The sequence below is a fragment of the Phoxinus phoxinus genome (assembly GCF_949152265.1).
Source record: "Phoxinus phoxinus genome assembly, chromosome: 25".
NCBI classification, from domain to species: Eukaryota; Metazoa; Chordata; class Actinopteri; order Cypriniformes; family Leuciscidae; genus Phoxinus; species Phoxinus phoxinus.
In genome coordinates, this window is record NC_136900.1 from 14,745,155 (window position 1) to 15,022,861 (window position 277,707).

General features: G+C 37.4%; 5 protein-coding genes across 30 annotated transcripts; 3 read left to right on the forward strand and 2 right to left on the reverse strand.

The window, feature by feature from the left end:
• The first annotated feature begins 3,484 nt into the window (after positions 1-3,484).
• On the forward strand, positions 3,485-30,546 carry mpped2 (metallophosphoesterase domain containing 2b). The gene is made up of 7 exons (XM_079603445.1): positions 3,485-3,849; positions 5,584-5,796; positions 6,983-7,164; positions 7,928-8,153; positions 28,714-28,829; positions 28,967-29,080; positions 29,311-30,546. Exons 2-7 carry the CDS (start codon positions 5,669-5,671, stop codon positions 29,427-29,429), a joined length of 885 nt encoding a protein of 294 aa, XP_079459571.1. The 5' UTR covers positions 3,485-3,849; positions 5,584-5,668; the 3' UTR covers positions 29,430-30,546.
• A 65,267-nt stretch (positions 30,547-95,813) lies between these two features.
• On the forward strand, positions 95,814-111,847 carry dnajc24 (DnaJ (Hsp40) homolog, subfamily C, member 24). 4 transcript variants are annotated; one of them, XM_079603899.1, is made up of 6 exons: positions 95,814-96,059; positions 96,150-96,269; positions 96,374-96,485; positions 103,352-103,490; positions 107,386-107,454; positions 107,540-110,058. In XM_079603899.1, the coding sequence occupies exons 3-6, from the start codon at positions 96,378-96,380 to the stop codon at positions 107,671-107,673; spliced, it is 450 nt and encodes a 149-aa protein (XP_079460025.1). In that variant the 5' UTR covers positions 95,814-96,059; positions 96,150-96,269; positions 96,374-96,377; the 3' UTR covers positions 107,674-110,058. The 4 variants fall into 4 exon arrangements, with proteins under 4 accessions (XP_079460025.1, XP_079460023.1, XP_079460024.1 ...); XM_079603897.1 differs by having other exon boundaries at positions 96,150-96,257; XM_079603898.1 differs by having other exon boundaries at positions 96,150-96,208.
• LOC306993805 (uncharacterized protein) lies at positions 111,310-199,848 on the forward strand. 8 transcript variants are annotated; one of them, XM_079603906.1, is made up of 13 exons: positions 111,310-111,376; positions 114,820-115,007; positions 118,447-118,707; positions 119,147-119,181; positions 123,188-123,357; positions 125,288-125,406; positions 126,352-126,502; positions 128,388-128,556; positions 131,612-131,867; positions 165,539-165,613; positions 197,527-197,555; positions 197,658-197,738; positions 199,161-199,848. In XM_079603906.1, the coding sequence occupies exons 9-12, from the start codon at positions 131,615-131,617 to the stop codon at positions 197,673-197,675; spliced, it is 375 nt and encodes a 124-aa protein (XP_079460032.1). In that variant the 5' UTR covers positions 111,310-111,376; positions 114,820-115,007; positions 118,447-118,707; positions 119,147-119,181; positions 123,188-123,357; positions 125,288-125,406; positions 126,352-126,502; positions 128,388-128,556; positions 131,612-131,614; the 3' UTR covers positions 197,676-197,738; positions 199,161-199,848. The 8 variants fall into 8 exon arrangements, with proteins under 8 accessions (XP_079460032.1, XP_079460033.1, XP_079460026.1 ...); XM_079603907.1 differs by lacking the exon at positions 199,161-199,848 and adding an exon at positions 197,962-198,197; XM_079603900.1 differs by lacking the exons at positions 197,527-197,555; positions 197,658-197,738; positions 199,161-199,848 and adding an exon at positions 166,799-167,186.
• On the reverse strand, positions 169,824-187,857 carry pax6a (paired box 6a). Of its 13 annotated transcripts, XM_079603297.1 has the most exons (15): positions 187,432-187,797; positions 183,436-183,579; positions 181,191-181,264; positions 180,912-180,965; positions 180,087-180,110; positions 177,780-177,910; positions 177,381-177,422; positions 177,075-177,290; positions 176,611-176,776; positions 172,646-172,804; positions 172,405-172,487; positions 171,724-171,874; positions 171,494-171,606; positions 171,159-171,300; positions 169,824-170,696 (listed from the first exon to the last, which is right to left on the reverse strand). In XM_079603297.1, exons 4-15 carry the CDS (start codon positions 180,922-180,924, stop codon positions 170,611-170,613), a joined length of 1,326 nt encoding a protein of 441 aa, XP_079459423.1. In that variant the 5' UTR covers positions 180,925-180,965; positions 181,191-181,264; positions 183,436-183,579; positions 187,432-187,797; the 3' UTR covers positions 169,824-170,610. The 13 variants fall into 13 exon arrangements, with proteins under 13 accessions (XP_079459423.1, XP_079459426.1, XP_079459416.1 ...); XM_079603300.1 differs by lacking the exon at positions 180,087-180,110 and having other exon boundaries at positions 187,432-187,857; XM_079603290.1 differs by lacking the exon at positions 181,191-181,264 and having other exon boundaries at positions 187,432-187,824.
• A 54,398-nt stretch (positions 199,849-254,246) lies between the features above and the next one.
• wt1a (WT1 transcription factor a) lies at positions 254,247-275,831 on the reverse strand. 4 transcript variants are annotated; one of them, XM_079603190.1, is made up of 10 exons: positions 275,513-275,831; positions 271,664-272,442; positions 267,849-267,971; positions 266,400-266,502; positions 263,062-263,145; positions 259,428-259,527; positions 257,536-257,683; positions 257,360-257,449; positions 256,655-256,747; positions 254,247-255,273 (listed from the first exon to the last, which is right to left on the reverse strand). In XM_079603190.1, the coding sequence occupies exons 2-10, from the start codon at positions 272,058-272,060 to the stop codon at positions 255,152-255,154; spliced, it is 1,260 nt and encodes a 419-aa protein (XP_079459316.1). In that variant the 5' UTR covers positions 272,061-272,442; positions 275,513-275,831; the 3' UTR covers positions 254,247-255,151. The 4 variants fall into 4 exon arrangements, with proteins under 4 accessions (XP_079459316.1, XP_079459319.1, XP_079459318.1 ...); XM_079603193.1 differs by having other exon boundaries at positions 256,664-256,747; positions 263,062-263,142; positions 275,513-275,789; XM_079603192.1 differs by having other exon boundaries at positions 254,396-255,273; positions 256,664-256,747; positions 275,513-275,789.
• Between the last annotated feature and the right edge of the window lie 1,876 nt (positions 275,832-277,707).

Here is a 277,707-nt window from a genome sequence, read left to right on the forward strand (position 1 = left end):
CTCCTCCAAGGGGGTTAAAACTGTGTGCCGGAGTTCCAAAGGTCCAGGAAGTGACAGTGCCATGTCACCTTTGACATATTGACAAAAATTCATGTTCATGAAAGACGCATAAACTGGGTTAGCTGGGTTGCGCGATCAATATCAAACTCTACATCAGTCAATGACAGACAAACATATTCAGCATTAGTATAGTGTGGTATGAGGTACATTAATTATTAAATAATACAGGCAAGCTTTGAATGCGATTTACCCATACATATATCACTCTTTCTCATATCACAACATTTATAAAGCCTGTATAAATTATTTTATTTTATTTTAGTAATTTGAACAACCAAAATTCCATATATTCACAATGAATGGTTTGAATCTGCTGCTGTCTTATAATGGAAATGAATGTGTCACTGTCAGAGAAGAAGGTCCAAAGAAGTGTGGATTCACTAATTACCCCGGCCTCCCTAGAGTCATTTCATTTCATAATGATTCCTGGCAAGCTGCTGCAATTGTGAGAACTCTGCAGGGGACAGCAAATGCCCAGTGACCACTGCCGAGGCCCCAAACCCCACTGCATTATGTGGAATTAGTGTGTATTGATTCATCCTTTCTAGATTATGGATTTGTTCCCTTATTCATTACTTTTGGAGGTCAGCTAACGGTCATCTTTTTAAAAAGGGATTAGTTTTACTGTACTGTACTTTGTGTGTGGTTTGGACTGCTGGAAAATGCATTTATTGACTTTAATGAATACTTCTTTAAAGTCATTATGAAATCAATTTTACCTCCATAAAGTGACGCATTTCTGAGTGATAAAGTATATTTAGCTTTACTTTTATCCATCTGTAATTAATTGGATTGTGAAAGGTGTTAAAATTTCTTTTTTTGATTATCAAGAGCAAATAAAAATTGCTTAATTTTTTAAAAAAAAAAAGATTTTTTTGTTGTGGCCATGTATTATTTATTAAATAACAATAAATATATAAGCTTCAAGGCCAATTGAAATATCTATCTATCTATCTATCTATCTATCTATCTATCTATCTATCTATCTATCTATCTATCTATCTATCTATCTATCTATCTATCTATCTATCTATCTATCTATCTATCTATCTATCTATCTATCGGCTATATTTTACATTCTCTTTAAAGCTCTTTTGAACATACAACAGAGAATCCGAGCAGCACAACATCACAGATACTGCTGTATATGGTACATCTCCTGAGGGAGAATCATCCTGACATGAGAGGATTTGATCTTGATCCATCCTTTGAGAACATTCATCATATTTTATCACCAAAACCCCCAAAAAGGCTTAGCATTGAATATGCACAACAAAGGCACCTAACATTGCTACAGAACCAACCAAAACACCCACTCACCCACCAGCACATTCACAATCCCACATACACCAATACAACTCTGCTCTGAATGGAAAACAGCAGTAATGATCTGACGCTCGCTCTCCTGTGCCGAACAGACAAGAGAGCAGTGCTGGTGATGCCAGGCTCTGTCAGTATAGAGCTGGATGACAGAAGGCATGGAAGCCTGAACAGCCTGGTTGCCATGGAATTCAAATTCTCTTTCAGCTTGCTTTCCCTGCCTCCCTCACCCACTGTTCTTCAAAGAATGTCTCTTCTCTCACACACATGCATACACGATAATGACAGCCGTGGCCATGCAAGAACAAAATAAAGGTTTCAGGATGTGCATGCGAGCGTGTAGGTTTGATTTCTTTTAGTGTCACTGCATTAATTAAACAATTAAATAAACAGTATTCAATCTGTAGCCTAGTTATTTCTATAGTATAGTATTTGAAAGAGCATCTCATCTGTATCATAAAGAAAATTTGAAATGAAAACATATAAAAGTCAAGTTTATACATTTTAACAGCATAAAAGGGAAATTAAAATAAAGTATAAATAAATGGACGTAAAGTGAAATAAAATAACTGGTTCATAAGAGAGTACACGTCAAGGACTCTGTTGAAGTCCACCCTGCTGGTAATTAAAAGTGAGTTATCTAAAGCTTTGTAATATTGACACAGCTGCTCCCCTTATCAACCAGATGTCAGCCCTGATTTTACTGTAAACTGTAAACTGATGCAGATTTATTAGTGATAACAATTAGCTGCAAAGATCAAAAAAGTTTACATTTTTAAAGTCGGCATGAAACAGAAGTTGCGATAGTCTTTTCTTTCCATTGTGACGTATACCAGAGTTAAACCAAGGGGGTAATCCATCCGCCGGAAACTGAAGCCTCCGCGGGCGCCGCCATTGTAGCAGAACTTCACCTGCTGTTAGCATTCCATTGACTCCCATTCATTTTTGCGTCACTTTGACAGCGAATAACTTTACATCTGAGGGGTCCAAAGACTCCATTTGTCCATTATGTATTTCTAAAGAAACTCGACAATGTATCAAAGGCTCCATTACCTTGTACCTTACGTTATGGCCCCGTAGAAGCCGTTTTTGTAAAAATAGGCTAACGATTGCGTCATAACTCACGCGACTCTCTGTCGCACTGTAGAGAAATTACCGTATAGACCGGCGGAGAAGCTCACGGCCAATCGGGGGGACGTGGAGGCATAAAGTTCGATAAAGTAAAGGGAGTAGCCCACAGAGAGTGATAAAGTTGATCCTACTGCTAGCTCATGGACAGCTAATGCTCACGCTCTCCGTCTCTGCGAGATTCGGAAGGGAATGATTCAGATTTCTCTCGGCACAGCTACTAGAAGACTGACAACTGTTTAGACACGTTGCTCACGTGTTCAAGCTCAGTTTGAGCCTGCGCAGTTCGCCTGGCGATCAGGAAGTGAGTGCTTCAAATGGGCTTCACTTTTCTCCGTTGAAGTCTATGTGGTCGCTGTGTCCATCTTATATACTGTCTATGAGTTAAACGGCTTCTCGAACAAGAAAAAATGTAGGACGGAACTTGACTTTATCCATCTGGAATTTGATTGGACGATTGTGGTTTGCTGTTGCTGTGATGTCATGTAAATGTGACAGGTTGTCCCACCCTCCCGCCTGTAAACACATCATCAGAGAAGAGATGCAAGATTTTTTTTTTTATATACGAGGGCACAGAAATAAAAATAATAATAGTAATGTGCACGGATAAATCATTTATAACGAAAGCTGCAATATTTCATAAAAAAAAAGAATTGTCTATATTGATATCATGGTGACTTTAAGGCTGTTAAAGTTAATGTGTTAAACTATGTTTAACACGGGGATTTTTTTTATAAACTGGGTGTTGTAAGGCATTCTTTGTAAAACTGTTTTGGAACAAAATGTTCTACAAATACACTTGAACTTTTTTTTATAATATAGGCTACATTGGCCTATTTGAAAATGTATATATTATGCTAGACCATAAAGCCAAACTGATATATGAACCAGCTCTTGCTTATAAAAATATAAAGATTTTACCTTAATGACAGTCTATTTTTATTACAAAATCTATGCAAATAACGCTGCCAAATTCATTGGCTGTCTGACCTATCGCGTGCGCTTCCGGTGAAAGGTGCAACCCAATGGCTGTCCGTCTTTTTACCTCTCGACTCCACTGCTGTGCTCTTTGACCCCAGTGGCAGCGATCGTTCATTGCATTCGTCTCTCTCGGGCTCCCCCTCTTCCCACGTCGAGGCTGTTCTCTCTAGTCTGTCTGTCTCCCTCCTTCCTCGTCTGTCGCATTTCAGTGAGAGTGCTGGTAGAGAGAGACCCCGGGGGTCGAAGGTTCTGCCCTGCCCGCCGCGACCTCAACCCCTCTCGGCTTCCGAAATACCCGATGACCGTCGTCTTTGACACATCAGCGGACAACCCCCGAGCGGTTCTGGGCCAAAAGAGAAGGTACACACAAGTCGCTTTTGAAGAAGATCGCTAGGGGAAAAAAATAGCGAGGCACAAAGCGGTAATGGGTTAGAGGTGGCTGGTTGTCATGTTCGAGGGAAATCGTTTAAAATAACCTCGAAATACATCGTAACATTTTTAAACCAGCGCAACGGACACATTATAACATTTTCGCAGTGATACATTGTAACATTTTCGCGCCGTCAAGTTTCTTTCACGTTCATAGCTCTGCATCTGAATAGAGGAATTATGTGGAAAACGGTTATATTTATTGATTATTATGTGCTCTGGATTACTCGTGCCTCGCTTTGTGCACACATTACATGTTATTTATGCTATCTGAATAAACGTTTTTGATTCAGTTGCCTCATAGTAAGAAGAACAGATTTTGCATTAACAGTACAATGAAATATAGACTTTCCTCGTGCTGTCTGACGCCAGTTTAGAAGCTTGGCTTTTGTTGACAGATAATTATGGAGTCAGAGGCTTCCAGCTCACCGCGAGCTGTTGGTCATAAGTGTTATTAATGTGACCGGTCTCAAGTCTTCCAGGGAGGGTGAGCAAAGTTCAAGTTTATGGCAAAAGGTTAGCCCGCCTGAGACCGTGTGAGTGAGGCGGTGCAGCTGAACAAAATAAATGGATGCAGGTAACAATGAGGGAGGTTTCCCCCCCTAAAACAATATTGTGTATGTCTTTTAATTACCTACAAAACATATTAACATGACTTAATAAGAATGATAAATAGCCATTATTCATTTTTAAACAATGAATTGAGCTTTTGTCTTTGTTGTCATAGGGGAAGGCAGTAAAAAAAAAGCATTGTGGGAAAGGTGCATTTGACAGTTTGAAAGCAGAGCTGAGGTTCTCAACCAAGGGAAAAATTATGAAGAATAAGTTATGTAATGGATAAAATACAGTTAGATGGGAATTATTACAAAATACACCCTGACAGGATGTTTAGGACCCCAACGTCAAGCGCAACAGATTTTAAATTTTTGTTATTTAACTCTCACAGCAATCCATTTTGCTTCTTCTATATATCATATTTTGCTCTATTTTAAGTTGTCTGTTATTCTGCTCTTTATTTCTTACTGGTTCTTTATTATTCCAAGTAAATACCGTACAATTAATACTAAAGTAAACATTTTGCTTGCATTGATATGAAAAGTTTTTAATTAATCTAATTAAAAATTTTATTTTATTTTTTATTTTTCAACTGATGGAAAAAAGGAGAGAACTAAGATAGGAGGAAAATTATGTCACTGTTCTTGTGTTTCGCTTGACAAAACTAGTCTTTTCTCTCTCTTTTTTCCCGTTCCTTCGTGAAACATTGCTGTTTTCCTTCCAGCTCATATTATTTCAATCATCAAAGTTTCTTGTTGCAACAACATTTTTCATTCTCACAAATAAAAATTTCTTGTGGAATGCAGATTCATTAAATGATTTTTCCCCCATCACCATGTCCACTTAGGGCTCCAAAAAATTTACTGCTGGGCTCTCTGTTTTTGTTGTTGAGTATAACATTTTAATTTTTTAAAATAACATAGAATATATCAGTAGCAGCAGATAAAAGATCATTTCTACCAAAAAGTCATATATTACGGTAAACTTGCATTGAGGACAGAACAGATTACTGAATATTTTGTTGATACTTCGTACCTTCTTGTTTAATTTGGATTTGGATTTGCATCATTAACGTTTTGCATCTTGGTGTCCCTGTGTGTGGTGACTCAGATCCAAGCCTTGGGACTAAAGGATGCTTGCTCACCGGATCTGCACTGTACCTCTGTGACCTGCTCATGCCCCAACCAGAGGTGCCATGGCTCGCAGAATATCCTCGCAGGGGAAGGTCACCATCTCTGTGGATGAGTACAGCTCCAACCCGACCCAGGCCTTCACCCACTACAACATCAACCAGAGCCGCTTCCAGCCCCCTCACGTCCACATGTGAGTGTCAGTGTACAGTGTTCCTGTAACTGAAACATTGATTTAATTGATTGATTGAAGACAGAACAGAATGCTGACAGAGAGGACATCTGGCCGCTTTTGTCTCATCTCACCCCGCCAGGTGATCAGAGGCTCCTGCGGCTTCACTTCTGTTGTAATTAATTAAATTGACCTTTTTATATTGTTGCAGATTAGGCATTTTAATGATATTTTTGAGGGGTCCATAACAAGATAATGGCACTGTATAAATCCAGTCCAGTTTCAAATAGTCTATTTTTTTAATTATTGGTTCATTGTTTATAGCCATGAACTCTTTCAGACTGAACGCGAGAACCAGAGACATATAAACATTTTAGGTTGTGTATATATCAAACCAATACATTTACTTTTTTTTTTTTCAGCATTTGTGCCTACATTACTTGTAATCGTAATAGAGATCTTAGGGCTAAAACAGTGTAAGACTGTTATTAACCAGAGGAAGGTCAAAGGTTAGTTGAGTTGATTAGCTCTTTAACAATAGCTCTTTGACCCCTGGGTCAGAGCTCACCTCTAAAGAAACCTGATTATTGACTGATGCTGATGATGGCATAATGAGGCCCGGTGCAGATCCTAAAGAATGGAGCAGCCTGATTAGCCGAGCCTTTGCTGCTTTAATGGTACCATGCAATTAAGGCACATCAGCACAAGCAAAAGGGATCGACAGGATGCATGTACCATTGAATTGCTTTTAGCTTAAGTGTGGAAGAAACATCCATTTGTCGTTAAATTCTATTATGTAACCCGATGCAATGTACAGATGTGCAGGAAAGAGCAATTTATCAGTGCAATAAAAGGCAATAATGCTGGGAAAACAAGTAGACTATGACATGATTCACAAATAAGAATAAAAAAAATGGGATGTTCCTCCTTACACTTTCAATTCACACTTGAATTTAATAGCAAACCTGTATGACTTTTTAAGAAAAAAATGTTTTTCCGCCTTTACAATGAAAGGCAATGGGGATCAAAGTTGTTTTAGACCCCATTGACTTTCATTGTATAGACATTTAAAATGTCTCTTTTTTTTTTTTTGTAAAGTTGAATTTTCTTTGGTATCTTTAATCTGTTCTTAATTCGCTAATAAGTCATCTGTACATATAACAAATAAACATTCTTTCAGAAACAAACACACTCTTAATTTCCACAGGGTAGAGCCACTTCCCTACGATGCGCCGAAGCCCGTGGGTCATACGCGTTTCGTCTGTGTCTCAGACACGCACTCGAGGACCGATGGAATCCAGATGCCCTTTGGTGACGTGTTGCTTCACACGGGCGACTTTACAGAGCTTGGCCTGCCGTCTGAAGTGAAGAAGTTTAATGACTGGTTAGGTAAGTGCGCAAAACCAGTCCTGTCACCTTCGCTGACAAGCACTTCCCCTGCTGTCACAACACGAAACTCCCAAACAAAAGGTCAATATTAATGATACCGTTTAAGTCACTTCTACCAGAAATGGCAGAATTTAAAACAAAAACGGTTCATTTATGAACTTAAAAGCTGTGCTGTTTTGAGGATTTGTTTTAACTGCAAAAAACTCCCTGCAAATTGCAAATCTGGCCAGTGGCTTATTTTAAGATTGATACACATCAGTGTTGTATATTTTGTCATTTTGATGCAAAAACTGACTGATCATTTTGACTGAATTTAATAAGTTGCAATGTGCACAGCATTTCTAACGAGTAGGAAGGCATTTGCTGACACTGGAGGTGAAGGAGGTCAAATTGGAAATTGAAAAATGCCCATCTGTTGGCTTTAATAGTTGCCCTTCGGCCTTGGCTCGTTGGCCTCGGCAGCAATTCACTTGGATGAAATCAAGGTTCTTTAGGGTTACGGAGGTCAAAACCATTGTTTATTTGTTGAAATCAAAGTCATGCTTTCGCCTACGAATGGCAGCCACAGTGAGCTGTAAATTCACTTCCAGTTGGTCAAAGCCTTTTGATAATATTTTGTCTTTTTTTAAGATTCTATGTCACTAAAGAATCTGATCTAACATGTCACTTAGCATTTAAAGTCATATGGCCACAATATTGCAAAACATTGTCGTCCATTTTCTGCCAAAATCTGTCATTCTCATTATCTTTTTCCCTTTTACAGGCAGCCTTCCCTATGAATACAAAGTTGTCATCGCAGGAAATCACGAACTTACCTTCGATAAAGACTTTATGGCGGAACTCGTAAAGCAGGATTACTACCGTTTCCCCTCAGTGTCCAAGCTGAGGCCTGAGGATTTTGACGACGTTCAGTCCCACCTTACAAACTGTGTGTACTTGCAGGACTCTGAGGTCACAATTAAAGGATTCAGGATATACGGGACTCCGTGGTAAGCATTTCTAAATCACTGTTATCAAATTGTTTGTTACTTTTTGTTTGCTACTGTACATCTGTCGAGCAGAATATTTAGCGAAGTATCAAGCATTTGAATCAGATATCCTTAGCAAAAAGCATAATCGGGTTAGTTTACGTAAAGTGAAATTCTCTCAGCCATCACGGTGTACAATAGTTAAGCAAGTTTCCATATTTTTTTTAAGGTCAACATGAAATCACAATGAACGATTTTCCCTTTCTTAAACACTTCATTTGTACGCAAATTCCAAGAAAAAAATATTTTTCTTTTTATTTGCTAATCAAAATGTAATAATGTCAAAACATAATGTTATGGAAGTAAAATTGGTTTCAAATGTTATTTCATGTTGACTGTAGATCTTGAACTGTTACTCCTAGATGGTACATCACGGGACCATTTATTGTAAAAATGTTTTTAAATAATGTATATATTAAATAATAATGGTACTTGGATACTCTGATTTGATCAGATATGGTACTCGGTCTAAAAATACTAAGAACCACTTCTAAAATATACATTTTTGGTAAAACATATTTCCAAGATGACAGTTTCTTTCTTTTTTTTAAGGCTCATGTAGAATGTAGCTGCTTAAAGTCTTTTGATAAAGCTCAGAATCAGTGCTCTTTATGTACAAAACATATGCAACATATGTCAAGTCCGTTAGTTAAGTAACATGAATGATTGACCCACATTAAGTTTGTTTGATTCATTGGAATCAAATGATGTTTATGTCTCTCTCTGGTATGGTTTCTTGTGGCTTATACCTTAAGATGAACTGATAGTCTTCAGAGAGACCTCTGTAGACCTGGGTCATGCCAGACACCGTTGTTCTCTCTGCTCCGCTGGACACGAGACATGTTCTCACTCGCTACAGATAGTGTTACACACATACGCACATTCACTCTCTCTCTCTTTCATTCCATCTTCTGGATCTTTCTTAACCCACACACAGACAGCCGTCATCACACATTGGCATCTTTAATGCAAAGACCTCAGCGTCTGATAAGCAGACCAGTATCTCAGTTAACCCCTCACCCACTGGGCTGCCCCCCTCTCCGATGGGAGACCAACAAAGCTGTGTTAGATTTCAGGTGTGAATAGATGCCTAGCAGTGTTTGGCACTGAGAGCTTTGTGGCAGTGTGACACAATAGACGACAGCTACTAAAGCAGTTTATCACCTGCCCCTGGAGACGATGCTGACGCATCAGTTGAAATTAATGACAGTTGCCTCTTCTTTTCTTTTTTTTTCTTTTTTTTTTTTTGTTAAGAATATGTGTACAAATTTAATTAGGTTTTTATTATCATCCATTTTCTGGTCACTATGTCCTTGGTATCTGGTTCTGCAGATCTGTTTGTGGAAGACGCATTGGCTTCATGCACTAATAATTTCATACAAAATGCATGTCTGTGCACAGAAAAAGTTCACATGCAAAAAAATGTCTGCAAATCCCTCATTCTAATGTTAATGAATATTATTCTGAGTTAATATTATAAATCTCATTTGTTTTAATCAATGCAGGCTGCATTTATATATATATATATATATATATATATATATATATATATATATATATATATATATATATATATATAATATATATATATATATAATAGTTTTATTTTATTATATGAATATATACTATATAATACTGCATTATTATGATGTTATGCATATTATATGCCTCATTAGCATATTATGATGTTATTGTCATGTTATTTATATCTTATTTTTTATTGTGTGTGTGTGTGCGCATCGCATATATATTGCAGCTTTTTTTATTAGCTTTAATGGCTTAACAAATTTGTTTCTAAAGCCACCTTTTGTGTGTGTGGTTTCACAAACGTTACACAAAAATACATAGACGGTTAGTGAACCAAACCCACTTTTTAAACCACCACGTTGTGATTTAAGTCTCTCGTAGAGCATAAACACCAAACATAAAACTATCTTTAGGATGTCTATCTAAAATTTCTTGCCATCTTGAGCCAGGCAGAATTAGAATGCTAATTTTGGTAAGAAGTGGGGAAACCAGACATCTGTGATGGGTGGTCTTGGTGGGGGTGCTCTTTGGTCATACTTTTCCCAGCCTCTCCTGCAGGAAGTGCTTTTTGTTCCAACACATCCTGGTGCTTTGTTGGGAGCCAGGATCAAAACGTGAGGCCGACCCCGGTGCGCCCCTCCAAGTGCATGCTCACAGTGAGCCGCTCTGACCTGCCTGACCCCGGGCCTCAGCTATCAAGGAGGTCATTTACACGGCTTCATTCTTCTTCTCTACAAAGTGCTCGGTCAGGCTTGACTCCCGTCTGGCCCAAGGTAGAAGACGAGCCTGTTTTATGTCAGTTTATTTATCAGTATTCCCTTTCATGGCAGTGCTCCCGTCGCTACGTTGACCTTGGCTTGATTACTCTCTGTGTCGTACCAGACAAATATCCGATATACCTTCGTATGCCTAACAAGATCATCCAATAGAAGCAGGACTATATTGCATAGCTTGGCAACCGCTATCCTGATAACGGCGCGCTTGGTAATCCTTCTTGCGTTACGCCTGATATCCACACCGATACGTGTCGCATATATTCCAGCTTGCAGCTGTGATTGGTTTGATTAACGTGTAAGCTTGTTGTGCTAGACGGTGGTTTGGCTTTTGAAAATCAAAGGCTCTCTAATCCTCTTAGGAAAGGCAGACGTAAGTCATGTGACCTGAGTTCATCTTGGGTGAGTGTTTGCAAGGCTAGGCTACGATAGATCGTGGGGTTGTGTCTTTCCTGCTGCCATAGAAACCATATCACGGCTTCATCCTCAGTGCTAATGTGTTTTGATTATGGTGTGCTTGTAAATGAATGATCAGGGATGATATAATAGTAATTTGTGTTTTTTTAACACAGCAAAGCTGTTTATCTGTATTTGTATGGATTCTAGATATGAAGTGTGAGGGTTTCTCCCCCTGTGTGCGGTCAGATCAGTGTGGAACTGATAACTAGAGCTAATTACTTGATGATAGGAAGCATTAGTAGCATAGGTAGGTGTCATTTAAGGTGAGGACGGTTGGGAAGTGTCCCCACAAATTTTTTTCTTAGGCTGATTATGTCCCCACCATTTTATGAAATGGCTTGTGATATGTGTAATGCAGAGGAAGCATTGGTATAGAGTTTTCATTCGGTTACATTGAGTGCTGGAATTTATTTTTAATGTTTTGACATTTTAATGTCAACCCCAAACCTTTGTATTAAATTATTTATTTTTCCCTTTTCAGTCAGACTGAATAGGGAAAAAGCCTTTTGCAATTGATCTATTTAGGGATTTATTTGGATTTAAAACATGGAATCTTTGAAGCATAACAAATTGTTGTGTTGGCTGTAAATTATGTGAAAACTGTTTGATATTTAATGTTAAAATTTAACTTATGTACAATTTACATGTGAATAACATACGGTAGTGAAATTATAGAAGAATAAAAGAAGGCATATTTTGTTACCTTTTGGAGCTTGAAAGGAATCAGTTGTTTTATTCTATCATCACTGACTTCGTCAGAGCTCATTTCCCACTACATTCAAAACTATATTCTCAAAACCATAATTTTCAACATCTTCAAATTCAATATTTTGATCACTGACAGTTTCTTTACTGGATCCCCTAAGTTACACTAATATTTGTTTGTGTTCAGTACTTATGTCTGCAGTTTATCTGCAGTAAAAAAGCCATTTCAAGTTTTGCTGATGATACTTCCTATTATTTTGTTTTCTACCTGCGGTAACTATAAATGAAACGCCACTTCATCATTGTGTATCAGACATTGCCACCTTGTGGAATAAAGGTGAATTGCACTTATTCAGTCAATTATTGTTACACTTACACTGTTACACACACACACCTTGGGGTGCCTATACAATTTGTATAAAAAAAAAAAAAAGAATGGGTAAAACGGGTATTCTTTTAATATTTTTTTTCTTTTCTTCTTGTTCTATTGTTTATAATGAATTGATTGAGGAATACTAACAAAGTTGGTGTCTAAAATGAATAAGGGTAGTGAATGACGTCCCGGGTCACCAAAGACATATGCGTTTAATTATGTTTTTCAGGTACAATAGATGTATTTACCATGTAGTCAAAAATAGTACAGAAATTGAATAATCATATGTAAAAATAAAATACTGGATAGTATTCACTGTATTAATTACATATAAATGTATTGTTATTAAGTTATTCAGTCAAGAGCAGTAAGTTATTTTCTCTTTAGTTTGATTAACATGAATGTCACTGCGATTTACACCCAACTGTTTACATGCACTTGAGACATACACGACTGTTTACATGAGCACTCCACACGTGACATAATTGTGTGTGTATTCGACCATTCAAGCACAATAAGACATGAAAGAGAACTGATTTTGGGATAAAGGAGGTATGTTTTACAAATGGCTGTTTTGGTTACTTTGCTCTAAACTGTCAAGGCACCGTATTGGGTTTCTCATTTCTAAGCCTCCTTTCTAAAAGATTCCATTTCCACCGGCAAGGATGAGAAATATAAACATTTTATGAAGCGTTAAATCATGTAATGCACTGGCTTTAGCAAAGATGTAAGATTTGACAGGCTTGTTAATAACATCTTGAGAGCTTAATGTGCGTTAACGTGTGCTGCACCTGGGTAGTGTTAGACTCTTGAAGGCCTGATAATGAATATTAATGGACTCATCTGAATTGAATTGACTGAATTAAGATGTTGAAAAGAATCTATAACAGTCTGATGCTTCTCATCTCTCTTCTGATTTTCACATTCATCCATCCACAATATGATGGCTTGCACATGTTCCCTGTGAATCAATCCCGTGGCCTTAGTGTGGCTAGCGCCACGCTCTTCCCGTTGAGTTACAGAAGCATGTGCTTGTTACACTTTAGCTTGCTCATATTTTTCATTCGTTATTGACCTTCATGGAGGAAACGCAAAACTTACATGCTGTTCGTAAATGACCTCGTCCATCCGGTCCTCTCAGCTATCAACAGAAGCCTCTATAGAAGTAACAGTTTTCTCTGGCTACCTGCTCACGTCACTGGCTGTAAGCTGACCCCTGGCCCGAAGGTGGCGTCATTTGTCAGTGATAATTAACAGCTGACATCTCCTCTGCTGGGCCTGCTAGTGACGGATGGGAGGGCATAGTGTGGGCACAGTGAAATAGAGAGAGAGAGAGATGGACCAACTAGAAAAGGAGTCTGATACTGTTAGTATGCAGGCTGAATGGAAATATGTTGACCACATATAAGTTTCTCTCAAAACAAATCTCTTTACATGCTTCAAGATTAAAGTGACCCTATTGTGCTATTTGTTTTTCCCTGTGCAGACACATGTTTTGTTGTACCTTAGTCTACCTTTGTGGTCTGAGGTTATTTTTTTACATTTTGTTGGCAAGTCGTTACCTAGCCTTTTTTTTATGAATTTTTTTTATGTTCTAATATATTTGCTGCCAATCTTGCTTTGGGGTGTGCGCTGTATGGTACCATCACACTAGACAGGAAATCCCGTCTAATTTCCTCTCTAGAAACTCTAGAAACTAATTTCTAGTTTCTCTTTTGTCCCGTGTTCATCTCTGCTTTTTCTCCTGACCATTGATAACCGTCTCCAACATTATTTTCACAATCACACATCTTTCTCTGATCCCCCTCTTATTTCGCAGATAAATATTTCAGTTATCCTTTCTGCATGTGAGGTGTTTGAAGGACTGGCAGGCGTGCATTAGAGTGGCACACTGATTCCAATGCAAGCACTGCGAGTGTGTGTGTGTGTGTGTGTGTGTGTTACTGAGGCTCAGCCGGCTGCTCCTGTGTGCCACTGTGAGTGTGAGTGTGTCCAGGTCACTGAGAGTTCATCAAAACAAAGTGCTGACGCAGCCAAAACAAACACACACACAGACACAAATATACACTTGTGTCCCAGTACTGAACAGTTTCTGACAGTGAAAGCTTTCTTTCTCTCTCTCTGTTTAAAAAAACAAGAACAACTTTTTTGTTCCTTTTCTTGGTGTTTATTTTCAAGATTATTGGAGTTTAAAAATATATAATTATATTTAATTCTAAATTAAATGTATTATAATTCAAAAAATATTTGGGGTTCATTTTACATAAAAATTCAGTAAAAGACGTAAACATTTATTTTATGATATTTAAATGTATTATATTAATGTTAAGCAGAGGTGATTTATTTTGTGATAATTACCAGAAGACTGTACATTATCTCACTTATTACACAGCTACATAAATAATGAATGGACATGAAATATTGATTGAGATATTTATACTAAGAAAAAAAGAGACCGCAAAATTGATATGAGAGAGGCATGAAACTAGCAATCGATTATTCCAGAGAGCCCTGTAATAATACATTTCTTGTATCCTTCCTTGCTTTATTTGTTTGATTTATGTGGGGATGTAATGACATCACATTTATGACTAGTTTGATATGCGGATGAAAGCCTGACTCGGACTCTGACGTTGATGTGCGAGTTAAAGCAGACGAGCCTGAGTATGTTTGCAGGAAAACTTACAGGGTTTGAGAGATTGCACCCAAGGGTACAGGCCTGGTTCGAAAGCAACCACTCGCCTTTATTTGCCTTGCCATCAATCATCCATGGACAAGTCTACACACACACACACACACACACACACACACACACACACACACACACACACACACACACACACACACACACACACACACACACACACACACACACCTCAGCAGCCATTTCCTGTGTTCAGCCTCTATTTCATCCACTATCAACTCCATTCTCTCCAATCTATGAAGAAGTGTTAATGGATAGACAAACAGTGGATACTGCCTAGTCTATGAACCCAGCCTGTGATGATGGACGTGTAGTGGCGAATCCATAAATGACTGCGCTCTTAACTCTTAAGTTTGGTTAAGGAGGATAGTAGTAAAGTGACAGCTTGTATTTGTATATTTGCTTAAATATTTTTCTTAAACACAAAAGAATGGTGGTAATCACTTTTAACTGTGCAAATCAAAGACTAGGCCTATGGCAAAAGCACATACAGTGGGGAGAACAAGTATTTGATACACTGCCGATTTTGCAGGTTTTCCTACTTACAAAGCATGTAGAGGTCTGTAATTTTTATCATAGGTACACTTCAACTGTGAGAGACGGAATCTAAAACAAAAATCCAGAATATCACATTGTATGATTTTTAAATAATTAATTTGCATTTTATTGCATGACATAAGTATTTGATTACATACCAACCAGTAAGAATTACGGCTCTCACAGACCTGTTAGTTTTTCTTTAAGAAGCCGTCCTGTTCTCTCATTACCTGTATTAACTGCACCTGTTTGAACTCGTTACCTGTATAAAAGACACCTGTCCACACACTCAATCAAACAAACAGACTCCAACCTCTCCACAATGGCCAAGACCAAAGAGCTGTGTAAGGACATCAGGGATAACATTGTAGACCTGCACAAGGCTGGGATGGGCTACAGGACAATAGGCAAGCAGTTTGGTGAGAAGGCAACAACTGTTGGCGCAATTATTAGAAAATGGAAGAAGTTCAAGATGACGGTCAATCTCCCTCGGTCTGGGGCGCCATGCAAGATCTCACCTCGTGGGGCATCAATGATCATGAGGAAGGTGAGGGATCAGCCCAGAAGTACACGGCAGGACCTGGTCAATGACCTGAAGAGAGCTGGGACCACAGTCTCAAAGAAAACCGATAGTAACACACTACGCCGTCATGGATTAAAATCCTGCAGCGCACGCAAGGTCCCCCTGCTCAAGCCAGCGCATGTCCAGGCCCGTCTGAAGTATGCCAATGACCATTTGGATGAACCAGAGGAGGAATGGGAGAAGGTCATGTGGTCTGATGAGACAAAAATAGAGCTTTTTGGTCTAAACTCCACTTGCGTGTTTGGAGAAAGAAGGATGAGAACAACCCCAAGAACACCATCCCAACCGTGAAGCATGGAGGTGGAAACATCATTCTTTGGGGATGCTTTTCTGCAAAGGGGACAGGATGACTGCACCGTATTGAGGGGAGGATGGATGGGGCCATGTATCGCGAGATCTTGGCCAACAACCTCCTTCCCTCAGTAAGAGCATTGAAGATGGGTCGTGGTTGGGTCCTCCAGCATGACAGCGACTCGAAACACACAGCCAGGAGTGGAGTCCGTAAGAAGCATCTCAAGGTCCTGGAGTGGCCTAGCCAGTCTCCAGACCTGAACCCAATAGAAAATATTTGGAGGGAGCTGAAAGTCCGTATTGCCCAACAACAGCCCGGAAACCTGAAGGATCTGGAGAAGGTGTGTATTGAGGAGTGGGCCAAAATCCCTGCAGCAGTGTGTGCAAACCTGGTCAAGAACTACAGGAAACGTATGATCTCTGTAATTGCAAACAAAGGTTTCTGTACCAAATATTAAGTTTTGCTTTTCTGATGTATCAAATACTTATGTCATGTAATAAAATGCAAATTAATTACTTAAAAATCATACAACGTGATTTTCTGGATTTTTGTTTTAGATTCCGCCACTCACAGTTGAAGAGTATGATAAAAATGACTTCTACATGCTTTGTAAGTGGGAAAACCTGCAAAATTGGCAGTGTATCAAATACTTGTTCTCCCCACTGTATATATGTATATATATATATATATATATATATATATAACCAAATATTTAATTTGTAAAAAAAAAATTATTATTGTAATTTCAGCACTTATACATTTCATAATTGTGCGTTTTTTTTCTTTTTATGTTTTTTTTAGCGGAGTAGATCTGACATGCATCTGGTGAGGAAAACTTTGTTATTTGACAGACCCTGTTCCCTTGCAAGGTTTAACTGGGTCTCTAAGTTTAATAGGCAGTTATTTTTTAAAGCGACAGACTCCATGTGTTTCTATTTTTTTCCTCTAAAACCTTTTTCGTTCTCTCTGTAATTGGTTTTCAATACACTGCTCCAGGATGGCAGCACTATTTCCAAGATGACAGTTTCTTTCTTTTTTTTAAGGCTCATGTAGAATGTAGCTGCTTAAAGTCTTTTGATAAAGCTCAGAATCAGTGCTCTGTATGTACAAAACATATGCAACATATGTCAAGTCCGTTAGTTAAGTAACAGATGAATGATTGACCCACATTAAGTTTGTTTGATTAATTGGAATCAAATGATGTTTATGTCTCTTGTATGGTTTCTTGTGGCTTATACCTTAAGATGAACTGATAGTCTTCAGAGAGACCTCTGTAGACCTGGGTCATGCCAGACACCGTTGTTCTCTCTGCTCCGCTGGACACGAGACATGTTCTCACTCGCTACAGATAGTGTTACACACATACGCACATTCACTCTCTCTCTCTTTCATTCCATCTTCTGGATCTTTCTTAACCCACACACAGACAGCCGTCATCACACATTGGCATCTTTAATGCAAAGACCTCAGCGTCTGATAAGCAGACCAGTATCTCAGTTAACCCCTCACCCACTGGGCTGCCCCCCTCTCCGATGGGAGACCAACAAAGCTGTGTTAGATTTCAGGTGTGAATAGATGCCTAGCAGTGTTTGGCACTGAGAGCTTTGTGGCAGTGTGACACAATAGACGACAGCTACTAGACGCAGTTTATCACCTGCCCCTGGAGACGATGCTGACGCATCAGTTGAAATTAATGACAGTTGCCTCTTTTTTTTTTCTTTTTTTTTTTGTTAAGAATATATGTACAAATTTAATTAGGTTTTTATTATCCATTTTCTGGTCACTATGTCCTTGGTGTATCTGGTTCTGCAGATCTGTTTGTGGAAGACGCATTGGCTTCATGCACTAATAATTTCATACAAAATGCATGTCTGTGCACAGAAAAAGTTCACATGCTAAAAAATGTCTGCAAATCCCTCATTCTAATGTTAATGAATATTATTCTGAGTAAATATTATAAATCTCATTTGTTTTAATCAATGCAGGCTGCATTTATATATATATATATATATATATAATAGTTTTATTTTATTATATGAATATATACTATATAATACTGCATTATTATGATGTTATGCATATTATATGCCTCATTAGCATATTATGATGTTATTGTCATGTTATTTATATCTTATTTTTTATTGTGTGTGTGTGTGCGCGTCGCATATATTGCAGCTTTTTTTATTAGCTTAACAAATTTGTTTCTAAAGCCACCTTTTGTGTGTGTGGTTTCACAAACGTTACACAAAAATACATAGACGGTTAGTGAACCAAACCCACTTTTTAAACCACCACGTTGTGATTTAAGTCTCTCGTAGAGCATAAACACCAAACATAAAACTATCTTTAGGATGTCTATCTAAAATTTCTTGCCATCTTGAGCCAGGCAGAATTAGAATGCTAATTTTGGTAAGAAGTGGGGAAACCAGACATCTGTGATGGGTGGTCTTGGTGGGGGTGCTCTTTGGTCATACTTTTCCCAGCCTCTCCTGCAGGAAGTGCTTTTTGTTCCAACACATCCTGGTGCTTTGTTGGGAGCCAGGATCAAAACGTGAGGCCGACCCCGGTGCGCCCCTCCAAGTGCATGCTCACAGTGAGCCGCTCTGACCTGCCTGACCCCGGGCCTCAGCTATCAAGGAGGTCATTTACACGGCTTCATTCTTCTTCTCTACAAAGTGCTCGGTCAGGCTTGACTCCCGTCTGGCCCAAGGTAGAAGACGAGCCTGTTTTATGTCAGTTTATTTATCAGTATTCCCTTTCATGGCAGTGCTCCCGTCGCTACGTTGACCTTGGCTTGATTACTCTCTGTGTCGTACCAGACAAATATCCGATATACCTTCGTATGCCTAACAAGATCATCCAATAGAAGCAGGACTATATTGCATAGCTTGGCAACCGCTATCCTGATAACGGCGCGCTTGGTAATCCTTCTTGCGTTACGCCTGATATCCACACCGATACGTGTCGCATATATTCCAGCTTGCAGCTGTGATTGGTTTGATTAACGTGTAAGCTTGTTGTGCTAGACGGTGGTTTGGCTTTTGAAAATCAAAGGCTCTCTAATCCTCTTAGGAAAGGCAGACGTAAGTCATGTGACCTGAGTTCATCTTGGGTGAGTGTTTGCAAGGCTAGGCTACGATAGATCGTGGGGTTGTGTCTTTCCTGCTGCCATAGAAACCATATCACGGCTTCATCCTCAGTGCTAATGTGTTTTGATTATGGTGTGCTTGTAAATGAATGATCAGGGATGATATAATAGTAATTTGTGTTTTTTTAACACAGCAAAGCTGTTTATCTGTATTTGTATGGATTCTAGATATGAAGTGTGAGGGTTTCTCCCCCTGTGTGCGGTCAGATCAGTGTGGAACTGATAACTAGAGCTAATTACTTGATGATAGGAAGCATTAGTAGCATAGGTAGGTGTCATTTAAGGTGAGGACGGTTGGGAAGTGTCCCCACAAATTTTTTTCTTAGGCTGATTATGTCCCCACCATTTTATGAAATGGCTTGTGATATGTGTAATGCAGAGGAAGCATTGGTATAGAGTTTTCATTCGGTTACATTGAGTGCTGGAATTTATTTTTAATGTTTTGACATTTTAATGTCAACCCCAAACCTTTGTATTAAATTATTTATTTTTCCCTTTTCAGTCAGACTGAATAGGGAAAAAGCCTTTTGCAATTGATCTATTTAGGGATTTATTTGGATTTAAAACATGGAATCTTTGAAGCATAACAAATTGTTGTGTTGGCTGTAAATTATGTGAAAACTGTTTGATATTTAATGTTAAAATTTAACTTATGTACAATTTACATGTGAATAACATACGGTAGTGAAATTATAGAAGAATAAAAGAAGGCATATTTTGTTACCTTTTGGAGCTTGAAAGGAATCAGTTGTTTTATTCTATCATCACTGACTTCGTCAGAGCTCATTTCCCACTACATTCAAAACTATATTCTCAAAACCATAATTTTCAACATCTTCAAATTCAATATTTTGATCACTGACAGTTTCTTTACTGGATCCCCTAAGTTACACTAATATTTGTTTGTGTTCAGTACTTATGTCTGCAGTTTATCTGCAGTAAAAAAGCCATTTCAAGTTTTGCTGATGATACTTCCTATTATTTTGTTTTCTACCTGCGGTAACTATAAATGAAACGCCACTTCATCATTGTGTATCAGACATTGCCACCTTGTGGAATAAAGGTGAATTGCACTTATTCAGTCAATTATTGTTACACTTACACTGTTACACACACACACCTTGGGGTGCCTATACAATTTGTATAAAAAAAAAAAAAAGAATGGGTAAAACGGGTATTCTTTTAATATTTTTTTTCTTTTCTTCTTGTTCTATTGTTTATAATGAATTGATTGAGGAATACTAACAAAGTTGGTGTCTAAAATGAATAAGGGTAGTGAATGACGTCCCGGGTCACCAAAGACATATGCGTTTAATTATGTTTTTCAGGTACAATAGATGTATTTACCATGTAGTCAAAAATAGTACAGAAATTGAATAATCATATGTAAAAATAAAATACTGGATAGTATTCACTGTATTAATTACATATAAATGTATTGTTATTAAGTTATTCAGTCAAGAGCAGTAAGTTATTTTCTCTTTAGTTTGATTAACATGAATGTCACTGCGATTTACACCCAACTGTTTACATGCACTTGAGACATACACGACTGTTTACATGAGCACTCCACACGTGACATAATTGTGTGTGTATTCGACCATTCAAGCACAATAAGACATGAAAGAGAACTGATTTTGGGATAAAGGAGGTATGTTTTACAAATGGCTGTTTTGGTTACTTTGCTCTAAACTGTCAAGGCACCGTATTGGGTTTCTCATTTCTAAGCCTCCTTTCTAAAAGATTCCATTTCCACCGGCAAGGATGAGAAATATAAACATTTTATGAAGCGTTAAATCATGTAATGCACTGGCTTTAGCAAAGATGTAAGATTTGACAGGCTTGTTAATAACATCTTGAGAGCTTAATGTGCGTTAACGTGTGCTGCACCTGGGTAGTGTTAGACTCTTGAAGGCCTGATAATGAATATTAATGGACTCATCTGAATTGAATTGACTGAATTAAGATGTTGAAAAGAATCTATAACAGTCTGATGCTTCTCATCTCTCTTCTGATTTTCACATTCATCCATCCACAATATGATGGCTTGCACATGTTCCCTGTGAATCAATCCCGTGGCCTTAGTGTGGCTAGCGCCACGCTCTTCCCGTTGAGTTACAGAAGCATGTGCTTGTTACACTTTAGCTTGCTCATATTTTTCATTCGTTATTGACCTTCATGGAGGAAACGCAAAACTTACATGCTGTTCGTAAATGACCTCGTCCATCCGGTCCTCTCAGCTATCAACAGAAGCCTCTATAGAAGTAACAGTTTTCTCTGGCTACCTGCTCACGTCACTGGCTGTAAGCTGACCCCTGGCCCGAAGGTGGCGTCATTTGTCAGTGATAATTAACAGCTGACATCTCCTCTGCTGGGCCTGCTAGTGACGGATGGGAGGGCATAGTGTGGGCACAGTGAAATAGAGAGAGAGAGAGATGGACCAACTAGAAAAGGAGTCTGATACTGTTAGTATGCAGGCTGAATGGAAATATGTTGACCACATATAAGTTTCTCTCAAAACAAATCTCTTTACATGCTTCAAGATTAAAGTGACCCTATTGTGCTATTTGTTTTTCCCTGTGCAGACACATGTTTTGTTGTACCTTAGTCTACCTTTGTGGTCTGAGGTTATTTTTTTACATTTTGTTGGCAAGTCGTTACCTAGCCTTTTTTTTATGAATTTTTTTTATGTTCTAATATATTTGCTGCCAATCTTGCTTTGGGGTGTGCGCTGTATGGTACCATCACACTAGACAGGAAATCCCGTCTAATTTCCTCTCTAGAAACTCTAGAAACTAATTTCTAGTTTCTCTTTTGTCCCGTGTTCATCTCTGCTTTTTCTCCTGACCATTGATAACCGTCTCCAACATTATTTTCACAATCACACATCTTTCTCTGATCCCCCTCTTATTTCGCAGATAAATATTTCAGTTATCCTTTCTGCATGTGAGGTGTTTGAAGGACTGGCAGGCGTGCATTAGAGTGGCACACTGATTCCAATGCAAGCACTGCGAGTGTGTGTGTGTGTGTGTGTGTGTGTTACTGAGGCTCAGCCGGCTGCTCCTGTGTGCCACTGTGAGTGTGAGTGTGTCCAGGTCACTGAGAGTTCATCAAAACAAAGTGCTGACGCAGCCAAAACAAACACACACACAGACACAAATATACACTTGTGTCCCAGTACTGAACAGTTTCTGACAGTGAAAGCTTTCTTTCTCTCTCTCTGTTTAAAAAAACAAGAACAACTTTTTTGTTCCTTTTCTTGGTGTTTATTTTCAAGATTATTGGAGTTTAAAAATATATAATTATATTTAATTCTAAATTAAATGTATTATAATTCAAAAAATATTTGGGGTTCATTTTACATAAAAATTCAGTAAAAGACGTAAACATTTATTTTATGATATTTAAATGTATTATATTAATGTTAAGCAGAGGTGATTTATTTTGTGATAATTACCAGAAGACTGTACATTATCTCACTTATTACACAGCTACATAAATAATGAATGGACATGAAATATTGATTGAGATATTTATACTAAGAAAAAAAGAGACCGCAAAATTGATATGAGAGAGGCATGAAACTAGCAATCGATTATTCCAGAGAGCCCTGTAATAATACATTTCTTGTATCCTTCCTTGCTTTATTTGTTTGATTTATGTGGGGATGTAATGACATCACATTTATGACTAGTTTGATATGCGGATGAAAGCCTGACTCGGACTCTGACGTTGATGTGCGAGTTAAAGCAGACGAGCCTGAGTATGTTTGCAGGAAAACTTACAGGGTTTGAGAGATTGCACCCAAGGGTACAGGCCTGGTTCGAAAGCAACCACTCGCCTTTATTTGCCTTGCCATCAATCATCCATGGACAAGTCTACACACACACACACACACACACACACACACACACACACACACACACACACACACACACACACACACACACACACACACACACACACACACACACACACCTCAGCAGCCATTTCCTGTGTTCAGCCTCTATTTCATCCACTATCAACTCCATTCTCTCCAATCTATGAAGAAGTGTTAATGGATAGACAAACAGTGGATACTGCCTAGTCTATGAACCCAGCCTGTGATGATGGACGTGTAGTGGCGAATCCATAAATGACTGCGCTCTTAACTCTTAAGTTTGGTTAAGGAGGATAGTAGTAAAGTGACAGCTTGTATTTGTATATTTGCTTAAATATTTTTCTTAAACACAAAAGAATGGTGGTAATCACTTTTAACTGTGCAAATCAAAGACTAGGCCTATGGCAAAAGCACATACAGTGGGGAGAACAAGTATTTGATACACTGCCGATTTTGCAGGTTTTCCTACTTACAAAGCATGTAGAGGTCTGTAATTTTTATCATAGGTACACTTCAACTGTGAGAGACGGAATCTAAAACAAAAATCCAGAATATCACATTGTATGATTTTTAAATAATTAATTTGCATTTTATTGCATGACATAAGTATTTGATTACATACCAACCAGTAAGAATTACGGCTCTCACAGACCTGTTAGTTTTTCTTTAAGAAGCCGTCCTGTTCTCTCATTACCTGTATTAACTGCACCTGTTTGAACTCGTTACCTGTATAAAAGACACCTGTCCACACACTCAATCAAACAAACAGACTCCAACCTCTCCACAATGGCCAAGACCAAAGAGCTGTGTAAGGACATCAGGGATAACATTGTAGACCTGCACAAGGCTGGGATGGGCTACAGGACAATAGGCAAGCAGTTTGGTGAGAAGGCAACAACTGTTGGCGCAATTATTAGAAAATGGAAGAAGTTCAAGATGACGGTCAATCTCCCTCGGTCTGGGGCGCCATGCAAGATCTCACCTCGTGGGGCATCAATGATCATGAGGAAGGTGAGGGATCAGCCCAGAAGTACACGGCAGGACCTGGTCAATGACCTGAAGAGAGCTGGGACCACAGTCTCAAAGAAAACCGATAGTAACACACTACGCCGTCATGGATTAAAATCCTGCAGCGCACGCAAGGTCCCCCTGCTCAAGCCAGCGCATGTCCAGGCCCGTCTGAAGTATGCCAATGACCATTTGGATGAACCAGAGGAGGAATGGGAGAAGGTCATGTGGTCTGATGAGACAAAAATAGAGCTTTTTGGTCTAAACTCCACTTGCGTGTTTGGAGAAAGAAGGATGAGAACAACCCCAAGAACACCATCCCAACCGTGAAGCATGGAGGTGGAAACATCATTCTTTGGGGATGCTTTTCTGCAAAGGGGACAGGATGACTGCACCGTATTGAGGGGAGGATGGATGGGGCCATGTATCGCGAGATCTTGGCCAACAACCTCCTTCCCTCAGTAAGAGCATTGAAGATGGGTCGTGGTTGGGTCCTCCAGCATGACAGCGACTCGAAACACACAGCCAGGAGTGGAGTCCGTAAGAAGCATCTCAAGGTCCTGGAGTGGCCTAGCCAGTCTCCAGACCTGAACCCAATAGAAAATATTTGGAGGGAGCTGAAAGTCCGTATTGCCCAACAACAGCCCGGAAACCTGAAGGATCTGGAGAAGGTGTGTATTGAGGAGTGGGCCAAAATCCCTGCAGCAGTGTGTGCAAACCTGGTCAAGAACTACAGGAAACGTATGATCTCTGTAATTGCAAACAAAGGTTTCTGTACCAAATATTAAGTTTTGCTTTTCTGATGTATCAAATACTTATGTCATGTAATAAAATGCAAATTAATTACTTAAAAATCATACAACGTGATTTTCTGGATTTTTGTTTTAGATTCCGCCACTCACAGTTGAAGAGTATGATAAAAATGACTTCTACATGCTTTGTAAGTGGGAAAACCTGCAAAATTGGCAGTGTATCAAATACTTGTTCTCCCCACTGTATATATGTATATATATATATATATATATATATATATAACCAAATATTTAATTTGTAAAAAAAAAATTATTATTGTAATTTCAGCACTTATACATTTCATAATTGTGCGTTTTTTTTCTTTTTATGTTTTTTTTAGCGGAGTAGATCTGACATGCATCTGGTGAGGAAAACTTTGTTATTTGACAGACCCTGTTCCCTTGCAAGGTTTAACTGGGTCTCTAAGTTTAATAGGCAGTTATTTTTTAAAGCGACAGACTCCATGTGTTTCTATTTTTTTCCTCTAAAACCTTTTTCGTTCTCTCTGTAATTGGTTTTCAATACACTGCTCCAGGGCTCTCTCTCTCTATTGTTATTTTGAGGTGGTACAAAGGACCGGGCCCTAGTTCCTCGTCTATTTCAACATTATTCAGTGAATGAAAAAAGATCCAGGTCTCAGGGAACATGCTGTGAAGACCCCTGCCTCTCAGAGGCTCCGACTTTGTCAAGTGCTCGTTGTAAAATGACCTCTGGACAACTGGGCATGTGTGCTCATACATATATGCATTCCTGTGAGTACGGCAGTATCAAGCTCTTTAAGACTCACTAATGCTATTAACTGCTACAACTTAGCTACTTCATATTTGTAATCTCATCCTTCCTAATGATTCTGTTTTTATAATCATCAGGTTCATCTATCATGTCATATCATAGCCGGATTTACTAAACTTATGAAAGAAGTTAAGAAATTTCTTAAGATAAAGTTCATAAATCATGTTCTTGCCAAAGACGCTCTTTGCACTGCTTGCAGATTATCGTAATGATCATAATAAACGCACACACTATTTTCGAGTTCAGCACTCAGCGTGACATTTTAAAATGCGTAGTGTATTAAAAAGAGCCTTGTATAATTATATAATTAGAAATGAATTAGTAATCAGTCCCTATCTTGGTGTCACTTCAGAGTACTAGTGCACATCCCTAATAATAGTAGTATTATGTATCTATTCTTAAGGTGTTTTCACATTTACTGCTGTTCAGCGAAATTTCATGTGGGAAATCCAGTCATTCCAATAGGAATCCGCACGATCTGAATTTTCGCGTGGGGGCAAAAAAGTTCCCAACACATATTTTGTTCATATTCAAGTTGGTCATGCAAATTCCTCGCACTGACCAGCAGAAAGTGAACTGTGTGTGAGCAGTGCTTCATAAATCTTGTAATTCTTAATATTTAAAGCAACCCAATAAATTCACTAAACATCTAACCTTTGAGGACTTAAGTCAAGTCCTAACTTTAAGAGGTTATTTATGTAAGGGATAATGTACATCCAGCCGGTTGTTCTCTCAAAATAAACCCCCGACAGGGTGATCAGGACCCTGACGCAAACCGGAGGGTCTTGATTAGCCTGAAGGGTTTTTTTTTGAGAGAACAACCGGCTGGATGTACATTATCCCGCTTATTACACGGCTACTTGCCACATAAGTAACTAATTAGACACGAAATATTGATCTGAGTTTAAATATTTTATTAGCTCTTAAAATGCAAAACTTCAGCGGATAGCCATTGCAGGCGCGGCAAGTTCAAACTAGACGGACATTCAAGAGATATGGTATACAGTCATTCATATGACTTATTACACAGAATTTCACCACATAAAAAATTATGGAGATAAGAAAAATTTATTTCAGATTAAACTGTTTTAAAATCGTACCTGTTTGTATCTTATAATCCAACGGTGTACAAAACCATAGTCACAAAATGGCAGCAGCTGTGTTTTTATAGAACAAGAGAGAGAGCGAGTCCACCATACTGGATGCCATAATTAAATAACTGTACAAAATATTGATTTGATTGAGTTTTAATATTCTATTAGCTCACCAAATGCAAAACTTCCACGAAGAAAAAACGTTGTTTTGAGCGGTTGTTATCTGGGAATAACTTACCGCTGCTGGATGGCGCTATTGACCAATCAGAAACAAGTATTCCATAGAGCCGTGTAATAAGATGATTTAAAAGTACATTATTTTAAGATTTCAAATTTTTCTTAAAGAACAGTCTTGAGAAAAAAAAAAATCTAAGAACATTCTCAAGAAATGTTGAAATCCTGCACTGTAGTGTAGCTTCTGAAGTGGCGTTGAGCAGTTGCAGACGTTGCTCTCCGCAAACTCTCATCTGTCTGCTCAGTCTCCATCTATCACCCAGCTCTGCTTATCAGCACGGGGTCAGTTCCTGCCCTCTCTACCAAGGCCTACATTTAGCCCTGGCCTTGCACAGCCTTGTCTAGCTGGGCCCAGACACTTGGCCCTTATCAGACTGGGTCTGAGAGTGGTAAATAAAGGTCTGGCCCGGGTTACCGCAGGCTGTCAGCAGGCCCATCCCAGAGGGGAAATAAAACTCTTATTAACATGCTTCTGCTCATTGGTGCTGACAGCTTGATCAATCTGCCTCCTCTGCAGATGACCTCTGCTCCGCTCCGAACCGCTGGACGCCCTGATGGAGGCTCAGATGAATAGCTTGAGTTGTGCCGTGGCCTCAAATCTAATGCTGCAATACTCTTGAGGCATTTTTCATGTTTGTTTTTTCTTTTAAAGAAAAAGTAATCTGGATACTGTTTGGGTTTGATCATGATGGTCAAAAAATGGTCATCTAGTTGCCCATCAGCTGTCTCACAATGAGTGAGGTAATTTAGTCTAAATTTAAATGTAAACTTATCACACAATAAATATATATATATACTGTATATAGTGCTGGTCAGAATTATTTGACCCCTTGGTAAATATGATCAAAGATGGCTGTAAAATATAAATCTGCATTGTTTATCTTTTTTATATATTTTTTTTAAATGCAAAAATCTAACCTTATATTGAAGTAAAATTATTGAAAGTGGGGGGGAAATCAGATTGTGAAATAAATGCTTTTCTACAAAACACATTGGGAACAATTGTTTGCCCCCTTTTATTAAATACTTTTTGCAACCTCCTTTTCCGAAGATAACAGCTCTGAGTTTTCTCCTATAAAGCCTGATGAGTTTGGAGAACACAAGAGATCAGAGACCATTCCTCCATACAGAATCTCTCCAGATCCATGTTGCCGCTTCTTCTCTTCAGTTCAGTCCACTCATTTTCTTTAGGGTTCATGGGATGGCCATTAGAGATGCTTGGTTTTGTGCTCAGTGACCCATTTTTGTTTTGATTTTGATGTTTGTTTTTGGATCACTGTCCGGTTGGAAGATCCAAACATGGCCCATATAACAGTTTTAGCAGAGGCTGTCAGGTTTCATGAACTGAAGAGAAGCACCAACATGGATCTGGGAATCTGGAGAGATTATGTATGGAGGAATGGTCTCTGATCTCTTGTGTTCTCCAAACTCATCAGGCTTTATAGGATTTCTTTTCTAAATGGCTGCAGATTCATGCAACCTAACAACTAGTCTATTTTGAAATCCGTTGTGCAAATACTGTCGACTTTTGGCGTATGTGTGTGAGAACAGCATGCAGGCATGTGTATGATGATTTTGACATTTATGAAGTGTGTAAAATGCGTTTGTCTGCTCCCACAGGACCCCGTGGTTTAATGGATGGGGTTTTAACTTACCTCGTGGCCAGTCTCTCCTCGATAAGTGGAACCAGATCCCTGAAGACGTAGATATTCTTATGACACATGGGCCTCCTCTAGGTAAGCATTGAGGAAATGTGAATGTAACTGTAGAGCATGTTTACATCAGTTTGTGTCTGCAGATGGATTGTTGTATTTTAAAGTCATCATAAATGTGATGATACGCAACTAAAGATGTGATGTCGGACTTTGTCCAGGGTTCAGAGATTGGGTCCCCAAAGAACTTCAGAGAGTCGGCTGTGTGGAACTACTCAACACTGTACAAAAGAGGGTCCGACCCAAACTCCACGCATATGGAGGAATCCATGAAGGTGAAGGCTTAAATCTCTTTAAATAAACACACACGCACACACACGCACACACACACACACACACACACATATATATTTTTTTTTTATAGATTTTTTTATTATTATTTAAAAACATTGAAAATATGAATCTAAATATATTCAAATATTGTTTAAATGGGTAAACAAGTATTTACACATTTGAAACAAGATGCACATAAAATAAATTCATACAAATATTTTCTCGTTCTCAGGGTATGGAACAATGACAGATGGCTACACAACATTTATCAACTCCTCCACATGTACAGTCAGCTTCCAGCCCACCAATCCACCAATCATATTTGATATCCCCAACCCAGGAAATTCCTGAGACTCATTAAAGCCCCACCTCCTTTTTTCTACATAACTCTTCCTTACTTAAAAAAATGAATGGTCTTTTTGTACTGCTTGTATTTAAAAATGCATGGAAATGAAATATTTTTTAAAGTCGGATTGAATCCGACACCATTTAAATGACTATTGTTGGCAAAGAAAAACGTGTGAATTCATATTTGTAATCTGTTTGCATCAGTTGCCTTCTGTTTTTCCTTTTTTTTTATTGGTCAGGATCTTAAAAAGTGCATTATAAAAGGTACTCCTAAAAGCGTCAGCAATACTTGACCATGTCTGATTTAATTGTGCTTTGTAAAATTATTATAAAGTTATTTAAAGTCATGAACTTATTGTGTGGTGTATTCAATTTTGGATTAAATGGGTAAGTTCATACTTCACTCATGTCAAAGGGTCCATTGGGTCTGATATTTATTGCTGCAATCAGACTTTGCTCTTTTCTAATCAAGAAGACATCTTTATCTACCAGGTCATTAAACACCATCAGGCGAGCATTTTGTACTCACATAAAGAGTGGCACAGTATGTGTCAAAAGATGAAAGCGTTTTTAAATGGGGTGTTGTGAATTTAATTTTGCATTATCGCTGTGGTGTTTTGTCCTATAATTACAGTTTAGACTCGACTGATTGTGCAAATTTTCGAGATCATAAAGATACCATGTTTTAAAAGTGGATGAGAATTTACATTGTGACTGCCTCAGGAGATATACAAAGATACATTTGGTAAATGTCTGTAAAGTTTCAAACAATTGTTTATCGTATAGATTTGCAATACCATCGCATTTGTTTTGAAAGTGTATACGACATGACATTAAGCCATTTCATTTCTCCTCATCTCCATTTTTAACTGTAATATGTGCGTTGTATATTTCACTGTGGATCTGCAATCTTGTGAACACACAAAAAAACGGTTTTATGCCATTTCTGATATTGTAAATGCTTACTTTGTTTTGTGACTTTTTTATCCATTGTGACTTTTAGCCAAGTTTATATGCAAATAAAACAAGGTTTTTATCTGATGTCTGTCATTTTTCTTTTTTAAATGATCAAAATAAATATTATGCACCCATTGACCAATGTCATTCCAAGCCTAACTTGACTGAGTTTTTCTGTGGTGCACAAAATAAGTTTAGAAGAATGTCTGAGCTGCTTTTTTCCCCACAGAGTGAAAGTCGATTGTGACCAGGGGCTGTCAAATGCCAAAAAAAAAGACCAATAAATTAAATAATAGCAAAGACATTTGGGTCACCATCACATGAAGCCAACTGTTTAACAAACTGAAATAATATCCACTGAAAACATTGCTTAATGTGGTACCATTCACTCACTATGTGGAAAAGTGCAGCTTGTTCGACCTGCACACATATCTTTTTATATCAGGGAAGAAATAGTCACACAGGTGAGAGTGGATAAAAGAGGACAACGTTTTCATTTTTTTGGGTGAACTATCCCTTTAAGAGCTTTATTTTTTTTCCCACAGAGTAAATAACGATGTGTTCGCAGAGTTTAGCAACGGCTTTGATTGATTAATGAAGTCCATTAATTACCCCACACTGTCAGACCTGAAAGAGAATAGATAGCGTCGACAGGGATGGCCATAACCTCGTGTTGTCCTGTCAGATGCTATTGATCGTGGACATTTGTCAGCGTGCTAGTCTGATGGATGTCACAGGCTGATGCCAACTCTGACCCCGCGTGTGCTCCCAACTGATAGCAGCCGCAAATATTTTAATAACAGTGTCAACCAACACGAGACGCGAAAAAGATGCAGCAAAACGGTAGACTTTTTTTTATTTTTCTTAACGTCTTTCTCAAGGTCATGCTTATACACGAGATCATCATCAGACGCGACGCTTGGTTTCACACACCCCTCCCCCAAGCAAAAACGTGTTTATCTTGTAGCAGTGTCCTGGAATTTCATCAGAGCGCTGTTTCCTGTTTGAGACCTTCCATTACACTCATGACCTGCTCCCTTTTGTGGAACCAATACAGTAAAATTGTAGAATGTTTCCTTTAGGGATGAAGTTTTCCATAGACAGAAAGAGACACATTTTGATTTTGCATTAAAGGGGTTCCATTATGCTTTTTTTCACTTTTTCAACTTTATTAAATGTGTAATGTTGTTTGAGCATAAAAAAAAATCTGCAAGGTTACATAGCTCAAAGTCCACTCCAAAGGGAGATCTTTTATTTAACAGAATACACTTTCCAAGAACTACAAAGAACGGCTCATTTGAACTACAACACATTTTTTTCCGGACTGTATGAAGTCACAATGTTACGCATTTAAATAATATCCGCCCACGGACTACATAAAAAAGGTGCATGATCTGGTTGAGCTACTGCTATGTCAAAGAGTGACACTCTTTTGTCCACCCCTTTACAAAACTGAGTTAAAAACTGTTCCTGAAGATTATAATCCCAACGTTAGTGTGCTGCACATTTTTACGGAGAACCACATCTTCCAGAACCACAATGCAGGCTACGCACAAAAGCTTCTCCTGAAATGGAGCGGTTCCACTTTGTCTGGACAATCTGTTGTTTCACGAGTTCACACTTACAAATGATCGAGTAAACGGTTATGCGTATTTGGCGTGCTGTCCGGGGGAGGGCTCCGAGCTCGGAAATCTGGCCCGAAGCCAGAGTACTCCCCCCATCTCTGGTTAGGAAGATAACCATGCAAGTGTGAGGAGATGGGGTGGTGGAGGGATGCTGAAAACTGTTGAGGAATATGGGTGAGTCGACTGCGTATATTTATAGGTTTTACTCATGCTGATTGACTGGACCTGTTGATTACTGATTGATGACAGCTGGTTGGAATGACTTGATTGCTTGATCATTAGAACGTGTTCCTCCCGAACCTTGTTAAAGAGGCTATATGCGTTTTTCTGAAATTTAAACTCGCGACTGACACCTGTGGCCAAAAAACAGAACTGCTCTTCCTTTCTGCTCGCGGCGCGCGCTCGTACGTGCACACTTCACAAGTCATCTGCTGCAAGGAGGTCAACATTATGTTTACAGAGGTAAGAACAGTCAAATACATATATTGTTTGAGATAAGTGTTCTCTTATCAAAATGTCAAACGTGTAGCTGACAAACTACACAAAAAGTTGCCTTATAAAGTACACAAAGGTCACAACAAGGAGCTTCAAGAAATTCACAATCTGAATTCTACCTGAAAAGGCTCACTCGTCCCATCACCAACTATTTCAAACATGTTTAACAAAATAGTGACAGACATCTTTGCAAAGAACTATTTTTGACATTTAGTACATTTTACACAAAACCGTACCTGTCTGATCCCCCTAGTGACTGTTGTAGGTATGTGTGGTAATCCTAATTTAATCGGTGTTGATGTTGACGGCGCCTTTCCTTTTGCCACTCCAGTTTTCTTATAGCTGCAAGTACATAACAATTGCAAAGAGGGTGTGAGATCTAACAGCATTTACAAGTGAACTGAAAACAACACAGTGCTATTTCAATGAACATTTTTATCACGTATTACCTTTTCAGAAGAAAAAAAGCCATTTTTGGATCACTTCGTATTCCCAACACAGATCTGAGCTCCCTCCAAGGCTCAAATGCGAAGCCGATGTTCACTCTAGCCCTTGCTCGGCGCCGGTCGCTCTCAATCTTCGATCTTTTTCGGCCACTTGTCAGGGGTTTAACTTTTTTAGTCTTCTGTGGAGTTACTGTTGGTGTCCGAGTTGTCCTGGGTCTCTTCTGTGTTTTTGCAAAATCCATTGCACTGCTTGTGAGTGTAGGCTACTTGCTGACTAGCGGTGGTGGCAGAGTGATCTGAAACGGTTAACATGAACGCGCTTGACGTCACATCCGCAGACAGCGCGGGAAAAATCCCACCTGACAGAAAATAGGAAAAATAGGATACAGGCTTATAGGTGCACCCACTGTGAGCGGACAAGGTGTCAGTATGCTCATCAGGAGATGATTGAGTCATAAATGGTCAAATAAAAAGGCTATTGTTACGTTTATTTTGGGGGAAAAGTTGCATATAGCCCCTTTAATAAAACTAACATCATGGATCACAACGTGTAAGTACGTCTTATTATTTGTAGTTGTGTTTTCTATTAACAGTTAAATTATACGTTTTATGTTGTTGTTACGATGTAAACAAAGGGAAAAGCTGTTAGCCTCCGCTCGCCTGCTAGCCAACATTAGTGTTGATTTTCCCCTGGTTTCACAGACAAGGCTTAAGCCTAGTCCCAGACTAAACTGCATGTTTGAGCTGTCTTACCTGAAAGCAACATGCACTGACATATCTTAAAATATGTCAGTGCCATTGTTTTGTCTCAAGATTCACACCAGTAATGTTTTTTTTTCTAGGGAATGTTTATAAAGGCTATAATGTCCTAATTAAACTAACGCCTAATCCTGGCTTAATCTAAGCCCTGTTTGTGAAACCAGCCCATAGTGTTTACTGTAGCTTTTGTAAGACTGTTCACCTCCCCTTGGGAAAATGAAACATGGTTTTGTGATTGATTACTGTTTGTATTACCATAGTTTTCCAACACATATCACAATTAAATGGTGTATAACATTGTATCTAAAAATGTTTCTGACACCCCAAAAACAAAATCAAGACTTTGTAAAAGGGCATAATAGGACCCCTTTAACGCATTAACACATGCTAATAATTAAAAAATGATTCAAAATCTTCAGTAATTCATTTGCCTTGAATTATTTTAACTAAGGCGTTAACGCCTTGAATTACTGAAGAGCATGTGAAATTGTGTCATTAATGAGTCATTACGTCACACAGTTAGATGATCTCAGGAGTTTATCAAACTGATTTGGTATTTGGTGTCCTTTTGTGTTATTTTCTGGAAAGACACCTACATTTACCTTGAAAAAAGCTTGCAGAAAGCCTTTCACTACTTTAATCTTATGGTTTACTTAGCTAGATATAGCAAATGATGACAAAATGAATGTGTTAAACAAGTATGCTGCTGCTGAGAACTGGATTTGATGAAAAAATTCAACTCGTAAAGTTCTAAATTTCAAATTGAAAATATAATTGGCTCTAAAAGTTTATGTACAAAATTATTCAACCCCCAAAAGTCAATTTTTGTGCAGAATCGTCAATTCTTTATAACCTCCAATACACACTGAAAGTGCTTAGAAGCTTCTGTCACCTCTCTACTGCAATCTTGGCCCATTCCTCGCTTGAAAAAGCTTCCAGATCACTGATAATCGTTGGTTTTCACGTAAACGCCGCTTTCTTAAAATTCCACCAAATATTTTTTATGACATTTGAATCTGAAGACTGTACCTCAAGAAGAACATTCTGCGACTGATCCCTGAACCGAGCTTCAGTAAATTTGGATTTGTTTTTCCGAAGATGAACAAAAGTCTTACAATAATTAAGTAATTAATGACAGAATTTTCACTTTTGGGTGAACCGTCCCTTTAAGATAAAATACAGATATAAAATAATTTCCAGATATTTATTTGTTTGGTGAGAAGGCGTGTAATAAACGGGATGATGTACAGTCCATGCCAATGTTAGGGATGATGACTTTACATCACACGTCAACACTAGTCAGTCAGTCTCACCTTGTGTTTCAAGATGTCCCCTATTCCTTTGTCTTTCTTAATCCTAATATATATACTAATCCTATGCTTAACCTGATCTTGACCCTGAAACAAATCCTAATCCTATCCTTCTCTAATCTTAGAAACCAATTATTGCTGCTCAATCGCTTGAGATGTCGCTAAATTACATTATTTAGGTACACATAGAAAGCAACCTTTGGACATCTTTGATACGCCTAAATTCCACCAATTTAAAAGTAGAATCTGAACCCATGCCATGATTCACTTTAAACTTTTTAACCTATATACACAAACCAACTCTCAACCTGTACTATACCTTTTCTCTGTTTAATATGTGAAATTATTAATAATAGTTTTGACCACACCACACGATGTGTTTTGGCTCCATCTTGTGGCCAAAGAAAACTGTTTAGAAATGGATTATGATTATTAAATTATTCTGTGAATATATTCTTCATATATTAAGAATCATCTCTTGTGTTTTCTCTGCAACGTTTCTGACGTAATCCTTTCATTGATTGTATGTTTAATTGTATGTCTTTGACATTTATATGTGTGTGGTTTCTATTTGAGTGGAGTAATGTTATCAGTCGGCTTGTATTCACAGTTCATATTCAACCTACCAGGAGTTGGGATGTATATGTTTCACTCTTTGCTTTTGTTAACTGAAAAAAACGTTGTGCCTCTATTATTTCAAGTAGTTCAGAAGTCGGCACTCATTAGTCGAGATGAATTCCAACTTCAACGCCCATGTAGGCCAATGCATTTTCCAAGATCACACAAAAACAAACAAACAAACATTATTTTATTTATTTATGCATCCTCTGGGAAAAAATGCTAATCTAATACATGCAAAAGTATATTTTAAAAATAGTAAGTGCATGCACTGATACTAGGAATATTTCAGAACTACATCATTACTAGATATAATTTCTTAATAATTAATTAAATTATTTATCAGTACGCTAGGATAAAACAGACGAGTTTTGTGCTTACATGGCTGTATGATATGAAGAATCATATCACACTGGTGATGAATGGGGATTTTAAGGATTCTGACACCCCCTGTTGACCACGAAGGTCATTGCGCTCAAAACTGGAACACAAAAGATAAGACATTTCTAATAATAATACAAATATAAAATATGTTAAACTCATTCTTTCAACAAATATCAGATTTTTCACTTTAAAATGATGAAAAAATAGGACATCCAAATATAATGGTTTTCCACTGTTCAATGTACAAAGTATGTGTTTAAAAAGTACGAAAATCATTGAAGATGCAGTTGTATTTATTTTGACCACTAGGGGGAAACAGAACTCCATGATCTACACGGTGTTACATTCAATATAAAAACTGTCAAGACCATTTCTTTCTTTCTTTCTTTCTTTCTTTCTTTCTTTCTTTCTTTCTTTCTTTCTTTCTTTCTTTCTTTCTTTCTTTCTTTCTTTCTTTCTCATATGCAATATATGTATATTTATTTAATTTATTTGAATTTTCATATTTAAAAAAAACACATGACAATGCTTATTGAATTGTACACACACACACACACACACACACACACACACACACACACACACACACACACACACACACACACACACACACACACACACACACACACACGCGTTGGGTTTACATGTTTTACGGGGACTTCCATATACTGTACAACAGTATTTTCTATCCTCCAAACCTAAACACAACCCTCATATAGACAACTTTCTGCATTTTTACTTTTTCCATGAACCCCCCCACACACATAATTTACCCTCCACACATCCACATACAGAACAGAGAATCAGAACATTGAAATATAAATGTCATTTGTGTCTTCCGGCAAATATGAGTGTTAGTGTGTGAGTGTGTGTCCCGAGGGTAAAGTGCCTTTACATTCTAGTGCCATAAAAACAAACACATAAGCTCATTGTCTCTTAAGCTTTCTTTATAATATCAATAGTGCTCTGTTTATGTTGAAATAAAAGATACACAGGAGTAAATCACAGTAAGGTATATGCACATGGAGCATCTAAATATTTCATTCAAAAGAGAATCAATAATTCAGAGAGCTTGAAAGTAAAGTGGACACCCACAAAGCCAACATGACATGACAAGCAAAGCTGAGGTTAAAGGTCCCTGTCACAGAAACTAGCCTGGGATCAGGCTCACTATTATATGACCTTCTTTGAACATTAAAAAGTATGATTCAAACCAGTCGTTAAAATAAACCAGTCACAAAAACACGAAATGACTGTACAAACACTGAATTGTCGCTTTAATTTTCAACCTCTCAAACTCTCTCTGCCTGGGCTTTCATCCTGAAAATAGCTTTTAAAATTACAGGCCTCACATTTGTTGTAAGACCAAAACAATTATGAAAGTCTAAAGAATCGACTAATTAAAAGGTAATTTCGTCTCATCAGATCACAACCGCCCCCCCCCCCCCCCCCCCCCCCCCCCCTCCCCGTCTGCAGTTGGGGTGGCCCATCAAGGCCTGACATTTAAATGGGCCGATGTTGAACACATGCGGAATGATGGGACTGAATCAGATGGAGCTCCCGCTGGGATGATTAGTGTGTGGCTACTCAGACACATTGCTTTCTCTCAATCAGAGCAAAGCGTCTTCATTTACATGCGCTGGCTGCTGTCATTAGTGCTTATGCAAAGGAGGAGACTGATTCTGGGGCCGGCTCACCTGCAGCATCAAAGACACGGTCGGTCTGGATGTAAACACACACACACAAGCGCACACACACTTACACGTGTATGAACAGTTGTGCTCACAAGTTTACACATCCCCTTGAAGTATTTTTAAATTAAAAACAGAATATTTATTATCTTTATTTATAATAAAAAATTTAGAGATAAAATCTCTACAAATTAAATAATAAAAATACCCTGAAGAAGATGCACAACATATATTTCCATAATTAATAACAAAATATGAAAACATTTAAATTTTAATTGATTTTGAACATTTTTGACTTTTTTTTGTGTGACTTTTTTTTAATATAATTTACAGCTTTATAGCTTTCATAGCTCATTCTTACAGTAAACAAATATCTCATTTGTGTTTTATATACTAAAATACAACATTTGAGCAATAAAACATAGTAGTTTTAAAACGGATGTAGCGCTCAACTATTAGAGTGGAAGATAATGCAAATTATCAATGTTTTTTGCCAGTAATGTCCAGTATGGTGTCTCGGCTTGACTCTTCAAATGTAGCGTGCACGTGTGTTTGTGTAAGTGTGTGTGTGTCCTCTTCATTCCCCCCAGGGTTCCTGGTCACCTCCTCAGCAAACAGACGACTTTGCCACGCTGTGGCCAGACCACCTTCTGCAGACCGTCAGTGGCCATCACACCCCAGGACACACACCCCTGAGTGGACGGTCCCAGCTGCTGTCGATGTCACACAAAACCTCACGTCTACACACACACATGCGCGGAAACACAAGGTCGTGTCACTGCGGGCACGTCTGCCTTTCCTGTTGGGACACGGTGACGTGTATATAGGATGCTTTGAGATAGACTGAGGAGATCTGTCTTGTGTCTGTGTTCAGTCTAGAACAAAGGCCTAACATGACCCGAAAATATAAAATGGAAATGCATGTTTTAATGTTGTAATATCTTCGTTTTTATTTTATATTCTCTTTTGCTACATTTTAATGTTACAAACTTGTAAGGTAGCGTTGTCTACAGTTGCAGTTCTGTAGACTTTAAGACACATTCTCTCAATACTTCCAAAGTAAGAAAAAAAGAATTAAAGCAAGCTTTTTCCATTTCAGAGGCCATATTTTTTAAAGGGGTCATGACATGGGTTTTTTTTATTTTATTATTATGTTCCCTTAGGTGCAAATATAGTATTACTATAGTTTTTTTTACAAAAAACTTTTAAAATGTAGTGATTTATGACCTTTTCCCACCCTGTTTCTCATCCTCTGATTCAAACAGTCTGTTTTGGAGGTGTTTCCCCTTTAAGAGTTCAGTGTTAACGCCCACTGTTATGATTGGCTAACGTCAGTGCCTATGCATCAATTATTAACGCCTCCAGCCAGAACCTGTGCGGATTCGGCGTATTTAAAAAGTAGTTTAAAGTTTTAAACACATTACTTACAGTTTGCGTCGTCGTCGTTGAGCCCAGAATAGTCGGCACGGACTTATCTTTGAGCAACAGTTTTCTGGCAAAGCCAGCATCATTTTGGGATTTGTTCTCAAAACAGTCATCCTTCAAATGTATAGAACAAACGCTTAAACTAACACTGCCGTGACTGAGACGTCCGCAAAAAATAAAGTGCATCCATTTTCCCCTGACGACTGGATCTTTCGCAGCGTATTCAAAGATGTTGTTTGTCCACAGCCAGGAACAGCACATCTGCGTGGCATCGTAATTTCCCTGTACACAGACCCACTCGGCTCACTGTCCGTCGACTGAACACTTGTGAGGCGCGCAGCGCGCGGGCGCGACAATGATACGAAATGAGCGTAGTTGCCTTGCGCTTAAAGCGTAGTTGTCTTGTGCCTGGAGGCGGTCATATGCAAACGCTGTACGTCACTTCGTACCGTGACGTCACTTCTTACCATGAATCCAGAACGAGCTGTATTTAGAGCTTGATTAAATAAATGATTCGTTTATAATGGGGAGGAAGTCTTAAAGGATTAGTTCACTTTTAAAGTGAAAATTCTGTCATCATATACTCGCCCTTAAGTTGTTTCAAACCTGTATGAATTTCTTTCCTCTGCTAAACACAAAGGAAGATATTCAGAAGAATGTCAGTAACCAGACAGTTTTTGGTTCCCATTGACTTCCATAGTAGGAAAAAAATATACTATGGAAGTCAATGGGAACCAAAAACTGAAACTTGCAGGACGTTTTAATGGTACAAAGACCTCTTATATACCAAAAGATCAAGGCAAATTTGGTTTCTCATGTCATGACCCCTTTAAATCTTATGTTCTCATGCTACGCAGAAATGTAAATTTTCCTTTTTTCAGTGAAAATGTTTAACTTCATATATTTTATTTAACATATATTTTATTTAAATTATTTTTTTAATATATATACTTAAATACATACTTTAGATTTATTAAATACTTCAAAATGTATGTTTTGAATATTTTTTTATTTTAAAAACAATATTTATTATTTATATTGTTTTATACATATATATAGTAATCAATCATTTCAATTTTAGTTTAAATATTTATATTTTACATTTTTAATTTACATAAAACATTGAATAAAATACATTATTTAAATAAAAACACAAAAATACTTTGAATTGAATACAATTCAATAAATTCTGCTGCACAACCTTATAAAATGTTTATCTTGAATGCACTGAAAGTCAAATATGCTTTTGCTTGTGAATTTATGGCCAGAAAGAGATTTTGTGTGAGTTGCACATTACACTGTATTTTATTTCTATCCATAATTCTGAGCAAAGATTTGGGATAATAAGCCACTAAAAGTTTATCGGCCTTGCATGTGGACATAACTGGAATTACAATACTAAAACATCAACAAGAAAATGCATTTATTTGAGGTATAAGTCGGTTTCTCAGTCTTTCCCACATACACACACTTCTAAATCTGAGTGTGTGTGATCTCTCTTTCAAGTGTAAAAACTCTTGTCTGTTCGAATTACTTTTGCCACCTCCTCCCTACTGTAGCTAATTACTGTACAAACAGCCTACAGGGTTCAAACACTCACACACAAACACACACTTTCGCAAACACGTACACGGTGTGCAAGTCTATCTTCAAATATCATGTGACAGGGCAGTGTCCCATCACCTGAGGTCAGAGAGGCTGCGGACCTGCCGCATGGCTGGACACCACCAGAGACGGACAAATCGGCAACAGATTGTTCCTGACACAAGTCATACGGCAACCTGACAGGACACGCAGAGCCGGGGCTGCTGGGTTCCTGGAACCACTGCGCATCACGGGTGACAAGTGTGGTCGCTAAAGGAGCCAGCGCACGTAATGGACGGAAAGGATGGATGGATGAGTGCATATTGAGAAGAATGGATGAATGGAAGGTGTCCAAATGCTTCAAGGCTATTTTCAGAGGTTTGAAATGTCACAGCTGCAGAAATGTTCACCAAACCTCGCTAAAATCACTAGAATGCCAGAAGGTTGTCTTAAAAGTTGTAGTTAATAATGTTTTTCTAAAAAAAAAAAAAAAAAACTCTCAATTTGAACAATATTTAGATTAATGCAGTATGTGGGGCAAGATGTCACTATGGAACAGCCTATTTAGTGAAGGGGGGTGAAAACTTTCCCCAAAATGCATTGAACAAAGTGTTTGAAATCGACATACAAAAACACAGGGGACATGAAAAAAAAAATTACCAAACACAAAATAATTTATTAGCTAGTTAAAATAGCAAAACATTGTTTTGGCTAACCTATGAATTCTATACAAAATTTGTATAAAACATGCAGCAACTTAAATGCTTTAAATGCTTTGAAGTGTTTGGAGAAGAAAATCACTGCTAAAGCATTTGTGCAAATATTGGTATGACTTAAAACACTTTCCCCAGGTTTCCCTTATAGTATACAATGGACTGAAATCAACATCCAATCCTTTCGAATCTGAGGCCAATATATAACATCTAATCAATCAAAATCATAAGTAATCATCAAGTACAGTAAGAAGGCGAAGATTTAAAATGGAACGTTTCGAAATCTTAAAGCATTATACAGAATGTGACAGAGTTTTGCCTGCACAAAAGTTCAATATAATGAGCCACATCGGTAAGCAATCTCATCAGAGATGAGTAATAATTAACCAAGCCAGAATGGTGGGCATTACACGCTGGTGCAATAGGGTGACAGTTAAAGCCGTGCCCGCTTTTGTGGGCACCAGGAGGAGGGCAGCGCTCTAATGGGGGTCACCGAGTCTCCAACGCAACATAAGTCACGGCCAACACAATCTCCTGTTGTTTACCTAGCGGCTGAGCTCCGCTCTTGAGAGCTTAATGCAATGCTAATGTGCCACTGCTGGCAAGTTAATTACAGTGCACACAAAACAAAATGCCACTAGAAAGTTTTTTTTTAGTTGCTCGTCTCTCTCTTTCCCTACTTGGATCTGACATGGTCAACACAACACCCACCAGTGCGCAGGGTCTTTAAGAGCTGTGTTAATGAAAAACACATTAGAGCTGGATAATTCGAACGCACGTCGGAGACAATGCGGTCCACCGGGAGAATTACTAAAAGAGTTTATGCAAAATGCTTTTCAACATTTTCTTTTCTTTCGTTTCCGCTGGCACAACAATGGATTTAAATCAAATGGAATGTTTTGAGTCGACTGTTACAGGCGTACTGTAATTTCCCACCAATTTATGTGATTCCTTATGCGGTTCCATTGTTAGGAGGAGAACAATGAGTGATTAAAGTATGACAAAACATAATTTCACCATTTAGATAACAAAGCCTGTTTCATAGTTTTTTTTTTTTTGTGATTTTAACTTGAGTATGTCTGTATCATTGCAGTAAAAAACCCTGTGTCTTTAAGTATTTACACAGAATTATTAAACCGCAAGCCTTTATTCTTTGAGCCGTGATTATGGCTTCAAGAATGAAATGAATATGAGCTGAGAATAAACCTTTGAGGGACAGTTTAATGATGACTAATAATTATCTAGACAGCTCTATTAAAACCAATAGCGTATATGAATATTATGCCGAAACGAGGCAGTGTTGCTGTTGCTATTAACGCCTGAATAAGTAAATCACTTGGAAAAGTCATAAGAATGACTATTTTGAGGTCATAAATAGGCTTGATCAATTAACAGTTTCTGTAATGCATTTCAGACAGGTATATTGTTGTGCATATTACAAAAAAAACAAGTCACACTTTAGATTAGGGTCCAATTCTCACTAGTAACTATCAACTATGACTTTTGCCTCAATAAACTCATAATTACTGCTTATTAATAGTAAGCAAGGGAGTTGTTAAGTTTAGGTATTGGGTAAGGGGTGTAGAATATGATCATGCAAAATAAGGCATTAATATGTGCTTTATAAGTACAGTACTATTAAACAGCCAATACCCTAGTAATATACATGCTAATAAGCAACTATTAATGTAGCGAGAATTGTACCCTAAACTAAAGTGTTACCAAAAACATTATGTTAAGAGCCATACAAAAGTATAAAATGGCAGAATTGAAGAGAAGAATCACATACGCCTTCTGATCAGCATTTCAATGACTGCACAATATCAAGAAGTCGTAATTGAAATATATAATGTCATAACCATGAAATATGAAAATCTTATTTGAGATTTAAAGTTGCAATACTAAGTCATTATTACATGAAATAAAGTCACAAATGTGAGAAATATGATATACTGTATAAAGTTAAGTTGCAATAGTAAGAAATAAAGTTGCAATTGTGAGAAATTAAGTAGCTAATTTGAGATGTACTGTATACTCATAACTGTGAAATATGAAAATGCTCATTTGAGAAATGCTAAAATGTGAGATATGAAGTCAAATTTGTGAGATATAAAGTCACAATTACGAGAACTAGTCACAAATGTGAGTAAAAATCATACTTATAAGACTTATAAAAAATTGAAGTCTCAACTGAAAAATATGAAGTCGTAATTGTGAGTAATGAAATCACAAAATCGAGATATGAAGCCGTAATTGAGATATAAAAAGTTATAACTGTGAAATCTGAAAATCCTAATATGAGATATGAAGTTGCAATTGTGAGATATAAAGTCACTATGGCGTGAATTAAAATCACAAATGTGAGAAACCTGATATACCGCATAGTCACAACTGTGTGATATCAAGTCGCAATTATGATAAATTAAGTCATAATTGTGAGATACTAAAGCGCAAATTTGAAATATGAAGTTGCAAATGCGAAAAATTAAGTTACAAATAAAGCCATAGTAAACAATCTTGAAATATGTAAGTAAAGTAAAGCTTATCCTTATTGAATGAACCTGTTGTGGTCATTGTAACAAATTCAGGTTATGTGGCCCAAAACCCCCCCATCATTTTGTGTGCATATGCATGTGCAACCCCTCCCTGACAGATGTTCGTTCATGTTAATGATTGAAGTCGGGAGATAATTTCAGAAGCTTTCTGGAAAGTCAATTATCTCTCTCTGCCCCTCCCGCCCACTAGCTATCCACCCCCGTAAGCTCCATTTATTACCTTTAGAGACTTTTGACAGAAATACCATTAAAAAAAAAGACACTGACATTACTTAAAAGAAAGGGCATCACACAGTCGGATGATGAAAATTAAGCGCCTCGTGCGCATTCGAAATGGAGCTAGACCACTGTGACAGGAAATGCGCATCAAATGCGTCGCTGCAGTGGCTAATAGCCGTAGCGGTACCGGCGATGGCGAACGAGGGGCAGAACTCCATCAGCCGCCACACGTCTCCCTCCTCCTCTGCCGTCCCTCCCTCTCCTGCTAAGAGAGTGTGTGTGTGCCACTCAGGCGGGCGAGAGAGTCGGCCTCCAGCTGGGCCGCATTTAGGAAATGCCAGTGAGCATGGGCGGCTTGCTTGACTAAGCGCAGCCTCACAGAGCCACGCACCACTGGGGATAGTGTGAGAAAGGGTGCAGGATGCCGCCCTCCCCCTTATACGGCGAAGACGCGCTTGCTGTCACACACACAGGTCCGCACAGGGAAACACACAAATGCATGGATACAAACATCCACACTGGCCTGTTACACTTTAAATCTCAGACGTGCGCAAATCTGCCACGGCTACACCACCCACCTTGTGGCACGGATCTTCGCTTTGATGATTTGTTTACTCTTGTAGAAAATGGATCAATGGAGTGAATGTGGTTCAACTGTGCATCTGTTATTTTCTTTGTCTGATGGTTGACATCTCAATCCAACTCTGAAAAGCTCTACATAACTTCGGCCGTGGCCTGTACACTCATCACTTGAAGTCACTGGCAAGCTCACGCTTGATCCGGGCGTTATGCTAGCTCTGGGCTAGCGACAAGGCAAGCTCTTAATTAGCTTAGCACAATGTAACCTCTGGAAGTGACACACAGCGAAGGCACAACCCTGGCGGCACTTGCATGCATCTTCACAACACTGATGTACACAATCACAGAATAATCTTGTCATTTGGAAAAAGTAAACAAGTAATCACTGTAAATTGTATGGTTAACAATAGCTTGAGTCTCTTTACAACTCATAGGAGAATGCATAGCTATTTTTCATAGCTCATTTGTAGTGCACTTCAAATCGTTTTGTTTTGATGTGTTGTTGATGCTAAAGCACATATGCAGTGCTTGATTATAATTTTAACTGTAGTGGGTTATTCAATATGTCAACATTTAAAGTTAAAATAGCAACTTCATAATTACAAACAAATATATTTAAATACATGACATACAAGTTCCAATAGAAAATAATTTTTGAATAAATCAAATTTAGAATAAAGAAAAGTTCAACTATGGTCATTGCATTTAATATATATTTAAAATAAAACATTTTCAATTAATTGCAATTAAGTGTCTGAAAACAATACATTTAGTTTGCACTGAAGTATACACTTTCTTTTAAAAAGTATATTATCTCTGTAATAAGAACTTAAGTATCAAGTATCAAATTAATGACAACTTAGCCTTGATATACTTTGATGAGAAATGTTTGAGCTCATGACGAGATCTCAGACTTTTGACTGTACTTTGGTATCTCAGCAAATCCGAGTGGGGGCTTTTTCTCAGGAGACAAACCTGAGAAGCAAGACACTTCAGCAAATGTAGTCTCAGTATTGTCTGAGAGAATCATAAAGTGCTCTCATTTATGATTTTTCTTTTTCACAGGTGGTTATGCACCCGAACCATTTCAACATTTTAAACATGTTACATGCTACATGTTACTGTCAAGTCAGGTTCGATTCCCGCAGGGAACTCATTAAGTGATCAAATGTGTACCTAAAATGCAATGCAAAACGCTCTGGATAAGTGTATGCAAAACGCTTAAACGTAACATTTAAAATGTTCCCTTAATGATAACTGAGGACAGTAACAAACAAAAACACATCATAATTATTACATCCACGGCACAGCAAGCATTATTGGGATGATTATAATTTCATTATCGGAGCTTTGCTTTGTTTACAGACAATTTGTATTTACGTGGCAATAAACGTACCAATTGGAAGACCCAACTAGTGTGTGTGCGTATTTTGAGGCAGTGTTAAATTGTCTGTCACTAAGGCCTACATCTGTACTGAGGACGATGTTTCCGCCTGAAGCAGAATGAGTCGGTCTCCCAAGAGCCCAGGGCTCATGTACAAAGACAATCAGACATTGTTTCTTTTTCATTTTTTAATCTCGCAGTGAACGGAGCGCAGACGGATAATCTCAGAGCTGCTGTGAGAGAATGCAAAGCTATTTAGAGCAAGAGAGAAGGACATCAACGGAGCAAGTGCCAAAAACCAGCTATTGGCAGAGCGGTTGTTAACCAATCTGACAGTAGCAAACTTGGCAGGGACTGCACCAGTAATGGTGCGTAATTATTTACTGATAAATGACTTGAGTTGATTTCAGAAACTGAATGTAATAAAGCCGTAATTTCGAATATTATTATTCAGTAATTTAGACAGACAGATGTCATGTCAAAATGCTTTCTATTCTCTTTTCAGGTTAGTGAATAAATAAATAAATATTCCACTACATTTGGTTCTGGGAAAAAATAAATCATATTATGGTCATTTTTTTAAGCCAATTTCAGCCTAATAGGGCCATTTACTGCATTACATACCTTGGCATACTCTTAGAAGTTGCTAAAAACAATGTAAAGTCTATTCAGTCAGTAATAAGAACCATGATAATGTTTTAAGAAGAGATACTGAATACTGCAAAAGGCATGTCTGATGTGACTAATTAATAACAAAAAACACATCGAGCCAAAGGAGTGGAGTTCATGGTAAAGGCAGAGTGATGACTGACTAAGGTGGAGCTGGAGGGATGAGGAAGCCCGGTGGAGCCATAGGGACAGCGGCCCATGGTGGAGCCGAGGGAGCAAGGAGCCAAGGTGGAGCCGACTGGTCAGAGGGGCCGAGGTGGAGTGACGGGCTTGGAGGTTTTAGGTGTAGCGAGAGGTTCAACACTCCAGGGCGGCGCTAGTGATCTGGTAGCTCAAGGCGGATCCAGGATGCCAGGTGCAGGTGGCTAAGGAGGAGCCGAAGGGCTGAATTGAGCCAGCATAAACAGGGCAGAAGAACTAGCATGAGCAGAGAGTTAAAAAAAGGCCTCCTTGGCCCATACAGGGCAGACAGATCATTTAAAAGCAGCCTCCCTGCAGACACTGAACAGGCATACAATTCAGGAACGGCCTCCTTGGCCAACACAAGTCAGGCAGAGGAGGTGCGGAGAGGTAGGCAGGGTGGGAACACAGACAATACTGACGTGGTTCTGGATGTCGGAACAAGCTTGGTGCAGGACAATGAAACAGTAATGGTGCTGGGTGAAGAAACAGGCATTTAGCTAATTCTTCCACTCTCCGCCATATTACAAGGGGGCTAGAATCCCTGGTATTTACCGCAGCCTCCGGACTGTGGGCAGGTCTCCACTTTATTCCCTCGAACTCAAGTAAAAATGGAAAAAAAATATGCGTTTTGGCCATTCATTTACATGACAACGGCTTTTTGCAGGCCTGAAAACACAAACTTTTGAAAACTACAAAAACATGAATTTGTGAATACGGTGATGTCATGCGCATGTGTATTTCATGTTCAGTCTAAAGGCGTGTAGTTTCTTTACAAAGGGACATCGCCACCTACTGGCCTGACATGACTAATGCAGATTTTTTTTTCATTTTCGAGAATCCGTGTGAACGCTTTTTTACAATTGGAAGGTTTACAATCCTGCTGTCTGTACGCGAAAAACGCTAATTTTTAAAACATCATTGTCGTTTAAATGTACCCTAAAACACAGAAAAACCAAACATAACCCTGACACTGAATTAAATGATGAATTAAAAAATCTGAATTAAAATAAATCTGAATTAAATCAAATCATCACAGTACAATATATCAAGCTTGATGCAAAAGAGTTTTTGTTTTAAATATATGCCCTTTCTAGCCGCACATTTGGGCACAGATACATTTAAATTTAGTTTAAACCAAAAAATATTGTACTACAGTACTGAAAATCTAATCAACATATGTAAAAATTATGAGATTATTGCATGAATTTATTTGTTAGATACAGTCAAGATGGTCAAGACAGACCAAAATATCACTTTTTAAGGACAAGATACAGGCATTTGATGCATCTTTATGTAAAATACCTTCGAACTGCTTTAAATGAGACCACTGGGTGAACCGAGGACAGCAAAACTGGTCCTTTGACCTGTTCATGTCAAAGTTTAATGAACTATTGAGGTCTTACATGACCCTGAACTAGTAACTGAGAACCGAGGACAGACTAAGGGATTAGTGGCTCCCCAAGGGCTACAAGCCTGTCGCCCACCCTGGGGTAAGAGCAGGGGGTTGTCACTGCAACCCCAACTGCCATTTTCCCAGCCTGGTTACAGGGCAAATCACTCACGATAGACGCAAATGACGCTCACTCTTAGGAAAAAAAGATTCAGTGGGTTTCTATATAGAACCCTACGGTTCTGAGCTGAATTCTAAAGAACCTTTTATGCCAAAAAGATTCTACAGTATATAAGGAGAAATGTTTTACATGATTGTATAATATTTTCAGGTTTATTGGGCTATTTCCATTTTTAACTAGTGATAATATGTTTATGAGCTGTTTAATTCAACGGAAATGAATACAAATTCCACAATGTATTGAACCAAAATTAATGGATTAAAACTAAATCCATAAAATGGGAAACACTAAAAGGTTATTTATATATGAAGCACCTGACAGAACCCTTTAAGGTTTCAAACAGAACCTTCGAGGTTAGGGTGAGTTCCTGGAAAATCATGTTGCTTGGAAACTACAAAAAGATTTATCATTCAAAAAGAATGATGCACAGAAATTTCAGAAAAAACATTGTCATTGCCCCGAAATAGTGACATTTAATAGTGAAATTGAATTAGGCTTTGATTGTGTCTGTTTCCAACGACTGGTATAATTAATCACCTGAGAACACGGCACTCAAATTTAATTTCCAAAACTTTATTTTCGGTTTTGGCTAAATGAAAAGAAATTCATTACGGTGCAACACTAACAAAAAAGAAAAAAAATTTGTGTTTACATTTAGAAAAAGAGACAAAACGAGTGAGGGTAGAAGAGGAATAGACATGGAAAGGGATAGAGAGAGGGAAAGGGGGGAGAGGACGAGAGTGTCGCCCCCTCAGCAGTGCAGCTGCCCAGCAGGCAGTGGGAAAACAACAGCGGGGTCCTGCACAGCTGTGCCCGGAGTGGGGCCTGTCACTAGCGCTTAGGTTGACAACCACTCGCCGCTCGTTGGGGCCCCCTCACAGGTCAGTGGGTGACAGGAGGGGCCGTCATGCTCGACTGAACATCCCCCTCCCCAACACGCACACACACAGTCACACAGGGCCATCGGCATACTGGGAAAAGGTGTTCGCCACCTCATCTGATTGGCTTGTAGCAACAACTCCATTTGCAGCGCTCCCCAGGATCCAAATCCATGTTTCTAATTAAGTGTTACCATCACACGAAGTCTAATGAAGATGTGCCCTTTTCAAACGAGGCCATGTAGTGTTAGGGAGGTGATCATGGTACACATTAATGAACCTCTAATGTGTTTGAGGCATGTGTCAGTCTTGGTTCAAACTAGCTCGACTATAATGTAATTACGCATGATCTGAGTTATCCATCCAAAAGAGCTGACAAAAGCATTGAGAAACTTTGTTTTTTTGCAACAATTTGCTGTCTAATCTGATCTAATACGTGCTAGCAGACTGCTATCTCCTCCAATGGGTAAGGCATTTTTCTTAATAAAATATTTCACAAAACGCAATTGCTTGATAATTTGATATCTCAACAAATCTTTTGAGAATGCTCAACATTATAAAAACACTGTAATTTTAAGTCGTTGAAGGAATATTCCCAGTTTAGAATTCCCACACAAGCTCAGCTGACAGCAGTTGTGGGATAATTTCCACGTCACTCCTTTTTTTTTTTTTTAAAAGCAAGTAATATGGGTAACAGTTCAATGTTAAAATACTCACCGTATCAATAGTGTATTCAAAAGACGTAAACAATATGTGTTACCATGATTTTAGTGAGAAGAAATCTCACCTTTTCTGTGTAGTTATATCCAAAATTATATCATGCTACAAACTCAAGGCGAGCAAGGATTCCCCCGCGAGGTCACATGGCAAATATTTATACGTTAACTATGGGTGTATTGTTTCTCTGTTTTGCATCAATGGTGCCAAGTGGGGCATAAACTTGCCAATAAGCAAATCAAATACAATGCACTGGGCTTCAAATGCAGAAGGGGACACTGCTCGCTCTAATGCTGAAACTATGGTGACGGGAAGATGAGTCTGGAAGGTTACACACCTATTAAACATGGTGGAAGTATTGTTCTGTGCCTTTAACACATCTGGGCCCATCAGCGGTGAAGGCTACTTGTTGAGGTGGCTTGCTGTGATTTAACATACTGTCGTTATGAAATATGAGGTGGCAAATGCAACATTGTTAAATTGCATTACAGGGGCTGGAATGAGTCAACAACACGCACCACATGATACACCGTCCTACGTATGTTATGTACGCATCTGTCTTATATTTGATTGTATCGTATTGTTATGGAGGAACAGTCCACTACGTGGTTGAATGACAATGAAGCATGACTTGACTTGACATTTGAATACTATTAGAATAATGTCCCTTTATGTGAATCTGCTATTAGTAAAATGCTCACACATTTGGATGCAGATTTCATTTAAGATGTAAGGGGTAGCAGACCATATCAGGTTCCTCACATAATTTCTATGAATATGAAATCAGAGTGAAACAATAATACTAGCTTATGAAGCAGTAAAAATGCTTTGAATATGTAAAGTTACAGTTCAGTGATTACTCAAGCCCTATAAACCATGTTTTAAACCTTAAAGTAACTGTGGGGGTTTTAACTTACGTTTGTTGTCTTATAGGTTTTAAATTGTTATAGCACTAGCAACTCTGCTGAAGTTAAATTCTTTATTTGTATGGTATCACATGGCACACACACACACACACACACACACACACACACACACACACACACACACACACACACACACACACACACACACACACACACACACACATATATATATATATATCACAATACAGATTGTATCAAAGCAGCTTCACACTATTAAATTAAAATAATAATAAAACGTCCATGTTTGGTAATGCTATATACATTGTTAATGGAACGTTTTTTTCCCCTTAAAAATCGTAGCTTTTTTAAATGTTAGTACGTGTTTCAAAGAACTGCAAAATTGGAATGTTCCCTTAACGTTTGCATAACCAAGAATAAACGTAAAAAAAAAGAAGGACGTTTTGAACGTTCAGAGAACATACAGAAATAACAATTTCATAACTTAATGGAAACGTTAGCAAAGTGTTGTTAGTGGGGCAAATGTTCAATTCAGTAGTTATAGCAGTGACCTACTCTTGTTTCTGCCGCCGTCCATCTCAAGCTGATCAGTGCAGTCTGTCCAATCCAATGGCTGCTGGTTCTGTGGGGTCAACTCTGACTTTCCGAGTCCATCCAACAAGTAGATCAACAGGAGTAGATGAACTGATGCCTGAGGGAAGAGGAACAACGCAAAACGAATGGCATCATTCAGGACTCAATAACAGCATCCACAAGAGTTACGAAGAGGTGCACATGTTTTATAAAGGTAAACTGTGTAATACTTCTAGCTTAATTTAGGTGTAAAAGAGCCTTTGTTTCATGTAGCCTACCTTCAAAAGTGAGAACACTGCTTCTGTAGCAAACCCGTTGCTCTGTTTGTTTGATAGGTTTGGGAACCGAGAACTGGTTCTTATTTAGAACTTTTTCCATAAAAATGTTCGAAACCTTATGACGTTCAAACTGTTTCGCTCGCGTTTTGGACGGAACGCTACTAAAATGCAGCACCATTAGTGAATCTATTCTACAGTGCAAAACAGATGTAGTCCGTCAACAAATGACTCTTGTGAATCGGTTCTTTAACAGACAAAAACATACAGCGCAAATTGTGTGTAGTCCAATTCCCAAAACGATGATTCCTGTGAAACGTTTCTTTAATAGCATAATATTTATAAAAAAACATACGAACAGTGTAGCCCGATTCCAGAATGAATGACTCCTTTGAATCGGTTCTCTACAGTGAATCAAAAACACACGTACAGCGCAAACAATATTCTTCAGTTCTCGAACAAATTAATAATGTGAATTGGTTCGGTTATGTATTGTGAATCAATAAAATACGAACACAGATATATTTCTTAATTAAAAATAATAAAATAATTGCTAACAAAACAATTAAACAACCAGAATCATAGGCCATACAACTCGAAAAATTATAATATCGTGCAAAAGTTAAATTATTTCAGTAATCCAACTTAAAAGATGAAATTATAGACTCATCATGCAAAGTGAGATATTTCAAGCCTTTTGTTATAGTTTTGATGATTATGGCTTACAGCTTAAATGAAAACATTTTCACAATATTCTAATTTGGGGTTTTCATAAGCTGTAAGCCATAATCATCACAATTATAACAAATAAAGGCTTGGAATATCTCACTTTGCTTGTAATGAGTCTATATAATATATTAGTTTCATTACTGAAAGAAATTAACTTTTGCACGATATTATAATTTTTCGAGTGTCACCTGTATATATATATATATATATATATATACCAACCCTACTGTTTGAGCACACTGGCATTTGCTCAACTATGGCAGTGGCCTACTGCATTGCTTAGTGCCTGTGTAATTTCAGCTAACCTAATGCCAAATGCAAAACCACAGACCAACATGAAAGCCACCTCAGCCCCCATCCATGTCTATTTCCATGCTACTGACATCATTTTCCTCATTAGATAAATTTAGTCATGGAGCATAATGCCTTTTTTGAGTTTCCGAGTTCATTGGAAAAGATTAGATTACTCAAAAGTGATCCGGCAATTGAGATGGTGTCATCTTCTGCGATTAGGCTTCAGAGGACAATCCCTTCTCCGGATCTCCGGCCCTGGAGGGGAGGCAGCGAGGGAGAAGATTGTTGCGCTTGACACGTATTAAAGTAAAGCGAAGCAAATCAGCAGAGCTTAGAGCTGACCTGTGCTATCTGTTATGTATCGGCCTTAGACTAACTCACACACTTCATTGATTTCACACTCCTTTTCCCACAAATAACTCCCTTTCCTTTACTTGTGCGAGGCATTGGGCTGTAAGAAGCCTATTGGGTAATTTTAAATCATATACTAAAACCCATTTCTTCTGGCAGATTTTCTGTGAGTCATGTAGCATAATGAGACAAATGTAAGTTGAAAGATCTGCAGTGATAGACTGAAGCAATTTGGCTTTTTTACTTGTTTTCTATTTTTTTTAAAGCGCATAATTCTGGAACATCAGGGTGAGAAAGTGTGAAATCCAGATGAGTCTGAATCAATTCCAGTCACATGTCGATTTGAACACGGACAGAGAACAGACCGTACCTCGACTCACTGATCCCCACCAGGTTCGCTGAACCAGAAATCACCTGAAAACCCAACTATAACAAATGTCCTAGTAACGGAGAGCAGATGTGGTTAGGAAAAGTATTGTTGTAGAAAATTAATTCCTGGTATGACTCTCTCTTGCCATGACAAATGAATCTAATTTGGAAACTACTCAAAACTATATTCTCCAAATACTTGGATAGTAATACAGCCGTTCCGTTCTGAAATACTACAAACAAAACACAAACCAACCTGACAAAAAAAGACATTACACGTATTATATGAGCCTACGCCTCCCCTACAATAACTTAAGTTTCTTTGAGTTGAAGCATGTCTAATTATATGTTATGCAGATGCTACTTTTAAACAGCACCTTTCTGTTGAGTTAACGAAAAGACTTGCCCTCTGCGAGAGCATCGCCACCTCAGACAGGATTGCACCTATCTAATTAATGCATAATGTGTGGGAAGACATATCATCTTCTTTCAAAGAAAGAAAAAGTTTCATTCGAATACACTGCAATTATTAGCTTAGGTTCACGTGTCTATTTTCCACATGCATTCGAAGCCTTCAAGTTTATTCGCTTCGCTAAACTTAAACAAGGAGAGAACTCTCATTTTATCACTCTAGATTAGAATTTTACAGTTTAAATTTCAAAATGTCAAAAGAAGTTTTCCATAAGTCTTTTGGGGTGTGCAGTGAAATTTATTTAGTCATTTTACTTGTAGTGCGACAAGTGAAACAAGATGTTTATTCATGAGAAAAAAATGCAGCTATTTGCATATTCGTTAACATTATCCAATAGCCTGTGTGGCCTGGATGATGTCTCCGGAAAAGGAAGTCGTTTTAGTGTAAGTTATTTTTTAAGATTACGACGACTATATGAAAATTATTTGACTATTATGGGAGAATCATTTGGAATAACGGACCATGAATTGATTAATCATTTGAAAGAAAGTAACTTACAAAAAAAGTCAACTGAAATTTTTTAATCGAAAATACTTTTTCTAAACAAAGTAAGCTTGTGCCTTGTGTTTCGCAGTGGACAAAATAACTGACTATGTTACTTTAAGCCAGTGCAAAGACAGATCCCTGGTCAGCACATCACTGCATGCTGGGTCCCTCGTGTCCCGACTAATCCTCTTGTGATGAGAGCATCTTCTCCCCCTTTGACGCTGATGTAAAGGGGGAAAAGACAGTGACAGGGGTCACCTCAAACTGAGATTAGGGCTGGCAGCTTATTAAGTCCCACAAACACAGAGCCCTGTCCTGCCGGAGAGCTGTCCCTCGTTCGGGTCTAGTAATGCCTTTCTTTCCAGCTGTGGAAGTTCTCTCGATCACTGTTGTGTGCTTAGCTTGAAACAGAGGCCTATGGGGTAAGCGAGATGAGAACATGCATTAGGTTGAGGATATAGTATTTTTTAACAACTTTTGAAGGAAGTACAACCTTGTGTTTTCTGAACATTTGGTTCAGTAGTACACAACTACAATATTAGGACTGTAATATTTGATATTATAATGAGAAATGTGAAATATACTACTAAGTACATCGTTTAAAAAAAAAATTCAAAACAATAATTGCATTATTTTTCATGTAAACCATATATAATTTTTTTAATTACACAATATAGCACATGTACCAAGTACATGAGATCATATTTTTCATCTAATTATCAATTGGACAAGTGTTCTCCTAGAAAGATAATTAATCAAATTAACAAACCCAAAGCAGAAATAGACTAATTAGCAAATGTTAAGACATTCACACTCTCTTACGAGACTAATTTGATTAATGCCACGTTTTCTTCTCAGATTTAGACAAAACATCAGATCAATTAACTGCTTGAAAAGACACTCAACATCTGTCCTAAATTAGCTTTGATTTCAAAGCAGTCAACCTTGAAATTTTCAACATTTGATCAAGAGTCTTGCAGAGCTTAGAGCAAGAGTGAAGTAATCTCGGAGTGCGGCGAATTACTGTTATTTTAAAGATAATTCCTTTTTACAAACTTTCATTTTCATTCGTAGTCCAAGCGGACTTCATGACAACTTCACAATCGTTGTACTTCATGAGTTACAGGCTTCATTCAGTTATTACAAGTTAATGTGTTTAATTCAATTATTAAATGCATTAACTTGTTCATGTAAAACATGCTGAAGCCTTAGTGACTATACGTTGAATTTAATCAGGTTGATTCAGTTATATAAAATGTTACTTCATGGATCATCCACAAACAGGGACTTATTGATCCTGACTTAATGCAGATCATTGTTTGCTGAGAAATGAATCTGACCTCATGAATCTGATCTACCTGAGGGGTTTGTTAAGCTTGTGCTAGCACAATAGAGGTTAGAGATCAGGGTTAATGTCAGTAAAGGTCTGGAGTAAAGACTAACCCTTCCTATTAGAGTCTGAAGAGCTGTTAAAGGTCACAGTCCAACAACTCATCATGTTTAACCAGAAATATCTTCTAAACTCAACATAACCCTTTACATTCTTGGTATACATTCTTCATATATGATTTGGTGTTTTATAATTGTTATAACCTAATGCTAGTAAATATGATTTAATGGATTCAATTTGCTGTGGTGGCCTACTAACTCTTGTAAAGTATATCTTGTAAATGATGTACAATAAAGGACAGAACCACTGAATAAATAAATGCAGATATGTTAATGTATATAAACAATATAGCATAAATACATAAAGAACATCAATAGACTATATGCAAAGTTGGGTGTTTCTTCTACTATGGGTATAAAAAAGGTAAATATCTCTTGAATACAATGTGCATCCACTTAGTGGACAAATAGTGAGAGTGATAAGGTCAAAAGAGCCCACCTTGAGATATATAATTATTATTTTGCATATTACGGGTAAAAATCTCTTCACTCGTTTTCCATCATATTCAAAACAAAGATGTACAGTCAGAAGAAAGTGAAGAGAGAGTCCAAGCTTGAGCAACAGCATTAGGGGACAAAACCAAATTGTTTCTGGATGGCTGCTCAGCTCAACCTAAGGTGATGTACCAGGCAAGATGGAGGCCAGGCTCCACACAGCTGCTTGCTGCTCCCCGTGGCCCCTCACTTGGGAACACTAACCCTCATCTCAGGGGCCACAAGCGAAGCCCGAGGGTCCCCTGAGACCAATTCCTGCCATCCTGTGGCCCACTTCCGGCCGTCATTCAAATTAGCAACTAAAAGAGTAGCAGTGTCTACGTCTGAAGTCATCAGATGAAAGCAATGTGATGTAGAACAAAAAAACATTTTCAGACTAAACAAAACATTGTTATGTCTGGAGCATAATAAAACAATAACATGTATTCCTCACATCTAAACTTTAAAACCAGGAGGATCAAAGACTGTTTGTTGACATACAATAGTCAAAATAGCAGGTGTTCTGCACTGGCAAACACAAGTGTGTGTTTTTCTAAACGTCGAAGTGCGACATTAATTCAAGTCAATAAGCAGATCATCGTTAATCCTTCTAACATCCCAGGGGAGGACCATCAGCGTGGACAAATTATTTCAGTGTTTGCTGTCAAATTATAAACAATCTAATACGTGAATGCTGTGGAGACCCATTGCAACTTCTGAAAGTGCTTTCTCTCATTCTTTTTTTTTGGGAGAATAAATACATGCCGGCTCTGAAAAATTGCGTCCTCTGATATAAGCAATTTGCTTTAATATACTTTTCAATTACTGCTCAGCGTTAGAAGGCAGAAGAGGATGAGAGGAGTGGGTCAGGGCGGCCCCAAAACAATGACAGGGCCCCGGAGCCTCGGGCCCCCTGCAGCTCTCCCATCTGCAGTCATTACAGTGACTAGTCAGACATGAAGGAAAAAGCCCACTCTCCACTCTCTCTGTCACACAGCCGTCAGGCAGGACAGCACAGACAGATATATAGAGAGAGGAAGATGCCAGTATGATTTCATATGCCACTCTGTGGGCCTTGCCCCGAACCATCCATTATCAAAGGATTATTGGCAGAGCAGTTCTCTGTGCCTGTTGGAAGAATCACCAGTACATGGACAGTAGGACTCCCATCAATGAGCGATTATTCAGCAATATTACAAAAATGGTCGGCCCATGTGCCCCCCTCTAAAGTTGCATAAACCTTGTACCCTTTCCGAGGGGGGCCAAGGGCCACTCATCAAACGAATAGTCAGGGGCCCATTGAACTGCAGTCTGCCCGTGACCCCAGCCTCTGAAGGATTATCTGTGGAAGCTGGGAGGACCACATGACTCATCCGAGTGAGGAAATTGACTTTTCATAAGCATAGGGAGAAGTCACTCAACTCCAGCTCCAGGAAGAGCTCTTGAACCTAGGACACAGACACAGAGAATTATCATGTCAGAGACAGCGACAGAAAAACAGGCACTGTGATAAACCCGTGCTACACGAATTTAATACATCTGACCAGAAGGGGGCCATAGAGGATTAGTATTGGGCTCAGCGAGGCTCTGACCTCATGAGTAATTTTTTGAGCCTGCAGAGTCTAATAACACAAAAAGCTGCAAAAATGGAACTTTACAGAAAACAGCAATAACTGTTGTACTTACACATGACTTTGATAAGCATTTTTTTTTTTTGGCTATGCTTTTTGCAATAGCTCACAGAAGGACATTTAATTAACATAATTGTACCAGTTTATTTAATGTAAATCTCTCTCTCATATATATATATATATGTCACTTTAAATATAAATATATATGCATTTATATCACTTTGAATATAAATATATATAAATGATATTGCACCCAGATAAATGTTAAAATATACACAGTTATCATAGCAAATTAATACCAGAAAGGGCCTCTTTAAATCCACCCACAGAAATTAAATTGGTAACCCATAACTAGTAGAAAAGTAGTTTTCACTGCAATGCCATAGAAGAACCATTTTTTGCTTCCCAAAAGAACCTTTCAGTGAACAATTTCTATAAAAATAAAAAATCCCCTTGAGTGAATAACATAATAATCTAAAGGATTTCCCCCCACTATAAAGAACCTTTTGTGCAATGAAAAAGTTCCATGGATGTTAAAGATCCATAATGCAATATACCAATATAAACCTTATTTTTAGGAGTGTACACACACAGATAAATTATAAATTTGCGCGAAGCCAGTTTTATAGTGAATTGCCATTGATGACTTGGCTTTATATATATATATATATATTTAAAAATGCAGGAATTTGCATAGACCCCTGTCATTTTAAAATGGACCCCAGGACACCGAATTCGACAATAGCTGAAATCGGCTACTTTGTAGCTTGAATAAAGCAAATTTTAGTTTGAAATAATTATTAAAAAAAATAAAGCTGTATATTTTTAAACCCTCCATAATACTTTGCCTCATAGATCATTTTAAATGGATTATACGGATATTTTTTTGAGGGAGGAATCTGTATGGCCCTCATCACTGCACCATCTCGGCGCTCAACACAAAGCAGCATCTGAAATCTCCAGCTGCCCACGGAGACAGTGAGTGAAACTAATACAAGCCCTCACGGCACTCATCAAACCACACGAAGGCAGAAAGAGACAGGGCTCTGCTTCCCACACACAGGCGACGGGAATCGTCCCCGCTCTGCTTCTAATTGAGAGGTGAGTGGCAAATGAAGCCGGACATACAGCTCTCTCCCTGGAGACCCAGCGGCACAGGTCAACGCCTACTTCACACCCTCTGAGCCCAGAAGAACAGAGGGAGACTGAGGAAAAGATGGAGAGTTTTGCCTGGCAAGGGTATGCATTGTGGGAGTTGGGTCACACCCCAGCCGCCCGCCCAGCTGGCTGCTCTTATCGACTGTCAGGGCACATGAGGGTGTGCAGGAGAGGTTGTGGGTTGCAGGGGTGTTTGCAGGCCACCAAGGATGGTATGACACCCTCTGCGAACTCGTTTGACCATCTTTCACTTCGGTTCTGTGTTTTTCTGTTACACTTCTTTCTCATTGGTGTTTCAAGGGATGATGGGTGTTTGATTGCCAGGGAGAAAACTGTAGAGCTAAAACCACACCTGGATCATAAGCATAATCTTAAAGAATACTTGACAGAAATTACACACTTTTAAAGAAATAAGTTATTTCCTTATATAGATGTGGATTTAACAATTGGGAATAAAATGTATTTAAATATTTACGAAAACTTTGAAATTTTGCCTAATAATGCTTAATGGTGTAGTTATTGCAACAACTGTTAGTTTTTTGATTAAGTATGATTTTTGTTTCCAGATAATTTTGTTAGTTAACATTTACTACTAAAGATATTAATTGAGTTGCAAAAAAAATGACAAATCATAACAAAGGTTACAAAGTTAGTGTCAATTAAAAAAAGATTATATATTATTAATAAACTATACAGTTAAGTGCCTAATTAAAATAAAAATGAAATGGATAAAGATAAATAAAAATAAATGAGCCACTCATGGCCACAGGAATACCATGAGATTTTGTGTGTTTTACAATCTCACATTTGATCTGTTTTTCTTTAAACAGCGTGGTTTGTTGGTTTATTTGCCTGCTCATAAACAGCTCTCACCCTCTGTGTACTTTCTTTAATCCACTCTCTGTCGCGGTCGGGGTACGTAGATCTGCTGGGCCACTTGTGGCTGACAAACTCGGCACTAGCAATTCGGTGATGCCCCGGTGCGAGGATGAGGCCTGCTAGCTTTGATCAACTCTAAAGTGAGTGCTCTGTTCATACACACACAGACATGCACATGTACACACCACCCCAGCAGTGTTTGAAGACAGTAGGAGAAGGAGCCTGCAGGAAAATGGCATTGCTCAGCATGACAGTCTTGCTGTTGTCCAATATGCTCATAGTTTATTTCTACCGCAGCTTAAGACACCAGCGGTTGCCTGAAAGGTTCGTTCTCCTCCAGTTGTTGTTGTCGTGAGTGCTCACCCTGACACCTGGAGCCAGAGAGGAGATACAAAAGCATTCAGATGGTGGACAGCTTCAAGACATGACTTAGAACTTGGCCTATGACTATGAAATTGGCCTCAAAAGTGTGTGAAAATGTTCAAACTTGGCAGTTATGGACTCATACACATGCAATTTTTTAATGCAAATGTAATATTGTATCAAGTAAGTTACAAACTAAATTTTGCAATAGTTCCTCATTTACTTACCCTCATGTCGTTCCAAACCGGAATGAGTTTCTTTCTTCTGTGGAACACAAAAGGAGAAGTTCTGAAGAATGTTTATGCCGCTCTCTTCACACAATGAAAGTGGATGGAGGACACAGAACTTATGTGTTTACTCCAAGTCTTCTAATCTGCCATAAGATATTATGCTATAAAATACACACACACACACACACACACACACACACACACACACACACTAGGAGCAATATACCAGAGGTCCGTGTGAATGGATGTGTCAAATGATTGAAACGGGCTGAGGTGTATTATCATGAGCGATGAGAACCTACAGAAATAATTCTAAATGTATGTGTTTGTAACTGGAGCCCGGATACATTTTAAAATGAAGAAAAAACTAAACCCTGTCAAAAGGGGACATGGATGAATGGATGGATTTATCATTTAGACGGACAGACAGACAGACAGATTGATAGATACGATGAATATACAGACAGATTATGCAAACGATAAATAGATACTGCATATACAGAACAAACATCCCGATTTTACAAATGATCGCTCAATATACAGACAGACAATGTGAAGAATAGATAGACAGATTATACAAACTTATCTAGAGATATAGACAGATTATGCAAACAATATACAGACAATACAAGTGAAATATAAACAGACAGTAGACAAAATAACAGACTGCATGAACACAAGAACTATTCAACGCCTTTTTCGACTTCTTTCTGCAACAGAAGTAATTAGCGTTCACCTTGACCATTTCAGTCCAGCGCGCTTCTTCCTGAGAACAGATCGCAACTCACCAAGATAAATAAGCGCATTGTGTGATGGGTCTTTGGGTGGCTTACGTGCAAGGTCCAATTGCTCTGTCTAGAGGGTGTGCTGTTGTGTGTGTGTGTGTGTGTGTGTGTGTGTGTGTATGTGTTTGGGCTCAGTGAGGCAGACAGAACTGGCCGAGCTAATGAACAGCATTGCTTTCATGGACGAGCAAAGCAGGACCAACAGGGCCCCACTGCTCAAAGCCTCCTCATTTCCCCCTCAAGTTCACTCAGCCACCAACACAACAGAACTGTTGGAATCAAACATGGGATGCGTGAGTGTGGTCCTCATATCTGGACAAAGCCCAGCAGCATCAAAAGGCCTCCAAAACAGTTCTTTGAGAGGTTTGTATCATTGGGCTACTGTATTAGAGAGCTCTCTCTCATCTGAGATCAATTCACTTTCTTTCCCCTCATGCTATTCCCTACTTTTCCAATTATTCACCTTTTTTTGTACCTTGACAAATCAATTATTCATTCTGAGGACGGGAGTGAAGCCGTAGTGATAAAAATGCTGATGTACACAAGTCAATAGGCAACCAAAGGTCCATTGTTCTCAATGGAGAGAAGACTGTAGAAATGCCACGTCTCTAGAGTTCGACAACTGACGCTTCTCTACACGTCCATCAGGCTTCCGTTCCTGACAAAAATAACACATCGATTGAGTCGAACAATGTATTTTTTTAACTTCTGAAACTCAAAAGGCAAAGTTGCATTGAAGGTTAAACTAAGCATTGTTGAAGAAATCAACAACAACATGTTTTGTGAGTTTAAAACTAGACGATTGTCAATATGTTTGCAAAAACAAGTAGCAACCAAAGGATGTTAAAAAGAAATCCAAGCACACTCTTCCATTAAATATGAAATGAACACTCTGTGATAATTGGCATGCAAGAAACCGAGAACCCCCTATCCACAGTTGTCTCTATCTCTTTAGCGGAATTTCACAACACACGGCAGGCCCAAATCTCGTCGAGAGCAGAGGATTCATCTCTCCCCTCGTCTCATTTGCAGTCTTCCAGTATGGGATGGCACTGAAATTGGAATGTTATGCATCAGTGGTCACACTCGAACTCCAACTGTTTTCTCTGCAGCGAGTGTCGAGGCCTGGGGAGCGGCAAGTAACCTGCTAAACTGAGGGTGTGACTTCACGGTCTTCGTGAAAGACCCAGGGCTGAAGAGAGGTGGGGTAGTGCCATGCAGTCGGTTTGCATTACAAAAAGAGTTGCAATGTATTTTTTTTATAATGATTCGATGGTGCCTTGTTTCTGCTGACAGACATGCATGTTAGACTGATAAGCGATAAAAGCCTCCATGTAAATCTGAGCAATGAACAGCGGTTTCTATTTCTACAGCGTTGCTCTAGGTAGCCCCACTCAAAGTGAAACCTCATTGGTCCAAAAAAACCTGCTTGGGAAAACTATACACTAAACATAAAATTTCAAATCAATATTGCGTTACTCACATGTGCAACTATTATTTAATCAAGTATTCAGTCCCAGTGAACCGGAAGTTGCAACCGACTTTACTTCAGTGTTGTGACATTTTCCAAGTAAAAAGGAATATTGAATGTTTTTTTGTTTTTTTAGCGCACCTCCTCTCCATCCTTTGCTCATAGCAGACTGATGGTTGGAGGGCGGTGGTTAAGGATATTCAACCCAAGCCATCAAACTGACGTCATCAGAAAGGGAACGCCATTCCAGAGCGGAAACAAATGTTCTGATTTTGATTAAAGATTACCACGATAAACATTTTTTTCTGTGTATTAACTTGCACGGATTAATTCCAAAAATGTTGTAAAACTAACATATTTTAGATTAACAGAAACATATGACATAACTAATCCAAAATCCAAAAATGTTTTTAAACTAACAGACTTAAAACTAACAGACTTAAGCCAAAAAAAAAGGGTAAAAGTAGGCTATTGCATTTAAGAAATAAAATGCTAGCTGTGAAATTAGACAAAACAGTCTATGTGATAGAATATGTGATAGAAATGAGACTGGTGAAAATGTCACAATATGGGGGGGGGGGGGGATTAATTCTGTGAAGTATGTTCACTGTTGGACATTATTAGTAGACAAATGTATTAAACTACTGAGAGTGAAAAAAGTGTTTTAAGCGACTTTATTTTAAAGTCCACAGTTCCGAAAGTAGCCGAGAAAGAGAGCGGTCTACCATCTTGTCACTGACGGCGGTGCAGATTAGCTCTGGCCCGGTTGACCTGGGCGCGAGAAGAGGGCTAGACAGCTGTGATTGCGGTAGAGATTTCACACAGTGTAATTACCGCACTGACACCAAGGACTCAGAGGTAGAGAGAGAAAGAGAGTGTGTGTGTGTGTGTGTGTGTGTGTGTGTGTGTGTGTGTGTGTGTGTGTGTGTGTGTGTGTGTGTGTGTGTGTGTGTGTGTGTGTGTGTGTGTGTGTGTGTGTGTGTGTGTGTGTGTATATAAGTGATTGTAGAAAGTGTGTAGCAGTGGCGGAGGGGGGAGGGAGCAAAGAGAAGGAGAAAAAAGGGGGCTCTACAGGTTATTAGCACTAAACACTGGGAAATGAAACAGCAAAGTCAATGCGTAATTTGAAGGCCCATCAAGCCTCATCAGGAACAGCAGGGAGGAGAGTGTCTGACTTCATCAGCTCGCTCTCCTGACTTGTGTGGAAAATTACAGTAATTAAAAAGGCAGCTAAGTACTCCGCTGAGCGCAAGGGGATCCTTTCTTCCCCCCCACCTCCCGTCACCTTCAGCGTGGCCGGCTGCTTTTTGCATGACCTCTCCGTTCCCCCCGGCCCTTGCTGCCGGGCTTTGTGTGGAGCCGGAGGGATGGTAATTACCGCCTCACTGGCTGATGTCGTATTGATCAGCAGAGAAAGGTGCCGCAGCAAAATGAGAGTCACAACACAGTGGACTCGGGCCAATCGAAAGGTAATTCCAGCCCGCGCGATGATTCGGCCCTTCTCCCCTCACTCCGCCGCTGCCTCGTTCTCCGCTACCCTTTCATTAAGAGACAGCTGTGATATTGCCGAATCGATACCCAACGCTGCATTGATTGCACTGTCAGCGAGGCTTTCTGCACAAGGCTCAATCAGTGAACTCTGACATGCGCCCTCTGATCCTAATACTCTCTTCACTGTATTGGCACCGCCATTCAGAAACTAATGGAAGGAGAGAGACCGCCGGGCCTACTTGGTTTACAACGACACTCTGGCATCTTTAGCGCTCTGTCAATACTCCACTTATTTGCCAAATTCTAGAGGTAACATCTTTAAGATGAAGTGTTATGGGTAATGATATCGCTGTTAAGGGCTGCCAAAATGAAGTAGCCAAATTTAGTAAATAAATAAAAGTATGGTCGAGCTAAACGGCGAAAGGAAGGCAAACAGATCGATTGCAAGAGAAAGCCAGGCAATAAGGTTGGCTCAGAAGAAGAAGAAGAAAAAAAGAGATGGCCAGGTGACGATAAAGATAAGAAGTCTAACAACCTCTGTCAAAACATTACAGAGGGATGCACCGGCTAATGGGAATCTTAATTATGCTGTTAAGAAAAGCAGTGTACTCTCTGCCAAGACAGCAATTAGGATCGCTCTGTCATATACTTTCGATCACCTGCCTGTAACTCCTACAATGCTAAGGTACGTTTCAGACGCCTCCTCCAAATCTGTTGACGGTGGAACTCAACCCAACTTCTTCAACTGAAAAAACAAAGTTTTCTGTGAAAATAAAAGGTTGTCAATGTTCAAAAAGTCAAACGTCAAGTGCAAATGTCACATTGACAATGAGTTTTCTCCTACAAGGTGCTAATTAAAAGGTCTGGTTATAGCAGTTAATTTGAACTCCAAATTTTTACTCCATTTTTACAGTGAGAGTTCATGCATTCAACAAGACATGGGGGAAATTCACTAAGAATGCATTATGTCTGCTATCTGCAATGATTTTTGTGCCTGATTCACTAAAGGAAATATACAAATACATGCTCACATAATTTACACAAAGCAACATCTGATTTTGGCTTCATTAATATTGGAGAAAAACTGCAGTGAAATTAGTGAATATAGTGAGCCTTATTTACATAAACAAGGTACTGAAATACATTATGGAAAAGTGGCAACTATATTTAGGGAATCTGCGCCATAGTGTTTGCAAAAGTAAAAAAAAAAAAGGGGGGGGGGGGGTTACAATGAGCCACTTATAATACAAAAGAGTGGGGTCCATCTAAAAATATATAGATGTAAACAATACATGTGTTGTTAACACGATTTTAAGGTGAGAAAAAAAGTAACATCCTTTTCTGAGTTATATTCAAATGTACAACTCTATTGCCAAGACTAAAAATGATGAGAACAAGATTACAATGCTAATAATAAACAATAATTTAACAAAAGAATTAATGCAAGCTCTTTAAAAAAAATTGCTAAAGCTTCATATTTTTGCGTTTAAATCTTCCACTCATTGGCTCCGTTCACTTCCATTGTAAGTGGCTCACCGTAACCAAAACGTTTGCTGTTTTTAAAGAAAACAAAGGCTGAATTTTAATATTTTTTTTGCGTTTATTTATGCCACATATGCTGTTGATTGAGCTGAACTTGCATTAAACTTAGTGTATCTATTTAACACCACATCTTTACAGAAGAAATTAAGATTGCATATAGATGAGGTAATGTACAACCATTGCAAGTTGACTCAAGCTTAAACTACCCAGTACTATAATTACTGGTGATTGGCTGTAATTGAGGCCAGCCGTGAGAGATGTTTGTGTCAAGTTTAACAAAGCAGTCATCATCTAGAAGGACCATTCCACTCTTGCACCTCCCGACCGTTCTATTTTCCCTCTCAATTTGGCAAAATCTAGAGGCTGACAATCCCTCCATTTTCTTAGACTGCGTTAAGGGCTCTTAATAACCTACTTCAACTTAACACTTAAAGCAGGGTGAGGAGAAGTGCATGAGGAACACAGGTTACTTTGGAGAAGAGGGTGAATGACAGCTTGGACTTTTTTATGAAAGGCAGGGCCCTCTGAAATAGCTGCTCAGGTGCAGAGTTTGACAAAGAGAAGAGAATGGGACGATAGGCCTCTACAAGGGTGTGGTGAACCTTTCCAGAGAAGACAAACTGTTGTCTTTAGAATTATTGTGTTGGGGAAACTTAACGTAATGACAGCAGTTGGAGAATTTGTGCAGAGGTCACACCATTTTTAAATTGGGGGATATGATCCCTTTTTAGCATCATCGGGTCATTATCCGAGCTAACAATTGAAAATCCCAAATAATGGAGCGATATTGTGCTGGTGCAGTCAAAAACAGACAGGCTCATACAATGGTCGTACAATGAAATTGAAAGGGATGAAAGGAAAAGCTCTGTTTCTTGTCATTTGAATAGTGAGAAAATTAAAAAGGAGCAGCTATACATGAAACGCAGGCTTATTGAAAACATGTACAATAGTACTGTTAAGCCATATTTAGGACTTTGAAGAAGTTCATTAAAAGCAAACAGAGAAATCATGCTTTTGTTGCACTATGAGGGACAGCAAGTGTCTGTTCAATGAGAGCAAATCGGTTTACTTCCACATTATTGGAAAAAAGTTTAACATCATAATTTTAATTCAAAATGTAATCAAAACCAAAACTACTTCTGTGGAATGTAAGCTTTTTTGAATCCTTTTTTGTCAATATAATGAAAGTCATATGGGGTCCAGTGTTGTTTTGGAGCCCACTGACTTTTTGGACAAAAACATTCTTCGAAACATCTTTTGAGCTTCACAGCAGAAAGAAATGTATTGGGACGTTTGGGGCTGGTTTGGGGCGACATGAGGTTGAGAATGACATCATTTTCCTTTTTGGGTGAATTATCTCATTAAACAACAGCCAAAAAGCCATTTAGAAAACTCAAATTTGATATGGATTCATTCTAGTATTTAAAGCCTACTTTTCACAATCTAGTCAGGAATAAAATCACATCTATCTGAAATCTGTATCTATCAACTTTTTTGTGTGAATTCATACTCAAGCATAGCAAGTTACTGCATTTGCTAGCATGTCCAACTTTTTGAGCTATTGTCTGTTTGAGTGCCTGTGATATTAGTTTGCACTCGTTTGCTCATTGCTCAATGCTTTCTTTCCTCCGTACCCCCCACCGGCCGCCACTAGCATGCATTGAGTAAGGCCGTGCTGTGTATGATTGCCGTGATTCTCCGGCACTCTATTGACAACGTAGCAGGTGTTCGTTCCACATCCTCTCTCCTCTCCCTGGGAGACACTAATCCCCTTCAGGAGGCCTTTCTCCAGCCCCCCACCCCATCCCTTTCCACCTAGGACAGTGGCACTATAGGCTTTGATATCCAGCCCAAAACCCACAGTCATTGCGCCTGACCGATGTGAGGGGCAGGTGCAACCGAGTCGCATGTTACATTCAAGACACCTCCACTGCCTTTAGTGTGGGTTCCCAGACCCGCTTTGTTCTTTTTATCCCCCTTTGTTCAATTAGATAAATATAGGGTAAGGAATTAGGGTCATTGACACCACAGTCGGCACAGCTTTTTGATCGCCATGGCAATCAAAACTGACTTCCCCCAATTTTTCTTTTAAAAAAAGTGCACAGATTGCAAATGTATAAAGTGCTTTGAGTACATTAAGCCAAGTGTATATCCCGAAAAAAAATCTCTTTGCACAGTGTGTTCCATGATTACCTGTTTAACTCTATTATAACATTCAATTCAGGGAGCCGCATGTTGCAGTCATATTCTTGTTCTCTGCAAATCCCTGCTGAGCTCCAGAGAAGCAAGCAACACCTCTCATATTAATTAAACCCTCCACGTCTACTGCAGCACCATCATCATAACCTGCCAATCTTACACTGACAAATGTCACAAAATACACATCAAGGTCCCTAAGAAATGACACCTGTTCGACTACAACAGAAACAATTGACCGTACTTCAAACCTCCTCACCATTCGAAAAGTTCATCGTAATTCTTTTGGATTCCGAACAGGAACCAATTAAAACACACGTCTGGCTGCATTTTGATTTAAAAGTAAGACAGAGAAATATATTGAAAGGAAGAAAGTGGTGTGGCTAATGCGACACTCCCTTTAATTTGCGCCCCTCGCTGAGCAAATATTCACGTTCCTTCCTCACACTTGGAAGTCCCGCTATTGTATACACAAAAAAGCCACTGTTAGCCCAACACGGAGCAGGTCAGGCAGTAGTGGGCCTGGATTGTGACCTCTTGGCATGACATCTCAGTGTATTATTAGAAAAGCCACACCTTCATCTCTCACACAAAGACAACCTGTGTTTACACTAGCGTGCCATTCGGGTTGTTTTACGCCCCTGTTCTTCAATATCATTGACTCGTAATGAGTAGTATCCTGTCTACAAGAAATAATTGCTCACAAAGCTTTGGTGTTCGAAAGGCAAATGGATCCCATGGTATTAACAGTTCGAAGACTTTGAGAAGCAATAGATGTAAGTACAAGTTTAAATTTGATCTCTTTAACAAGTGAGGCATTAAAATAACACACTGACATGACATCAAAAGGTAACCTCTTTATCAGAGTATTTAGCCAAATGTTTGATGGTTAAATGAACATCAATCTTATTGCCGGAGGGCTTGGTTTAATAGTTCTTTTTTTGGACAAGGATAAAAAGGGTGGCACTGATCTCAGTGGACAGTCGGTGGAGTGGACATATGTAAAACACACCAGAGATGTTCCATCTGACCCTACCAGATGAACTGTGCTAAAACTCTTCTGTTCCTATTGATGACCCACTTGGTTGACGGCCAGACCTGAAGTACCCAAGGCCACGACCAGCCATCTGGTCAAAAGGGAAAGCACGTTATACAGCATGACAACTATTTCAAATCACAAACTGCAAATTAGTAGGATGATGAAAATTTAGCCAGACCTCACCAGCAAATGCTCTAAAAGAACATGGTGGAACTTTCAAGGCAACTGTGGCAAAGTTATGATGAGCCATGTCACATGGTGGATGCTAATTGTTATTTTTCAAGTCTAACAAGCATGCCACCCCCTCCTGCTGCTCAGAGAATGTTTTCAACTTTTGATCCTGACACCTGCGTCTGCCTGGAATTCCACTCCAGCTCCGTTTCTCTCTGATGTACCTCCAGGATCTAATGGATTGTAAAAAGTCTGGCAGGATGTAATCTACAAAACAGAGAATACTTTGTGTGAACTGTGGTGTGGAACACTTCTGCCCAAATCCATGTTATACAGTGAAATGTATGAGGGAGAGAAGACCAGTGCACAAGAGAAACATGGAAAAGAACAATACAGACAACCATTCAAAAAGCTTTAAACATTAACTTATTACTCATTTGACTGATTATCTTCCTCTTTCCAGTTGTGATAATCTAAATCTTAAATTTTTGTTGTTGTAGCATTTCATGGTAGCAATGCATTTAGACCAGAATTAACTGTATAATGAAGGTAGATTTTAATGAGGTTGTTAGCCATTTAAATTCAGCTGCAAAGCCAATAATAATGTAGAAACTGTGACAACTTACCCCATATAATGTGACAAACGGACCACTGCTGAAAGCGCGTAGTTTGCTGTTTAGACTGGCGGTAGTGGCGGTAGTGGCGAGAGGCTGTTGTGCATGGCCTGGCAGTAAAAATATGCCTGGTGACTTCTCTGATTTGTAGAGCTGGTTTAGTGTGGTTGACGGAGACATCGAGTGTTAGGGCGCTGGAAAGCGTCCCCAGGCCCAGCGCTGCTCATGGCACACTGGGTAACATTGAGACATGACAGGTTGTGTTTGGACGTTTGGTCGGCCACAGCCATCAGGCAGTGTTATGCAGATTTCTGATGGGAGCAGCGGAGACTGGCATTCCCCCAGGTGCCACGGAGCGCCTTCTTAATAATAGGAAGTGACAAGAAGCAGACGGCCCACATCTCTTCGCTTGCCATGCTGTTCAGGACAATGCCACTTAAACGGGTGGCTGCTAAATTGGGTGTAAGGGAAAAAAGAAACATCAGCCTTTTGTTGTCGTCGTCTTGAGTGAATCGGACAATAAATCAGACAGTTGTCGTAGGACCTACATTAACACTCCTGTTTCGGTGACAAGCTAGTTATTAAGAGAAGGCTGAGATGTGGTTTGCGAGGGCAGAATATGTCTCTGCTGGCACTAAAAGAGCAAATCAATCTGAAATGTCATATTTTTACTTGTCTATTAAATAGACACAAGAAAGGCATTTGGCTGCCATGCTAACGACACCTTCTTCACCATTTCAGTAAAATGGCAATATAAATGGCCAGTGTTTGAAATCAATTTGCAAAGGTAGGCTCTATTAAAGCAACAAGCCAAAAAGGACGCGTTTCACAGCAATTTCACCACAAGAAACGGGTGTTCCTATAAAGCCAAATGAGTCACTATAGACTCAAATGGCTTGTTGCTTCTACAAAACTGAGGCAAAAATCAGCAAGTAATAGTTCCTAAAGATACGCGGTTTATTGTTGCCCATCAATGTAGCAACTGGGCATGATGACGTTCAGAAGAATGTGTGGTCAAAGTTGTGCATTTATTGGAATTGTTCAAGCTTCTAGCGTGGTTCATCCAACCCTAATTCACTTGATATTATCAAAATGTCATGGTTAACCACATTTACTGGTCTGTTGAGTTTTGCATTTAAAATTGTGTCACACTTTAGATTAGGGTCAAATTCTCACTATTAACTAACAATGAAATATGACTTTTGCTTCAATATTCTCCTAATTACTGCTTATTAATAGTAAGGTAGATGTTAAGTTTGGGTATTGTGTAGGATTAAGGGGTGTAGAATATGATCATGCAAAATGAGGCATTAATATGTGTTTTATAAGTACTAATAAACAGCCAATATCCTAGTAATATGCATGCTAATAACCAACTATAATAGTGAGAATTGTACCCTAAACTAAAATGTTAGGCACTCCACATAACATAACAAAGAGAAAGATGGTATTATACATTTTGCTATATGGTATTCTCTTTTCCGGTTTCCGGTTCCGGTATCCATTCTGATATGGATAATCTTTACCGGATAAATTGTAAACCTTAGCAAGGTCCCCACTTAAAAAAAACACACAATAGTCTCTCCCTTCTCACCGTTTAAGACAATATCGTTTTGTTTTTGGGCCCTGCAGCTGGGGGTGAAATGACCAGTGAAATCTGACGGCTGGTGTGTTATTTCACACCCTGGGCAGCGACTGTATGTATTTATTTTCACACAATAGAGATGCAGCCAGGCTGGGCGCTCTTTCATTTTCGTCCACAGGGGTGTTCGCTCTCTGTGGAGCACAATTAGAAGCTCGTCACCGCTCCAGCCATCCTGCGCCTGTGAGGGAGCACTCCTCAGATGCCCCAGCCTCCGCAGGTCCTGACATTGATCCTATAGAGCGGCTCGTTGTGCATGGGAGCTTCAATTAAAACCCCACACCACAACTGCTTTACGCCTTTTTTATACGCGTCTTGCTGACACCAAGGAGGTGAATTACAGGCTATCATTCAAGATGTTAAAATAAAGATCCTGGTGTACTAGAACATGAGGAAATATACCTTCTTCGTTATTGTATTAAGTATGTTATCTAGTGATTTTTAACCATGTGAAAAATCTTTGGGAAAGGGATTTTGGAGATAAAACAAGTTTCTGACATGTAAAATGTAACTATGTTGTTTTTTCTTTTGATTTATTTTTGGTTTAGCTGCTTTAATTGGTTGCATAATAATCATTCTCAAAATGGTGTTTTCCCCGCAACAAAATGTACTTTCTTTCCAAATAGCAGCTATATATGGAACCCATTTTTGCCTTGGAGTGAAATAAATAATAAAATAAATAGTGGCATCTCTCACAATTGGGGCTTTATATTTTGTAACTTGTCATAAATTACAAAAAAAGTCACAATTATGTCATAAGGTGACTTAATTTTTCATTTCACAACCTCACAATTGCCTTTTTTGCACAAGGAAGAAATTGGCTATGGCTTCCATTATATTTTAGTTTTTTTTAGAGTTCAAGACAGAAAGTTATCTTTGTCCGACATAAAAAGTTCTTCCTTTGACATAATTTGCTTGGTACTCTCTGTACATAAGCTGATTCGGGAGAGAGCAATGGAATAGGAATTTTCCACACGGCGACAGGGCTGCAGCATTCTGACAGGTGCCTGTTGGAATTGGACAATCTCAGGTTGCAGAGTGTTATTGTCTGTGAATTGTGTGTGGGTGTACTGGACATTACTGCAGGGCTTCATAACTCCAGACAACAAAAGGCTGTAGAATTGTATAAATCACATAAATTCTGTAAAGTTTCTTCCTCTGTCTTTGGAGGTCTTTTAGAGAAACAACAAGCGCCCCAAATATGTCAAAGTCATCTAAACAGATTACACTGGATACAATTTTCTCATAATTTCTGAGAATAATTTCTGACTTCTGTTAACCAGACTTTCCTTCCTGTAATGTTTTCTTTTTCTACGCACTAATCAAGAATTCAGTCCAACAGCCACTAACATCTCCAACACAAAGCTCACTCGCAAAACAGCCTTGACATTCTGATGCAATGCAATACAAATGCAGAAATTTCCATAAATCATTAGGTGGTGATATTCACAATAAAGAAACCTACTGTGATTGTCTATCCTGGTGGGGACAAAACTACATGTGGTATAGGCTCACAATAATATGCAATTGCTTTAAACCATATTCCCAAGTGCAACAGCTCTGATCTCTTTAGACGTATGAAAATCAGCTCCACAGTCAGCCTCATGTTCAGTGACATTTCACAGAATTGCTGGAGATACACCATTGAACCCCAGTTGTAATAGCACCTACGTTGCAGAGGGTGAATCAATATGACAGGGCCGGCCAGGGTTAGAACATCTGTGCTAAACCTAACAATGTCGCATGAAAAGAAACTAGAGGTTGTGCCATCTGACACAAAATGGAATCTAACTTTAACAACACCTAAATTAATAGAATTTTATCCGAGAAACTGACATGAAAGATAGGAACGTACAAACTAATGTACCATGTGGTACATTACACCTGTTAAAAAACAATTGTATATTTGTTTTATTTAAATGTTTTATTTAAATGTAATTCAAAAATAATTTACATTAAATGCAATTTGTGACCCTGGATCACAAAACCAGTCACAAGTCGCACAGGTAGGCTATTTAGCCAACAATACATTGTTTGGGTCAAAATTATCGATTTTTCTTTTATGCCAAAAATCATTAGGATATTAAGTTAAGATCATGTTCCATTAAGATATTTTGTAAATTTCCTACCGGAAATATATAAAACATTTATTTTTGTGAGTGAGTGCAGCACAATCGCGAACATAAATGGACAACTTTAAAGAGGATTTTCTCAATGTTAGATTTTTTGCACCCTCAGATTCCAGATTTTCAAATAGTTGTATCTCGGCCAAAAATTTCTAACCAAAAATAGTCATATTCTAACAAACCATATATCAATGGAAAGCTTATTTATTCAGCTTTCAAATAATGTATAAATTTAAATTTCAAAAAGTTGACCCAGCTGGTTTTGTGATCCAGGGTCACAAATTGCATTTAATGTAAATTATTTTTGAATTACATTTTAAAATATGAGCCTTAGTGGAAGTACAAATCAATTGAAGTCACTAAATTGAATTCAAGTTCTAAATGAACTATTGTTTTTTTTTATATCAGTGTTCAGTGGTTGAATATACAATATTGGAACTGGTTCTGAATATTAATCAATTAAATTAATTTTGAATAAAATATGGTCTTCTAAATAAATTCTAATGTCAGTGGATATGCACAAAAACAGCACACACACCTCTCAGTTGTGCAGCCCATCTCACTCCATCCAATCCCACCAGCATCCCTGTGGCTAGTCTGCTTCCTGCCCATAACTCTTGCTCTATAACCTGGCTTCAACACAACCAGATCCCCTCCTGCTCTATCTTCAAAGCACCAGACTAGACCACTTCTCTGAACCAACTGATCTTTGATCCCAATGTGGGGACCAGGTTTCCTGGGGATCATGGGCTTGCACACACCACCCTGTCCCTGCCTGACTCACCTGGGTCATGAGAAGGGAGCAGCTGGGTTGAGGGTGTTCAGCAGGCCCTCCGCAGATGGATGGCTAGATGCGCAGTCTCGCTCATTAGTAGTTTGGCACACCTGACAGGTCTGCGAAGCCCTGCGAGGCAACTTCATCTTGACTGCAATCAACAGCAGTTTTGGCTTGATTTTGGGGTCTAAACATATAACTGTGAGGGAAATGCAATAACCGTAATTGGCAAATATAACAACAACATCTACAACAATTTTGACTATTTATTTCTAAATGGTTTTCAAACTGTACCAAACAGAACACTTTGAATATATGATAAAGTAACTTTTAAGTAACTACACGAAAGGTTCTAAGTGGTGTTTTGAGCAAATTATGGCACTGTTTCAGAATTAAACCAGCAAACAAATTTTACTCAATCTTCTGAAGCTCAATAACTGTAATTTACTTCTAACCAAGCATTTTGCATTTTTTCTAGTTTAACATTGTCAAAGTCAAAGAGGAATATTTTGGATTGAACCACTGGGAGACAATTGGCTAAAACCATATAATTTGACTGCAAAGAGAAATGAGAAATTCGTTTTTTGCTGTTGTTAGGAATTCAATTCGGAATTCAAATAAAACCACCATGTGTTGTAGCATAAAATGAACATCATCCAAAAGTGTTCTGTGTTCATGTCCATAGAGGGGTGAAAAAAAGGTGGGAATGAGTGCATCTGTCTCCGCTAAAAACACACACGCACAACCACACAAACCAAGGCAGATTTCTCAGGAATAGTCATCAGTCTCTAGGTGGCAGTGTTGTTATACCACCCGAAATATGGATGCCACAAACCTGAGAAACTCTAGAGATCTATATTCTCTTATTTAAAAAGCAACGAAGCGCAATGCAATGAAGTCTTTCATTGATCACAGACATCACACTTTCCCCCCCGTCTTTTTCTCTCAAACCTTTTCTTCTTCTCCTGTCATGGCAAATATTCACCTTACCCAGTGAAGCAAATTGCTGACACCTTTTTAAGAAGTGACAACTGTGTATATTTCATGATAGCAAATTCCATTTTCATATCAAGCGAGACGAGAATACAATTTTCACTTCATTTAATCAAGGTGGGGACGTCTATGGGTTATGGCACTTAAAGCTGTCAGAAGTTTAAGATGCACTATTGCTGTCAATCTCACACCCTGATACTTAATGAAGGAGTTCATTCAAAAACTTTCTAATTAGTGCAGAGAAGGTGAAGCTTTAAGCCATTAAAATAAAGTACAGGTTTTTTAAATGCTTGTTCTGAGCCACAGTATACATAATTCTATCATGATTAGTTGCTTTAAGCTTGAATAGTGCAAAGATCATTTGACAAGGTGAAAAATAAATTAATACTGAATATATAAAATTTCTGAACTTATTTATTTCAGACAAAAATAATTGGGAGTTCAAAATAAATGTCCAAACTATTTATAAGCATTATAAGTACTGCAACAAAGCTCTCACTTTCTAAAGGTGTGAATGGTTGGAGAGCTAGTAGCACTGGCCTCCACCATTCAGTCTGAGAACCATCACCAAGCTGCAGGCCTGTTTGTCTACAAACACTGACTAGCAATCCCCACAATAATATTCTGTCCTTCTACACCCCACCCCGTAATGCACACACAAATATGCTTGGTCAGTCACATGTACTCGGCATCACCATTCTAAAGCTATTGTTAATTTGACAGGACACACCCGTCAACCAGATGTGGTAACTGAACTGAACTTCCCTTCTAAATGAATGATTATGTCTAATACTCATGTGCAAACACAAAAGAAAGATACGTGATGAACCTGACAGGAATGGGGTAGTGAACTTGAGGTAAAAATCTGGTTTTGGAAGACAGCATGCAATGATGGTAAGAGGAGAGTCTGAGGTATACCAGTAAAAAACAGTAATGAAACTGAAAAAGTATAGATAAGGCCACTACATACAACTACATTAGAAACAATATATATATATATATATATACAAATATTTAAATTATATTAGAAAGAACAGTTTTGTCATCTGAATACGTAAAAGATTTCCAAAGTTGGCTGACCCTCACCCTCAAGAACCCACACATATAATTACCAAACTCGTTTAGAAATCAAATGACCTTTGGGCAAAAGATTATTTAAATCTCAGAATTGCTGATTAGTTTAACATGACTTCCATCTTAAGTTCTTCTAAACTTCGAGTGAACCTGGCCCTTCCCATCACGTGAGAAAGCTGATAACAGTTTAGACATGTCAGTCAACGGCAGGAATTCCAATAGAGATAAGGAATTCCTTTAGGTTGCAAACTTGAAATTCATTTAGCTGCTTTCTATTTGTGTGGGAAGAAAACGTTAATAATCAGTGAGTGTGATTGCAGGGAGGCAAGAAAGTAGAAAAAGACACCTGTCTTGCCAGTGAACCATATCTAAACTGTCGTACTTCAATCTAAAGGAATTCAACAATACTTAATTACTTGGTTGTCAATTTAAAGTAAAACTGTGCCAATGACCCTTATCCCAAACCATTCACGTACCTGTCTCAGCTGTACCTGGTGTCCCAAGAGACCCTCTTCAAAGGGCCTTTTTGAACCCCTCACAAAGAAATCCATTTCAGAGGCCTCCATAGATGCCTCCAGTGAAAATACTGACCTCCTCAACTGTCCATGCAATACTGAGACATGCGATAAGAGCATCTTCTCTCTCCCATATTTCATGCATTCTGATCCAAAGAATCTACACTAAGAACCCAACATCCAGCTCCTGCCCGAGTGTTGGCCACCATCAGGACTGTGTACGTATATATAGAGGGCCCCCCCAACGTCAGGACTCACAGGCACACCTGAATGGGCTCGAAGTGTGCCTAACTAGCTGCACACCGTGTCATGGTGTGCTCTGATTGCCTTATCTTCTCATTTATCACAGATGAATTGGAACCAGCCTTGCTGAAAGCTCCTTTCATTGTTGGGGAATGAAAAACTGTGTGAAGCCCGGTGTGCATCTGAACAAGGGGCCTTCTGTCAACCCCGAGTGGGTGAGGAAGAAAGGTGAGTGGAGAGGAAGAAAAGAGAGAGGTGGAGAAAGAGAGAAGGAAGGGAGAGAGAGGTAATGAATAAATGTGAGTGAAAAGCAAGATTATGTCAGCCTCACAAGTTATTGAGATTCCCCGAAAGGTAACAGTGAACCATGATGCTTAACAACGGTGCTTCACACTAACCAACCATAGGGCGAAGTGAGCATGTTTCCGCCAAGTTAACGCCCTGCCAAGCTCATCTACAACAGCTTTGGTCGGTGTTAAAATGAAAACAACAAACAAAAAAATGAGGTGTGTGTTTCTCTCTACGGAAGACTTGCAGCACTCATCAGTCACACATATATTTAATTTGCAAGTTTTGACATGCAATGGCTGTATGCCTGATGCCAGCCTCTGCTGTAAATGAGATGCAGATTGTTAGTACAGTACAAGAACCACTAACATTACAGCACACAAGATGCGTGTTACATTCGGTTGTGGACAAGTTGTTTAAAGAGGACCCTACCCCACGCCCAACTTTTTGACTCTACACCCCACACACATTTTTAGTTGGTCCTACAGTATATGACAGCTGTCCTTCCAAGCTTCAACACTTGGCCTGGCTGTCGACGTTTGCTCTGGCCCTCAGGGGCCTGATTTAAACCCTTCTTCTTCTAAATATCGATGCCTCTCTGAATTTGTCTCAGCACGGTACTGAGGAGAGTGACAAGTGCACCACTGATGAACTTTAAGCAAAATCTCTCACAGCTGCTTTGCTCTGCAGTGATCCTATTAAATTGACAGCGCTCACCTGAGGGGGTGGCCAACAAAGTATTTACATGGGACATCTTCACCATGGCCATATGAAAAAGCTGTTCAAAAGAGGCTGCCCCAGCTCTGAAGACAGGTACTTCCAAGATCCTGAGCGATGTTTTAATTGCCTGGATAAGGTGCAACGCTAATATGGATGGTGGCAAGGCAATTGAGAGTTCCTCATCCTTTCCCTCCCCCTAAATCAATGCACACTTTTACAGAATAGCTTGTGAGTCATGGCTGCCCTTATATAAAGTGAGGTAGCTGTGCATTAGATATGCTGCCGGAATCTTCTGCTTGGGCGAGTGGACTGAGAACGATGTGAATTGTTAATGCCTTTCTGCCTCAGTTCACGCCTGCTGATTGATCAACTCGCAACTGTATCTACTCTTTCTTCCATGAAATCCGGTGTTAGTGTCTGTGTATGCGTGCATGGGGGAGACAAGGCAGAGAGGGTTCATCAGATTTCGGGTTAAATTGAGAGTGAAGGAGGTTTGCTGTGTAGATAGAGGGAAGGGGGGAAAGACATGTTGGGGCCCAGCCTCCAAGCAGCATGGGCCCTAAAGGAGGACATTCAGAGGCACTCCGCCGATCACACGCTCCCTGAACTCCAATGGGACCCAAATTGTATGGGATGTGTGGGTCTTTTCCCAACATATTTATATCCTTTACTCTTTACAAATCCACTCAAACGCGCATGCTGCTGACTGGCAATGGGGTGGGTGACAGGGTGGGTGGAGGGTTAACAGAACAGTGCTGTAATACAAGAAGGCTTATTTGATTTTGGATGCACACAGCACAGGTTGCCTCATAAATAATGCATGCTACTGTACAAACAGGGAGCTACGCTGCGACTTGTTGCTTTGTGTTTGAATCCACCAAGATAGGATTATTCAGAAGAGACAGAAACAGTCCTGTGAAGCTACTTCGTCTTTATAAGAATACAGAATTTGGCTCTGCTTTGCACTTCCAAGTGTCAATAAAACTAGAGTCCTTTGACTTGTCTTTTTTTGGGAACCAAGTATGCCTGGAAAGAAAGGGACAAAATATTGAATTAGACTTAGGACCAAAGCAGGTGACAGTCAAAGGAGGTTCAGAGGTGCTGAAGTGTGCGTATGCTCGCACGTGTGGGTTTGGTAACCACAATCACACTTGGCTACAGTGTTGTTCTCCACAGTAAAGGTTAGTGACAGACTGGTCCCCAGTGCTCCAAGCAATCACTGCAAAGGTGTCGGAGAGGAGATCTTCTGCATATGAGTTACCACGGATGAAGCCTGCCCTTACCAGGACGCTGTGGTGAAATTAGTATTTAACACTGTTTAAAATTGAAATATATGTATTATTAATTTGCATATGCATTTGTTAAAGGAATTTGTTAAAGGAATATGACAGGTTACAGGTCATCTGAGGAAAATTTTATATGGTCGCCCAATGGATTTCCACGGTAAGTGTAAAACTGTTCTTCCAAACAGGGAATTATTTTTTTGTGGTATATTTGATCAGAGGAATATAGACTGTAACTCTTATTAAACCCAGAATATTCATTTAAAGCATTATTAGAAGATATCATGCAATAGTTGCTTATCTCACCTAAATGTACCGTTCTAAGAAAATGGGTCCAACATCGAAATTGTTAAAGGGATAGCAAGACTTGCAATTACTGACATTGATTGTAAGACAATATACAATCTTTATTTTCTAAGGTTTAAACAATTTTCTCACAACTGAATAGACCTTCAAATTATCTTTACGAAACATGCACATTATACACCCAATATGTACATTTTGTGATACACAACCTTTAAGAAGCTGCCCCATGATTCATAGATCTTATAATAATCTCTGTGTGATTAGACTGACATCTTTGACACAAAGAGGAATGACGGGTTGTCAGTCACTTCACGTTATTACATGCCAAGTCACATTATGGTGGCTCTGAGGACCAGGCACCAGCGGGTGAAGCCCGTCATTCCCCTCAGCGGCATCCACTTACACTCCAGGTGCCAGCACCGAGAAGAAGCAGGCTGCCACCCTGCAGGGAAGAAATAGTGCGGGAGGCGAGCATGTTAGCATGTGGAAACTGTCTACCCTGTCTTCTCTTCTGCATTGCCTGTCACTACAGTACCATATCACACAAACATACCTATCAAGACAAGAGCTGATCTGATTGGACCCCGCTGAGATCATCCAGATAGATACAATGCATAGATGAAGGCTATGGTTATTTGAAACATTCAAAACATTTGTGGCAAAGTTGTGCATTGGCGTTCCATGTTGTTAGCTGCAAGGTGTAAAACTGAAGCTAGTTATAAGATCATAGCTCGAATTTCCTTGAAGGTGCTGTATGTAAAAATGTTTTAATAATAAACGTTACCAGACAAAAAGTTACCATGAGAAAGACTGAAATATTGAGGTTCTATAGTAATATAACAATTGATATGTGTTTCAACTTTCTCAATGGAGATGCAGATGACAGACTAGCATCAGCTGTAGTATCCCTGTCTTCTGAAAGCGCTGCACTCCTTGTAACACTGAATTCAGTCTGTGCATTAGGGTATAAAAAACACTTCAATGATCTTTTGAAATTCATATAAGGTTGAAAGAAGGAATTACATATCACGAGAGCAGTGAAATAGCTAACCGTGTGCATCACATTCCATCAAACCATCACACAAGAATAAAAACAGTCTAGTCTTGCAGAAGGAATGTAGCATGCCACATAGTCGCGTTCAACAGAACAGCATTGGAGGGGGATTTTCTGTTCAATTTTAAAGCATGCTGCTGGGGATTCTTCACAAAAGGTGTTTGGAGAAGCTCTCTAAGGGATTGCGGTAGAAAGGACCTGAAAATTGACTAGCAAAGGTTGGGAAAATGGTGTGAAAAAGTCAAACACACAAAGGCCCGCAAAATGAGCAAAATCTTTTCCGCACATTTTGAATAGCTCTCTGCCAAGAATATACAGTATAATCATGGTGCGGAGGATTTATTTTGGAAATAATTACTAGGTTTATTTTCCATATATGAGGTTTAGCTTATAGGCCAATAGTTCGGTTGTCTAATCATCTGGCAACCTCTCCGGAACACTAATAATATTTGGGTAATATAGGTAGGCCTAATACTCAACAGACAAGCTTTTATGAGACTGGCCTTCTGCCTGCACTGAATGGTCATCTCGCTCCTGTGTATCACAGGTATGGGGAGCAGGTTGCTTGGGCTGATAGAAACCATAAATCAGAGCTCCTGAAGGGAACAGATGCTGAGAGCATGTGGGAATAATTTCACAATTTAGCCATAATTAAAATTCACCTTAGCACGGCTCTGCCACTTATCAACTGATTATTTCCTTCTGATTCAATATCAGTCTTCTTACGGGGCTCTCGGCATCTGCCCTGCTGACCTTTCCTGCGCTAGTTTGTTCAAGACATTTCGCATGAACACATCTTCCCACCTTTTAACATCATATGAACAGATGATCAACAACACAGTAGGGAGTTAAGCTGTGTATGTGTAATGACTCCTGATATCTATCTATGGTCTGCCCTGTAATAGCCAACGCACTGTGTTTCTAACCCCTTCGGAATGACCTGTGTCATTTAAAAAAAAACATTTATTCTCTCAAAGGCCAGCTTCTTTTAAACATGCTTCAACAAGACTTTTAATATGTAGTATGTGTTATTGATGGCCTCAAGGCTGTATCTAATGACTTGGCATTGGTGTCATGTGACAGACAGTGCCCTCAGACAGACATTATGATCAGTCCATTAGCTGTGCCAGTCAGCTTGTCAGAGCTCAGAGACAAGGCTCCACAGAGACGAGAAACCCACACACACACACACACACACACACACACACACACACACACACACACACACACACACACACACACACACACACACACACACACACACACACACACACACACACTCCTGCACATTCCTAAACAGCTTCTGCCCAACCTATCCCAAGCAAAACAGGCCTTATTGTACAGTACAAACCAGTGCATACACTATTGATTCCGTGACCGACCCTAAATCCACTGATATGGATAGATTATGGTTCTGTTAGGGTAATGAACCCTACATATGTTCACTTTAAAAGGGGCAAAATCAGCATTTGGGTTGACATTTCCTGTGACCTTACATTTAAAAAAAAACTATTATACATAAAGAAATTATATCATTACATAACTGCGAGAATATTTGCACTAAAAAACATTTGTCGTGCCATTTAAAACAAAAATAGTGAAGGTTATTAAAAAGGTGAAAATCCAAGATTGTGACTGTAAAAAAAAAGTTGCTGCAATCAACTTAGATGTTTAAGTCAATTCAACTTAAAAAACATTAAAATTACTTAAAAATGTGCAAAATTTTATATTACTTATATATATATTTTAAAATTGCTTAACTTTTGATGAGTTAAAGCAATTCATGTAAAACCATATGTTTTCATAAATGATTGATCATATACTTTTTTACAGTGTAGTCATAGTATGTCAGCTACCAATTTATAAGAGCACTTAGTTATTTTCTGTTCAGAGATTCAGAGATAGCAAGTTGTATCCACTGATCATGTGATCTCATCATGGCGGCCACCATGTAAGGTGACCTGCTTGACATACAATTTAATAACTATCAAGTGTGCAATTGGATGTGCACATGCTAAGGACATGTTTAAGAGCTGTTGGTTTAAGGGTTCAAGTCTGAAGTCTTTTCTTTCCTTTCAACTATCCCATAAAATTAAACCAAAAAGCCCAAAAATGTAAAAACATTAAAAACATTTTAATTGGCTTTTAAATTTAATTTAAGCTTTTTTAATCTTTTAAAAAAAAAATAACAGGCCTAAATTCATTTTACGTCAGAAACCTTTTAATGAGAGAAAATGTTCACTTTTAAGAAAATTAACCAAAGCCGTTAGCCTATAAAAATGTCAAGTGTTCAGTATACTCTTTTGTTTTTCTTGCATCTTTGTTTAATTACTACTATATTTGAGTAAGTGATTACACTTACTTAAATACTTACTTAAACCAACATGAGCTATTTTATCAGCACCTTCTGTTAAAGAGAAAAAGGCTTGTAAGTGAAGTGCATTGATGTGTGTATCGGGTTGGTTTTTAATCACACCTCACAGGAGTGCTTCGCCTTTCTCTCACCGAACATGCATGTCGAACTGTGCGGGTGGGAACATTCCCGTTTCCCCGTGGTTCATTTAACAACAACTCCGACTCGTCGTGAAGTACAGAAAATGACAGCGCAATTACACGCGAGCCCGTGCTTGACGCAAGGAGGAGTGTTAGCGCGCTACCTGTCTCCGCCTCAGTTTCCCGCGCTCCGTCGAGAGGAGTCAGCAATTAGAAGGATGTAAACCTGTCCTCTTCCGCCCAAAAAACAGACTCGTGCCAGTCACACCTCCCAGTGTCAATCACAGCCCGTCACAACACATCAGCTCCGTGAGCAAACAGTGGAAAACGCGGACTGACAGCTCGGCCTTTTCTCACACATCGCACCTGTGGCTGGCTCGCTTGTGTTTTCTTCCCACGTGGTTCATGAGAAAGTATAGAAGTGTGTTTTTATTAGTGCGCAAATGCGAGTGAACCTGCTTTGTTTTATAGAACACGAAATAAAGAGATTTTTCATTAAAAAAAAGTATTAAGTCTGAAGGACAACATATTTTTGACAGTACAGTGGAAAAAAGTTCCTGTGTTTTTTTAAAAGCCTGAAAAAGAATTAATACATAAATATAGTAGCCTGCATAAAGTAGGATTTTTTTTTTTTTTTTTTTTTTTTTTTTTAAGGCAGAGAATATAAAGGTAGAGAAGACCAGTTAAAAAAAGTATGGGGTAAGTTGTCACAATATAAATTCATTAAATACCTTTTTAGAGGGCCTTCAAATTTAAACAGTAAAACAATTATTAAACACATCATTGTTTTGGCTAAAGATTGTTATACTGTACAAAATTTATAACATTTAAAACACATTGAAAACTTGCCCCAACACAGTTCAAACTTTTGGTTAAAATCTTCATAGGCTAGGCCTACTTCATCATAGCCTATAGGCTAATACTTGATTAAATGTATGCCACTCGTGTGATGAAGCACCGTTCTCCATATAAGTTCTGAAACGACTTTAAAGGCCAAAATCGAAATAGATCATTCACACAAGGCCTCTGTTGGATTTAGTGTTAGACTAGCTCTAAACCCTGGTTATCAACACCTATACCGTTCCCAGTTTCCCCCACTGAACCTCTGTGGAGTCGAGAGCTAAATCTGTGCGGTGGGTTAACCTCTCTGCACTGGGCCAGGCCTGGGCTCACCTAGCGTCTCCTCTCTCAGCAGACAGGCCCCATCTGCCACCTGCTCCGCCTCTCTGTCCCAGTGACAACTGTCAAGCAGGCACGCAAGATTGATTATCAGTCAAAGCCCATTGCGCTAGCAGCAGATTTCGGTAGGTAAAGCTTGCTGATCCAGCAAAGAGCCAGAGCGCAAAGTTACGCTGGGCCGTGCCAACCACGCTCTGTGTCGGGGCGCTCGGAGAACAGCCGTGCGTGTCGCCATGAAAGCCAGCCAAGGAAACACAGCTGCAGCACAGAAGTTCCGGCCCGTAAAACTTGGCACCCAGCAAAGGACTCATAAATAAACATGGCTGTAAGATGGCACCGTTTTTTTGGGCGTCTCCTGGGCCAGGATAAATAGCACATGATCTCTTGCACAACCCATTTGGAGAGGAACAACTCAATATAAGATCACATGCATGGAAGAGAATGCGAAAGAATGCATGTATCTCATCAAAAGTTTGACTAATACTGTAGGTTTTCTTCTTTAAAGCATTAAAAGGTTATGTTTTTATAAAAGAAAAGCACATTGGAGCACATTTCAGTCTATATAGACATAGGACACACACACACACACATAATAAATACATAAAAATGAATAATATTTACATAACATTTGAAGACCTTTATCATTTAAATATATGGTGCTGTCATATGTGTGTGTGTGTGTGTGTGTGTGTGTGTGTGTGTGTTTTAGATATAAATATATACATGCATGTGTGTGAATTTATATATATATAAAAAAAAATTATACACAGTACACACACACACACACACACACACACACACACACACACACACACACACACACACACACACACACACACACACACACACACGCTATATTATGTAAACACAAACTTTTGTTTTGAATGCGATTAATCGTGGCCCAGCACTAGACTTTTATTTTATTTTACTAAATAAAAACTAGTATTTACTTATTCATGTCTATTTTTATATTATTATCCTGTACTAGGTATATATATATATATATAATTTAAACAATTGTTTCATATTTATTTAAATGTATATCTAACAACACCATGTGGACATCACCACATTGACTGAAATGTGCTCCTCATTGTAAAAAATATTGTTGGATTAACTTAAGGTTAGTTGGTTGAATTACATTTTTGAGTTAATTGAAATTGAGTGAATACAATGAGGGAGGCTCAAAATGTTATGTTATCTCAAAAACACATCAATTATCTAAGTTGATTTGACAAAAGAAAAAAAGTTGTGATAACAAATCATGGAAATAACTTTTTACAGTGAGTTTAGTTTAATGCCGCAGACATTTTCTGTTTGGTATGTTTATGTTAATAATAGAAAAGCTCATGACACCAAATCAGTTGTATGCATGAAAATGTAAAAAAAAGAATTGTGTCCACTTCTCGATTCAAACTCAATTAAGTGAAAACGAGTTGGAGAGGAAAAGGATTATGTGGTTTCCACTTGCTCTTAATTGAATAGAAAACACCCTTTCTTTGGTAGAGGTTCTAAACAGTACGTATACTCCCAAATGTCTGTGCTTTCTAAAGCTCTTTGACTGCTTTCCCCATGTGGTCGGCATTTCCATTGAAAAACAAATACGAGCGCTGAGTGCTTCTGGACGGAGCTTACCTCCTCCAGGAGAGCACAGAGCATTGGGTCGGTTGGGCGGCCCACTGGTGGGGAATTCACCTCAAGGATAATGACGGTTGGCAGGGGTGCTGCCTCGCTTGTGGCTCCCTGCCAAACTACTGTCGGTCAAAGCCCCTTTCGCGGGGGATGCCATTGTGGCAGATTTGCATTAACCGGCGAGGCCTTGTGAGTACAGTGCGTGTCGTGCTGAGATATAACTCTTTAATCCGTCATCATTCACTTGAACTCCTTTCAGCGCTGCGTTCCGCCGCGGTACCTCCGTGTCATCTCAGGTGCGACACGCATCCACAACAACATTCATTATCCGGGACCACTTCCCTCCCTGAAAGTAAACCGTGTTTGATTTAACAGCCAGAATGAACCAAAGGGCCCCCCATGTAGACTGAGACGGCAACCCTAAAGCTTGGCAGCCATTCAAGGCCTTGAATACCTCTCTCCTACCAGGATGTCATGGCCAAGACATAGAGACTGTATTTCCCTTTCTTCTCCTGGATCTTCTTTTCCCTTCCTTTCTTTCTCACGTCTCTGCCCTTGTGTTGGTGGGGGTGCTCCGTTCAGACTGATTTAGGGGGCATCCGTGTCGACCGGGAACAATCGGTGAACCGAGGGACAAAGCTGCCCGCTCTACTTGAATTACAAGTGGTTGGTACTCATGGAGAAGAAAGGGCGTTTCAATGCACCCTTCAGGGGGCAGCGTAGAGCCTCACCTATGGAAATGATGAGTACAAGCACACATACACACACACGGAATTCAAATACTTCCCTGATAGCCACTGGAGTACTTTGCAAACAAACATGGGGATAATTTTCATACTAATGACCAGACAAGGAACTGCTGATATGATCTGGTTTGTGTGTCACAGAAGTAAATAAAAGGTTTTATGCACTGTAAACATTTTGTAGCGGAAAACTGGTACCGGTATAAAGGTGTTGGTGTGTAACTGTTTCAAAGAGGTTCACAAGGAATTTGGAGATGCAGACAACTCCCCGAAAACACTTTTTTTATTGTAGCTGTACTACTCAGTTTTATGAGATATGCAGTTGAAGCTATTATGCTCAACTGTTATGCAAATATATGCTATATAATTATAAATCAATGAAATGTTCAATACCAGCAATCATATATTGTTTTAGTATAACTGATATATTTTTTAATTAGAATTTATCTTTTTTTGTTTTCATTTTATTTTATTTTAGTTGTTTTAGTTAGTTTAAGTTTTATATATTTAATGTCAGTTTATGTTTATTTTATTTCAAGTAATGGAAATTATTTATTGGTTTTCGCTTTATAAGTCGTTAACAATCTTTGATCGTTTAGCTTTTTGTCGTTAACTATATTGGTTTGAATGTCAAATTAGTTCATTTCTGGTAATACTGATGACAGAGTAATGGCATATTCAGTACATTGCTTGTATCCTTATCTTTAATTAAAACTGTTTGACCTCAATTGGGTCAATGGTGTAAACTGCATCTTCAACTTGTTATTACAAACGAAAGATTGGCCTTCATCTCATTTAATTAGGGCCTTGGCATTGCAAGAGTCCAGCTACCCACGCACTCTCTGGTGAAGATGAATATGTTCAGAGTGTGCGTGAGGGTCACATTGATCCGCAACTGATGACTCCTTCCTGTTTAGTCCCTATACACTCTTGAAGAGATAGTTGATAATTCTGTCATTTAACCCTCACGTCGTTCTAACCCCGCAAGACTTTCGTACATCTTTGGAACACAAATTAAGATTTATTTTTGATGAAATCTGAGAGCTTTCTGTCCCCCATTGGCAGATATGCAACTACCACTTTGATGCTTCAAAAAGTTCACAAAGAGATCGTAAAACTAATCCATATGAATTGAGCGGTTTAGTCAAAAATTGTCTGAAGAGACTCAATCGCTTTCACGAGTTCACACTTACAAATAAGTCAGAGAGAATAAATGTTATGCGTATTTGGCGTGCTGTCCGAGGAGAGGAGAGGGCTTTGGGCTCTGTATTCAGCTCGAACCCAGAGTACTCCCGCTGTATTCCTGGCTGTGGAAGGAACAAGCCAAGAGTGAGGAGTCGGGGTGGTGAAGAGATGCTGAAAAACTGTCGAGGAATGTAGGTGAGCCGACTGAGTGAATATATATTTGCTTCCTCTCATGCTTATGATAGACATGGTAATTGTTGATGATGAGTTGATTGGATTGATTATTTGAATGTGCTCCTCCCGAACTTTGTTTAATGAAACATAATTTATATGATTATTTATAATTTATATATAACCTCATTGGTTTATGTAGAAGCTCAAACGTGCTGCGTAACACGAGAATGAACCTCATTGGTTCTTGCTGAAGCTCAAACGTGCTGCGTAACACGAGAATGAACCTCATTGGTTCTTGCTGAAGCTCAAACGTGCTGCGTAACACGAGAATGAACCTCATTGGTTCATGTAGAAGCTCAAACGTGCTGCATAACACAAGAATTAACCTCATTGGTTCTCGCACGTCAAGCGAACATCATGCTTCCGTTTACTACAACTGATGTATGAGTTGATGAATGTTTATATTAAATAAAAGCCTGTTTGTTCATCGATCTAAACCAATCAGTATATATATGGATTAGTTTCACATTAATTTAATTTCATACATTTTCAATACCCTGCAATGTTTTGGGAACATTTATGGTTACAAAATAATAACCTAAAAATAACCATTAGGAAACGTTCTGTGTACGTTTATTTTAGGTTATTTAAAAATGCAATGTTCTGGGAAAGATATTTCATGGTTGCAAAAAATAAAACCTTAAAGGATAATTCCGGTATTTAACACCTTGAGTCTATATTGTAGTTTGTTTTGGATGAACAAGAGTGGTGGACAACATTTTTTTGACAATGGTTCCTCTCTCGAGTTTTTGACTGTAATAGAATTGGCCATGGACCCATTTAACATTGGAGTCAATGTGCATGTCCGAAAATGTCATTAAAACAGCCAATAATGTTCGTTTACAAAACTGTTAAACTCACCGAGTGGTTAGTGGTGTTCGTTGATGGTTATAAACAATATATCGTCGCAATATATGATTCCAATCCGTTTATTTTGCTATAGTGGAACTATTTTTTCAACAATGGGATTTTACAAAATGACGAATAAAACACGACAGAAACTGTATTTCGCAACACTTTTTGTTTCTGGAACATCAACTAACATCACTAATCACTCGGTGAGTTGCACAGTTTTGAAAAATAATGTTAAAGGTTGTTTTAATAACATTTTCGGACATGCACATTGACTTCAATGTTAAATGGGTCCATGGCCAATTCTTTTATAGTCAAAAACTCGAGAGAGGAACCATTGTCAAAAAAATGTTGTCCACCACTCTTGTTCATCCAAAACAAACTACAATATAGACTCAAGGTGTTAAATACCGGAATTATCCTTTAAAGGAACGTTCCTAGAACATTATTGGTTCTCAAAAAAAACAAACAGGAACCAAATAACGTTCAGGGAACATTCTGTATTTGCTAGGATACATACATAAAGCTAGAAGAAAAAGGTTTATATTTCATTTTTTAAATAAAGACAGAGGCTACAATGAAAATGGGGTCCATGAAAGTTTTGTGAAAACAGCATAAAAAATGCTGGCACTGGTTGGCAATTTTTTTTAAGAAACGCTGGCAGGGAAGGAATTAAAAATACAGGCGTTTTTGCAGAGATGCCATAGAAGAACCATTTGTTCTTAAAATCATTTTTTTTTTCTGTGTGTAAAGAACATTTAAACCAAGTGAACAGTTCTTAAAATAACTCCTTTTTTTCTGTGTGTAAAGAACATTTGAATACACTGTAAGACTAAAGAACACCATAGAAAACTTTTTTTTTGCAATGAAAAGTTTCCATTAAAGGTTTGTCATTGAACCATCAATGCCAATAAAGAACTTACTTCTCAAAAAGATTTCGAAGGTAATGCATGCTGGAAGGCTGTTTATGAGGTTGTCACATTTTCCCCATAAACCAAAATGGTCTTATTTTTGAGCATTTAACAACTTTTCGAGGTAACCTACAGCTTCTTTGGCCCTCGGTTTTAAAGAATACATCTCTAGAGTTATGGACACAGCAGGAACAGCCAGTTTCCTAGAGCCAAATTTCAGGGTGAAATTCAACTCTGGGTCAGTGAACAAACTGATCACTCATAATCTCTGGCTTCAACATCAACTGGCTGAAATTATTTGTCTTTTTCATTTCATGGCTTGCAAAATACAAACCATTCAAAACTGATCTGCTCTTACCATAAAGCTCAACCACAATTTTAGACTTCTACAGGTGAAGTCTGTACCAGTTAGCATTATCTAGGACCAGTGTTTGGGAAAGTTACTTTTAAAAGTTATGTGTATTGTGTTACTTACGTTAGTCTGGCTATCAGACCAAGCTCAATCTTAGATTGAACATTGGTCTGGGGAGTCTGCTCTGTATTTCTACTGCACAAGAGGCGTGGTCAACGGGCATAGTTCAAATGACTCTGTACGCAATTGGATAGTCCTTCAACCAATCAGCGATGTGAACACTCCAGGCAGGAAACGTGTCAACAAACGTGTTGGTATGTAGAATTGATCAGCGGTGGTTTGCAGAAGCAGCAATGGCATAGAGCGATTTTTGCAGGTTGTGCAAAAAAAACACAAAAACATGAAAGTTGGTGGATGTTTACTAGCCTGGAAATCCAGACCAAAATCTGAAAGATTTATGGTCTGGTGTCGATTAATGAAAATCGGCACTCTCAATCTCGAGGGGCGGCACCAAGCGTGCATTTGAAAATCTCACTGCACGCAATGGGCTAACACTACGACCAATCACAACAATACACGGGGCGACGTATCACTAAGCCCCGTTACCGGTTACCAGTGGAGTAGTAGTGGGAAGTTCGGATCATTTTACTGACTCGGATCTTTGAATCTCGTTCAAAATGAACAAATCTTTTTTCGAGTAATTTCGTTCACTTCAGCATAATATAATTAAAATGTCATGTTAAATATCCCAACACATCTAGTACTTAGGAAAATGTTGATTACCTTTGAAAAGTTGGGTCCAACTTAAGTCCAGGCTATTGCAGTCTGTTAATTCACCTCACCTCCTGATCCATGGCGTTCTTTCTTTTGCAACTTCACATTTATCACGTCTACTCTGTTCCCCGCCTCTCGTGTCTGTCTTCGGGTTCGAACTTGAGCGGAGCTAACTGGTAGATTATACTCTTGCCGTATCTGGTCAGCAAAACAGCAAAAATTTCCTTCTTGCAAAGGAACAATTCGAGCGCCGTCTTCTGTTCCTCTTTTAGAGATAAAGGCAAGTTTAAACCTTTCATTGTAGCGCCCAAAGCCGTTTCAAACAACTGGTGTTCATCCATAGCCATCTTGAAATGTTTACTAATGACTTCGACGTCACAGCGCTGTCGTCATCTGTTTAGCTCACCTCTGGCCCTCCTATATCAGATAACCCGATGTGATTGGTGCAGCTCAGATAGAGGGGCATATTTAATGAGCATTATTACTCAACACCAGAGCAACTCGCTGAGCAAATTCAAATTGTGCTCTCGGGAGAACTCTGGAGTTCCAGGTAGGTATTTACACCCACTCAAGCAGTTTGTTTGCTAAACTAAAGAACCCATTGAGCATCGTCGAGAGGTTAAATGGAATTGGATTGACGGTCGTGCGAGAGACGGGTAAATCAGATGCGCTTCTCTATCGTCATTGGGTTAAACCCATAGATATACATAATAAAGGCTAAATGCATAGACAGTATATAAACTGGACACAGCGACCCCATAGGTTTCAACGGAGTAAAGTTAAGTCAATTAGAAGCACTCACTTCCTGATGACTGACCGTACTGCGCAGGCTCAAACTGAGCTTGATGACGTAGATGTGACGTGAGCAACGTGTCTGACAGTTGTCAGTCTTCTAGTTGCTGTGCCGAGAGAAATCCGAATCATTCCCTTCCAAATCTCGCAGAGACGGAGAGCGTGAGTATTAGCATGAGCTAGCAGCAGGATCAACTTTATGACACACTATGGGCTTCTCCCTTGACTTTATGCCTCCATGTCCCCCCGATTGCTTGCCAGCTTCTCCGCCTGTCTATACGGTAATTTCTCGAATGTGCGACAGAGAGTCAAGTGGTTATGACGCAATCGTTAGCCTATTTTTACAAAAACCTGCTTCTACGGGGCCATAACGTAAGATACAAGGTAATGGAGCCTTTTATACATTGCCGTGTTTCTTTAGAAATAAATAATGGACAAATGGAGTCTTTAAACGCCTCAGATGTAAAGTTATTCGCTGTCAAAGTGACACCAAAATGAATGGGAGTCAATGGAATGCTAACAGCAGGCGATGGCTTGATAGCCAATGGCGGCCCCCGAGGAAGCTTCGGTTTCCAGCGGATGGATTACCCCCTTGGCTAGATGTCTCGTCCACGCTGCTGGCCAATGGAGGCCGACGTCAACACCTGGCGGCCATCTTGTCACAGTCAGCTCGCTCACTCATAACATTGTGTTTTAATGGTGCATATACTCTTTAAATAACCATAACTTGCTACATTTTTTACCGGTTTTCAAACGGGTTGGTTTGTTATAAACGTCAGAGATGTAGTTATGACACTGCATACTTATGAATAATTATAATATTATATATTTCAACATGTTTAAGCATCCAGAATTATAGCCACGTTAATTACGTTTGTAAGAAACCAAACCGTTTGTAAATGCGTCAAAATTTCAGCGAGATAAGAGTATTTGTGTTTGTGCAGCTCACTCACCTTACATCAGGTACCACAGAGCCCGCCAGAAAGCTTGCCTGTGACAAGATGGCCACCGGGTGATGGCGTTAGAGACTCCGCTGTAAGACATCTAGACTTTATTATGTATTTCTATGGTTAAACCCGCCAAGCACGCCAGGTGGATAAACCAGTTTGTGATTGGTTACCGTACATTTGGAAAGGAAGCAGGATACATAATTGTACAGGTTTCCAGCCTGATCTGCACGGGGAAATCAAATTGCCGGCAGATCAGGCTGGGTTTACCCAGTCTAACATTACGTTACTTTTGGGTTACAGTTCTTCACCTAGGCTGGGCTCACTTGTTTTTTAATAACAAAAAAGTTCTGCAAGTGAGTGAATTCGGACACTGGGTGCGCTGCAAGGGCTGCCACTTTTACATATTTGTGCTTGATGTTTAATAATCATTTGAAACTTAGCAAACTGGCTATACTCTTCCCTTGTCATGAAAGTATTTATCTTGAACTTTGTCAATGAAACTATAAACCTTAATTAAACCATTTTTAATAATCAATTGAAAAGGAATTCATACCTGTATGATATTACGCTGTCCCCACAATGGTCCAGCAGTTTGGACAATGCATGGATGGATGATTCAACTGCAGGCCTCATCTTCTCACATATGTGTTATTTAACATATTTAATTATTGCAGGTTTGCATTTCAGTTTTTATTAATTTTGAGGAAAACTGAATCTGTTTTTGTGCGAGTGAGATGACTTAATGCTCACAATTAGTCTAGAACAACAATGACCATCATGTTAACACAGCAACCTCTGCAGCAACTCACAATTTTCCCAACATGGGAACAGAGCTGCCCAATATGGGAAAAAAAAGTAACTTGAAAAAGAAAAAATGTAATCTGATTACGTAGCTCACATTAATTCTAATGCGTTACCCCCCAACACTGCTTATAGGATTATGTGTTTTTTTTCTACAGAAGTTCATGTAGAACTTCCTTATTAAACCAAAGATAATCAGGTTTAATTCATGAATGACCTTAGGAACTCAAAGAGATGCGTTTGCTTGTTTGATCACTGAGTGCTTCATGGATTTATGCGTCACACGCAATACACAAGAACAAGGCTGAAACTAATCAGAATGCCATTTGCTAATTACTTTGTTTAATTCTTCCCAACTTCTAAATCAGTAATTAGCACAAATAATTATACGTTAGAACTGTTGCACAATGTCATGATAAAGTTTGTTCTGTTCGCTTTGTTTGCTTTTCAGTTCCAGTAATTAAAGTAATATTTGAGTGTTGTTAGATGTACGCCAGTCAAACTCTTTTCTCGTTAACACCTACAGAGTCTGTAAATAACAACAGCAGTCAAGAAGTATTAGCAACAGTGTTTAACATATAAAATATATTTATAATTCTGTTAAGTTTCTTTTCTAAGTGACATCCTCCATATATTGAATATGTAAAAATAGCCTTTATATTTATATAAAGGGAAGCAAAAATTTGTGCAACCTAATGACAAGCATTCTGTAATAAAGTGTAGTATTTTCTCTACAACTTTTAAGACACTACAACAGCACAACTTTTCCAGCCCTAGAAGTAGAATTACACAAACGAATTACATGCATCAGTAAAACAAGAAAACAAACATCTGTTATTGTGCCTTATACATCTGAAATGTCAAACAAGAAAATATATGTATTTCATCATGAAATTATTAATTGCTTCATAATAAACCGAAATTGAGTAAACATGCCTCGACAAACAATCTGTTTTCTCTGTTACATGTGGCATCTTTCTCAGTGCTCATTAAAGACTTTGTTAATTAGCAGCTGGAGACAGTGGCTGAGGTGTGCACAGTGTGATTTTTTTCTTCTTCTTTCTTTTTCTGCCCTCTGTAGACCATGACACACAAGACGATCTTTTAGATAATTCCCAACACAATTAACAAACATCCACCAACTTTTCTAACAACCCTTGTCACAATCACACATATGCTACCATATGGAAGTGTTTTTTGTAATTTTGTCAAAGCAAAATATCAATATTTATGACATCCCATTATAATATGTTTCCTTTCCTTTTTATTTTTTTTAGCTCAGTTCTGTATTTGAACAATAGATTTAAAAGATGTGCTTTAGGATTTAGCAGGTAAATAAAGAATCATTGGAATTTATGATAGCACTTTATCAAAAGTTACCACAAATATTTTCTGAATTTCAATATTTCTGTCTGTATTTCCAGTCATCTGTTTCCACCCCAAACAATCCAACATACCAATCAATGAATCTCTCTGATACGTATAATCCCAATATAAATGTGATTAGGAACTATTCTGGAATCAATTTTTGTTATTCAATAATTTTTTTTCAGACTAAAAAGTGAAAAGGGTCTAATTTATATAAATTCTGAACATAAGCAGCTGTTGCAAGTTGAAACTGTTTGGTTCCATCATGCCAGCTCGTCTTCCATCATTGTTTCGTTTCCATCATTGTTTCCATAGATGCAGCAGGGCAGCAGCGCGCCCGCTCTCGTGTTTATCTCTAAAGCATCCGTGTAGAAACGTTAGCTTGAGGAGTTCCGCCATCCTCGAGAGCAGTGAAATGCTCAAAAATAGACATTCAATTGTTCAACTACAAACATAAGTGCGTATTATTTGTGATGTTACGCAATTTGGCTAGTTCAAAACTCTTTCAGATTATAAAATATGATTTTATCGAATCATACGTGTTTCTGTCAGTGCGTTAAAGAGCGAGGCAAACCCTCACACTGGAGGAAGCAGCATGGACTGGAAAGGCTAACGCTGATGACAGCTGCATAAAAGCGGAGAAAACGCCTTCTTATTAGGGTAGGAAGCGAGACAGTTCTCTTATACGATATCATCCTACAATATTTATGTTTATCTTACCTTTTATCGCTTTGTATGCTTTTTCACTAGTTAAATGTGACGTGCTGTACATCCTGCCAACTGACTGCCGAAAACAGACTGTCTTAACAGTTGTGTTTGTTTACTATTCATTAATCATTACTTTTAAAGAGTAATAAGGTCAATATGAATGTATGCATGTTATAAATTACATTTCAACTAATACTCCTGCACTTACCATTTGTTTGGAACAAACAATTCATGCTTTCCTCTGTATTTTTGTTTGTATTCTGCAGAATTATGGCAGATTCCTTTGGTCTACATAAAGACTGGTACTCAATACTGGGTGCCTGTCCAACAGATGACATACAAGAGCTGAAACAGAAGTATCAGAAGCTCATCCTCATGGTAGGTACTCAGCAAATGTTCCCATACATCAGTGGTTCTCAAACGGGGAAGTATTTAAGGTTAAGTTGCATTAAAATAATCAGAAAGTGCTGAATCAAGCCATGGTCCTTCAAATTGTACTCTGTTTAAAACTGTTCCCGCCTCCAATTGTTTTTTTCTCACTTCATTCCAATACTGTCTTGTCACTGAGTGGTGTATATCAAATGAAATAATAATTTATAACAATAATATCAATATAATATAAGGACCAAATCTACACCCTAGTGAAAAAAGTATACGTTATTGTATTTCAAATATATTCCACTTTTCAATAGTGCATTGGAAATATACTAACATAGTAAAATTGTACTATTTTAAATTATATTAAAAGTATATTAGCATCATGCTTTTACCTATTTTCACAATACAACTTTTAACACACTTTAAATTAATTGTATTTTCTAAAAAATATACTTGAATTTAAAATTTAGTTTATTTTTTTAAAGTGTATTTATTTGCACTTTATTAAAAATACATTTTAGGTATATTTTAACTGTGTGCTGGAAATTATCTTTGTAACAATGCATTGAAAGTATACTTTAAAAATACAGTATAGTGTACAATGTATAGCTAAGTTGTATTTGTCTAATAATGTACATTTGTTATTGAAGACCTTGTGGACCTTTCCTGATCCCTTCCCTTCCCTCCTGACTCTTCCACCTCACTTCCAGTCTAGCTACTGTCCTATTTTAATAAAAGGCAAACATGCCAAAAATATATTTTTAAAAAATATATATAAATAAACTTATGGTATATTACTTGAATGTTTCGAAGACACTCGTAATGCATTTGTAATGTACTTGTAACACAAATAATGTACACTTTAATTTCACTAATCAAGCATTAGTCCCTACACAGGCATATACTTAAAGTATACTAGAAGTTGGTCCAATTTAGTACACAAATACACTTAAAGTTATGCTTTACTACAATTAATTACAACTAAAATATACTTAGTACAAAATGAGTTGTTTCAAAATAGCACACTTCAATTTAACTAATCATGAACACACTTGAATTATACTGATAATTAGTCTGGCTGCAAGTATACTTAGCTATTTATTTATTTTTCTTTCACCTGGGCTTTATGGTCAGGATAGTTAGTAAGGTAGTTTTTAGGTTTAGATATTGGGTAGAATTAAGGGATGTAGAATATGATCCTGCAGAATAAGGCATTAATATGTGCTTTATAAACTAAGCAGCCAATAATAGTGAGAATTGGACCCTAAACTAAAGTGTTACCGTATGTAATACACACACACACACACACACACACACACACACACACACACACACACACACACACACACACACACACACACACACACACACACACACACACACACTATTCATTACAGTTATTTATTTTTATCACTGATAGTCTTAAAGGGATACTTCACCTCTGGAAAGATGAATGTGTATTTAAAATGGGTAATTTATGTAGTTTTATTTGGAGCCTTCTAAACTGAGAAAAGACAGAAAAATTTATTTTTGGCTCATGTGGATGAAAGACAACAACTTCCAGAATGCACTTGCTTCGCTGCCCTACGAGGCCACTCCCAAGCCACGCCTACTGGTAAGAGCGCAGTTAAACAACTAGGCTAGGCTACTAGTTGACTCGAAACTTAAAAGACAGAGTTTTATCGTGAGTCTCCGTGACAAGTCTGCCCGGGATTGTCCGGAATTGGCCCAAAATGTCCGGGATTCGGCTTTTGCGTTCTACAGTCACCGTTCATTATGTTTACTGTGGCGAGCAGGACAAGGCTGAGGGCCGGGGGAGAACGACGCAAGGCCGGTGGCGTGATTACTGATGAGCGACACCTGTGAGACGCACCGGTCTCGTATCTCTCAAGAAGGAGCGGGAATTTTCTTAGCAATGCTAAAACGCACATCAACCGATCACTTGTTTAGCGTTCATGTAAACACTACATTCAGATTCACCAATCGGAATGAATTCAGTTAGATTGGAACAAAAGGTGTGCATGTAAACAATAAATGGCTATTATAGAAAGCAAAAGCCGAATCCCGGACATTTTGGACGATCTCGACGGCCGGACATGTCCGGGAAAAAGGATGCATGGTAACCCCTACTCAGCTTTCTTTCAGCTTAGCTTCCAAAAAAAGATGGCTGACACTATTTGTACATTCTGTGAGTGAGATCCCATCCTTTTTAGGGGCTGGTTGAAAACATGCGGAACTAACTACTACAACTGGCTGTAGTCTCTAGCCTCTGGCCAAAAAAATGCTCCGATGACGCAAAAGGACGATTTTTGTGTCAACGAAAGATTTTTTTCCAGACTAAAAATACATAAATCTACTATGTCTATTTGTATTTTATATTGATGTTTTTACCATGCATTTATGATATTAACTGTAGCACTTTGAGATTTGCTCCAAATGTAAAGTGCATTACAAATAAAATATATTATTATTATAAATCGCTCGTCTCAGGGGGACATGAGGGACGGAAACATGGTAATTCGAAAATACTACAGGTTTTCTACTGATACAAAGCTTAATGCTAAATGCTGAAGTATCCCTTTAAGTTTTGAATATTGTATTGGAAAACAGCGGGCCTTGGAGTCAAAGAGACTGAGAACCACTGCCATAAATGTTATTTAATACACAATAAGTGCTGCATGTTATGCAGTACATGTCTACTGATAAAATTCATACCGAGATAAAGATTATGCTTGATTCTCCCATCAAAGTTTTCTCCTAGGGCAAATTGTTCTCGCTAAATACGAGCTTTGAAAATATATGCACAATTAATCAATGGCATCAGTATTTCTCATTAATACACATTGCAGGTTGATTTATCCCAGTCAAGTTATACTTAAGCTGATTTGTTTAATCCCAAACCCATTTTAATTACAGCAATCTCATAACACCAGTCGATAAATCAGGATGTGTGCCGTGCAATTTGTAGAAGCAGTTTGAAGACTCCATTCCAATGCCTTACGCAATATACAGCAGGAGAGTGATTGGTAATGAAATTGATAATATTTCAGGTTTTTTTAGCCTGTCAAAGTCAAACGAATCAGCATCTTGTGATGGAAATGCCATCACGTATTGGTTTCTTCATATTATAGCCAGACAGTTGGGCAGGAGTCCGCTTGCTGATTCAGAATTCAGCATTGCCATTGTAACCTCAGGCTTAAAGCAATCTATACTGCTGTATTACTTGGGATTACTGTTTGCAGTCACAGTGTCCTGCCTCATTCCTTCATTCTGAGTTCAGCTTGACAGTAGGTGGCAGTAGTGTGATGGTGGTAGGCTTTGTGCTTCGGTCTCTCTCCTCTCTCCATTGAAGCAGAAAGCGGCTGCAGGCAGAACACCAGAGCCCAGCGGAGGATGTGGCAGTGCTCCCTTCGCAGCCTCTGAGAGATGATGATGTATTGTTAGAGCTGGCGAGTGCTCCAAATTGCCCGGCCCTTTATATTGTGTTCCTGCTCTCCAAGCTCCATTAGCCCCAGTAAATGAATATTTTACAATGCGTGCAAAGAGACAGCAATTAAAGCGTGTAACTCCAGAGAGGCAGGAGGACGGGCTGCTCTAACAGAGCTCCAGCCTCTCGTTGTGTTATACATTTATGACAAGTACCTGAGCTATACAGACTGGAAATTGTAGAGTAACACTATAGTAAATGGGTGGTATAACCACATTCGTGTTTGTAACATTGAGTCCGAATGCATCTTAAGAAGACTTTGGAAAACAGTATAGTAAGCGTTCACATTCAAATGTTAAATCTTATTGGTTTTCCCTAAGGTTTTCATAAGTTATATATTTGAGTCATGTGACAATCTGATTTTGATTTTTAAAAGATGGGCCCAGATTCTGAAAGAATTATGTACAGCATGGAACAACTTTGAGATTTAATTTTGTGTTTTTAACATTTCTACAGTTCAAAAGTTTGGGATCAGAAAAAAAAATAATATATATATATATATTTTTTGTCCAGGAAGGATGCATTAAATCGATCAAATGTGACAGTAATGACATTTATAATGTTACATTGTTAGTTCAAATAAATGTTCTTTTTAACTTTCTATTAATCAGAGAATCATGAAAATAAACAAATTATCATGGTTTCCACAAAAATATTAAGCAGCACAACTGTTTAACATTTATAATAAGAAAAGTTTCTTGAGTACCAACTCAACATATTAAAAGGATTTCTGAAGGATCGTGATCTTTCAAAAAACATCCCAAAAAAATCATACTGACCCCATGCTTTTGAATAGTAGTGTTTGTATGTAATCTAAATCAAATCAATAATTAAATAATATTATATATATGTGTATATGCGGAAAAAAAATGCTAATTCTTAATACAAGGGTAATATTTTTTAATATATAAATATATATATATTTTTTTAGATGCCTAAGCTTTGACCAATTAAAAATATATTCATACATTTTTACTTTTTTTAAATCTTGCATTTTCAAATTCAGCCCAGTGTATCTTCATCTCTCCATCAGGCGCTCAATCAAATGCTCTGTTACGACAGACCTGAAACTCAGTTCACAGGAACTATCTATTTGACAAAAGACTACCCAGGGAGATGTTTGTGGAGCAGCGGTATGTGCTTGCCAGGGCTAAGCTGCACTTCACACCTGTGGTCCTGACTCCTCGAGCTCACCTACAAAGAGTAGAGGGAAGCAAAACCCTATCTCCGATTCCGCCACTGGGGAGAGAGTCTAATTCTCTAGCAGAATCTGGCGTCCTGCTGGAGGTAACTGAGAAATTGTGCTGCCAAGCTTGCTCAGCCATTCTCAGGGTTCAGGACCGGAGCTGTTTTTCCTTTTCTGTGCTGGCTGAGAATATATGTTGGATATATTACTTTGGGAAAGGTGATGGTTCAGATTGCCACACCACAGAAATAAAAAGAGCAAATCTAATATTTAAACATATGGCTAGTGCAGTTTGTCAATGTTTTTGCGGATGCATTATGCGTATTAAAATACACCCCAAAATGCTTTACAAATGGGTGTCATTATGTATTTTTTTTCAGACCGATTTTTTTTCCACCAACGTGTAACTTTCCATGTTGTGAATATTAATTAAAATTCCATTTTCAATCATTACACTACGTAGTAGGCTTTGTTTTATATTTTATAGATATTCGGTTAACACCTGGTGCATTATATTATACTGAATTTCCAGTGTTATTCTAGATGGCTACGCTGATTTAAAGTTTCGCTTACGGCTCAAGATTTCACTTTAGCTATTTAGCTTTGGTCATTCTCTGATCCTCTGATCTGAAGCATCCTAAACACAAATCGATTTAATCCTCTTAGCTGGTATCCTGTGCCGTTCCTAATCTTAATGTCTTTTTTACTCTGGTACTTTTAATTAAACTGAGATTTGAGTGAAGAAGGATGCTTTCCTTGCATTTTAGCAACTTGAAATTCTCTTTAGAATGTAATGACGGCATGTGAAAGCGCCAGTGCTGGAGAGAATGCACTCCCAAAAGCCTTCCATCAATTGGATGGCCGCAATGAATGATTTACGTCAGTATATTTAAGGATCTTTCAGTTAAAGTTCATTGGCCCCTCTTTTTCGTATTTGAGAGTGGGCTGCGAGGCGGCAGAGTGCTGTCTTCCTCTACCCGCACTGTAAAAATGCCAAGAAATGGTTAATGATTCTCTCAATCAGGAAGTTAATTTTTGGCTTGTTGCTGCAGTTGCTTTTCTGTTCCTCTTCTCATCGCATTCTGACCGCCCATTAACAAAGTGAAAACAACAACAAAAACACAAACAGAGAAAGGGGCGAGGAGGGAGGGTGGATGAACGGGAAACAACAGAGAACAGGCACCCTTAAATTTTAATTAGTTTTAAACGTAATTGCTTGAAATGATTAGTTGAATTCAGTCTTCCTGTTGCTTAAAATTAAAAATATAATCGCTGTGGACAGTAATTGGCTTGCCCCAGATTGTCGGTTATTGTAGCCCAGTGTCACCCCATGCATCATTACCCGACTTTGGCGGCGATGCGGCTTCTGAACTATAGCGACCATACAAAAACACAAACACACACACATGCAATGCTGTGCTCGCCTGTGCCAGAGCATAATCAGAGTTTGGTTGAATGCCTGCTCGAAAGGATCTAAGTTGTTTTCCGTTTGCCCCTTTCAACCTTGCTCTTCTCCAGTGGGCGAATGAAGTGCCCCACGGCTCAACTGACCCTCAACCCCCACTAATCGATAGTCACAGCCCACGATCTGTAGATCGCTCAAGGAGAATGACTCTATACTGTAAGGATCCATCTAGGCCGGAAGGGACTGTCAAAATAAATCCCTAAAGCTTCCTTTAGGGAGGCTGGATTAGACTTCTGGGTAAATTTTTATTTTATTTTGGCGAAGCTGTGATGTTACGGTAAGATCTGTCATATTTAAGGACACAAAGTGGGGATCGCATTAGTGGTTTTGGCTGGAGGAAGGAAGCGGCCTTTGCCCTTCTAACTGTCCACTCTGTCCAGTCTTGTCATTGGAAAGACATATCTGTCCTAACTGATATATATATATATTTTGCACCATTGTCTGTATTAGTGCCCATGGTCTGCCTTCTCTGGTAAACTGTCCAAAAGAACAGCAAGTCCTTTAGCAAATTGCCCATTAACTTTGTGTCAAGACTTGTCACCATGTTCACATTTTTATTATTCTACCTTTTATATCACCAAATACCGACCGTTTCTGTTTGTATTCTGTTTCTGTAATCTGACTTAATTGCATTAAAAAAAAGTTTTTGTCCTAATAGTTTCAATCAGGCATGACTGTCATTGGTTATCATTTCTGTCAGTCTCATCACTCTGCATTTTGATTGGCAGTTTCACCCGGACAAGCAGAGGCAGGACGTATCAGAAGGGGAGGCGGAGCAGCACCTGCAGAGATTCATTGACGTCGACCAGGCTTGGAAGATCTTGAGTAATGAGGAGAGCAGGAAGGAGTACAACCTCCAGCTACGGGGTACGTTCCCTCCTGTCTATCCTCTTATGCACTTTCAGTCTAATCCTTCTAAGTACTGAAACTTTACTAAAGTGTATTTGGAGGAATTGTGTTTAGATGGGCTATGCTGTATTGAAATTCGTAAATGCTAGATGACCACACTTATGATTTTTGTGACCAAAATATCATAGATACACGGGTGTTGTTTTCTAATTAATTACCTAGCAATGCCCTAGCAACCACCCAGAATACTCTGGAATTTTCATTCAGTAGTGAAACTACACAGTTTTTGGAAGAATTATGTTTAGATGCAATGGACTTCATTGTATCAAATTTTGGAATCTGCGTGATTGGGAGTTTCGTGAATGACGAAACAGATTTCACTTGTGTTTCGCAAGTTGGTCAAGTGGCTGCTTGATTTGGAAGTGAATTCTGTGTGAGCGGTGCTTCATACATTGCTACAGTATGGACAATGTACCTTTTTTGCTCTCAATTTTGTTGATAATAATGTCCCCCTGTAGTCAATAATTGTATCCCTTAAAACTCATCTTTGATCACCAAAATGACATATTTAAATGTTTTTTTCCTGTAAAAAACCCCGTCATGCCTTAAAATTGCTTGAATGTAATACAAACGTATACCTTTGCTTCATTTAGTATACGCGGAACCGTGAATATGCTAATTAGTCCCGCCTCCACTCACACCAGCTCTCAGATTCACTCGGCCAACTTACTGAGGTAAACGATGCACAATGGTAACGATAATTAATATGATTAGCCTTTTGCTTGACTGTTATCAAACAGCTAATAATGTGTTGCTAATGTTACACAAACCATGTTCCCGTTCGCGTCTCAGAGTAAGACAGCTGCCTTCTAACAATCATCTGAAACGCTTTGAACAACTCATAATGTCGTCTGGAGAAAGTCATATAGTTCATCATAACATCATAATATACATGATATACACTTGTTATATTGCTAAATTTACCCATTTTTTCAAATCAACAAAAAACATAACCTGGCATCTCTCGAGACTCCCTTGCTAGTTCACTGTTAATGATATGCTAAAGCCCGCCGGCACGTTGACGTGCTTGGTTACAATGTAGTTTGTGACGTCAGAAACACCAGCGATTTCAAACAGTGTCTTTTTTTTTTTTTTTTTTACCGTTTTAGACATGGAACGAGCACTTTTGGCTTGATAAATTGTCACATAGCAATGCCATATCAACCATCCATAACAGTCTAGCACTGGTGAGTACAGCTCACGTTTACCCTGAAAAATAAAAATTCATCATTCATTTCTGTTCATTGTTGATAATTTATTAAGAGCATAAAGCAGCTTTGTCACTAGCCCTTTGGCAAACTGAAAATTGTCTAAAATATTTAAAATACCAAAGGAAGGAATGAGAACCGAGCTGTTGTCTTTGGTCTGGACAGATGCTTCCTTACAGAAGAGCGTAGCTAGAATTGTGGGTACTAGAGGAGGAGGGAAATAAAGAGAGAGTGCGAGAGAGAATGTAGGTCAGGTCTGTCACACATGGCCAGTTCTTACATGAAGTGATAGTCTGCTTCTCTCCTCTCTCGCCTAAGGAACAAGCTCCCCCTAGCCCTCCATTAGGACCTTCAATAAGTGTACATCCAGGGTCCTGTGCGCCATTAACTGGGGAGCTGTGGCATCGCCTTTAGGGGGGGACACTTTGCACAGCTACTTGCTAACGTAGATCGCCACAGCCACAGAATTGACATTTAGAGAGCGTCCACAGAAAAGCCAGGCCTCGTTTAGGCTGCACATGTGCAGTAGTGATGGAGTTGACCTCCTCATTTAAATGCAGTGACTTTATTTCAGACATCAGACACGCTTTGTTTTGACTTAATTTGCAAGTATTTTTTTCAATCGGTTTGAATGAATGATTCAATGACTCGCTGATATTACCACATTTTTTTTTGCATACATTGGTGATATTTAATTGTGTGTGCTCATTTCCTCTATTTTTACATACAAATTTTCTTTGCCATTTTCTAATGCGCACTTAAAGTTAATATTTTATAACACTAATAACACTGTTAAATGTAATCTTTATAAAAAGTTCAATTGAATATGATATGTTGTACTGTAAATTATAATTAGGCTAAATTTAACATGTAGCATTTAAAATCATTTATTTTATTTCATTTTTATACAAATTGTGTAGAATTTTAAGTGACTGTTTATTGGTCATCATGAAAATAATTGTTTGTCGGTATTGGTGCAAAAAAAGATGTACACAGTAAACTGTACAGTTAATTTTTTTTGTCTAATTGAACTCTCAATTTAAGTCTATATGGTCTGTTTTAATTAAGTTTGAGATTGATTCTGGCCAGCTCAAAGAATACACTAATCCCTAACCAACTTAAGTAGCCTGCCCTGCAGTCATTAACTGGACACTGAAATGTGTGTCAATATTGACCAGACAAGGTTTGATGTCAAATACTGTGGCATCTATTTAAAAGGCCACATCTGTTTGGGTTTATCTTTTGCAGTTTAAAAAAAATACTAAAATATATAGTATTTATAAATATTCATGCACTCTACTCAGCAATGCATTCAGTTTTAAATATTCATGAACAGGGACTTATTTGTGATGTATAAGGAGAGATGGCATTTTACTTGTGGTTACTGTCATAGGAATAAGTCTTTATACCTTTCATCAGTTTACGCATCTCTGACTTAATGACTGAGCAGAAATGCATCATCTGTAGCTGTACATTCGTAACTGGAGGTTGTTCTGGGGTACTCTGTATAGTATGAGGTAATTAATCACATTTTTATGTTGCATAACTAAAATCTTCCCATCAGTTTAGCTTTTTGCTAAATATTATATCCGAATGTTATTCATATTCTTGAGGTGAATGGAGACGCATCGGACTACTAATTTCAAAGATGGAGCTCATTTCATTGTCTCAAGTTCTTTTTTCTTTTTTTGCACCTACTGTATAAGAAATTAATGATACAAGTTAGTCGACTTTTATTTGATCTGATTTTCAAATCAAATCAAATCAAATAAAAGTTAGTCGCCAGAACTGAAATGGTACCTACTTAGGACATTCCTTTAAACAAATTAAAAAAGAAAGCATGATAAAACGCTGCATTCAAACCTGTTAATTGCCAAGATCTCAGACAGTACGCCAGAAAGGGACAAGAACCGTTACTTGGAAGTGTCGTGTTCCTGATTCCCTTTATTCATTAGGAAGCAAAGAGATCTAATTTCATTCTCTGCCTCTTGACAATTAATTGTCATATTGCATTTTCTCACACATGATTTTAGTTTCAAATTCACTTATTAGCAGCCTTTAAAGCAGAACCTTGTGAAATGCCCAGTATTCCCTGCTTTAATATTCAATGAATATTTTAAGACAACTCATTTGTGTTTATTCATAGCAGCAGTAGGAGACATGAAGGCTTTGCTAGGACACTCTAAATGACCTCAGATGACTTTGCAGCTTCTCTTTTTCTAAATCTCTTATAAGTGGAACAGCAGCCCAGCAATCCTCCGTGATTATTGCTTAAATATTTCAACGAGCAGCAAGGATTGCTCTGGAAACTTTTTGACTCTTCCAGACACTTCTTTTTCCTGCGAAAGCTCAAAGGTTCAGGATGTGGCTTGCTTTTTTTTTTTGTGTGACAAAAAACCAATGTGGCAATGAAACGCGTAATCATATATATATGTTTCTTGTTATCAGTGAGGTATTAGTCATAATGTATTGCCTTTGCCTTCCACAGTGTTATTGTAAAATGCAATGCTAAAAGGACTTGTTAACTGGTTTTTGATGAAATACTGCTTTGTTCGTGATAGAAAGAGAACATATTGTCAAATTTTTTGCTTTATGCTGGATTGATCATCAATTTGACTTTCTCTTCCTATTACATTTCTCTGCAGCACATGAACTGAAACAGAGCTGGCCAATGGACGCCCATATAACACTAGACGACATGAATTGGGATTGTGGTTAGTCTTTACCCTGTTTTCAAGCAACTTATAATAATATGTTATAAATATGGGTTATAATTATAAAGCATCTCTTCTGTTTCAGACACTGAGTGTTATACGTATGGCTGCCGCTGTGGAGGAGAATTCATCTTAGAAAAGGATGACACACAAGAAATGGAAACGGTTGTGTGCTGCTATTCCTGTTCGCTCAGCATTGAAGTTAAGAAGGTTACATGACACTTTTGGATACTTCAGGCTAGTTTCTCATTGGACTGTTATTTAACTCTTTTCCAAAAAGGGACTTATTCTATGGACACGTAGTGGATTTTAACAGGAAGTCAGCCCCATTCATAACTGAGCCTGGCACTTACAGTATGACAAATGATTTGTTTTTTCAGGAACTGTCTGAATTTTTCATCAGGTGGATTAAAATTTGACAGTATACAGAAATCAAAAGACATTTCTTTCTTACAGCTATTTTTTAACGGTCTCCACATAAAAACCTTCCCGTTATCCTTTTTTTCTTGTGGAACGGAGCAGCATATTTCATTTCATTCACATGTACCTTTTATAAAGTGCATCACCAAATAACAGTTTCCAGAATTGGGTCACACTAGACTCTCACTGTCACAGAAAGCCCTTGGTTGTTTCCTCTGAGCTAGACGTGCTCTTTTACAGACCAGACGTTTACTGAAATGCTGTTTGTTCCCCCCTCCTTTCACTCCCCTGTGTTTGCGAGGACCGGGCGGGCGGCTCAATAACCTCTTAGCTCTTGTTAACTTTGTTTGCATGTAAATAAATGCACTTTTTCCTCCTCCAACAATGAAGTCACAAACTGCCTCCACACATCACTGGCCGAAAAAGGCCCTCCAGTTAATGATGAGCTTTTAATTTTTCTTTCGAGCCTTATTGTTCTCCGGTCCACTCAATTTTGGGGGGATCCGCAAGGTTGTGGCATTGGAATAGGGTCATGGCTTTATTAAACTTCAAACAGTCATTAGGCTGTTTGCTAAAATCTGTCGTCCCATAGTAGAAACAGCTTGATCGGGGCAAAACCACGCTTTTCATCAATGTCCTGAGGCCTGAACCGAGGCTAGACCTGCCAGTGGACCGGCAATGGACCGAACTTTAATCGACTGTGACATCAATTACGGATAATCTCATCACTTTTGGAGAGTGGGCTTGTCAAATCTCTAATTAAGTCCTCAGTTCCCCCTATATGTGCAGACAGGATCAACAACACATTATAGTGCAATGATGGACATCATCATTCTATTTTTGAGGGGATATAACTTTTAACCTTGCGTGCACTTGTGGGTCTGGCCAGGCAGTTGGGCAGCTGTGTTTCTTTGAATGAATGTCCCTTTATGTCGGTGACTATAAATGGAGAAATAATCATTATCATTCATAACAATTTGCATGGTAAAGATGTGTTATTTTAATGTTCGAGTCATTACATTTTTGTATGTTGGCAATTTTTGTATGTTGGCCAACTGAATTATTTCAGCGTTCATAAAAATAGATCAGAAAGTCCGTTTTAAGGTTAGAAAATTAGAAAGCTATGTAGTTTTATTTAAAAAAATACAAATTTATATTTAATTGGATATTGCAATTACTTTTTCTTGTAAATGTTTGGGAAAATATTGAAAATGTTATTGAAAGTTATTTGCAGACACCTCACCAGGAGTCTTTTTTTTTGTTATAGGTACTGGCATGTATTTCTGAGGGAAATGACATCCTAACTATTTAATTCGAACCTTGTCTCTCCGTTGTTTGGTGACTATTGTCACGTTATTTTCCCTGTTGACATCTGTGTGAACGGTAACCCAAAACCTTTGTCTAACTAAGCAAGACTTTCACTGATCCCGGGTTCTTGTTCGCAGGTAGCTTTGAAAAGAGTTTCCTTTAATGCAAAGCCTGCACTCCAAGTAGCTGGAAGATAGGACCCTTTTTCTTTGAATGAACTTTCAGCGCCTTTTTTGCTCTCATGGTTTCTCATTTAATGCAGGCGGTTGGACAAAAGAGGAAACCTCCCTCCCTCTTTTAACTCCTCTCAGCTCAAACCTTTAAAATAGCTTGTGTGTTTTGGACAAGATTGCATACCAGTATTTGCCTCATCTCAAAATTGTCAGAGTGGCCAGCAGGTGGGAACCCTTGAGGAGGAAGATGGCGGAGAACATTGTTTTTTTTTTCTTGCATAAAATATTATAAAATCTCAAGCCATTATCCTTTATACATTTTCAGAATTCAGTTTTATAAATATGTTAATAATACATTTGTGGTAACAGTTTAAATCGTCCAATTCGTACTATTAACTAGTTGCTTATTAGCATGCATATTACTAGGATATTGGCTGGATATTACTACTTAAAAAAGCACATATTAAAGCCTTATTCTGCTTGACCATATTCTACTTCCCAATAGCTACTTTACTAACTATTAATAAGCAGTTATTAGGAATTTATTGAGGCAAATGTCATAGTTAATAGTGAAAATTGGACTCTAATCCAAAGTTTGACCAAATTTGTATTTGTGTAGATCTGCATTTACAGAATTTTGTGTTCATACTGAAGGTACGATATTGAATATGAGATTATATTTGCATTTAAAATTACACACTTCACCTTTAAGGTTGTATTGTTTTGGCTCTATTCTTGATGGATGACTCTACTAAAGATGTTTGCAGGAAGCTGATGGCTCCATGCTTGTGTTGTGGTTGTCTGGTTTGTTTATGACTGAGAGTCTTTCAGAGAGCCAGAGGTTTACTGCCCATCCCATCATCCTATCCATTCAATTGGCAATAATGCTAACAGCCCTCATGCAATGCTAGACCTGTGTGTGTGTGTGTCTGTGAGAATGAGAGAGAGAGACCAACAGAGAGGGATACAGTTATATTAAGCCAAAATATAACCTCTCAAAACACCTATGAATCCTTATAGGTAAGTTTTATTCTGCATTAACAGGATTTTTTTTTTCTCTTCTTTTTTTTTTTTTCTGTAATGTGTAGACCTGAGCTATACTATCTGCTTTAAATGTGAATAGGTGCGTTTGAATCATGACTGTTTTCTTTTAAAGGCTATTTACATATTTGTTGTGAAAGCAGTTGCCAAGGGGAGTCACAATGCCAGAGCGTCCCCAATGTGCTCATAGACTAAACAAGTGACAGCACTGGTGCACCCATAAAGCCACCGGGCCCTCAGGTGCCCCCACCCCACTGTTGCATGCCCGAACATGTCAGAACCTGGTTTTAAAAATAACTACTCCTTGTTAATCAAGCCAACCTGCCCCCAACCACTACACCAAAACACACACCGTCCTCCCTTGCCGATAATTATGTCAACCTGCTTGTCACAAACCTTCATTTGCCTGTTTTTTAATGTTAGCATGTCATATATGTTGGCAGATAGATGCTTTCTGTCTTTAGCCTGATAGACTAAAAAGGCACGGCAGTAATGTCTCAAAGGAGGCGGACTTGCTAATCAACGACAGCAAGTTGATTTGAAATGCAACAAGGACCCGCTTGGCCACGCACAGCTTGCTTGGAGATGCAACTTCATTGTTTGCCAATCTCTTAATTGGTTATTGGCCTTATAGCTCTATTGAGGGAAACCCTCTAATTTGGAGTGAGATGGAGTGGGTGGTAATTGCAGACAGTGTAGCTGTAGATGTGTCATTTCGAAGTGTCCAACACACCTGAGCTGTCTGTTTTATTCCCTGTCCTTCTCTTTTAGGAAGTGGACATCATTCTACAACTTCCGGGTCTAAGAAACCCATCATGTGGTATTGATTCCAAGTGGAACGGGAATGCCTGCATGTTTTAGGCCGTGGCTGGGATAAAGAGCTTGGCCCTTTATTCCCATCGCCTGTCGCTCCTGGTGATGGAATTAGCTTGAAGCAAGCAGAGCGGAAATCACTCGGCTTTATGAATGACATCCCAGAGGTGGGAACGGATTAGTCTTTTCCCTCTCTCCCTCAGTCTGTGTGTCTGTCTGTCTCTCTCTCGCTGCAGCTCTTCTCTTTACAGCACCAGGTGGCTTTTTTCCCGGGCACAAAGGTGTTTCTCTTAATCCCATTACGCCAGTGTTAAGTCTCACCAACATCAAAATTACCCCCACCACCACTAGCCTTCGTATCTCTTTGCTTCTCCCACCCCCAGTTCGCTTTCCATCCGCTCCCTTTCCGAGTGACTGAAGGTGGTTTCACCTGAAAGGAGGAGAGATCTGCAGGGCAGCTGCTGTTTTAGCAGTTGATGTTTCCATTGCTGACTCACAGCGATTGCCAATCCTGATCCAATTTCGCCATGCTGGTGGCCCCTTATTCCCTTGTCCAATAATGTGTCTGCTGGAAAAAATCCCACTGCTCCAAATCAAGTCTAATCCTTGCTGGAGACCTCATGTCAATCTTGTCATCCAAAAGGGAAAAAAATCAAGACAAAACCATACATCTGGACCCGCCCCAGATCTCTCTTTCTCTCAATTTCTTTGGCCTCTAGGGATGGCTTTTAAGTCCCCCATCTTCTCCAAAGAATAGAGTAGGGATCACGCAACATGACCTACCAGAACCTTGATATCACAATATTGCCACCCTTGGGCATTGGGACATAGGTGCGGATTAAGACTTTGCATAATAAGATTACACGCTGACTGAATGATATCAAGGGACGATCCATATGTGGCAAGCTGGCTCTCTGTCTCCGGCTCAGTGACGGGTGGTACAGCTTGTGGAGAGAGATGCCTGGGAGAGCCGCTGGGAATCAAATGGGATTCAGATTGTAAATGAGTTGGCCATTTGCAGTCATAGTGACTGGATCTATCGCTGTCTAAGATTTAAATGTGAGAGGTTAGATCAGCTGTCCTTTGTGCGATTACCACAATGACCTCCAATGATGGCCAAGTTTACTGGGACATTTCTACATTGATTCGTTTCTTCTGATAGCAGATGTTTGACATCACTTGCTGTGTTTTTCAGTAAGCAATCAAAGAAAGTGAGATGTTCTGATTCTACGACTAGTTTGTCTGTCAAATGCACAATGGTTCTTCCTAAATATTCCCAAATTCTCACCCTAGATTCCTTCTCGAAGAAAAGTCAGAAGTGGTCAAAGCTGGTAGAAGTTTCCTTTTGTCCATGAATACCTCGGATGCCATAGTTCAAAAGTGACAGCCCCTGCTGACAGACCCCTCCATCCCAGGAGCTGCTTTTCTCTCAAGAATCTCACCATTCATGGCTCCCCATTCCCGCATCTTCAAAGCAACATTCCAAGAAAATCCCTCACATAAAAAGATACCTCTCCTCATGAGCTGATGATCTAGGGGTGTCAAGCTGTTGTTCCTGTCCCACTGTGTGCTGTGGGAAATGGATGTGTCTGTCAACTGGATGGGATCAATAAGCACAAGGCCACAACACTAACCCGCTGCTCTCCTAAATGACTCCATGAGTCCTTGTCCGCTGTGCTGGGCTGTCAGGCACTGTGGGGAACTTGGGGAAACTGGAAATGCTTCAAACCAGGGGGTCCCAAACAGAAAAACATACCCGCTAGTATTAAACAATACCTTCCAAACCGTATAGCAAGTACAGACCGCACAGCTTTGCGAATGAGGCCATGTCCATTGTGTCAAATTGCTGGACAAAAGGGAAGTTGAATGATGTTAACTAGTCTTTTGGACCTTTGTGGATTTGTGATGTATTTTGTAATAACATAAACATCAACATCAGTTCAAGGCAGTTCAGTTAGGCTAAATATAGAACAGCAACCAGCGTCCTTACAGAGTTCATTTCATATTAGTCATTGGTAAAGGTGCATGATATACTGGTGGCATAATATTCATATTCAAGTTAATCTTTAAAAATACTAATAATTTAATAACTTGCCAATGCAAATCTCAAAATTAATATCCATTTTTCCATACTGTACATTGTTACATTATTTTGGAATGTTGTTAGGCCTAAATTGACATATAGCATTTAAAGCATTGATTTTTATAGTTTATTTTATTTTTAATATAAGACAAAATAGTATAGATGTTGGCCATTTATCGATTATTTGTCATAATATGATAATTATTTGTCTGCACTAGTCAGGGTTTAAAATCGGTACATCCCTAGTCATTGGTTAACTATATGCTTTTTTCCAAACTTGGACTAAATCTATCATGCTGTTGAATTCTGCCATTTCAATCCAACCCCAGTGGCAGAGTATATATATATATATATATATATATATATATATATATATATATATATATATATATATATATATATATATATATATATATATATATATATATATATATATTACTGGATTGCATGTGTTTGCATTCACGTTTTGTCCCTCAAAACAGAGTCTCCATAGAGGGACCTATTCTTTAGGCTGCTTAATGAAAACATATCCGTTATCAGTGTTAATAACAGCACCCCCAGACATGATTGTAGCTTACGATCACAGAATGCATGACACCTGCCTGTCCAGTATCAAAGCTGCCTGCCGCTTATGCAAATATAGCAAGATAGTCCTGTAGATCAGTCTATGAGGCACCACCAGTCAGATCAGACTTCCCAGGAGGTTTGTGTCACTGATAGCAATCACTGCCACACAAGCATACAACATTACAGACTCAAATTAGCAGAGCACAGAGGAGAGAAAGGGGATTAGAGAGATCCGCTCTCCCACCGGCCCAACTTACAAATTAAATATGATAATCAAACAACACGATCACAATGGATTTGATGACGGGGGTTTAGCAAAATTTAGCTTGTTATCCATGGTTGCATGCTCTAATTTGGATTTTTTTGTTTTTCATTGATGGTGGTGATAATGGCTGCTTTGTTTTTCTGTCATTTTATATTACTACATGTAAGTTGAAAGCGCTTACAAAAAAAAAAGTAATTTTTTGCGAAACCTTACATACACATCTCTTTAAAATATGTCAGTATTTTTCAGGAACTACTGTTTGAAGTTTGGTTTGAATAGTTGTAAGAATGAGTATTGATACCGATTTATTACTTTTTATTTAATTTTGGAAAAACTTGTTTTGAGATTTAACAACAGGACCAAATGTATATATTTTATTTTTTAATGTATCTTATAAAAATACCTGAAAGTAATGATGAACACTGTAGCGAAGTAATGATAATTGGACAATCATTATTTTTTCTCAGCCCTAGATCTAAAGAAATTCTTTATTCGTATGAAATGTTAGTTGAAACAAAAGCATTTCTTCTTTAGCCCGTTGTTAGTTCTTTACCTCAGTTTTAAGGCCTGTTAGATGACCCTGTTGAACAACTACTGGGGCTCTCCAATTGCTTAAAAAACAGCTGGTATTCAAATTGGATTCCCGGTCTAATTTCCTCTGAGGTAACTGGCATGTCTGTCCCATCTGTCAACAGGTGAGAACCAGAGCTGAAGCCGAATGCTCTGGTGGCTGCCTGCACAAACAGCCTAATTCAATAAGGTGATGTCTGTGTCAGCCAATGCTTATCTACTGAATTCACACAAGGTGTCTGGGAGTTTGAACAGTGCTGGGCCGAGCAAGGTGGAAAGTTGACACCTGCCTTTCCAATCCCTTAAGACAACAGTAAGTACCTCACCTGCTGTTGTCATGACCTGACAAAGATTTAATAACATCATGTTGAGGGAAAAGTTGGTAAATAACCTGATTCATCTGATTTTTATTACATCCATTCTATTTAAAGCTATAACATAAACCATTCAAACTTTTCATGGACTGATTCTTGAGGTGTAAAACCAACAGATTGGAGCATTCATGACTCGCAGCTTCTCTGCTCTTTATTGTCAAGGCAATCAGAAGTTTATTCGCAGTTAAGAGCAATGAGAGAGAGTAGAGCGAAAGCCTCTCATCAAAAGAAAAGGCCCGAAACAATTGTTTTGATGACTGATCTGTGGCCCAGACTGTCATCATTACCCCCCATGAGAGGGACACACACCCCCTAAAACAATCCACTCTGGGCTAATGGCTCCTACGCATTTCATTTGTAAGACACTATAGAAAGTATGCTACAATAGGCTCCATCTTGAGAGGGCCCATCTGGGTGCCTCTTAGATCCTTTGAACAGCACGGAGGGTCGCTGACCTAGAAAGCCATCAATAAAAGACAATCCTTGGGAGGACAAATTGAAGAGCGGTGGAATCTCTCGTCTTTGCCTTACTCAGCTTTGAGTTTATGGGTGAGGCTGATGATATTTGCCCACTGTACTGTGTTCGTTACTCAACTTTTCTGTCATTATTTGGTCGTCGGGGTCAAGTTGTTTCTGAGGTGAAGGAGACTTTGCCTCCTTTGCAGGAGATTTGGAACAAGAAGTGAAATTTAAATGTTTTAAATGTTTTTACCCCATACTTTGGTTCAAACTTGTCAAAATTAGATATCTGACTTAAAAGGAATACTCTGAGTTCAGTACAATTCATCAGCAATATAGATTATACACTTCTAATGGAGGTGAAGGGGGGAATTTTTTTTGAGAATTTGAAAGCAGAAATGTGAAATTTGCAAGATGTAAGATAAAACCAAAACCTTAAAAAGATAAATTAAAATTTTACAAGTTAAAAGTGCAATCTGTCAAAACTTTTGTATTATTATAATTTAAAGCTGTCTAATCATTTTTACTGTAGTTTTACGGTTTTAGTGTTTACAGAGTTTAAGTTGTAAAATTAGATATAACTTTACACAGAAAAGGTTAGTAAATTATTTTATCATTGTTTACATGAATATTGTTTACGTCTGGTGGCTATTCTATTGAAACCGCAAGTATTTTAACATTACGTATTGGCCCCATTCAATTCTATTGCAAGCTGTAACTGTAACCCAAATTTTACCTTTTTTTTTTAAACAAAGGAAGGGAAATGTGTTTGTGTTAATCAACATTATACCACAATTTCTGTTGGTTTGAGTAACATGTGCTGAACCAGGAATATTCATTTAATTAACCACATTCATACTTGTATTTACTATTATTAATATTATTTAAAGGTGCATTCAATTCACTTTTAGTACTACACATTCTTTAAATGTAATTAATGAATTTTTTTTGTGCTTAGTTGAACATTTTGAATCCTGCTACTGTTGATATTTGTCCGTTTCGATGATCTAATGAGGCTTTGATGGGCTGGACCGCATCATTGACCTCAGAAAAACACCCTGAGTTTGTCATACCGCCAGTCCACCTCCAAATAACAGGTTTTAACCAATGCCTTTAAATGACCAAATGATTGCAATGAAACGACACAATGAATCACATCTGAGCCCATTGACAGTCTTTCAGTCAAACGTACAATATACATTGCAATTTAAGCTATTGGCTCTTGAGAGGGGAGCTAATTGTTCGCCGTTTTTTTTTTTTTTTTCAATAATCAGAAAAGGTCAGTGGTGAAGCTGTCACTGCCTTTCACAATGCCAGCCAGGCAACAGATGTTAATTCGAACCATTACTGTCCTATCGCTCGGCGAGATGAGTTCATGACAAACAGCAGAGCTCTCTCCCATGCCGAGAGAGAGACAATCCAACAGACTATAATTACCTCCAGTGCCATGAGACTGATGGAGACAAGCCCTGCAGAAAAGGACCCATCACCTACCTTAGATATAATATTTTACTACCTAGTAATTTATCCATCATTCCTGAAAGCACTTGGGTCCTATTGTTGTCAGAGCAGGGGAATGAAGGCACCGGCGAGGACTTCAATCTCTGAAATTACACCGTTTTGGAGACAAAGGCAGGATGGAGGGAGAAACAAGGAAGCCATGCTTTTGGGTGGCACTTTTATCATTGAGTGGCAGATAGTTGAACAATCAGCAAGTCTGGGGGCAAAGTGATGTTGAGGCAGACAGTGCCTTTTGTTTTTAGGCTGAATCGAAATGGTTTTGGGTCTATAAATGAAAAGAGACGTTCATAGCATATCAAAATATAATTTTACTGTAACCGATTCTGTTATTTGAAAGGCTTGGTCTGGAAGGGGGAAAAACACAAGTTCTTGTGGAACTGATCATATTTCATGCTGAAGTACATGTACTTGTACGTTAGCTGTATTTCCAGTCTGTCAGGCTAGACATTAACAGAACAAAGATTATCATAGAATCGCAGTTTCATTCCTCTGCAACTTTTTGTGACACCAAGCAATATTTTGTTTTAGTTTGTCATGTTTTCCTCTATTCATTTATGACTTAAATCAGTGGTTCTGAACCTTGAGTTACCCGAAGGCCCCATGTTCTCTAATACAATCTTTGATTTTATGCATTTTGGTGAAAACGAAATTTTAATTAAGAGTTTTATTATTTTAATATATATTAATAATAATGTATTAATACTTTTAAGTCACCCTGCGGTCCCTTTGGTGTGGCTCCCTGTTTGAGAACCACTGACTTAAATGGCATCTAATTAAAGTAGAGAAAAAATAAACCAATTTTTATACATTTAAATATATGACATTTAACAAAAACAACATGTAAAAACTCCTGAAATAACATTGTAATGAATACACTATTGTAATGTGATGTTGTGAATTCATCATTTTGTTGCGTTATGTAAAGACAGCGTATTCACAACATGACTTGAACTTGACATGTGACCCGTGGAGAGATCTATAATCGATCCGAGTTTCAATAGGCATTCCCGAGATATAAGCGGAAAAGTGAAATTCATCCGGGGGAGGGGGGTGGGGCTGACCCACTCGGCCAAGCCAGAGAAGGCGCGCTCTCCCCGGCTCGGCCGTGAGCCCCAGAGGGGGTGGAAGTCAGATCAAATATGGGACTTTGGAACGTACTTTGATACGTCATAACTACGAGATGCAGCCACCTAAGAACATCAATCTCGAGTTGACTTTATAGTTCAAGACTTGTGAATTTGTGTTCAAAATCATATTCTTGGTATATGTTTAGAACATGGTAGAACATTTTAGTGCATTGGTAATATCTTGCAGTGTTATTTTGTCATATTTTCACATATTTAAATAGTTCTTCCTTACAATATGATCCTTCACCTTTTCCTTCACCTTTCAATCCAGATCTGGCCTCTGGAGCAAATCTGCCGAGCCATGCAGAGTTGATGTAACGAAAAGCCACCAGTCAGTCAGTGAATCCCACAAAAGAGGAAGTGCATCTTCTGCTTGTCATTACAGCTCGGTGATGTTGCTGGTTTTAATGACCTTCCCGAGCATTCACCACAGCCAGGGGGTCATACAAACCCACGACTCTCCAGGAAAAGCCCTCCATTAATGGGAAGAGGAACAGAAGCACCCGGGCCGCTTCAGTTCAGCGGACAGATGGTAGGCCATTGTAAATATTTTGATTGATGGAGGGTGGGGTCAAGGCGTAAACCTTTGTTTTCCATATAAATGGGGAGGGCGGGAATCCAATGCAGGATGTGGGCTTGTTTTTTTGATAGGCCTCCCATTCCTTAGCATGGCAGAGTGCAGACACACTGAAGGGTAGTGAAGGTTTCCATGGATCTAAAGAATGTTTCGGACATGTTTTGTGTATCTGACCTCGTTTTATATGTAAAGTTCCTGCTGGTCTGAGAGGAATCTCCTATAGTGAAGATGTTGTAAATATGTCTGACCGTTGTATATGTGTTTGACCGTATTGCTGTTTTTTCCCCCATGACAGATGGATCTGATCTGACCCAAGGGATTGCTTTTTTGACAAATTAGACCTGACCAAATGTAATTTTGCCTTGAGAGTGACTTTCTTTCTTTCCTTTCCCAGGAAGAGTCAACAGCCGAAAGAGTCCAAAGCAACAGGTGAATTCAGCCCCTCACACACACTCACACCTTCCTCTCCTCCCCAAACAGAAAAACACTCCTAACCAGCAAACTGCAACAGTGACCAGCCCAGGGATCTAAATCAGCCTTTACCCACACATTACCTTAATGATGTCACAAAGGAATGCCCCATGGTCCTAGTCTCTGATTGGCCCACAGCTCCTCACAGGTCTAATCAGGAAGTGTTGGTGTTAAGAGTGGCTTTTCTAATTTAAGGTGTTATCTGCGAGACAATGGCCTGTTTTGTTATTGCGTTAGAAAGGTGATTTGTCCCTGGGGCTCTGACACATCTTCTTTCACACATGTACCTTGTTAAGTGGCCAGGAGACCAGAACGGTCAACATGCTACAAAGTATAGACGGAAATAGATCATTTAATTTTTGAGAAATTATTTGCGAGTCCCTTTAAAAGTGATAAAATCACAGTTTTTTAGTGGTTTATTACTTTATATAAAATGTGTTGGTTGCGATCCTGGATGCTGATTGGTCAATACAGTGTTCTGACTGAAAATACATTACAAAATGATTACAGCATTATTAATAGTAGTACTAGGCAGTGGTTATTTTCTTTTATTTTGATTATAAGTGCAAATAGGGACAGATGTTATATACACCAAGTAAAAAATAGCAACATTTTCCTTGCACTAAGTGTAAAGTGCTATTTAGAGCAAATGGTGGCAGATATTATTTGCACCTCAGTGTATTGTAGTATAATATAAAGCAGCATTCAATAATAGCAACATATTCAGTGTGTATGATTATATTTATTAAAATAAATATTGATGCTGCTTTATTGCTTTATTTATTGCTTAATTGGGTTCGGTAAAAGGTTACGAAAAAATGGAACGCCCTCCTCTTTACTCTCCACACAACCGATTCTGTTATCAGCGGGATTTCTTTTGTAACTTTGTCTGGCTCAATCAGTCAATGGTGGGCGAATTTAGTGTAAATAGCCTCTACCAACAGCAACAACAACATTTGCACTTGGTGTAAGTAGACATGCCATTAATATTATTATTATTAATAATAATAGTTGTTGTTGTTATTTAATTTTAATTATTTAGTAAATTAAAAAAAAAATTAAATCCTTTTTGCAGAATTTTTATTCTCTTATTTGTTTTTGGCTTGTTTATTTATTTTCTAAACCGCGTATCCTATGTAGGGTTGTGGTATTTATTTATTTATTCTCCAAACCGTTTGTCCTATAGAGTCATAGAATTTATTTATTTACCAAATCGCTTGTCCTATGTAGTGTTGTGGAATTTGTTTGGTTTATTCCAGTAATACACTAAATGCTGTGCTATATTGTGAATATAGTCATGGCTAAAGGGTTTGCAAGCAAGCCAGCTGTCAAAATTGAACATACAAAGAGTTCCCAGTGCTCTATGCCATTCTTCCAACATAAATTGAATAATTCACAGTAAATCAGTTTGTTGCCGTAAGTACTGAGTGTTTGCCATTGTAGATCAGTGTGGCTGATACCGGATGATTGATATGAAATGATGTCTGACGGCGCTGGAGTTGTTAGCACATTCAATTCACATTAAGATAAATTGACTGCAGAGGGAACAGCCGCTAAGAGTCAAACAGACACACATATGCACGGCCCCTCATAAACATGATTGAAAGCTCTGTACACACATCCATCCACGTGCTTGCCTGAATTGCACATAATGACTCCAGGACACACACGCATAACACGCACACATAACCACACAGTCAATTGAGTGTGAGAATGACGATGAAACAATCTTTTCCGCTCTGGGCCTGTAATCGGGGCCTCACTTTTGAGCAGCGTCCATGTGAATATGTAGCATATTTGTCACATGGCTTTAATAGAGAGAATCAAGTTATTTAGTTTGGGTAATGAGGTGGCGGCTTGTTGTGTGTTGGCAGTGACCTCTGTCAAACACAGGGGCATGAACATGCGAACCGAGGAGGTGGCGACTGCTTTGCCCAGCAAGAATGTTAATATCTCACTTAATAAACTATGGATGCGTCTCATTCTGCTCCCGAGATCCCTATCTGAATGTCATGAACATTCAATTCGTGGACTAACAGGAGCCGTGATCATATAAACACTGACACAATTGAATGTTTCTTCAATTTTGAGCACATACATGCCTTTTAGATTTTTTTTTTTTTACTGTAACAAATTAAAAGTTGTTCTGTTAAAAAAAATATTAAAAGTAGTCTTTTTAAATTAATTGTTTTGCATAAATCTTTTCTTTAAATTAATTTTAATGTATTTATTTAATTTATATATATATATATATATATTCTATAGACATTTTGTGTAAAGAAAACAAAGAAAAAAAGGTAAATGGCATTCGTGAAAATAATCTTTTTTTCTACTCAAACTGAAAAGTGAAAATATTATTTAATTTTGTTTTATTGTGAAATTAGCCCTAGCATGACAGATAAATGTCGAAGTAATTTCTATCACTGATTATTCTTAAAAATATACATTGAAATTTAAAAAATGTAGTGCATTTAACACAGTGCATTTTTGTTAATGCCATTTAAAAAATATAAAGGTAACTACAGAAAATGAGACTTTGTGTTGATTTACACTTGGACTTAAAACATGACATTGTTTCTGGTAAGTGAATCTAGTGAGAGGTCAGTGGATTTCTACAAAGTGAACGTCTCAGTGCACCAGAAGTATTGTGACATGGCTGACTCCCTAGCTAGTAGCTAGTGTACTGGCTACTGAACTAGTGAGCTGATTGAGCCACACCCCATTACACCTGCTTTGTTTACCTCTGAGGAGTCAGGCATGGCTTCACCACACTCCCCTTTTCGCTTGTCATTTTCGTTTGTTTGGTCTCCTGCGGCGTTTAACATTCTTTTAAAAAAAGAAGACGATGGCTATTGTGAATTGAGCTAATAAAACTGTTTATCCATGTGCTAAGAAGTGTGAGTGTGAAGAGCACTTGAGATTTGTCCCAAACCACTGCACCCTTTGTGGCCGTTGGAGTGGGTGTGATCCTTAGCCAACAAAGCTTGTTTGACTTGTAGAGTTTATTTTTCCGCACCGATCAGTTAACTCAGTTGTCATTACAAGCCGTTAAAGGTACAAAGCCTTTTTTTAGGGCGTAATTACAACAGTCAATTATTCAAATTTGCTTTTTTCAGTCATCTAATTCCCATCTAAAGATATCACATCAGACTGTAAGAGTAAAAAAAAAAAAAAAAAAATGGCTGAATGATTTTATGCCCAATTTTCTCTACGTATGTAACAAAGCGATTATTTTCTCTCCCCCGGAAACAAAATTAGAAGGTACAGTTCCTATTCAATGGGCCGTTTGTCTATCGGCGGCAATATATAAACTGTCACAGCATGAAATCGGTTTTCTGCCTTGGTTCATTTCAAATCAGAGGTTTCGAGCGCATTAGTATCGCAATTAGAGGGCCTCGGTTATGCGACGCTAGCTGTGGAAACACAGAGACCCATTTCTTTTTTTTCTTTTCTTCCCGGACTGTCGGGTTTTAAGAAGGTGACTGGGCCTGCACCCTAATCGCCACAGATAATAAATTGATCAACTCTTAAACTTCTGAGAGGGTTGAATGGGGCTCACCCCGTCCATTGAGTGTGGACGGATTACTCACGCTTAGTTGGCTCTAGGTAGTCTTTGGCAAGCCTCCCCACCAGGCCTGGGAATGGGGCTGCATTGAGGCCCATTCACAAGAGCCTGACACAGAGCGTGCTTTTATACAGCACTGCTTTATTATGAGAAGATCCCCAGCCGCCCACCCCGGGCTTGTCCTTGCCATACTCTTTCTTGCACGTTAAGAAAAGGTTATCCCCTACCTTAATCCATATTGCAATGTGGATTAGAGCGCGAGTGTGTGTGTGTGTGCGTGTGTGTGTGTGGGGAGGGGGGCGTGCGGAGTGTTTCAACTTCACACAAGATTCCCCCCTCCCATCGAAACACACTCACTCTCTCTCTTTCACCCTGTTTTTCTCTCTCTCTTTTACAAAGTGCCTATAGGCTCTGGTAAAGGATTTGCATCTTGAATGGGTAACCTGCAGTTCTCCTCAATGAAGACATCAGATCAAAGTTCAACCAGTCAAAGCCCTGCTAAAACGTTAAGGAGGCCGGCACGTACACAAAGGCACGGGATGAACGGCAACTGCTGCCTCAAGAGAGGGGTAAAAAAAACACACTGGAATCCCTGATCCAGATTAAGAGTGGATTATGGCGTTCACAATGGAGCCGGTTTCAATTGAATTCACTAAAGAATTTTTTTCAATATTTCAATTTTTAATGGTTATTGTAAACTTTTCATAGATTTAAAAATGACAAATACTGTAATTAATTCTCTTCTAGAACTTCGGATCCGAAAATTCCACAGTTAACGGCATTGATTTCCACCTGTTTCTACCAGCATCTTAAGCTCTAAAGTATAACTCTTGTCAATTTAATATATTTTACAATGGAATTTATTCCTGTGATCAAAGATGAATTTTCTGCATCATTTCTCCAGTCTTCAGCGTCACATGATCCTTCAGAAATCAATCTAAAGGGCTGATTTGAGGTTCAAGAAAAATATCTTATTATTATTATTATCAACAAGTGTGACCGTTGTGCTGATTTTGTGGAAACTGATTCTTGAACTTTCTATTGATCTGGATTCTTTAAATAAAGTTAAAAAACAACATTTATTTGGAATATAAATCTTTTTTCTAGTCAAATCAAGTCACCATTATATAGCACTTTATAAAATACTGATCGTTTCAAAGCAGCTTCTTATTGATAAACAGGAAATGAATGATCAGTGATGCAAACTTGATCAAATATGAGACAAATTTAAATTCTGCTGTTAAGCAGCTCTAAAAAATGCAAGTGTCAACATATTTGTAACAATATAAATGTCTTTACTGCCAATTTCAATCAGTTTAATGCATCACTGCTGAATTAAAAGCATTATTTTTTTAAATCATACTGATCCCAAAAATGTATATAATATGCGTATATATACATTATATAAAAAGTGGTACTTTCTGTAGTATTTAATTAATAAATAAAAAAAATCTTAACCTGAATGTTAGTCGCATTAATCTTTTAATTATCTTTAATATTAATTATATTTAATAATATTTATACTTAATTTGGATTGATTATTTTCTAGAATGATCTTTCAAAAACATATTTAGCTCCATTAAAACTAAAATAGTAAGGCAAAAGACAATAACGCACTTAATTACTGCCCTTTCCTGGCGCCAGGTCGTGCTTAATTGCTCTTGCCTTATTTGTGACAGTCAGATCCTTAAGTTTAGGATCTGGGCTTTATCATTGCGACAAAATGACAGCTCACTGGCTAGAAATGAATCCTTTTTCTGTTGTCTCTTAATAAATGAGCCAAATGCCCCATGTTGGTTCCCTGACTATTAAATTGGGTTACTTTATGATATGGTATAATTGGTATCAATTGCACTCCAGGTGATGTGGACCCTGTTGTTTAAATGGTGCTGCTTTTCCCACAATGAAGGCAGCGCCTTGCTGGGTGCAAACTGTACCGAGACACTTCTCTGGGTAGCTATAATCTTAATTAGCTAACCCACTCGTTCACGTAGATATTCGCATTGCCTTCATCATTATCTATATGAAATATGCCCAGCAGGATGGCCATGATACAATATATTACACACAAAGGCAACTGTGTGAAATGTGTGCTCTCCCCTCCTTAAAATCGCGGTGCGGTGCAAAAGGACCTGAGCGTTTTTCTCCTCATTTAATTTGGGCCTGGTGAGCGGTGTTTAGCGCAGCGGGCTCAGAGGGCGCCATTGTTTATTTGTCAAAAGTTAAAAATGCCTCTCTTAGACAGCTCTTTAAAAGCAGGTTTCAAGAGGTACCCCAATGCTAAATTGTAAAGTTGTGTCCAGAATGGAACACATGGTAAAGAGTGCCGTAATTGGTGGGTTTGTTGGAGGAGCACTTAAATTAATGTTTGGTATTATGGACCTTTTATGTGTAATAGGCCTGGTTAAGATCATAAAAGCTAAGGAAATGTTAACACTTGAAAGAAGTACCAGTAAACTAGCATGATTTTGTAATGTTGAAGCATTTGTTTCCAAACAGCATAAAGCCACAGGGAGTTGCAGACCATTGGCTAACTGGAGATTGTTGAGCGACTGCATCCTTGATCATATACAGCCTCTGCTTCACAGTATTTGGACTCTTTAGCCACAATTAAAAAGGTAAGAATGTCATTGGATTCAATAACAAAGTATCAAACCAAGTGGCATTTATGGCATTTAAGTGGCATTTAGATATAGCACAAGCAAACTTAGTTAAAGTTAAACACTTCACAAAAAGTTAGATGATGCTTAAAAAAATAATCCTTATATGCTGATTTGCTGTTCAAGATACATTTCTTTTTATTATCAATGTTGAAAATTATTCTTAATATTTTTTGTGTAAACCGTAGTACTTTTTTCAGGATTATTTGATGAATAGAAAGTTCAACATTTATTTGAAATAGAAATCTTTTTGTAACATTATAAATGTTTTTACTGTCACTTTCGATTAATTTAATGCATCCCTGCTGAATAAAAGTATTAATTATTAATTTTTTAAGTCTTGCTGACCCCAAACAGTTGTGTATCTACTATGGCAATTTTGAGAATATCTAACACAATCTAACATAATTTAGTACCACAAAGAACTTTTTCTTGTCTAGTTCTTAAAAAAACCGAAAAGAAAAACAAATCCTCTGCTGTTGCTTTAAAGAACCCATAAACCAAATATGCTGAACTGAAAAACCTATAACATAAATAGGAACTTTTTAATCTCCAAAGAACAGTTTAGCCAACTCGAGAACCCTGTGAGAAATGTTTCTTGATAGCAGGTGTTTTGGTAAACCAAATATCCCTTAAATGACCTTGAATGTATCGAGTCAACCCAACACGGTAAAGCATACTTATTTTTCCTGTCCTAGTTGTGTTTTTGTTTATTGTCTCATTTCAAAACATTTACTTCAAAACTTGTTGATGATTGTTTAGCGAATCTCAGGAACTATCAGGCCTCACCTTCATTAGACCGAAGCGAACATGAATGAACGAAATGATTATACCGGCAGCCCCAGTCATTATCTTATCAAACAATGGCAGGCCTGTTCAAATTAAACATTCTTCTGTTGACAGGTGTGTACGGATGTGCTTCTCTTACTGCGTGCATCATGCGTGTTCACGTCTGAGGTTGCGAGTGTGACAGACAGGGGTTTACTGTGACAGAGAGACCCCCACACACTCCCCAGAGACGTTCTCCCTCCCTGACAGACAGCTCATCTTCCAGGTGAAGGGGTGTGTGTGTGTGTGTGTGTGTGTGTGTGTGTGTGTGTACGCATAGTACAGTGCGTAGGAGTAGTCTGACAGACAGAGGCACAGTGTGTGTGTGTGTGTGGGTGTATTCTGATAGACAGAGGTTCAGTGCTGCTGGCAGGTGAAGGTGATGCCCTGATTCAGCTGTGGACTGTTTATTAGAGATGGAGGGAGGGATAGACAGATAAACAGAGGGATGGGGGGGGGGGGGGGGGGAGTAGTGCAGATCAGGTGTTTCTCACCCAGCCCCTCGTTAATGGCTCGTTCATTATTTCTGATTTAGCGCTGGAGTGCTGCGGTGGTGTCAAATCTTAACTCTGTTCATTAAATCATTAATTTTTTTTTCCAGACGGTAAGTGAGGCCAGTGTAATGAAGCCATCACAGTCTCAGCAGAATTCACCCCTTGTTAAGCGTCTCTTGCAGGTTGTGAATGGCAGTCACTGATTCACAGCTTCCCCAGTGTCTTGATTATGGCACTTATCAATGGTTTTCTATAGATCTTTTCGAGTAGACTTGTGTTGCGTGCATTATTTTATACTATCAGACTTTGTATTCAGTACATTAACAGAAAGCACCATGTTGTTTATTTTATTTTATTTATTTTGCTGGACATGGTATCCATGGTAATACCAAAGTTTTCTAGACATGTACTATGGTACTACGGAAACATTTGGTTGCCATCACTGTACCATGGAACCGCTGAAGTCATTCTTTTGCAATTGTTTAGTTGATATTTTGTTTTGGGGATTGAACCTCTTTCTGTTTTTGGCTTGCAAACTAAAAATAGACCAAAAGTATCAACACTTATTTGAATAATGTAAGATCTGTCATGGTAACTGAAACAAAACAATCTAACTAAAATAAACAAACAAAATATATAAAAAAATATATACAATTATGTAAAAATAAAAAAAGATCTTTCCTGGTACTGAAACAAAAAAATATATAATGAGACTAAACAAACAAAACATAGACAAAACACAAGTTAATATAGACAAAACCTAACAGAATATATATATATATATATATAACGAAATAAACATAATATATAGACAAAATATAAACAATTATTTTATAAATAATAAAGACATGTCCTGGTAACTGAAACAAACAAAATCTAACTAAAATAAACAAAATGCAGACAAAATATAAACCATTATTTTATAAATAATAAAGATATGTCCTGGTAACTGAAAAAAAAAAATCTAGACAAAATATAAACAATTATTTTTTTTAGATCTGTCCTGGTAACTGAAACAAACAAAATGTAACTAAAACCAACAGACAAAATCTAGACAAAATATAAACAATTATTTAAAAAATAAATAAAGATATGTTCTAGAAACTAAAACAAACTAAATTTAACTAAAACAAACAGACAAAATATAAACAAAACATAAACAATTATTTAAAAAACGGAAAGATCTGTCCTGGTAACTGAAAGGTTATAGTTTTAAACACCACATGGGGCAGTTCATGAGCTATCAGCATTTTGTTCTTGAACAAAGCACTTAATCCCAGGTTATTCCTGGGGGATTGTCACTATAATAGGGGGACTGTTGATTTAGTGGAAAAATCAAAAAAGTTGAATAAATGACTATTTATTTGTTACTCTTTAAGTGTATGATATGATATAAACAGCCAGGCAGACTGGTATAATAATCATGGAATATATTGACTGAAATCATCATCATAATCAACCATTATAACCACCCCACACCCACTGCTTGTTGTCACCAGTCCCTGGGATGCTGGTTCAGGAGTTAAGAGCAGGCCCAGGTACCTGAAGAAGCCAAGCTCCCTGAGCCCTCTCCTCCCCTGTTATCTTGTTACTAATGTTTTCCTCCCTTTACCTCAGGGATATGGTGGCCTCCAGGGTCTGCCATCATCAGCAGCCGGCAAGCTGTTTCCAGGCAGCTCAGAGGCAAACAAGTATTGTTGAGTGTCATATATGACAACGTGCAAGTCTTTTTTCCACCGTGATCTGGCACGACGCCACATGTTAAAGGGCATCTTGCCTTTCCACCGTAAGTTTACTTTATTTCAGATGTTTCTTTCCTTTTCAGCCTCAATATAATGGAGATAATACATCTGGATAAAGATTTAAAAGTTAAATGTATGAAGTCCAGAACCTCTGTTGTATGAAGTTCAGGACTTATGTTGTATGAACCAGAACAACTCAAATAAATATTATAATTTTTTTTGTTTAACAAAAAAATGTGTCTGCTGGAGCACACTCTTCATATTCACTTCAAAATATGTGGAGAGAAATTATAAATCACAATGGAGCTCTGAACTATGATTCTGGCCAAAGGCAGTCTTGTGATCTTGCGGCGTGACGTTTTTTTGGCTTCTCTCCTCCTCAGTGTGCACGAAGTCTCCTTCACAACCCTAAACTTGACGTGCCAAAAAAGTTGTGACTTGCTTTTGAAAGCCATCCAGCCATTTATAAAGGAAGTCTAGACAGTTGATTGGTTGTTTCGCATTAGTTTAGTGCTTCGTTTAGTAGACTATTTTTAAACGGCAGATGGTTGCCAAATGTCATAGTGAACACTTGAACTTGTCAATTTATATAGGTTGCCCATAATCTTTTTACCCAATATCTAAGAAAACATCCATCCATCCATCCATCCATCCATCCATCCATCCATCCATCCATCCATCCATCCATCCATCCATCCATCCATCCATCCATCCATCCATCCATCCATCCATCCATCCATCCATCCATCCATCCATCCATCCATCCATCCATCCATCCATCCATCCATCCATCCATCCATCCATCCCACAATGAAAAGGCACTTTGAATGAAACTTACTTAGCTTCTCTCTTGTGGGCTAATGAGGTTCTGTTCAATATGCTATTTTCCATATTCCATTTGATGTGTTTAAATATTAATCTTGTAAAATATTAATGCAACGGGAGCCTTCAGCGGTGGCTGTTAGGAGAGGATAACTCCTGATAAGTGTTAATGTATCAGAAGCTTTGTAAATTTTGTGAGAGCTGCTCACAGATCAGTAAGCTTTTGTTTTTTTGTGGTTACTAATGCTCTGACTTTTAATGGACGCGCTGATATTAGGGTTGCATAACTACCTATGCCTGTGCTACTGTGTTTGCATTTGATCTTTGTAGCCACATTTCTGTGTGTATTTGAGTGCATGCATGCATGCATGTTGGGAAGTAACTAGTAATAATGCCCTATTTACCCCTGATATTAACTTTTATTTATACAATCCATTTGAAATGAGAAGTATAAACGAGTGTTAAATTAAGATTCAGGTATATTTCTCTCCTTTTGTGTGACTTATCACAGTAAACCAAAAAGTATTTTAATAACAGTAAATGGGGCCTTTAAAAACTCAAATTGAAGTGAAATCTGAAAGAACGAATTCACAGATTCGAGTCCCTACATGGCATTTAAGATGTTTTTTGTTTTTTTAATATATATATATATATATATATTCCTGACTATTTTTGACAGACATTTTACAGATTTGATTGTTTAAATTAATTTTATTTAAATGGCTACTTTTAGTTCAAATAAAGGCAATTAATCCATTGAATTAAATAATTGTAATATTAATAATTTCTACTGTTCATTAAGACTTTCAGCTAATGTTTTTTATAATAATATATCAAATAAATGTTATTTAGTTTAGATTTATGTACAAGTTATGCCTTAAAATTATGGCTCTGATTAAAAATGCCGAAGGCCCCTAAAGGCTTCAGTGGCGTTTACTTGAATCTGCTTTTTCTAAATAGTTGCTTGGCAGTAATTGAACTACTTGAAATTATGATTAGCCTGGCAACCTCCAAAGTAGCTTCCCCAGCGCTAATGCATGCATATCCATGGATGTGTCCTAGTGCACTGGTTCTGTGTACGTTCTGGGCATGTGTTGGTCTGCTTTACTGTACATTGGGGTCACAGCGTGCTGGAGACGGTGTCAGCTGGGTGGGCATATGGAGGTCTTGGCTGCTGGTGCAAGCAGACTGTGGGCAACCCTGGGTCCAAACTTGGGCACATTTGTTCTATAGGCAGAAGGCAGGGGTAACCCCTATACCGGCCACACTCTGAGGACCCGGGACAGCGGCCCCCACCAGATGCCTGTTTTTGTCTACACAATTCAGCCATTTTGAGATTAATCTTGATGTAATTTGATTTCAGTTACTAAACATCCATGTTAGTTAGTTAGGAAAAGCATAGTTGGCATAATGTGTTTTTTTGTGTGTTTGACCATCTGACTGTACAATATGCCTCTTATTATATGATTGTGTAACAAATAATGAATAAATAGACAAAAATATTAAGTTATTGTATTATTTGAGAAGAAAAATATTATGCAAGAGACATTAAACTAGTATAACTAAGTAGGAAATATTTTGCCTTGGACAGTTTTACAGTTTATATACAAATATTTCAACCTAGAATGCCTTGAACAATCAGAATCGTGTATTTTATAGTCATATTTAAAATTTTGCCTTTTTATTTCAGTGTTTTGGAAATGTAATGAGAAACAAGAAATAGTTTGATCTATTTTATCATGTTAGGGTCGGGGTTCGGAAGTGCTTTTAAAAAAGCATTTTAAGCAGATCCTCATTTTGTTATTGCGTTTTCTAAAACTTTGAATAATGTATAATTAAAAGCCTGTTACATCCTGCATGAATTGGTTATATAAACTTAAAAAGGGTATGTGGGCTGTTCTCTGGTGTTCATTTTACAAACTCACAATCCCGTAGTTTTGGAGTTCTGTTTATGTAAGTTCACATGTCAGGCTGATTAGCTGTAAGAGGTACTAGTGAATTAGGAGATCTTGACTCGACTCAACAGAGATGACATATAATGAAAATGGACACAAAAAAAAGAAAAGAAACATGGCTCTCCGAGCATGAATGTTTCATCAGTTCTACTGCACTATGCTGCTGAAAGCCTCAAGTTGAGTCTCTACCACACAATTGACCTGAAAGTTTAATAATAACTCGCTCATGAGGTGCCGCATGTGTGTCAGGCTGTTTGTGCGTCTACATCTACATCTTCGCTTATATTTTCGACTGTGTTTTTATGTGTGTGTGTGTTTACAGAAAATGTTACTCCCCCAACCCACTCTGGATGAAAAGGGTCCTGTGAGAGAGGAGTGTACAGCCAACCACATGGCAGGACAGGCGCGGTGTCCTGGGCTGGGGCCTTATGGAAGGTCAGGGGGGTTGGCGAGTAGCGGCAGCCAGGACTCTGAAGGAAACAGTGGGAGAATGGGGCGGCTTGAGCCCGCTGGTCACCAGCCAACATGCCCAACCTCGAGAGTTCGCTTTCCTCCACTCCAAATTTGCGGCGAGGGAGGTATGCATGCAAAACGACACAATGTAGATATTTTGGTTCAGTGTAGTAAAGTTGACATTGATGACATTGCCCATTTTAACACTCTAAGCTTATTTATATAAAGTATGGTAGGCATAATCAGGGTTTTTGTTGTTATAACCATCTGTACAATTCACTATTAAAAACCCAATTCACGTTTATTTGTATAGCGCTTTTCGCAATGCATATTGTTTCAAAGCAGCTTTACAGAAGATGCTTGTTTCAAAGATGAGTGTATCAAAGTAATGTCCATATGGCAGTGATATACAGTTGTGTACTTAAAGTTAACATCATGTATTCAGTTAGGATACTATTTTATAGGTTTTGTATGTCGATCCAAAAGTTGGCACCATTTGAATTAAAAATAAAAGTTCCAAAGGGAGTTTTCACAGTCATGCCATATAAAAAAAATGTTGGGTTCCTCAAAGAACCTTTCAGTGAACAGTTTGTAAAATAACTATGTAATGTTCTAAAGAACAGTTTTCCACAATAAAGAACCTTTTGTGCAATGTAAGGGTTCCATGGATGTTAAAAGTTCTTCATGAAACCATTGATGCCAATTAGAACCTTTATTTTTAAGAATGAATGCCACTAATCATATTGTTGTGTTCCAAATAATGAATGAATAGACATACAAGTATTGTTTTTAGGTTAAGTTGTTGTATTATGTGAGAAGAAAGATACTGCGGAGTCATACAAGAAAGGTGAAACTAGCAGAGCTATGTAGGAAATCCTTTGTCTGGGACACTTTTATAGTTTAGTGCTCAGTATATAAAAATATGTGAACCCTTAATGGCTTATTTGACCAATCAAAATCAAGTGTTTTATAGTCATATTTTAACATTTATAGTGTCTTAAAAAAATGTATGTGAGAAACAAGAAATGGCTTTATCTATCTAGCTTTAAAAAAGCAAAAAAACGATTCTGCCGGTCTAATTTCATGAGAAACTTGTCATGTCTTTATCACAACCCCCTTTCAGTCTTCATACACAACAGTCTCCACACCAATGATACCAAAACCTTTGCTCTGTCTCGCTTGTGTTTTAAAGTAGGACAAAAACATTTTTTTTCCATGAAAATTGCATAAGGCCAGGGCAACAAACATGGAAAAGGGGGCCATGTGAAATATTGAAAAGGTTGAATAATTCAGGGCATCCGGTCATGTGTTAAAAACAGGATTTTGGGGAGAGGGGGTGGAGGAGAAGGTGAGGCGTAAGGGGAGTGATCCCCCAGCCGCTCTCCACACCCACCTGCAGGGTGACGGTCCTCTCTCCTGGCCTGAACCCCATCTGGAGCGGGACGGGATTAGACCAGGCCAGACAATAGTGCTGGAATTACTATGGAAAGAGTAGAAACACAAATGACTTCTTTTTTAGCTTTTCACAATTTCTGCCATTTTTTTTCTTTTTCTTTTCAATTTTCTTTTCCTGCTAAAAAATTGGCATGTCAATTTTAATAAAATCCTAGTATTATTTGTCCTCATTTTTACAAAAAACTTTCTTTTTATATTATATTTGAAATTAATAATAAATAAAAGCATTGGTTATGCTGTGTCCATCTCTTTAAAAATAAAAATAAAACTATAAAAGTAAAGTAAAAAAAGCTTATAAGCTTATTTTAAGCAATTATCCTATGGCTATTTAAGCCAATCATACATGTTTAAGACATAAATATATGCAACTGTTATGTTTATTTTACATTATGACATGCACTTTTATATTTTATATGATGTAAAAATTGAGTTCCTGCAGAGGACATCTATGGACAAACTATTGATTTTTTTTCCTTTACAAAAAGTATCTTTCATAAAATTGCACCGACCATTTCAATCAAATTCTAGTATTATTTGTTCTTGTTTGTACTTTAAAATAAAAAATATTTATTTATAAATTAATAATCTAATAAAATAAAAAGCAAGGTTATGCTGTGTCCATCTCTTAATACAACATTTTGATGACTAGAAAAGTAAAAAAAAAAAAAAATGTAGCTTATAGTTTCCATAATCTTGAATATTTAAGCCATTCAGATAACCGACTTGAAGACAAAAAAATACATGCAATGTTGGTTTATTTAACATTATGACATGTTCTTTTACTGTATGTTTTATATGATATTATATAAAAAATACCATTACTACAGAGGACATTTATGGACAAACTATTGATTGTCTTTCCTTTACAAATCACCCTTCACATAAACCCCGAGGTATTCTGCCACACACACACACACACACACACACACACACACACACACACACACACACACACACACACACACACACACACACACACACACACACACACACACACACACACACACACACACACACACCACGTCATCCTCTCTGAAGTGAATGGAGGGGCGGATGGGCTTCTCTCGTTCTCTTGCACACAAAAAAGTGCATTAGGGGTTGGGAGGGGTACATGGCAACTGCTCGCGTGTTGTCAGGATAGATTAGTGTGACACGACTCAATCAGACGTTCAGCTCAGCAGACAGGCTCGGGGGGATTGTGCAGAATGCCGTACGAGATCCCCATTGGTCTTGGACATACACACACACACTCACTCCCATCAGCCATCTCAACATCTAGTTCTTGGAATAAGACAATCAATATTCATTTCATTTATAAACCTATTACATATTGTGTGTTTATAGGTGTAATTTATATGGAATGGATATTTTACAGTTTTGGTTCAAGCTTTGTTGGTGTCGTGGTGGTATTTGGTAGAAGCTGCATGTCAGTGTGTGTGTGTGTGTGTGTGTGTGTGTGTGTGTGTGTGTGTGTGTGTGTGTGTGTGTGTGTGTGTGTGTGTGTGTGTGTTCTAACGAGAGAGTATGTTTGTTCTCTGTAAATATCAGCGGGCCAACTCGGGTCTCCTCCCACTGTTTTGTTTACTGAAATAAATGACCCCATTACATCACTGGCAGGAAACACCACTCAACATGGATTTCATATGTGTGTGTGTGTGTATATATATATATATATATATAATTGTGTACATAATTTTTTTAATTAATCATTTTGTTCAACAGGATTTTTCCAAATGTAAAAAAAATAAATAAGTTTATCAAAAGTAACAGTAAATACATTTATAATATATTGCAAAATATGTATATTTCAAATATTTATCTATTTATCAAAGAATCCTCAATAAATAAATAAATAAATATATTTATGTATATATTTCCACAAAGAAAATTAAGCAGCCCAGCTGTTTTCAACATAATAAATGTTTCTTGAGCAGCATATCAGTATATTAGAATGATTTCTGAAGAATCATTTGACAACGATAGTGTATTTATTTACTTTATGCAGACTCCTGCTCTTTTTGTGATCAATTGAAGAGTTTCAAAAAGACAAATCGTCGTTGTAATCTTTCATCACAAACGACTAAAACAACTTTCCTTTTCGGATGACATCACCAAGCCCTCTTATTTTCCAGCCCGCCCCTCCGCCCTCCTGTCATACAAAGATCACTCTTCACAATCCGATCAATTCCTGATGCATAAAATCAAATCCCACCCACCTTCTTCTAGTTGAATATCTTGTTTCTCTTAAATGTGGAGGTAAAACCAGCTTCATATTGGCTTTAAATATCAGGCAGACTTAAAGCAATCTGTGGAACTAATTTCCCCCCAGAAATGTGTCACTGTCCAAGCCATTGTGTTTTTACATGCTGTAGTATATAGCACAGCTCTCTGTCTGTCTCAGTGTGCTGTAGCTATAGCATGGCTGAATTCTGCATGCCAGCCGTCCTGTCACATACAATTAAACCGAGAGTCTCTTGCTCTGCTTTTACACACTGTCTCCGATTTCAAAAAGGCACTGGAGAGAAATAGGCAACATTTTTTTTATTTCTCATGATGTATATGTTCTTGCAAGTTGTATATAGACTTGCAATAGAAGTCAGTGTGTCAAACATACAACTATCACCCCAGAGACTTTCATTGTAAGTACATTTATGGTTGCACTTTATTTGACAGTACGTGCAATTGCATGTACTTACCTGAGAAAGTACTGGGTAAAATAAGGTAACTACAGGGTAAAGGTTAGTTTTAGAGGTAGGTTCAAGGTTAGTACCTAGTTATTACCCAGTTATTGCAATTACATAAGTGCATAGTATGCATGGGGAACAGGGCTGTTAAATAAAGTGCTGCCCAGTGCCCAAATAATGTATGTTATTATTATTGTTCATTTAACGATTTCAACAAACCCCTAACCATAAATACTTGTTAACTTTATTTTGATGGTCCTTTTTAAAAATTCTACTAACTATAAGTAACTTTGCAACTACATATCAACAAGCAGTCATTCGAGTATTAGACTGTCTGCTTAATATCTGATGCTAGCCCAACAGTCATTCTACTGCCTAAAGTCGACTTATTCCAGTCTATTAACAGTCTACTACAGTCTACAGTAAGCTGACATGTTGTTGCAAAGTTACTTATAGTTAGTAGAAGGTCTAAAATGGACCATCAAAATAAAGTGTAACATTATACTTTGGCACATAACTTGTCCAATGTTGATTGTGATATAAATATGAATGAGAGAATGAATTTTAGTGCTTCAATTTAAACTTATTTCGGTTTATTGCCATTTCTAATTTTCATTTAGTTTGAGTTTTTCAACTAATATTTATATATATATAAATTTTATTTTAGCTTTATTTCAATTAAGAGAAATGTTTTTAAATACTTTATTTTAGTTAACAATAACAATACCTGAGCCACGTTGGGACTCAGTATTGACCAGTAACTAAAAAAATTAAAAGTTGCTAAAAAAAACACCCAGAAGACCTTAGCAACCATCTAGCAGTGCGCCTGTGAGTTTTGCATGATCAAGCACCTGACATTTTCTTAAAAAGTTTTTATTTCTGTAAATTTGTACTTTAATTTAACCCTGGATATTGCTTTATATGTAAATGTGTTCTCTCCCTCTCTCTCCCTCCCTCTCTCTCTCTCTCTCTCCCTCTGTTCTTGCACTTGTCCCTGTTTTGGTAGCTGCCCACTGGTGCATTTAATAAAATAAAACGGACTCGAGCGTGCTGTAGGCATGGTGAAAGGTGATAGCCAGATCTGCTTACTGTAAATACTGCATAAAACCCTAACCTCCGTCACACACAAACACACCGAGGTGACTGTGACAACGAACCCTAGACATCTTAAAGGACCACAGAACCTTAGAACGGTTAATTGTTCGCTCTCCAACAAGAATGGCTGTTTATCTTGTTCTGCTTCATTACATGAGAATAATCACAACATTTTGCTTCATTGCCTCAAGTGTTGAAACTGCACTGCAGACAAAAGGAGCGCGTGTGTTTGTTTGTGCAAGCGTGCGGGGAGGTGTTGCTAGTCCAAGGGGGTGCTTTCGGAGTGGGGAACGTTTTGCTGAGTCCTTCATCAGCAAGTCAAGTTTATCCATCTGGGTTGGCAGGTTTACTCTCTTGTCCCTAATTTTCTTTTGTCCTCCGGCAGGGCCTCTCTGTGCGACTCGTACACACTCACACACCTCTGCCTGGTGACCTGGAGTGTGTTTGAGCCTCTCACCGGTGCTTTTAAGCCAAGCAGCGAGCTGCCAGCTGACTAAGGCCGGATCCCTGTGCAGCCAAGCATGGACGTAAAAACAAACACATGTTGAATTTGTTCATTTCTCACTCAGGTATATCATATTGTCATACCGTGCATGCATAGATGTTATTTAAGATTTTTTTAAATATTGTCATAAACACATTTTATTTATTTATAGCATGTAAATTAGAAATTACCTGGCAATACAACATATACATATTTTTTATTATTATTACATATTACAGAGTTTAGCATAGAGCAACTAAGAAACATTGTATACATTTATATATATATATATATATATATAAATAAATGTATTACATTTTTCTTGGTTGCTCTATGCTCAATTCTGTAATATGTAAAAAAATATGTATATATATATATATATATATGACATTTCTTGGATGCTTTATTTTTTGTAAATATTCATGTAAAAAAAAAAAAACTTTTTTATTTTTATTTTGTTTGAATAATAATGTAAACCGTGACATTTTATACCGTGGATTAGCCTCCATTAGATATTCAGTGATCACATTTTGTGGGTTATTAACTAATCTGGCAACATTTTCCATGTCTGTAGTCAAGAGGAACTTAACAGTTTACCTACTGAAGCTCCTTAATCAAATTACTGATTGAATGATGGCGTTTAAAACCTGATTACATGCGTGGTCTGAGCTGAATTAAGACACTTGAACAGTTCCAAGGTCCATCAAACATTTGCAACGGCAATGTTTGCAAATATTAGGTTAAATTGGTCGTAAATGTCTAGTTAGCGTTTCAAGAGAGGACTCTCTCAGCTTTTAGCTTGGTCTTCTCGTGCTGTAATGGGCAACGGGTTTAGATAACTAGGCTCAATTGTATTCAGTCTCAATCAGTAATCTCTCTATTATTGAAGTATTAAGGGCCAATAATGGCTTCTAAGCTCTTGTGGGTGGCCGGTGGTAGCATCTAAAGAGCTTCGGTGCTGCTTCTTTAGGGCTGGCAGATCTTCTCGCAAAGCCACCACCTCTGAATGTGTCTGAATGCCATACCTCTCTCTGATTAAGTCCCCTGGCCTCGACCAGCCGAGCGTGAAAGATCAAATGTGCGAAAACAGAGGAGGGTCCATAGTGACGTGATAGTTATCTGTCCCAGTCAATGCAAGGGAGCGAGATAATGGGTGCACATGAAACAAGTGGGCAGCACTGACAACCCCGGACCTATTTGATCCTCCCCAGACCGTAAAGGGGGCTTAAGCCAGGCCCTGTTTCACATAAGAATACTCAGTGGATAATTAGCATACTCCTCCTCCCCTCCTTTCACAGGCCGGCTGCTCTATTGGGTTGGCACCGCTTTGGTGTTTGGGACTTCACCCTCAAATGACCGATTTGCCCCTTTGTTGACCTGATGGCCTCTTTAGCTGACCACTTGATTAAGAGACTTGGGCGTCCTGTCACATTGCCACAGTTCACCTTCTGGTTCTCTCTGGTGATGTGTCTATACTAGGGCTGTCAATTGGTTATAGATTTGAATCGAATTAATTAGTATCTATATCTCGTTCTATCGTTCTGTCTATCGTTCCATCGCTCTGTCTGTTGTTCTGTTGATTGATTGCTCTGTCTGTCACTCTATATATATTTTGTTCTCTGTCTGTCTATCGTCCTATCTCGTTCTATCGTTCCATCGTCCTATCTCATTCTATCGTTCCATCTGTCAGTCTGTTGTTCTATCTGTCGTTCTATGGAGCATTCGTTATGTCTTGTTCTATCGATCGTTCGTTCGTTCATTCTGTATTTCTATAGATCGTTCTTTGTCATTCTATCTATCTATCTATCTATCTATCTATCTATCTATCTATCTATCTATCTATCTATCTTTCTATCTATCTATCTATCTCTGTCGTTCTATCTGTCTATCTATCGATCGTTCTGTCTGTCATTCTATCGACCGTTCATTCTGTCTGTCGTTCGTTCTGTCATTCATTCTATCGATCGCTCTGTGTATCTGTCTATGTATCTATCTGTCGTTCTATCATTCTATTTTTCATTTTTTTTCATTCTATTGATCGTTCGTTATGTCCATTCTTTTAATCGTTGTCTGTGTCTATCTGTCGTTCTATCTCATTCTAACGATCGCTTTGTCTGTCGTTCTATCGATCGGTCTGCTGTTCTATCTGTCCGTCCGTCATTCTATCTGTGTGTTGTTCTATCTATTTATCATCGTTGGTTTATATATGCCAAACTGTCTTTGACTGTTACATTTCAGCATCTTGCTCCATGACTGTCACATTTTTGTTAAACCATCAAAAGAATGTAAGAAAGTCTCTAACATCTTTAAAAAGTAGTTGGAATTTATTTTTAAGACCCATTTTAAATTTATCTCACAAGATAAATGATTACTGTGTTGTTTGGAATTGCTTTTATTCCCTTCTGTTACTTTGCTTGCATTTTTAAGGCCGGTCTGTCTCGTTAGTTCCCCGGAGATGCATTAAAAACCTCTGCACCCACTAGCTGGCCCTCTCCAATACCACCTGCCTCCCTCTAGAACACAGCCGTGGCAGGCCAGTGCCATTTTAGCGAGTTACTTAGCTTCTGCTCTAGGGAGTTACCGAAAAACTAGACCACGTTAGAGCCAGTGTCCCCTCAAAACACTCCCTCAATGTCATTATTTAAATATCAGAAATGAAATTACTTTCTAAAGTTGTTTTTAATGCATGTGCTCTTTTCATTTTGTGTCTATACATCTCTGACCTGTCTTTCTATTCCCATTTCTAAAAAAAAAATGAAGGCATCTTAATGAGTCAGAGATAAAAAAGGCTCCATTTGACTAAATTATTGTCCTGAATCTCCAGCAAAGGGGTATAATCCTCAACTAGGCCAATTAGCGCAAGCCTGGGTTCACTATCCTCAGACAAGCCAACTGATTAGAGCTGACACCAGTCTAGTTCTCACTGCTGCAATGCCAGGTATGATGGGTCTACTTCAAAGAGCCTCCAGGCATCAGCAGGGCAAAGGATTGGAGGCCAACTTTGGCCGGCCCGCTAATCTCCCTGCTGCTAAAGCCACGGCGCTCCCCAGTACTCGCACAAAACCAGCTTACAGTTGCACAATCAGGAGGTATTAAGGCCTGGGTCTGAGTCATGCCAATTGCCTTTGATTTTCTGATCGTCTGACCGAGAGGATGGTCACACATCCTGTCATATGTTTTTAAGGCATGCCTATGATTATGTGGGCAAGAACTTCAGTAAAAAAACGGACACTGCCTGCATGCAAAGGATTCTCAAAAATAGTCTATTCTGGTGACATACAGAGGCAAAATTATGAAAATTGTGTCATGTCTGCCTAAAGTCTGGAACCCATAGACTTCACAAAAAATGGTTGCCTTTACTGCAGATGTCTTCAGCTGTTGTTTGTTTGTGGGTCTTTCTGCCTTTAGTTTATTTATTTAATAATTTTAAGGCAATGGGTTTCCTCACTTTTTAAAGTTACTTCAACTGATCACTTTTTACAGGTTTTTACAGTATACAAATCATTATGTCTATATGCAATGTCCCCATAAAACATAAAAACCCAAAGTGTGTGTGCAACCTGACACGTGATTGGCAGGTCTGTATTTGGAGTGGGTTCAGGTAAAGGCTGACTGCTGCTGAAGGGAACTTGTTCCCACTACTAATGGTTGCAATCTGCTGGAAGCTCAAATTTCAAGTAGGCTTGCAGGCCTGGGCCAGGTGAAGAAACACAATTGGCTGTGATTTCAGGCAGGTTAGCTAGTTATGGGAACAATTTCCTCTTAATCACTTCTTTGTTTGCCTTGAGGATTGACTACAAGTAGTCTGATCTCTTATCAGTGAAATGACGTATAAGGTTTGCCTTCCTCACTAAAACACGAATGTATCTTCTAGCTAGCGAATGCTAACAAAACTGCCAGAGCAAACTAAAGCAATTTTTCCAATTGTGAAATTGGAAAGTGTTGTTATATGCCCTAAAATAGATTCAAATTATATTAATATCACTACAAATCTTTCTTGTATAATGCCGAGCTTAGTTGTAGGTGGACGTACAGTAGCGTTCAGCCATGCAGGTACATTAGCCTGAGGCTACCTTAACTTCAGGACAGGTGAGCTATGTAAGATTAGTTTCTTCACACTCGAAGGGGGACTAAGGTTTGGCTAAGAATGTGAAACAGGCGTATAATTAAACTGTGCTTATGTAGTCAGAGATTGAAGCTAATGAGAAATTCTCATCACTGACAGGGAGAAAATCTGGACTACATGACTGGTTTCCAGTTATCTCAGCTCGATTTGCTTTGGAATGTAGCGCATACAGGTGTTGCCTTCCTCAGAGGTGTCACTGTTGTGATGCTTCTGTTGTCATTTTGAGAAACTTAAGGATTATTTGTTGTTTGTTTGTTTTTGTTGTACCAAAATTCCAGATTTGTCCAGCCAAGTGAGCACGTGTTTTTATGGTGCCTAAATCTACAACTTTGTAGACCAAGTTAAACAATATACTCAAATGATTTGAGTATTATCATTACCCATATATAAACGCATTTATTTCTAGTTCCATGTGTAATGTGTAAGATTCATCAAAAACCTTTTTAGACCATCAAGCTCAAAACATAGGAATGTCAGCAACTGGATTAAACGGATTCATATATTTATGAGGTATTTTGTGTAGTGAAATAGCAAACAAATTGTAAGTGGTTTCTGTTGTTGGAGGCTCCTGCTACAAGGCGAGCTGCTGGAGTCTAGGTCACCAGTTCAGGTCCTTGTCACCTGCAGTAGCGCTTTTATCTGAGCTGTTTTGTCAGATTCTGTCATGACATCTGTGCTCCTATTGGCTGCAATCTAACCTGAAACATGTTGGCATCAGCCTGCCAGAGGTACAGCGAGGGCAGAGAGATAGATGAAGGAAGAGAGTGGGAAGGAGGAAGATTGGTGGAGAAAGGGTAACTGTAAAGACGAGACAGCAAATAAGGACAAAAGTGGGGGCAACTAGGGGATTTGCGATTGTGGTAGAGTGAACTAAGAGGTTGTATTATGTTTATAAATATACATGATGGTGGGTTTATTGTGGCTCTTGTTATGCAAGGTGCTATTTTGAGTGCTGACGGCAAGATGGCTGCTGAAGTGATTACCGGTCAGTTCTAATTAAATAAAACGCGTGAATGAGTGAAAAACACTTGTTCCATTTTGTTCTTAGCCTACTTTTTCCTTACCAATTAATTTCTCGGTTAGCAAGCATTCCTGGCATTTTTAGAGGCAAGTGTTCTGTGAGTGTAATGTTTTTAAAGGATAATTCCGGTATTTAACACCTTGAGTCTATATTGTAGTTTGTTTTGGATGAACAAGAGTGGTGGACAACATTTTTTTGACAATGGTTCCTCTCTCTAGTTTTTGACTATAATAGAATTGGCCATGGACCCATTTAACATTGGAGTCAATGGGCATGTCCGAAAATGTCATTAAAACAACCTTTAACATTAGTTTTCAAAACTGTGCAACTCACCAAGTGATTAGTGATGTTAGTTGATGTTCCAGAAACAAAAAGTGTTGCAAAATACAGTTTACAGTCATAGTGCATATGCTTTATTTTAAGTGTTTGTAGGACTTTGAACTAAAATGTTGAAGAGCTTAATGTGTTCGGACATTTTTTTTTTTTTTTTGCTTTTCATGCAAAGTAGATAACTTCAAATTAACCAAAAAATGCTTCACTCAGAAGCAAATGTTCACATGTATTATGTAAAAAGAGTCTTTAAAAATTGGTAGACAGAAGTTGCCTTTTTGGCTACACTTTATTTTGATAATCACTTTAAACATCTATAAGTAACTTTGCAACTACATGTCAACGAACTCTCATGTACAAGCAGAATGTGATGGACAGTTGGTTGTTGTGGCATTTGTCCCACCCCCTCCTCCTCTGTGATTGGACGGCTAGGAAAAAAGTCACTGTGATGAGTACTGCTTTTTACCCAAAGTTGAACATTCTCAACTCTCGGCGACCAGTAAAAAAAACGTCCAGCGCTCAGCGGGAAATAGGCACTCAGCACCTTGTTGTATAGCCTCTGGAAAATTAGCTTTGGTTGATACACAGGCTTAGTATATATTAAGCCGACAGTCTACTAATACTGTAATGACTGGTAGTTAACATGTTGCAAAGTTACTTAGTAGAAAGTGTACTATCAAAATAAAGTGTTAGTGTCATTTCTTGCATGTTTATTTTAATGTCAGAGAAAAAATTGGCATTTCGAAAGGTCACAGGTCAAGTCTTTCCAGCGAGTAAACGTAACGTGATGTTTACCAAAATGATTGGTCACTTAAGTGGACGATAAAGACTGTGAAAGGATGATTATGATTTATGGATTATGATTATGATGATTATATTAGTATTACCAACAACTTTGTTAATAAGTCTTTCATGTTCAAGTATCAGTTGTGTAAAAACCTCTAGTGTCGGGTCCTGGCTGAATTTATTGTTATCAACATCCCAGGCATCATCCGCCCCCCTCTTGTCCGTATTCAGAGGGGGAAGTCCAAAGGTGGAATTTTGATCCAGGCCATAGAGTGCCATAGCCAGGAGCAATTCCTGCTTTGTCTCCACTGGCATTCGACTTTAAAAATAACTTTCCCACAGTTTGTGTCTCGTCCTGATATGGGCCGGTGCAGGCCAAGCTGTTTTGTTGCATGCAAGCTTTGGGGTTTTGCTCAGGGGGTTATGGGGAGCCCCTTTGGTATGCGAGTCAAATATAAATTCCCATTAGACATTACATTACATCCCATTACACCTGATAGGTTACCTCAAATGCTTTTTTGACACAAAGTAAGGCTCTGATATATGTGATTCGGCACTTGCTGTTCTAAAATGACTAAAAGGAATGAGAATTAACTGGCAGCAATGAAAGTATCACTCCTTTCCAAGTAATTATTGTTATATATTGTCAGCATTTAGTTTAGTAGTCCTATAATGGAAAAGAGTGCAGTTCAAAGCTGTCTTATGCGTCAATACAGTCTGATTTTGATTTCTGATTTACTTTTTTGTGTGTGTGTGTGTGTGTGTGTGTGTGTGTGTGTGTGTGTGTGTGTGTGTGTGTGTGTGTGTGTGTGTGTGTGTGTGTGTGTGTGTGTGTGTGTGTGTGTGTGTGTGTGTGTGTGTGTGTGTGTGTGTGTGTGTGTGTGTGTGTGTGTGTGTGTGTGTGTGTGTGTGTGTGTGTGTGTGTGTGTGTGTGTGTGTGTGTAGATGTATAATTTATATTTTCACATTTATAAATTTATATTGAAATTTACAAATAAATATAAAAAAATTATAGCTTTTATATTTAGGATTTATATACATTCAAATTAATTATTGTTATTATTTATATATATATATATATATATATATATATAGAGAGAGAGAGAGAGAGAGAGAGAGAGAGAGAGAGAGAGAGAGAGAGAGAGAGAGAGAGAGAGAGAGAGAGAGAGAGAGAGAGAGAGAGAGAGAGAGAGAGAGAGAGAGAGAGAGAGAGATTTAAATATTGTTAAAAATGTGTTAACACTTTTCTTAAGCATATAGTGTAGTTGCGCTTTGAATCAATTTTAATTTGTGATAATACAATGAAATACAAAAGCAAGAGAGAACCATTGAGATATTAATAACTGATTATGTTGTAGTCAAATGTTTTTTCCTGTTAGGAAAAATATATATTTTCCCCATATTTTTCCAAACATCACTTTTTGCCACTTCTCTGTGTGGATTGTTGTGTGTTTATATATATATATATATATATATATGTTTACACAAAAGCCTACAATAATGACTTTAAAATGAGTTTTTTTGTGCATCTCTAGTGGCGGATCAAGCAGTGACCATCAGGTCCAAACCCCACAGGTAGCCTTTCAGAGAGGTTGTATAGAGATGTACCAGAGCACAGATAATAAGTATTGATCACCGAAGAATGTTCCTTTTTGTTGTGGAAAGATTGTTCACAGCCAGGCATAAAGAGTAACACTACTTCAAAAAAGGGTGTCTGTGTAAGTAGGTCCGCCTTCTATTTTGTGGAAGATTTTTGAGCCCCATTGTAAGCTGAGGATGATTTTAAATGTGTGGCTAAGATAAACTTTCCCATTGTCATTAATGAGGACGGCTAATACTGAGTGACAAGTGCATTTGGAGAGGGAGAAAAAAGAGCCGTTAAATTTGTCAAAGCAGATCATTTCAACTGAGCAAACTTAAGGCCTTTGGGGGGGGGGGTTTATTCTCATGAAGCCATAGCCTTGAACCATTTAAAAAAGCAAATAACAGAAAAAGCTAAGAAATGCTGGAAGAATCCTGTCTTTTTTCGCCGTGTCAAGAGAAATTAGTTTTCAATTTCATTTTGGCCCTGCTGAAATCTGTTAGGCCTGAGGTGTATACCTTTTTGGACCCTTTTCACATTTCTGGGGTTTTTAAAAGCGGAAGTCGTCGTGATGTGAAATTTGCTGTCACTCCTTCCGCTGTTGTATTTATTTATTATTTACATATTTATTTTGTAATTTACCACAGAGTAATATAAGTCAATCTCAATGACAACCTCTTTTCACTTTTTTTGAATTTCCATTTGATCTCGTACATAGTTCTTTACTCTCCCCCATGACACCTCTGAGGCTTTTCTCCAGTTTATGCCAGTCGAGCCACAACAGATGCTAATGAAAAAGCCACTTTGTCCCTTTTAGCATCTCTCTGCCACATTTCCACAGCTCCCAAGTCTCTGCCCGTAATTCAGTCTGTTAGGCTATTCATGTGATAACTATCTGAGGAGATAGTGCTACGAGAGACTTCTTGCGAGCAAGCCATTCCCATCACTTTTGCTGAGAGCTGTCCGATATCAAAATAAGATGTCTTATTTAATCTCAACTTTTTTTTCCTCCGTGAAATCGTGATTTCGAACAGAAATGCTAACCAAATCAACCCCAGCACTACTTTTTATACCGTCTCGCCTTACCTTTCATTCCACAGCTTTGAAAATTGATGCCTATTTGGCAGATGCCAAAGCTCTTAGCCGACACATTGTGCAAGAAAATATGACAGGTCTTAATTATCAGTAATGAAGCAGGAATAAGCTGCACACTTAGATATAATATACTAAACGACCTTTCGGGGGCTAGGAGTGATGATTAAAGGTATCCGTTTCATGAATCATGCCTCATTTAGTCGCTAGTCTTTTGTGTTGGCTAATGAGCGCAGAGCAAGGTTTTTAAGTTGGACGTGTAAATGGTTGGAAAGTGTAAAAGCTGATTAAACTGATTTAGTGTCTTGAGACCGGTCGAACATTACTTTAGCTTAGAGGAAGCTGCTAGCCGTCTTTATCACAGGTTTCTTGTAGAGCTGATAAGGACTCTGCTGTCTCATGCTGTTTATTTTATTAGCATATTCCGAGATTAGCATGGGCTAGGGAGAAAAAAAATTACTTAGCTCCTTGTTTTCATGTAATGACAGTCTTTATATGCAATATACATGTATTATTATTGTGTAATTTACACCCGACTCCGTGCTATAACTGACTGTGCCTTCAAATACACCTGGGAAACTTTCAAGTCATGTCAGAATTATTGTTTGACACATGAACACCAACACAATATTCACATACAAGTGGGAGACTGGATTTTCTTTGAGATTTTTTGTTGTTGAGTTAAGGCCGTTTCAGTGAGAGAACCAAATGTGTGATTTTTTTAATTATTATTTACAATAAAATTAGCTAAGTTCGTTGCATGTACAAAATATGACTGTATTGTCATATAATGTACAATTACATTAATAACGATTCAGTTTACAGCTCCTTGATAAATTGAAAACACATCTGCTTTTTATTTTGTAGAAATTATTTTTTAAAAAGTATAAAGCAATAATATTGTAGAAATATTTTTTTATATTTTTTGTCAAAGTAGATATGAAAACCTTGCTGTATTTTTTTGTAGAATCACCAATTTGCTCCTACCCAAGTGATTTGAACGCACCTGACATCATAATTACGATTTAGGTAAGATTTATCAATTACAATTATATTTAGCTCGGTTAAGCTTCAAAATTTCTTAGAAAATGTTTGAGGTTTAAAGCTATGGAACCTTGTTTCCGCTATGGCATAAAAAAAAATCACAAAAGGTAACTACATGTGGCAAGTTATAAAGTCACGATTGCGAGATATAAAACTCCTAATTGTGACAAAAAAAAGTCAGAATTGCGAGTTTAGCTTTTCTAACAAGGTTCGTTGATAAGGGAAGAAGAAGGCGGGAACCGGCAAACGATCAACGTAACTTTAATATCATAAAATAAACCGACAACAAAACGAAAGTAAAGCGGCAGCCCATCATGGACGACTGCTGCATAAAGCATAAACAAAACACAAGGCCTGGTCCTCTCTCTCGTCCTTCACCGTTGTCAGTCCTCCAGAGAAACTCGAGGCCGTTGTGGCGCGCAGGTGACACTCCGTAACAATCGCTCGCTCCGTTCTCACGGCTCTTGGGCTTGCACTCCTTGCCACAGCGTTATTTCTCGTAATACCTTTATTTCTCACAATTCTGACTTTACTTCTTGCAATTCCAAGTTTATAACTTTCTCTTTTAATTCTCTTTTATCCCAGAATTGTGAGTTGTTAACCCACAATTGTGAGTTATCAAATCCGAATTGTGAGATAATTTCACAAAAAAAAAAAATCTGAATTGTGAGATAAAAAGATGCAATTACCTTTCTTATTTTTTTTTAATAACATGGCAGAAATAAGTTCCGTTCCAAAAACAAGAAGACGTGGGATGCTACATGACTTGCTAAAGCTCTAAAGGTCTGGAGGCTTGAGTGTGGGGCTGTGCTGTATAATTCCCTCAGTATCTACCTCCAAACCACCCCCATCAGCCCCAGCTGCCTCCACACGAAGATGCCAAAGGGTTCAGCTGTGGCTTTGGGTAACCAGCATGAAGCTTCGCAAAACTCTTGGTAGTTGCGTGCAACTCACTGACTGAGTGTACAGTCTCTTTTAGTTTTAATGATGTGTGCCAGTGTCAGTGTAATTCTGTATATGATGCAGAAGATAAGGATACCTATGTTTATTTTTAAAGGTTTTTCTCCTTTGCAGTGTAAAAAGACAACTTTGATGTTGCAGTCCGTTAACTCGCTTAGAATATAAAGCAATGAAAATATGGTAATATAGGTAATATGGTATGCTATGTTAATATAGCATTCATTCATTTTCTGGCAGAACAATGTTGTTTTTCATTACTGGAAAACACTAGCTAAACAATTAAGCCTGCGTTGATTAAGATGTAAATTCTTTTTAATTAGAATGTAAATTCTTACATTTATATGAAGACATCAACTGTCAACGTTCCATGTGATATGTTTTTTTTTTTTTTTTTGTTCAGCCCACCGCCTGAATGAAGCTTTCATCGTTCATTTACGATGCTAAAACAATTTTGCTCTCCCTTTTGTTCCTCGATTCCTGCGTTCCCTTTTGACATTACTTTTGTTTGTATTGGCGCTCGCATCCCGTGCAGTAGTGCCTTGGGACTCCAAGGAAATTTGGAATGAAAATTGAGTTCATTCAGTGTGCACCAATTACTTCTGCTGAATATTTCTCAATGCAAATCAAGCCTGTGCTCATGAAAGGTCCACATGTATTTGAAATAATTAATTTTCTCCTCTTTGGGAAGCTCGCAACAGTGCTTCTAATGTTTTATTGTGCACACACAAACATATTCATTGACAGCCATGTCAATATTTCTTTTTTTCTGTCAATTTGATTTCCATTTTTAATTGTGGGGTGTGTTTCATAAAGTAAATGTTAAACAAACGAGCAAAAATTGGCTATCTTAGATGCTCTGGGGACCAGTGTCCGTTTTAGCCAGATCTGAATTAGGATTATTTGGATAAGTTAATGGATGTTGGCTGTCTCAGGCTTTGTTTTGTTGAGCTCCGTGCACGTGTTTAGGACAGCGAGTGGGGAGGTGGTGTTGACTCTCTGGCTGAACCCTGGGCCCGAGCTGGAGAAGGAGAGCCCCGGGGCGGACGGCCCGATCAGGGTTAATCTGGGCTGGGCTCCTTCTGGAGCTGACGGGGTGAGAGCCAGAGGCAGGCGTCCTTGCTTTCCTTCATTGTATGTGGCCTTATTTTTTGAAGCTGTAAAACTGTGTGTTATGAGTTGTTTTTTGTTGTTGTATATATTAATGTAATCCAGATGGATGGATTCCAGCAGATTTTGTGCTCGCACCCAAAGTGCGTGCACATAAAAGCCTCTCAGTACTAAATTGAGTTCTTTTTCGCTGCTTGTTGTGCAATAATGTCAAAATGCCGGCCTTGGCGAGTATTCACGTAAACACAGTCAGTTAGGTTTAAAGTGAATGGTTGAGAAAGAAAATGCATGATTAACAGTACAATAGATCCGTGTGTTAGGTCTTAAAGTGACAACAGCTTAAAGTCCGCGTGAACCGGAAGTTGCAAACGACTTTTCTCAAGTGTTGTGACGCATTTCCGTGTGAAACGGAATATTGAACAGAGGGCAGGGTTTTACTTCAGCGCTCCACCTCTCCATCTCTCGCCCATAGCAGAGTAACGGTTTGAGGGGAGTGGTTAAGCGATTAACCAACCCAAGCCGTCAAGCCTATGTCATCAGAAAAAGAACCATTCCAGACCCGGAAGTAACTTTTCAGACTTTGATTAAAGATAACTTCGGCAAACTATTTTTTTCTGTGTATTAACTTGCACGGATTAATTGTTCACCACAAGACTAGTAATATCCGCTAACAAAGTAAATAGGGTCAATTTTGATTTCATGCCGACTTTAATATACCAGCTTCCAAATTATGAGATATTATTAAAAAGATCTATACGGCAGTTTTTCCCCATGGTATCGATGTCAAAATTTTGCAGAGTGAAAAAGCTAAGTTGGTGGTTACTTTGGAAAATCACTAGCCACAGTGGAGGGTGAGCAAGGATGGATGGAGGATAGACAGATAGATGGATGGATGGATGGATGGATGGATGGATGGATGGATGGATGGATGGATGGATGGATGGATGGATGGATAGATAGACCATGATGACCATTTGATGACCATGTTCCTTCTGATGATACTCACTGCGGTTTATCTGATCTCATTTCTTGGTTGAGGATGTTGCAGTCTCTCATTTCTTTTTTATGCGCGTGTGTGTGTGTTTGGATGTGGCACAACCTTGTTCTTGCTCTTCCAAATCCCTCTCTGGCCCCTCTAAGCTAACTTGTTGACTAATAAGTTGTGGCTCTTTTCTCCTCTCGGCACTTGGTTCAAGACAACTACTTGAGACGAGAGGGGAACATTTATCCTAGAGGCCACTTGTGGCTACTCAAGCAGAAAGCCGTAACGTTTCTCTCTCTCTCTCTCGTTCTCTCTCTCTCTCTCTCTCTCTCTCTCTCTCTCTCTCTCTCTCTCTCTCTCTCTCTCTCTCTCTCTCTCTCTCTCTCTCTCTCTCTCTCTCTCTCTCTCTCGTTCTCTCTCTCTCTCTCCGCAGCATTCCACATTTTTAATGAGTTTCTTCACAAACACTCTAGGGCCGCCTGTTCTCTCTCTAGTACTGGCTAAAAGGGGATTTGTCCTAATTAAGAAGGTTGGACATGTATGTGATAGCCCACAGTACCCACACATTACTTTTTAATCACCTTTAGTTCGCAAAACTTTCGGAAGCCAATGATGACCATCGTTTTTATACATGTATATTTTACATTTTATTTGTTGTTGTTTGTTTTCCAGGTTTAATTGCGTCCAATTTGGTGACTACATTATCACCAACTGAACATATATGCAAGCTCTCTCTCTCTTTCTCTCAAATTCAGCTTTCAAAGGGCTTTTTGTTTCAAAGTTTTTCAAGTCTCTTGAAGTGAGATTACCCCTTCTTGTTTGTATTTGTGTGTCTTTCTCTCTCCCTCCGTGAAAAGAAGCGGTCCCTCATCTGTCCCTCCGCAATTACCCCACGGTACTCCTCCATGCGTGCGACGACGCTTTTGAAATGGCCCTCTTTTCTCTTTTCGAGCTATATTTCATTGTTGACGCTAGTGGGCTGTGTCTATGTATTTAGAGGGTAATTGGTGGGAGATACAAGGAGCCAGTGAAGTACATCCACTTATCTCACTTCTCTTTTTTTAGCCCGCCCCAGCATCTCGGTGAGCGGGACAAAATGCCCATAATGTCTGTTTTATACCTAGGTGGACAAACACAATCAAGGGCTGGTTCGGCATTGTCCCCGCCGCTGTTTGAAATAGTCTCCGAGTGCATCATTTGTGCCAGGGCTGGCTGCGGGCCCTCCAAGACGGCAACCTTTTGAAAAAAACCCTCCCTCCCATCACTGAATGGCATAATCTAATGATTTCACTTACACCTCCCTTATTTAACACTGTCATGGAAAGCAAGGAATCAGCCATTTATAATTTACATGTCATTTGCTGCCTCATATTGTGTGAAATTTAATTACGGCCCCGCTCCGATTGTGGCCGGTGCTCGTTTGTCTCTGGCGGGGCTCACAATGCGGCATTGATGTGAGCCGGGGCGGCGCTGGCTGTGTCTCTTTTTATCTCATCACCTTCTGCTGTAGCCTTCAAGTCTGCTTGGTCCCTTCCTTTCAGGCCTTTGTGAGGAAAATGAGAGAAGTTGACCCCTCATTTTCATTTAAAAATCCAAAGGCCGTCATATAAAAGATTCACGTTCTTTTGAAAGGATCCCATTCAGGGCTTTTAGTACAATGGAATAAACTGATATTTTTCTGCGCAGAAAGCGATTACCGCTCTTAATCGTGCCGTAAAGATTTGCCGAAACTTTTGACTATGAGGGAAAGCGGCTAGTCACAGGTGCTTGACTGACTAGCGCAGACGTTGTTCGGCGTTTAGTGACGTCAAACAACTTTGTGTGTGTGTTTATGTGAAGGAAACTTAAAGGGAGGGAGGGTTTCTTTTCGGGGCTCCAGCGTTCGGAATCTCTAATGGCTTATTATTCAACATTTTAGTCAGTTTCTGAAAGTTTCTTTTAAATCAAAGGCGCCGCCACGCTGTAATTGCAGGCTGCTCGGCCTCCTGCGGAGCGATTCATATGACTGTAATCCACCTGACAACTCAGACTCTGCTTTGAGCTGGCAGCCGGCCCGTTTCTCAGCCAAACACTAAAGTCTGAATTAGGAGGATGAAGAGGATAATTATTAGATTCAGAAACAGTTTCCCAGCAAAGAAAACTGTTATTCAGGGCTGGGAAATGTGCGTATGACATTCATTGTAAAGAGTGGTTTTGGGCTTTGGTGTATGATGTTGCAGTGAGGAAAGGTTTACTGAAAACAGCAAGCTGGAACGCTAATGGCCGAGGCCTTTGTGAAAGGGTGTTGAGAGATACAGAAAGGGAGAGAGAGAAAGGGTGAAGGAGCGCTGCTTGGGGTTGGATTACAAATCAAAGATTGCTGAAGTGGAATAACAGCATTCCACTGAGATTTTGATGCTCACACATCCATTACTCAAAATACTTTGCAACACTTTTACTCATCCTGCACCAAACATTGATTCACTGTATTTTTGTTAAAATTTGAATGTGAAGCTTTGGTCACATACATTATTTATTCGCAATTGTAGATGTTGCATGGTTCATAAAAAAAAAGTATCATTTCTTTATAAACAAATTACTGTTTCCAAACAGGTTTCCTGTAGTAACACTCCCATAGTTTGTGATTGGATGGCAAAACAGATAGCCCCGCCCAAAACTCACGCCATTGGTTGAGCCACCGTTGCTATACTGTGGCTGGTCAGATGTTTATACAAACAGCACAATGTTTTGATAGCACCACTACAGTTAAAATGTTTGGGTTCAGTAAACATTTTTTATTTATATACATTTTATTCATCAATGATCTGTTAAATCATTCTGAAAAAAATGCAACACCGTTTCCACCAAAATATTAAGCATCACAACTGTTTTCAGCATTGAACTTGAGCACCAAATCAGCATAGCAGAATGATTTCGGAAGGATCATGTGACACTGAAGACTGGAGTAATAATGCTGAAAATTCAGCTTTGCATCACAGGAATACACTAAATTTAAACAGAAAATCGTTATTTTAAATTAGGAAAATAGTTCACAATACTAGTGTTTTTACTGTATTTTGATCAAATAATTGCAACCTTTGTGAGCATTACATCTTTTAAAAAAAAAAGACAGACCCCAAACTCTAGTGAATGGTATTGTGTAACTGTTGGTAGATATTAGGCTAGAATACGAAAAAGTATTTTAGTTCAGAAAAAATAGCATTACCTTAAAGGGTTAGTTCACCCAAAATTGAAAATAATGTCATTAATGACTCACCCTCATGTCGTTCTAAGCCCGTAAGACCTCCGTTCATCTTCGGAACACAGTTTAAGATATTTTAGATTTAGTCCGCCGAGAGCTTTCTGTCCCTCCATTGAAAATGTATATACAGTATACTGTCCATGTCCATAAAGGTAATAAAAACATCATCAAAGTAGTCCATGTGACATCAGTGGGTTAGTTAGAAGTTTTTGAAGCATCGAAAATACTTTTTGGTCCAAAAATAACACAAAATAAGACTTTATTCAGCATTGTATTCTCTCCCGGGTCTGTTGTCAATCTGCGTTCAGGACTCCACAGTAACGCTGCTGGCGTAGGGCGCTGATGACGTGTTATTATCCGGTGCGCCCGAGCTTCGTTTATAGACTGAGGGAGACGCACGCTATATTCAAGCTATTCTACATTGTTTGCGTGGATATCATTTTTTTCTATAAACGAAGCTCGGGCGCACCGGATAATAACACGTCATCAGCGTCTTACGCCAGCAGCGTTACTGTGGAGTCGTGAACGCGGATTGACAACAGACCCGGGAGAGAATACAATGCTGAATAAAGTCTTATTTTGTGTTATTTTTGGACCAAAAAGTATTTTCGATGCTTCAAAAACTTCTAACTAACCCACTGATGTCACATGGACTACTTTGATGATGTTTTTATTACCTTTATGGACATGGACAGTATACTGTATATACATTTTCAATGGAGGGACAGAAAGCTCTCGGCGGACTAAATCTAAAATATCTTAAACTGTGTTCTGAAGATGAACGGAGGTCTTACGGGCTTAGAACGACATGAGGGTGAGTCATTAATGACATTATTTTCATTTTTGGGTGAACTAACCCTTTAAGTAGCCCTGAACATCATCTTGAGTGAACATTTGGGGAAAATGTTACAAGGCTATTCAGATTCAGTGACACATTGACACTTTTGTACTTGAAGATGTATGTAATGATTTCATAACCTCAAGCTAACAGCAAAAATAATGCTTATTGGTTTTCCCATTGGGAAAATTAAGCATTGAGGTGTTAAACACCATTGAATCATTATGCAGAATCTCATGAATGAAGTCTCGCTTGCCAGTAACGTGCAATATTCTTGGTACAGCTAGCCATTTTACAATGATCGTGCCCAACAAATGGCAGTCAAAAAGGGACACTGTAAATGTGTTTTCTGTATGTGCTGGAGGGTTTGGACTTGTCACAATCACTTTAGTGTGTAGTCACCAATCCCTACAGGAATATACTGGTTTAAATTTGCAGAGATATTGTAGGTTATGACAAAAATGGATGCTGTTTTTCCTTAAACTATTTATAATAATGCTTTTATCTATTTATCTAATAATGCCAAATCATCCTTCCATAAAGAGTTTTGTTGTGAAAAGAATCAGGCAGTATCATGCAAAAGAAATGTTACATTTATTTATTTATTTTTCTGGTGAGGATAGTGGCAGTGTGAATATATTACCCAGAAGGCCATTGTTTGGCCTCAACTGGTAAAGTTATTGAACTGTTGAATCCTTTGTGATCTCTGTACGGTAACTTCTGTGTTGTTGAAGTGTATGCCTTTTAAACAGACAATTATTAGCTTTTGTAAGATATTGATTGCAAATGCTTTCAGAAGTATAATATAATACTTATTGTCTCCTAACAGGGGCCGGTTGCATAAACTGCTAAGAGTTGTCTTACAAGTTAGTCATATAAGTGTTAGTCATATAGTTACATAAAAGTGGAGATTGATCTAATTTGATACTAAAAAGTAAGACTGATTGCCCCTTGACTAACCGCTAGTTGTGCATACTAGTACTTAAAGGGTTAGTTCACCCAAAAATTAAAATTCAGTCAGTAATTACTCACCCTCATGTTGTTCCAACCATGTAAGTCTTTCGTTCATCTTCGGATCACAAATTAAGATATTTTTGATGAAATCTGAAGGCAGTCTCACTCCTCCATAGGCTTTCAGAGGGATCCAAACTCGCCGGCCCAGAATAGTTATTAAAACATCGTTACAATAGTCCAAGTGACTACAGTGGCTCTGCATTAAGTTTATCATGCGACGACAATACTTTATGTGCGGAAAAACAACAAAAATAACGACTTTATTCCACTATTCATTTCCTTCTCTCTGTGTCTCTAGGTAGTTCACGTAGTGTTAAAGCGCGACCCAATGCTCATGACCATAGGTGAGAGTAGGAACGTAGATTGACCGGTAAATCGAGAGCTTCGCCTTGTGGCTCAGCTCTTTCTTCACCACGACAAACCGGTACATCGAACGCATTACTGCAGAAGCTGCACCGATCCGACTCCTCCACTTGAGGCAGGAACTCTCCACCAACCTGAAGTGGGCAAGCCACCCTTTTACGACTGAGAACCCTGACCTCAGATTTGGAGACGCTGATTCTCATCCCAGCCGCTTCACGCTGCAAACCAGCCCAGTGCAAGCTGAAGATCCTGGTGTGAAGGGGCCAGCACAACAACATCATCCGCAAAGAGCAGAGACGAAATTGTGTGGTCCCCAAACCTGACACCTTCCGGCCCCTGGCTGCGCCTAGAAATTCTGTCCATAAAAATTATGAACAGAACCGACGACAAAGGGCAGCCCTGCCGGAGTCCAACATGCACCGGGAACAAGTCTTACTTACTGCAATGCGAACCAAGCTCCTGCTCCGGTCGTACAGGGACCGGACAGCCCTGAGCAAAGGGTCCCGGACCCCATACTCCCGGAGCACCCTCCACAGGACGCCGCGAGGGACACAGCCGAATGCCTTCTCCAAATCCACAAGCACATGTGGATTGGTTGGGAAAACTCCCATGAACCCTCCAGCACCCTGTAGAGGGTATAGAGCTGTGCCACATTGCGGAGTATTTCTCCTTAAAACTGTGGTGAACCAAAGACCGTCTCAAAATCACGGTTTGAAATTTCTCATGACACAAACTACCTTGTATCCAATCACGTCAGCGTGTGATCGTCAATGAGTGGGTCTCTGAGCTGGTGCGAGTGAGTGGAGGGGAGGCTAATTTGCATATTCATATAACCGCATATACTAAATGAGGCAAGGGTTTAGAGTTACATTCAAGCTATTTTAAGGCATGACCATTTTTTTTTAAAGGAAAACACTTTTAAATATATAATTTTGGTGATCAAAGGTGAGCTTTAAGGGATAAAATTATTGACTGAAAGGCGATTTTAACATAATGGCTATGTTTATGCAACTGGCCCCAGACGTTGACCTTATTTTTGAGGATGGCACAAAAACCTAAACATGACCTCCTCACTGTAAAACGGCAACAGATCTGCTTGCGAACATTGTTTGGTACATTTGTGGTATCTATAGTTTCTGACAGGACTCGCGGTCGCCTCCTTGCATCGTCTAGCTAGTAAAAACTGTCACTTCTAGAACCAGCCTGTGCTCTGAAAAGCCAAGAATAAATAAAACATCCATCTAATGCATCTCCTCGCTGTCGTCAACTCAAGATAATACACTTCTTACTATGTACAAAATGTAGGAGGATCATACAAATAGAAGTGTTGTTTTTTTCCCTCAGAAATGCGTTTCTGTGAGATGACTTGAGAGTGAGATTGTCGCATGCCACTTGTGGTGATGGTTTTTGGCTTGAAATAGCCTCTTTCTGATTCCCTCAAACTGAACTAGTGACACCTTTATTCAGAATTTGCTTGTATGCCTCATGAATTTCGTCAAAGCAGAAATGTGACTGTAAACCTGTGCAAAATGTTGCATGATGAAAAGAAAAGTGATGCATAAGTTTATCTTTAACATTTTGTTACATAGTTTCGTCCATTCAGACACATTTGTCACGTTGTAAAGCTTTTCTGTCTCTTTGTTTTACACTCCCATGGGATATATTTTGTCGTAAAGACATTATATATCACTAAAACAAACGAGGCTAGATCTTGTGGAACAAATCCTTGTCATGATTCTTTCTAACTTTAGGTCATCAGACCACGACAGTGACCTTATAAAGAGTAGATTAGCATTGTGTTTTACAGCTAATTAACCCCAAGCCTCCGTCTTTAGACTGATCTACACACGTGAAATGAGGAGCGTTTGCTTTCGTGCCGACGTTAACAACGCCGTCATTAAAAGGCTTGTTTCTGTGGCAGTTACTACATGCTATATCACACGTTTTTAACAGAGATTAGCATCTATATGCATTTTACGTCAACATGCACAGAAAGTGTGACTGAAGAGGAGTAGATTGGATTTGTCCTATGAATATTCATTTTCATAAATGCTTGCTCATTAATATTCATGAATTCTCGCGTGCGGGTCCTTCTCGACACCTGTTTTAAATGTTTAGATGGCTTTCTCATCTCTTCAGTTGTAAAGTCTGAGAGTTGAATTTCTATTTTACTAAACCATGTTAATGTTTATTGACATTTTGTGATTAATCAGGACATTTTACATTTCATCTGCTTAAGAGAAAAGTGTGTGTGTGTGTGTGTGTGTGTGTGTGTGTGTGTACAGTATATATATACTGTGTGTACAGTATATACGTGTGTGTGTGTGTGTATATATATATGTGTGTGTGTATACATACTGTATATATATTATCGTTTTATTTAAATATTTTGTTATTTCTTCTCATGCAACTTAAACATAATTATATGTATTTTGATCGATGTAATTCTAAAGCAGTAATAATTTTGAACATGGTTGTTTTTGTCCACTGGATTATTGTGTGTGTGTGTGTGTGTGTGTGTGTGTGTGTGTGTGTGTGTGTGTGTGCGTGTGTGTGTGTAGCATGTAAATAGCCTTCAGATATGTTGTCATAGTTCATTCCATTGTAACATTTGCAGTGCCTTTGTATTTAATCTGAAGGCAGCACTTACATGTATTTTGCTCATGCAGTGTGTCTCACCCCAAGGCCAAGCCTCACACTCTTCAAATATTTAACACACACGCACAGACACACACACACACACACACACACACACACACACATTATCTGGCCTGTCTATGCTGTTGCCCATGCTGCCCTTGATTCAGCTCCAGGCACCAAACACAAACACACAGTACACTCTCATAATAGTACACAAATATCTACATAGACGCTCACACTTACAGTGTCTCGCAAAGTATTATGACATTTAACCATCTTTTGTATTATGCTGAATTGCAGCACCACTATTTATTTTTGTTGTTTTTGTTTTCAAAGCACGGGATCTCAAAATAATTTGAAAGTTAGAAAATATTATTAGTTGACACAAAAACTAGAGTTTTATATGTATGTATGAATGACTATAAATGTCTACTCACTTTAAGTTCATCTTTTAAAAAACTATTAATTTGAAATGTAACTTTTAGCAAATCTCAAAATGGATATCCATTTTATTTTATTTTTGTACTGTGTTGTGCTTTGATGCCTATTGACTTGTAGCTAATTTTAATTGTAAAACTAATTTAGTTTTTTTTTTTTTTTTTTTTTTTGACAAAACAGAATATAATTTTAGGTCACACTTTAGATTGGGTTCCAATTCTCACTATTAACTAACTATTAACTACTATTTTTGCCTCATTAAACTCCTCATATGCTCATTAATAGTTAGTAAGGTAGTTAAGTTTAGGTATTGATTAAGGGGTGTAGAATATGATCATGCAGAATAAGGCATTAATGTGTGCTTATAAGTAATAAACAGCCAATATCCTAGTAATACGCATGCTAATAAGCAACTAGTTAATAAGAATTTGACCCTAAACTAAAATGTTACCGAATTGTAATATTAGCCATTTTTCAGTTATTGACCATAACGAGAAAATAGTTATTGCCATTATTATTAATAATCTCTATCAGCCAGAATTCCAACACTGCAATTAGTTCTTTCTTTTATTTATATTTTTGGTCCGACTTTATATTAGGTGTCTTAAACTGCTATGTACTATTATGTAATTACATAATTTAAAAAAAAAATGTTTTAAATACAAGTACAATGGGAAAGCATGTAGGCTATGCACACAATGACTGCATTGTATGAAATTATTAATTTAAATATTAATACATAGTAGTAAAAACACTTAATATAAAGTGGGACCTATATTTCTAAGACTGATGACTCTTCCAAATATATTAAACCCATAATTGTAATTTTTTACACAGTAATTTTCTAATGCTGCCACAGGCTCTCACATGGGACATTCCACATAAGCCGTTCTCGGTTTAAATAACCTGTCTCGACAGGAAATAGCATGCTCTTTTATCTAGCTTTCTTTACCTATGTGGCCAAAACTGTGCTCAGTTCAGCATATTCCAAAGGTCCTTTTACTTCCAGGTGAATATGTTCCTGATATATTACAAATGACCTTTTCATGCAGGCAATCCATAGAGAATCTGAAGGGAATCTGTTTTTCAAATATGAGCAATAAGAGGAGAGCATCCGTATCAAGCAGTGTGCCCTTTACAAGGTCTGATTGGCATACAGGTAAATATTTATAGTTATGCGTTTCTCCATTCGGCTTCCTGGTCCGTGTGTGTGTGTGTGTGTTTTTTTTTTGCATATGGGTCTGATTTGTTTAGACGACATTCATTGCCTCTTCTATTATAGTAGTATTTGATTGAATTATCCTCTCACCTTTAGGATCCATAGCACCCGAAGACCTTAATTTACCAGTCAGGATGTGTTAATGTAGTCTTGAAGACTTATCCACCCTATAGTAAAACATCTGCTCAGGTCCTGTTCCTGTGTCAGGAGTGCAGAATCATTCAGAAGTTGCGGGGAACAATGCTGCGTAACTCTAGATGACTAGGGCTTATGGGCAGGCTGAGAGATTTTTGTGTTTTTAACAGTAGGGTTGAATTTCAGTTCAAGATTACTGCCAGACAGAGGTGGTAGGACCGGCACAAAGCTTGGATTGCTGAAAAACAAGTTTAATCATCCCTTTTCTAAGGAAATCCAAGAGCACACACAGATGTGTCTTAGGAGTTTCTTCTGTAGAACTTGAAAGGCTTAACTATGGTGTGAGTAAATAAATTAAGTAAAATAAGGTGTCCCAGATAAATAATACAATGCACATTTTACTCTTTTAATCTTTAAATCTGTATTTATTTATTTGCCTTTAATTGACAGTAGGGACCAACAATTTATCATATATATATATATATATATGCACATGTATGCATGTACAGTGCTATGCATAAGTTTAGACACCCATGCTAAAGTTGACTAAAAAGAGGAATAAAAAATCATCTTTTGGAAATTGAACTTAATGCCTTAATTTAAAAAAATAGGAAAAATCCAACCTTTAAGGACACCAATTTTCTTTGTGAATGAATAATGTATCGTAAATAAATAAATGTTCTTCCTTAAAATACAGGGTGCATAAGTTTAGACACCCCTATGTTAAATTCCCATAGAGGCAGGCAGATTTTTATTTTTAAAGGCCAGTTACTATATGGATCCAGGATACTCTGCATCCTGATAAAGTTCCCTTGGCCTCTGGAATTAAAATATCCCCACATCATCACACACCCTTCACCATACCTAGAGATTGGCATGGTTTTATTTCAGTTAGCCTAACAGCTGGTTTGATTTGCATTGAGAGATGATCTTATGGAAAGTACTTTATGCCAATCTCCAGGTATGGTGAAGGGTGTGTGATGATGTGGGGATATTTTAATTCCAGAGGCCAAGGGAACTTTATCAGGATGCAGAGTATCCTGGATCCATATAGTAACTGGCCTTTAAAAATAAAAATCTGCCTGCCTCTATGGGAATTTAACATAGGGGTGTCCAAACTTATGCACCCTGTATTTTAAGGAAGAACATTTATTTATTTACGATATATTATTCATTCACAAAGAAAATTGGTGTCCTTAAAGGTTGGATTTTTCCTATTTTTTTAAATTAAGGCATTAAGTTCAATTTCCAAAAGATGATTTTTTATTCCTCTTTTTAGTCAACTTTAGCATGGGTGTCTAAACTTATGCATAGCACTGTATATGTGACCCTGGACCACAAAAGCAGTCACAAGTCACACGGGTATATTTGTGGCAATAGCCAACAATACAGGTCAAAATTATAGATTTTTCTTTTATGCCAAAAATCATTAGGATATTATGTAAAGATCATGTTCCATAAAGATATTTTGTAAATTTCCTACCGTAAATATATAAAACATATATTTCTGTGCTTTACATTTTATAGGCGATTTTTCTCAATGTTTCGATGTTTTTGCACCCTCAGATTCCAGATTTTCAAATAGTTGTATCTCGGCCAAATATTGTCATATCCTAACAAACTATACATGCAGCTTTCATGTGGTGTATAAATCTCAATTTCAAAATTGTGACCCATGTGACTGGTTTTGTGGTCCAGGGTCACATATAGGCTATACATAAACTGCAAAAACTGCTAAAATTAGTTTATAACTTGTCTCACAATGCTATGTCAGAATTTTGCCTGATAATTACTCCGTCCTCACTAGCTTGATTGTTGTGAGTAAAATGTCCCCAGGAACACACACAAAAAAATGACACGAATTAGCACCTAATACTTCTATCATTAGCGACTCCTGCCAGAGCTTTGGAATTCCTTTGATGCTGTTCGTATGGTAAGGACTGTTTTTCTAATCTCTGTTTGAGGAAATCATGGTATTTGGGTCACAAATTGTTCACTCACATTAGTGATATAAACACCGCTAAACTACACAAAGTTGTTAGCATGGAACTCCCTCCTGATCTCCTACTAACACGCAACCCTCACGCTACTGCCATGTTTTTGTTGAGGGATTTGTTTGTCAAGACCAAAAACACGTGTTCATGGCAATGCACTGCTGAGCCACCAAAAGTGTGAAGATAAAGTTTCATTATAGTCAGATTTGGGCCTTAGGTTTTGGCTCTTGAAACACTGGTCATTTATTGTTGTTAGCATAGCGAGTTTTGTTAGCATGATCTGCTTATTCATGCTCTTTCTTCTTTTGGTCTGAGTGAGTGTTTAGGGTGGCGAGGGTTATTTCAGGAGGAGAGTTGGTTCTTTGCCCCGTCCCACAGTTGCAGGTAGGAGGGGGGGATGGGGGGATGGTCACAATAGAGAAGCAGTGCCATGCTGCCATCGCCATGATGGGCTCTGGCTCAGAGGACTGTGCTCTGGTCCAGAAAGACACCGCTCTCTGTCTGTCTCACTGACTGGGGTGTCCTGAGACGCTCCAAAAAGAGGAGTCAAGGGTGAGGTGTATAGACTAGACCCCCTTTCCATCTGCTGAGTGTGTATATTTGAGTTGAGTTTGTGAGCGAATGTTTACATGTCTGTATGACGGAAACAGCTTCTCCTAAATTTTTATATTATATGTGACCCTGGACCACAAAACCAGTCACATGGGTCAATTTTTCGAAATTGAGATTTATACATCACATGAAAGCTGAATAAATAAGCTTTCCATTGATGTGTTGTTTGTTAGGATTGGACAATATTTGGCCGAGATACAACTATTTGAAAATTTGGAGTCTGAGGGTGCAAACAATTCGAAACATTGAGAAAAATCACATTTAAAGTTGTGCATTTATGTTGGCGATAGTGCTGCATTCACTCACAAAAATAAATCTTTTATATATTTACGGTAGGACATTTACAAAATATCTTCATGGAACATGATCTTTACTTAATACCTTAATGATTTTTAGCATAAAAGAAAAATCGATAATTAGGACCTTTTACAATGTATGGCTATTGCCACAAATACACCTGTACGACTTATGACTGATCCAGGGTCACATATTATATACAAATTCAGTTTGTCTTTTTAATTTAACGGAACCAGCATCTCCTAAATGTATATTATATTATTTTATATTACATTATACACACAAAAAAATGATCAGCAGCAGTGCTGATACCAAAATGTAATTACATCCGTGTTCCTCCATTCTTGAAAACCACCAGCCGCCACGGTGTGTGTGTTATTTAATAACTGCATATGTGATTGTGTCATTCATGCTCCGTGTGTCTGGCCTGTTGTTTCTCCAGCTCTTTTTGCCAGCTGCTGTCACTCATCTGTTCTGCCTGTAACGGCATTGACGCTCATCCCACTATCTGTTAAATCCTGCCCGGGGCCATTCAGCTTTCACTACTGTAATCAACTGTAGGATTTGTGAATGTAGAGGTAATATGATTAAACACATTTATAGGTACAAAATATTACTGAAATCCTTTCTCTGAAAATTCCGCCACTTCAACATAATAAAATCAGCGCAGAGAGGATGTCAGTGTTCAAGGTCACTAGCTTTCCCGTGCAATCAGAAGACAATACTGGATTTAGATATTTTCGATATCTTTTTAGTACATTTTAGATATTTTTAGTATTTCGCAGTCTGCATAGAGATGTGTTTTTTTAATTTGGACTTAGGCCCTCATATAAAACCCTCCATCATCTCAGTATATTTCTGAGAGAGTGTTTGAATGAATGAAGCTCGTTCCTCCACTTTAGGTGAGCTGAAGTGTCACTTCACCTGCTGACTCACAAGTGGTGGACCGAGAGCTTCTCAATAAAGCTTAGCTGTGCTAGTTCATTCAGAGAGCGATAAGTAGCAGTATTTGCTGGGCATCGAGAGGAGGGGTTTGGGGCTTCTGAGGACGTGTGAAGTGGCTATTACTCTAAATTACAAGCTTCAGTATATAAAGCACTGGCAGGCAAAGGATACACACACTCGTACAATGCAATACTGAAGCATTATTGCTCAAGTGCAACAGCCACTTGTCTTTTCCCCTCTCGGACAGACTGATAAATCTTCTTTACACTTTCTGGAAAACATTAATGTGGATTTACGCACAGGGCGTTCATTGGATAGCCTCCCACTAGACGAATAGCATTTTGATGGAACATGCCATCATTATAAACCTCGTTCTGTGTAACGAGTTTCTTCTTTTATTCCATTCTTTCTCTCATTATCTTTTTTTTTTCACGCATGCACAAAGGATAATTCAGATATAGTCCTAATCCAGACTCTTTATATAAAATGGGATATAATTATTATTTAAAGGCGGTTTTAATTAAACAAAGTTTTCAGATTAAAACACACACACACACACACATTACAATTTATACATATATTAATGTAGCCTATTTATAGATAATAATGTATTATTTAAATAATACATTTATATATATATATAATTATTTATTATCTAAATAATTGTATGTGTATATGGGCTATATATATATATATACAGCCCATATATTTATTATCTAAATAATTGTGTGTGTGTGTATATATATATATATATATAAATAAACAATTATTTAGATAATAAATAATTATATATATATATATATATATATATATATATATATATATATATATATATATATATATATATATATATATTTATATATATATATATATATACTTTTTCTGTGTGGAGTCACGACGTGTATATATAAAATAGTTTTATTTAGTTATTTATTGTTAAGCATTCTCTGTAATCTTGCAGACTACAGTACAGTCAGTTTGTTCACTGGTTGGTTTTACTCCTGGATTCAGTTTTTGTTGCGGCTTTGTCTTTACGCCTTGTTTCCTTTGTGTTTATCATTTCAAACACAGCTGCATTAACTCTATTGTAGAGGTCTGCTGTGCAGAGACCCTTCAGAGAGATGCTCAGAGTAAAATTATAACAGAGCGCATGCATCTGCAGCCAACAACAGAGCGAAGCATAATTGTGTCCTGTCATATTTAAATGCTCCTCAACTGCGGAAAAGGGACCAAATATCTCCCTCTCTCCAGCCTTTCATTGGTCTTTTTGCCTTCTCACTTCTCATCCTCTCTCTCTCTCTCTCTCTTTCAGCAGAGACGCAGCTTTGGCCTCTAGACTTGTCAGAAACAGCCTGGCATTTGAGCGAACAGGCTTTGGCAGAATTCGGTAAGTGCTGGGGTTGGGATGGGGGGCAGCTAGAAGCACCTGGGTTTCCTCTGCTCCTCTTTAACTGCTTCATGCAAACAAGGCCTGTGCTTCAAACCTCACAAGCCTTTAAACCTCAGCCAGACACACTCGATTAGCACATAAACACCCTATAATAACTGACTGCCTCACTACAGATGTATTATGCAATAATCTTACAACATTGTTCTTATTTAATGGCAATTAATATGAATAATTTTTTTTTAAATATGTAGTATTATTTAATAGATTTATTAATTAATATATACCATTTTATTTTATCCATTTTATATATTTGTATTTATTTATTTTAAATATAACATATCTTACAATTTTTGTATATAAAATATATTGTAAAATAAAATTAGTACTCATTAGTATTATTATTATTTTTAATATTATTTGGTTTGATTAATATAAATATTTTTTTTATATGTTTTACAAATATATATCATTATTACATTTTATTTTTAGCCATTTTATATATAGGCCTATATATATATATACGTATATATGTATGTGTGTGTATTAATGTATTTTATTTTGAATATAATAACATCTTATAATTTCAGTATATAAAATATCCTATAAAAAATATATAGAATATAATATAGAATATTATTTTATATTTTTTGTTAATATACATCATTATATTTAATTATTTTATTTAATTATTTTATACTTTTTATAGATTGTATTCTATTAATATATTTTATTTTAAATGTTTTATTATATTGTATCATGTTAGTATATACAATATTTCTAAAATAGTTTAAATGTAAAATTATTATTATTATTATTTGATTTGTTTTGATTAATATATATGATTTATAAAATATAGTAATAATTAATTATCAAATATTATATTGATGCATTTTGTATTTTATTTTAAATATTTAGTTTTAATGTAATTTTACCTTTTATTTTGGAGGGGGAGGGGGGGGGGGGGGGGGTTCACTTCATTGATACTGCACTGGGGAGTGGAAGGGAAAGTGAGATCAGGAAATGTCACAAGCTAGACTTGAACTTGTGTTTCCAAATGAACAACACCGCTCATGGCCATGTGCGCAAACCACTAAGTCACGTCTCCAAACCTTAACGGCCTTTTCTCAAGAAATCCTTTACAGATGAACCTAAATTTAAGGTCTGGTGTTGTGTATTCCTCAGCAGGAGAGGGTAAAGTCTTGCCTCACTTTGGATCAGAGGTATCCTCCACCTCTGAAGTCCTCTTGTGACTAAACATACAACCAAATCAACTCAAATTCTCACAACCATGTACATGGAACAGACATATCTGGGGTTTCCATTGCGAAGCGGGTTAAATGTGATTCCTGCAGGCTGAACACGCATCCCATCACAAGTCTCCTTTGCATTGTGCTTAGTGGCGTGAAAACATACCCCGACAAGGCTGTTTCTGACCAACTTTCATACATGGATGGATGGCTCTGGTTAACTTTTGGTATGCTATAAAAAAGAGAGAGTATAGGATATGGCATGCTTTTGTGCAACAAACTTGTTTTTGAAGGAATATATGTTGTGAAAGTTGTTGTTTGGCACTGATGCATTCACTAGATATCTTCACCGGTATTTTCAGTTTCAAAAAATACAAATTGCACTTTTCAGAACCTCAAATTAGAGGTATTTTCAAACACACACACACACACACACACACACACACACACACACGTTTTGTTTTATGGGTACTTTGCATAGACGTAATGATTTTAATACTGTACAAACTATATATTCTATCCCTAATGCTAAACACAACCCTCACAGAAAACTTCCTGCATTTTTACATTTTCAAAAAACATCGTTCTGTATGATTCATAAGCCGTTTTACTCATGGGGACAAAAAAAGTCCCTACAAAATATCTGGTAATACTATCAGTGTGGGGTCATTCAACATATTATTTAACATTCTGTTTACAATTGATTTTTTAATTTGAATTATACACTATTTTACAGTCCTGTTCAACGTCCATATTCTCTATTAGTTAATCAAATACTATTAAATCAGTCAAATTTCCTGGATTGTGTTTGATTTTAATCAATACATAGCATCCAACTTGACTTGTTAAATTTTGCAACAGCTCCGACTGTTAATGTTATATTGTTTGCAGCTGTTTACAAGACAATACAATTCATAGATGCTTCATTCATCCTATCCTCCTCAAACTCTCACACCATATCATATCAGAGCAACTCAATTTCCTACAATTCATGTTGATAGTACATTTTATGCTAACGTTAAAAGTGCCATTTTATCAAAACGATTCCCGTTCACACTATTAACACAAAACTATTAAAAACGCAGTCATGCCAGTAGTTGGCGATGTCACTTTGTAAAGAAACACTACTCTCCAATAGACTGAACACCTAATACGCATGCGTTTACACAACACAGCTTTCAACTAAAAACGTTTTATGTGTTTTGGTCGTTCCTTTACACGACAATGGTGCGTCGGGGGCCTGAAAAAGCTAAATTTTGAAAACGGGTTTCAAAGTGCACGTTTTTGAAAACGGTACCATCCTCGTCTCTGTGTGTAAACTACAGAAACATGAATTTGTGTAAACGGTGACGCCATGCGCAGGCGTATTACGTGTTCAGTCTATTATAGTGCCACATAGCACATTTTTACAAAGTGACATCGCCAACTACTGGCCTGGCATCATAATACAGCGCTGTTAATCGTTCTGAACAATGTTCATGTTTTGACAATGTTCATATGTACCCGAAAACGCAAAGGAAAAATGTATCCATTTTTAGTAGCCTACATCGCTGTCTTGTAAACGTACCCTTAGGTGATTGTCATTTCAAATTAGTTATATTATATCACCCTATAGGGCAGTTACACAAATTATATACATTTTCCTGACTACTGTATCATTTTGTCTAGATGTCTGTGTTACTAGTTTTCACTTTATTTTCTGTACGTGACGAACAGGCCAATCGCTGTCGCACGTACCTGACCGTTCTCCTGTAGATTCCTCTCTACATTTCCCTCCCTGCTGAGTCTCCCGAGGGGGCAAAATTACATATTTTACCCTGCAATCATTTCACTTACTGGTACGATAAATGCATTGTTTTTGATTTCTTCTTTAGAGTAAACAGTTGCTTGAGTTCTTTATGTTTGCTTCTTTGCTGTTTCATGCGATAGCAATGGTGGCCTATTGAACGGAGCATTTGCCGAAATGTTTTTTGATGGCATGCCGACATGACTATAGCCTACAGTGAATACGTTTTCTATATGGGACCCAATATTTCACTTTTCATTCCTTAATGTAACAAGATCAACATAAATGACACAGCATTATTAACATGCAGATCATTTTAAAGACAACAGGCTTAGTGAAATGTCACAAGAATCATATATACATCGGTAACACTTTTAACATTTAACATGAAAACTAACCATGAGCCAGAGTTATTTTAGTTTTGTTATCATTTTATTATTATTTTGAATTAGGTTATTTATATTTTAGTTTTAGTTAATTTAGTTGTTTATTTCCAGTTAATAATTGTAATACTTATTTCAGTTTATTTTTTTGTTTAGTTTAAGTTTTTCAACAGATGTTTTATATTTTATTTTTATTTCAGCTTCATTCCAATTAACAGAAATGTTTTAATTAGTTTAACCCTTTAATAAACATCACCTCTACAGCATTTACTTAATGTTAATTTCAACATTTGTTAATGCACTGTGAACCAACATGAAGAATCAATGAACTTTTACTTTAGATTTTTACTAATGTTAACAAAGATTAATAAATGCTTTAAAAAATGCTTTGTTATATAGTATGTTAGCTAATGCATTAACAAATGAGACCTTGTTGTAAAGTGTTACCAATATATGTTCAATCACGGTTTTGATAAATAAGTTGAAATGGCCTATTTAGTCATTTTTGAATTATATATATTATATATATCGTTTAACAGTTTCCTGTTTGAGAAGATTCAGTTTCAGGTTAAACATTTAAAATGAATGAATCAATTATTAGTTATTCAAATAGTTGTATGAGATTGCATGAAATTAAATGATTGATCGTTGATTTTATCATGAAAAGGTACAACAAAATGCTTATGCTGAAGAGTGTAATAACATATACGCCATTCTTATTTTTGGCTACATTAATGTTAGTCATGTTGCATGTAAAGCGTGTACTGTATGTATTGAATATTCAGAGAATTATAAAATGAAATTATTTTTATTATAGAAATTGTTCTGCGAGACTTCTAGGGAAGACAAATACTTATATTTTGACATAAACAAAACTGAATTACATCGAAGACACAATCTACCGTTTTAAGCTACCAAACATTTCCCTCTTCCAGGTCAGCAGTCGCCGTGTTCAACAGCTTGCTTAGGTCTGCAAGCTTTGGACAACAAATTCTGGATCGGCTTCCTTTGAACTCTGTTGCTGTTTTTGTCTTGAAATGATACAGAGATTGTTTGTTTCTACAGGTCCACATTTGAAACAGAAATGGGCAGAAGTTCTTGATATCAGCTGATGATGAAAAAAGAATGATGAATAAGCCAGCACGAATGTTCTTCCGATCACTGATGCAAGACCAACTTAGTTTGACAGTCCATCCACGGTTGTTCAAAAAAAAATTCTTTTTTTTTCTTTTTTTTTTGTCATAACATACAATTGGCCATTACATGTACAAATACATCAAAATGACTTAAGTTGGAAACTGAAAAACAGATTTTTTCCCCCCATTTTACGATATAATACCGGGCACTTTACAGAAGTCTGTTCTCTTTTATTCTTCAAGTCTTTGTGTCCAAAGAATGATAGAGAAGTGGCACTATCCCAGTACAAAAAGGTCCTTTAGAGTCTCCTCTTTTCCTTCCGTAGTAAAATACTGCTGAACAGCCCTGCCTTGAAGCCGAGAGACGTCAGGAGATGAAGGAGCTCCTCTCTTTTATCCTCTCCTCTGTTTTCTTTTTTTTTTTTGTTCTCGTGTCTTGTTCTCACTGTAGTCTGGGCCAGTATTGGGACATGTCTGCTTCACTGCCTGGCACTTGGACTGGTACAGACACCCCAGGTGAGATTAGACCTGTAGCATGACAAAAAATAAGGAAATATTTAGGATTGTCATTTTATGCAACTTAAGAAAAAAAAGAAAAAAAAATGCATCAAAATTGTAATCAAAATATTAAATCATATAATGATAAGTACGAAAATAAATAGAAATTCTTTAAAAAATGTATAAAAGATAAATTGCAGAAAAGTTTATCCTCATCACGTGTATTCCGCTATTTTAGGTATTTCTCTTTTTGTAACATATGGTATAATACATTTTATAAATTATATACATTTTAAGAAAATTATTATTTCAATTAATATAAATATTAAATATATATTTATAATTTAAGTTAAAAATCTTTAAGATTACAATTAAAAACATTTATCATATTAATAATATAAAAAATAAAATACAAAAATATTGAATAAAATATATATATATAATTATTTTTTTAATTTAATTTTTTGCTTTGGTAGAAGACTAAACACTTACCCGTTGAGGTTGTGCCTGAGGTGCCCATTGATTGGCTGTTCATATGTGCCTGCATGTGCGGTGGTGTGTATGTGTCATAGCTCCGCCCATTCACCGAAGGACTGGTGGGCAACATGCAGGAGTAGGATGAGGTCTGGCTGGGCTGTGGAGGGGGGAAGAGGGGCAAACCTGTCAGCAACACTCACATCTGATATACACAGCCTTACAGACCTGCAAGCTGTAGTTGCATTCGATTTACAGTGTGCGGAAATATCGAATTACTAATCCTTTGAAACATTGAGGCAGGCACAACAGTGTAGAACAATATAGTAGAGTGAAGCACTAAACTGACATACTTGCATAGGAAGGTTGTTGGCCATGGTGAAGCTTGGCATTGGTGGCAGAGCGCTGTATGTGTTCGTAAGGGCCGTGTCTGGTCTTCCCAACATGGAGCCCGATGTGAAGGATACTGTTTAAAAAGTACAAAAAAAAATGTTTTGATAAAGTCTAAAAACGTAGTTTCTTGTATAATTTCAGTAGTGTTTGCTTATGGCCTTCGTGCACCAATAATATTTTAGGTCTTTACCTGGCGTTGTGGGCTGAGGGATTGGCTGATAAACGCTAGTGCTGAAGCTGCTACTGATGGGTATGTGACTCGAAGAGTTGCTGGCCTGTCGTCTTTGATTTCTTAACTTCTCTTCTCTCCTCCATTTTGCTCTTCTGTTTGAGAACCACACCTGGACGGACATGCTTTAGTTAGTTTTCAAAGACTTTTAAAACAACATACAACAATAAGTATCTAGCAGGATGAAGACTGATAAAGTGGGACACTTCAAGTTTAGTATTTCATATTTTACTTCGGCAGTGTAGAGGAGACCCTCAGCTACCGGTATTTAAAAACCCCATGAAATCTGTTGATGGCAGTTTTCTTTCATGTGTTGTTGACATATTTATCATATATATAAATGATTTAGTTACATCACAGCTACTTGATAATTCGTTGAAGGTAGTAACTTTAGCGGGTGGGACATTCTCATTGAAGACAACATTTGATTGGACAAAATCTGTGTAGTGCAGGATGAGTCTTTTTTTAGAAGAGATAGACTCAATTTTAAGTGCTTAAAACCACAAAACTGATATCGTCAAAAAGTTATATAATTTGAGCAGCTATTTATGACATTTATGATACTATTTTAAAACTAGGGCGATGAAAATTAATTTGACAAGTTTTCATTCTTTTTTTGTAGATACCAGTGTTTTCGCTCACCTGTATTCTTGCTTCTGGTAAGTCTATTTTCGCTGCAAGTCTCTCTCGCGCAAACACGTCAGGATAGTGCGTTCTCTCAAATTCTGGTGGAAACATTAAAATATAATGTTAAAGAAGAGCTACAATATCTTTAAATCCAACAAATAAAAGTTACCCATAAAAGTCGTATTTTCAAAATGAAGTGTGATTCTGTTGTTTGGTCTTCTCTAGATGCTTTAATAGTAATGATCTCAATGTTTACCTTTTTCAAGTGCTTCTATTTGTTCTTGTGTGAAAGATGTGCGGTTCCTTTGCAGTTTTCTTTTTAGCTGAAGCCTCATCTGCGTTTCATCTGAGTCTTCCCCATTGGAGCTTATTGAGTTTGTGTTCTCACCGCCTCCGTCTGACTGTTGGCAGCCCTCTGGAAAGGTAATATAAAATGTAAGATAATTCTGTCTAAAAACATGATTCTCATTTTCAGTTGGGACTCCATGCTTTAATTATGGTATATTAGAGTTTGCTCTTCATATTTATGTAGGGACAATGTGGCACAAAATTAGTGGAGCGTTTCGTGGGCTACAGTATCGCCCTCTGCAATGTTGTGGGAAAACATTTGGAGCATGCTCGCTTAGATCTTTCAGCATCGAGTCACAAAGGCTGACGAGCTCGAGGGCTCTACAGAAATGCGATAAAATGTCTCCGAAATCTTTTCAAATGTTTTTAAAAACCAAACACCCTCTCCCCCCTTTTCATCCCAGAGTTCTTCAATTAGGCTACGGCCACCATATGGGCGTTTGCAGAGCTATTGAGGTGACCACCAATACTTGAATAGGAGAGGGATGCTTTCACAGTCACACAATGCGGGAGAGTAGGGTAACTCTTAAATACTCGCTGTGAGGACGGATGGCAAACTTTCGTGGGTTGAATTTTGAGGACACAATTGGACCAGGCGACAAAAGGATTCTCTCGAGCAGTCATTGTAGCACGAGGATTCCAGTCAACAGACTTTTCAGCTCGCCGTGTTAACCTTTATGCTCTACTGTCATTAATCACTGTCCCTAGGGCCGGCCCGTTCAACCCCGGTTAGGATTTATACCTTCTTATAGGCGCAGGGAGTAAACAGCCAGGCCACCATGAATGAGACATCGAAATGCGAAGGCTCTTGTTTGTCACAGACAAGGGGATAGGAGTGCCAGTTGTGAGTCGATAAGCTTTAACCCTGCTGTGTTGTTGGACACCAGTGCCTAATTAAGCACAGCAGATACATTTGAGGCGAAATATTTGAGTTTGAAAAGTCTAAAGAAACTTGTTGATATTTTACACACAGTTGACTAATATAAATGAAACTCCAGACTGAATGGACTTTTACATGGGTGGGGGTTTAAATAGTCACGTGGCCACAGGCCAAACTTCCAGTCTGTGGCAAAGTCAGAATTTGGAATGTATGATATTTAAAAGGCCTTTTATGAATTTAAATGCTCACAGGACATGCATGTAAACTATAGTGGTGGGTGGGGGGGAATCTGCCTGTCAGTAAAATATTTTAAATATATAAACATATATAGGCTACAGTAATGTTCGCTTACGATTCGTTTTTGGGGGTCTGATAGAGCAAATGAGCAATTTTTGAGATTATAGTTTCCCACTGGTTACAGCTATGAGAATATAACCCTTTTGATTTTTTTAACATGCAGGTTAATTTAACTGATTTCACACAAGACATATCAAACTATTTGAGGATAAATGAGTTAAAACCGCGTTATGAAATTTAGTTCACCTTTCATATGAGACTTTTTTGGTAAGTGTAGATGTAACTTGACTAATCAGTAAATGATTTATGTATTATTATAGAGGTGATGAACTGAGTAACAATAATAACCTTAAAAAAAATTCAACTCATAGCATGTCACTGTAAAAAGTTATCAGTTGACTTGACTTGAAAAAGTGAGGAAACCCTTTGCCTTAAAAGTTTTAAGTACATAGACTTTAAGTACAAGTTTCCACAGTCAAGTTCACATAACTTTTTTTTTTTTTTTAATTACGCATGGTTTATAACTCATAAATAATTTTAAGGCAACTGATCATTTTTTACAGTGATATAACCATAGGTTGTATGAAGCTAAGACTAAAATGATAACAAATAATAAAAATATTCTGTACATTTTTCCATACTTTTTTACTGGTATGATGTAAGTTTAACATTGTCACCCAATCTACTGACAATATTAGGCTACATATCAGGCCTACTAGTTTTAGTTTATTTCTCAAAGTAATTTATTCATCAAAGACAGTGCGTTTCTATGTTCAGAAAAAAAGTTTTAAAAGGTCTTTGTGTGTAGTATCCACACTTTTCAAGAGCTAATCCGAATGTGTGGCCTGTTCTCAAAAGCTTGACCAACTGTCGCCAGATTTAGGATTTGTTTTCTCTGAGAAAGGCGGTGGGAAATAAAATCATTCCTTATTGGGGCGTTGTCGTAACCGGTGAGGCGGAAGGCAAGCAAAAATGTGGCAAAACAACCGCGGCATCTTTCAGCTGTGGAGGCCTTGATCAAAACATGCGAGGACCCTTGGAAAAGCAAAAGTGTCCAAATCCTTTAGACGGCTTTAGTAGCCCGGTCCTATGGCGGAGGGGAGGGGCTGTTCCTCTGAATGCGATAGAGTTGTCTCTTTTAGCGTCCTGTCAGCCCAGATGAATCCGCGATTTTATTCAGTGTTGCGTGACATTCATCAGATTGCGACCATATTTCTCTCGCTCTGAAACCTCACCGACAGCTATATAAGAGAGGATCGAAGTAGTTTAGCTACTTACAAAAAGCCTCAAAAATAGCCCAACACAGATAGTGATGGCTGTTATTAGCTATATTTTAAGCGCACATGCGTTTGTCATAAATCAGAAATTTAACAATTTGGCAATTAATCGATACAATAAAAAATAAGCACTTTATTAAAGTAAATGCATGTTATCTCGCGTGTAGGCCTATATGTTTTTATCGTTTTCGTCTTAAACATTGTAAACGAGGCCATGCCAATAAACCGTATTAAATATGCATAGCTATACAGGCTACTTATGTAGCATGTCAGGCGAAATCAAATTAGTCCAGTAGCCTATCTTGTAGGCTACTATATAGTTTTAGTAGGCTGAATATGTCTACTTTTTCTCATAAAAACATGTTAAATATTATAGGCTATAACGTGTTTTTGCTCATGTGAACCAGCTTTAGGATAGGCTAGCCTACTCTCCTTGGCAAAGCTCAAAAAAAGTTGCTGCAACCAGTCAATGATTTGACACGCCGATGTTAGGCTATACAGACATTAATTATCTATATTTGTATCTTTTTACGTCTGTCTTTCGTTGAGTAGCGCCTTTAACACTAACAACTCTAATTGGCAAACGTTGCCATATCATGTCCAGGGTGTCTCCGGTGGAACATTTGCACAGCTGTCTCCTCGAACTAAACACGTATTTAAGTCGCCTTAATGGGAAACAAAACGTTCTCTAATGAGCTATTACATAGCGACAGAACTGTTCTCATAACACATTTTTCTGTGTGACAGAAACATATTTTGCACAGGTAATCCTCACACGGTTCCCTGTTTATTTCGATGTCTCTTTCTTATGAACTCTGAATGTGGATTGCAACTCGAATTAGGCCTACTATTCGTATTATTTATATTATCTTTACGGCTTACAATTTAATAATTAAAGGTATTTTAATTAAATTCATAATATTATAACAGTAATTTAAACCCCGTGCAACATATTTATGAAGCATTTATTTAAATGTATATAACAATCATCTATGGAATTTAAAAACTAAAAGCATTCTTTATTATTATTATTACGGTAGCCTAATTGTTTTACCTTTGTAGATAATAATTCATCATGAATTTCTCTGAATCAACATGCAACAATGCTAAACTTTCCATATTTTGTAATCATTATGTCCACAACTTTACTTTGATGAGCTCATTGTTTCTACCTTAAATTATACATTGTTAGCTAACTGCGTGATTGTACATTTCTGAAATGCATTACTTGGACACAGCCACCTCTGGTAACAGTTAACTCTAAATTGCATGCAATTTCTGTAAATCTGCTTTGAATATGTTTAGTGAAAAGCGCTATACAAATATATGTGAATTGAATCCATATCGCAAAATAACAATCAGCGAATGCAATGCTCCATTTTGCACAATCTTCCTCTATGGAAAGTAAAATAGCCATACCTTGATTGGGCTGTCCTGGCACTGAGGTTCCGGGGTACCAGCCCGGCCGGGTCCCCCACGTGCCGGTCTGACCGTTCAGCATCCTCAGCTTTTCATACATGCCATCTGCGCCCATCTGTTGCTTTTCGCTAGCCAGGTTGCGCAGTACTCTGTTTATCGATGACACCTGAAAGACGAACCCAAAGATGCGGCACATTAATTAAAGCGCGCGTCCGCGATGTGGCATCTTGGCTTTCGGAACGATTGGCCCCATTTCTACACAGGCCTACATGCCAGCGCATTACATCGCATTGCATTGGCCTCTAGTGGAGAGGAGATTACAGCAGTGGCCCGGGATGACTGATGTTGGAGAATGTTCACGTTCAAGGTCATTAGTGCATGCATTTAAACAACGCATCAAATTATTACGCATTAACTCATGATGTTGTTAATGAATTCATGGCAACTTCTCTGAATGAACTTACACTGGGTATATTATCGTTTGTGCAGACCCCGTCTGATAGCAGCCTGTCTCGGATTTCCCACGCGAAGATTGACGGACACTCCCTCTTGTACTGGGCAATTTTGCCGACCACCTCTGGAGTCGCTACTCGTGGTTTACTTCCTCCGATCGCCCTGGGTCTGATGGAGCCTGTTTCATAGTATCTACCCAAGATTTTGCTCACACAGCCGTTCGACACCTAGATGGAAAACAAAAGAAACAATTCACATACATTATTTAAAACTAGTGTGAAATGTTAAGTGTATGCTGCAAGCAATGATAAGCTTACGTTTTCATTGTCCAGCACTTGGACTTTTGCATCAGCATGGGTCTATAACACAAGAAATACCTTTAACACAAAAAATATGTCTTCAGTGGTACGAGAAATGATGCACTTTTTAAAAATGCATTTCGCTCGCCAAATTTTAAAAATTGCCAAATGGAAAAAAAGATGAAGTGCTTCGATCCATTCCACAAGACCACTGTTTATGCGCTCCAAAATTAAATTTGAAATGAATCCTCGTTGCTCGCTGGCATTAATAATGCAAAGGTTTGTTTAAAAAAAAGATTGCTATGCAGCTGGGAAAAAGCAGTATGAAACAGCACAAATGTGAAACAAAACAACTGTAAAGTTATTGCAATTGTTTTGGTGAAGAGTTAACATGAAAGGAAAATGCCTTATCATCACCTGCAGAATCCGGGATATGTCACACGGCCGCGCGCCACTGTGAGCGAGTTCAACTATTTTCTGTCTCGTGGAGTCGGGCAGCGGTCTCCCGTTGACGAACACACCGCCGAGCTGGTTCACTCCACTGTGACCTAAAACAAGAAAACGCTTGTAATTCACCCAGCATTTAGCAAACCAGACTCCAAATACAGACTCTATTCAAAGAGAATCCAATCACAGCTGTTTTTATTAATAGAAGCTTTCAGGTCGCAATTGTCTAAAATGAGTCAAGCATTACTAGCGTTGTCAACAAATCTAAATATTCAGCAGAGACCAGTGTAAATCGCTTTTAAATCAGCATAGCCGGTAATTATTGCTGCTGTTCAGCTGTCATATGTTTTCGACTGTTCTCCAGATGTGCTCGTATAATATCATAATCTCCTAATACACAATTGTAATATAATTACACATGCAGAACATTGATTAAGCGTCAGCGCTCTCGTACGATCTGGAGCAAAACATCTCCAACCCACTGAGCCGAGATTTGCGCATCTTTGCAAAGCCTTAAACGGATCAGATGGCGTAATGCTATTTGTGGCATTACACTAAAACTTCTTAAACGCTGCAATGGTTTAAAGCATAGCCCCACACATTAAGTAAAACAACTTTTTTTTTTTTTTTTTAAGAAAAAGAAAGAAAAAAAGAATCAAGCAATGCACAGCATTTCATATGTAAGCAATTGTCTTATGTTACTAAAGCCCCCAAAAAAGCAGACCAAAGGCACCAAACCTGAAGCCAAAACGGAAAAGCAGCCTTCCCGGTTTGCTTTACTTCTCAGCTCCCTTCCCTCCGAAGCCTCGCGTTAAATTGAGTCCAAGAGCACAAGCTCCTTTGCAATAAATAAGCTCCAAATATAGAAGAGGGGGAAAATATGATGAGCCTGCCTGACATTTGTCTTTAAAATAAAGCTAGCTGCATGTCAAGTTTGAGCTTAATTTCTGGAAATAGGCGGAAGTCGCCCTGGATCATGCATGGAAGGCTAATTGAAAAGATCAGTTGGAGCACTTGTGGCAGGCATGTCACTTTATGACATCGCTCTGCTTTTGAAAATCGCATCGTCACGACAAATAGTAGCATGATAAAACGACCCTTTCTGTCTGCATTTGGATATCACTCAGACTAAATTGGACTCTACTCATTTCCCCTTTAAGGGAAGCTTAATTTTAAGGTAGCCAGAGGCTGTGCGCGTGTACGTTCACGGGGGCGCGCCTCGCCCTTAATATATTAAAAGTGACATTTCTTTTTTTCCCAAGTGACAAACCTCCATTGCCTATATTTAAGCACTGGGAGCACATTTGCGGAATGCTGTTTTGATCTGTAGGTTTATGCGTAAATCTGCAGAGCGAAATATAAAATCTGTGTTATGCACGAGTGTTTTATTTTTATTACGCATTATGAAGATAACGACGTGCTAGGCTATAGTTTATTCTACCTGAGAACTACTTCTGCAAATATGTCTAATACTCTTAACATAAAGAAATGCAGAATGAAAAACGGAATTCGTACAGTTTTTTCTGTCCCGTAATAGACGCATTGAAGATTTATTGGCTTTGAAACCATATGCCGTATGGCTCTTAAATGCATCCACTTGTTTTGAGCTGGCCAACACGCAGATTAGGATATAAAATCAAAACTTTCGCTTGAAAGGTTAAGTCTTAATCGTTCTATAATTCCCCACGGTGAATGGTGTGGGTCTCGCCCAGTGGCAATCATTGCGCGCGCGGTACTCTGTTTCTAATCAATTAATAAGAAGACATATGGTGTCAATTTGGACGCTCCACTCTATATACACCCAAGAGTTATTAGCACAAAGCTTGGGTTGCCGCCTGTGACCTTTAAACAAACCAAAGGCCTAACCCGAATGATATCTTTTTATTAATACACGCGAGAAATCACACGGCAACATTTGTGTATACACTGATTATCCTTGAGAGAGAAAAAATACGTACGTTTTTTGTAAAAAAAAAAAAAAAAAAGGATTTTTTTTTACGCCGCGTAATATTTTATGATTTTATTCCAATAATATTTTTAAAGTGTGGGGGTATGAATTTTTATTTATTTATCGTTCATATTGTTTCACGTGCTCTACTTCTGCTGACCTAATTTGAAATGCTTCGTTACTCAAAATTTTTGCACCTTCCAAAATAGATAATATTTTCCATGGACGTCAAAATTAGTGACTAAAACAGTACTACATGAGGACAGAGCAAACAACTGGCACTTACAACAATAAAAGGAATAGAAATGAGAGGATGACATTCAACACACCTTCGTTACAGATGTCATACACCTCTTGTCCAGCATTAAGAGAGAAAATATGTCTCATTTATTGTAATCATAACTTACTCAGTGCTTTCTACAAATGACTAAGTATATGTTGTGCTAGTTGGCCTTCACACATCTCAAAGACAGACACATAAGCGCATGTAATTTATTCATGCTCTACAACACTCAATGCTGCATCAAAGCTCAGTCTATTATTTCACTCTCGCGGTGTTTCATAAACATGAGAGACGTTCCATCAGAATCATGCAATGTCAATTTCGTCTCTGCTAATGGACTAGGTGGATTGGCCGCCGATGCTAACATTAATTCAGCAATTATTTAAAAGCAAGTCAAGCAGAAACATCCTCTCTCTCTCTCTCTCTAATACACACACACACATAATTATGCAAAGAGCATATGGGTTAGACACTCTAACTAGGTTGTGTAGCTATGCAGGCTTCTATGTGACTTTTTTTTATTCAGGAAATTTCTCACTGATAATGTAATTATTGCTCTCTCAAATGTAGCCGTACGAATTGAAATAATGGAATAAAGTTCCATAAAACTGTATTATAGAAAGTCAGACTTGAGTTTAGCTTAGTGCTCAGCTACTTTGAGGGAGCTGTATGAATGACAGGCAAAAATGTTGGCAGCATGCACGCGCCCAACACCCCTGACGAACAGTGTAAACTGCCTTCACTAATATACCAAAACAAATGCCTTTCTGGCTGGACGCCTCTCACGTTTCTCCTCGTGTTTATTGTTTCGCTCACATTTTTATTTAATAGACAAAAACGCATTTCAGAAAAAGAAAATAACTCCACTTACTGTTTTGCATCATGGACGCGACGCCAGACTCCCACGTGGCCCGGTTATAGTATTCTATTAGTCATAAAGAAACAATAATATTGGTCAGTTTCACATTTTTAAATCACGTGTATTGCAGTGCAATTTGTGTAAGACTTGTGTGCAAGAAAGTTACGGACAATATTGTGTGCATGGGCTAAAGCTTCAGCATTTTATTTTTGCATTCATGCTGCAAAAAGTGAGAACAAAAAAAAAAATACTGTCTCCACAAATACACTTATGCCCAGGGTTTAAACTTGCCTGGAAACAGAGTTGACTGTCCGCTTAAAACAATTTATAGACTCGCATCTGCTTCACTCCCTATTAAAATATCCCTAGGACAAAGCAAAACAATTTATTAGTACACCTAGCCGTAGTTATTTATTTAGCATTACAACTAAATCTAATATAAGGTTGTTGTTTTTTTAGATATTGTTTTTATTACTAATACAATAATTAATTTGTGTGTTTATTATAGTTAGGATAAGTTTTAGTTTGGTTAAGTTTTCTTATTTTAAGTGTAATAATCTATAGTATTATTGTTGTTTTTGTTGTTATTATTATTATTAGACCAAATAATTTCGACATGTACATCTGCTTTTCCCCTAGAAAACTTCAAATGTTTTTGGCAAGGCCTACTTTTTTTCCCCCTCCCCTTCAGATCCTCTCTTCTGGTGACACACGCTGTCTACCTCGCCTGGCTGCGCTGGAAAAGTAAAGCCAGGAGGGGTGAGGGGTCCCCGACAAAGCCCCGCTGAATTTTAACAATAGCTTTCTTTCTCCCTCTACACCAAAACCCAGCGAGTAAAACCCGGGCTCCCTAACTAGCTACACCGCTTCCAACTAAACGTACCAACAACTCTCAGAAAATACAAAGAGCTGAAGGGAGCGAGTCCCCCTCCTCCTCTTCCTCCTCCTTCATCATACCCCCCTTCACCCGCATCAGCCAGTGCAGCTCACTATGACCCGGTGCCTGTTACCTCAATGCCTTTTTGTTTGTCTCGTTGCGCGAAATAGAAAAGTAATTTCTTGTTATAAGTATCTGGAGGTAATTGTGTTACTGGTATATGTCGTTAAGGGCTGTAAAAAATGTACAACAGCGCAGTGGGGCGCTCAATTGGTAAAAGACAATTGCAATAAAGAACCCATTCAATACATTTACCGAAAAGGAGGCCACTGAAGAAATACTCCCTGCTTTGATTTCTTCTTTTTCTTTTTAGATGGATTGTGTGCGCGGTTTACAGTGCACAGCAACAAATAAATACATACACTAATTGCCAGCGTTGAGTTGCACGTGTTTCATTAAATAACATTTATATAAATACATAAATAATGTACTGTATTGCATTTTAATTGAAATATTTGTAACAATTTTTTTAACGTTTCACGTATTCTCACATTTCTACAAATACGGAAAATCAAAACAAATATATATATTTTAAAATTGCAAATAAATGTTTATGTAATTTTTACTAAGTAAACTATTTAGTATTTCTTACCCATGTGGGCTATTTAAGGTATTCTGCCTGCACTCATCTTTTTAGTTAATGATCTGTTTTAATATGCTGTCTGTAATTGACAGGGCCTAATCTGCATTTTGTTCGTTCTAATGTGCAACATGAAGGCTCTTAATTAAGCACACTTATTCTCAAGCCTTTGATATTCTGCGGAAAGTACATAAGAGTGAAAGTTTCGAAAGTTGGAAACGATGCTGATTTCTATCGCAACATATTTATCAAACTGCAATATGTAGCCTATAATGCAGGATATAAAATACTGTCCCCGTTTAAAATAGAATCAGATGCATTTAATTTTACATTATTCATTTAAAAAGCGTAGAATTTAATGTTTATTTATACATAAACGTATACACATAATAATATCGATAATATTTTTCAGTACGTTTTTTTAATACAAATTAAACAACAGAGTGCAGTAACCTTGACGGTTAAGTTTGAAGTTTAGACTTTAATGTAATTCTGCTTTTTAAAAGTAAGTCTTTGGACAAAGAAGGCAGCAGTGCCCTGACTGAAAAGCAAAACACCAAGTTCACGGTGCGATTTGGAGCTGGCGCCCGGCTGAATGTGATGGTGTGATTCAACCTGACACGCCACCTCATCGGGTCATTGCGTTCCCATTTTCAGGACTGATCGCGGTCTTGGCCTACTGTGACTTTTTGCTTTCTCTGTCATAAATAAGAACTTTGCTTGGCACAAAACTCGACATAGCTGAAGCATAAAAAGGCAAAGAGCGTCCGTGAAAATCAATGATTTAGTTTGACACCACGAGGCCATGCAGCTTTAAGTTTTCTGTTTTAGTTTTTAGTTGTTGTTTTTTTCAAGGACACAAATAACTTTAGTAGCAGTCACATTTTTTCCTCTCATAATTATTATTTACAAACCAAGAGTTTTTCTTTTTAACGCTGGCGTGTACATTTAACAAGATCTTTACTCAAGCGATGCATATGCGTGCAAGTTGCCCAAAAGAGAAGAATGGCTTAACTTACCTTTTTGAGGCATAGTTCCAACAGCCTTCGTATCCTCGCTGAAATACTTCGTTTACAATAAGGAGAAGGCTCTGAAGAAAATCGTCCTCAAACAGTTTGTCTTTTATAGTTTCCAACTGATCTCGGGTGGAAAATTTAAATTCCCTGCGAAGGAAACAGAGATTGACAATAAAATGGGATGTCAAGACTGCGCGAGACTGAAAAATGTGCGCTCGTGGGAGTGAGAGAGAGAGAGGGAGAGAGAGGGGGAAAGAGGGAGAGGGAGCGAGAGAGAGAGGGCGCGCACCTATGCTGATTGGTGATAGCACTCGTGTATTAATGTATGTGTTCCTGGTCTGTGCCTCGCCTCCTCTCCTCTTCAGTGGCCCATTAGCTGAGCCTGACCTCTGTCATCATCTCCCAGCAAAACACTTCCTCCTGCCCCGGTGACAGAGCGGGAAACAGGGCCGAGCAAAAAAAATCTAATTTTTAACCCTACTTAATCACTCCTTATAAGCAGATGGTTATCTACCAGTTTTTCATTGACATACATTTTGGCGATCGGGCTATTCAATTCTGGGTGACTAGACACTTTTATAGAAAAAAAGTTTTTGGGATAGGCTAAACTACTAAATGTTCTTGGAATTACCAAAGTACAATAATTTCAATTTAACACGAGCATTGTCATGGTACAGAAACTGTGCTTTTTGTAGTCAAATATTATTAAAGGGAGCAGGCTACAAATAATAATTTCGTTAACACTTTATTTTATGCCATTGTTGCATATGTTATGTAGTTACTAGATAACTACAAATTATGCATAATTACATGCAACTAGCCTAAACCAAACCCTAACAAGTAGCATGTACACTGTAAAAAAAGTTGATCCCTTCATTTTTAGTAGCTACAATCAACTTGGATGTTTAAGTTATTTGAACTTAAATTACATAAAAACTGACCTTAAAAATTGAGTTGAATCTTGTATAACATAAAAAAGTGGAAAATTGCTTAACTTATTTGGGTGAGTTAAAGCAATGTAAAAACATGTCGTCATAACTAATTGATCATATAGGCTTATATATTTTTACAGTGTAGTTACTTAATATTAGCCTACTCAGTAGGCTACTTAAATGTATAATTACAGTGTAACAACGACACCTTAAAATAAAATGTAGGCCTACCATCATTTCTTAAGTGTTGGCCTGCTTCTATATCCTACTTAACCCCATTAATATTGTGTTAATTTACGCTACTCTTGTCCACTGAAACGAGCGCAAACTTTCTCCACGTGTCATTGTTGACTTGGTGTCTGAGAATGTCATCAGCCTTTAGGGCGCGCGCTCAATGATCAGTTGGGAGACCCCATACTATTTACATTAATAGCGTGATTTGTTGTCGTTTTTCAGCGGGAGAAAAAGAAACTCCGTGTCGTGGGTTGCCAAGGGGGAAATGAAAATATCATTACGTCCATGGCCGGACACTTAAACTACATTTGTTGATTGCTTGGACATTAGCACACACCTCGGTAAACCCCAAAGCAACCCCTCCGCGCCTGTGTTCGAGGTTACATGCGCTGCACTCTCAGCTCGCCACTCGCAGCTTGGGGTGTTCCACCCGTTCACTGGAGTGGAATAGATTCCGGGTTGGGATACAAGAACTGGAGAAGGGGAGGGGGGACGTAGTAGGCTATAGCATGGTGGGACAGCTTTAAAGAGAGACAAAATGTGTTGGGACGCACGGAGCATAAAATTAAGCTGTGGTTGCATACACTTGACTTCGTTTTGACATGTGAAAAGTGCTAAAAGTCGGAGCTCATCAATAAACTATCGCGAAAGTGAATGCGAGCTCTGACAACCATTGCATTCCCCACTATAGCACAATGAGGAAACAAACGACACTGCCAAAGAGTCTGCATCGCAATGAAAGGCCGCTTGAATGGGAGTCGGATAATGAGCTGGCGCGACCGTCATGCACTGTCATCTCGGGTCCTGCGGTGCGACCCCTCCACGCCGTTTGATATTTTCCAATATTTCCCCTCTCCTCACCATTTCAAGTTTTTGCTGGTGAAGGATTCACTTCTTAATGCAACACGTTGTTCTACTGCACTGATTCAAACGTTTGTTATGTGTGTGTGTGTGTGTGTGTGTGTGTGCGTGTGCTATACGACCCCATACTGTTTAAAATATTCGTAGCAAGCTAAGTGATGGTTTTTATCACTTTACAAAAAAAAGGTTATTCAATGGTTCTTTTGGGCAACAAATAATCGTATCAGATTTTTACATTTAGCTGTTTTAAAAAGTTATTAATGTTTCGTTAGCTGTTCTTCATAACCACATAGTCTATTTGTTTTTAACGTTAAATTAAACGTTTTATGGATGATTCCATGACATCATGTTGCAAAACAAATTTGGTTCTAATTGGAACGTTTACTTTTAATAGAGTATAGGTCTATATAAAGTAAATAAAAACATAATTATGGAGAAAAGAGTAGCCTATTTACGCTATCGTTTAACCACGCAGCTTTTAAAGATACAACCTGTTTAAATCAAATATTTGACTAGTTCGAGACTTTTCACACGGATGGACTCTTGTAGTCCTCCCATCAATTAGCACAGTTCGGATTAGCAGTCAGTGGTGTTTGGTCATGAAAAAGAACCTAATCTTGTCGTTATTTCCCTCAGGCAAAATAGACGGTGCCTCGCCTCTCCCTAAAAGTTTTCAACAGGGAGAAGAAAAAAAACTAATAATAAGGGGCGGGGACAGGACTGAATGCAGCTGACGTCAGAGAGAGAGAGAGAGAGAGAGCTGGAGGAAGACTGGCTCTTATTAAGGAAATGTGGGAAAAGTTTATCGGCCAGTGAAAACCCCACATCCAGTCACCATGTTCTGGGGGAGGGGACTTGCTAGTGTGTGTGTGTGTGTGTGTGTGTGTGCGCGCTCGTGTGTGGTTGCCCACAGCGACAGACCACCACACTGGCAAAGGGCCCTGCTATGTAGCCTATGTAACTCTAGGATCTAAAAGAAGCAAGTTACACATTATTCCATTTCATTAGGCTATAATAGACAGAAGGTGTCTTAGGCTGATCATTTTAATTTACTGATTAGTGGAGAGGAGAGAACCCGGAGAATAGTTTTGCAGCTTGGTGTGAAGATTTAAATTATTTCGATAACATGACGTGTTTCAGTTGTGACAGAGTTTATGGGACGTGTAATATGCATTCAGGGCAAAGTTTATGCATTGCAGGTCAAATGGGAACTTTAATCTTAAAATTAATGTTAATCCAACGACTGTTTTATCAGTAGCCATACTGAATAGTGCAATTTGCATAGTAGCCATTGATAATGGTTCAAATATGTATTCTCTAAGATATAAATGCACAGTTTTTAACTACACTAATTCTGCTTTATGGGAAGAATTATATTGTATTATGGGAAGTTTAATATCTTATATATAAACAATGTTATGGCAAATACAATATTATTAAAATATAATTAATTAATCTTTATTGATCTTACATTTATTTTTGTAGCCTATTATATATATTTATAATTTTATTCTGTAACTTACTGGTGAAGGTAGCCTATATAATACTTCAAATACGTTTTCAACTTTTTGTTTATTTAGTAGGCTAATATTAAATTAAGCTTTAACGATGCGCGACGTCCCATATTTTTATAATAATGAAAAGTTTGTTACTTAGTTATTTGAATTATGTTTACTCTCATCTGACAGATTACATATTTATCATAATCATTCCTCGTGAGGATCTCCTGTATACAGATGTCTTTCAAGGCTTTACGTTGCACATAAAGCAATTTTCTGGCATGGTGTCAAAAACGAGTAGCTACGTATTGAAGAAGAATAAGTTAATTTCACGGCATATTGTTTAGGGCAAAGAAATTGCTGCATGCCAATCATATTTGTTATTGCTCGAGATTAACAGAGCCCAAAATGATGTCAGCGCAACAATGTGGTCTAGATGGTATAAAGAAGAATCAAGAACGTCGTAAACTTACCTCAATAAACGCTATAGCCTGTGAGTGATTTCGTTATGAGAGGAACGTTTCCAAACGAGACAAGAGTAAAGTGTGTCTAGAAAGCACCCCTCCGGTCCGGATCCGTTTCACAAAACTACTCCCAAAGTAAACGATATCCAGTCCAACAAGCCGAAAAGGGAACCACGGGACAAGTTGTGAGAGATAGTAAACCCCTCTTTGTAGTATTGATGAAAATACTAGCCTATTTAACAGATGAAAGCAGGTCCAACTTTGGACTGTCCCTCGTGTTTCTTACGACACACGCAAACGTCGCACGTTAACTGTTGTCTTGACGAGTTCAAAATACCTCACTTTAAACGTGGTTCGGAATAAAAAAAGACGTCCTCGTCTCACCATCAACTTTCTCTAAATATTAACCTCAACCTGGCAGTGATTGGCTAGAGTGACGGCCCACGTCACAATTGACGCCATTTATCATTCCCCAAACCGGGAAGTTGAAGGAACGGCTGTCTGCAGTGTGCGTTTATAAGCCAAAAGAAGTTTCATTGAGATTCCTCCGATTTAATGGGTTTAAGTGTAACAGCTTAAAACGAACCATCATGAAAAGAATGTCTGAATTAGTGAGTTATTATTTTTGAAGCCTGTGGTTTCTTTAAAACACAAAGGAGCACTTTTTGTTGTGATACAATAGACCTAGATTCAAAATAGGATTAAAATTAAATGCACGTGCAATATTGCAATTCATTTATGCTGACTGTCACCAGCAGAAAATATAACAACTTAAAACTCATCATGTTTGCTATTGCTCTTTTAATTATCTATTCTGAATGAAAACAAAAAAATGACGTTTAATGTCATGGGATAGGCCTATATATGTTATGGAATTGATGTTGGTCCATATGCACGCGCAGTAATAACACAAACGCTTTATATCATGTTGTCAGATGTGCATATATAAAATAGCCAATTAAAATGGCTTATTCCGCAGTTGGGAGCGTGTTATTGAATCAAGGAGCAATGCAACCAACGTAACTTTAATAGTAGTCTGATTAAAGACTATAAAGATCATATCTTTGTAGGCTACTAAAGACCACAGCAGATTCATAAAAGTAGGCCTATATTTTCAAAAGGGAGAGCACATGAGAATCAAGTGCTGCCACCGTTTAGACCCCGTGAATCCGGTGCAACCCAGCAGAGTTCTTGAGATCTCCACTGGAAACCGCACGGTCTGGCCCCGCTTATCAGGCTGTCAATAAAGCGAGATGGGGATGCTAAAGCCGGGCCAGGTGCTGTCTCTCCCTCTCTCCGCTGGCCTGCACTCCAGAGCGCGATCAGGCGGAAACGTAAATCTGTCCAGCCAGCTTTCCCTTACGCCGACCCTCTGCTTCCAAGCGCGCGCGCGCGCGTGTGTGTGTGTGTGTGAGAGAGAGAGGAAAGCAAGGGGAGCCCCCTCGACACACATAACCATTCCTACTTATCACGGGAAACAATCTTATTTCCACGGGCTTTAGTGGAACGCATCGAGAGTTAAAGTTTCAGTAAAAATATTTTATGGATATTTATTAGGATATATATATTATATTATAATATAAGTATTTAAACATTAACTTCTACTACTCTCTAAAAAATGCTGGGTTGTTTTAACCCAATTTTGGGTCAAATATGGACAAACCCAAACGTTGGGTTAAAAATGTAATCAAAATTTTAACCCAACGGCTGGGTTTGTCCATATTTGACCCAAAATTGGGTTGAAATAACCCATCATTTTTTAGAGAGTACTGAAGACTTCATGCTCTCAGTCACTCTTTTAGGCTACATTTTGTTGTTGTTGAAATGTATGTGACAGAAAAAGATGGGCTATTCTGAATAAAAAGTATTAGGGCCTACAGTTTGCCTTTACCGAACGCCTAAATAACTTGTTTTATGATCATTGAATAACGAAATGGCTTTTTCTGCTCTGAATATTTTTCTATCTTTTAGCTGAATATTAAAGACTATTTTTTAGCTTGTGGGTTTTGTGCTCTTGTAATAATTAGTGGCTAATCAAAGCAAAAACTACTTCGATTAAAAAGAAAAAACCGTGAAGGCCTTTTTAATTCATCATGAGCACAGAATCACTCATGTGGGTAATTTGTCCATGGCAAAAGCTTTCCTGACTTGTGAAAACACCTGACAAAATATTTATGGTACTAATCGTGATTTCATTTGAGGTGGATTTTTGGTGATTATGAAGTAATTTAATAAGCTTGCTTGTGTGTATATGGTTTTATTTGTTCAAACGACATCAGTTGAATTCCCTCGGGGTGATTGGATGCAGTTTGCTTAAAGTCGACAGCTACGTCTTGTGTGTTAGACATTCATTTTTGCTCAACGCGACAAGACGGAGTTCGATATTCGATGTATTTAAAGGCGCGTCAGGCGGAAAGACCTTTGATTATTTTCGCCTAATCTTAAATTAAAAGACTCCGTGTGTGAGTGCAACAAAATACGTTTCGTTATTTTCATTAAGACGCACCGCAGCATTCAGAGGCAAGAAAGATGTAGACTAGCCTGCACGTAACTGTGTCTAGAGAGAGAGAGAGAGTTCAGACTCCGAGATTAGATATTGACAGAGACCAATGGCATAAAGCGAAGACTGACACCTGCATAGTACAACAAAATTATATGAATGGATCGAGCACATTTGTCATTTTCTTGTCAAGAAAAAAAGGACAACAGTAAACACCATTGTACCTACATGACTGACATTAATGGAGTATTTTTTTTTTTTTCGTGCACAGAAAATATTGTTTATATCGCGGGCGTTTTGACTGGCCAATCATGCTTTACCCCAGGCTGATGTGTATTGTTTTTGTGCTTACAGCATGCAAATGAACATGTAAAGATAATGTTGAATCCATTTGGTTGTGTGAAATGGCAGATGTGTTTTTTGTGTGCTTAAACTGAATCCAAATGCCCTACAAGTTTGTTTTACTCTGATGGTACTATTTATTGTCTACAGAGCCACATCAAAGTAAAATAACACTAAAAATTATATGATCAATATATTCCACATGTTTTTATATTGCTTTAACTCATCAAAATAAGTTAAGCAATTTTCAACTTTTTTAAGTTCAATAAGATTCAATAGTCAGTTTAGTATAATTTAAGTTGAAATGACTTAAACATCCAAGTTGATTGTACTTAATTTATATGAGTACAGACCCCTAATGAACATGACGTTTTGGGGGTCCATTTTACTCAGAACATAGTCCATCAACAAGTTGAGCACTATTATCAAATGAGTTAGAAGATAATTTCTTTTGCAGACAGTGATGTAAAACATCACACAATTGAGTTATGACTAAATGATGAGCTAGGGTAGACTATATTCAGTCCAAAATTCCACTCCATAAATGGACAAATTCAGTGTTTTTTGTGATCAGTTAGGTCAGACATATGCCTCGTGCCTCTGGAAAAAAACTGCCTTCTTCTGAGATCATCCTCCTCATCATGAGGAGAGCTGCCATAATCATCCGTGCTTCTGCACTGTTGGTTTTAGATCCATTTCTGTGCATTTTTTTCTTACCTTCTTTTCTTGACCCTTGTTGCCCCTTAACAATTGTGGAGTGTTAATACCTAAAAGGAAGCAAAAACAGATAAATTTGTCATGGAAAAAAAATCTGCATTGCTGATTCATTTGAATTGAATGGATAGTTTTCGTCTTACCAAAATATTGTTATATGTCAGTATGTCTCGATTTCTAAAACACATTTTCCATGTCTGCTATTGATGAACAGCTGTGCATTGCACAAATCAAAGTTTTGTTCATAGACAATAGCCTGGACTTGGAAGTTATCCAAGTTCACACGCAATTGAGTGCGGAGAAATATGCATTATGCAATTATATTCTCACAAATTATATAATCCGATTTTTTAAAACTCCTAGATATAATTGCAAGATATGCATATGGTTTCTTCTCATGGTTGTGAACTTATGTATTCTTCACTTTATATCAGTGTTGAAAGCTATTTGAAGCTCCAGATCCTATATTTTCCTTTTCTATAAGTATACCAGCCTGATTTATTAGTTTTATTTGTAGGTTATATAAATTGAAACACACACCTGACATTCCCTGCTACCATTCAACAGAGGGTATATGAGTCCATTCCCATAAACTGGGCCCATGCAGAGGCAGAGCAAGCAATGTGAAGCAAGACATCAAGCAGAGAATTAGGTTTCCCTTTTGCCTGTTTTCCCTGGTGACTCTGTCCATTTACATTATAATTTCAAATGCTACATCGCTGGGTGTTTTATACCATTGTTGGGGCTTCCGAGTATCCACTGAGACGAGGACCCTTGGCAATTTCTTATAATTAGCATCCCCCATCTTGCCAATAACTGAAAGGATTCCATCCCAATCTTAATCCATGCTAATTTGGCCTGCGCACCTCCAGGTGTTCTTTCCCAATGCATTCATTGGAATAAAGCTGCATGCTGGGCACCTCGAGGAGTGATATTATGACTGAAGTGAAATTTTATCCTGCTGGGAATTTAAGTTTTTATCACAGTTCTCATTTAGATAAGAGTTCAATAAATCTCTCTCTCTCTCTCTCTCTCTCTCTCTTTACAAGATAATCATCTTAGAAGATATGGAGGCAAATTAAGGTTAAATGTAATGTCAATTATATAGCCTATGTGATTAATAATGAATATTTGAGATGGATTTATGAAATAGGATCCATCATAGAATTTCCTGCAAATGGAATAATGTGTCATTTTAAATTAAGCGAGAACACATGCAGTGTTGGTTGCCTATATGGATTTGTATATTTAACCTCCACATTATGATAATATGGAGGAAACAATAAAGAATTCCAAAACAATCTTTACGCTTTTGCCCATTTAGCCATATTGTCTGTCTGGAAATCTCGTTAAACGTGTGATGAGAAAACCCGAGGATTGTTATGTTTCGTGAAACCGCAAAGCAATTTTCTAGGAAACCTGCGTAACAGGAGGGAGGAGATTATGAATAAAACTAAGGTCATTAAATCGGGCCGCATTGCTCCCAGCGAAGCGAAGACGAAATGTAAAAACACCTAAAGTGACAAACTCAACACAAATCTGGCTGATACATTTAAATAGATTCAGCTGCAACGCCGCTGTTTGAATAACAGGGATACTAACACTAAATCAGGCAATAACGACGACAAACCGCCCGGAAAATAGATTCATGGGGTAATGAGATTTTTCCGGTTTTATCTAGCTGACAAATTTTGTCCTAAAGTAAATATTTTGAAGATAATTGAACTGATTACTGCTCGCTTGCTCATCTGAATGTTTGAATGCGAAAACAGCGTTGGAAAACAGAATACACTTCCCACAATGCACAATTTAAATCATTATTCAGTTTGTCAAGTGATATTACTAATAATGTCACGAGTTATTAATGCAAATTCACTCGTATCCATTGCATTTAGATTTAAGTCAAAATAAATGTCCAGTTTTTCAACACTGAGTGTCTGTGAGGCTCAAAATATTGAAAATAATACAAATATAAACTTCTAAACACTTTATTATGGACTAAAATAGTAGGCTATCTAAATAATATCAGTTGCACTTGCCCTTAACGGATTTTAAATATTAAAAAAAATATATATAGGTTTTGTTGTTGTTCTAGCTAATAGTGATATCTCGCGGTACAAAACGAGATCACAATCTGCGTCCATCGGATGAATTCTTAAAAGCTTGCGCTGTTGACAGAAAACCATCTGTTTACGTTCCTGCCTCTGACAGAACCTTAAATATGCTTTTAATTAAGGACGGGATAAAGCTGTAGACCTCATGATGAGCAATAATTACAAATTACACTACAAATCTGACAGATGTGACAAGGGGCCTTCGTCTGCCTGTAGGGAGAAAATAAAAGACAACGAAGAGCAATTCGACGGAAGTTGTGCAAAACACCGTCTTTGATTATCCAGACAGGATTTGTTGTTCTTCTCCGTCATGATTGTTTTCATATTTCTTTGACATCCATTGATTTGGAGGCAGCTGTAAGACTTCGTCACAAGAGAGAGGAGCAGTCACAACGCATTAGTCTGATGGCATAACTCGAACGTTGGGGCCCTACAGAGCGCATGTTGAGAGACCATGTGATGGCTTGTCTTGGCTCCCACATAAATGGATAAAAGGTCTAATTAGTCCATTTTTAGTCAGTTACAAATCTGATATAGGAACATTTCAATTCTGACGCCTTCATCACTCATTTCTGTAGGCTAAACTATGGTATGATTTAGGCCTATAGGCATTATGGGTGATATCTAAAAAGAAACATGTTTTACTAGCACAAACCCCGCTTTGAATTTAGGACCGTTTTTAAATTCCGACTTCGTTTTGAAGTTATTGAGTTCTTCTCTTATCAATAATGTGTTGTGGCAGAGGAAGACTTTTTTTTCAGTTTCACTCACGAAAAAAATAAAAGAGAAGAATACACGCGCATAACATCTTGTCATTTACTTATAATGTAGCCGTGGTTGGTTTCAGCTTAAATTATTTTGTATATCATTTTGAGGGTGTACAGTATAATTGAAACCAGCCCAAAATGGCTGGACTGTAAAGGTTAATTTAGGTCTATGTATTATTATTATCATTTAGTACTTTTAATTAGTAATTTGTAGTCTAATAAATACACTTAATAATACTACCCCATATTAAAAACTTTATAAGCGATTTAAGATTAATCAAACAAGCCTTGACATTAGTAAATCTTATATTTTTTAAATATTTTATATAAAGTTTTTTTTAAAACACATGGTACTCTCTAGTGAAATGTAGAGGTATTAATTACTGAATGCAAAACGTCTTGTAATTGTTTTTGCTGTTATATTTCTGCCTTTTAGACATAATGTAGGCCTATGTCGTTTTTAGATTATATAAAGTCACCGTCTTTAGTGTGTTATAATAAATCCGTGAGAATCCGTGCTTAGTAGTGTTTAGAAGTTTACTTTACTGATTAATTCCATTAGATAACGTGCAACTTTAAATCAATTCCACTTTCCCTCATAGCGTTACTGCAGTTTTGTCTGTTGCACGTGTTAGTGTCTAATATAAAGGTGGCGGTGAATGATGAGTTATAGAATATGCATATATCTGGCGTTCTGCATCCTTCAACTGTGGACGGAACCGATGCTTCAGTCAGTGTGGGTTTATCGCCTTCAACAATGCTTGATCGCCCTCTAGCGGTTCATCTGCAACAGGAACAGAGAGAAATAGAGATTATTGCATGCACAATGAATTAAAACATTAAGTCAACACACTTGCACAAATACAATTAAGTAACAACAAAACATAGCCTACATTTCGAACACAAATGCGTTTTCAAATTGCACTAAAATGTAGGAATGTTAGACCAGCTTAATGACTTTTAATGCATCCCTCTGCTTCCAACACAATAGAGTCAAAATGTAAAAACCCAAACTGTTTCTTTTGCAAGTATATATCAAACTCACAAAGGCCAAATGTCTTTACCACCTATGCTATAGCCTATGGGAAATAAACAAAGCAAACACACACACACACACACACGCCTATATATATAGCCTATTGTAGGTGTGCTTGCACGCGCTTTCGTAATTCTGCTTTTTTTACATATGCATAATCAGTTCTTAAAGATGTTACGTAATATACAGTAATTAGTATCGTGGACGCGCTGATGTCTGTTGACTTCTACAATGGCTGAGGCGCTGGTGGTGCTGAAAGGACAGCGACAAGTAATACAGCGAACGGGGTGCAAATAATGGGGGATGGGCGAAAAATAATAGGTTGGAGGTGTCTAAAGAATTTAATCGTTTAACATATAAGTAGGCCTACATAAAACAACGTTTTATTAACCAAGAAAGTTATTCAGATTGCACTCAAATGACCTACAGGCGCTCTTGACCTATGTTGGTTACGTTGAATTCGCCTTTAAAATTACTGACAGGTTTATTTTAAGAGTCGAAAGTGTCTGCCTTTTACATCTATAGATAACTTAACGGTATATGTCGTTTTTATTATTATTAAGGACTATATGGCGATTTAAAATCACGTGACACCTTCTGAGGATGTTTTGTGTTGCTCATCAAGGAAACCGTGATTTGCAGTTTCTTTTTCTTTGCGTCACTTGAGTTTCACAACTAATCCACGAAGTTTGCAGAACTATTTTTGAACGCGCCCACGGTAAACAGTGTGCTTCGGGACCTTTTGGATGGTAATGCCCAGTCAATTACATTTCCTTCGAGATCATTAAACACAAATCCGGCTTGTCTTTTAACAAGGCATTCCCGTGTTTTAATGAGGGTCAGGGAAGGTTAGAGTTACTTTTAATGGACGACCCCCCCCCCCCTCCACCCCCTCCCCCCTCTGCAGCATCACTGTTCAGTAGACTCTATTTTACACGTGTGTTTTACAGCTAACCACAAAACTTTGAGCAAATACGAATTCACTGTAAAAATGTGCTGCCTTAAATTAAGTACGATTGTACATTTGAACTTGAATTACGTTAAACTGATTTAAAATCTTGTATAACTTATAAAAAATTGTTAAATGACTTAACTTATTTGTATGAGTTATAGCAATTTAAAAACTTTTCTTGTCATGATTTATTGATCATATCATTTTAACGACCAACAATAACAGGAGCCTCATAATATTCAGACAAAGTTTTATAATATTCATTTTATATTTTACAGTATATTTGAATATTGTGTGATCTCCTTCTCACATAAATTGCACACTTCAACACTTTATCATGTTAAACTAGAACCACCCTATATTGTCAATGCACTTCACTAGTCATCAGCTGTCTTGTAACTAGAATGCAATTTCTTCTGGATTCTGACATGAGAGCCGCGCACCGGTCTATATGAGCAAAAGAATTGCAATGTCTAAGTCATGTTTCAGTGTTCAAGGCCCGGTAAATTACAAAGAGAGAGAGAGCAATTGATTTCCGGATTCGTTTCATGATTCATTGCATTGCATTAATTCTGTAGGATGACATGCATGAAATACATTGTTGTTTCAACACTGATGAGGAACTGAGCTCAAAGTGATACTAGATCTGATGTACTTTTAAGAGTAATTGGTTAGAAAATGGTTACACGTTGTAGGAACGCTGGAATTATATGAGACATTTGTCATGTTGTTGATTTCACCTCTAATATACACAGTCTATCAGTCATTTATCATCAGTCATCTGAGGTACAACTTTCCCCTTTAAGGCATGATAGCTGTTCCTGTTTTTATTGAATTCAAACCACATTATATTTAAATTGTTTTATGGTAGATTGCCGATTTCTTCACTGAAACTTTGTGTGTCAAGCTATAGCATAAGTCAGAGATGATGTCTACTAAATGAGGTGCTCCACGCTTGGCTAATGATGCTTAATGAAGTATTCCGAAAAGTGAAATTATCATTCAAAACTGTGCCAGGAAGAGGCAAACAATCTGAAGGGTTGTAACACTCAACCACTCAGCAGCTCAAAGAACAAAAGTACCATGCTGAAAATTAAACTAATGATGAAAAAATATGCATTAATTTTGCATTTGAGAGGACATGGGAAATGTCAGACGTATTTAAAAGGTTAATCTTTTATTCAACCACTAATAAACACAGCAGGGAAAAAGAAAATTAATCAAGTGTTCTTTCACTGGACATATTAAATAATCTTATAAATTAATAACTGTCCACCAGGCAGTGTATCCCCCCCCCCCCCCCCCCCTCCCCCAAATTAAGAAATTATCATTCATATCAGTAGAGGAGGCTCAAATTGAAAGATTTACAGACAGTACAGAAAGTTTCCATAGTTATTTTAAAATTTGTTCTGAGACATCTTTACACGTTGGCTAATACATTTTCATTGAGTGGAAATGTTTGCTGTCAAATCATGTTAAATTCTATGCGACCAGATTAAAGGGACCATTATACGCATCCTCATGCATAACACAAAAGAAGATGTTTTAAAGAAAGGTTTAAATATTTTTGTCCATGTGAAAGTCAAAGGGGTCCAAAACATCATTGTTGGGCCCCATTGACTTTCATTGTATGGACAGAAATAAATTTTTCTTTATTAATCTTCCTTTATGTTCCACAGAAGTCATACAGGTTTGGAACGACATGAGGGTGAGTAAATTATGAGAGAATTTTCATTTTTGGATGAAGTATTTCTTTAATCTTCACTGAGATGCTAAGAGAACCAGCACTAATGTTCTGCTACATTTATAGGAAATTGTCAGAACATGATGGATGTGGATCATCACGCTTTACAGAAGGCTGGGGTGAAGTTTGCTGACATTTAAAAAAGCTGTAAGTTGAACCCAAACTTAAATTTTTTACCTTGATTATTGATCACATATATATTGCTATTGAGTGTTAGCAGTCTTTCTAGAAACAACAACTTTAAGATTGTCCTCCACTTTCTTAGCCCTCGGTTTTCTACTTGAGCTGAGTCTATTTTGATGTATGAGTGGGAAAAGTTTGCTCTGGTGACGGGCTAAGGTCATGCTTATGTTATTGAACTCGGTGCCAGGCACGTATGCAGGGAGTGAGAGAAGGACTTGGAACAAAAGCGGATTCACCCGCTAGGCAGCATATGCCTCCACACTGCCATTCCCTACAGGCCTACAGCACACATCCAGTCAGATCTGCCGCTCTATGCCCAAAAAATAGCTCTCGTCTCTTGTTACCACATACTGAACACCTCTCGGTATAAAGAACACTCTCCGTTGTGTGGGATACGGAAGGACATAAACCGTTATTGTTGACTGCCTAGTATTGAAGTTTTCAGTCAGTCACTATGTCACTAAATGTGTACTCATTGAGTTAAAAATAAACTTAAAGTTAAAGGGAATTGTTTTGTAGGTATTTCATCTTACATTTTACATTAGTTTAATTTGAGATGATAAACTTTATCATATATTTTAATTTAATATGATATATTTCATATTATTATTTATTTTTTATTATTATTTAATTAAATTATTATTATTATTAATTACTTTTTATATTCTTCATTATATATATATATATATATATATATATTAGTATTTGTATAGTATATATAGTATAATATAATAATATATAATATGATACTATATATTCATGTGTATATGTGTGTTTTTAATATTATACCATGTTATATTCAACTTTTATAAAACTATAAAATATACACATAGAAAAGTGTAATTGTCACAATGAAAGCAGTACTTTAAAAATAATTAATTTAAAATATACTTTCCAAATGATCCTTGTTTCGACCTGCCAAGAAATATTGATGCTTTTATACACTCATAACAAGGCTTATTTCTTACAGTCTAGTCACCAGCTGAGTTTCCATGAAAGATATTCTGTCCGTTGCTCTCTGTGGTGTGACCTTAAGCACAATGGGGATCCCATGCTGCCCCAAGCACCTATTAATAACACAGAATTGTGATTATTCATTGTAGACGTCTTAGCTTGTGGAATCAATGAAGCATTGTCCTCAGTATGATGAAGATCTCTGTCAGATAGAATAGCCCTCACCTGAACTAATATGTTAAGGGGAGTCACAACCTTTTTGTTTCAACTGCTCATCCACACACTTGTAAAATACAATACAATTTCACTTGTAGCGTTTAAAATTATTGATATTTAAACAAAATAATTAACAGTTTATCAGTATAGGCCAGAATTTCAAGTACATACCTATACATTTGCTTGTATAAATTCTTTTTTTTTTTTTTTTTTCAGGCACAGCCACTGACCATTCGCCCGCTGCAAAAATAAACTAGGGTTGTAGCTGTGTAAAGCCAGAGTGTGCTCATGCTGAAAAGCTTATGGGCTGTAGAAGGCCTTCTGGTCGGAGTATTATCAGCATATGGGACTTCTGATCCTATCACTCACATTTACCTCCAACACCAACTGTGCATCTGTTCCCGCCATGCTGCATATCCAGCACGCTGCTCAGCCCTGCAAAGCCAGATGTGCCGTGGCTTATCCGCGCACACACATCTTATGAAAGTGGGCACTGAGTCCAGGAGGATTGGACTATGATGGAGCTTGAGTGGTGAAGAAAGTGGTTGAATGAAATCACGTTTCTAATGGCGTTCACACTTGTAGTTCGGTTCTCTTGATTCGCTTCGTCCTGGTTTCGCTTGGCATTCACACTTTTATTGTTAACACCAAAAATAAAGATACAAAACAAAACAAAACAAAACGGCGGAACTTACCGCACATCCAAATCAAAGCTGTGTGCGCTGGGCTAAAACACAGCTAGAAAACAGTTGCACACACAAACGAAGATCTGCTGGAAGAAGATGGTGGTTCTGATGCCTGTGCCGAACTGTAAGAGGCAAAGTAGCTCCTATGACGAGAAAAAGCAGGGCTGCATCCGAAATAGCATATTTCCGTACTGTATAGCAGGCGAAGAACAGTATGTGACAACACTGTAAAAAATTATATGATCAAGAAGTTGACAAGATATGTTTTTACATTGCTTTAACTCATCAAAATAAGTTAAGTGACTAGTTAGTTAAATTAGGAACTCCAAGGCACTCGAAATATGTGAAAAAAAGTTAAAAAGCCTTTATTGATGGATGGCTCTAAACATTAAAAATGGTGACATCCTGATGTCCAACATGATGTCACCATTTTTAATGTTTAGAGCCATCCATCAATAAAGGCTTTTTAACTTTTTTTCACATATTTCGAGTGCCTTGGAGTTCCTAATTTAACTAACTAGATTCTGTATCCCATCCAAAGAGCACCGAGATTTTTACACCCTGAAGCAGCACTTCTATTTGCATCCTTTGCTTTGATAAGTTAAGTGACTTTCAACTCAATTTTTTAAGTCAGTTTAATGCAATTTAAGTTGAAATGACTTAAGCATCCAAGTTGATTGTACTTAAATTATTTTAGGCAATTTTCTTGTTGTCTTAGGTCAGTGTTGCGTTCCTTTTGCAGTGGAACCACACCAGAGTTTGTTTAGAAGCAGACCGAGACCCCCTGAAAATGTGGATGGATGGATGGATGGGAGCGCTCACACTTATTCAAATGAACCGCACTAACAGAGCAATTGCACCAAACCTGCCAAGTGTGAACACACCTTAAGAGAAATTTAGATTGCAAATGGGTTGGCAGGAGTTGTGTTTGTCCTTTAAAGTTAAAAAGGTTTGATTGGCCAGTGAACTGCATATAATTAGAGAAGAATTATTAATGAATGGCTGATTGTTATGAAAGCAGCTAATAATTGAGAGCAGCAGTTTGTCTTTTAACATTTTTACTTCTGATTTACATTCACTCTGCATGCGTTTGTTTTCTTAGCACTGTAACGCTCCATTGATCAGTGATCATGGGAGCCGAACAGCTGAGAGAGGACATGATGGTTTTGGGATAGCGCATATGTTGCCCGCACCCTGTTTGCCAGCTGCAGCCCTTTGTATCACTGCAAGCCCGACAACTCTTTACAGGTTCTTCTGTCAGGTAATAACCACCAGCCTCTGACTCTGCCTACAACCGGCTGTGCGGCAAGATGGATTACCCTTTGATTTCTGCAACGAGGAGATGATTTCGTTTGTTGAGCTTGATGCTCTTCAGCACGCTAAGTCTAATGATTTCTCTTTTTCAAAGGAACTCGTGAGATTTGTTCCTGATGTGCTTTATTGCGGAGCCAGATTCATTATGGGTGGTAAACAGACAGGAGAACACACACATGCTCTCGTCAGCAGAAGATTCTGCTCAGCATATTGTAAGCCTTTGATGCTTTTGCAAGCAGGTGTTCAAGGATGCAAGTCTTCAAACACAGCGATACTTTCACTTGCCTGACTAGTATCTCAGATGGTGCTGTCGGAATTAATAATCCACTTTACTTTTTCAACTTATACCCATTGTAAAGTCTCTCTTATACGTATTTAACAGGGATGCACCGATATAAAAATTCTGTCCACTAATTATTTTCAAATCGTGGATGATAACTGATACATAAACAATATTAAATTCATTACTATTTAGTCTAAATAAATAATGATGATTTATAACTAAAATTTATGGTTTTAAATGTTCCATTTAGGCGTCACAACATTATATTGTACAGTAACAATACTCTCACATAGTATATTTGATACTATGTGAGAGTATTGTTTTATGCTTGCTGTTTTTTATTATTTTTTACTCCTTTTATTTTTCTTGTTGGTTGATTGCATTATTGATAGAGGATATGTATGTACAGCACTTTGTTAAACACCTGTTGTTTTTAAAAAGTGCTATATAAATAAACTTTGACTTGACTTGACTTGAAAATGAAAAATGGATGTTCATTTTGAGATTTATTAAATATTCTTTTTTACCAGGGTGATGGCAGTGCAAATGTGACTTGTGTAGAGAGAGCACACACACCTCTTCACATGAGTATGTTGAGTAGCTTACAGGAGATTGTTGGAGTATTCAAAAGGTAAGTAGAGAAGGTAGTCTGTTATCCGACAAAAAGTAAAGCTGCGTCCCAATTCAGAGGCTGCACCCTTCGAAGGGCACATTCAAAGGCCGATTGCGTCATTGAAGGATACAGTAGATGGATCCTTCGTGGCCTTGCCTACCCCATAATTCCATTGACAACCTTTTTTTTTTTTATGGAAATTGCCAAATTACACTTTTAAACGTAAGTACTGGGTTTCAGCTTGCTCAAATATCTAAAGAGTAATGACACGTGTAAAAATAAAAAAAAACTTGAAAATGGTTCAAATGTTGACTTATGTCTATGTGATTATGTAGTTTATACTACTAGTGCAAACACACCCTAAGTCAATCAAGTTATCTAAGTCAAGTAAGTTAACAGTATTATTATAAATAATTACAATATGAAAAACCTTTGCGTCCTACAACATACATTAAACTCACTGAACAGTTATTTAATTCATCAAATTAATTTTGCCAGCCTTTATAGACCTTATTCACAGCAGTGCCATCTTTGATTTTAACAGGGAATGAAAGCGAGACTGTGAGGGATAGACATAAATCTCTTCAGTGGTTTGAACTGTTATTTAATGTTTTTGGATTGTTCTGCTAACAAAACACGGCAAAAATATATTTTCAAGAAATTTCATAGACAAAAAAAACTCCAGACAGCATGAGCTGTGAAAATGTATGAGTGATCTAGGAGCTTTATACAGGCTTTTCACAGCGGATGCCATTGAAAACACAGTCTATCCCTCACAGGCTTACTTTCATACTTGTCATGGCGCTGCTCCGAATAAGATCTATTAGAAGGATTTGTGCATATAGTTTTATATATAGAGTCTTGTGTTCCCAGAGAGTACCAAAATATTGCACTTTTGTCAATTGCACAGCGTTTTTTAAACAACTTTACATTCAGGCCACATAAAACCTCAAGCCTATTTTTCCACAAGTATACATCTACAACTGGATAATCAGTGTTTTGTAGGAGTTGAGAGGGGTTAGTCAAATAAATTGCGAGGGCGGTATAAATGAACCCCCTGACACTGTTCAAAACTGTTTAATCTCTTTTTCATGTGCTACATAATTCATCGAAATGGGATGAATTAGAGATGAAACGCTATCATATGTTTATAAATACTCCAGCATTAGGATTTTACTTCCCCATAAATCTGCATCCGACCGCAGTCAGGACCCGAGGAATAAAACCCCAGTAGGACAATGATATATTCCCCCGCTGCCCATCGGGCCATTCATCCCGACACGCACACACTCTTCCTCAAACATTATTCCCTCCATTGATGCCCCTCTTTTCAAATCTATTTCAATTTAAAGATGCTTGACATGCCAACAGCGGAAGAGTGACTAATGTTGGTTCGCTATACATCAGAGCATACATCAGAGTAAAGGACTCTCTCTCTTTCTCTCTCATCCCTGTCCTTAATTTCTCAGTCTCTGTTTCTGAGTTAAATGAGTGAGCAAGCGGCGGTCCGGGTTCAACGTGGTCACTGCCGAAACAGGGGAGTAATTACCAGATCAGCTCTGCTAAAAATGCAGGCAGGGTGTTCGGTGACCTATCATCCACTAATCTGCATAGTGAAGTATAGCTTCATAACTGTAAATTGCTGACTTAATTAAAAGCTGGGACCTTTCTGTCATTTAATTACAGGGAGAAAAGGTTATTGCTTAAACGCAATTTTCCAAATGCGATTTCTTAACAGTTATTAACGGCGTCGCTATCATTTATTGTTTCAGATTTTTCAATTTAGAAATGGCCGCCGCTGACAGAAGTAATGAGTCGGAGGGGGAGAAACTCAATCTCGATAGCGCACACACGGCTGCCATTTGTTTCTCACAAGTGGAGCCGATAGCAGGGGGAAGCTTGAAAATGTCACGAGGAGGACGGCCCTTGATTACTGCAGTTTTTACTATAGCGATTAAACCAGAAGTGGAGTTTTGAAGAGAAGTTCATTAACATTTCTCAAATGAGCAGGACGGGACAGTGGTTAGAAACTTGGAAAGATAGGGGGGGTGGGGGGCTCTTGATACACTGTAGGAAACAGATGAAGAGGGGGCTCCTGATATAGGAAAAGTAATTTTTCTCATTAAAAAGTTTTACACAAAGAAATATTTTTTACAATTATTTTACATGGATATGTAATAATGGATAATAATATGGATAATAATACAAATATTATTTACTTGAGCAGAATAAGTTAATAATTGCCAATAGGTTGCTTCTACGTTATCATTTATAATCTTATACAGTCAAGGCTTTAATGTCATAAAGTTTGCTACTCATAGAACTCAGCCAGGGTAGCGCCATATATCATTTTTGACAGGAATGAAAATGAGGCTGTGAAGGATAGAATACCCTATACAATGGATTGTTTCACAACATATGATGAAACGTCATTCTGAAAAGAAAAAAAACTTCCAGTAGACAAAAAATCCATAAAACCGTTTTAAAAGTTTTAAAGTGTTATGAAAATGACATGATCTAGGACCTTTATACAGTGCGTGCCATTGTAAAGACAGTACTTCTATACCTCACAGCCTTGTTTTCATCGGCATTAAAGGGTTAAAATGGTAAATCAGCGCTTCCAGGTTCTACGTCAGAACGCCGGCTCAGTATTGGCCGGATTCAGTCTCTCTGAGCCCCTCTTTTCCGAGAGCCTACTCTGCTCTGATTGGTCAGATGGACCAGTCTGTTGTGATTGGTCTATCGTTTACAGTGTGTGTCGGAAACAAAACGCCTATTACCATATCTGAATTTTAGCTCCGGTGGCTTCCACAGCACTACACAGTGATACGAACAGATCCAGTTCCAGCGCGTTCTCATCCTTTTGAAGTGCATACAAAGTGGATTTGCAGCCCTGAAAACAGCATCTTCTTGACATGTCAACAACATGAACCAAAGGCCTCAGAAACAACTAGAGTGTTTGAAAGCAGGTCAAATTAGACCCATGGCAACCAATAAAGACCATGGGCTGGCTACATGCAATTTTATTACATTGTTACGTAGTTATACCAGGAAGCATGATTGGAATTGCTGGCAGTTCAGAATCAGTTCTTTCTTTTAGGAGGCAATAGCTTTATTTGTCGTGCACTTTGATCTTTAAAACGGCAGAACTTTTACATTCACAAACAGCTATATTACACACTGCATGAAATGTATTCGAAAAAGCAATACGGGCACTTCAATGTTTGTTTCTGAGAATCTTGTCTGAAAAAACGTCCAAAAAAAACGTTTTATTCAGTAATTTGGCTTAGCATGTAACAATCTGGTCTTTTCTCTCTGCAGCGTTGACAGCATTGGCCCACTTGCTTCAGTTATTTCACTGAAGTATCACATCAAGTGGAATGGCCTACAGCACATGGTTCATGTTAGCCCTCTGGCAGGTAAAACGTGCTTGACCGGACCTAATTTATACCAGCAATAAACACGTCAACTCAGCATGTCCTTCTGACCTCCCCAGCCCTACCCCACAAGCCCGATTACATGTTTTATGGCACAAATTATATTGAGTTCAGTCCATTTAATCAACATATGCGTCAAACGGAATTGATCTGCTTATTATTTGAAGATCTGGTTAGGGCCAGGTTAGGGCAACTCCAGTACCAATAACATTTGGATATATCAACTTTTACGAGCAATACATTATGAATCCAAGTATTGTAATGTTACTGTGGGTTAAATCATTCCTCTTAAGATTATTATTAGGTGACTTTTAAAGTGTTTTAGCATGTGTTGATGTGCAATTATGTGCGTTCATAGCTGTCGTGAAATCAACTATATAATGTTCCAGATATTTTCATCAATTGTTTTTGCTGCTTAATCTTGTACTGAGTATTTTTGCTTTTCCACCCGGAATGAGGTGCTTTTTCCAACAACTGTTAACCCTGAGCAAATGTTGTTTTTAATAGGCTATCTGCAGTAGAGAAGAATCAAACACGCTCTCTCGTAAGTAGTGTCGGAAAGTCTGATTCATTCTAGTGAATCGGTTCGTCCTAAATGGACCTCTCTTATATGTAATGTATTTATCGTTTGGTCCTTATATGTTTTTTTTTTCTCTTATCGTTGGAAAGTTTGATTCATTCTAGTAAATCAATTCATTCAAAACTGACCTCTCATATCTAGTATTGGAAAGTTTGATTCATTCCAGCGAATCGATTCATCCTTATTTGGTTCTTTCTATCAAATGTATCTTTGGAAAGTCTGATTCTTGTTGGTCGGTTCGTTTTGCAGGGAACATGTAAAATGAACAGATAAAAAAATTATTCACAGATTTGTTGCGATCCAATGCAGTTTTCTAAGCCATAAGCGTGTTTTTGTTGTAGTTTTTTGTATACATACCTGTCCAGTTTTGATAGGCCTGCTGTCGTCTTAAGTCTTTTGTTGTTTGATTAACATTAAAAACAGAGACAGGCTGCTGTCACTTTAAGACAATGCACTGATCCATAATACTGATACTGATACACATGCGTTGTCTTTCTCGACAGTTCATGTTCACTTAAGACATAACCAACTGTTTGCCAGGATACTCGCCAAGACGGGTGTAACGAGGTTAGTTGTTATGGGATAGAGGAGGCGGGAACCGGCGAACATTCCAACAAACTTTTAATAATAAAATAAACAAATACAAAACGAAAGTAAAGGCAGCAGCCCCTCATGGACGACTGCGGCCACATATAAACAAAACACAACATAAATAGTCCAGGCCTGGTCCTCTCTCGTCCTTCATGGTCGTCGCTCCTCTTTTCATGCTTCCGTAGCTCCTCCGTGAGAGATACGAGACCGGTGCGTCGTGCAGGTGTCGCTCATCATCAGTCAAGCCACAGGCTCAATGGGCATGTTGACATCATTTTTGTGTGAATTTGTCCAGTCAAGACTTGAAAGAGAACTCAGTGCACTCAAAAATCTTCTTAGAGCATCCCTGAGTTATCTTTCGCGTCTTCTTGTGCCCGAATGTTTAAATCGGCACGGTTTAAATGAGTTTAGTTTAAACAAAGATAGCAACGTGTGCTGTTCAGGTCTCACGCATCGAACAAAGTTTACAAAGAGTGACTGTTTTGTCCACACTTTTTGATCATCACAGTTGTAACTTATTGGGAAGCCAGAATGTGTGTATCTATCAACAGAAACATACATTAGCCAAACTCTGTCTGTCTGTTTTACTTGTGGTTATTTTAAACAAACCATATAATAGATGATTTAAGATGAACTGCGGTGCAAGTGCGTGCCGATCCGTGGGTGGAGAACGGCATGTTAGATTTTTTTTTGCAGAATACCCTTAGACCTTTATATATAAATGGTTTTTTAAAGCCCTCTTATGATAGTTTGTAGCTTGTAGCGTGCTGAAATTATGCTAAATTATGACTAGATTGTAGCTGTAGTTTCAAAGTAGCTTCCATATTAATGCATATTATATTGGGTAATATATTCATTATATTTGATCATTAAATTCTGTAATCACTGAATTAATTTTCTTTGAATGATTATTGTCAGCTATTTTACGTCCCTATTAGCCACTGCTTCTTGTTGTTGGTGTTAGTTTGTAATTGCTTTGTGACTGATTAACTGTGGACAGTTAATCCGTGTTCTTCGGTTGTCTCTGCCGGGTCAGTGTCTAAATCAAGAAGAAAAACTCCAGCATTCCTTTCACAGTGGCACTTTCACTGCGCTTTCCCCAAAAACCCTGGACATATGTTGCATCCAAACGATTCCCAGCGTGAACCTGATCCTAAAGTGACACGTGAAAACACCACACTGCTCCAAATAGAAGCCACTCTGCTCTCTAAACACAACTTTTCACTTAATTAAATCACTGATTTACAGTGTTCTCCTCTCTAGCGGAATCACACACTCCTTCCGCCCAGCCCCCCTCATCACCCCTCCCCGCTCTCACCCTGAAATATTCATGTTGAAAAGAACACATTTATCCAGGCTGCTAACATCATGTCATTGCTGCTATTGTCTGATGTCAACCTCTTAATTATAGCTTCTGATAGCGATACAGTATTTCCTTCATTTCTGTTCATCGCTCAACCTCTGCTGTCCCCCCGCTAAAGGTGATTAGCGACATTTTATGTCATATCGTTCGTCTGTTTGACAGCCAGCGCAAGTGAACTGGATTAGATTGGACGGCCAAATGAGATAGGCCTGAATCAAATTAAAACAGCAGAGATTATACAATCTTTTAATTATGCTAGCTCCGTTCAGACAAGGAATATTACCTCTGTGTCTTTCTTTTCTTGTAACCTGATGTAAATTGACCATTTAAAAGTCTGCGTTCATTCATAAAGTAACATTTTCTGGGGCTTGAGGAATGTAATGCCACAAAATGAAACAGAAGGGATCATATAAATGCCATGTTTTGTGAAATAGCTAGCAAAAAAATCTTCAGACGTGAAGTTATGTCATGTCTCAGTGTAGAAAATGGTTAGGGATGATGCAACTGATGCTTTTCATACATGAAACCAGTCCTGAAGTGGTGACAGTCTTTCAAGATCCCCCGTGATCCAACATCCCAACGGTCCAACCTGTCAGCCCTAAACATGAGGAGTAAAGGGGAAAACTTAGCGATACTGTGACCTTGATGATAGTGTGGCAGTCATCCGTGAAGAACCTTGTTCCACTCGGAGGAGATGGAGATATTTAGGTCCATGTACCTAAGCCCATTTAGGCGCCGCTAGCATTGGCTCAAGCTAAAGTAAAGGACTGTTTCAGAGGATGCGATGGGCGTGCGGATAAGACAGGTACTCCCAGAGCAGAAGAGGTCACCCTGGACAGGTTTAGGAAATATTTATGTCTCAAATCAATTTGTTTTTTGCACTAATATTGTCAAGCGTGAAAGTCACTGCAGTACTCACTTAAACATATAGGGTTAGCTAATGATGGCTAGATTTTTCTGTCAATTATGGTCAGCTTAAAGCTTATCTCTGTCTAAGAGAAGATATTTTGAAGAATGTTCAAATCTTGTGCATGAAAGTCAAAATCATATTTTGAACATAGATATACATTGTAAATATACAATATTGATCAAGTGATTTAGTACGACTAGTCAGCAAAAAACACTGACACTATTCAAAATATGTCATGCAGAATTGGAACGACATCAGGGTGAGTAAATGTATTTAAGTATTTATTGTGGAGTATTGTACTTGATGTCATGTAAATCTGTTTTAAACATTAGGAAGGTGTTAGAGTGCAATAATTTTTGCAGTTTTTCTCTTGAATTGCATGTCAAATGGGTTATATCTCACAGATATCTGGTCAGGGTTTGAGGTTGCGTGTCATGTTCTGGACTAATGCACTCTGACTTCAGATTTCATAAAAACTGCAGAACCCTCTTTAACATCTTAATTATTCATGTCGGTGAAAACATGTTACACAAAAAAGCAAGATTAGAGCATTCACTCCATGATAAAACAGCTCCCCTCGATTGAGCTAAAGTGTTCACAGAGACCAGAGTAAGTTCAAACAGATTCAAGTCTATGAAAGCGTGATCTCCATTAAATATTCAGGCTATTTTGACAAGTCTGTAACGTTGGGTTTGTGTACTTAGAGAAAGATGTCATAACGTCGAGCCCTTCATTTCATTTATCAATGAGAAGTTTGGACTAGGTGGTTTAGGTGGACAATTTAAAGGGATAGTTCACCCAAAAATGAAAAATTTGTCATAATTTACTGATCCTTAAGTTGTTCCAAACCTGCATGAATTTCTTTCTTCTGCTGAACACAAAAGAAGATATTTTGAAGAATTTGGTTAACTTGCTGTGTCCCATTGACTTCTATAGTATGGGGGGTGGGGGGTGTTATCCTTTTAACGCTTTTACAATTACTAAAACTATCCTAAAAATAAAGCAACTAAGGTATTGGCTGAACTTAAATTATGTTTAAATTTGTTTCCACTGTTTATTTGTTTTAATATGGGAACCGTGAGATGAGGCCCCGCCCACACGTAGTGACATCAAATCGGAGGGGAAATTGTCTTTTTTCTTTTTGCCTTTTTTGAGTTGAAATATTTTTAGTTCCTCTTTCTAAATTTATGTAATTTAGAAAGTATAAATTTAGTGCCAATGAGGCATGTTGTGGAATTGTGATTCAATGTAAATACACTATATTTATCGTTTAGATGTTGCTTGCAGCTCTAGATTTACATTATTGTTAAAGTAACCATGGAATCAAAAGTGTAAACTCTTTTTTTTATGGAATATTGCCGTTTTTGATACAAATTATGCATCCATGCACAACATTTAAAATGCATGTGCCATTGTAATCTTTAATCAAAATAACTTCCCTGCCCTACCGTCATGTTTACTGGCGAGACAACCTGTCACTCACATGACATCATAGCAATAACAAACCATAACGATCCAATCAATTCCTGATGGAAAAAAACAAGTCCTGCCCTACACGTTTTCTTGTTCGAGAAGCCATTTCACTTGGAAATACATCACAATATGGAAGAAATGACTATCACAACTTCTGTTTCATGACAACTTTAAATTTAAGAGTAATATAATTAGCTCATAAGGACATGAAGGGGTAGTTGATGGAGGTATCTTATACTTGAATGTACCGTTAAATTTGTCTCCTCTGTTTAGTCGTAAAGCACTTATGCATTTTATTATCACCAGTTAAACTCTTTTAAGTTGCAGTAGGAGAAAAATTATCAGCTTCTAATGGATTTAAAGAGCATTTAAGTGAGTAAGATGCAGCCTGTCCTGTCCAGGCCTTCTCCTGTGTGCAGCACTAATGATTAGTGCTCTTTCTGTGTGTTTTGAATCTCCAGTAGATAGATTGAGGATGTTGTGTCAAAGCACCCTCATCGCTTTATTCTCACATTCACCTCCTATGTCTCCCAGTTCTGAGTTATTTCCTCACTGCCACCTAATTAAGATTATCTTTAATTTGCAGGATTACAATTAATAGCTTGCTGCAGGTAAGTGATTAAGAGTTACCTGGTAATGACCCCAGGAGGCTAACTACAGAAGGAGGAGAAATGATGACAGCTCCTCAAGCCCAGCACGTCAGGCCACAATTTAAGATGGCCGATTTGGAGCGCTCCCCATGAGCCAGCAACACAATGGAGGAGTACACTTCCCCGGTCTGTAATTAAGGTCCATTGAGGGAAATTACCTTCTGATAATTACCGGGTAGTTGTCAACGTTTGTTATAGCGTGGTGAGTCTCTGTCTTCCTCGCCTGGAGGCTGGACCGGGTTGGGCCTGGTCGCCATCACCTCTCTTGAGGGAAGGGGCTGTATGTGCCGGGATGAGCGCTCAAGTAGAAATTTAGGAATTAACAGGAACTCTGGACCTTATTGTGGAGAGGATGAATTTTGGTGATTATATATCTATATATCTGTCTAATGCAAATTATACATTTGTTAGTGTAATTATACGTTCGTTACAGTGTGTCAAGTGTAATTATACATTTGTTAGTGTATTCATGTTTGTTACAATGTAATTACATATATGTATTACAATGTAATTATACATTTGTTACCTATAATATACTGTAATTATACAGTGTTATTATGTTTAATACAGTGTAATTATACATTTTTTTATTTTTTACGAGAAAAGTAGCGATTCATCTGAAGAAATGTAGCGATTCTTTCAGAGGAATGTAGCGATTCTTTTGAAAAAATGTAGTGATTCATTTGAAGAAATGTAGCGATTCTTTAAAGGAATGTAGCGAATCTTTTCAAGAAATGTAGGGATTTATTTAAAGAAACGTAACAATTAATTTCGAGAAAGGTAGCGATTCTTTTCAATATTGTTTTATACATTTGTAATAGTCTTATATATTTATTATGATATAATTGTTTATGATATAATAAGTATTATAATACATTTCTTACACTGATTATTCATTACATTGTAATTGTGTGTAATGTGTACAATGTAATAATACATTTGTTACAGTGTTATACATTTATTACTATGTAATTATATATGTTTATTACAGTGTTATGAAAAAAGTAGCGATTCTTTTTGAAAAAAGTAGCGAAATTTTTTTAGAAAAGTAGTGATTCTTTTTGAAAAAAGTAGTGATTCTTTTTTTGAAAAGTAGCAAGTCTTTTTGAAAAAAGTAGCGATTCTTTTTTTGAAAAGTAGCGAGTCTTTTTGAAAAAAGTAGCGAGTCTTTTTGTTAAAAGTAGCGATTCTTTTTGAAAAAAGTAGCGATTCTTTTTGAAAAAAGTAGCGATTCTTTTTTTGAAAAGTAGCGAGTCTTTTTGAAAAAAGTAGCGAGTCTTTTTGTTAAAAGTAGCGATTGTTTTTGAAAAAAGTACCGATTCTTTTTGAAAAAAGTAGTGATTCTTTTTGAAAAAAGTAGCGATTCTTTTTGAAAAAAGTAGTGATTCTTATTTTGAAAAGTAGCTATTCTTTTTGAAAAAGTAGCGATTCTTTTAAATTTTTCTTACAATATAATTTTGCTTAATTAGTGTGTTATCGTGTTAAAGTGTAATAACACTAACAAACACTAACCAACGATTTACAATGTAAAAAAACATTTGTTACAGTGTTATCATACATTTATTACAATGTAATTATATATTTGTTACAATGTAATTATTCAGTTATTACAATGTTATAAAACATTTGTTTAAGTGTTATTATACGTTTATTACAGTGTTGTTATACGTTTATTACAGTGTTATTATATGTTTATTATAGTGTTATTTTATGTTTATTATAGTGTTATAATACGTTTATTACAACGTTATTATACGTGAATTCCAATGTTATTATTCATATATTACAATATAATTAGGTTTATTACAGTGTTATTCAAAAATTTATCGATTCTTTTTGAAAAAAGTAGCGATTCTTTTTGAAAAGTAGCGATTCTTTTTTTGGAAAAGTAGCGAGTCTTTTTGAAAAAAGTAGCGATTCTTTTTTTGAAAAGTAGCGAGTCTTTTTGAAAAAAGTAGCGAGTCTTTTTGAAAAAGTAGCGAGTCTTTTTGAAAAAAGTAGCGATTCTTTTTTGAAAAGTAGCGAGTCTTTGAAAAAAGTAGCGATTCTTTTTGAAAAAAGTAGTGATTCTTTTTTTGAAAAGAAGCTATTCTTTTTGAAAAAGTAGCTATTCTTTTACATTTTTGTTACAATATAATTTTGCTTAATTAGTGTGTTATCGTGTTAAAGTGTAATAACACTAACAAACACTAACCAACGATTTAAAATGTAAAAAAACATTTGTTACAGTGTTATCATACATTTATTACAATGTAATTATATATTTGTTACAATGTAATTATATATTTGTTACAATGTAATTATACAGTTATTACAATGTTATAAAACATTTGTTAAAGTGTTATTATATGTTTATTACAGTGTTGTTATACGTTTATTACAATGTAATTATATATTTGTTACAATGTAATTATACAGTCATTACAATGTTATAAAACATTTGTTAAAGTGTTATTATACGTTTATTACAGTGTTGTTATACGTTTATTACAGTGTTATTTTATGTTTATTACAGTGTTATTTTATGTTTATTATAGTGTTATAATACGTTTATTACAACGTTATTATACGTGAATTACAATGTTATTATTCATATATTACAATATAATTATGTTTATTACAGTGTTGTTATACGTTTATTACAGTGTTATTTTATGTTTATTACAGTGTTATTTTATGTTTATTATAGTGTTAAAATACGTTTATTACAACGTTATTATACGTGAATTACAATGTTATTATTCATATATTACAATATATATTACAATATAACTATGTTTATTACAGTGTTATTTAAAAATGTATCGATTCTTTTTGAAAAAAGTAGCGATTCTTTTTGAAAAGTACCGATTCTTTTTTTGGAAAAGTAGCGAGTCTTTTTGAAAAAAGTAGCGATTCTTTTTTTGAAAAGTAGCGAGTCTTTTTGAAAAAGTAGCGATTCTTTTTTTGAAAAGTAGCGATTCTTTTTGAAAAAAGTAGCGAGTCTTTTTGAAAAAGTAGCGAGTCTTTTTGAAAAAAGTAGCGAGTCTTTTTGAAAAAGTAGCGATTCTTTTTTGAAAAGTAGCGAGTCTTTTTGAAAAAATTAGCGATTCTTTTTTGTAAAGTAGCGATTCTTTTTTAAAAAGGTAGCGAGTCTTTTTTTGAAAAGTAGCGAGTCTTTTTTTGAAAAGTAGCGAGTCTTTTTTTGAAAAGTAGCGAGTCTTTTTTTGAAAAGTAGCGATTCTTTTTGAAAAAGTAGCGATTCTTTTTTGTAAAGTAGCGAGTCTTTTTGAAAAAGAAGCGATTCTTTTTTTGTAAAGTAGCGAGTCTTTTTGAAAAAAGTAGCGATTCTTTTTTTGAAAAGTAGCGATTCTTTTTTTTGAAAAGTAGCGATTCTTTTTTTTGGAAAAGTAGCGATTTTTATTATGTTTGTTACAATGTAACAAAACATTTGTTAGTGTTATTATACATTTTTTACAATGTTATAAAACTTTTGTTACATTGTTATTATACATTTATTACAGTGTTATTATACATTTATTACAATTTTTATATACATTTATTACAATGTAACTATATATCTTTATTACAATGTTTTTTTAAAGTAGCGATTCTTAATTGGAAAAGTAGCAACTCTTTTTATTATGTTTGTTACAATGTAACAAAACATTTTTACAGTGTTTTTAAAAAAAATTATCTACAATGTTGTTATACATTTATTACAATGTAACTATATATGTTTATAACAATGTTTTTTTTAAAGTAGCGATTCTTTTGGAAAAGTAGCGATTCTTTTTTAAAAAGTAGCGATTCTTTTGAAAAGTAGCGATTCTTTTTTAAAAAGTAGCGATTTTTTTTAAAAGTAGCGATTCTTTAAAAAAAATAGTGATTCTTTTCAATATTTTACATTTATTACATTATAATTTTGTTTAATTACTGTGTTATCACGATACAGTGTAATAACACTAACAAACGTTATTACAATGTAAAAAATTTGTTACATTGTTATCATACATTTATTACAATGTAATTATACAGTTTTTACAATGTTTTTATACATTTATTACAATGTAATAAAACATTTGTTACAGTGTTATTATACATTTATTACAATGTAATTATACAGTTACTACAATGCTATTATACATTTATTACAATGTAATAAAAACATTTATTTCTGCGTCATTATACAGTTGTTACAATGCAATTATATGTTTATTACAGTGTTATTATACGTTTATTACAATGTAAGAAAAACATTTGTTACAGTGTTATTGTTCTCCTGTTCTCCTTGCATGTACAGATGCAATTTAACAGCCAGCCAAACTCCATCAATAAAGTACAGATGAGTCAGGATTCATCTTAGTCTTTGCCGTTTAATAAGATGCCAGGTACATTATGAATTAGGAGTAAAAATATGATGCTTTTACAAATGCAAAACAAAGGATGGCATCCAAAGATTGAGGAGAAGCTGACTGAGTGAAATGTGATCACTTATTTTTTCTAGAGAACTCCCATAGAGGGGCGACAGAACAAACAATACAAGTGACAAGTATACTTGAAGCAGAACACTCCCCGCCAGACATCCTATTAAGTCTTAATGTTCCTTAGACAGCAGAAGAACAACCTCTGTGATTGGTCTGAGATACTTTACTTCCTTTCCAGATCCATTTTTAGTAACTTTCAACTGAACCTTGCGTACTCTCCCATCAGTGCTTGGAAATACTTTGGACACAAGAGCCATAGGCCATTTGTTACGAGGGCTCTGATTGTCTTTTAGAAGTACAAGATCTCCTTCTTGAATGTCAGGTTGGGTAGTATTCCTTTTGCTACAACTTTGTAGTGTTGGGATATATTCACGTCTCCAGAGATACCAAAGCAAGACTCTGCACCTGCTTCCACTGTTGTCTGAACATGTCACTACCTGAGAAGTTCCCAGGAGAAGGAGGAGCACCAACCTTCTGACTCGGAAGCATTGCAGGGGTCAGTATAAGAGGTGAGTCAGGGTCTGAGGAGATTGGAACTAAGGGCCTTGCATTAATTATTGCCGAAATTTCAGCCATAAATGTGCATAGAACCTCATGTGAGAGGGGACGAGACCCATACTGCATCAACATTGATTCCAGAATCCTCCTCACTACACCTATCAAACGTTCCCAAGCTCCCCCCATGTGTGAAGCATGGGGCAGATTGAATTCCCATGAGCAAGAGCAGTTTGTGAGGTACTCTTGCATCTCTGGGTCCTTCACCATTTTGGAGAATCCCAGTTCTTTGCTTGCAGCTACAAAGTTAGTTCCACAATCTGACCGGAATTGTCTCACGGGCCCTCTAATGGCAAAGAATCTCTGTAGTGCATTTATACAGCTGGGGGTGTCAAGGGATTCAATTACCTCTATGTGAACAGCTCGTGTGGACATACAAGTGAAAAGAATAGCCCAACGCTTGCTCTCTGCATGACCTCCTCTTTGTACGACGAGCTGAGACTGAGAAGGGGCCAAACACATCCAAGCCAACATAAGTGAAAGGTGGGGATGGACTGAGACGCTCCTCTGGAAGATTTGCCATTTTTTGACACTCCGTATTCCCACGCAACTTCCTACATACAACACACTTATGTATGACACTACTAATACATCTCTTTCCATTAATCAGCCAGAATCCTGCAGTGCGCAGAGCTCCTTCGGTGAAAAGACGGCCTTGATGCTTCACTTGATCATGGAAGTGACGAATTAGTAAGGTGGAGATATGATGTCGTCCAGGTAAAACAATGGGGTATTTCTCATCACTGACCACAGGTGCATGTGTTAAACGACCACCAACTCTGATTAGCCCATGTTCACCCAAAACAGGATTCAACTTAATTAGAGGACTATTCTTAGAGATTTCAACTTGTCTCCTCAGAGCACTGTACTCTCCTGGAAAGACAGACTTTTGGACCGAAAGAAGGATGACCTTTTTGGCTTGGGCCAACTCACTCAGGCAATAAGGTTGATGACTTTTATGCCAGCTTGTATGTTTGCAGGTCTGTCCTTTAGACATAGAATGAAAGGATCGGGCAACATGGATCAAGCATGTCACTGCTCTCAACAGAGACTTCCATGTGGAAAAGCGCTCAAAACGTTCTGGGTCAAGTGGTTTCTCAGTTATACTTGTGGCAGCAGTGCTCACTTGAGGTAAAGGTCGAACCTCGGAATCTGTCTCTGGACTCACCAGCTCAAAGGTGTCTTGCGAGTTTCGATCACTTTCCAAAGGTCTATAAAGAAAGTCTGGTCCTGTCAGCCACATGGTGTCAGTGAGAAGAGGAGCTGAAATAGACCTTGAGGCACAGTCAGCTGGATTGTGCTCAGTAGGGACAAAATTCCATTGCTCAGCCTTTGATGATTGCCTGATTCTTTGAACACGATTGTGCACATACACATAGAACCTCCTACTTTCATTGTGTAACCCAATACGACCTTGCTGTCGCAGAAAAACTTCACAGAGTCTGGTTCAAAATCAATCTCGTCCAAGATGAAATCGGAGATCTCGACAGATAACACAGCTGCGCAAAGTTCTAACCTAGGAATAGTAGGTTCGTCTGGAGGTGTCAATTTAGCTTTACCTAAGACGAAACCAACGTTGGTCTGTCCATCTTCATGGATAGTCTTAAGGTATGCTACTGCTCCAATAGCCTTTTACAACTTTGTAGTGTTGGGATATATTCACGTCTCCAGAGATACCAAAGCAAGACTCTGCACCTGCTTCCACTGTTGTCTGAACATGTCACTACCTGAGAAGTTCCCAGGAGAAGGAGGAGCATCAACCTTCTGACTCGGAAGCATTGCAGGGGTCAGTATAAGAGGTGAGTCAGGGTCTGAGGAGATTGGAACTAAGGGCCTTGCATTAATTATTGCCGAAATTTCAGCCATAAATGTGCATAGAACCTCATGTGAGAGGGGACGAGACCCATACTGCATCAACATTGATTCCAGAATCCTCCTCACTACACTTATCAAACGTTCCCAAGCTCCCCCCATGTGTGAAGCATGGGGCAGATTGAATTCCCATGAGCAAGAGCAGTTTGTGAGGTACTCTTGCATCTCTGGGTCCTTCACCATTTTGGAGAAATGGTGAAAATGGTGAAGTATTTCCAGGTCTTGCAATGAATTTCTCCACATTTCCCACTCTCTGCATTTCTCTTCTGGGAGGGGCTCGTCCCAGTTATCTATTCCCTTTGACAGCTCTCTTAACAGGAATCTTCCATGAATCGTGACAGGTGCTGCAAAGCCTAAAGGGTCATACAAGCTGTTAATAGTGGAGAGAATGCCACGACGAGTCAAGGGTTTGCTGTTATCTGGTGAGTGGAATGTAAAGGTATCTGTTGATATTCTCCAGTTCAGGCCAAGGCTACGTTGAGCAGGCATGGTTTCATCTCCGAAATCAAGATCTTTAACACCTTCAGCACAGTCTTCAGGTGGAAAGGCTGCCAATACTAATGGGCTGTTGGACATTATCTTGTGAAGCCTTAGATTTGATTCTGCCAGGGACGCTTGTGTCCTCCGAAGTAGATCAACAGCTTCAAAGGCTGTCGGAAATTATCTCAGACCGTCGTCCACATAAAAATCTCTCTTCACAAAGTTGTAGGTGTCAGTTCCATGCATAGGCTCTCCTTCTTTGGCAGCCCAATGAAGTCCGTAGATAGCCACTGCTGGGGAAGGGCTATTTCCGAATACATGGACTTTCATCCTTACAGTGATTCAATTACATCCTTGTCGAGATCATTGTCACGGAACCACAGGAACCTCAAATAATTTCTGTGGTTTTCTTTCACTGTGAAACAGTGGAACATCTGCTGTATATCTGCAATCACAGCAACAGGCTCCTTCCTGAATCGAATCAGCACACCTAACAATCTGTTGTTTAGATCTGGTCCGGTCAAAAGGACGCTATTCAGAGAAAGACCCTGACCCAAGTTATATTGGGCACTGGAGTCGAACACCACTCTGATTTGGTTGGGCTTTTTAGGATGATAAACCCTGAAGAATGGGTTAGGTAAATACCAGCGTTCCTGGTCATCACTTAGGGGAGAAGCATACTCTGCATGATCATTTTCAAACAACCTTTGCATGAAGTATGTGAATTGCTGTTTCATCTAGTTTTTTTTTTCAGCAAAGTCCGACGAAGAGAGCAGAGCCGAGTGATAGCATGTTCTCTGTTATTGGGAAGTTGAGGCCTTGGGTATCTGAAAGGAAGTGGACCCACCCAGTTATTGTCACTATCTCTGGAAAACTCACTGTCCATGATCTCCAGGAAGAGATGATCTTCAACAGATAGAGCAAGCTTGTTGTCATCCCTTGTGCGTCTGAACACCGAACAGCCGAGGTGATTTTCTCTGTTTGCACCCTTGTAGATATACGGGATACCTTGTACTTCAGATGTGAGACCCAAGTTATCCTTCAAGTTAATGTGACCTTGACATGGTGGAAAGTATGAGGTTCTACCATTGTCCAGCACATGTGTCTTGTAACTCAACACACTTGGTTTGTGAGAATTACCCAAGCACACATCTCCAACTATAAGCCAGCCTAAATCGGTTTTAATCACAAAAGGAGCATTATGAGGCCCATTTATCTACTTTTTCAAATACTTTTTAAAAAAGAATCGCTACTTTTCAAAAGAATCGCTACTTTTTAAAAAAGAATCGCTACTTTTTTTCAAAAAGAATCGCTACTTTTTTTCAAAAAGAATCGCTACTTTTCAAAAAAAGAATCGCTACTTAACAAAAAAAGAATCGCTGCTTTTCAAAAAAAGAATCGCTACTTTTTCAAAAAAGAATCGCTACTTTACAAAAAAAGAATTGCTACTTTTTTCTAAAAGAATCGATAACTTTTTGAATAACACTGTAATAAACATAATTATATTGTAATATATGAATAATAACATTGTAATTCACATATAATAACATTGTAATAAACGTATAATAACACTATAATGAACGTATAACAACACTGTAAAAAACATATAATAAAACACTATAATAAATGTATAATAACACTGTGACAAATGTTTAATAACATTGTAATAACTGTATAATTACATTGTAACAAATATATAATTACATTGTAATAAATGTATGATAACACTGTAACAAATGTTTTTTTACATTGTAAATCGTTTGTTAGTGTTTGTTAGTGTTATTACACTTTACCACGATAAAACAGTAATTAAGCAAAATTATATTGTAACTAATGTAAAATATTGAAAAGAATCGCTACTTTTTTCAAAAAAAGAATCGCTACTTTTTCAAAAAAGAATCGCTACTTTTTCAAAAAAGAATCGCTACTTTACAAAAAAAGAATCGCTACTTTACAAAAAAAGAATCGCTACTTTTTTCAAAAAGAATCGCTACTTTTTTCAAAAAGACTCGTTACTTTTTTCAAAAAAAGAATCGCTACTTTTTCAAAAAGAATCTTTACTTTTACAAAAAGAATCGATAAATTTATTGAATAACACTGTAATAAACATAATTATATTGTAATATATGAATAATAACATTGTAAATTCACGTATAATAACATTGTAATAAACGTATAATAACACTATAATAAACGTATAATAACACTATAATAAACGTATAATAACACTGTAATAAACGTATAATAACACTGTAATAAATGTATAATAACACTGTAACAAATGTTTTACAACATTGTAATAACTGTATAATTACATTGTAACAAATATATAATTACATTGTAGTAAATGTATGATAACACTATCAAATGTTTTTTTACATTGTTTGTTAGTGTTATCACACTTTAACACGATAACATAGTAATTAAGCAAAATTATATTGTAACAAATGTAAAATATTGAAAAGAATCGCTACTTTTTTCAAAAAGACTCGCTACTTTTCAAAAAAGACTCGCTACTTTTTTCAAAAAAGAATCGCTATTTTTTCAAAAAGAATCACTATTTTTTCAAAAAGACTCGCTACCTTTCAAAAAAAGAATCGCTACTTTTTCAAAAAGAATCGCTACTTTTTTCAAAAAAGACTCGCTACTTTACAAAAAAAGAATCGCTACTTTTTCAAAAAGAATCGCTACTTTTCAAAAAAAGAATCGCTACTTTTTCAAAAAATGAATCGCTACTTTACAAAAAAAGAATCGCTACTTTTTCAAAAAGAATCGCTACTTTTTTTTAAAAAAACTCGCTACTTTTTCAAAAAAGAATCGCTACTTTACAAAAAAAGAATCACTACTTTTTCAAAAAGACTCGCTACCTTTCAAAAAAAGAATCGCTACTTTTTAAAAAAATGAATCGCTACTTTTTCAAAAAGAATCGCTACTTTTTTCAAAAAGACTCGCTACTTTTCAAAAAAAGACTCGCTACTTTTTAAAAAAAGAATCGCTACTTTACAAAAAAATTGCTACTTTTTTCTAAAAGAATCGATAACTTTTTGAATAACACTGTAATAAACATAATTATATTGTAATATATGAATAATAACATTGTAATTCACGTATAATAACATTGTAATAAACGTATAATAACACTATAATAAACGTATAATAACACTATAATAAACGTATAATAACACTGTAATAAACGTATAATAACACTGTAATAAATGTATAATTACATTGTAAAAAATGTATGATAACACTGTAACAAATGTTTTTTTACATTGTAAATCGTTTGTTAGTGTTTGTTAGTGTTATTACACTTTACCACGATAAAACAGTAATTAAGCAAAATTATATTGTAACTAATGTAAAATATTGAAAAGAATCGCTACTTTTTTTAAAAAGAATTGCTACTTTTTTCAAAAAGAATCGCTACTTTTTTCAAAAAGAATCGCTACTTTTTCAAAAAGACTCGCTACTTTTTCAAAAAAGAATCGCTACTTTTTCAAAAAGAATCGCTACTTTTTCAAAAAGAATCTTTACTTTTACAAAAAGAATCGATAAATTTTTGAATAACACTGTAATAAACATAATTATATTGTAATATATGAATAATAACATTGTAATTCACGTATAATAACATTGTAATAAACGTATAATAACACTATAATAAACGTATAATAACACTATAATAAACGTATAATAACACTGTAATAAACGTATAATAACACTGTAACAAATGTTTTACAACATTGTAATAACTGTATAATTACATTGTAACAAATATATAATTACATTGTAGTAAATGTATGATAACACTGTATCAAATGTTTTTTTACATTGTTTCTTAGTGTTATTACACTTTAACACGATAACACAGTAATTAAGCAAAATTATATTGTAACAAATGTAAAATATTGAAAAGAATCGCTAATTTTTTCAAAAAGACTCGCTACTTTTCAAAAAAAGACTCGCTACTTTTTAAAAAAAGAATCGCTACTTTACAAAAAAGAATCGCTACTTTTTCAAAAAGAATCTTTACTTTTACAAAAAGAATCGATAAATTTTTGAATAACACTGTAATAAACATAATTATATTGTAATATATGAATAATAACATTGTAATTCACGTATAATAACATTGTAATAAACGAATAATAACACTATAATAAACGTATAATAACACTATAATAAACGTATAATAACACTGTAATAAACGTATAATAACACTGTAATAAATGTATAATAACACTGTAACAAATGTTTTACAACATTGTAATAACTGTATAATTACATTGAAACAAATATATAATTACATTGTAGTAAATGTATGATAACACTGTATCAAATGTTTTTTTACATTGTTTGTTAGTGTTATTACACTTTAACACGATAACACAGTAATTAAGCAAAATTATATTGTAACAAATGTAAAATATTGAAAAGAATCGCTAATTTTTTCAAAAAGACTCGCTACTTTTCAAAAAAAGACTCGCTACTTTTTAAAAAAAGAATCGCTACTTTTTCAAAAAGAATCGCTACTTTTTTCAAAAAAGACTCGATACTTTTTCAAAAAAGAATCGCTACTTTACAAAAAAAGAATCACTACTTTTTCAAAAAGACTCGCTACTTTTTAAAAAAAGAATCGCTACTTTACAAAAAAGAATCGCTACTTTTTTAATAAGAATAGCTACTTTTTTCAAAAAAGACTCGCTACTTTTTCAAAAAAGAATCGCTACTTTACAAAAAAGAATTTTGAATAACACTGTAATAAACATAATTATATTGTAATATATGAATAATAACATTGTAATTCACGTATAATAACATTGTAATAAACGTATAATAACACTGTAATAAACGTATAATAACACTGTAATAAATGTATAATAACACTGTAATAAATGTATAATAACATTGTAGTAACTCTATATTTACTTTGTAATAAATATATAAAAACATTGTAAAAACTGTATAATTACATTGTAATGTATGATAACACTGTAACAATTTTTTTTACATTGTAACAACGTTTACATAAATATAAAATATTGAAAAGAATCAATAAAAAGTAGCGATTCTTTAAAAAAAATATTGATTCTTTTCAATATTTTATATTTATGTAAACGTTGTTACAATGTAAAAAAAATTGTTACAGTGTTATCATACATTACAATGTAATTATACAGTTTTTACAATGTTTTTATATATTTATTACAAAGTAAATATAGAGTTACTACAATGTTATTATACATTTATTACAATGTAATAAAAACATTTATTACAGTGTTATTATACAGTTATTACAATGTAATTATATGTTTGTTACAGTGTAATTATATGTTTATTACAGTGTTATAATACGTTAATTACAATGTTATTATTCACAAAGTAGCGATTCATTTTTTAAAGTAGCGATTGTTTTTTGAAAAGTAGCGATTCTTTTTTAAAAATGTAGCGATTCTTTTTTTGAAAAGTAGCGATTCTTTTTGAAAAAGTAGCGATTCTTTTTTTTTAAAGTAGCAATTGTTTTTGAAGAAGTAGTGATTCTTTTTTTTTTTGAAAAGTAGCGTTTTTTTTTTAGAAAAGTAGCGATTCTTTTTGGAAAAGTAGCGATTCTGTTTTTTGGAAAAGTAGCGATTCTTTTTTTTTAAAGTAGCGATTCTTTTTGAAAAAAGTAGCGATTTTTTTTATTAGAAAAGTAGCGATTCTTTTTGAAAAAGTAGCGATTCTTTAAAAAAAATAGTGATTCTTTTCAATATTTTACATTTATTACATGATAATTTTGCTTAATTTTCATACTTTCCTATCATGGTTAAAAGGCAAAAGATATTCTTTAAACTGATGGCAGTTAAGCTCCATCCACAAAAAAATTGAATCAGCCTTTTTTTAAGCCACTTCATCAAAACCTCTCATAATGAGGGTGGGGAAACGGATTCCGACAGCTGTTTTTTGCCGTCGGATTCTGTTCCCCCCCCCCCCCCTCTCATTTTTCTTAGCAGTGAGGTTCAAATACTCAATAAACTTTTGTTTTCCAGTTGACCCCTATAGCCTAGTGGTCTAAGCACTGACATTTAACACTTTTGGGATTTTGACGACCAGAGTTCAAGTCCCGGGTCATCGTTTTTTGGGGTTTTTTTTCATACTTTTGGGATTTTGACGACCACAGTTCAAGTCCCGGGTCATCGTTTTTTTTTTTTTGCTTAATTCTTTTTTTTTTAGAAAAGTAGCGTTTATTTTTTAGAAAAGTAGCGATTCTTTTTTCGGAAAAGTAGCGATTCTTTTTGAAAAAAGTAGCGATTCTTTTTGAAAAAAGTAGCGATTCTTTTTTTGAAAAGTAGCGATTCTTTTTTTGATAAAGTAGCGATTGTTTTTGAAAAAAGTAGCGATTCTTTTTGAAAAAGTAGCGATTCTTTTTGAAAAAGTAGCAATTCTGTTTTTTTGGAAAAGTAGCGATTCTGTTTTTTGGAAAAGTAGCAATTCTTTTTTAAAAAGTAGCTATTCTGTTTTTTGGAAAAGTAGCTATTCTGTTTTTTGGAAAAGTAGCGATTCTTTTTGAAAAAGTAGCTATTCTGTTTTTTGGAAAAGTAGCGATTCTTTTTGAAAAAGTAGCAATTCTTTAAAAAGAAATAGTGATTCTTTTCAATATTTTACATTTATTACATGATAATTTTGCTTAATTACTGTGTTATCACGTTAAAGTTTAATAACACTAACAAACGTTGTTAAAATGTAAAAAAAATTGTTAGTGTTATCATACATTACAATGTAATTATACAGTTTTTACAATGTTTTATATATTTATTACAATGTAATTATACAGTTACTACAATATTATTATACATTTATTACAATGTAATAAAAACATTTATTACAGTGTTATTATACAGTTATTACAATGTAATTATATGTTTATTACAGTGTAATTATACATTTATTACAATGTAATTATACAGTTACTACAATGTTATTATACATTTATTATAATGTAATTATACATTTATTACAATGTAATTAAACAGTTACTACAATGTTATTATACAGTTATTACAATCTTATTATATGTTAATTACAATGTTATTATACGTTAATTACAATGTTATTATATGTTAATAACAATGTTATTATTCATAAATTAGCGATTCATTTTTTAGAAAAGTAGCGATTCATTTTTTAGAAAAGTAGCAATTCTTTTTTTAAAGTAGCGATTCTTTTTGAAAAATGTAGACTGTAGACTACTAAAAATGTTTTCATGCAGTGCAGTATATATACAGTAAGAGTTTCTGTCTTATGAATAATGCATAGTCAAAGTGCTTTCAGATGGGCATGTGGAGGCCCAAAGAGAGCCGACCTTTTAGGCTGGACGATTCAGAGGAGGAAAGGTTAAAAACTCATGCTTAATTGAACCCAGCCAGAGTGGCACTAAATTTGGTCGGCAGCAGGACAGAATGTATGTGTGCAAGAGATGAGACGCCCCTGTGAGAAGCCCTCCGATCACACTCCTCATGTTCATACTGAGATAGAAATTACATACATTTCATTACAACTGTATTATGTTGGTTATTTGTGTAAACAGGTTCAGGTTAGTGCCAATAGTTTAACTTAAACTTTACTCATATAGTCAATCATTAGTCAATCAAGTTTGACGTTAAGTCATAAGTGACTGATGTATTTGGATCTCGCCTGAGAGCCCAATCACCTTTGAGTGGTAACAAAACAAGCCAATGCACATTGACGAGTGAGATTTGTATTGCAAGCCACTCTCCGTACATTCGGGTATATCAGGAAGCATGCAACACTCACATAGTTAAGTTTCGGGGCCGAGTAGTCATCTGATTACTCGCTCTGTCAATCATCATTCGTGTTGAGAACAAGAGGGAAGAAGACCTCTACTACAGAATGGACGCAATACACCCTACAGCCTACATTAGGTCAGGGTTTTACAACCCATACTTCATAGTATCCAAGAAAGGCGTGAGTTATGGCCGATCTTGGATCTTCGTGTCTTGAATCGGTCCCTTCACATGCCATTCACCCTTCCATTTAAGATGCTAATGCAGAAACGCATCCTCGCATGCGTTCACCCCAAGATTGGTTTGCAGTGATCGACCTGAAGGACACATACATTCATGTCTCAATCCTACCTAGACACGGACCGTTTCTGCTCTTTGTGTTCGAGGAGACAAGGTCCTCCCCTTCAAGCTGTCCCTGTCTTCATGAATGTCGTGAAGGCTGCCCTTGACCCGCGAAGGGAAGTGGGTATTTTCATCCTCAACTCTCTCGACAACTGGCTCATTCTGGCCCACTCGCGAGATCAGTTTTGCGAACACAGGGACCTGGTGCTCCGGAACTTCAGCCATCTGGGGCTTAGGGTCAACTGGGTCTTTTTTCTCGGTATGGAGTTGGACTCGGTCAACATGACACAAGCGTGCTCTGGACTGAACTGCTTGAATTTGTCCACTGAAACTATTTCATAATATTATGTAAAATAAATATAAAAATAAATTAAAACAAACGTTTTTTATTAAAATGCAACAAAATATATAGATTATTTAGTATTATTTATTAAATTATAAATAGACTTATTAATATGCAAATTCCAACTGTTAAAATACAAATTAGCAGTGTGAAATTTAGTAAAAAACTAAAAACATTTATATTTACATATGTATGTCACATTGACTTCCTGAGATTCCAGAAAACTACTTTGGGCTTTGTGTACATTTATATTTAAGCACAGACCATTGGCGATGTTGTTCAAATGTGTGCACGTTCATTTAATGACGCCTAAGGCTTGTGTTATTTTTCTGTGTAATCCATTTGTGTTCGTTAGCAGGCCAGCAGTGTTAATTGGTACTAAAAGACTTCCTTCCACATCTCCACTGCGAGCATATGTACTTTGTCACATGTGACTGGGAATGTGTGTGTGTGTATGTGTGTGTGTGTGTGTGTGTGTGTATGTGTGAATCGCAGAGGTCTTCCACAGTTCACCATACGCTTATCTTTTACACAGACTCTCTCAGTTTAAGATGAGTATCTAATTATTCAGGCAAGGCTAATTTAATGGCTGTGGACAGGTCTTATGCGAACGTCTATGTAAATTATGTGCCTCCAATAAAAATTACAGAGTCGGTCTGAGAAGCGAGATAATGTAATAAATTATATTTTAATTTGAATATTAATATTTGAATGTGGCAGCTTCCATATCAGCCAGTTTCTGGTATAATCAGGATATGGGGATAATTTTGTTGATGGGACTTTAAAGCTCAGAGAGAGGATGATCAGTGAACGAGTGATGGAGAAAGAAAGGAAGAGGGGATGGAGGGTGTAATATTGCCAGGAATGTGCTGGCACAGTCAAGGTCAATTGACTAAATGGGAAAAAAAAAGCGAGAGAAAGTCCTTACAAAGCATTTTCTGGGGAGGCATGAGCGAGACTGTTTACACACATTGATAACTAAGGTGTTTTAATTACAGATTCGCCATGTGGTCACATTAAAAGCACATTCCAAAGATCTGAATTCATGAATAGGTGAAAACTGCTGTTCTGTGCAAAAAATTGCATGGAGACTAAGATGAATTAAGCAAAAGGGCTGTAACCTTAGGCTTATTTGTCATTTAAATTGCCTGTACCTCTTTTTATTTTTAAATATATTAATATTATAATATAATAAATATAATATCCAATAAAGGATTTAAACAAATTGGATTGGAGTAAATCGACCTCTACAAATTGGAAAACGTTTAATTCTTATGTTTAAAGGGGTGGTTGATTATGATTTCACTTTTTTAACTTCAGTTAGTGTGTAATGTTCCTGTTTGAGCATAAACAACATCTGCAAAGTTACGATGCTCAAAGTTCAAAGCAAAGGGAGATATTTTCTTTTAAAGAAATTGCTTTTTAAGGACTACAACAAACGGCTGGTAGGGACTACAAGACATTCTTTCCGGATTAGTGACATCACCAACCCTAAAATTTACATAAACCCTGCCCCCGAGAACGTGATTTATAGATTATCATGACAGAATATGCTAATCAATGACTAGAAGATAACTACACATGAGCTACATAAATTCATCAACTAACCATTCAGATATGCTGTCTACATGTTGTCACTTCTTCTAGAGTCTCTCCAACTTTGTCTGACTCCGGTTTGAACATAAAAGGACACAAGCTGTTGAAGTTCCGCCCTCTGTGCCGGGAGCAGCAGCTCATTTGCATTTAAAGGGACAGACACAAAAACTGGGTTTTTGCTCACCTTCAAAAAGTGACAATTTTAACATGCTATTTAAAAATATCTGTGGGATATTTTGAGCTAAAACTTCACATACACACTCTGGGGACAACAGAGACTTATTTTACATCTTGTGAAAAAGGCATTATACCACCCCTTTAAAGGGACAGTTAACTTAAAAATCTGTGAAAATTTGTCCATTCAATGAAAGTCAATTGTATTACCTCTGTAAAGCCTGACATAAAATAATGGTCTGTTTTTTTTTATGCCTGATGTACTCACATTTTAACATGATTTTTTTTCTAAAAAAATAAAAAAATAAAAAAGTATATATGGATAATCAAGTAAACTTAAGTTGCTTCAGTCCAGTAAGTGTTTGTCTTGAAATATTAACAATTTACATTTATTCATTTAGCAGACGCTTTTATCCAAAGCAACATACAAATGAGAACAATAGAAGCAGTTAAACTAACAGTAGAACAACAAAATGCAAGTGCTATGACCCTTCTCAGTTTAATCTAACGCACCAGTTTTTTAAAATACAATATTAAATATTAATTTAAATATTAATTATTACATTTTTGGAAAACATGGGGGTGAGTAAATGATGACAGAGTTTACATTTTTGGATGAACTGTCCCTTTAAATATATTTGATGCTATGTTTTTATTTAATAAACCAACATCACAAAACATCCACATAATTACACCCCATTTACACCACAACTGAATATAATTTGCTTGCGGCGTAGACAAAGTGTTAGATATTCCATTTTAGACTGTATGTTGGGCATTCACAATATTAATAGAGGCGTAAAGGGTATTAAGACACACATTTCATGTGGTAGAGCTGATCGTATATTAACCTTAATCTTAATTGATTTGCATTTCCCCGCCCCGAGTGAATGAAGGACAGCGGCGAGGTAGAGTGGTTCTCACCCTTCGTGGCCCTGCAGAGTAAAATATTAACACGTTCACATCGCTGAATTATATTAATGCGTTTTTAGCCGGTATTTGCATATCACATCAGCCACCTCGTTCCACCTAAAACTTACTCTTTGCGAAACAATTGCTGAAATTCTCTATTTTACGCATTACTGAAATTTAATATTTAAGTACATCAACATGTGAGGATTTAGCGCTCATGCTTTTTCCACATAAATATGTTCATTAAAATGACCATGCTGTATGCCTGTTGTTTCTTTAAATTAACCCATATGACTTTCTATCTTCAGTGGAACAAAACGGGAGAAGTTTAGCAAACTGTTCATGCTGTTCTTTTTCATATAATGAAAGTTTTATGAAAAGTGTCCAGAGGATGCTTTTAAATGACAGCATACCGTTAGACAGTGTTGGGCAAAGTAACATTTAAAAGTAATGTGTTACAATATTACATTAGTTATTTAGTTTATATGGAAAGTAATGCATTACATTACTTTTAAATTACTTTTTCTCTTCTGGTTGAGGGTCGCTCTCATTCAAGCCTTACATTTTTTAGTTGTTGTTGTTTTTGCAAGTGTTTGTAATCCATTCAACAACATACCCTATAACTTACACCTTCATTTTCTTTTAAAAATGCGTTTAGAATATTATTATTATTATTTTTCCTGACCCATAGAGCTATGTATGCTATACAAAAGATATCTTAACATTAGGAGTTATATTACTGTTTCTATTTATTTAACCAATTTACATTGTTGTATTAAACTCAAATTTCTTTATTTCAATGAACTCAAAATGTTTTTTACAGTGGGTCAGATTTAAAATGTACTTTATAAAGGCATATTCTAGACTCTGCAATCCTTGTATATGCTAATAAATAGCCTTGTAGTGTGTGATAGAGTATGTGAGCTTCTCCATGAATGCGTGTGTGACAGAAAGACCTGAAGTCTTGCATGAATCTTTCATTTCTCCCTGATCATTTGAATAAAGGTTGCTCTCATTGGCCCTCCACTCCTCCTATAGACCAGAAATAGCAATGACAGACGCTCATTTGAGGGACACGAACTCACCAGCATGCAGAACAAGCCTTTTTGTCTTACATTATGCATTTTCATCCAGCCATTAGCCGCCCAGGCGTCTTTTCCCGTGATAGCTACACAATGAGAGCGATATATTTTAATTTAAACACCATAAACCCGTTGAGTGCTTAATTAACTTTTACCATCTTTAGGGAAGAAAGCCAATTTAGAGACGCTAGTGAGGGTTTGATTTGATATCAAATGGTTTTACATCACCCGTCCATTTGCAAGGCCTTTTCAGAAGCTGATTAACAGACTGAATTACCGTGTTGGTAAAATTCATACCCTTTTCCCTTGGGAAATCTCCTCTCTCGTGCAGTGAGCATGATTAGCTCAGCTATTGTTTTTCTTTAACAATATTATTTAATGAGCTTTAAGCAGACAAAAACGAGAAGAGATCCTTTTAATTTGAATATTCGGCATATCAGCATTGTGATGTCACAAAGCCATTTGAGAGCTGCACAAACGTCCGTATGAAAATGAGTCTTTCTTTGTTGTATGCAACAAATAAAGATGTTTGAGATCATACAAATAGAAAAATCTTCGAAAATCTGTTTAAAATGCAATTGACGGCAAGTTCAAATGGAATATATCTAACGTTTGACAATGTTTGGTTTATGAAGAAATTATTTTAATGATGACTTTAAATATGTCAAGCTGTTTAACCTTTACGTAAAAGAATGTGTGTAATGCAAGTGTATACTAAAATATGTAAGTGTCCCTATTCTGTTCTTATTGTGTTTCTAAATGTATTTATCTTTATTATCATTACAAATATCATGAAATTGTCCATTTGACCTCTACAAAAAGGTGAAAATATTTATGTTTGCTATTTTATTTAATGAACCGACACACACACACACACACACACACACACAAATGTATTTGATATATGTATACAAAAAGGTATACAATGGATTTAAAGGTATTTTTAAATAACCTAATAGATCTGCATCACTTTCTTTGACCCATTTAAAAGACTCCAAAACATAAAACTAAAAACTGCAGTTCAACACAAACGGAAACTTGTTTGTTCACTAGCCAGACTGAAAGAGCTGAATAATTACACAGGACATTAAGTGATCAAATATTAATGCCATTAAAGGATGATTTTCTGAGAGCTCTTTGAGTGTATGGATCACATGATTTCCAAATGGAAATGGAAATGATCTTTAATTAAGAGAGCAAGCCAAACATTTTCATTAAGTCCGCATGACAATGAGCTCAGGGATCTGACTAGTCTCAGGAGACCAGCTCTTTCTCTCTCTCCCTCTCTCTCTCTATCTCTCTCTGTTCTAAGACAGGCTTTTTTTCCGCACATGAGGCCACTGCCTGAAGGCTTCGTCCCTCTCTTCCCCAGCCGCCCCTCTCTCTGTGTGTCTGCTACCCATCGGCAAGGATGGAGGAAGAAGGAGAGATGGGACTGGGGGAGGGGGGTCCCCTTGAGCTTAGCCCTCGCTCAAACTCTTATCTACATGATGTTAACAGATGTAATCCTATTACAGTCTTTTATTCTCCCTTTTTCTTTCTCTTTCGGATTCAGGCCGATATCTCCCGGCAAGGCCTAAGAGGGGTGGCAGATGCCCGGCTGGCTGGCCTACATGTGCCCTTTGAGTGATACATACTAGAGCAAGTTCTCATAACCAGTGCCTTCTTAACACTCTTTGAAGTCCTCACTATGGTCTGTTTAGGGCATCCTACAATATAGGCTAATGTAGTGTATTTATAAATGATTACATTTGTTGAACAGCAGTTTTTAAACTATTTTTTGCAAGCAGAATAAAAATGTATGTATATATATATATATTTAAATATACACTCACCGGCCACTTTATTAGGTATACCTTGCTACCGGATTGGATCCACTTTTGCTTTCAGAACTGCTTTAATTCTTCGTGGTATGGATTCAACAAGGTGCTGAAAACATTCCTCAGAGATTTTGGTCCATATTGACATGATAGCCTCACGCAGTTGCTGCAGATTTGTCGGCTGCACATCCATGATGTGAATCTCCCTTTCCACCGCATGCTGAAAGTGCTCTACTGGACTGAGATCTGGTGACTGTGGAGATCATTAGAGTTTAGTGAACTCATTGTCATGTTCAAGAAACCAGTTGAGATGATTTGATCTTTGTGACATGGCGAGTTATCCTGCTGGAAGTATCTCTCAGAAGATGTGTACACTGTGGTCATAAAGAGATGGACATGGACAGCAACAATACTCAGGTAGGCTTTGGTGTCTAAACGAGGCTCAATTGGTAGCCTACTATGGGACCCAAAGTGTGCCAATTAAATATCAAACACATCATTACACCACCAGCAGCCTGAAGCGTTTATACAAGGCAGGATGGATCCATGCTTTTATGTTGTCTGACCCTACCATCTGATTGTCACAGCAGAAATCAAGACTCATCAGACCAGGCAACATTTTTCCAGTCTTCTATTGTCTAATTTTGTAGAGCTTGTGCAAATCGTATCCTCAGTTTCCTGTTCTTATCTGACAGGAGTGGCACCGGTGTGTCTTCGGCTGCTGTAGCACATCTGCTTCAAGGTTCGACGAGTTGTGCGTTCAGAGATGCTCTTCTGCAGACCTCGAATTGGAACGAGTTGCCTTTCCATCAGCTCAAACCAGTCTGGCCACACTTTTTTCACCCACAGAACTGCTGTTGACTGGATATTTTCTCTTTTACAGATGGTTGGTCGTGAAAATCCCAGTAGATCAGCAGTTTCTGAAATACTTAGTCCAGCCCGTCTGGCACCAACAACCATACCACATTCAAAGTCACTTAAATCACCTTTCCCCTTCTGATGCTCAGTTTGAACTTCAGCAGCATCTTTACCATGTCTACATGTCTAAATGCATTGAGATGCTGCCATATGATTGGCTGATAAGATATTTGCATTCACTTGCACAATTCATTTACAAGCAGTTGAACAGTTGTACCTAATAAAGTGGCCAGTGATTGTATACACTGTATATAGACGCAATATACTTAAATTATTACAAAATGTTATTTTACCAGTTTATTTCATAAACCCCCATCCGAAGAGAGACGAGGGACATGAAGGGAGAGCAAAGACTCTCATCTCGTCTCTGCTCACTCCAAACATCTAGACAATGAAACAATGTAACACTTCTGGTCTGTATAAACAAAAGACTAGTGTGGTGATACAGTCTAGTGAATTATAATGCTGAATAGCAGCTTACAGCAGAGACACATCTGTGCCTACAGTTTGCTTGACTGCATCGCTTATGTGTTTGCCTATGGGCTAAAACCCAGTTCTGTCCATGCTGTATGAAACTGTATGGTCGGAGACTGAGAAACAGAGATTTTAAAGCCAAAAGTCGAATTACACAAATGTGTTTACTCTAGTTGTATGTTGCTTTCAAATATGTAGTTCAAAACCAAAAAAAGTGTCATATAATACTGTATGGTCCCATCTCAAATTCACATACATACATACTAATTTGTTTTTGTTAGCAAATAGCTGCATAGCTTAGCATTGCTACAACACATATTTCTTATAAGTCACCTCGGATAATAAATTCAACTTGAATGAGAATATGCAGCCCAATACTATATTCTTAAATAATACATGGGCATCACTGTTTCCTATTACCTCTTTGTTACCCAATGGCGCCCATCTATGTATAGAAATGGATAATAACAGCGCTCAGCGGTCTGTGAAAAGAATGAGACAGTCAGATTTCAATTACAATACTTATTTGGATATGCATGAAGGAAAACTAGAGAGAGTCACATTGTTTTACCTGAGCACAAAATCCACACACCCCTAGCAGAAGCAGATTACCGTGGCCTTTTGGAAACGCCACAGCCGCTGTTATTTTTAGTTCCAATCCCGCATTAATAACACCCAAGACACATTATCTACAGCAGACAGGATGGGGTTTACCTGACCTTGTATCAGGAGATTAAACTGGATGTCTGTCAGCCAACAATTTACACTAGTGAGCCCGGGAAGAGCACTGTGAGAGTCACTGGAGAGTATAATCTACTGTAAAAATGAATCGGAGTTGCATAAACATTTGCCAGTCGATCTTGTTTGTGCCAATCTCAATGGGATTGTCAATGATGTCAGTGGTTCAGTCGTGACTGGGTTCAGAAAACTAGATTCCAAAACTCATCTAATGGATATTCAACATCTGAAATGAGACACTCCCTGTGGCAGATCTAAACTCAAACCTCTTTTCAATAATGAGTTAAAAACAACTCTTTGTTCTTTATAATACAATTTTCCTGCACACATAAACAATACTTTTTATTGCAGCTTCACAGAAGTTCTCGGAAGTATACATTACCTTTTTGAACATACAGAATCTTTATCAGCTTCACTTTATCAGCTTTATCACTTCTACTGTATGAAGCTCTAGAGGAGAAAGAGGAGTTTCATTTGATCAAGATCATGTGATAGGACTAAATAAAGAAACACATGAGCCCAAGATATTCAATATTACAAGATAAGGAATCTGTGGATCACATGACCTACTATATAATGAGAGACTGCGTTCACTAGTCATTCCTGTAATGCAGTATCTTTTGAACTCCGTAACTTTAGATAATGCATGCTTGTGTTGTTGGATATATTGAAATGACAGTCAATGAAGAAAGATGCTTTTTTTCTGTGTTTCTTCTTGTTTGGGCTGTTGTTTCCCCAAAAAATAAAATAAAAATAATGTCACTTCCTTCAGAATTCAAGAACGGTAACCAAAAGGCTAATATGATCTTTTTAAAACTGTGATAAACATTTTTTATTCAGTATATTATTAAGACATATATGATGGGGCCGTGAAAATACTGTATAGTATGAATGACCCGTCTGCTCATACATGGAGTGTTAAAGAACAAACGGGACCTGCAGGTTCAAGCATGAAGCAACATTTATCCCTCTCTTTTACAATGAGTGATGAATGTAATTAGGGGAAGCGCCATAATCTAGCAAGGCCACTTAAAGCATCCCAACATATACCCATGCAAAGCGCTTTAGACATGAGTGTCAGTGGGCGCGCAACCCCTCTGTCTCAGTCACACACATGCACACACTTTCTCATGGCACCCATCGAGGACAGAAATGGAGATGAATGGAGCCCCAGCCACCAAAGTAATCAAAAATGCATTTTCCATATCTCGGTAATTGAATTGTGTACAAGCTGCAAGTTAATGAGGTCATCTCCCCTCCAGCTCTGACAGGAAAGCACAAATAATTATCTCCCCATTTTTCCTTATGTAGCAATTAATTTGAACCATTGGCAAGCGACCGCCGCCCCTCCCCGCACCTCTCCTCCGTCGTTTCTCCTTCGTGCCAGTGCGGCCGCTACTTTCTCTTCGGCTCGTCCCCCTCCTCCCAGCCTTTTCCCCCGTGTGCCCCTATCCCGCCTCTCGTTCTCGCTGCTCGAGTGCCTTCTGATTAAGGCTGAGAGGAATTGACAGCCGATTGATGTGAGAGAGCCAGTGGGCCGGCTCAGGGCTGACATGGGCGAGCGAGGCAATCAAGGCCCTACAGCTGTTGTGAGGCTGAGACGCTTCCAGGTGAATGTCACCTGAGATCTCACATGCTGGCACTCGTTGGGCACAGGGAGCATGAGAGAAGTGCCAAAGGGGGCATCTGGTTCCAGGTGGAGAATGAGGAGGCCGGGCCGGCAGTGATGTTGTTTGTCTCGTGATGAAGGAAGATGAGGAAAATAGCAAGCATTTGAAGCATTCTATCTGTCTGTCTATCCATCCATATCTCCATCTATCTTCCATCCGTCTATCTATCTATATATCTATCTTCCATCCATCTATCCATCATCTATCTATCTATCTATCTTCCTTCCATCCATCTTCCATCTATCTATCAATCCATCCTTTCATTAATGTTACACTGGAGTCTCATAAGCCAGAGTGCTAATTCGCTTTCAAAAGTTCAGGTGTAAAACCTTACTTTACTAAGGCTTAGAGGGTTAAAGAAGCGTGGCGTTAGAACCAATTCAGTTGCAATAAGTAGGTTATTTATCACAAATACAGGTGGGACAGATATTTACCTTTTTCAATCCATCTCGGCCTTGTGCTCCGCGAAATCTCTCCATACTCTCTGAGCTTTATTAATTGCTGTCACTCAGTCCTCGAGTATCTCTGTGGTGCTCCAATTATACGATCATCTGCAGTCATATCAAAGGGGCTGTCAGTGCTTTGTCTTTCATCTTCAGGGGGTTCTTTCTGAAGCCAAAAGGATGTCCGCTCACATGACTGACAGCTACTTTATCTAATCTCTGACAAATAGTGGCTTAATAAGCATCCTTGGCCAAGAGCGGCCACAGAGGATGTGTCAGTAATTGGGGTAATGGAGGAGGTTGGCAGATTTCATTGACCTCTGCCCTTCATTAAACCGTTTTCCTTATCCAGCTAATATCATGTCTCAAGTGAGCTCCTCCACCCCCAACCAGAATGAGAGCTTCCCATTGAACCTGAGATCTCACCTCAGCTGAGTGACACCCTGCCGTGTTTTCTGTACGTCCTTGAAAATTAGGCCTAATAAGTCCTTTGCTCCTATTTGGAAAGAGAAATGGCCCTCATTACCACATCTTTTCCTCTGTGGTGTTGATTTACACTGAGCGCTGGTGAGCTGATAGGCCTGACCGTTTACCAGCATGTCCCCAGCAGCCCTGACATTGTTACTCCTTCGACGCAGCCAACAAATAAGAATTATAAAGTATTCAGCACTGGAAAGAAGTGTTTGTTATCAACGAGCATAATGAAAAGAAAATGTGCAATCGTCCTGAACTATTGTAAATTACCGACTATATGGGATTACCTTTCTGCCTCAGTAGTTTCTGAAAGCAATTCACCTGCTTGAAACACACACACACACACACACACACACACACACACACACACACACACACACACACACACACACACACACACACACAGATGGAGGGGGTTGTGACATCATGGTAAACGAGAATTCAAAAATGCTTTTGATGTTCACTGAGGCAGTGATTGAATTCATTCATTTGATCACGCAAACTGGGACATTCACATGTACAGTATGTAACTTCTTAATGGTACCAAGTAAAAAAAGATGAGTTTTAATTCAAAAGGAATGTGTAAAATCCTGAAAATTAAATATTGAAACCTTCTCTTAACCAAAAAAATTAAACTTCTGTCATCAATTAATAACCCTCATGTCGTTCCAAACCCGTAGGACTTTCGATCATCTTCTGATCACAAATGAAGATATTTTAAGATATTGAAGATAACGAGATTGCATTTCAGATGTGTTTAGAAGATAAACACAAATCTAATGGATATTTTGGTGAGCTACTGTATCGCTTTAAAAAGATAGTTGGCCAAAAATTTGAATTCTGTCATAATTTAGGCCTACTGGTGTTGGGTTGTAAGAATTCCAGTTCCCGGTTAATGATTCCTTTGAATTTGAAGGAATATTTATTACAATTTTAAAAATAGCAAAGAAGAGAATGCTAACATAGGTCATTTATTCCTTTACCTTTTATATAATAACATCACTGACAAAACTCATATGTAGTCTATTTTGAATCGCACATTGTCATATGAACAATCTGTCTTCTTGTTCTTGTTTAATGCCTGACATGACGAAATGAATTAATTGCGATTCAGAAAGTGAGTTAGATTAACTGAGAAACTGCTCCAATGGATTCAAACGTTTGTGATTCACTAATAAGAACCGACTCGTTTGGGCGTTTGTAAAGTCAATGTGCCAACTATAACAGACCCGCGTGGATCTAATAAATGATTCATTCAAGAAGGTTGTGCAAGTTTACTGCAACAATGGCACAGCATACTTCACATACTTTTGAAAATCCAGCATTTATTTGATCCTGATAACCTTCTTTTTTTTTTCCATGAGGGGGTTTGGCATGACGACGGCTTTGTTTCTAGACGGACTGTTAAAGAATGTGACATGCACGTCTCTCCTGAAAATTCTGGAGAATTCAACCAATCAGATGACAACTCCGAAGTGTTTCCCGTTTTGTGTGCCTTATGGATCAGAATTTCAGCCAGCGGTCTGTGGGCGTGACGTCTGAGACTATCATTAAACTTCACTGGTTGCACTGTATGTTCTTGATTCACTAAAAAGAATCACCTCAAAAGAGTCATTTGCCCCAGAATCAAAGTTCACTGGTAACGCTGTCTGTTTTATGATTCATTAAAATGAACCGGCTCATCAGAGTCATTCACTTAAGAATTGGACTTCACTGGTTGAGCTCTATAGTTTACTAAATAAGAGTTGTTTTTAACAAAAAAAATTTTTTTAATCCATTTAATGCTTTAACTTTATGCATTCATTTGGTCAACATGATTTTTTATTCATTTCAAACAACCTGGTTAAATATAAGTGTCAATTTCCAAACTTTTGAATGGTTATATATCAAAATGTTAGCGCCCGTCAGACAATCTTGCAAAAACAATGCACATTTAAAGGGATAGTTCACTTTGAAATTAAATTTTGGTATGTTTTAGCTTACCTGAAGTGCATCCAAGATGTAGGTGTCTTTGTCTCCGCAGTAGTTTCAATTTTGATATTTTTAGGTCAAACCGTTCTTGTCTGTCAGTCATATAATGCAGGTATATAGGTACTGTCTCCAAAAGCATGCAGAGATGTCTCTAATAGTATGCAGAGAAAAGTCCAAATTAAAAAATTCCCCATCGTAAGTGCACATTGATGGCCTAAGACACGAAACAAGCGGTTTGTGTGATAAAACGAACAGTATTTATATAGTTTTTACCTCTTTTACACAACCACGTCCAAGTGATCTGTTTACTTAGTCTGCGCAAGCGCCGGAAAGCGCCGGAAGGCTCCAGAAGTGATCTCTCGCGCGTGTACGTCACTCATTGTTTACACCAGAACCTATGCACAGAACAGAGATTGTAGGACGGCTAATAGAAATGGTACTAGTTTGCGCTTATCCGGGATGTTTAAACCGATGTAAAAAAAATACATTTACGTTAGCTCGCGCGAACTCATCCGGGAGACTACTTCCGGAGCATTCCGGCGCTTGCGCAGACTAAGTAAACCGATCACTTGGACGTGGTTGTGTAAAAGAGGTAAAAACTATATAAATACTGTTCGTTTTATCACACAAACCGCTTGTTTGGTGTCTTAGGCCATCAATGTGCACTTACAATGGGGAATTTTTTTATTTGGACTTTTCGCTGCATGCTATTAGAGACATCTCTGCATGCTTTTGGAGACAGTACCTATATACCTGCATTATATGACTGACAGACAAGAACGGTTTGACCTAAAAATATCAAAATTGAAACTACTGCTGAGACAAAGACACCTACATCTTGGATGCACTTCAGGTAAGCTAAAACATACCAACATTTTATTTCAAAGTGATCTATCCCTTTAAGGTCAGTGAAATGGTTTTGCAACTTCTTCGCTCAGAAGTCCAATGCATCCATTAGCTTTCTAGATAGCAAGATGAAAACATGGATTTCTGTACTTGTGATAATAGGGGGCATGGAATTGGGCACAGATCCTCCGCTTCCGTGAATTTTGACTTGTTTTTTTTTAGGTCAAAGCACTCTAATAAGCCAAGACGTCTAATGTTTTCTCACATCTGCCAATTTGTTCTCCTATTTTTTGGTTTTGAAATGGACTGAGGTAATCAGGGAGCAAAACGCGTGTTGGCTTAGCGTGAAGGACTTCATTTTCCCTTCCATTCTATGTCCTGTCTATCAAGATGCGGTCTCCATCTCATCTACGTATCATTATATGTTGCCGCGTGTCACACTTATTTTCCTCACATGCCATTAGGGCTGGAATGTGGATTGCAATAATAGGAGACAGCGGTGTATGCGTGTGTGTTTGAGTCTCTATAATGTACACAATGCTAGCATTAGCTGTGCTCCGTGTATGTATGAATGGGTGAGCAGAAATTGCTGTGATTTGAATGACGTTTGGCATTATGTGAAGTGACACAGGAAGGTGATAACCTAGCTAAATGCTTGCTTTTGTTCGGTGTAATTTTAAATGAAACTAACGACGTCTCAGTGTCATTTTGACATGGCTCTGGCGTTCTCTGCTAGCAGTGACATGAAAAGCTACAAGACACTGTCGCTACAAGAGCACATAAGGAAGATTGGCTGAGGGAGAAAATCGAGTTTGCTAAATTCCCATGTCTGATAAGCAATTACATGCCAATAGTTTGGGTTCAGCTTTTGCTAGTGTACTTGTGTACTTTTATTCTGAAGGACTTTTCAATGAAGATTTCTCGTTTTTAATTTTAAGGCTTAAACTAATGCACACAAAGCTTTTAACCACTGACATTTTAACTGGCAGGAAGTGGATGAAACCTATCAAAAAGACAGTGCCTAATGAAAAACTCTGAAATTTGCGAAGTCTGACTAAAGCTACCAGTTTTAACCTTCTCCAATTTAGAAGGAAGAAACCTCAACCTTGGTCCCTTGACAACACTAATTCAAACTGCAAGAAGATATACAAGGACATCAAATGAGGACCCATTAGATCCATCTGTGGGTTGAAAATTAGGCCTGGGAAATTATATCTGACATGAAGCATAATTACCTTTCAGTGAAAGTGAACATAGATCACAGGTTTCCTGTTGAGGACTCGTGATTCATCTTGCAGTCACCTATTTTATTTTAAAGACTCAACAAAGGATTGGCATCAGGTGTCAGTGCTAATGAATAAGTGTATAATAAATGTCTTCGATGACTGGCAGAGGCCAAGAGGATACGCCGACTTTGGAGCTTTGCAGAGTGATTCAATTCAAGTATTTCTTGAATTGAAAATTGCACTGCAATTTTGTTGCTACACTGTTAGCTTAACAAAACGTGGCCCCAAAAAGAATTTGGACACTTTTGGAGACTAAAGCCACACTTAAAATTGTCTAAATGTCACATATATGTTGCATATAAAACTTAACTTCATTTTTCTTAGCTGGTAAATGGACGTGTGAAGAACCTAACAAACTATTTTGTAAAATGATTTGCTTATTTAAAAAAAAAAACAATACTTCTTTAAAATGCGTACAAGTTATTTTTTTACCTCAAATCTGATATTGCTGTGTTTGTGTATTCCAGACACATTGTCAGTGTGTGTATTAGGCTTTAGTGACAGGGATTTTCAGTTCTCTTTCTGCATGTTACATTGTTACACCTTATTGAGTGACACATTGATCTACTGATGCATTCAAAATGTTGGTTCATTCTGTCTTCACAGGCAATAACACTATTATTTCAGGACTAATCCCATCTTGTGAGTCATTGAATCATTTACTTAACCGATTCATTCAGAAACACTGATTCATTCAAGAACACCACTGCTGTGCGTTGCTTCCAGATGCGCAACAGAATTTCATGACATTAAAATGAACCGTAGCTAAAAATGTACGCCTCTCAATATTAACTTCTTGTTTATAGAACTGTTGTATAAAGCAAAGGGGCATCGAACTTACAATCAATTTGATTACCTGCATTCATACTCATATTCGGAAAAATATATATATTTTGGTGAATTTCTCAGTGTTATTTTAGTATTGCTTGTTATACTATTATAGTATTTATTATTATTTTGAACTAGCTTTTATTTTTATAGGGTTTAGTAGTTTTAGTACATAAACTTACTACATTGTATTTCTGCTAGTTTCAAAGGCCAATTTAGCTTAATTTTGTATAAATGCAAAAACTGCAAATAAGTAGTGTGCAGTGTTTTTTTTTTTTTTTTTTTATCTTATTGTGCTAAAATATCTAGGTTTAAAGTTCTGGTTTCCAGGCTCTTCTTTGCTCTGCTTCAGAAAATCCACAGAGAGGTGAAGTCAATGGGCTCAAGTATTGCTGAAATACTGAGGATATACAAGACAAACACACACGCATTACTCTCGTCCACAGCTGGACCAGGTGTAAGTGTTGCCTGAACTGAGATTTTAAGTATTTTTCATTGTCGTTCTTCTCCCGTCTCTCTCTCCGACCCATGTGCTCATCTTTCCTTGAGTCTTTCGGCACAGAAAAAGAGCTTGAGGCGGAGAGGGTCTGCAGGCCTTTCCCTGGAGACGGGGAGCCCATCTGTCTGTGTGTGCCACTGAAGCTAAACTAGCGGCGGACACAACGACTCCTCAGAGAACCCCCCCCAACTTCTACCACAGACGGCAGATGGAGCGCAGCCTCCTCGTTCCTTTGCCATGTTTGTTTAATACATTTAATTAATATTCTACCTCAATAGAGACCCACCGCAGACCCTCCCTCCAGCCCTCTTGTCGTGTCATTCGTCGCCATTTCTCATTGCTCTTCTTTTCCTTCTCGACTCTCCTCGCTCTTTTATGACGGACAGACTGGCATTGGACAATTATACACACAAGAGGCTAACAATGCCCTAGAGTGGTCTCTAAATGAAAAGCTCCATGTGTTTTTGTATTGTCGGATGTATTAATCACACAGCGCCCTCAGGACACATACAAATCCCCCTGAGAGCCTCTTGCGTCAATACTAGCTGTGGCTTCCTAATGCTTTGGTTAACCAATATTGTGCTATGGAATTTGTCAAAGTTTCCCTTGGGTGTCAGTGGCCTAAAATTTAATAAGGCTGTGGTTAAAAAGCAGTTTTTAACTATGAATTTCCTCATTGCAATTTTGACCAAAGGCCAGTTTACGCAAAAGTGGATTGTAGCTTGTTATTCAATGATTGGGACCAAAGGGAGCTCTAACAAGTGCTCCCCAACAAGAGCTAGGGCACAGATTTGAAGTGGTCCATTTGGCAGACACTGCTATTTATTGACAAAAGGTCAAAAATGGACAAATATTACAGTAACTTTGCAATTCTTAGAGCACTAAAATCTGTCTCGTCATATGACCATGTAAGATTCTCTTGTGTTAAAGGGGTAGTTCAGGATTTGGCAACTGGCAACTGGAAGGACTGGATGAAAATTTTTGAAAACTGTTTCCACTGATGAATAACAACCAGGCTAACTTGAAAATGACGTCCGATGTCCAAAATCCTGAACCACCCCTGTAATTATGCAAATTAATCATTTTAGTACACTTTCAATATACTGTAGAATTGTATTATCATGTTAAATAAATGCTGTTCTTTTGAACTTTCTATTCATCAAATAATCCTGGGAAAAAAATCTTAAAAATATTAAGCAGCACAACTGTTTGATGTTTGAAGAAATGTTTCCAGAGTAGCAAATCAGAATGATTTCTGAAAGATCATGTGACACTGAGGACTGGAGTAATGATGCTGAAAATTCAGCTTTGCTATCACAGGAATAAACTACTAAATATATTATTTCACAGTTTTACTGTATTTTTGATCGAATATATGAAGCCTTATATGGAGCAAAAGAGTCTTAAATCTTACCATACCCAAACTTACACGGTAGTGTGTGTCTGTGTGTATATTAAATATAATTTCATTATTTAAATGTTTAATTATGACCTCTCATATCACATCATGGGTTTCTTTTGAGAACTGCAGTGTGTGTGTGTGTGTGTGAGCCTTTTAGTAGTCCTTTTTAAATCATAAGAAAGTGACAATTAGAACGATTGACTATTGGCCTTCATTTCTTTGTAGAACTTTTTTTGATAATGTATAAATAATCATAGGCGAAGATGGTGTTGATGACAGCATTAATGACGTTAATTGTGAGCAAAAAGAGGAACAGAAGTCAAATGAATCACATCTGTTTCATTGAAATCATCCAAACTGTCTTTGTGTAATGATGAAGACGTTAGCGGAAAACAGACTGACTGTAATCTGTTTACAAGCACTGAACTGGGAGACCGTCCAACGCCTTAGGGCAGCGCTAACACAACACTAGTCCCCTCAGTTTCACCCAGATGTACATGGCACATTTCTCTATCAAACAAGAGCATTTACATACGCAGAGCAGGACATGAGCAAATCAAAAGTGTCATTAGCATATGCACCATGGGCTCATTTGACTTGCTAACGTGCCAGGCATGGATTTTGCCACTATGGATACGTTTCTCTCATTTCAAAAGACAAAGGTTATCCGACATGTAATCCAATTTGGAGCATCCTCAGGGCCTGCTTTATTTAAACACCGAAGCCAGTTTGTCAAGGGTTATTCCTACATGTGCAAATCTGCATTGGGAAATATTTTAATTGATTTAAATCATGTAGCATGATGGTGCCAAAAACATCCATCTTAGTTTTACCCCCTTAGAAAATACCCACATTTAATCAAATCAAATATGTTTCAGCACATATGTTCATCTCTTTTTGTTGTTCTTTTAGGGTTTTTTTGCAGGAAAAGCCAAACGATTGTCTTCCAGGCCATGTTTAATTTAAGACTTTTTTTTCATCTGAATAATTCACCTATTTATTGAACTGCACGCTAACTGACACACAACCCCATACACATCATGCATATTTGATCTACATTCACTCACTCCGTGCTTATTTTATGACCGAGGACTTCGGCACCATTTTCAGGGACACGAGAGCTAAGATGCGAGTCCCGGATTCAGGAACGGGTTTGATTCAACACTCACATAAAGACTAATACTGCCCCCATGTGGTTAAATAATGTATTGTTTTAAACACTCGTACAGTGAAATTATCTCCTTGCCCTTTATTAAAAATAGCATTTATATATATATATATTTCCATTTGCAAAGACTGCGAGGAACACATTAAATGTGATATAATTAATGTTTTTTTTATTATTACAAATATTTTAAATATTAGCAAAGTGTTATTTTAGTATCATTGATACAGCCTACTAATATAGTTTTTGTTAATATTTTGAATTAGATTTTACTTTTGGATTTTCTGTTTTCGCTTTAATTTTAGTTAAGTTTGAGTAATTTTGCTATTTTTGTGTTTTTTTAAATGTCTGTAAAAATGATATGATCAATAAGTTGCGTTTTCACATTGCTTTATCTCATCAAAATAAGTTAATACATTTTCAACTTTATATATATATATATATATATAGGCTATATGTGTGTGTGTGTGTGTGTGTGTGTGTGTGTTTAGTTTAGTTAATTAATAACCCTTTGGAACCCAGTTTAAAAACCCTGGAGATCAAGGTTTATGAAAAGCTTGTTCCTATTCCACAAATACATTTTTATTTTTAGCTCGACAACCTGTAGTATGCAAAATTATGCAATTATTTAACAAATAAATGTTTAAAATAACAAATGGATTTGTAACAACTTAATTTACATTTTTGGCTGTTTGTCTAAAGCAAAATAAATAAATAAAATCTGTCCATTTATCAGAGCTTACTAACTACCGCCCTCCTCCCTTCACCGTCACTAAATCTAGCCATTAACACTTCAGTTTGTTGTGACACTCGTTCTTGTTTTCAGTTCATCTTTCACCATAAGGCTTCCTCGGACAGCCCATAAATCAGATAAATAGCTCAAGAGATGACCTTTGACCTTTCAGGTTTGCTCTCTGGTCACTAGGGCTCAGGACATGTGTTAGTGTGTGTGTTTGTTTTAATGGGCCTGATGAATGACATCTGAATCCTCCTCATTGACTTTCACTATAGGCTGAATAAACAAACCTCGTTCGTGGACTCTAAACACACTTCGCCTGTTTGATCAACCCCTTTAAAACGCCAAAACACAAGCGCTATGAGTTTGTTTGTCAAAATAGACATAGAATAAAACAATAAAATCTTCATAATAATATAATACTATAGTCTAACTTACAGGTTAAATCCACCAAGGCCAACAGTTGTGCTCCATTCGCACGATTGTCTTGTTTAAACCCAGGTGTTCCTACACGACTGTGATGCATTTAAAGCATGCTGAGGTCTGGCAGCTTACATCATCAATCTGTGGCGCGAGAGACTGAACTATGGTCACATTCCATAGAGACAGCCCATAATGACCCGCCACAGCAAGATAAAACACACCTTCCTCAGATCCTCGTCGTTCTGTAAGCGGACAGTAGAAGGCGCTCTTCTCCCTTTCACTCACACCCTGAGGTATTATAGCTAGAATTGAGCTCATTTAAAATACGTATCGCTTTATTTTCCTACATGAAGTAATATATCATTGACATGTCTCATGTGAAAAGGTTATATTTTCCTCATGTTCGTTTGGATAACTTATTGTCCTGTGGAAACGGTTTCTTATTTCCTGTTAGTTTTTGTGCCAAGCTAAATATGTTTTTGCCAAGTTTTGCCAAGCAAAATATATGTTTTCACCACTGGACAGAAGGATAGTGTGTGCTGTGTTTCAGCTCTGCCAAGCACTTCCTCAACAGCAAAAGATCTGAGTTGCTCAGGGAGGGTTTTGTTGGGTTACTGTTGAAGTACTGGCATATTAATGTGTGACATCATTTCCTTCCTTTCATATGTCACATTATTATATTCAGTTTATCAACTATAAAATAGAAATCAGTAAATATATAGCTATTTATAAATACCGGTACATATTTATATTTTATTTCACACAAATAATGGTATATTTTATTATATATGCTCTACTGTGTGTATTTGTTTACATTAGATATTTTTTATAAATATTTCAATATAATCAAATAAATATTATTTTATATTTTTTATTATTACTTATATATTTAAATGTTTTATTTGTATTATATATATATATATATATATATATATATATACACACACTTTAAAAATACATATATATTTATATACTTTAAAAAGATTATTATACATATATAATATTTATAAATAAACATATTTTACTGTTTTATATATTATTTAATATATTGAAAATATTATTTAATTTATATATATAATTATCTATATTTAATTTATCTCTTTTTGTAAATATTTCAATATAATCAAATAATTATTTATATTTATTATATTTCTAAATATTATTTATACATTTTGTAGTTTATTTGTATATACAGTGTGTGTGTGTGTGTGTGTGTGTGTGTGTGTGTGTGTGTGTGTACTGTATATACAAATAAACTACAAAATGTATAAATAATATTTATTTATATAATTAATATATAATTGTTACTCCTCCTTTACATGCATATACATACATACATACATACATACATACATACATACATACATACATACATACATGTAATGTATACATACTTTTTTTAATGTATATATAAATAAATATTTATATACTTTATTTATATAAAAAAATTATATAATATTTATAAATAAATTAATACTTTATTATATATTATTCAATATATTGTAAATATTAATTCATTTAAATACATACTTATATATAATTATAATTTCTCTCCATAAAATCTCATGTAATCTCATTCAGTCTCATTATTTCTTCTCAGATTACTTTATTTTTTATTTTTATTTTACAATACAGCCACCAGAACTGCTTATATATAATAAGCAAAACCGGTTAACCACGAGAGCATTTGTAATACAAGCCAAAACGCTACATGAAACTTTAAACAAACTAAATGTTAATTAGTCCTATGATTCATGACTGTAAAGCATAGAGTGGGCAGAAATGTATCCATGCAACACAAACAAACGTCCATCAATAACAGCTGCACAGCGATATTAATCCTATGGCCTTGTGAACTACACTTCTTTTTTCAGTGCAAATCATCATATTTTCGCAAGATGCTATCGCTTTGTGGAAATGCTTTTTCCGAGTTTCAACATCTCGATAAGGCGATTGTTTACCCTGTTAATCTAAGTATTGTTCCCTTTCCCAAATTAGCCATGACAAACGAGGGGAGATCATAATGAACTTTAGCTGCTACTGGGAGTGCTGGAGGAACTCAATATCCTTTATTTACTTTGGGCACTGAGTTCCCAGAGGTATTTCAGAGAGGTTTCAGGCATGCAGACCGCTTACTCATTACCTCTGCTGTCTTAAAACACTGTCTGTGACTTATTACATTTTCCCTCTTCCCTTCTAGTCCTTTTACTGTTTAAAAGATGCTTTAATATTCATTAGACTATTTGATCTAACCCATTGTTGTTGTTTTTTTATTATTATTATTATTATTATTTTAATATTACAATTTATTATTATTATTATCCAAGCATGTAATAATAATAATAACAATAATTATTATTTAATAATTATTATTATTATTATTTATTAACACCACATTTTGTTTGTAGTAATAACAATAATATTAATAATAATTGTTGTTGTTGTTATTATTATTATCACCACCAACAAAATTGGGTGTTGTTAATAAATAATATTATTGTTATAATAATTTAATATTAATAATTGTATTATTGTTATTTAAGAATAAGACACTCAATATTTTTCAATAATAATAATTGTATTATTATTACTAATAATATTAATTATTATTATTATTTGTTAACACCCTATTTTGTTTGTTATTATTATTAAAAACAAATAGTAATTATTATTATTATTAATATTATGAATTATATTATATTACAATGTATTAATACAATTATTATTAATATTATTATTTAAGAATAAGACAACATGTTTTCATGAATTATAATAATTGTATTGTTTTTTTAATACAAAGTTATACATTTTTCAGTATTACAAAGTTAATCATTGAAATAATGAAATAATGGCCACTTTATTGTATGATAAAGTGATGATGATGACACTGGAGGTACAAAAGACAAAAAGATGGGAAGCTTAGTATTAGATAAAGGATAATTGGATGATTCATTATGTTTTTCTGTGCAATGTGGGACATTAATAGTTCTAATTATAATTAGTTATAATACCTTGTCAAAAGGGATATTCCACATGGACAAACACATCAAGCAATAACAGTTTTGAGATGGTGAATCGGCCAGAGAAATACGCCAATTTGAAGATTCCTCTGCAATGACTACTTCATTTAGGCCTAACACATGCCGATCTGGCATTGAGAAACACCAGCCACTCGTGCTGAAGCTTCCCGTCTTCTATAACACAGAGTTTTAAGAGGGGTTTAAATCAAGGCTGGTTCCTTCATTGTCCACTTCTACATCCTTGAGTGAATTATAGCGGTGTTTGAAGAGCAGTTACACGTGTGGACAGTAGAAGGCTTCCCTGAACAACCTGTCCTCTGTTTTCTCCAGAGATAAGTGTCAGTTAGAGAGTGAGGAGAGTAACCTCTTGGCCTCTAGGACTGCAGCTGGAAGAACAGACTCCTGCCACACTGTTCGTCATGCGGGTTGTGTTTGCTTTCTTATGTCAATCCGTTTTAGTGGCAGTAAAAGTTAGGAGAAGACCTCAGTATCGTGGAACTAAGTTCATAACATACGTTGGATTAACAACGAGAGGTTAAAGGTCAGAGGTTAGATTATAGGTTTTGGTCAGCGTTTTAGTTTCTCACTTTAAAACAGTGGTGCTCAACTGAGGGGTTGTGAAAATGAGTCTCTGGTCAGGAAAAAGAATGAATACAAATACAAATAATGAAATATGCTGTGAGTTTAAAGTCGGCATGCATGAAACGGAAGCTGAGATAGTTTTTTCTTTCCTATTGTGAAGATTATCCGATTGAAACGGGCTTCTTGAACATTTGGCCACCGAGTTTATGGTCTGGTGGGTTTAGAGAGTCTGAGCCTGAGCTTAACATTGCAAGATTTCAAGCAAATATCTCGGCTATGTGTTGCATCACTGTTTTTCCTATTAAACAGCGGAAACATTTTGGACAGCACTTTGGGTTCATCATTAAATAAGGGGTTGATCATTCAGAATGCAAGATTGGAATTCACACCATTTGGGGGTTTAAACAAAGGAATGAATGTGAATCTATAATTGGTGAAAATTCAGCCTTGAACACACACTCCCACGCAGAGTCCAGGAAGGAGCGTATCTCACTCTCATTACTGTACAGGCCTTGAGGAAGTGCAGAGGTATGACTGATGACAGTGCCAGGATACTGGAGAGCTATTGCACAACAAAGAATAAGAGTGTGCCTCTGTGTGTGTGTGAGAGCGAGAGAAAGGTGAAGGAGAAAATCTGTACCGTGACTGATGGAATGCAGCCTCTAGAGAGCCGTACCAGGACCTCAACGTCCAGAATATCAGCCACCAACATTACAACATCACCCCAGAGGCCTGGATCAGCTGCGGCCTTTAACACACACTCACACACACACACACATACACATACACACGCGCACACACACACACACTTCCATCTACTGCTTTTGTGAACTCTGGATGTTATCTCTGACTTTTGGATACACTTTTTCGGTTTACTGGAGCATGCACTAGTTGTTGGGGGAAGGAAACTGATAATAATGTAATGCTTTTGCATAGTTATGCTAAAGAAATAAGTTTATTAAATAAGAAATAAGTAAAGCGATGTTAGGTTTTAAGCGGCATTGTTAGGTATGACAGGTTGTCATAATTATATAACAATTATAAACGATGCACAGTGTGTTGTGTGACACTGACACATCCAAACCCGAGGTAAAAATAAAGCTAAATAGAAATATATATATATATATATATATATAAAAACTAATACAAAAGGACAAAAGCACATAACAAAATGACTAAAAATTAAATTAAAATGAAAACAGAATACAAAATTTTTAAGCGAATTCAGGAAATTAATGAATACTATAATAGCATAAGTATGACACTGAATCTTGGTTCTTACAGTACTGTAACAAAGTGGCTCTGTCAAGTGGCATTGACAGGCGACAAGTGAACAGGGATTCCGAGACGGCCCATTATTTAAAATTGGAATTTCTCTGAAATTAAAAGTCTTTGGGAACTTTTGGGATATTGGAAGTACACAACTGCAGGAAATATATCACACTGGGCAAGTGATTTTTGGATATTTTATTACAAAATTCTTACGTATTGTACCTTTAAAAAGAATAGAAATAATATCCTATTTTTATAGGCTGTTTAGCTATGACATCAAAATGTAAATCATCCAATTAGATTTTAGAGTCTGAGTTACCATTTTAGAATGTTTTTCATGGAAACCACTACTTTAATAGAAATCACGTTGTGACCTTTCCTAATGCCTGATAAACATATTTTCATTAGAGTAGTTGTTTTATCTCGTATTTGTTGGTTTTCCTTCATTTTCAGAGTGTGCAGACTTTTTGTAATTTTTTTTCCTTTAGTTTTGGTCAACACACTTCAGTTGGATGAATTTTTGAGGCGCGTGAGTCATTCTTCAGAATGCTTTTCATAAAATATTGATTGTGCTGTGCCTCTACTAATCTGACAGAGACTTAATCTAGAAACATCATCAGAAAGAGCAAAAGGAGACAGGATGACTTAAAAGAATGAAGAAAGACAGAGACTGGTGATGTTCATCCTAAATGACAAACTATAGTCAGGATTACACCACGGTAAAGCCCTCACATCCTCACTGTCAAGCCACATCTAATCCCATAATGGCCCCCGACCCCCTGATAAACAAGCACATGTGAGGCAGAGGGTCAGGGATCCACCTCGCTCATCTTACCTCTGAGTCTATCCGATAATTTATCACTCCCTCTCTCCCTTATCTTATCCCGTGAATGAACGGGCTCTCTGATCGACCACCGCTCGGGTCATAAAGGTGTCCTGCGCGGCCAGCTGGTCTGGTGAAGGGAGCAGCTCCAGGTGTTTTCAAGAATCAGATGTAGACGGCATCTTTCCTCCTGAACTCGTCACTCTTTGTATTCGATTGGTATTTTTTGTGAATAATGTATAATAATGTTAAAGCGTTGAGAATTTAACTGAATTGTGATTTACGAGATTTCACGTTCAATGTCAACCTTTCTCCCTCTTCTCAATCTTCAGGATTCTTTGATGAATAGAAAGTTCAAAAGAACAGCATTTATTTAAAATCTGTAATCAAATATAATAAAATCTATAATATAGGCCTTACTTGAAATCACATGCAATCTTAATCTAACATACACATTCGAATATTGAGCCTAAAACCTCACTTACATTCGATATTAAATGCGAAGGAGCTTTTGTTTATTTTGGAAAATCACAAAAGGCTGTCTTCTATGGGAAAGGTACTGGATGGATGGAATCACTTTAAGCTTTCCAAGAAGGCTTTTTGAATACTCGCTTTGAGAAAGATGGAGCTAAAATTGAAAAAGACTGCCGTGCATCAACGCTTTATTTTGAAATCATTCTTCAACCGCTGCATGTCTACATCAAACTAACGCTCCTTTTGAGAGTTTTGATGGGCCTGAGATGCCCCTAAAACTTCAAGACTAAAGACTGGAGTCAAACTTTTATCAGCGTTTGGAAGGATCACAGACAAGAGAGTTCAGTGAGAGTGTGAGTTTCTTTCATCTTGTGGTATCAGAGCCAAAAAAACAGGCCGCTGATTAGCAGGTTTCTTTTTTTTTTTACAATCATCTGAGGGAAAAATGAAGGTACACACACATAGAGAGAAGGTGAAAGTGAGATAAAAACAGAATCGCAGGCTTTGTCTATCATTTGTTTTGACCCCAAACCCATTATGTCCCCTGGCCAACAACTATCAAACACAAGACTGCTAGTCATTGGTCATTTCAAGCTAAATGAGGCAGTGCTAAAGTTTCATTCCCCTGCCCCCATTTGAAGATCTCCATTTCAAGACCAATTATTCTTTCGATTTGAAGTGGCGAGTAAAAGCGCACCCAGAGTCCATTGGAAGTGGACTGTGCCGGAGTTACACAAAGCAGCCACCTCGCCTTCAAAGGGCACTCGGACCAAATCTAAGACAGAGATTAAGCGCTGTCTCTGTGAGATATAGAGGGACTTTTCGGCATGAGTAATAGGGTGGAGAAGCTCGCTGATTTACGCAGCACTGGGGGCCAAGCAAATTGTTTAAGATGGAAAAGGCTAGACGGCCACGACTTGGGCTCCAGATAAAGATAAAATATCAGCAGATAGCTGTGCATTTTTATGGGTGTTTTAATATAGAGTATGTATGGTTGATGGGAGGCCTTCGTTGAATGAAACAGAATGTGATTGTAGGTTCTATTTCCAATTTTTTCCAGTTCATTTTAATGAGTATTAGGCTAATTGCAATTTTATTGGCAATGTGTTAACAGCTTATAATGAAACTTTTAAAACGAGACCTTCCCGACTTCCTATGTTGTCTATGAAGCGTGTAGACTGATTTTTAAGTGAATGAGTCGGGACGTTTTTGCCGGGAATTCAAAAGGATGTGACGTTTAAGCGCACTACTGAGAGCTTCTCTTCCGTTGACACGTGAAATTATAGGATACAATGTTCAGCATAATGTCGAACAAAAGAGCCATTCTGTACTCTGTGTCACGCAAAGAAAGAAGGTATTTATTCAAACTCTCACATACCAAGATCTATAGGCTATAGCCTAGGCCTAATCTCAAACAGTCAACTCTATAACTTAATCAAACTATCAACAGTCTAATACTAGTTACCTCATCTGTCGACATGATGCCGCTGAATCGGAATGCTCCTGCAAACATATCCACATCGCTATGATCAGATGCTTACTTGGTTTTCTCACCGCTGTCATTTTTGTTGTGTGTTTATTTTGTTACTGAAAAGCGCGCAGTGTATCTAAACGTCGCTCTCAGCAGCGTAGACGGCGTCGAGGTGCCTGCAAAGGTATTTCCAACTTCTTTTTACTTCTATGCGAAGAAACAAAAATACCTTCGCCGTCATTATATCGGGGCCATGAATAACATTCAGTCTCTTTTACGTTACACGAGTGCTAGACCTACAAGCAGCACGAGCAATAAATTGCTGGCTGGCTGCAGTTCACTTAACGGCCACCGGTGTCACTAATAACAAGGGTTTCTGAATTCTACTGAAGCCCCCTTTAATTGTAAGGGAAAACTGAACCTGTTGTCCCTCATAATATATATCTGAAGAACTATTTCTTACAGCCAAATTCATTTATTATAAATTACCTGCAGATTCATAAAATAAACCCCAACATCAAAATGAGCAAACAATTATTAAGTCATAAATGTTAAGATTCCTCTTCATAAAAAAATAAAATAATAATAATTCAGAGCAGAATCGGTGCTTAACATTTCAAGTTAATGCCAAAAGTTTAATTTTTTTTTACAAAATAAAAAAATAATGACTGTCGATAACAGATATATACGACAAACATACAAATAACTCTCATTAAAAAAAAAAAAAAAAAAACATTTCCATCCAAATATGTTTCACATTTATTTTCATTACTTATGTGAGTCACATTTCCCATAAACAATTTTGCCTAGATTTTTTTTTTTTTTTTTTGTGTGTTTTGGCTGAGGATTAAAACTAATATTTACAACTTGACCACAATCGCTCAGCCACATAACCAGTGTGACCTACTCATAAATTAACTGGTAAGGTCAAAAAGAGTGGATTTTTACAAACAGCATGGATGAGAACTTCAGTGGAGAGTTTTACAATTCCAGATACAACATGTTGAGGACGGAGAGTTTGAAGAGTTTAATTTACAACAAACATAATAAATTAGTCTAAAAACTACTTAATTAATTGTTAGATACATAATATTTCACATCCCAAATCTCAAAATCTTATTAAAAGACGTAAGGTTTCCTCACTGGAAACAGATACTTGTACATTGACACCACTGTAGTGTTTTATAAGGGCCCGTTGCGAGCTGCCTCTAGGGGGCGCTGCACATGCAGATAAAGAGTACTGTTGCCTTGTCTTGCAACTCCATCACCTGAACTATTATAAAGGAAAACCGACTTTTGCTTTTCCTTAAACAAGCTGCAGTTGATGCTTTGGACCCAGGAGGAGCCACTGCCAATGGGACGGGGCTCAGATGGCCAGCTGCAGCTTCGTCAGATTCCTCTGGTGCATATTGTGGTGCCGGACAAGCTCATCAGACCTGGCAAACTTCTTCTGACAGTTTGGCCATCTGCAGTTGAAGGGTTTCTCACCTGAGAGAGAGAGAAAGATACAAACATTAGGATGGAATCGAAGGTAAAAGTAGAGAGCAGTAAGAAGTAGCAGCATTATTAAATAATATTGAGGTCACCTAATAACACTGGTGTGTTATATTTCTAAAAAAAAAAACGTTAAATAAATAAAATTTTAATAAATTTTGCTTAATGCAAGCAATAAAATGCAACTAAGCATTTAATTGTGTATTGGATAACAAATAATAATCAAAATAAAATATTATTTAAATTATTTATCTACTTATTAAAAGGAGAAAACACTAATTGTTTGTTTGTTGGTTGAAAATTGGTAGAAATTCATCAGCCACTTGAAAGCATGGTTGTCCAAAAACATTGAAATTTATATATTCAGAAATCAGAATTTTCCTACAAAGCCTTTAGTTATAGTTATCATTTTGTATATTGTTGGGCCTGTGCTAATTCTGATAATACTAATACATTTCAGTCTTATTTTTAGGACTTTTTTTTCACGATTCACGATTGAAAAATCCGTTTCAAGATCGATGATATATTTCAATATTATATATTTCTGTTTCATTTATGTATTATATGTATCCATTATATTTATGCCAAATTTGTTTTATGATCTCAATAGTCACAAATTTATTTTCATCTTTTTTTCATCTTTATTAAATGCATACACAGTTAAATTTTGAATTTACATCTGACTATTTAAAAAAGTTGAGTACCGGTAATTATTCTTATTACATTAAGTAACTCACTTTTACTTATGAATACTAAAGTAGATTTTTTTCTCTAGAAGAGGAAAATTGACTCAATATTAAAGAACTGGTAACATTTTAAGTTTAAAAAAAGTACTGGTAATAAATATTTTGGTTAAAAAAAAATCAGTCAAACTGATATCAGTCAATATATGGAGCCCCTAAAGGGACAGAGTGATGTAAAAAAAAAAATTCAATGCTTTTACATTCTCTTGTAAATGTTTTGCGTTCCCTCAAGAAACTTTGCGTTTACTTGAAAAATGTTTGAGCTCATCCGAGCAACTTTGCGCTCGCTCGCAAACTTTTTGAGTTCTTTGCGAGTAAATGCAAAGTTTCTCAGAGGAACTCCGAGGTTTCTTGGGGGAATTCAAAGCTTTTACGAGATAATGGAAAAGCATTGAAATATGTTTTTTCCTCCCATCCCATATTTTTTCCACCACCATGTCCCTTTAGGCGCTCCGTAGTCCATCTGTAGTTGAGAACCACTGCGATTCAGTTAAATCTACTGATTTTTCAGCATTCACTTTTGAATACAAACTGATAACATAATGCTAAATAAAGGTGACCTCTGAAACTTCAACTATTCAAAGAGTGGAAAGAGAGGAGCAAATCATGAAAAAATGAAAAGGTTTACGCACTTGTTTTACCTGTATGTGTCCGGGTGTGGGTCTTAAGGTGGTCTGACCGTGAGAACTTTCTCTGACAGGTTTCGCACTGGAATGGCTTAACGCCTACACACACACAGGAACATACAAGTGTGGTCACACTCACACACACAAGGAGAGAACGGGTACAGGCTACAGTAGAGAGACCATGCCAAAATGTGTCAGAGAGAAAAAAAATCGTCTTGAATTAAGTATGTGAGATCAATGTCCAAAGAGAGTCTGGCCAGATAGCAATACATCAGCAAACACTTGTGCTAAATGTTAACTCATAAAACTGTAATGTTTCCACACACTTGGAACGCGAGTGAAAATGTAAACATTTAGCCGACCTTAAGTCGACAACTGCAGACTGTTATCACACCTTTTTGTAAAAGATATGAGAAATGAGCAGGATTCTACTTGCGTGGCAGTGTTTCTATTGGTGAATTCGCATGCTAGTATAGTTTACATGCTAGCATGCAAGTTTGGGGTTTGTGGGAAATCCCAAAATCAATAAATCTATGTAACAAGTATTCATGTAAAAAGTATGATAAACTGTACTTCTTTTTCACAAGAGGGCTTAGATCTGAATCTCCAATCGTTTGTGTCCCTTACTGAATAGTTTCACATGCTACAAGGAAATGCCCGAGGGAAAACAGCAACAGGAAGACAGAAATAATAAGGGACAGAGGCGCAAACCTGTGTGTCTTCTCTGGTGTCGTTTTAGCTGGTCTGATCTGGAGAACCTGCGACCACAGTCTGTGAAGTCACACTGATAGGGTTTCTCCCCTATGAGTTTAATACAACCAAACATGTTAATGATAACCTTAGCATTTGTGCTAATGGTATTTAATAACATTTGTGGGTTGTCTTACCTGTGTGTTTACGACTGTGCATCTGTAAGTGAGAAAGTTTAAAGTATCTTTTGTTACAGCCCGGGTAGGCGCACATGAACGGCCTTTTTTCGTTGGTCTCGGATGAACGCACAATGGCGGGTGTAATGCCCGGTACTCTCCGCACATCCTGTGAGAAAGTCGACAACATTCAATTCGTGCTACAGCAAACGCTGCGCACCAAACAAGACATCCGAACCCACTGCCCATGCGGAAAACCGCTAATGATTAGCATGCCCAATCGGTTCATTACTGCAGAATTAGCTGTGAAATGATTATTCAGATTTACCCATGCTACTGATATGGGCTCTAACTGTGAACGGTTAGTCACGGACGTTAGGCAGGCCTTATTTCACTGCTTCACTCCCCCTGTTCCTCCCGTTTCCCTCATTTGCCCACTGCTAAAGCCCATCTGCTCTTAATTAACTAGTGCTTAGCATAATGGCGTTTCCGCACGCTGGCATAGTAATGAATGAGTGTTAAGTGTTATTGATAAGTAAATGACTAAAACTGTTCTACTGCTGTAGTGCCAGACTTATATATTGACCCCACGGGGATGATAACACAGCAGGCTAGGCAATACACCCCAGCGGGCTAGCATGCTACGTCTGATATTTATGTGACAGTTTAGTTCAGATTAGCTGTTCTAAATGATCAATTTTAACTAATGTATTGTATACATTCACATTGTTCGAAATAAAAATTTCAATCAATCAATCAAACATTCATCCATCTGAAATTGTTCTATCTATCTATCATCTGTCTGTCTGTCATGTATCTATCTGTCTGTCTGTCTGTCTGTCTGTCTATCAATATGTCTGTCTGTCATGTATCTATCTGTCTGTCTGTCTGTCTATCAATATGTCTGTCTGTCATGTATCTATCTATCTATCTATCTATCTGTCTGTCTGTCTATCAATCTGTCTGTCTGTCATGTATCTATCTATCTATCTATCTATCTGTCATGTATCTATCTGTCATGTATCTATCTATCTATCTATCTATCTATCTGTCATGTATCTATCTATCTATCTATCTATCTATCTATCTATCTATCTATCTATCTATCTATCTATCTGTCATGTATCTATCTATCTATCTATCTATCTATCTATCTATCTGTCTGTCTGTCATGTATCTATCTATCTATCTATCTATCTATCTATCTATCTATCTATCTATCTATCTATCTATCTATCTATCTATCTATCTATCTATCTATCTATCAGTCATCTGTCTGTCTGTCTGTCTATCTATCCACCCCCACCCTAGCTGAAAAATTGGCCATTACGCATTTATACAATTAGAAAAGAAAGAGTAAACAGAGAAGTGGGGAAAGGCATCCCATTCTGAACAAGAGCAGCTCTGGAGTATCTCTTCTTTTACTGCTTTAAGGCCGCTGACAGACATTAATTAAGAGCTAATGATTTATATGCATGAGCAGCAGGCAACTGGAAACTGCAGCTTTACAGCTAATGGACTTTTTTAAGTGATTCCTCTTCGCTTTTCATCCTGAAATGCCTTTCAAATCTCTCAGCTATTTTGGCAGGGGCCTGCTTCCTCTCGCATAGCCTTCTCATTGCGTCAGATGGTTCTCTTCAGCACCTTCCTTTTAAATGAATGTCTCTTTTATTATTATTAGTTATTTAAGGCACTGTATCACACTTCTAAATCTTTTCTTTTTCTTTTTGAGTTATTCATTTTAGCAAGTTGTATAATCAACCTTTTGATTAAGGGTCGAGTATGTAAGTCCCTGTGTGTCTTTGTACGCCGTGGCCTGACCTTGGCCCAATGTGAGCACATCCCAAGAGCACAAAGAATCTTAGTGTGTCCTGGGAGTGAACTCAAGTGTGCCGTGAGTTAGAGATACTGACCTGAAGGCCTCTGAAGACACCGTGGGTGTGGATGCGGTACTGCGTGCTGCAGCTGTAGACCATGGGTGTGCTGGGGTCGCTCTCATACCCTCCTGCATGACTGTTTGTGTTCAAAGGGGAGAATATTTCGTTATCAGTGTGTGATCAGATGGAATAAAGTGAGCTTTTTCAGAGAACTGGAAATGCAAACTGAATGCTATAAGTATAAATAATGTGATAACATTTTGTGACTTTTAAAACATGGGAAAAATGCAAATTTTTAAAAGTTTGGGATCAGTTAGATAAAAAAAAAGCGACAGTTTTTATAATTTTACTAAATATTTATATTTCAAATAAATGCTTTTTAAAAACTTTATCAAAATATCCAGAAAAATAATGCATCACATTTCCACAAAAATATCAAGCAGCACACCTGTTGTCAACATTGATAATAATTAGAAATCTTTATTATTTTCAGCATATTGGAATGATTTCTCAAGTTATTTTAACTGTAATACTATTTCACAATATTTATATTTGTACTGTATTTTTTTATAAAATAAATGCAGCCTTGGTGAGCATAAGACACTTCTTTTAAACATTAAAAAAATCTTACTGACCCCAAACTTTTGAAAAATGTACATTTGTATATATTTTTGTACATGGAAAACAAGTCATCAGATATTTTTACTAAAAAATAAGACAACATACTGATTAATAGTGTGGAGATATGTTATATGTTGAGAAAAAACTAAAATGTAATACACATTTAATTAATAAAAAATTAGTCTACACCTGTTTGTCTTAAACTTTATAGTTAATTGCATTGATAACTAGAATATCACTAAGACGTGCTTTTTGATGCATGTAAAAACTATTCACAAAATGTAATTCTACCTCATAACTTTCCTACTTATGTACGACAGCCGATAAAGTCCTTCCTAAATCTCTCCATGCATTATTTCACAAAGTTTGGATGACATATAGAGGGCATTGCTAGCCATAAAATACACAGATTCATGTCTTTGTAACTCATTCTGACATTGGGGCAAATTGCTCCCCGTTTCAAAGAGCAATATTTTTTGCCCTAAACATTTGAGGTAGGGCCAGTCAGAGAGATGAATGGGGAATGTATGGTCTTGCTCACTGTTGAACTTCTGCCTGAACCTCAGCGGTATGCCTTTTTACGTCGCGCTGTAAATACACGTTTCTCAGGACAATTCTGCACCATGTTTCTCCTTTGGAGAAAAGACCACACATTATGTTACTGCGAAGATCTCTGCCTTGCTTGAACAAAATTTCACGAATTTTGTGTAACAGTTCACGAGGTATAAAGTTCTCTTTGTCTCTATGCAAGACCAGCCAGACAGAAAGACAGTCCAAAACAGCATCCTGCAGTAAATCTTCTCACAGTTCATTCATTCACCCAAGCCGAACCACCTTGGTCTTGTGACAGACGTGGGATTTGGAGGAATGCGAAGAGCTTTAGATTGTTGGATGTATATAGGAATGATTAAGTTTGGATTGAGGAGCCACAGCAACGCTTCCATGGCAGCCCCCTTGGGATCGATCAGCGTGTCTGATTTTTCCTCAACCGAAACCAGCACCGTCCTTCTCATTTATCAGCACATGAATCATTCCGTCACCCAGGGCTCCACTGACTCTTTCAGAGAGGCTGGAGAGAGGTCACAGCCTCCTCCCCGCCTGGCCGAACGTGACTGCGGATTCTCGCTTGGGTCCCAGGGGGAGTAGAGGCTGTCCCATTGTGCACTGATGCACTTCCACCTCCCCCCTGCACGGCTCCCTTCCTCCCGGCGGGACGGCGCTCGGCCTGGTCAAGGCTGAGGTGCCACTGGCATAAATATATGGCAGGATATCATTCTCTAGCCAGACAAAACAGGCTAATTCTGTATGTGCACACTCTACTCTCTGGCACAAACAGAAAGATGAGAAGAAGAAGTTGAGGGGAAAATATTTTTGCTTGGGGGAATCAGACTACACTGGTTGCGCTTTGTTTTTAAACACACTAAAATATTACTGAAAAACACATTCTTGGTCTCAAAGTTAGTTTTAAGCTGTATGTGTTTCGCTAAAATTAATCAGACGTAATTTGTTCAGTCGGACTGGACTAGTATGTTTGTGATAAACTAAAAAGTGCTGGCTCATAAGAGTCATCCATTTAGGAATCACTGGTTGCGCTGTCAGTTTTTGATTCACTAAAAATAACCGATTCATTAGAATAATTTACAAGAGTCACAAGAGTTCAGAATCAGACTACACTGGTGAGGTGTATGTTTTTGTTTCACTACAAAAAAAGCCTTCTTATAAGAGTCATTCGTATTGTAATCTGAGTACATGAAAGAGGAAGTTGTTACTTGTAGCCAGGCTACATGCAATATCCAATCTGGCCCAATCTTCATGTTTCTTAAAACTCATGGCCTGAAGATATCTACATCCCAATATTTTGTTATAGTCATAGCACCACATACTGGCTACAGGAAGTGACATCTTTTACGCTGCAATGCACTCCTAATATTTGTAAAAAAAAATATTAAAATGTTATATCAAATGTTAAACATGCTAGCAACATGCTACAAACATGTTAAAACCAAGTGGGCCGCACTAGTCCTGAAAAGTGAAGCCAAAGCATTTCGATCGCCCCCTGGTGGCTCGCTGCAGTGTAGGTCATAAACCCCGCCCTCTCCATGTAATCGAATGGGACGCGAGCCAACCTAAAAAATCCAATTACACTTCAAATAATTTTCAGAAAGATGGTTTCTGTCATTTTAGGTAGTTCTTCACACAGACCTTCCGATAGGTTTGAGTCTGCGGGAGTGGGTATGGACAGAACCTTGATACCTCGGGATCACCTCAGGATCACTACTGCGCAAACTCTGGCTCTGAACGACGTAAACGGAAACGGCCGTTACTGGGATATTTTGGCTTAATTTTTCTACAGTGGAAGGAAACAGAGACGCGCTGTCCATGCTAGCAACACTTAGCTAGGGTTAAAACAAATTATTAATGCCATGACACAGGAAGTTGTAACTCAATGTCTAATCTGCCCCAAACATTTTCATAAAAGTCCTGGTCAGAAGACATCGACATGCAATATTTAGTTATAGACATAGCGCCACCAGCTGGTAGCAGGAACTGTGGCACATATAAATGACTTTGACTCCTATATTTAACCATTTAAACACATATTGCCCACCGTTCACTGTTTTCTTAAGGCCACCGGGTGGCGTTGGCACCAGTGCGAGGGCCCGTTCATCGCTGCTTTAATTCGTATTGGACTACATTGATCATGCTTTCTGTTTTGCGTTGTTGATTCAGTTAAATAAGTAGCGCAGGAAACTCTGTCACAACATTTTAGAACAGTTTTCTGTATGAATGCCTAATGAATGCTCTGGCCAATGTTCAACTATTTGCAATGAATTTAAAATGGCTTTTCTGACATCCATGGCAATGTACCATAGAAGAAACAGAACCCAAACCGATGTGGTTTGCACACATAATTCAACTTGCATTCAGACCTATTATCATATTAAGCACCAGCTCAAACGAAGCCTATTATAAGTCCTGAAGCAAATGTGTGCTTATCCAAATCACAGAAGAATGTCCTACATGACAGGAGCGGGTCACGTCGACCTACCTCTTTATAGTGGATGCCAAAGGGTTGACAGGATTCCATCCCATGCACTCCAACTGTGACGCCATTTGATATAAATTATCGCTGCTGGGATTGAAAACAACAGAAACACTATTTAAGAAAATATGCATGTACAGTATTTTCCTTTACAACGAGCACACTTTAATATTAAAAACCAGCAACCACCGCCACATGTAAAGAATGTGTGGATGAAAAATAGCCTTTTTGACAAAGGCATCCTGGGTAACAGCGAATGAATGTGTCATATGCGCAGAAAAAAAAGGAGTTTACCCACACCACCGGGGTGATCAGTTAATCAGGTCATCCCTCTGACCAAAAACCTGCCATACGTTATTAAAAGCCTGTCCGTAGAACCATTAGTTACCCTGCCAGGTGCTCACCCAAACACATAGTTTGGATTTATCTACAGCAACTCTGACATCATAGTGTTTCATCATAGACAGGCAACAGTATACGACGGTATGAACTGGTACCTGGTACTGTGCTTGCTTCACTGTTGAAGGAACATAACAGTATTTCAGCATCAAGAGTTTGTTTTGAGAAAATACAGTTATGCCATATGGCCCTTTCACATGCGTGTTAAAATGTTTCAGGACTATTCCAATAATGATAACTTTAAATTAAAGGCATATTCAGCACGTTTAATTCAATCAATAGCATGTACGGCAATTTAGCATTACATTGAGGTAAATGGAACCAAACGTAAATGTTAAAATCCTCACTGTTTCAAAAGTATAGCCACAAGACGTACAGTAAACAATTATGTGTAAACATGATTTCAGCGTGCAAAAATTTCTTACTAGTCTTTTATGTGTAAAGTTCCAGTTTTACAACTCATCGCAATGACAATGTTCTACCTAAAACCTTAAAACGACAGTAAAAAAACACAGCTTTGCAGCACAAATAATGCAGTTTTTAACAGAAGAATTAATGTTAGTGCTTTCATAAAATTACTTTTAAATATATGATTGAGCCAGACTGTAAATGTTAAAATCCTCACTGATTCAAAAGTATAGCCACAAGACATAGAGTAAACAAAATGCAATTACATGATTTTAGTGTGAAAAAATTGCTTACTAATCTATTCTGTGAAGTTATATCAGATTTTACAATTCATTTCCATGTCAAGGTAATGCCTAAAACCATCAACTTAAAACGACTATTAAAAATGTGAAAAAAAAAAAGTTCCTGTTCTAAATTTTTAAGTACAATCAACTAGGATGTTTAAGTCATTTCAACTTAAAGTACATTAAACTGACTTTATCTTCTTGTAAAACTTATAAAAAAAAGTTGAAATTGCTTAACTTATTTTGATGAGTTAAAGCAATATAAAAACATGTTGTCATAACTTATACAGTGCAGTGGTTTTAGTGCACAAAAAATGCTTACTCATCTTTTCAGTGTGTAAAGTAATATCCAATTTTACAATCCAATGACATGACAACATACTGCCTATAACCTTAAAACGACTGTAAATATTATGATTTATACAGCTTTGCAGCTCAAATAATAGATGGTTTTAACAGAAGATGTCAGTTCTTTTTTTAAACATAAGATGAAAAATTGCTTTAAACAGAGTCAAATACACGGAAAGAAAAACTAATAGTTTGGTCAGATATAACAGTGGTCTGGTAGACTCCCTGTACAACATGGTCTGGATCTTTGTTTTTCATTTTTGACGCACCAGACGCAGATGCAGGAAGCCTGTAGATTGTGAATAGTTTACACTACATCTGCCTTTGAGATTAACAACAACCTAATTTAACTTTGAAAACCTGGACATGTTTTTATTCCAGTCACCTAGTGCTACCTAAAAAAAAATAACAACGTTTTAACCAGGAGGCCTGTGTAAATACAGGGCTGTAGGTACCAGGCATTTGATTTGAGAAGCGGCACAGCATTTTGATTTGAGGATTCACAGCCGCCTCACTGCGGCCTGTTTATTACAACGCAGAGAAGCGGGAACTGGAAAATGCAGTCTGACCTGAGTCAGAGTCCTCTTATCATCCCAATTCTGTTATTTTGAATCTTTATGTTCCCTCTGCGCTGGAAAAACAACATGGCGAAAGCATCCGAGGAATGCGAGATGATTTTGGGGCTGTAGTACTCGTACTGGTAGACAAAGTTGCGAAGGGAACTCCACCGAGAACAGTTAACCACTTATCAGAATGAAAGAATTCCGAGCTGGTCTGAAAGTGCAAACGGGTGGTGGATTAAAGCGTTTGTCTTGGCGTAGTACACACTGCTGTTCAGCACTTGACCTTTATTAAGCATGTTTGACAGAACCCAGCTTTGATTTGGCAATATTCTGTCAAATGAAATTACACCGTTTTGCATTTTTAACCCCTGACACTTGTAATTTGGGATTTTTTTGAGTGCTCAATTTCCTCGTATTTTTCAGAAATGTTTTTGTTAGTCTAACAGTGGATTACACAACCATTCAAAAGTTTGGTGTTAGTAAGATTTAAAAAATAGAATTTTTATAGAAATTAATAATTTTATTCAGTAAGGATGCATCACATAAATCAGACATTTATATAACACAGTATTTATATTTCAAATAAATGCTGTTACTTTGCACTTTATATTAAATAGAGAATCTTGAAGAAAAAAATGTATCACGGTTTCCACAAAAATATTAGGCAGCACAACTATTTTCACTATTGATGATGATAATAATGTATTTTACTTGAGCAGCAAATCAGCATATTAGAAAGATTTCTGAAAGATCATGTGACACTGAAAACTGAAAATTAAGTAAATTTCACTGAAATTTTACTTTTTGACCAAATAAATGCAGCCTTGGTGAGCATAAGAGACTTCTTTAAAAAAAATATCAAAAATCTTACCGACCCCAAACTTTTGAACCGTACTGTATTTTGATAATGCACTTAAAAAAAAATCCCAGCAGAAACTTTATTTGAACATCCTGTACGAACAAGTTTTCTTCCTTTTCCTCTTGTTGCTTAATTTCCCCGCTTCCTCTACGTGCTCAATGGCAGCGTGACTTTTTGGAGCCGCCATAACAGATTTTGAAGCGTCTCTGATTGTTGCACAGGCCTGGTTATTGAACCGAACTGGATTTGAACTTCCTGCGCCCAGAGTGTCCTGACAACTATCAGTTGGACTGTCTGTAGCCAGTCTGGACATTTTCCCTATTATATTAAATTGCATGACGTCTGTTTTTCTGTTAAGGCAGCATTTCAGAAACATCTGAAGCGCAATGATGTACATGCAGACGGAGAGAGAGGAGTCAAACATGTGTGAGGAACATGTTTCAGAAGACCTTGAGATGTTATTTGTGTGATGGACAGCCCTACCTGTTGTACGGGTTCCTCAGGAGCAGAGCCTGACTTCCTGTACAGCTGTCAGAAGGAGTGTGACAACCGTACACTGGAGGAGGGACAGGATACTGCTGCTCACCTGAAATGTAACACACATATTAATGAGAAGTCTTTGATAGCATTTCAATACTTTGAATTGACCATATATATACACACACACGTTGTGTTTTCAGGTTTTATTGGGACTTTCCATAGACATAATGATTTTTATACTGTACATTCTATCCCTTTATACTAACCCAAACCTAAACCTACACACACACACACACACACACACACCATGTTGTATGTATCTATTATATTATTATCATTATTTACTAAATCATATCAGTATTATCTATTTTATATACATTTTATATTAAAAGAGGCATTAATATAAACATTATATAAATACTATAAAAAATAATTATAAAATATAAAAATACTTAAATACATTCTTATTTTTAATATTAATCTTTTGCGTGTATTAATTTTAAATCATGTCATGGTCTGAGTTGAACAGAACTTTGGGACAATTTCTTTTGTTTTTAAATAAATGTATTACGTATCAATAAACATGACGTGATAAGAGATAAAGAAACAAATTGTTGAACTTTTTTTTCTTAAATAACTAGAACGTTTCTATTTTTTTCTCTATCACACCTTGGATAACAACATTGTGTTTGATTTTTAATACATTATGTTTTGAATAATTCCCTCTATAACCAAATTAACGAGAATGAACATTTGCGCACTTTGTTTTTCTTGAGTCCCCCATGGAAAATAGCCATGCCTGGATGCTAAGAGTATCATAACTTTGCAGTTCCAGCTAAACGCATGATCGAGCATGTGTGGTGTAGTCCGGCTTACAAAGGGAACATGAGCGTGAGGGAGGGTTATGGAGACGCAGCCGAGTACACTTCGCAGTTATGAAAACAACAGGCTGAGTTTCTTTGAAGCCATAAAGCACGCAGAACCCCTCGCTCTCTGTTTCGAGTGCAAATGAGGAATCGCTGCTTTGGCTCATCCGGCCCCAATATTGTGAATGCGTCCCATGGTAGTTCTAAACATTCCGAAAGGGATCTTACATTGCAGAGTCTTCTGGTCACTAGCACAGAGACCTCAGGGAGAATTTACTGCGGCACAATGAACACCAAAACCTCCGGTTAGCTGTTTGCTGATTTTCAACATTATGACGTGCATAAGAGCAGAGAGGACTATGGGGAGAAAGAAGAGTTTGGGCTGATTTACTGTTCAGCGATGGGACGTTTTGTGCAACTTGCCCCCTGAATGACATTACAGAAACCGCTATGTAAGTTCAAAGAGCAAGGGCAGGATCTCAAACACGCCGAAAGTGTTTGCAGATTAGAGTCTCCTCCAATAAATGCATTTATACAAACACAATAAAATGTAATTTAGTGCATGGTGTGTTTGTGCACTGCTCACCCATGTTGCTTTGCTGCGAGATGGGGTCCTCGTGTTTGAAGGAATGGTTTGGAAACTGCGAGGTGTGGTGGGAAGGCGTGTGTCCGTAGTTCGTGCTTCCATCAAAAGCAACTGTGCCGTAACCTGGGACAGAAAATATAAATGAAGTCAGCAATGTTTTAAATATTATTGTAAAACATTTTTTACATACATTTGAAATAGGCTATAGATCTTCTGTTGTAGAAATTTTAGAATTGCCAAATTGCTCCGTAAACTTCAAAAGTTTTCTGTTGAGATGGAAATATTTTAAATATATATTTTAAAACAGTTTCAAAAATATTTGAAATATAGATTGTATACCATTTATGTTTTAGAAATTTTAGAACTTCCTAATTTTTCGGTAAATGGCAAATATTTTCAGTTGAAATGGAAATATAAATGAAGTCAGAAATATTTTTAAAATGTATTTGGGCAAATAAATGGCCAGAAGTGATGTCCCTACAAGTTCAAAATATGAGAAAAATATTTTAGATTTTTTAAATATGAGGGATAGAACAAAACACTAAACTTGGTTAAGGTATTTATCTGACAAAATGATTTAGCAAAAAAGGCAAACTACAGGTTTTATTTACAGTATACAAAAAAAAAGAAATGCAGAGACAAATAAAAAGTATGACAGCCTGGACAAAAATGATGTCTGCACAATTTGGCATGTTTCATTGCATTACAAATAAAACAATTGACACACAATATGCGTATAAAATCTTTAACAGATTTTTTATAATATTAAAATAAAGGGTGAAGACGTCAGTTTTGGCCACTACTATAGATCTTATACCACTTATGTTTTAGTCATTTTAGAATTGCTTAATTATTCCGTAAACTTCAAACTTTTGCATTTCAGATGCAAATATGTATATTCTATATGTGCCAGAAATAAAAACAACATCAACAAATCTCTAGTAGCTGTTATTAAACAGAAACACACAGCTACTCTCCAGATAATAGGAATATTCTTCTTTGGGTCCTAATCACCCCTCCATTGCCCAGCGGGGGTGAGCGGACAAGCTGTGCGAGGAAAACAAACGCTGGCAGGACGGTGTAGCCGAGAGCCGACACCAGGTTTAGGGGGTGAATCATGCCTCGGTCTAACCCCAGGTCAGACGTAACATCGTAAATCACGGTCTCCCACCACCATCTTCATTAATTACAAGCCAACCACTTTCACCTCAGAGAGAGAAAAACTCATTAAAGATGACCATTTCTCTTCCACCCTACCAGGTCTCAGCAAGAGCTTTAACCTGGGAGTCAGTGAAGTGCTGGTCACTGGCTCTAAGTGTGGCCTGATATTGTGAAGAGTGGCAGCACCCACAATTAATTGTAACTTTAGATTTCCAAAATGCAATTTAGAACTATAAAGTATCAGATGTCCTGGGGACTGTTAGTGTTTTAAATAAATTCTTCTATGGGGTAACTCAAGCACCCACAACAAGATCTCTCATGTCTGATGTTATTTATTATTATTAATGATCTTATTTCATTATTGAGGGCAAAATCTGCTCATCATATTCACTGTAAAACAAGAAAGTTGCTGCCTTAAGTTTTTAAGTACAATCAACTTGGATGTTTAAGTAATTTCAACTTAAATGACATTAAACTGACTTAAAAAAATAAGTTGAGTTTTTTAACTTTTAAAAAAAGGTTGAAAATTGCTTAACTTATCTTGATAAGTTAAAAGCTATGTACAGTCAAACCAAAAAATGTTCAGACACCTTGCTATCCTCACATAAATTAACTATAGTGTCCTGCACCCACTAGTAAATATCAAAAATGATATCTGGTGTCTGAATAACTTTTGGTTTGACTGTAATAACATATGTTGTCATAACTTATTGATTATATAATTTACAGTGCATATATGTTCACGTAAATTTTTACACAAAAAAAATAAATGTATTATTTATTTTCAAAATATATAAATATAATGTGGAATTTATACCAAATAGTAGCAACATGGATTAAAGTTGTTACTGCAAAATATCAAGTAATTTTGTACAAATGAGAGAAGGAGAAAATGTATTTATGTAGTCATGAAATACATAGAAAATATAAAATGTGAATTCTATTAACCAATAACTCAGGTGTCCAAGTGACGCATCATCAGAAAGGATCAAATATTTATTGTACATTTTTCTTTGTACAATTTATAACTTCAAAACACGTTTTGGAAAATGTGCAAAATCATTAGATGTTCTTTTTTTAAAGTCTGTTATTGATTTAAATACAGTCTCCAATAGTTATCGAATGATACTTGTTTTCAAATAGACATGTATGCATTTATGCACACTATTTGCAAATGTCTATATGCAAATAGACATTTACATGTATTACATTTATGCAAAAGTATTTGTCTACATGCATTTACTTTATGAAATCTCATTTAACAAAATTGTTTCTTTTCATTTGGCTTATCTGAAATCAGTTTCACCTTATTATAATCTTTCAGTTTTTGAAATATTATTAGCAGGTGCAGTTTTTCGTCTTTGTTTTCATGCAATTTGTCATCATGATATTTTTCTTGTCTAAAAATATTTTTCTTGTCTGACTGCAAAATCTTTATTATCCCATAAGTTGAAACCCCCAAGCCAGTAACCTAAAGTTCATTATACACTGACACAGCAATGACCCAACATGCATTAAACGCCTGTGTGATGAGGTGTTTGGAGCATATCTGTAAAATAACTGGGAACTGTTTTGCCAAATACAGGAGCATTGAGATACATAATTACTCAAGGCAGACAAATATGTGTGAGGTGATGGCCCTGGTGATGGATAAATCACAGAATGCATTTACTCACTTACTACATTACTGTTAAAACAAGCTCACATCCTGACAAACTACACTCTCTTCAAAAGTTGTCCTATAAAATAGTAATGTACTATACAAATAGCGCTAATTCCTCACATTAAAAAAACTCAAGTTTTGTCAAATAGATGACAAACTGTATTATTTTTAACTGTCTATAAAAAGAATTGTATTTGCATAAATGGTTTAGTTTGTCACTTAAGTTCTCCTTAATTCAAATAATGACATTTTCAGAAAGCATTGTTTTTAATACAAATTCATTTGAATTCATTAACAATTTTACACTACTTTGACATTATCAAACTTATTAAGGTTGACTTTAAGGCCAATGGTTGAGCAATTTAAATGGTCCAATTTCAATATGTTATGGTCCATGGATGAGCGGGATGATATACGAGAAATAAAAATAAAGTACTTTTGGTTTAAAAAAAAATAAAAAAATTCCAGCTTTACTATGTAATTGAATTCATGTATTAAGCAGACATAATTAAACTGAATAATTGAAATACAATTTAAATTAAAATAAGCATGTTATAACCCCATACCAATTTAGTGCTTCTTGTTCCTATTAATTCATAGGAATTTTTAAACGTATTGACTTTTAGGCCAACTGTTGAGTAATATAAATGGTCCGAATTCTAAATGTTATGAAATTGAGGCATACAAGATCCCAACTAAAAATAAATTACTTTTGTTTTTTCAAAAAGTCTTTTACAAGCTTTACGAAAACGGTTAAAAGTTTATTTAACAGACAATTAAACGTGTGTTAAGCAGACAACATTTAAACTGAATGACTGAAATAAAAACTAAATTAGGATAGGCAAGGTTATAGGCCTCATACCAGTAAAATGAGATGATTTGTGCCCTTAATAATTAATACAAATGTTTATATCTATTGACAAATTATGGCAGTTCGGGAACAATAAAGGACCCAGAAAAGAATTACAGTGACATTAAAGGAGTTTCTCACCCTGATTCCTGGAGCTGGGCTGGCTGTCCATGCAGTTGGACAGGTAAGGGCTATTGCTGAACATCCTGGGCTGGGTGGGTGGGGGCTGGCTGGCTGTAGGGGCCCCGAAGGCTCCGTACCTGCAGGCCCCAGTGCCAGTGAACTGTCCAGAGAAGTGCACGGTGAAGGCGCTCAGCCCACAGTGAGGGTCTTCGTGAGGGTCGGTCGTGCCCCAGCTGGGCTCCTGCTTGATGAAGGAGTGCGGGGCCAGCGAGCTGTAGGGTGCGCCGGTGTGAAAGTCCAGCATAGGAGCCCACTGCGGGGTGCTGCTCACGGGCAGGGCACAGTTCCCGTTCCCCCCAGGCAGAGTGGGCACGGGAGGGAGAAGAGTGTTGAGGTCACGTACATCGGAACCCATTTTCGTGTACTTGAAACACCTGAACGGCCCAGCTGAGAGACGAGGTCCGACGAGGATCTGGTTTGAGTTCGATTTGGTGCTAGAATCCAAAGTCAAGGTGTCATCGCTAAGTCAGGTTGGGTCACGGCCAGTAAAAAGTGCTCTTCGTTAAAAACGGCGTTGTCGTTTTCAACCAGAATAGTCCATGTCACAATGGGAGAAGAGAAAACGGGGGCTCAGTTGGGAGGTCCCAGCAGGGGCAAGTTCTCGCAGGCTCTGTGAATGGAGTGAGGAGAGCAGAAGAGAGGTTCCTCCTTTCTTGCGTGTCTGTTTTCTTTGGAGGCCTAGGAGCTCACAATACAGAGCCAGTCTGAGGAGTCGGGAGGAGGAGGAGGAGCCAGAGCTAGTGAGGAAAGATGAGTGTAACACTTCATTCATTTACTTCTCCCTGTACAATACTCCTCCCTGTATACTCATACAACATGCAGGGAGTCTCAATAAACTGTGTGTGTGTGTGTGTGTGTGTGTTTGTGGGAGTCGGCTGGATAGATAACAATGATTCAGAGACTGGCTTTTTATGAGTTTTGAAATACATTTTAGCAGACACTATAAAACTGTTAAATGCACTTCAGACTTTGGCTGTGCAGGTACAGTAATATCTTGAAGTGATATACAAATCTAAAGGATATTTAAGAGGTGTAATTTTATTTTAAATCTATTTTGAATTGCATTCAGAATTTGAATTGGTTTGTGAAGGGACAGGCCTTTCGTTTTAATTATTGTTCTAACATATGCTTCGGTTAAATAGTCTTTAATTTTGTTTCAAGACTATATTTTGAGGCGCGTGACCTTACAGCATCATAATGACCGCGCGCAAGCTAGCGCTTTATCATTAACATCCATCAAACTTAATGTTTTTTTTTTCTATCTCTCGCTCAGACGGTCTTATATGCATTATACAAATGCTGCCCCCTTTTATAATTTAGGGCGACTTTAGAAAATAATAGGCGTAAAAAGTAATGCCATGCATGGAAGGCAAAATTATAATGATTATTTTATAAGTGGGTTGTTGTAACAATATATACGAGAAAGGAAATGGTTAATTATTAAACGGCTTGTAATTGTTTTTTGACGTTATTTATGGCGGAGGGAAAAACCTAGATCATTGACTCCGCAACATCTTTTTTATTAAAACTAGTCTTTTTTTTCTTTTCTTTATTTTTTACTAAAACTAGTTATTTAAAAAAATACTAGTATAATAATAATAATAATATTAAATGCTCAATCAATTATTGGTAGCCTATTTTATATGATTTAATGGATATAGCCTATAGGCTATTCAAGTGGCCGTATCAGCCATTTTCTCCTAAAAATGAAATATTTTATGCAGCCTATCATGACTTTTTTTCTTATAAATAAAAATATACATTTTAAAAATAACTTAGGCTAAATATAGCAGCAATGAAAAATACAAAATGTAACGAAAATAGTCCCGCTTATCTACAGATTGTCTTGTTTATTTTAAAATGTTTTTTTTAACAATTAGCCTACCTATTAGGACTTATTTTAAGTTGTTTTTTATTTTATTATTTTAAATTAAAATAATGAACGTATTCATTAGGCTATATGAACGTATATGAACGACTTATTCATAGCTACCCTTTATTATGCTTCTAAAAAAACTAATAGGCTAGGCTATAAACCGAAAGCGTTAAATAATTAAATGAAACGTCTTGCTTAATGATGTTTCAGCTAGTCAGAGAAGAAAAAAAAACTTTAGGATCCATATGAACTGTTTAAGTGCAGGACGAATTTTGTTTAGATAAAGAGTTTCTTATCATCATCATGAAAAAACGAATCGGCAGGCAGGTGCTCGTGTTCATATCAACTGTTAAATAATTTAACAGTCAAATAAAAACGGAATGAGTAACGTTCTTTTATTTTAAAAAAAGAAAAGAAAGAAGTTTGTTCGAATTTTCACATTTTACATTTAATCCTTTAGTCGCAAAGCAATGATGAGCGTTTGATCGACCGAATCACTGAATCAGAAAGAAATTCCACGCAGGCAAAGCCAGTTAAAGCACATGCAATGTCCTAATGAAAGTGTTTTGTCTTAGCCTACAATTGGCGACCATCAAGGACGATGAAAGGCCGATGAAAAATACGTGATGTTGCGATGAAGACATGAGGAGGGACGAGTCAATTATAACACTGCACAATCTGCCGCGAGGACGAGAGGACTTACACACACCCCTACACACACTCCCTCAGCAAGGGCTGAGTTCCTGCTTAACCTCTGGCTCACTGTCTGGAGAAGAGTAATATTACTGAAGTCCACATCTCCAGCCTGAGATGGACCTCATCTGGAAGTCCTCATACCATCAGGTTGGAGATGTGAAAACAAACGAATCCTGTATTATATTGTTAGCACTTAGTCAATTCTTAGCTTTAACTTTTAAGCAGGGCCCATGGACATCCATAACCATTTGCAGAATACGTGCAATAACAGTAACAGACAGTGACAAAGATTTTAGTTCCACAGTGGGTTCGAAAAAATATGGTGTGACACAACACACGCCCGGCATCCAGACACTTTTATGGTCCAAGATGAAACAATATAACAATGTATTATTAATGAGAGTGAGAATTATGGATATTGTAAAATACTGGCAATCAGTACATTTATCTGTATGGCTAAAAGAAGAAATTAAGTTAGACCTAACTGACACCGTTGTACGAAAGTGGAAGCATAATATGCATAGACAGTATGATAATAGATAGGCCTAATATGATGCAGGTCCAGCATTTGGTGGTCGAAGTGGCTACAAGTAGGCTAGCTAATCGGCTACATTATGTGTTATAATTTAAGCATAGCCTACAAAAGTGCTTATTTTTTTTAGGTACGCTGTCCCATATTTGCTTATTAGCCTATTTTTTAACATTTTTATATTGAGCAATTTTATACGACTCAAACTACAACAATGAGCGATCTAGGCCTATTGTCAAACATATCAAACAGATATATTTGAGCATTAACAGGCTAACTTAATTGCCTCCCTTTCGCGCCATTCATTTGTCTGTCTTCACTTGCAATCGGAATTACCGGCTAAATACGAATTTCCTAATTAAAATTTAGACATGAACGCAAGTCCCACTGGGAAGTTGGTGGGCCACACACTTTAAACATGGCGGAAGGAAAACGATTGCTGCTGTTGACTGCTATTCTTTTGTTTTGTTTTTCCACATCAGCCATATTACATTGCCTTGTAGTTAAAAGTGCATACATTTAGGCTAATAATAACCATTTAAAGCGTATATTGTTAAATATATTGCTCAGCGAAATCCGAATCGTTAGCAAGCTGACTAGATAATGTAGCCTAGCCTATGTTATCAATTAACGGGACGCTATAGGCTATCATTCTGACTTTAATATGAGTCTCATATTAAATAACTCAATATAGGCAAGAATAAACCTGGTGTTCTCCATGGTTCCTGTTCTCCCCGGGGACCCCGACAACAAAGCACTTCAATGCGACGAGCTCGTAATCACGACTTCAGAAGTGGGAAGTAGGAAATTTCCGATAGTAAAGGCAGCAATTGTGCTGAGGATATCATACGTTACGGTTCTTGGCACATTTTGATTATGACGTAACCAGTTCAGTGAGTTTTGCTCCGACCGGTTCATTGAATTACGCTACCGAGTTGCTGCTGACTCGTGAACAGCGATCATATTAGTCTCCATTTGAATGAATCAATGAATCGTCATCAGTGCTATTGAACCTGAACCGATTCAATAGGTTCAACGAAAATAATTGGTATATCTTCATTTTGAAATAGCGAGGAACGATAATGAAATTTAGTGGAAAAATAAAATAAGATATAGCCTAGCCTAACGCAGAATGTAGGCTAGTGAAGTAAATGGAAAAATGTAGGCCCACAGCTGCAATCAAATTATGACAAATGGGAGTTTACATGATCAACTTGTTGACATTTATTTCAGTTTTTTTATTTTTTATTATTAAAAATTAATTGTGATAAGATGTGAAAAATAAAAAAACTTTAAAAAGTCTTAGTTGTTACTTGTTTACTTTACAGAAATATTTGATTCCTTAGTGAAAATGTCGGCTGGTTTGATTAATCACAGGGGCAGTTGTTTGCGGCCTTGAAAGTTTCTTTTGTTTTGATGTATGAAGACTTTAAAGTTTATCTTTTCTGCTTCTCGTCTTGCCAGCCGTTTTGCTTTCATAGTAACAGTTACACACAAACATTACCAGACAACACCATATTGAAAAGAGGTCATTGTTGCTATAAATTTTACTCTGAAGAACAGAAAAGAACACTCAACATAATCATTTAGAGTAGACTATCACAGAATTAATGAATTGCTTCATTAAATATAAACAATCACTTCCTCCACTTCAGTCTCCCCCCATTTTGTTCATCCTAAGTGTCTATAACCGAGCCTAAAAAGGTGACATTCAGTCACTATGATCTCAGAAGCTATCAAGAGGTCACGAAAACTGCTGGATCTGCATCATATTATGCTGCCACTTTCATACACGAAGGCCATCCCTTAAACATTTAACTGAGATCCGTCTTTATTTGTCAAACGTTTAGGCCTTGGTGTAGCCGGAAAGCGTTGGCCAAGGAGCAGGACGTGGCTAAGCAGAGGCAGTTCTCATTAAATTGATGAGCTGAGATCTGGTCCTACTTCACCATCTGGAATTGTAGTCTGGCGTTCTGCTGAAAGCTGCTGACCCAGGATTCAACTCTTCAACTCAGGGAAGAGGAGAGCGAGGAAAAGAAAAAGTCTGTCATGTCAGCAGAAGTCACTGTGTCAAAGTCCTTTATCTTGTCATCAAGCTGAAGAGCTTTGGAATAACGGCTTGGATTAAACTAGCTCTTTGGTAGCACCAAGAGGCAGAGATCCAAAGTAAAGGGTAGATGGAAGTTGCCAATCTAGTCCCATGTACCCATCCTTCCACTTGTGATAATTTGTTGTTGTACTCCATTAGAGTACTTCACACAAAGCATGAAATTCTGTCATTGTCATCCATCCATCCATCCATCCATCCATCCATCCATCCATCCATCCATCCATCCATCCATCCATCCATCCATCCATCCATCCATCCATCCATCCATCCATCCATCCATCCATCCATCCATCCATCCATCCATCCATCCATCCATCCATCCATCCATCCATCCATCCATCCATCCATCCATCTATCTATCTATCTATCTATCTATCTATCTATCTATCTATCTATCTATCTATCTATCTATCTATCTATCTATCTATCTATCTATCTATCTATCTATCTCATTCTAAAGATCATATATTTTCCTGCACAACATTTCATACAAACATGTCCCTCATTATTCTGAAGTAAAGCAATAGAGGCTTGAGTCAGAATGCAATAGCCATTTGTGAGCGAATTATGCTTTCAAACTGATTCTTATTAATCGGTTCACAGATTGCATTAACCGATTCATGTGCGAATTGGACTGATCCAGTTGCAGCTGTTCACGTGTCAACGTGTCACTGATTCAATGATCTATACGGAGCGACTCTTAACAACTAACTGTCTGTCTGTAATATGAGCCTCAGAGTTTATCTATAAAGTCACCGAACTAATGCCAAACTTAAATTAGTGAAAGTAAC

Bases quoted from the DNA above. Each gene is read 5' to 3' on its own strand.
- mpped2 (XM_079603445.1), top strand. From the start codon at position 5,669: ATGGCTCGCAGAATATCCTCGCAGGGGAAGGTCACCATCTCTGTGGAT. The intron at 5,797-6,982 runs GTGAGTGTCAGT...TAATTTCCACAG, and splicing joins CAGCCCCCTCACGTCCACAT to GGTAGAGCCACTTCCCTACG. The intron at 7,165-7,927 runs GTAAGTGCGCAA...TCCCTTTTACAG, and splicing joins GAAGTTTAATGACTGGTTAG to GCAGCCTTCCCTATGAATAC.
- dnajc24 (XM_079603899.1), top strand. From the start codon at position 96,378: ATGGCAGATTCCTTTGGTCTACATAAAGACTGGTACTCAATACTGGGT. The intron at 96,486-103,351 runs GTAGGTACTCAG...TTTGATTGGCAG, and splicing joins ATCAGAAGCTCATCCTCATG to TTTCACCCGGACAAGCAGAG. The intron at 103,491-107,385 runs GTACGTTCCCTC...ATTTCTCTGCAG, and splicing joins GTACAACCTCCAGCTACGGG to CACATGAACTGAAACAGAGC.
- LOC306993805 (XM_079603900.1), top strand. From the start codon at position 131,615: ATGTTACTCCCCCAACCCACTCTGGATGAAAAGGGTCCTGTGAGAGAG. The intron at 131,868-165,538 runs GTATGCATGCAA...TCTCTCTTTCAG, and splicing joins CCAAATTTGCGGCGAGGGAG to CAGAGACGCAGCTTTGGCCT. The intron at 165,614-166,798 runs GTAAGTGCTGGG...TGTATTCCTCAG, and splicing joins ACAGGCTTTGGCAGAATTCG to CAGGAGAGGGTAAAGTCTTG.
- pax6a (XM_079603290.1), bottom strand. The intron at 180,111-180,911 runs GTAAGTGGAGTT...ATGCTGGACAAG, and splicing joins CGCGTCCATGATGCAAAACA to AGGTGTATGACATCTGTAAC. The intron at 177,291-177,380 runs GTAAGCTTATCA...TTTTCCATCTAG, and splicing joins AAGTGCTGGACAATGAAAAC to GTGTCGAACGGCTGTGTGAG.
- wt1a (XM_079603190.1), bottom strand. From the start codon at position 272,060: ATGGGTTCCGATGTACGTGACCTCAACACTCTTCTCCCTCCCGTGCCC. The intron at 257,450-257,535 runs GTAAGACAACCC...TTAAACTCATAG, and splicing joins GCACAGTCGTAAACACACAG to GGGAGAAACCCTATCAGTGT. The intron at 256,748-257,359 runs GTTTGCGCCTCT...GTGTGTGTGTAG, and splicing joins ACACCAGAGAAGACACACAG to GCGTTAAGCCATTCCAGTGC.